This window comes from Loxodonta africana, chromosome 5 (genome assembly GCF_030014295.1).
Source record: "Loxodonta africana isolate mLoxAfr1 chromosome 5, mLoxAfr1.hap2, whole genome shotgun sequence".
Taxonomy (NCBI): Eukaryota; Metazoa; Chordata; class Mammalia; order Proboscidea; family Elephantidae; genus Loxodonta; species Loxodonta africana.
In genome coordinates this window covers 77,223,388-77,511,745 of record NC_087346.1, presented here as the reverse complement: position 1 = coordinate 77,511,745, position 288,358 = coordinate 77,223,388, and the positions used below count along the sequence as shown (strand labels likewise).

Below are 288,358 nucleotides of genomic sequence, written 5' to 3'. Positions count from 1 at the left end.
TAGGCCATTAGCCCCTCCTGTGACTTTCTGAGTGTTGTGGCCATCCCCTCTGTTCCTGAAGCCCGGATGACTCCTGCTGGGGTTGCCCTTGTTTGGAGATAGAGAAATGCCCTCAGCTGGACTCCTGAGCTTTCCCCAAACTGGGGTGCCCATGGCAACCTGAAGGCCATCTTCAGAACCCCCAGGGGACTCTCTGGGCCCACTGCTGCTCTCCTCACTGCCATGGCTCTCCTGATCCACAAAGTCATCCAGGTCTTGGAGGGACAACTGACAACGGATGCTACGAAAGACTGTCGGTGGAGGGTTCCAGGACCAGGATTCAGAGGACTCGTTAGGAACAACAGCAAAGTGAGAGTGAGAAGAAAGGGCGGGGCCTGGTGGCGCTGAGTTCCTCTCCGGGACCCAGAAGCCCGGTTCCAAGGACAGCTGGAGGAAGTTATCTGGCAGCACCGACCAGGCCCGGATGGGGCCCTGGTCCCGGGCCTCAGGCGTCTGGGGGTGTCTGGCCACCCACTCTACAGTGCGCTGCTGCTGCTGCTGCTGCAGGGTCGAAAAGTAGTGTGGGGCGCCTGGGGCCAACAGCTCGCGCCGGTCACCCGCGGGAGAAGGGTGGGGCCGGAGAGCTGGCGGGGAAACCCTGCTTCCGACAGCCTCGATGGTCGCGGGAGGCAAGTGGGCCACTGCAGGCTCCTGCGCGGGCTCAGCTGGCAAGCCTTTCAGCCGCTGCCGGGGAGCCCCGCGGTCATCCTGGGCAGGCTGAGCCCGCGCCGCCTTCTGCCCGGCGGTGGCAGGGTCCGGGAGCGCGCTCAGGTGCCGCTCGCCCGGGAGCTCCCCCAAGCTGTTCTGTAGGCATTCCCAGCAGCAATGGCCCTGCGACCCCGCCGCCGCGCACCGCACTCGGGCCTGGGCAGCCGCTGGCCCCGGCGACCTCTGCCCGGAGCTGACCCTCTGCCCGTCGCCTCCCGGGGCCGCCTCCCGGGCGCCACTGACCGGGAGTCCATTGCAACTTGGGTCCGTGACTCCCGCTGCAGCACCTGCTGGCTCCTCCTCTTGCTCCTTGTCGCGCTGCCGCCTGGGCTGCGGCTTGGGCTCCCCCGGACGCTCGCCTCTCGGGGAGCAGGGCGCAGCTCCCCCCGCACGGGCGGCGGCCGTGGGCGGGTCACGGGGTCGTTGCAGCCCTTCCTCCCCCAAAAGGTCCCTGTACCTCCTCTTAAGCACCACGTACTTGGTGCCGTCGGGGTCCTGGCGCACTGCGGCGACCGAGTTGACGAAGCCCTTAAAGAGCTCGCGGCGGCGCTGGTGCTGGCTGGGGGGCGCGTCGGGGTCTCGAAGGAAGCTCTTGAAGTGGCTTAGCAAAGCGGCATTGGTCACTCGGCCCCCTGCCTGGCACAGAAAGTCCAGCAGTGCCTCCTGGCTCAGCTCCCGGGCCATCGCTGCCTTGTCCCTGGTCCCCGGGGTGCCTGCGTCTCGCCCTCCAGGCGCTCTCCTCCACCAGCCGAAACCCTGGCCCGGCGTGAGTCACCTGAGCTCCGGGCGGCGCCACCCGTCTCCATCAGCCGCGGAGGCCGGCGCTGCCTGCAGCCCGGAGCGCGCCAGGTGGGCCGCAGGTCCCCCCGAGGGGCGGCTCCCAGCTCAGTCCCCGCGCGCAACCCGGGTGGGAGAGGGCGGCTCCCAGCCTGACCCGGCGCAACGCGGGCCTCTCGAAGCGAGTCCCTGCAGCGAAACTTCCCGGGATAGGTCGGAGTCGTTTTCACCTGCGCCCTGACTACGCCTCCTCTCTGGCTCTGGGCGAAGGGCCCGGCCCGCCTCTTCAGGTCCCTCCGCCCTCCGAGGTCTCTCCCACCCCCTGCCACCCATTCCGGATGAGGCAGGCGGGTCAGAGCCGGAGGGAGCTCCCGTAGGCGAGGCCGCGAGGAAGCGGGAGCCGGCAGCGAACCGCTCTGCAGGAGGCGCAGCAGCTCCCGCCCGGAAAGTGGAAGGCAGGTAGGCGACTGGCCGCTCCTGGGTCTCGGCCGCGTAGGAAACGAAAGTAATCGAAGACCTGTTCCTGCCCTCTCCATGAGCTGCGTAAGTTATGGCTGAAGTCGGCGGCGGGGAGAAGGGGTAAATTAATCCGCACTCTGCGGACTGTCCACAAAGTGCCTTTCTTTGTTAATACTGTGAGGGAGACATTTCAGGTTCCCTGAGGCAACAGTGAGGTCGGGGAAATTCACTTTGCATCCAAACCAAGTCCCTCTTCATGCGGAGATATTGCCTGGGCTGCTCCTCCGGCACCAGTTCCAAGGGATCCGAATACACCCAAGTCTGTACTGACGAGAGAAGTCACCCTGATGATTATTGGCCGGTGTCGGTTTCGGCCTTTTCTTTTTCCTTCATAATTGTCTCTCATTATGACGAAGAGGGAAAAAAAAAAATTGTAAGTTGATTGCTCCAGCAGCTAAAATGAACAAGAGTTATGTCTCAACAGTTAAGATATTTGATGCCTACTGTTACTTTGTTTTGATTTACTCTTAAGATTTCTGTACAGAAGAGATCTGTACACTCTTTTTGTGTTTGCTTATGTGGTGAAGATGACTTTTCTAAGGATTCCTCCACATATTCAAAATGCTGAGGGTATTACAGACTAGCCTAATTTGATGCCAGAATGACGACAGAACGAACCCTTGAGGGGCTGCGGACTTGCCCCTATTTGGAGTGCATATGTAGGTTGGCACTGTCTTCTTCATTCCCTCCTCAAGCCCGGCTTTACTGTTAAGTCTTATTTTCTAACAGCTGCTTTCCCCTCTTTCATTTTAGCTCTCCACACGTTGACCCTTCCTTTTATTTAATAATCCTCTGGTCTTCGAGTTGAGATCCTGGATGTGCCCCTCCCTGTTCTTTATCAGTCCTATTTAAATGCCCAAGGTACTTTAATTGTTTTATCTATTTAACTCCGGTGGTTGGAAGCCGTCCTCCATTCTTTTCTTTAGTTAGCCTTCCCAATTCTTGTAGTTAGGTGATGTCCTTGCTGTCCTTAGCCCCTACCCTGACAGCATGCCTTTTTCTTTTCTTATCGGAATCCTCTCATATCTGTTATTTTTTCTATTATGTAAAGTCTCTGTTTCCTCTCTGTTTTTTCCTTCACTGTCATTCACCACTCTTCTTTCCTGCCCTCCCCTCATCTTTCCACTACTCCTTTTGCTCTACTATTTCTGATTATCTCACATCTCCTTGTCCTTTTTGCCAAGGAAGAATCTTGAAAGTATGTTGCCCCCACAATTGCCAATGTATTTTAGCGTGGACCAAACTAATGACTGCCACATAAGCCACATCAGCTGGGCTGTAAGTCCCCAAGAGTACCCAGTTGCTTTTCCATGATTAAACTGGAATCCATGGCTTTAAATTATCTAGGTCAGAAGGAAGGACAGGGAAACACTTTTGTCTATTTCTGGCATTTTCTAGAATGTGAACCAAAAAACTGAGCTAAGAGGAGGACACTGGTTTTATATAGAGACACAAGACCCTACATAATATCAAGCCTTTAGGTTAATTGATAAATAAAGGTTTGTGTTAAACTTGTATTAAAGGAAGTACAGCTAGAAGCAAGGATGGCAAGACTTTGTCTCACGTAGCATCATGCTTGGTAAAGTAGAGTGTCATGGATTGAATTGTGTCCCCGCAAAAATATGTGTCAACTTGATTAGGCCATGATTCCCAGTATTGTGTAGATGTCCTCCATTTTGTGATTGTAATTTTATGTTAAGAGAATTAGGGTGGGATTTTAATTCACCCTTACTCCCTTACTCAGGTCACCTCCTTGTTGCAGTGTAAAGGGAGTTTCCCTGGGGTGTGGTCTGCATCACCTTTTATCTCTCAAGAGATAAAGGGTAAGGGAAGCAAGCAGAGAGTTAGGGACCTCATACCACCAAGAAAGCAGAACCAAGAACAGAGTGCAGTCCATCCTTTCGACCCAGCGTCCCTGTGCCTAAGAAGCTCCATGACCAGGGGAAGATTGAGGACAAGGACCTTCCTCCAGAGCCGACAGAGAAAGAAGCCTTCCCCCTGGAGCCGACGCCCTGAATTTGGACTTGTAACCTACTAGACTGTGAGGAAATAAATTTCTCTTTGTTAAAGCCATCCACTTGTGGTATTTCTGTTATGGCAGCACTAGATGACTAAGACAGTAGTGGGTCAGCAAAAAAGAGGAAGACCCTCACTGAGATGGATTGACACAGTAGCTGCAACAATGGGCTCGAGCATAACAAAACGGTCATGAGGATGGCGCAGGACCTGGCAGTGTTTCATTCTGTTGTACATAGGGTTGCTGTATCAGAACCAACTCGATGGCACCTAACAACAACAACAACAACTAAACTTCAGCTTCCTTTTGTGTTTATTTCCTAGCATCGAGTCTTGATGAGACTGAGAGGTGCACCCATGTATAAGGCAGGAGGGCATCAGGTGGAAAACTCAGGTGTGCATTTTGAAGCAGTAAGTGGAAAGAATCCCCTTGGTACTTTTGAAACCTCTGGTTATAAAGTAGAGGGCTAGTTACAAGAGGGGGATGATAAGATAAAGATTTAGACTTGAAGCGCTTAGCGGGACTAAGGAAAAAGGAAGGGGAGGCCATCAAGGCTGTGGTTTTTGAAATCAGATTAGCTTTAATTGAGGGTGGAATTAGTAGGTTTGTAGGAGTAGAAAGTAGGAAAAGAGAAGGAAAAAAATTCCAGCCACCTTAGATTTCTGGGTGCCCAGAGTGCTTCAGCATCCAGACCTTTTTTCCTTCTTTTTCTCTCTCTTGTCCCCAGGTTAAGGGGATAGTTAATTAGAATGCTCTTCACCCTATCACAGCAAGCATTTTCCTGCCTCCCTCAATATGCAGTTCATTATTTCCAAAAATATTTATGGATCATCCATGTTGCCCTAGGAGTCCCTGGACAGAGCAAACAGGTGCTCAGTTACTAATCAAAAGATTGGTGGTTCACACCCATGCAGAGGTGCCTAGGAAGAAAGGCCTGGCAATCTGCTTCTGAAAAGTCATAACCATGAAAACCCTGTGGAGCACAGTTCCATTTGGAAGTACATGGGGTCATCATAAGTTGGAATTGACTTGACAGCAGCTGGATTTATGTTGCCCTGGCATTGTTGGAAATGGGTATAAACAAGAAAGAGTGCACAAGGACCTCACTATTTACTGGGAGCAATAAGCAAGAGAAATTGCATGAGCCTATGTATTAAGTGTTTTAACAGACATGCACTCTATGCTGAGAACGTTGAGCGGAGGTGCATAAAGGGCTCAGCTCGGGGGATCAGGGACAATTTCCTGTAAGAGGCAGCTTTGAGTAGAAAAGGCAAGAAGAGCCTCTAAGGCAGAGGAAACATCATCACAAAGACACGGAGATCCGGCTTAGCATAGCGCATTTGGGGAACTAACTGCAAATAGGTTTGTTTGGCTTTAAGGAACAAGATGTGTGGATGTTCCGAAGAGTGCAAAAGTAGGTGAGAGTCAGAAGATGAATGGCCTTGTGGACAGGGCATAGCTAGGGTAACCAGTGCCCAGGGTCAGTCTCTAAGTTGCACCACTTACCCCCAATATCAAGATGAATAGAACATTGAAGCCCTTTCATTAATGTTTTGGGGTATTAAAAATACTTTTTCCTTACTTGTATTTTCTTTATATTTTTCCTAAAAGACATAATAAATGATTATTTACAAAAATATTTAACAAAAACCAAATGCTTCGAAGGCCAGAGTAGCAGGGGCAGAGGTCTGGGGACCATGGTTTTAGGGGACATCTAAGTCCATTGGCATAACAAAATATATTAAGAAAACATTCTACATCCCACTTTGGTGACTGGCGTCTGGGGTTTTAAACTCTAGCAAGCGGCCATCTAAGGTGCATCAATTGGTCTCAACCCACCTGGAGCAAAGGAGAATAAATAACACAAAAATGCAAGGTAAATATAAGCCCAAGAGACAGAAAAGGCCTTATAAACCAGAGACAACATCAGTATGAGACCAGAAGAACTAGATGGTGCCTGGCTACAGCCCATGACTGCTGTGACAGGCAACAAAACAGATGATCCCTAATGGAGCAGAACAGTGGGATGCAGCCCTCAAATTCTGGTAAAAAGACCAGACTTAATGGTCTGACTGAGACTAGAAGGACCCCAGAGGTCATGGTCCCTGGAACTTCTGTTAACCCAAGACTGGAATCATTCCCAAAGCCAACTCTTCAGTCAGGGATTGGACTGGACTATAAGACAGAAAATTATATTGGTGAGGAGTGAGCTTCTTGGCTCAAGTAGACACATGAAGACTGTGTGGGCAGCTCCTGTCTGGAGGTGAGATGAGAAAGCAGAGGGGAACAGGAGCTGGCTAAATGGACACAGGGAATACGGGATGGAGAGGAGGAGTGTGCTGTCTCATTAGGGGGAGAGCAGCTAGAAGTACATAGCAAAGTGTATATAAGCTTTTGTATGAGAGACTGACTTGATTTGTAAACTTTCACTTAAAGCACAATTTAAAAAATTTAACAAAAAATGGTGCCTGACTATTGGCTTGTTGGTCACTTTCAATTTTCTGTTATAGAAAATTTAATGTATTTATTTCAGGGGGTTTCTACATAATACTAGATCACCTTGCGTTGCTCTAAGTATATTTATAAAATAATTTACTGGCTTCATTACTTGAAAACTTGCTAAAGCAGGAAACTAGATGAAGATCTGTATCTGTGTTGACACACTTCTTTCTCACATGTTATGCTCCAAGACTACTGGATGTGGGAACACTCCGACGTGAAGAATATTAAAGCCTTTCTGACCCACACATAAGGGATAGCAGGAAGCGTCAGCAGAAGTGCCTTCCCACCTCTTGTCCGTCTGCCTCAGTCAGGCACATTTTATATTTGTGGTGCCTCGAAATGTCATTCCGTCCCTCATGGGGATGCAAGTGTCTGGTGCACCCTTGGATTTGCAACCTCCCCACTCCATCTCTGCTTTTGGAGAGCCTTTGAAAAATTTGGGAGGAAAGTGACCTGACCAGATTTGTACTTTAGAAAGATCATCCTGGAGGTAAGCAGTGGTTTGGAATCATAACTGATCGTAATGAATAAAAAGCACACTGCAGAATAGTATTTTATTTAACCAAATCTAAGGCACCATTGGAAGAGTCCCTGGGTAGCACAGAAGGTTAAGTGCTCAACTTCTAGCCAAAAGATTGGCAGCCGGAACCTACCTAGAGGAGTTTCTGAAGTCAGGGCTGGCGTTCTGCTTCCAAAAGATCACAGCCTTGAAAACCCTATGGAGCAGTTCTACTCTGCACACATGGCACACAGGCGGTCACCATGAGTCTGAATGAACTTGAGGCAACTAACAACAACAAAGCACCATTAGGTCCCTGGGTGGTGAAAACGGCTTGTGATCAACTACTAACTCAAAGATTGGCAGTTCAAACCCACCCAGTGGCCCTGCGGAAAAATCACTTCCATAAAGATTACAGCTACGAAAGCCCTATGGAGCAGCTCTACCCTGTAACACATGGAATTGCCATGAGTCAGAAACAACTCCACAGAAGCTGTTTTTTTGTTATTTTTTTTTTAAGACACCCCAGTGGCATAGTGGTTAAGAGCTATTGCTGCTGACCAAAAGGTCGGCAGTTCGAATCCACCAGCCACTCCTTGGGAACTATATAGGGCAGTTCTACTCTGTCCTATAGGGTTCTTATGAGTCAGAATCGACTCAGTGGCAGTGGGTTTGGTTTTTTGTTTATTGAGTGTATGACATATTCTGACTTCAGAGATGTTAAAATATGCACGTGGGGGGGGAAGCGCCTCTTAAAATAGATGAAACGCAGCATGTTTAATAATAATAAAAATCTGTTGCCCCCAAATTGATTCCGACTCAGAGTGGTACTGCCCCATAGGGTTTCCAAGGAGCACCTGGTAGATTTGAACTGCCAACCTTTTGGTTAGCAGTCATAGCTCTTAACAACTACACCACCAGGGTTTCCTGCATGTTTAATAAGATCCTATATTTAGGGGGAAAAAAAAAGTTTGTGTGTGTATTTGGGGGGTACGATTTGAGGACTACATGAAGGTGACTTTGACTTTTTTGTTATAGCCTTATAAACTATTTTTACAATGAGAATATACTGCTTTTTAGTTTGAAAAAGAGCATAAAGAAAAAAGAAATAAATTGAATAACAACAACAAAGAAATCAACAACATTAAATCTTCAGAATGGAGAAGGAAAATGAGGCAGGGAGACCAGACCAGAGATCACTGAGATGATCCAGGAAAGGGATGAAAAAGTCTGATTTCAGCACTGTCAGATGGAGGGAGATAAGCAGATGGATTTGAGAAATATTTAGTAGGTGAATTCAACAGGATTTGGAACTGGAGTAGTCTGGGGAGTGAGGAACAAGCTTGGCTTGTTCTCATGCATCTGGCCTGAGTTGCTGGATGGACGTGTTACCATCTACCTGGTTAAAGAAATATAGAAGGAATAGGTTTGGGAAATGAGAAAGATGATAAATTTATTTTTAGATATAATAAGTTTGAAGTGCCTATAAAGCCATGCAAATAGAAATATCTAGAAGATTTAAGGTTCCAAGGATGTGTGGCATTAACACATATAAATGGTCATTTAAAGCACAGTTGAGGTTAAAATTCCTTAGAGATATGTAGGAGATGAGAAGGGAGATGTACAATGGGTATCTTTGTTTCTTCGTGTTGCTGTAACAGAAAAATCACAAGTGGCTGCCTTTAAAGAACAGAAATTAATTTTCTTACAGTTCTGGAGGCTGAACGTCCAAATCAGGGTCAGCTGTGTCAATTCCGTCCTTGTAGCTTGTCCTGGGCCTTCTTGGCTTGTCGATGATCCTCACATGCCATCTGTCTTCCCCTACGTGTGCACATCTTTGTATCAGATCTGCTCCTTCTCTAGCTAGGAAGCAACTATGACTAGCTTTAGAACCCACCTTACATGGGTATGATTTAATTAACATAACAGAGAAAACCCTGTTTCCAAACAGGATCACATCTGTACATATCGAGGTTGGAATTCCAACACATATTTGCTGCGGGTGGGGGGACAATTTAACCCATAACAGGGTGTAAACCCACATTCACCAAATTGAAAGAAGAACAAACTTTCTAGAAGGTGAAAAGGTACACCACTGAGCATGGTATCACAGAAGCAGAAGGAGAGACAGCTTTCTAGAGATGATGCCAAGTTAGATAAGTGAAATATGACCATGGTCTGTTAGGTCGCCAGGGCCTGAAATGGAGCAGTTTCAGAAGAGTGGTGGGGACAGAAGCCAGGTCACAGAGGGGTGGAATGAGTGGGGTGAGAGAGTAGAGGCAAAAAAAAAAAACTTGACCATGAAAGGAAGGAGAACTAGAATGCTAGATAAGAAAATAAAAGACCGTGTAACTGAGATTATTATTATTATTTGTAGTTGTTAGATATGATCATGGCTATGCGCTGAGGGAAAAGAACCAGGAAAGTATAAGTTGAAGACCTAGAGGAGAGAGTAAATAATTGATGGAACAGGGCTTGGGATTGGGGCTCAATTCCCAGATAGAGGGATTCCCTGGGACAGGACAGCAGAGTGCCACTTTTCTCATAGAGTACAGAAAGAAGAAAGAACGGCTATCACATTAGTTATTGGTGTTTGCCGTTGAGCTGACTCCAACTTATAGCAACCTAGGTATAAAAGGATGAAATATTGCCTGGTCTTGTGCCATCTTCATGACCACTGGTATGTCTGAATCCATTATTTCATCTATTTTGCACTAGTTAGGGTCAGAGGCATCTCAGAAGACAGACCTGGTGATCTGCTCCCGAAAGGTCACAGCCTTTTTACTCTGCACACATGGGGTTGCCATGAATTGGAATCAACTCAGCAGCAACTAACAACAATAACAACAACAAATGGTAAGCTAAACTGCTATAACAGATAAACCCAAACTTGTAATGACTCTAATGCAGTAAAAGTTTATTTTTCCCTTATGTGATGCTCTAGGGCAGTGTTTTCAGGTAGGCAGTGTTTTAGTTTTCCAGTGCTGCTATAAGAGAAACACCACAAGTGGGTGGCTTTAACAAGCAGAAATTTATTTTCTCACAGCTAGGAGGCCAGATGTCCAAATTTAGGGTACCAGCTCTAAGGGAAGGCTTTCTTCTCTCTGTTGGCTCTGGGGAAGGGTCCTTGTCACTTCAGCTTCTATTCCTTGGCTCTTTGGTGATCTTTGTGTGGCATGGTGTATATCGTCCCCTATCTCTGCTTCCTTGCTTGCTTGTTTAATCTCTTTTATAGCTCAAAAGAGACTGATTTAATCCAGGGTCTTGGGGGACATCTAGCTTGATCGGCGTAACATAGTCTATAAAGAAAATGTTCTACAGTCTACTATGGTGAGTAGTGTCTGGGGTCTTAAAGGCCTGTGAGTGGCCATCTAAGATACATCTACTGGTCCCATCCTGACTGGAGCAAAGGGGAATGACGAAGATCAAAGACACAAGGGAAATATTATTCTCAAAGGACTAATGGACCATAACTACCACAACCTCCACAAGACTGAGCCCAGAACAACTAGATGGTGCCCAGCTACTGCCCCTGACTGCTCTGACAGGGATCACAATAGAGGGTCCCAAACAGAGTGGGAGAAAAATGTAGAATAAAATTCAAATTTGCACCAAAAAAACAAAACAAAACACAGGCTTTTTGGTTTGACAGAGACTGAAGAAACACCAAGGGTAAGGCCCCCGGACACCCTTTTAACTCAGTACTGAAGTCACTCCTGAGGTTCACCCTCAGCCAAAGATTAGAGAGGTCTATAGGGCTAATAATAGCACACATGAGGAATGTGCCTCATAGTTTAATCAGGTATATGAGACTAATGGGCACACCAGCCCAAAAGCAAAGACGAGAAGGCAGGAAGTTACAGAAAAACTGGACGAATGAAAACAAGGAATCCAGGGTGGAGAAAGGGAGAGTGTTGACACACCTCGGGGTTGGCAACCGAAGCCACAAAACAATTTGTGTATTAACTGTTTAATGAGAAACTAATTTGCTCTGTAAACTTTCACCTAAAAAGAGAGGGGGAGAGAGACTGATTTAAGATACATCCTACACTAGTACTGTCTCATTAACATAATAAAAAGCCCATTCCCAAATGAGATTATAACCACAGGTATAGGGGTTAGGATTTACAGCACATATTTTTGTAGGACACAATTCAAACCATAACAGGAAGGCAGCCATTTTCCTTGCAATTATTCAAGGACCCAGGCTGATGGCAGCTCTGCCATCTTTAATGCATGGTTTCCGTAAAATCATCCAGCTTGGTAGAAGGGGAAAGAGCATGGTGATGTGCATGTGGGACACTTTTATGGAGCATTCATGGAAGTGGTATACAGCATGAATGTTCAGATTCCATTGGTAAAACCTAGTTACATGCCAATGTCTAACTGCAGAGAGGCTGAGAAATGTGGTCTAGCTGTATGTCCCGGGAAAGGAAAGGACAGATTCTGATAGACAGCAACAAGCTTCTGCCACAGCTGTGGATGCAGACTCATTTTTTCAGGGTGGAGCAGGAAGCTGAGAGATTTTTTCGCAAAAAGACCTCCATTTCCTGGTGATATAAAGAGGATACCATCCACTGAGTGTGCAAATACTCAGCGAAGATAACGGAACATGAATAAGATTTGCATATTGTCTATGAGTATTGGGAAGGGCATACAGGATTGCCATTTAGTTAAAGGACCCAACTTACTCTGTTTATTGAGTCACCAGACCAAATCACTATGTGATTTCTTCCATCAGGGTAAAGTACTCTGTAAGTAGAAGCAGGGAAGGCAGGCGTTGGACTAGGGTTGAGGCTTGGGGATGGGGGCCTGGAAATTAAGAAGTATAAAAGCAGGTAGTGGTATGGGTGGAGAGTTAAGGAAGTCAAGACATAAGGGGGCAAAGATATTGGGAGAAAAGGTTTGTGGCTGTCTTGGTTGGGTTGAAGAGCAGATACAACGGGAGTAAGTGAATGTGAGTGCTACAAGGTTAGGATATTGTAAGCAGAACATCAAATATTTTTAAAGTCTTGGTTCATAAAGTTTCACAAGTGGAGTACTTTGAGGGTGATGACAGGGTTCAGTGAATGCATCAGAGTGGAAGTGTGAGGCATCAGAGGTAATAAGGTCAAGGAACTGTGAGCGAGGGTGTTAAGTGAGTCTTACATAGGGATAGTGAAGTCACCTAAGATGGAGAAAACACCAAGAGCCGCCTGTGAAAGCCCTTAGTATGGATACATGAGTAACACAGATGGCATTTTGCCAGGAGTACTTGCTCATAAGGTATATACTCAGCAAACAGTATAGTATTAGACTGACTTACATGTATGTTACCTTCCAGAGCACTCTCCATTATCTTACTGATTCTCAGAACAAGTATAAGAAAAGTGAAGAAAAGATCGTTACCATGCAGAAAGTAGCTCTCCTTGCTAGTAATGTGTATGTATTTCTTGTAGAAGGTATTTCAGTATGCTTTATCTTTGCCTCTGGGCAAACCTCTACTGCAGTTACAAAGTAGTATCTCTACCTAAGATGATGGAACTGCCCAATGGTAATAATCCAGGTAGGGTGATACATCCCCAAGTGAAACCAGAGCTAAGGTGGAATTTAGAAAGTCAGAAGAGGAAATGACTGCTCTCCTTCTCTCTAAGGTTTGGGCACCCTCCAAAGCACTCTGACATACCAGAAGGAAAGCTGGCCTCAGCCTCTTGGATTTAGGTCATTGAGTAGGGAGACATTTCCATGCGGGCTACAAACTTAGGTAAGGGCCTCTAATTTACCAGCCAGATAATCTAATTACAGAGGGCTCCCTCAGTCTATTTCCCTTTGTTTTCCTGAGCCTTCATTCCTTTATTTATTCATCAAATATTTATGGAGGGCCGGCAATGCAGTGGTAAACCAAAAAGACAAGATCTCTGGTTTCAGAAAACTTACATTCTAGTGGAGAGAGATAGACAATAAACACATAAATAAACAAGAAAATATCAGTAGCAATATGTGCTGGGATACAAAAGCAGACTGATATGATAGAGAATGACTAGACAGGTGCTGCGGCAAGGATGGACAGGGAAGGCCTCTCTTAAAAAGTGGTGATAAACAGAGGCCTCAGTGATAAGGAGTCAGCCATGCAAAAATGGGGAAGAAGGGAGCAAGGTAGGGAGAGCCTTCCAGATAGAGGGAGCAGCTACTTTAAGTCAGGAATGAGCTTAGCGTGCTTGAAAGAAAAGCAGGAGCAAGTGAGCAAGGGAAGTGTGGTGTGAGAAGTGGGCAGGGTCTGGATATTTTAAGACCTAATGGGATTGGGTTTTAGTCTAAGTGTGATGGGAAATCATTGAAGGTTTTTAATCAAGAGAGTAAAATGGTAAGATTTTTGTTTTCAAAAGATCATTGGGCTCCTGTGTGAAGAATAAATAGATTGTAGGGGGTGTTAAGTAGAAGCAGAAAATCCAACTAAGAGGTTACAGCAGACAACCAGGCAAGAGATAGCACGGTTTGAACTAGCAAGGTATCAAAGAAAATGTAGAGAAAGATTTAGAACTGGAACATGTTCTGGGGTAGAGCCTACAGAACTTGCTGTTAGACTATATAAACTTACTAAGATAGGGAAGACTGAGGTATTAGATGGTTTGGGGGCAGGAAGTCAAGAGTTCCATTTTGGAAAAGTTACGTTTGAGATGACCATTAAACAATTAAGTAGAAATCTAGAGTAGGCAATTGGATATACAAGTCTGGACCTCAGGGGTGAGGTTAGGGTTGAAGGAAAAAATTTGAGAGTCTTGGATACTGAGATGGTATTTTAAAGCTACGGGACTTGAAATTATCTGTGGGGAAAACCTAGAAGAGGAGAAAAAAGTCTCATGACTAAGCCTGATGTTAACCAGTATTAGAGATACAACTTTTAGTAGAGTTTTGCTTAAATACTATAGCCTGATCTCAGCCATACAATGAGAATGAGAAGAACTGTTAAAATCCGTATTTTGATCCCTAAGGCCAGTATCTGGTGGTGATGGCTGCAGCAGACATTAGTGTGAGCCGTGCCCTAAGGAAAAAAAAAAACCTGTTGCCATTGGATTGATTCTAACTCATAGCGACCCTATAGGACAGAGTAGAACTGCCCTGTAATTTTCGACTATAAGTCTTTATGGTAGTTGACTGCCACATCTTTCTCCTGCAGAGTGGCTGGTGGCTTGGAAGTGCCAACCTTTTAGATATTTTAAATTTTAGGTGCACAAGCCCATTTTGAATTGGGCTCCTGGGTAAGGTTAATTTCAGAGTCTGCAGTAAGGTTCAGCTACCCCTCTCCAAGTGCAAAGTCTCGCTTCATTGCCAGCTTTGGAAGGTTTGTGTTAGTTTAGGTAGGTAATATGTTTGTAGAAATTAGTCCATTTCCTCTAGGTTTTCAAATTCGTTACAGTACAATTTTTCATAGTATTCTGTTATGATTCTTTTAATTTCAGTTGGGTCTGTTGTGGTATCACCCATCTCATTTCTTATACGGGTTATTTGCTTTGTCTCCTGTTTTTCTTTTGTCAGTCTGGCCAATGGTTTATCAATTTTGTTAATTTTTTCAAAGAACCAGCTTTTGGTCTTGTTAACTCTTTGAATTGTTTTACTGTTCTCCATTTCATTTAATTCTGCTCTAATTTTTATTATTTGCTTTCGTCTGGTGCCTGAGAGTTTCTTTTGTTGCTCTCTTTCTGTTTGTTCAAGTTGTAGTTTGGAAGGTTTAAAATGTTTAAAGGAGCCAGCAAGTTTTCCATTTTTGTACTCATTTTACATATGAGAAAACCAAGTCTCAGAGTTTAGTGTCTTGCAAAACTGATATTTGAATCAAGTTGATTTAAAAGCTATTGTTTTGCACTAGCATTGTAATCTTATCTCATCTCTCTGGAGTTTCTGATCCAGTTGACCATTTTCTCCCTTTGAAATCTCTCTGTCTTAGCTTTTACAACCACTACTCTTACCTGGCTCTTCTCCTACCTCCTTTGGCCCAGTTTCAAATTTCCTTTGCTAACTCTTCTTTCCATTTCCTCCCCTACATTCTCTAGTAATTCTCTGGATTCTACCTGAGCAACTAGTTCCATAGATTCAGTACAACATATATTCTTATGATTCCCAAGCCTATATGTGTAATCCATGTAGAAAGAGCATAGACTTCTAAGGAGCATTCTGGCTGTACTTCTTCCAAGACAGATTTGTTCATTTTTTTTGGCAATCCATAGTATATTCTTCTCTAGCATCATAATTCAAATGCATCAGTTCTTCTTTGGTCTTTCTTCTTCATTTTCCGGTTTTTGCATGCATATGAGGCCATTGAAAACACCATGACTTAGGTCAAGTACACATCGTTGTGACATTTTTGCTTTTTAACACTTTTTTTTTTAATAATTTTTATTGAGCTTTAAGTGAACGTTACAAATCAAGTCAGTCTGTCACATATGAGCTTATATACACCTTACTCCGTACTCCCACTTATTCTCCCCCTAATGAGTCAGCCCGCTCTCTCCTTCCAGTCTCTCCTTCCGTGACAATTTTGCCACTTTCTAACCCTCTCTACCCTCCTATCTCCCCTCCAGACAGGAGACGCCAACACAGTCTCAAGTGTCCACCCGATACAAGTAGCTCACTCTTCGTCAGCATCTCTCTCCAACCCATTGTCCAGTCCCTTCCATGTGTGATGAGTTGTCTTCAGGAATGTTTCCTGTTCTGGGCCAACAGAAGGTTTGGGGACCATGACCGCCAGGATTCCTCTAGTCTCAGTCAGACCATTAAGTCTGGTCTTTTTATGAGAATTTGGGGTCTGCGTCCCACTGTTCTCCTGCTCCCTCAGGGGTTCTCTGTTGTGCTCCCTGTCAGGGCAGTCATTGGTTGTGGCTGGGCACCATCTAGTTCTTCTGGTCTCAGGATGATGTAAGTCTGTAGTTCATGTGGCCCTTTCTGTCTCTTGGGCTCATAGTTGTCGTGTGACCTTGGTGTTCTTCATTCTCCTTTGCTCCAGGTGGGTTGAGACCAATTGATGCGTCTTAGATGGCCACTTGTTAGCATTTGAGACCCCAGTTGCCACATTTCAAAGTGGGATGCAGAATGTTTTCATAATAGTATTATTTTGCCAGTTGACTTAGAAGTCCCCTTAAGCCATAGTCCCCAAACCCCTGCCCTTGCTCTGCTGGCCTTTGAAGCATTCATTTTATCCCGGAAACTTCTTTGCTTTTGGTCCAGTCCATTTGAGCTGACCTTCTGTGTATTGAGTATTGAGTATTGTCCTTCCCTTCACCTAAGTAGTTCTTATCTACTAACTAATCAGTAAATAACCCTCTCCCACCCCCCCTCCCTCCCCCCATCAAAACACCACAAAAGTATGTGTTCTTCTCAGTTTATACTATTTCTCAAGATCTTATAATAGTGGTCTTATACAATATTTTCCTTTTGCCTCTGACTAATTTCACTCAGCGTAATGCCTTCCAGGTTCCTCCATGTTATGAAATGTTTCACAGATTCGTCACTGTTCTTTATCGATGCGTAGTATTCCATTGTGTGAATATACCACAATTTATTTAACCATTCATCCGTTAATGGACACCTTGGTTGCTTCCAGCTTTTTGCTATTGTAAACAGAGCTGCAATAAACATGGGTGTGCATATATCTGTTCGTGTGAAGGCTCTTATTTCTCTAGGGTATATTCCAGGGAGTGGGATTTCTGGGTTGTATGGTAGTTCTATTTCTAACTTTTTAAGATAACGCCAGATAGATTCCCAAAGTGGCTGTACCATTTTACATTCCCACCAGCAGTGTATAAGAGTTCCAATCTCTCCTCAGCCTCTCCACCATTTATTATTTTGTGTTTTTTGGATTAATGCCAGCCTTGTTGGAGTGAGATGGAATCTCATCGTAGTTTTAATTTGCATTTCTCTAATGGCTAATGATCGAGAGCATTTTCTCATGTATCTGTTAGCTGCCTGAATATCTTCTTTAGTGAAGTGTGTGTTCATATCCTTTGCCCACTTCTTGATTGGGTTGTTTGTCTTTTTGTGGTTGAGTTTTAACAGAATCATATAGATTTTAGAGATCAGGCGCTGGTCGGAGATGTCATAGCTGAAAATTCTTTCCCAATCTGTAGGTGGTCTTTTTACTCTTTTGGTGAAGTCTTTAGATGAGCATAGGTGTTTGATTTTTAGGAGCTCCCAGGTATCTGGTTTCTCTTCATCATTTTTGGTAATGTTTTGTATTCTGTTTATGCCTTGAATTAGGGCTCGTAACGTTGTCCCTATTTTTTCTTCCATGATCTTTATCGTTTTAGTCTTTATGTTTAGGTCTTTGATCCACTTAGAGTTAGTTTTTGTGCATGGTGTGAGGTATGAGTCCTGTTTCATTTTTTTGCAAATGGATATCCAATTATGCCAGCACCATTTGTTAAAAAGACTATCTTTTCCCTAGTTAACTGACACTGGTCCTTTGTCAAATATCAGCTGCTCATATGTGGATGGATTTATATCTGGGTTCTCAATTCTGTTCCATTGGTCTATGTGCTTGTTGTTGTACCAGTACCAGGCTGTTTTGACTACTGTGGCTGTATAATAGGTTCTAAAATCAGGTAGGGTGGGGCCTCCCACTTTCTTCTTCTTTTTCAGTAATGCTTTACTTATCCGAGGCTTCTTTCCCTTCCATATGAAGTTGGTGATTTGTTTCTCCATCACGTTAAAAAATGTCATTGGAATTTGGATCGGAAGTGCATTGTATGTATAGATGGCTTTTGGTAGAATAGACATTTTTACTATGTCAAGTCTTCCTATCCATGAGCAAGGTTATGTTTTTCCACTTAAGTAGGTCCTTTTTAGTTTCTTGCAGTAGTACTTTGTAGTTTTCTTTGTATAGGTCTTTTACATCTTTGGTAAGATTTATTCCTAAGTATTTTATCTTCTTGGGGGCTACTGTGAATGGTATTGATTTGGTGATTTCCTCTTTGATGTTCTTTTTATTGATGTAGAGGAATCTAAGTGATTTTTGTATGTTTATCTTATAACTTGAGACTCTGCCAAACTCTTCCATTAGTTTCAGTAGTTTTCTGGAGGATTCCTTAGGGTTTTCTGTGTATAAGATCATGTCATCTGCAAATAGAGATCATATTACTTCCTCCGGATTGGCAAAGAGAAAGTAAAATTATCTCTATTTGCTTTTTAACACTTTAAAGAGGTATTTTGCAGCACATTTACCCAATGCAGTGTTGTTTGATTTCTTGACTGTTGCTTCCATGGGCACTGATTGTGGATTTAAGTAAAATGAAATCCTTGATGACAACCTCAATATTTTCTCTGTTTATCATGATGTTGCTTATTGGTCCAATTGTAAGGATTTTTGTATTCTTTACGTTGAGGTGTAATCCATACTGAAGGGCATAGTCAGTAAGTGCTTCAAGTCCTCTTCATTTTCACTGAGCAAAGTTGTGCCATCTGCACATACAGGCTTGGGGAGCATAATATGACGGAATTTTCTCTTTAATTTTGCAGCTTGAGAAATGCCGAGCATATTCTTCCATTTTCGTTTTCTAAAAGAGTAGGGAATCCCTACTCTGATTTCCTTCAAAGGCCCTGATCCTTGTTCTGCCCTCTCATCTTTGCTCCATTTCACTTCTGCCTCCTTTGAGCCCTTACTGTTCCCATTACCCCTCTTCCTCTCTCCATCTTCTCTGGCTCCTTTCCTTCCTAAAGCAAAACAGAACAAAAACAGAACACTAGAAAAGCACCTCCTTTTGACTTTGCCTCTTCTTCAGTCAGTGCCTTAGCTCTTTCTTGTCTTTCAGTACAAAAGTCACCTCCCCTCAGAGACCTATCCTGACCATTAGGTCTAAAGCAGTTTCTTACCTCCAGGTACCTGCAGGCACTTCCATTTTGGGAAAATTAAGTTTGAGATACCTATTAGATGTCTCGGTAGAGATGTCAAGTGGGCAAATAGATATAAAATTCTGGAACTTAACTTTCACTATTAGAGATAACTTAGGTATTTGTTCATTTTGTGTTGCCTCTTCAGTCATAACATGAGCTCTGTGAGGGCCAGGACTTTGTCCTGTTTATGACTGGCAAAGAAATAGCTCTGGAGAGGACTTGGAATAACAAGGTGTATTAGTTTCCTGGAGCTGCCATAACAAGTTACCACAAACTGGATGGCTTAAAGTAACAGATTTATTCTCTTACAGTTCTGGAGGCCAGAAGTCCAAACTCAAAGTGTCAGTGGGCCAAACTCCCTCTGAAGGCTTTAGGGAAGAATCCTTCCTTGCCTCTTCCAGCTTTGGGTGGATGTTGACATTTCCTGAATTCCTTGGCTTATGGTCACATCATTGCAATCTCGCCTCTGTCTTCACATGGTCTTCTCTTCTGTTTATCTTATCCTTTGTCTCTGATAAGGCCACTTGTCATTGGATGATCATTGAGGATGATCTTGTCTCAAGATCCTTAATTAATCACATCTGCGAAGACCCTTTTTCCAAATAAGTTAACATTCACAGAAGCCAGGTATTTGGATATGGACATATCTATTTGGGGATCACTACATAAGGGAACAGAAAGAAATTCAGGAATGTCTTTCTCATCCTCACCCCTTCTCTCTTTATTCTGGCTAATTCTTAAATCTCCTTCAAGATTCAGCTCAGCTGTTATCCAATCAAGGGAGCCATTCTTGACACACACTCCTAGCCCCAGTACATATAATAATATGGCTATTTTTATAATATATAATAATTGTTATCATGTCTAGGGCACTGTTTTCAGGGCTTTACATGAACTCACTTAATTCTTACTATAGCCCTGTGAGATAGGTCTTGTTGCTATCCTTATTTTACTGAATTCCAATAGTCTGTTTGTTGTCTCTCTTCCCCACTAGAACTTCACCAGGGCAGCAACCAAGTCATATTCATCTCTCTGTCCCAGTTGCACACCCCAGTACCTGGCATATCCTGGCTGTCCATAAAGGCTGTTGGGTAGAATCAATGGCTGAACAAGAGAAAGGCTAATGATAGATGGGGGAGGCTTTTTTAAATGATACTTTTATTGAGTTTTTGGTGAAAGTTTACACAGCAAGTTAGGTTCCCATTTGGTGATTTCCACACAAATTGTTTGGTGATATTAGTTACATTTATCACAATATGTCAACATGAACTTTTTTAAACACACTTTTTACATGCACAATTTTGTGACATTGATTATATTTTTTTTAATTGTGCAACCATTCCTTTCCTGAGTTGTTCCTCCTTCATTAATATAAACTCACTGTCCCTAAGGTTCCTATTTAATCTTTCAAGTAGCTGTAGTCAATTTTATCCCATATAGATAGTTCTTAAAAGAGCATAATGCTCAAGGCACACTTTTTTTACTAGTTAAGCTAAACTACTGTTAGGTTTTAAGAAGATGTCATGGGATGCTGGGGGAGGGTTTTGATTATGAAATTAAGAAATTTAGATTTTATCTTTTACATCCGCAGTGTAGAAAAGTGATAGGATGGACCTCTCTTTCAAATGTATCCTGTCCTTGTGAGAAATCTCATCAAATATTATTATAATTATTACCTCCAAATATGTAGTTTCATTCTGACCTTTCTCATGAGATCAGGATCTCACATTTCAATCTCTTTGCTGGTCTCTCTAGGCCCAAATTCAGCATGTCCAGTCCAGTCCTCCTTATCTTTCCCTTCACCCAAAGTCACTCTTACATTATCAAACTCACTCTCATCCAAATTAGACAACTTGAATTCATCTCACACACCTTTCTCACTCCACTGCTAATTAGTCACCAAGTCCTATCAACTCCATCTCCTGAACTCTGTCTTAAATCCATCCCCTTGGCCACTGTCATATTTCACGCTCTTGCATCTTTTATCTGGACTGTATTACACTAGCCTCCCAGTTGGTCTCCCTGCCCTTACTCTTCCCTTTCTAGCTCCCTCTCCATCCTCCACCCTAATATTCCTCTTGTATGTCTAAAAACCATACCTGATCATGTCACTCTCTTATTAAAACCACAAAAAAAACAAAGCCTCCAAAGAACTCTGCAATGGTTCATCATTGCTTACAGGATCAAGATCTGTATGATCTAGCTCCAACCTACCTTTCCATTATTATCTCTCTGTTAATTCACTCGATGGATGCTTATTGAGTAGTGGTGTACAATAAGTTTCATTGAATTTAATCATCTCAAAATATTCAGTGTCCTAACGTTTAAACTGATGTGATACAGATATAGCCAGGAAAATAAAAATACACCCATTGCATTTATATATCCATTGAATTTATAGTATATGCATTTATGTACTAGTGAGAGATTTGCTTTATGTTTATATAGATTGACATGCATGCTTTCATGTGGAGGACCTCATGTCGTAGGCAATAGGGAAAGTATCCTTATCTGCTTTCTTTTAGTATATAATGTAACCATATGGCTATTTGTATGCCTATTGAGTGGATTCATATACAATATTATCTAGTTTTAACTAAATTAATCCTCACCAAACAGGCGAAGGATTTATAATAATTCTTGCAAAGAAACCACGGATTAAAGATAATACTAATACTACAAGCTGTAGAGAACAATGACGATAAAGCAGGGCTAGTACTTATATCTAGTATGAGCCTTCAGCAACAATAGACTTAAAATAATGACCATCTAACCACATCTGACAAGAATTGGCCCCCATATTTAAAATTATGGGAAAGAATATTTAAAATAGAGATTTATGTTTTTCATCTTTAATGATGAGCCCCTCCTTAATTGTATATTGGGACGCGAGGTATTAGCTGATGATAGCATAAAAAGCAATCATGATACTGCAAAACTCAACTGCAAAAAGATGAATAACCCAAATAAAAAATGGGCAAAAGATATGAATAGACGCTTCACTAAAGAAGACATTCAGGTAGCTAACAGATATATGAGGAAATGTTCACAGTCATTAGCCATTAGAGAAATGCAGATCAAAACTACAGTGAGATTCCATCTCACTCCAACAAGGCTGGCATTAATCCAAAAAACACGAAATAATAAATGTTGGAGAGGCCATGGAGAGATTGGAACACTTGTACACTGCTGGTGGGAATGTCAAATGGTACAACCACTTTGGAAATCGATTTGGCACTTCCTTAAAAAGCTAGAAATAGAACTACCATATGATCCAGCAATCCCACTCCTTGGAATATATCCTAGAGAAATAAGAACCTTTACACGAACAGATATATACACACCCATGTTTATTGTAGCACTGCTTACAATAGCAAAAAGATGGAAGCAACCAAGGTGCCCATCAACGGATGAATGGATAAACAAATTATGGCATATTCACACAATGGAATACTACGCATCAGTAAAGAACAGTGAGGAATCTGTGAAACATTTAAAAACATGGAGGAACCTGGAAGGCATTATGCTGAGTGAAATTAGTCAGTTGCAAAAGGACAAATATTGTATAAGACCACTATTATAAGAACTTGAGGAATAGTTTAAACTGAGAAGAAAACGTTCTTTTGTGGTTATGAGAGGGGGGAGGGTGGGAGGCTGGGAGAGGGGCATTCACTAATTAGATAGTACATAAGAACTACTTTAGGTGAAGGGAAAGACAGCACACAATACAGGGGAGGTCAGCACAATTGGACTAAACCAAAAGCAAAGCAGTTTCCTGAATAAATGGAATGCTTCGAAGGCCAGTGTAGCAGGGTCAGGGGTCTGGGGACCATGGTTTCAGGGGACATCTAAGTCAATTGGCAAAGTAAAATCTATTGAGAAAACATTCTGCATCCCACTTTGAAGAGTTGCGTCTGGGGTCTTAAACGCTAGCAAGCAGCCATCTAAGATGCATCAATTGGTCTCAACCCACCTGGATCAAAGGAGAATGAAGAACACCAAGGACATGAGGCGATTACGAGCCCAAGACACAGAAAGGGCCACATGAACCAGCGACTACATCATCCTTAGACCAGAAGAACTAGATGGTGCCCAGCTACAACCAATGACTGCCCTGACAGGGAACACAACAGAGAACCCCTGAGGGAGCAGAGGAGCAGTGGGATGCAGACCACAAATTTTCATATGACCAAACTTAATGGTCTGACTAAGACTAGAAGGACCCTGGTGGTCATGGCCCCCAGACCTTCTGTTGGCCCAGCCAATTCTTCAGACATGGATTGGACTGGACAATGGGTTGGAGAGGGATGCTGGTGAGGAGTGAGCTTTTTGGATCAGGTGGACACTTGAGACTATGTTGGCATCTCCTCCCTGGAGGGGAGTTGAGAGGGTGGAGGGGGTTAGAAGCTGGCAAAATGGACACAAAAAGAGGGAGTGGAGGGAGAGAGTGGGCTGTCTCATTAGGGGGAGAGTAATTGGGAGTGTGTTGGGGGTGTGTAGCAAGGTGTATATGGGTCTTTGTGTGAGAGACTGACTTGATTTGTAAACTTTCACTTAAAGCACAATAAAAATTATTTTAAAAAGCAATCATGATTAGCAAGATCTTTATAATGATTTATTTTATCCTTATTTCTGTCTACAATTTCTGTTTGTTTTTATAACAAACATAGCATTAACATTATAGAACATGCATATAATTTTAAATAAATAGTCTTGGGCTATGTGCCATTCCCTAAGCATGCTTCCTTTTTTTCCTACAACTTTGTGCTTTTGTTACTGTTTTTCCTCTCAGTCTAGTTTCTCTCTTCTCCATTTGGCAGAATCCTAGTGATTCTTTAGGACCAAAAAGCTCATCTTCTTTATGAAGACTTACCGAACACCCAGAGGCACAAATTATCACTCTTTCATCCATCCTCCTTTAGATCATATCTCTATTATGGCACATCTCACCTTAGGTTATACTTGTCTTGTTAGTTTCTCCCATAGTGGATTGTGAGTTTCTGAAGGGCAAGGATCATTCTTTGTCCCTAACACCATGCAGCACTGAGTAGCGGTACAATAAGTGTTAACTGAATTTAATCATCTCAAAACATTGGGAGTCCTAAGCCTCAATATGATATATATGTATACACACACACACACACACACACACACACAATATATACACACATACATATGATATATACATATATATGTACACATATGATATATATACATAAAAAAAGTTTTTTTTTTTTACATATAGCAAAATAAAAAAAGAAACAGAGAAAGATGGATTTAAAACAAAAGCATTAATTTCACATGCAGCATCTTATAGAAATGATTCTCAAAGTATGGTCTGTAAGCCTGACAGATTCTAAACTAATTTTGAAGAATGTACATTCTTCAGTCATTACTTGTGAAAGATGTGTAATTCCACAGGCTTTCATTTTTACATGCACCTAAGGGCTACTTATTAGTAATCTACTAAATGAGTTATTAAAATTTGATATTTTATAAACTACAATTGGCACATATCTAAAGAATGCTAAAGGTTCTAATTTAGCACTGTGTTAAAAAGTCTGGCAGCCACAAAAATGCTTGGCAAATGTACATGTGCAGATAGTTGGATTTCCTCCAAATTCCAGAGGGCTGATTTCTTACCACACATCATCACTCTTATATTGAGGTAGTTGAGGGTCCAATTATAATTTTTCTTGCTTATTAATTATAATTACTGTAAGTTTAGTTTTATCATTATCATTTGGTTGTGAGTTTGGTTAATTTGCTGGTGTCTCAGCAGGATCCCCCACATGTCTGTCAGTTTGTTGTACTGTGGGGGCTTGCGTATTGGTGTGATGCTGGAAGCTATGCCACTGGTATTCAGATACCAGCAGGGTCACCAATGAAGGACAGGTTTCAGCTGAGCTTCCAGACTAAGACGGACTAGGAAGAAGGACCCGGCAGTCTACTTCTGAAAAGCATTAGCCAGTGAAAACCTTATGAATAGCAGTGGAACATTGTCTGATATAGTGCTGGAAGATGAGCCTCCCAGGTTGGAAAGCACTCAGAAGATGACTGGGGAACAGCTGCCTCCTCAAAGCAGAGTCGACCTTAATAACGTGGATGGGGTAAAGCTTTCAAGACCTTCATTTGGTGATATAGCATGACTCAAAATGAGAATAAACAGCTGCAAACATCCATTAATAATTGGAACCTGGAATGTACAAAGTATGAATCTAGGAAAATTGGAAATCGTCAAAAATGAAATGGAACGCATAAACATCAATAGCTTAGGCATTAGTGAGCTGAAATGGACTGGTATTGGCCATGTTGAATCGGACAATCATATAGTCTACTATGCTGGGAATGACAACTTGAAGAGGAATGGTGTTGCATTCATGTCAAAAAGAACATTTCAAGATCTATCCTGAAGTACAATGTTGTCAGTGATAGGATAATATCCATACGCCTACAAGGAAGACCAGTTAATACAACTGTTACTCAAATTTATGCACCAACCACTAGGGCCAAAGATGAAGAAATAGAAGATTTTTATCAGCTGCTGCAGTCTGAAATTGATCGAACATGCAATCAAGATGCATTGATAATTACTGGTGATTGAAATGTGAAAGTTAGATACAAAGAAGAAGGATCAATAGTTGGAAAATATGGCCTTGGTGATAAAAACAATGCCGGAGAGCGAATGTAAGAATTTTGTAAGACAAACGTCTTCTTCATTGCAAATATCTTCTTTCACCAACATAAACAGCGACTATACACATGAACCTCACCAGATAGATCAAATTGACTACATCTGTGGAAAGAGACGATGGAAAAGCTCAATATCATCAGTCAGAAGAAGGCCAGGGGCCAACTGTGGAACAGACTATCAACTGCTCACATGCGAGTTCAAGCTGAAACTGAAGAAAATCAGAGCAAGTCCATGAGAGCCAAAATATGACCTTGAGTATATCCCACCTGAATTTAGAGACCATCTGAAGAATAGATTTGACGCATTGAACACTAGTGACCAAAGACCAGACGAGTTGTGGAATGACATCAAGGATATCATACATGAAGAATGCAAAAGGTCACTGAAAAGAAAGAAAAGGCCGAGATGGATGTCAGAGGAGACTCTGAAACTTGCTCTTGAGCGTCGAGCAGCTAAAGCAAAAGGAAGAATTGATGAAGTAAAAGAACTGAACAGAAGATTTCAAAGGGCGTCTCGAGAAGAAAAGTAAAGTATTATAATGACCTGTACAAAGAGCTGGAGATGGAAAACCAAAAGGGAAGAATACACACGTCATTTCTCAAGCTGAAGGAATTGAAGAAAAAATTCAAGCCTTGAGTTGCAATAGTGAAGGATTCCATGGAGAAAATATTAAATGACGCAGGAAGCATCAAAAGAAGATGGAAGGAATACACAGTCATTATACCAAAAAGAATTGGTCAATGTTCAGCCATTTCAAGAGGTGGCATATGATCAGGAACCAATGGTACTGAAGGAAGAAATCCAAGCTGCCCTGAAGGCATTCGTGAAAAACAAGGCTCCAGGAATTGACGGAATATCACTTGAGATGTTTCAGCAAACAGATGCATTGCTGGAAGTGCTCACTCGTTTATGCCAATAAACATGGAAGACAGCCTCCTGGCCAACTGACTGGAAGAGATCCGTATTTATGCCTATTCCCAAGAAAGGTGATCCAACCAAATGTGGAAATTATAGAACAATATCATTAATATCACACGCAAGCAAAATTTTGCTGAAGATCATTCAAAAACGGCTGCAGCAGTATATCAACAGGGAACAGCCAGAAACTCAGGCTGGTTTCAGAAGAGGACGTGGAACCAGGGTTATCATTGCTGATCATATGGATCCTGGCCGAAAGCAGAGAATACCAGAAGGATGTTTACCTGTGTTTTATTGACTATGCAAAGGCATTCGACTGTGTGGGTCATAACAAACTATGGATAACATTGCAAAGAATGGGAATTACAAAGCACTTAATTGTGCTCATGAGGAGCCTTTACATAGATCAAGAGGCAGTTGTTCGGACAGAACAAGGGGATACTGATTGGTTTAAAGTCAGGACAGGTGTGCATCAGGGTTGTATTCTTTCACCATACCTATTTAATCTGTATGCTGAGCAAATAATACCAGAAGCTGGGCTATATGAAGAAGAACGGGGCATCAGGATTGGGGGAAGACTCATTAACATCTGCTTTATGCAGTTGACACAACCTTTCTTGCTGAAAGTGAGAGGACTTGAAGCACTTACTAATGAAGATCAAAGACCACAGCCTTCAGTATGGATTGCACCTCAACATAAAGAAAACAAAAATCCTCACAACTGGACCAATGAGCAACATTATGATAAACGGAGAAAAGATTGACGTTGTCAAGGATTTCATTTTACTTGAATCCACAATCAACAGCCATGGAAGTAGCAGTCAAGAAATCAAAAGACGCGTTGCATTGGGTAAATCTGCTGCAAAGAACCTCTCCGATGTGTTGAAGAGCAAAGATGTCACCCTGAAGACTAAGGTGTGCCTGACCCGAGCCATGGTATTTTCAATCGCATCATATGCATGTGAAAGCTGGACGATGAATAAGGAAGACCGAAGAAGAGTTGACACCTTTGAATTGTGGTGTTGGTGAAGAATATTGAATATACCATGGACTGCCAAAAGAACAAACACATCTGTCTTAGAAGAGTTACAGCCAGAATGCTCCTTAGAAGCAAGAATGGCAAGACTGCTTCTTACGTACTTTGGATATGTTGTCAGGAGGGGTCATTCCCTGGAGAAGGACATCATGCTTGGCAGAGTACAGGGTCAGTGGAAAAGAGGAAGACCCTCAATGAGGTGGATTGACACAGTGGCTCCAACAATGAGCTCAAGCATAACAACAATTGTAAGGATGGCTCAGGACCTGGCAGTGTTTCGTTCTGTTGTGCATAGGGTCGCTATGAGTTGGAACCGACTGGACGGCACCTAACAACAACAACAACTTAGCAGGATAGTTACACACGTGGGCTCTAGAGTCAGAGTGGCTTCCATGCACAATCTGTGAGAATTTGGCCAAATTATTTAATTTTTCTGAGTCTTGGTTTTCCCATCTTAAAATGGGGGGAGGAGTAAGAATACTTACGGGTTTGATGTGGGGAATCATTGAGTTAATAATGCAAGTAAACTGCTTTCACATGATCGTATTGAGGGCTCAAGTTTTCTTTTCACACACAAACATAGGCAGCCCAGAACTGGTGTGACAGTCTTCCATGAGCATATACCCAGGTTCCTCACGTCTTGTTCCACTGTTTCTCAAAATGAGATTCCTATTCCATAGTCTGGATGGCTGCTGGAGCACCAGCTATCATATCTGCATTCCAGTCAGCAAGAAGGAGGAATGGCAAAGAAGAGAGCACATTTCTTCTTTCCAAGGAGAAGTTGCACACAACATTTCTAGGAAGTTGCACACAACACTTCTGCTTACATTCCATTGGCCAAAACTTGATCACAATGTATAACTGCAAAGGGAGGCTGGGAAATAAAATCTTTATTCTAAATAGACATGTTCCCAGTTTAAAAATTGGGAATTTATCATTGCAGAACCGTGTTTATCAACTGGAGCATTATTGGGCTTGGGGGCAGGACAAATCTTTACTGAATGCCACTATCTTATATATTTCAGGACATCTATACTTCCAGGCCCAGATACTACCTAAATGGCAGTAGCACCCTCCCAGTCATTGTTTTAACCCAAAATGCTCCTGTACATTTAAAATTACCCTTGGGAGTGGTACTAACCTTTGTTGAACTACTGTAGAGAAGGAGGAAAATGGATTATTAGGGAAAAATTAGCATTCTGTCACAGTGTTCACTAATTTTAGGTTTCTGTGGCAGACATCAATTATTTTGTCTGCCTAGTAAAGCAACATATACCCTTCCAGGCAAACTCTTCTTCCTATAACCATGTGGTGGATGGCCATCTTCTTATGTGACCCTTGTTCTCTAGAGACTAGAAAACGGGTTAGCCAGGCCAACTAAAATCTTTTCCCACAGTTTTTTGAATTGGACACAGGAGAAGAATTTTAGTTCCTCCATGGGTGTAGATACAAGATTCAATGCTCCTCAAACACTGCTGGAAAGAATGTAAAATGGTACAGCCACTTTGGAAAGCAGCTTGGCAGTTCCTCAAAAGGTTAAACACAGACTTACCATATGACCCAGCAATTCCACTCCTGGTGTATACCCAAGAGAATTGAAAACATATGTCCATGCAAAAATTTGTACAGGGATATTCATAGCAGTATTATCCATAATAGCCCAAATTGGAAACCACTCAAATGTCTATCAACTGATGAAGGGATAAATTGTAGTATATCCACACAATGCAACATTATTTGACAATAAAAAGCACTAAAGTACTGATATGTGGTACAACATGGATGAAACTTTGAAAACATTATGCTAAGTGAAAGAATCCAGAAATAAAAGGCCACATGTGACATGATTCCATTTATATAAAATGCCCAGAAGAGGCAGATCCATAAAAAAAAAAAAAGTAGATTAACGGTTGCCTGGGACTGTGGAGGTTGTGGGCTGGGGAGGGAATGAGGAGTGACTGCTAATGGGTATGGGGCTTGTTTGGGGAATATTTTAAAATTGATTGTGGTGATGGCTCCACAATTCTGTGAATATACTTAAAACCATTGAATCGAACAATTTAAAGTGGTGAATTGTATGATATGTAAATTGCATTTTACTAAAACCACTGTTACTTTTAAAAAGAAGCCAATGAAAGAAATAAAAGACTTAAATTGTATATATATATATAAAATCCAGTGCTGTTAAGAGCACTTCTCCTCTCCTCAGCAGAAAAAGCCTGTCTGCAGTAAATGAAAAAGAAGCAAATCCAGAGAGAAATTGAGGCAACTGCTTGACAGCCTTTATCTATCGCAAGGCAAACCCTGCTTCTCGCCCCAAAACCTTTAGCTACACCCCTCCCAATCTGCCATTACCCATCTTAACAAATTCCCGTTTTTTGAATTAAAACTTTAACAGAAGAGCTATATGTAAGGTTAAGTGCTTGGCTGCTAACCGAAAGGTCAGTGGTTTGAAGACATCAGCCACTCCACCAGAGAAAAATGTGGCAGTCTGCTTCCTTAAAGATTACAGCCTTGGAAACCCTACAGGTCAGTTCTACTCTGTCCTATAGGGTAGCTATGAGTTGGAATAGACTCCAGGGCAGTGGGTTTTGTTTATTTCATCACGAGAACATAATTTCAATATTTTTAAATGGAAAAATGTTATATATTGCCATTTTGTGCTATGATTTGATAAATTCAGTAGATGCATATGTACCTGCCTCCCCTCATACATCATCAATCTTATACATATATAGTGAATTCTGACTATTGTCACTGAGGTGTTTTTTCTACCCCTGAAGGTAAGTTGGAAAGGCTAGGAAGGTAGCCTTTGCTAAGCGAGCAATTGTCTTCAAAGTTTGAGAGCTAATACAGGCCAGTACTTAGTACGAAAGCACCAAACCTTGCATACAGATGGAAGGTAGCAACTGTACTACTTTGAGGCACTTCTTAAAGTGAGAGATAAAAGTATTGACATTTTTAGAGTTGAGTTGTACTTGACAATACAAATGTTTACTAAAGGTACTTTTCGAAAGACACTTTCTCTTCTTATCAGCCTTTTCAACGATAATGAAGCCTGTTTACCCAAAATTATTTAGGGGTAGGTCTGTCTGAAAGTGAAAGAATGAAATTAGAAACTCTCTTTAAGCCACACAATTTATATGCAGTTACTGTTGGCTCGGCCCCTGAGTCACAGAGACCCACGTATGTCAGAGTAGAACTGTGCTCCATAGAGTTTTCAATGTCTCATTTTGCAGAGGTAGATCACCAGGCTTTTCTTCCAAAGCACCTCTGGGTGGACTCAAACTGCCAACCTTTTGGTTATTATCGAGCACGTTAATGTTTGTACCACTCGGGGACTGACTCTGTGTGTATGTGCATGTGTATATCCATATATATACGCATACACACATATGTATAACCAAAACCAAACCCATGGCTGTCGAGTCAATTCTGACTCATAGCAACCTTATAGGACAGAGTAGAACTGCCCCATAGAGTTTCCAAGGAGCGCCTGGTAGATTCAAACTGCCAACCTTTTGGTTACAGCTGTAGCAGTTAACCACTACACCACCAGGGTTTCCACACATATATACATATACACATGTGTATACGTATATATACGGTAGTGCAGTGGTTAAATGTTCAGCTGCTAACCAAAAGGTCAGCAGTTTGAATCTACCAGCTGCTTCTTGGAAACTCTACAGGGGCAGTTCTGCACTGTCCTGTATGGTCTCTGTGAGTTGGAATCAACTCGACAGTAATGGTTTTTGTTTTTTTTTTTATGTGTGCTGGAGCCCTGGTGGCACAGCGGTTAAGAGCTTGGCTGCTAACCAAAAGATCAGCAGTTCGAATCTACCAGCCGCTCCTTGGAAGCCTTGTGGGGCAGCTCTACTCTGTCCTATATGGTCACTATGAGTTAGAATCAACTCAACAGCAATGGGTTTGGGGTATATACATATACACACACACACAAATATGTACATCCTATACACACACACAGATATATACATTCTACCATGGAGAACATTTCCATGGATCTTAAAATATCTGCTGCCATACAAATGAGAATGAATGATGGTATGAATGCAACACATTTCTTTGAACAGACGTTTTTGTTACATTGATCCTTTTGGAAGAGTTGACTATTTCTATACTTGCTCTATACCCTCCTCTCCTCTTCAGCCTCCTTTGTTTTTACATCTCATCCCCAAATAGGAAGAAAGGCATTGTTAGAAACTCAACTGGCAATGGCAGAAATGCTCAAGACTTTAAAGTGACAACAAGCAATCATGAAAAAAATTACATCAAACCAAGAAGATGGGAATAAAAAATGGTATTTCCTGATCTTTAGGGCAGTATGGAAAAGAAAAAGGACCAATACTTTTAGATTTGAAGAAGAACAGATCTTCAAAGCAATTCATATGGCATAATCTAATCTAAATATTTGTAAAACTAATAAAATGAAAGGATTTCCTTAAAAAAAAAAAAAAAGCAACTGCAAAAATAATAAAGAAAAATACTAGTCAATGTGTGTGTCTTCCCTGTCAGGTACAACATTATATTGTGACTTTGAGCTTATTCAATCAGAATCCCCACATGTGGCATTAATTCACCATCTAAAATGTTAATAAACGACTTGCTTACCTCCTTGGTGCAATCAATGGTGTTAGTATTAGTTCAAATGAGAATATTTAGTGTACTTTATTGAATTAACTCATCAAATCATGCTACAAAATAGTATAATGACATTTTTTCCTCATTTTAAAAGGTTCCAAATCCATTCTTCCAATGAGTCTTTATAGACTGCTTTTTGCACTAGAGAAAACATCTATTACCTTCCTCATGTTTTAAAATCACAGGAGTCTCTGTTCATAGCACCTTGAGGAAATTGTGAACATGAATTAAATTATGCAGACAATTTTTAGTTTGCTAATTGAATAACACTTTAGTTCATTCAAAGTGGTTCCTAGAGACTATAACAAGTAGTTCATTTATTTTCAATTGCTAATTTAATTTCAGCTGTAACACTTTTATTTAGGGAATAACTTCATAGAAAATATTAGGCAGCAATAAGAAATAATCAAATATGCAATAAAATTTAAAATTCCATCAGACACAGAGCTCATGATACTCTTTAGAAGAAAATGAAATGAGGTCATTCTGTAACTTTAACTTTCAAATGTGTCTTTTTATTTTTTGATGGGCTAAATGTATTTATATGAAGTGCTGTGCATTGTAATGGAAGGAGCACTGTATGGGAGCCTGGGGTGTTTGTTCTATGTCTTCTGAAACCATTGAGCTCCGTGATGTCAGACTTGTAAGTTAATGTAGCATCGCTGGATTTCAGTTTCCTTATCTTAGGGAATGGACTCAAGAATCCCTAAGATACTTCCTTGTTCCAAATTTCTGCAATTAATTCCATAATCTTCAGGCCGTGCCTAAAACATTGACGTACGTCAGCTGTAGCAATGAACACAGGATTTGGAGTCACACGAAATGACTTGCAATGTGACCTTGTGATGTTAACTGTCTTAGGATGGGTTCTCTAGAGAAGCAAAACCAGTAAAGCATATAAATATATATAGAGAGAGATTTATATCAAGGAAATTGCTCATGCAGTTGTAGAGGCTGGAACGTCCCAAGTCTGTGGGTCAGGCTGGAGGCTTCTCCTGATTCAAGTAGCCACAGGGGCTGGCGAACCCAAGATTGGCAGGTCAGAGAGCAGAGCTGTTGCTCACAGGCTGCAAAAATCTACGAATCCCAAGATCAGCAAGCAAGACCAAAGGTAACTTGCTAGCTCAAATCCCAAGAACCAGAGGTCAGATGAATAAGAGCCAGCTGCAGAATGCAGAGCAAACAAAACTCGCGAGCCTTACCAAAATGTCCAGTTATATTCGATGCAGGCCACAAGCCCAAGGAAACCCCCTTTTAACTGATTGGCTGCTCACAGCAGATACCATCATGGTGGTGATCACATTATATCAAATCTCAACATGGAAATGATCATATCATCATACGACTGCCAAACCACTGAGAGTCACGGACACACAATCTTAACCATCACAGTAACATTTCTAATTTCAGTTTACTCAACTTCAAAACAGCGATGAGAATACTATAGCAGAGCTGTTGATGTCTTGCTCATGGCTGTAGGCTCACTGCAGTGTCAAGGGACCACTCCCAAGCCCTCTGTCAGCTGCCCACTTTTGGGCCTGCCTCCGTCTCCTCCTCTGCCTCTGGGCCTTTCCTGCTACCACGGGAGCTTTACACAGCCCACAAGTGCCAGGAATTTAACGCCCCAGGTGCAGCCTCCACCAGAGAGAGGCATGCGTCTTTCTGATCCTCAGGAAGACAATTCAGAAGTACAGTTCACACAGTTCCTCAGTGAGTCCCCAGCTGGATAGAGCCCCAGCAGCCCATAGTAGTAACCTACTCACTAATTCACTTTATATTGGCTTTTCTTGCCTCCCTGCTTCAATTTTCCCACTCCTTTTGTGCTTCCTGGGTCACCTCTCAAATAAACTACTCACACACAATTTTACACCTCAAGGTCTGCTTTTGGGAAACCTCAAAAAGAATAAAACTCATTTCATAAGTGCTGTGTTGGTTAATTAAGAACATGTGTATAAAGCACCTAATAGATCCTATAGTAAGACCTCAATAAATAGTGATTATTATTATATCTGATAATTGAAACAATTTCATGGTTCTAGACAGTGTTTAAGGAGCCCTGATGGCACAATGGCTAAGCACTCAGCTACAAACCTAAAGGTCGGCAGTTTGAACCCAACAATGGGTCCACAGGAGAAAGGACCTGGAAACCTGCTCTGTAAAGATTACAGCCTTGGAAACCCTATGGGGCAATTCTGCTCACTGTGAGTTGGCATTGATTCAACGGCATACAAGAATAGCAGTGTTTAGGTTGTGTTTCTACCGTTAAGTGATATTTATATGCTGCTGAAAGCATATTGAAGGTCCCTGAGTGGTGCAAATAGCTCGTTCTTGTCTCTACTAACCTAAGGGTTGGTGGTTCAAATCCACCCAGCAGCACTGCGGAAGAAAGGCTTGGTGATCTGCTTCGGTAAAGATCACAGCCAAAAAACCCCATGGAGCAGTTCTACTTTATGACACATGAGGTAGGTCACCATGAGTTGGAATTGACTCAATGGCAACAAGTTTGGGTTTTTTTAAAGCACATTTACATAGTTTTTTTAAAATATATAAAGTATAAAGAAAATTTATAAGTCTGGGAAACTTTAAGGTATGATTAAAACTATTGGTACAGCAACAATAAGAACAAAAAGGCAGCTGCTGATGCTGCTTACATATAACCAAATACCTCATGGAATTTATTTTCTTGGTTTAGAGGTTTAGAGACATGGTTTCATGGGACATCCCAGTCAATTGGCCTGACGTTGTTTTTAGTGTTTGTGTTCTACCTCCTAGTTCATTGCCTAGTGCTTGCAGTCTTAACAGCTTGTGAGAGTGCATCCAAAGTACAAAAATTAGTCTCTGTTCACCTGGAGCAGCAGAGGAAGTAGGATATCTGAGAATCAGCGGGAGGAGCTGGACTGCAGGTCTAATTGCTTCCGTGAACTACTGCCTTCTTTGCTATGAGACCAGAAGAATTAGATGGTGCCCAGCTACAATTACTGAACATTTTGATCAAAGATTCTACAGAAGAATTCTGAACAAAAGTGGGGGGGGGGATAAGGAACAGAATTTCAAATTCTCATGAAATACAGACTTCTGGAGCCATTGAGGCTGGATGACACCCCACCCCTGAAACTATTGTCCTGAGATAATCTTTAAACCTTAAGTTGAACCTATTTTTAAACCAAACAATAGTTTAGCTACTAGTTAGAAAAGAATGTCTGCCTTGAGCATTATTTGCTTTTAAAGAATTATTTATATGTGACCAAACTGACAACAGCAACTCAAAAGGTTAAATGAGAAGCTTAGGGGGCAGTGAGTTTATGTTAATTGTGGAGAATAATTTGGACAAGGATAGTGAGAATGGTTGCGCAACTTGAAAAATGTAATCAATGTCACTGAACTGTACATGTAGAAATTATTGAATTGATGTATGTTTTGCAGTGTACATTTTCACCAAAAATTCATAGAATAATTTTTAAAAACTTTCGATATAGGAAAATTGACGTTTTAATAATAATACTTAGAAAATAGTTTAATTAATAATACTTAGTAAAGTACTATTTGCTTAGTGATATTTGCTAATAGCAATATTTAATGCATACTTGCTAAGGTGTATTTTGCATTTTTTTACTTTCTCATTTCACCTTTTCATTGTTTCTCTTCTGAAGTCATAATTCTATATGAAGAGTCACAAATTGAGTACTACGTCCTTGAAGCAGTAGAAGAGCATTTATAAGAGACCACCTGTGTACAAAAATAATTTTTTTTAACTACTACTTAATGATTCCACAATTGTTGAATAATAAAAAGGGCATTTATTTGACTTTACCTAACATGATTATCTCACAGAAGAATGTTAGACACTTTGTATTTCCTTCAGTCCTGGGACTGAATTTTTTTTATTTCTTAGTCTATAACTTTTTTGGGTATAGCTTTTTTAGGCAAGTGTATTTAACAAGTATGTTTGTTTGCTTTTAAACAATGTGTACTTATTCAATTTAAAAATCTTAAAGGCATTGTTGTATTTTAAGAAACTCCACGAACAAGCACATGGTTTATTTGGAAGTTCTAAAAAATGATGAAATGCAGCGGAATGAATCTTGTAGCAAGCAGCTGTAGAGCTATCAATACTATCAATTCTTAACAAGTCTTAATTCCACATCCTAACAAAAAAAGACCACTCTTTTCTAGGGTTTCTGTCTTTATAAGCACAGGCTTAAACCCTCTGGATTTGTCCCCAAACCAGAAAGGCATCCCTCAGGCAGCTCCAGGTGCATGCAAAGGAATCATTTTTCTTATGAAGGTGTGGAGACTCCAATGTATTGGTACTAGGATATAAATTGGTTGGTTCTTTCTGGAAAGTAACTTGATTCTATGTGTCAGAGCTTTCAATGCACTAATTTACACCTAGGAACATTTCTTAAGGACATAATTAGAAATCCAGACACTGTATGCAAAGGTATTTATTGTGTATTCTGTAACAGCAAGAGGGAAGAATGACAGGAAAGGGTAAAAGAAGGAAAGGAAGGAGAAAGGGAGAGAGAAAAGAGAAATACTTAATTGTGAATAACAATGTTCAGTAACCAGGAAATGATTAAATAAATACTGATGAGCTAATATGATGGTCTATTTTTCATCCATAAAGATAATTTTCTTTATATATGACAATCTTTGATATCTTTAATGCATAAAAACTTCTATAGATCAAGAAAAATGTTAAACACTCCCAAAGGAAATAATAGCCAAATGATAAAAACAGGAAGTTCACAAAATAGGAAAGAAATGGGCAGTAAATATTATTTTTAAATTCAATCACTAACAATAAATAAATTTAAATTTTAAAAAGTACAACCTATCATTTTTTACTACGAAAATGACTATGATTTTTAAAAATGATACCCGGTGCTGGCAAGAGGGCAGAAGGTTAGCAGTGAGCATGTTAATGTTTGCAATGGCAGAAATACTCAAAAGCTTAAAAATGTGCATACCTTTCTCCCTACTGTATGAGTTTTGAAAAAAAAAATTGAAAGCCCAATTTTGATTCCTTAAAATTTTCTTTATAGCAACTTTTTTCTACCTGAAGTTGGGTACCGAATTGAAGGTAAAAAGGAGTACGGCATATAAGTGAAAGAAGCCAATCTAAAAAGACTACATACTATGTGATTCTATTTGTATGAAATTCTAGGAAAGGCAAAACTATAGAGTCAGGAAACAGATTGGTGGTTGCCAGGGCTTCAGAAAGGGGGTAGTATTGAATAGGTGATATAGATAATTTTTTTTTTATGGCAGTGAAACTATTCTGTATAATACTGTAAGAGAGCAAACGTGTAACAGACACCTGACTCCATGTATTTGTCAAAACCCATAGGACTTTACAGCAAAAAGAGTGAATCTTAATATATGCAAATTATAAAAAATAAGAGTTCGAGGATCCCAGGATGAAATGCAGAGTGTGACAAAAGGATCTAACTGTATTGCAAATTTATGAAATAACCTCACTGAAGGTGATGAGGGGAAAAGGTATTGATATAAATAACTTTGGAAATGAATATAAGTCTGTAAGATTAAATGTGAAAGGAACTGTACATAATGTAGGCACACATAAGCACTGTGCTCTAATTGATAAAGCTGTTTCCCATAGGGTATGGATTAACAATTATGAAACTACTATATATGTATATTGGAACTGAAAATTAAGCTAATGGATGGCAGATTGTGAGAGCCAGGTTTCTCACTGTTGAAGTGGGAGGTTGCACACAAAAGAGGGGAGAAACCTAGAATGATTCATGTGGTAATGGATTTGAGTTGGAGGCTTCAGTATAAGCTCCTGTTTATCTTTATATAGATACAGGTGGATATATATAGAAATATTTATAGGATGTGTGTATATATATATGAGTTAGTATACACACACACACTTCCTTGCTCTGCCAACTAAGAAGGCCTAGAAGCTACCACACCCTAGTAGCAATGAGCACACTTAGCACCCAGATCTTGATTTCTAATACTGTTCTCCAATAAAAGGAATCAAAATTTAGGACTGGGCCAACGGACATACAAGATGAGCTCAGAGCATCTTGTAGTGCCAGGAAGTGCTCATCAAACAAACAAAAAATTACCTCACGGTGTTGGAGTTTGTTAAAGGGACACAAAGCCATCAGAAACAGCTCCCAGTCACCAAAGCTGGAACAATGTGAGCAAAAAATAAAGTAGTAACAGGTTATAACCCAATGTATAAAATAAATGTCCGTGAGCCCACACTGATAAATAATTAAATATATGGAGAAGAATAGACAGATCCCCCATGCAAAAGAATGCCAAGTAATTTTTGTAGCTATTCCACCTTCAAAGAGGTAGAGGATAATTCCCCATTCCTTAAGTGTAGACTGGGCATAGTTATTTCCTTCTAAAGAGTACAGTATGGAAGTGGGAAAAAAGAGTAACTTTACAGTGGAAAAACCTAACAGACATTACCTCAGCCAGGTGATCGAGGTTAACAGCAACAGTGATAAGTGATATCGATAGTGTATACCCTTGATACAATGTGATACAAGTGGCAATTTACCTGTATGGTTCTTCTCCCAAAATCAATAACCACAGTTTAATCATGAGAAAAATATGAGACAAGTCCCAACTGAGAGACATTCTACAAATACCTGACCAATACTTCTCAAAATTGTCAAGGTCATCAACTACAAGGAAATTCTGAGAAATTATAACAGCCAACAGGGACCTAAGGAGCCATTACAGTTAAATGTAATGTGACGTTCTGGATGAGATCCTGGAACAGGAAAATGATATTAGGAAAATACCAAACCCAATGTCTATTTATGATAAAAACTTTCAGCAAACTAGGAACAGAGGAGAACTTCCTCAGCTTGATAAAGACCACTTACAAACACCTATAGCTAACATTATGTTTAGTGGTGAGAAACTAGGTGCAAAATTCTCCCCTAAAATTGGAAAGACAATGATGTCCCCTCTCACCACTCCTATTCAACAACATACTGAAAGTCCTAGCTAATGCAATTAGACAGGAAAGGAAATAAAAGGTACACTGATTAAGAAAGAAGAAATAAAAATATCTTTGTTTGCAGATGATATGATTGTCTATGTAGAAAATCCCAAAGAATTGACAAAAGACACTCCTGGAATTAAAGAGTGATTATTGCAAGGTAGTAGGATACAAGGTTAATATATAAAAGTCAATTGCTTTCCTGAATATTACCAAACCAACCAAGTCCATTGCTGTAGAGTTGATTCCGACTCATAGCGACCCTATAAAACAGTAGAACTGCCCGTTGCGTTTCCAAGGAGTAGCTGGTAGATTCAAACCACCAAGCTTTTGGTTGGCAGCCGAGCTCTTAACCACTGCACCATCAGGGCTCCTCCTGAATATTAGCGATGAACAATTAGAATTTAAAATTAAAAAACAAAACACCACTTACATTAGTGCCAAGAATAAAATCAGTACAAATCTAACAAAATATGTACATGATCTTTATGAGGAAAACTACAAACTGTGATGAAAGAAATCAAGACTATCTAAAAAAATAGAGAGCTATTCCATGTTCATGGATAGGAAGACAATATTGTTAAAATGTCAATTCTTCCCAACTTGATTTATAGATTCAGTGTAATCTCAGCAAATTATTTTGTGGATATTAACAAACTGATTCTAAAGTTCATATGGAAAGGCAAAAGACTCAGAATAGCTAACACAATATTGAAGAACAGTTGGGGGACTGACACTGCCTGACTTCAAGACTTACTATAAAGCTACAGTGATCAAGACAGTGTAGCACTGATAAAGGACAAATAGATCAGTGGAACTAAATAGAGAGCCCAGAAATAGACTCACAAAAATATAGAAAACTTATCTTCAAAGGAAGAAAGGCAATTCAATGGAGAAAGGATAGTCTTGTCAACAAATGGTGCTGGAATGACTGAACATCACTGCAAAAAAAAAAAAAAAAAAGCATCTAGACACAGAGCTTACATCCTTCACAAAAATGAACTCAAAATGTATCACAGAACTTAAATATAAGACACAAAATTATACAATTTCTATAAGTTAACGTGGGAAAAAATCTGGGTGACCTTGAGTTTGGAGATGACTTTTTAAATACATTACAAGCATGATCCACTAAAAAAAAAATTTTTTTTTGATTAGTTGGGTTTTGTTAAAATTAAAAATGCCTGCTTTGTGAGAGTCACCATTAAGAGACTGAAAAGACAAGCCAAAGGCTGGGAGAAAATATTTGCCAAAAACATATCTGATAAAGGATGGGCATCCAAGATGTAAAAAGACCTCTTAAAACTCAACGATAAGGAAAGAAACAACCCAATTATAAAATGGGCAAAAGATCTCAATAGAAACCTCACAGAATAATATATACAGATGGCAAATGATCATATGAAAAAAGGATCAACATGGCATTAGGGAATTGCAAATTAAAATAATGAGATGACACTATTAAATGTACTATTAAAACCAAAAAAACCAAACCTGTTGTAGACGAGTCAATTCTGACTTATAGCAACCCTGTGGATTTACTATTAGAATGGCTAAAATCCAGAACACTGATAACACCAAATACTGGCAAGGATTTGGAGCAACAGACTCTCATTCACTGGTTGTGGGAATGTAAAATGGTATAGCCACTTGGAAGTCAGTTTGGCAGTTTCTTACAAAACTAGTCTTACTATCTGATGTAGCAATAGCACTCCTAGGTTTTACCCAAGTGAGATGGAAATGCGTATTCAGATAAAAACCTGCACATTAATGTTTATAGTAGCTTTATTCCTAAAAACCAAAAATTGGAACCAAGATGTCCTTCAATAGGTGAATGGATTTACAAAAAAAAAAAAAATCTGTTATACACCCATACAGTGATAAAAAGAAATGAGCTATCAAGCCATAAAAAGACACGGAGGAACCTTAAATGCATACTGCTGAGTGAAAGGAGCCAGTCTGCATATATTATGATTCCAAATACATGACTTCTGGAAAACGCAGAACTATAGAGACAGTGGAAAGATCAGTGGTTGCCAGGGGTTCAGGGAAAGGGAGGAGAGGTGAATAGGTGGAGTACAGGGCATTTTTAGGGCAGTGAAACCATTGTGTATGCTAATGTAGTGGTGGATCCATGGCATTAAACGTTTGTCAAAACCCCTAAGAAGTGTACAACAGAAAGAGTGAACCCGAATGTAAACTATAAATTGCAGTTAATAATAATGTGTCAATACTGGTTCTTCAGTAGTAGCACATGTAACACAGGAATGCAACATGTTACTAGGAAAAACAATGTGCAGAGGGAGAGGGTAAATGGGAACTCTCTACTTTCTGCACAATTTTTCTGTAAACCTAAACTGCTGTAAAAAACAAAGTCCTTTAAAAAAACCAATGATGCCTGAATAAAATATGGACTTTAGCTAATAATGATGTACCAATATTGGTTCATTAATTGTGATATACGTACCATGCTAATGTAAGATGTTAATAAGGAAGGTAACTGAGTATGGAGAATATGGGAACTGTCTGTACTATCTTTGCAACTTTTCTGTAAAGCTTAAACCATTTTAAAATTAAAAAATTATTTAAATGATTTGTTGTTAATTGCCATCGAGTCAGTTCCCAGTCATGGTAACCCTATGCATAAATAGAATGAACTGTTAGTCCTACACCATCTTCATGATTTTTGGTATGTTCAAGTCCATCGTTGCAGCTATTGTGTCAATCCATCTCTTTGAGGGTTTCCTTCATTTTCACTGACCCTCTACTTAACCAGCCACAATGTCCACTTCTAGTTGTTAATCTTTCCTGACGACATGTTCAGAGTAAGTGAGCCAGAGTCACCATCCTTGCTTCTAATGAGCATTTTGATTATATTTCTCCTAAGATTGATCTGCTCATTCTTCTGGTAGTCCACAATATATTCAATATTCTTTGCCAACACCACAATTAGAGTGCGTCAATTCTTCTTCTGTCTTCTTTTTTTGTTGTCCAGCTTTCACATGTATAGCAGGCAATTGAAAAGACCATGGCTTGGGTAAGGCGTACCATAGTCATCAAAGTGACATTTGCTTTTTAAAACTTTGAAGAGGTCTTTTGCAGCAGATTTACTCAAATGCAATGCATTGTTTGATTTCTTGACTGCTTCTTCCATGGACCTTGATGGTTGATCCAAGTAGAATGAAATCATCTTGACAGCTTAATTTCTTCTTTATCATGATGTTGTTTATCAGTCCAGTTGTGAGGACAATCCAGTTATTCATAAATAAATGTTCAAGGCCTCCTCAGTGATAACCAAAAAACCAAACCCATTGCCATTAAGCCGATTCCACTCATAGTGACCCTATATGACAAAGTAGAACTGCCCCATGGGGTTTCCAAGGAGTGCCTGGGGGATTCCAACTGCTGACCTTTGGGTTAACAGCCATAGCTCTTAACCATTATACCACCAGGGTTTCCTTTTCAGTGATAGTCACTAAAAATTAGTTTTGAATAAGAAAAAAATTAAAAGGAACTGTGACTTGTGATAGAAGGATATGCAGCACAAATCCACCCTTCGAGGAAGAACTTCCTGTCCAGCTCCTAGGAGTGCAGTGAGCAACCAGCCTCAGCTATCAGCTCCTTCAGGGTCTACTTTAGCTGCAGAGAGCTGCCCCTCATGAGGCCACTTCCTTCCTGGGACAGCCCACATCTGATGACTGAATGAGGTGGGGTATAAACGGTTGGCCATTTCTGCCTGAATAAGACAACTCTGATGGGCAATGTGTATTCCAGATTTCACTCCTGGGTGGGCCAAGACTTTGTTAGACCTGCATCATGTGCAGTTCCACTTCTCCCTCTGCCCAATCCTGCTTCATCCCCCTGCCTTTCACAGGTGTTTATCCCTAACAAACACCTTGCATCCCAAACTCCACTTTATCATCTGTTCCCAGAGAACCCAATCTGTAACATGACTCTTTAAGTAACTTCCTCCTGCTACCCCTTAGATCCTAAAACAGAAAAGATAGGAGGAGTAAACAGAGGAAAATAATACTGGCCCCTGCATGGTGATGAAAGAAACAGTCCCTTGGTGGCAGGACAATCCAGGCAGATGGAGGTCATTGTAGATGAATGGGTCACAGGGATACCCTGTGGAATGCTGAGGTGGGGAGTTCCCTAGAGCTACCATCTCGGACTGGCTTGCTCAAGGTTTTCACCTACTTGGTTGAGGATAGCCTTAATATGGAACCTTGGCAGCCTGAGGCTTGGGTTATCTGTTCTGGTTATTGGCCTTCCATTCAAGTGGGGACCCTGTGCTCCCCTTCTGCTCTATGGGCCCACTATTCAGGGCTGGTTGTTTTAGCAGAAGAATTTTACTTAGCATTAAAGATAATTTCCCTATAAGCCCTACCTGGACTCTCAATTTATGCTTCAACATTTTTAGCTGCCTTCTCTGTTTCATTTAAAGAAACTTACAGGAATGAACTTATATCCTTATTTCACACACGTATTCTAATACAAATAACATCTTAGTAGTGCTAACTATTGTTTTTCTCTGCTCAGAAATTTTTATCCCTTCTTTTGGAAAGAGTATTTCACTTTTCCTTTTGGGAACTAAATGTGTCCATGCCTTGGATCTTGATGGGATCAATCAAGGCACATGCACACACACACACACTCACTGGCCAAGGAATGGGCACATGATCCAAGCAGGCCAACCAGACTTTCTCCTGGGAATTTGAGTCTTGAGCAGAGGGATAGAAAGTTGGAAAATGAAGCTGAGTCCTGCCATTGGTAATGCATGAAGAGATGTTTCCTGTCCTGAGACCTGACTGTTCAACTCTTCCTATGTGAGCTACCCAGGCCCTTATAATGAATACCTGTTTTGTTAAATTTAGCCAGTGTCTATCTCTATTGCTTGAACCAAAACCAAAACCAACAAACAAAAAAACCACAAACAACCTCCTTGATATGTTTCTACCTTATAATTATACATAGCCACCCATACAAATAGAGGGTATTTCTACAGACCCCACAAAGTATAGAGAACATTATTACAAAATGATGGCAGTTAGAAGAAGGTAGATAGAGAATGAGGATTTTCTCAAAATTCCTACACAGTCACCAATTCCACTTTCAGGAATTTATTCTGAGGATATTTGTGCTAGGCTGTTGTTATGGATTGAATTGTGTCCCCCAAAGTATGTGCTGAAGTTTTAACTCCTGTGCCTATAACTATGACCCTGTTTGAAAGTAAGGTTTTTCTTTTTTACGTTAATGAGGCCATACTAGAGTAGGGTGGATCCTAAACCTAATGACTTCTAAGTGGTGTCTTATAAAAAGAGCAGAATAGATACACAGGCACAGAGGGAGATGCCAGGTGAAGGCAAAGGCAGATGAATCTACAAGCTCAGGAACACCAAGCATTGCCAGCAGCTGCTAGAAACTGAAAGACAAAGAAAGACCTCCCCACTGGAGCCAATACCCTGAATTTGTACTTCTAGCTTCCAGAACTGTGAGACAATAAATTTCTATTCTTTAAAGCCACCCACTTGTGGTATTTTTTGTTATGGCAGCACTAGGTAGAGAAGACAGTTATTAACCACAGTGTTGTTTATAAAAATGGAATATCAAAACAGCATAGATATCAATGAGTAAATATATTTTAAAATATAATAGAAGTTTATGTATTAATGTGGAAAAATGTTCTATTTTTATTTTTTAAATTTTTTATTGTACTTTAAATGAAGGTTTATAGAACAAATTAGTTTTTCTTTAAACAATACACATCTTATTTTGTGACATTGGTTGCCTACCCCTTGACATTGCAACACTCTCCTCTTCTTGACCTTGGGTTCCCCATTACCAGCTTTCCTGTCCCCTCCTGCCTTCTCATCCTTGTCCCTGGGCTGGTGTGCCTATTTAGTCTCTTTTTGTTTTATGGGCCAGTCTAATCTTTTTCTAATCTTTGGCTGAAGGGTGAACCACAGGAGTTACTTCAGTACTGAGCTATAAGAATGTCCAGGGGCCATATTCTCAGGGTTCCTCCAGTCTCTGTCAGACCAGTAAGTCTGGTCTTTGTGTGTGTGTGTGTGTGTGTGTGTGTGTGTGTGTGAGTTAGAATTTTGTTCTACATTTTTCTCCATCTCTGTCCAGGATCCTCGATTGTGATCCCTGTCAGAGCAGTCAGTGGAGGTAGCCAGGCACCATCTAGTTGTGCTGAAGTCAGTCTGGTGGAGGCTGTGGTAGTTGTGGTCCATGAGTCCTTTGGACTAATCTTTCCCTTGTGTCTTTGGTTTTCTTCATTCTCCCTTGCTCTGGTATACTTTTAAGTGAAAAAGGTAGCTATAAAACAATATACCACTTTTGTTTTTACAAATATATCTACATATATGTGTATATATATATATAAGCATAGCAAAAATCTAGAAGGGAATATACAAAACATTGACAATAGTTGTCTGAATGGTGGGATTGTGAGTAACCTTTGTTTTCCTCTTTATATTTCCAGAATTTTCTAAATTCTTTGGAAAGAAATCATGTTGTTGCTATTGTTAGATGCTGTCAAGTCAATTCCAACCCATTACAACCCCTTGTGACAGGTTTTCTAGGCTGTAATCTTTAAGGAAGCAGGTCACCAAGCCTTTCTCCTGCAGAGCTGCTGGGTGAGTTCCAACCGCCAACCTTTTGGTTAGCAGCTGAGTGCTTTAAAGAGATCATAGTATATCTAAATCAGAAACCACAGACTGTTAAAAAGTATTGTTTTTGAAGGGTTTTCAACCATATAAAAATAATGTTAAGTAGATAAAAGTAATTTTTTAGTATTCTATTAGTTAGCTAACAATATTCAGTGTTTTAGCAGAAAACATACTGGCACATTAATATATTAATTAAAGATTCCAATTTTCTCTTACTTTTTTTAATGTTCTACAAATTATCTACAAAGTATGTGTGTATATATATGTATAAACATACATACATACATACGTATAATTTACATAAACACAAACAAATTAAAAGTGAAAAAAATGATTTTTAAATCCAGACACCAAAATAAACCCTTTTATTATATGTTATTATTGTTCCCCACCCCACCCAGTGTTAAAAAAAGTTGCTATCAATTCCGACTTTTATTGTATGGGACAAGGAAGGAGTTGATTATAAATTTAAATTAAATTCCTTTCTATTTGGGAGATTTTATCATGGGGGGGGATAAAGATAAGAAGGATCAGACAGAGGGATTCAATTTGGGATTAACCCTAAAAGGAGTTGATGGACTTGGCTCATTTTCTCTCCCCAGCTGCCTCTGCTAGGGCCAATTTGATTCTTGTCCGATCACTTCTGGGTCTCTTAATTGTTATTGTTAGTAATATTTGCTCCCACTGGGACTAGAATACCAACTGAGCATGCATGGTAGCCATGGTGAAACGTTTATAGGGATGTTAACCCTTCTGTTTTTTTTAAGTTGATTTATTGGGTGAATGAACACATCCATATTTACTGAATGTCTTCCATGTGCACAGTAGGAAAATGAAATATTACATTAGCAATTAGCCCATACTCACAAAGCACTTGTAGTCTATTTGGGAAAATAATATACATATACATGAAAATCAAACAATAATTAACAGTGAAATAGAAATTCAAAGTAATAGCATAAAAGAGTCATTCTAGGACTCTATACCACCACATCAGCAGCAAGGTGACATAGTAGCAAGCGCATGGGCTTAGAACTAAACTTCCATCAGCCTCTATCACTTTATTAAATGTGACTTTGACATATCTCATAGACTCTATGAACATCAGTTGTCTCATCTGTAAAATGGAGAAAATAATAGCTATATGTGGTAGCCAACCTCCAAAATGGCTGCAGGTGATTCTTGCCTCCTCGTATCCATACCCCAGTGTAGTTGCTTCCCAGATTGAATAGAACTGACCTGCATAACCAACAGAATATTTAAGAAATGGTATAGTTTGATTTTCTAAGGGTAGGTGATAAAAGACCTGTGGCCTCCACTTTGTGTTTTATTGTCTCTTGGACCACTGTGTGATAATTAAGGTTGTGTGTCAACTTGGCTGGGCCATGAGTCTCAGTGGTTTGCAGTTATGATGTAGTTTGGCAGTCATATGGAGATTTGATATAATGTGATCACCTCCATGATACGATCTGCTATGAGCAGCCAATCAGTTGAAAGGGAGTTTCCTTGGGAGTATGGCCTGGATCAAATGTAAGTGGACTTTCTGGCAAGGCTTGTGGGCTTTTGCTCACTCTGGATCCTGGAGCTGGCTCCTGTTTGCCTTACCTCCGGTTCTTGGGAGTTGAGCTAGCAGCTTACCTGCCATCTTGCCTACCGATCTTGGGATCTGTTGATCTTTGCAGCCTGTGAGCAAGACCCCTGCTGTCTAACCTGTCAGTCTTGGGTTCATCAGCCTCTGTAGCTACATGAATCAAGAGAGGCTCTCATCCTGACCCATGGACTTGAGACATTCCAGCTTCTACAATCTCAGGAGCCTTTTCCTTGGTACAGATTTCTCTCTCTCTGTATATATATTTATATGCTTTACTGGTTTTGCTTCTCTAGAGAACCCAGCGTAAGACAACTTGTTTTGGGGAAAGTCAGCTGTCGTGTTATTAGGACCCTTAAGCAGCCCATGGTGAAGTCTGTGTGGTAAAGACCTGAGTCCTTTCACCAACAACCAGCACCAACTTGCTAGGCATGTATGCATGCTCCCTTGGAAGCAGATCCTTCAGCCTCTGCCAAGCCTTCAGATGACTGCAGCCTCCTAAAGGACCAGAGCCAGAATCACCCAGGTAAGCTACTTCTGATTTCCTGACCCTCAGAAACCAAAATAATTACTGTTTATTATTTTAAGCCACAAACTTGGCAAAAGATAACTAATACCCTATGTCATGAGTATAGGTGCTCAAGAAATAGTGTCTTCTTGTTTTCTTTATCTGTTGTTTCCAACATCAGACAATTGAGGGGGAGGATCCAAGGGAAATCTTTGGAAAGGAGGAGGGATGATGAAGAGTATAGACACGCACTGAGCTGTACAGGAGGAAAATAAGGGTGTTTCTGTAAGTTGAAAGTGTGGAATAGCTGCTAAAGGAAATGACAGACAGTAGAAAAAGAAAAACAAAAAAAGTTTGATGGCACCAGTATATAGTGATCTGATCTGGAGGGCTCTTGTCTTTCTCTGTTATTCTCTGTGACCTAGGGGTGGAAATGATGAAACTAACCAGTAGTTTGAGAAAGGGCAAGTGAAAAATTCTTCAGTTGCCAGGACATTCAGGATGCTGATGCCCTTGGTAGCACATGAACACTATGGTTAGTAATTGATCTTGTGAAATTGCCAATGTTTGACCATTTTGACCAACAAAAAGGTCAATTTAATATAGTTCAACGTATATTAAGTCTGTAAAGGGTAAATCCACATCCTCCCTGCAGAGAAGTTGGGATGGTTGAGATCATTGATGAGGTAAGTCCTGGAGAAGAGGCGAAGCCACATCTTGAGAAAAAAATCTTCAGGATTTAAAGGGATTTCCCTCGGAGAGTCCCCTATCTTCCTAGTGCCTGGTACACAGTACATTCTTAAACTCTTTAAATAGATTTACATGCATATGACTTAAAAATAAAAATACAAACAGTATATTACAAAAGAAAAATATTTCCATCTGCATTAGTTGTTTTCGACTACAAGTAATTGAAACCCGACACCTGACTAAAACATGCTTAAAAGATAAGGAAATGTATTAGTTCACTTTTCAAGGAGCTGGGAGACAGGACAGGGTTTAGAGTGCATTGATTCAACACATTAACACAGTCATCAGGTACCTAGATTCTTCTGTTCTTCCACTGTGCTCTCTACTGCATGGACTTCAGCCTAAGGCTGATTCATAGTTACAAAATAGAGACAATTGGGCTTCATGCCTCTTTCTTTGTCCCCAACAGAAGAGAAAAAAAGGGCTGACTTTCCGTGAATCTCTCCTAAGAACTGGAAGCACAATTCCAGGATTTCAGCAAACCTCCCTCCTTAGTTTGTTGGACAGAATTGGGTCAGGGGAATGGAACCATACTTAACCAATCAGATGCACCTCTGGAGATAGTTTTCCAAATGTATTTGGGTAAAATGGATGTTGTTGAGTCACCCACAGTGTTTATTTTACCTTGATCTACATCTGCTCCGTATACCCCTTCACAGAGGCAAACACTATTACAAGTTTCCTGTGCATTCACCTGAAGATTCTACATATGTTGATTTATAAGGCTTTTCTTTCTCTTGCTAAACAAATCATAGCATGTTGCTGTTGTTGTAAAGTGCCGCCAAGTGGGTTCCAACTCATAGCGACTCCACTTACAACAGAACAAAATACTGCCTGATCCTGTGCCATCTTCACAATCTTTGTTATGCTTGAGCCCATTGTTGCAGCCACTGTGTCTTCTTCTTTTTTGCTGACCCTCTACTTTACCAAGCATGATGCCCTTCTCCAGGGACTGGTCCCTCCTGATAACATGTCCAAAGTATGTGAGACGAAGTCTTGCCATCCTTGCTTCTAAGGAGCGTTCTGGCTGTGCTTCTTCCAAGATTTGTTCGTTCTTTTGGCAGTCCATGGTATATTCAATGTTCTTGGCTATTCTTTGCCAACACCCTTATTCAAAGGCATCATTCTTCTCTGGTCTTCCTTATTCATTGTCCACCTTTCACATGCATATAAGGTGATTGAAAATATCATGCCTTGAGTCAGGCACATCTTAGTCCTTAAAGCGACATCTTTGTTTTTTAATACTTTCACAGCAGATTTGTCCAATACAATACCTCGTTTATTTCTTTTCTTTCTTTTTGTCGTTTTATTTCTTGACCGCTGCTTCTGTGGGTATTGATTGTGGATCCAAGTAAAATGAAATCCTTTATAATTTCAACTTTTTCTCCGTTTATCATGATGTTGCTTATCGGTTCAGTTGTGAGGATTTTTGTTTTCTTTTTTTTTTTTTTATGTTGAGGAGTAATCCATACTGAAGGCTGTAGACTTTGATCTTCACCAGTAAGTGCTTCAAGCCCTCTTCAGTTTCAGCAAGCAAGATTGTGTCATCTGCATAACGCAGATTGTTAATGAGTCTTCCTCCAATCCTGATGCCTTGTTCTTCTTCATATAGTCCAGCTTCTAAGATTTGCTCAGCATATAGATGGAATAAACTTGGTGAAAGGATACAACCCTGACACACACCTTTCCTGATTTTAAACCATACAGTATTCCATTGTTCTGTTTGAAGGACTGCCTTTTGATCTATTACAGGTTCCTCATGAGCACAGGTAAGTGTTCTGGAATTCCCGTTCTTCGCAATGTTATCTATAATTTGTTATGATCCACACAGTCAAATGCCATTGCGTAGTCAATAAAACACAGGTAAACATCTTTCTGGTATTCTCTGCTTTCAGCCAGGATCCATCTGACATCAGCAATGATATCCCTGGTTCCATGCCTTCTGAATCCAGCTTGATTTTCTGGCAGTTCCCTGTCAATGTATTACAGCAACCACTTTTGAATGATCTACAGCGAAATTTTACTTGTGTGTGATATTAATGATATTGTTGGGTAATTTCTGCATTCTGTGGGATCACCTTTCTTTGCAATGGACACAAATATGGATCTCTTCCAGTCGGTTGGCCAGGTAGCTGTATTCCAAATTTTTTGGCATAGATGAATGAGTGCTTCCAGTGCTGCATCCATTTGTTGAAATATCTCAATTGGTCATTCCATCAATGGCAGCATAGTATACATGTTATCTTATACTTTGTTTCTTTTTTTTCCAGAGTACATTATTGGTACATGTTTAATCGATAAGTGGTATGATAAAAATGTATATATATATATTTAAGCCAGATGGTTTTTATCCTAATTTATGTATATTTGCTTTTTATACTCCACTAGTATTAAATAAGGAGCCCTGGTGGTGCAGTAATTAAAGTGCCCAGCTGCTAACTGAAGGGTTTGTGGTTTGAACCCACTAGCCACTCTGCAGAAGACAGGTGTGTCAGTCTGCTTCTGTAAATATTACATCCTTGGAAACCCTATGGGCACTTCTACTGTGTCCTACAGGGTTGCTATGAGTTGGAATTGATCTGACAGCAGTGGGTGGGTAGTATTAAATAAGCTCTTTTTTTTTTGTTTTGTTTAAAGTTTCAGGCAATTTAAGTTGGGCTAAGGGAGAAATGGGGAAGAGTTTTTGTCTGGAGTATAAGTATTAAAGGGAATTATCAGACTCTGGGGGCCAAACTGGTAGTGGCAACGGGAAGGAAAAGAACTGCAAAGGTTAAAATGAAATAATGTAACAACAATAATAATAGTAATGTATATTTAGTGCTTCCTATGTACTAGGCCACCACTCGTCTGTCAGTTTGTCATACTGTGCTGGCTTGCATGTTGCTGTGATGCTGGAAGTTATATCATCGATATTTCAAATGCCAGCAGGGTCACCCACGGTGGACAGGTTTCAGCGGAGCTTCCAGACCAAGAAAGACTAGGAAGAAGGACCTAGAGATCTACTTCTAAAAATATTGGCCAGTGAAAACCATATGGATAGCAGTGGAACCCTGTCTCATATGGTGCTGGAAGATAGGCCCCTAAGGTTGAAAGGCACTCAAAACACAACCAGAAGAGAGCTGCCCCCTCAAAGTAGAGTCGACCGACCTTAATGATGAGGGTGGTGTAAAGATTTTGGAACCTTCATTTGCTGATGTGGCATGACTCAAAATGAGAAGAAACAGTTGCATTTTGTACATGGAATGTACAAAATATAAATCTAGGAAAATCAGATGTTGTCAAAAATTAAATGAAACACTTGAAGATAGATATCATAGGCATTACACCCAAAGCCGTCGAGTTTATCCTGACTTACAGTGACCCTATTGACAGAGTAGAACTGCTCCATAGGGTTTCCAAGGAGTGGCTGGTGGATTCAAACTGCTGACCTTTTGGTTAGCAGCAAGGCTTTTAACCACTGCACCACCAGGGCCCTGATCATAGGCATAAGTGAGTTGAAATGGACTGGTATTGGCCATTTTGAATAAGAAAATTATATGGTCTACTATGCTGAGAAAGTCAAATTGAAAAGGAATGGTGTCACATTCATTGTCAAAAAGAGCATTTCAAGATATATCCTGAAGTACAACACTATCAGTGATAGGATAATATTCATACACCTCCTAGGAAGAGCAGTTAATATGACTGTTATTCAAATTTGCACACCACCCACTAATGCCAAAGATGAAGACTGGAAGATTTTTAACCACCTTCTGCAGTCTGAAATTGATCAAACATGCACTCAAGATGCACTGATAATTACTAGTGATTGAAATGCGGAAGTTGGAAATGAAGAAGAAGAAGGATTGTTGGTGTCGTTAGGTGCCCTCGAGTCAGTTCTGACTCATAGCAACCCTATGCACAATAGAACGAAACACTGCCCAGTCCTGAGCCATCCTTACAATCATTGCTATGCTTGAGCCCATTGTTGCAGCCACTGTGTTAATCCACCTCATTGAGGGTCTTCCTCTTTTCCACTGACCCTGTACTTTGCCAAGCATGATATCCTTCTCCAGGGACTGATCCCTCCTGACAACATGTCCAAAGTGTGTAAGATGCAGTCTTGCCATCCTTACTTCTAAGGAGCATTCTGGTTGTACTTCTTCCAAGATAGATTTGTTCGTTCTTTTGGCAGTCCATGGTATATTCAATATTCTTCACCAACACCACAATTCAAAGGCATCAATTCTTCTTCGGTTTTCCTTATTCATTGTCCAGCTTTCACATGCATATGATGCAATTGAAAATACCACGGCTTGGGTCAGGCGCACCTTAGTCTTCAAGGTGACATCTTTGCTCTTCAACACTTTAAAGAGGTCCTTTGCAACAGATTTACCCAATGCAACGTGTCTTTTGATTTCTTGACTGCATTTTTCATGGCTGTTGATTATGGACCCAAGTAAAATGAAGGATTAGTAGTTGAAAAATAAGGTCTTGGTGATAGAAATAACACTGGAGAGCCCATGATGGAATTTTGCAAGACCAACAACCTATTCATTGGAAATACCATTTTTCAACAACATAAATGCTGACTATACATTCTATCCTCTCTGGATAGAATACACAGGAATCAAATTGGCTATATCAGTGGAATGAGACGATGGAGAAGTTCAGTGTCATCAGCAAGAACAAGGCCAGGAGCTGACTATGGAATAGACCATCAATTGCTCATATGCAAGTTCAAGTTGAAACTGAAGAAAATTAACACAAGTCCATGAGAGCCAAAGTATGACCTTGAGTATATCCCATGTGAATTTAGAGATCATGTCAAGAATAAATTTGACGCATTGAACAGTAATTACTGAAGACCAGACAAGTTGTGGAATGACATCAAGAAAATCATACATGAAGAAGACAAAAGATCATTAAAAAGACAGGAAAGAAAAGACCAAAATGGATGTCAGTAGAGATTCTGAAGCTTGCTTTTAAACCTAGAGTAGCTAAAGTGAATGGAAGAAATGATGAAGTAAAAGAGCTGAAAAGAAGATGTTAAAGGTAGTTTGAAAAGACAAACCAAAATATTATAATAATATGTGCACAGACCTGGAGATAGAAAACCAAAAGGGAAAAACACACTCAGTATTTCTCAAGCTGAAAGAACTGAAGAGAAAATTCAAGCCTCAAGTTGCAATACTGAAGGATCCTATGGACAAAATATTGAATGAGGCAGGAACATCTAAAGAAGATGTAAGAAATACACAGAGTCACTGTACCAAAAAGAATTGTTTGATGTTAAACTATTTCAGGAGATAGCATATGAGCAAGAACTGATGGTACTGAAGGAAGAAGTCCAAGCTGCACTGTACGCATTGACGAAAAACAAGGCTCCAGGAATTGACAAATACCAATTGAGATGTTTCAACAAACAGATGCAGTGCTGGGAGTGCTCACTCCTCTATGCCAAAAGATTTGGAAAGCAGGTACCTGGCCAATCGACAGGAAAAAAGGGATCCGTATTTATGCCCATTCCAAAGAAAGGTTATCTAATAGAATGTGGAAATTATTCAACAATATCATTAATATCACATGCAAGTAAACTTATACTGAAGGTAATTCAAAAACAATTGTAGCAGCACATCAACAGGGAACTGCTTGTAATTCAAGCCAGAATTAGAAGAGGAAGTGGAATGAGGGATATCACTGCTGACGTCACAAGGATCTCAGCTGAAAGCAGAGAACACCAGAAAGATATTTACCTGTGTTGTATTGACTATGCAAAGGCATTCGACTGTGTGGATCATAACAAATTAGGAATACATTGTGCAGACTGGGAATTCCAGAACACTTAACTGTGCTCATGCAGAACCTGTACATAGACCAAGAGGCAGTCATTCAAACAGTGTGAAGGGATACTATGTGGTTTAAATCAGGAAAGGTGTGCCTCAGGGCTGTAACCCTTCACCATATTTATTTAATCTTTATGCCTAGCAAATAATCTGAGAAGCTGGCCTATACAAAGAAGAACACAGCTTCAGGATTAGAAGGAGATTCATTAACAACCTGCAATATGCAAATAACACAACCTTGCTTGCTGAAAGCAAAAAGGACTTGAAGCACTTACTGATGAAGATCAAAGACCACAGCCTTCAGTATGGATTACACCTCAACATAAAGAAAACAAAAATCCTCAAAACTGACCAATTAGCAACATCATGACAAACGGAGAAAATATTGAAGTCATCAAGGATTTCATTTTACTTGGATCCACAATCAATGACCATGAAAGCAGCAGTCAAGTAATAAAATGACAGATTGAATTGGGCAAATCTGTTGCAAAACACTTCTGTAAAGTATTAAAAAGCAAAGATGTCACTCTGAGGACTCAGGTGTGCCTGACCAAAGCCGTGGTATTTTCAATGGCCTCATAGCATGAGACAGCTGGACAAGGAGTAAGGAAGACTGAAGAAGAATTAATGCATTTGAATTATGTTGTTGCCAAAGAATATTGAATATACCATGAACTTCTAGAAGAACGAACAACTCTTTCCTGGAAGAAGTACAGCCACAATGCTCCTTAAAAGTGAGGATGGCATGACTTTGTCCCACATATTTTGGCCATGTTATCAGGAGGGATCAGTCGCTGGAGAAAGATATCACGCTTGGTAAAGTAGAGGGTCAGTGAAAAAGAGGAAGACTCTTAATGAGATAGATTGACACAGTAGCTGCAACAATGTGCTCAAACATAGTAATTGTGAGGATGGTGCAGGATTGGGCAGCAGTTTTTCTGTTGTTAGGGCTTCTATGAGTTGAAACTGATTGGGTAAGACTTAAGAACAACACTGTACTAGGCTGTGCTAAACATATACTTAGTAAGAATAGAGTTAGGTCAGCTTAGTCAGCTGCCTCCATCAAATGCTAACACTTGTGTTTCTCAGTCTTTAATAATGGAGGCGAGTCTCCTAGACTTGATGAGTGGAACTCCAAAGAGCTGCATGAAGAAAGACGTGAGTATTAAGGAAGTAATGTATGACCTTGAGGGGTGTGGGTAATGAAGTCTAACAAACCTGGGGTTGAATCCTTGCTCTGCCACTAATTAGTGTTGGGACCTTGGACAATTTTCTTAAAGTCTCTATGCTTCAGCACCCTCATCTATAAAAGACGGAGTTAACAGAGGGTTCTTGTGATGATTAAATGAGATATGCATGTAAAATATCTTGCATGGTGCCTGACATAGAATTAACCTTCAGTAAATCTAAACAAAAATTTGATGGTATTTCTAGAGGAAAGACCTAATCTTACAGTTTTTGATATAACAACAGCAACACTGGTACAGGCATTTTTAAAATTGTGGTGAAAATACGCATAACAAAACACACACCAGCTCAACAATTTCTACATGTACAATGCAGTGACACTGATTACATTCTTCAAGCTGTGTAACAATTCCTGCTATCCTTTTCTAAATCATTTCACCACCATTAACATAAACTCAGTGCTCCTAAGTAAAAGGTACAGTAATTTTTTTCTCTTTTTATTGTACCTTAGATGAAGGTTTACAGAGCAAATTCATTTCTTATTAAACAATTAATACACACATTGTTTCGTGACATTGGTTGCCAAGCCCATGACATTGCAACACTCTCTCCTTCTCAACCCTGAGTTTCCCATTACCGGCTTTCCTGTTCCCTTCTGCCTTCTCGTCCTTGTCCCTGGGCTGATGTGCCCATTTAGTCTCATTCTGTTTTATAGGCCTGTCTAATCTTTGGCTGAAGGGCGAACCTCAGGAGTGACTTCATTACTGAGTTAAAAGTGAGTCCAGGGGCCATACTCTCCGGGTTTCTCCAGTCTCTGTCAGGCCAGTAAGTCTGGTCTTTTTTTGTGAGTTACAATTTTGTTCTACCTTTCTCTCCAGCTCTGTCTGGGACCCTCTATAGTGATTCCTGTCAGCAGTCAGTGGTGGTAGCTGGGCACCATCTAGCTGTGCTGGATGCAGTCTGACGGAGGCTGTGGTAGTTGTGGTCCATTAGTCCTTTGGATTAATCTTTCCCTTGCATCTTTAGTTTTCTTCATTCCGCCTTGCTCCCAATGGGATAAGACCAGCAGAGTATCTTAAATGACCGCTCACAAGCTTTTAAGACTCCAGATGCTACCCACCAAAGTAGGATGTAGAACATTTTCTTTATCAACAACGTTATGCCAGTTGAGCTAGATGTCCCCTGCTGTCTCCAAATTCTTCTCTCAACTCTACACAACATGGCTTATACCCCAGTCATACTAAAACTATCCGTGGTTCCCCAAATACACTGTTCTCTCAGTCAGCTTTGCAGCAAAGCTCATGCTTTTCCCTTCTTCATGGAACACTCATCATCAGTCTTTTTACTTAGGAAACAAGGCTTCTAGCCCGTTCTGGTTTAAACCCCTGCTGACAACTTGCATTTCCATTCCAGATATACTGAATCAGAGCTTACAGTTTAATGAGATCCCCAGGTGATTCTTATGTAGAATAAATCTTGAGAACCACTGCTCTGCTAGTGGTTCTCAGAACTGGTCCCTAACCAGCAGCATTAGCATTGCCTGTAAACTTGTTAGAAATGCAAATTCTCAGCAAAGAGCTTGTTACAGATGCAAATTCTCAGTAGAGGTTCGAAGGTTCGAAGTCCTAAGGTATGGTAACTTTTTAAACAAATTTTATTGAGGTATAATTTACATACAATGAAAAATACCCGTTTTAGTATACAGATCAATGAGTTTTGACAAATTAATTCACCTGTGTAATTACCACCATAACCACAATATAGAATATTTTGGTTACTCCAAAAATTCCTGTTGTGCTCTTTTCAAGCAGATGCGTCCTACCTGAGACCCCAAAACACCACTGTTTTGCTTTCTATAAAGATTAGCTTTGTATTCTCTAGAATTTCATATAAATAGAATCACAATGTATGTGTTTTTTTTGGGTACATCTGGCTTCTTTAACTCAGCATATCTTTGAAATTCATCCATGTTTTGTATGTATCCATAGTTTATTTATTTATATTGCTGAGTAGTGTACAATTGTATGGATATACCTCAATTAATTAATCTGTTAACCTGTTGATAGACGTTTGGGTTGGTTGCATTTTAAGGCAATTATGAATAAAGTTACTAGGAACACTCTTTTTGTGGACACGTATTTTTATTTCTTTTACGTAAATACCTCTGAATGAAATTGTTGAGTCACATGGTAGATACATGTTTAACTTTGTAAGAAACTGCCAAGATGTTTTCCAAAGTGCTCATACATAATACATTCTCACCAACAAAGCATGAGAGTTTCAGTTACTCCATATCCTCCTAACACTTGGTATTGTCAGTATCCCTAAGTATTTAATTTTCACCATTCTAGTGGGTGGCATGTAAATTGTGGTTTCATTCCCATATCCCTGAAGACTAATGATTTTCAGCATGGTTTCATGTGATTTTGACAAAACACATATTTTCTTTATGGTGTGTATGTTCACATATTTTGCAAGTATTACAGATATTTTTTCCCAGTCTGTTGCTTCCCTTTTCATTATCTTAAAAGGGGTTTTTGAGCAGCAAAAATTTGAACTTTTATAAAGTCCAATTGGTTAGTGCTTTCTGTGTTCTTTCTAAGAAATCTTTGACTAGCCCAAAGTCATGAAGATTTTTTTTCTATGTTTTCCTCTAGAAGTTTTACTGTTTATGTTTAGATTTATGGTCTATTTGGATTCAACCTTTGTGTGAAGGTGAAATAAGGGTCAAGGTTCATTTTTTCCTATATGGATATCCAATTGGTCTAGCATGATTTGTTGAAAAGAGTATCCCTTCCCCATGAAATTACCTTGGTAGCTTTGTGAAATATCAATTGACCACACACGCACCCCAAAACTCAATTGACCATATACATATGTGTCTATATCTGAACTATCTATACTATTCCATTGTACTATATGACTATACTTTGGTAAATTTCACAATGTCTTGATTATTGCAGCTTTTAAGTAAATCATGAAACTGGATAGTGTAAATCCTTCAACTTTGTTCTTTTTTTTTTCAGAATTGTTTTAGCTACCTTAGGTCTTTTGTGTTCCCACATATATTTTAGAATAATGTAAGGTTGTTAATTTCTATTTTAAAAAATCCCAGTCACTGGGTTTTTGGTTGGGATTGCATTGAATCCATAGGCCAACTTGGGAAAAATTAATTCTTAAGTCTTCCAATCCATGAACATGGTATATTTCTCCACTAATTAAATTTTTTTTAACTTAAAAAAATTTTTTTATTGCATTTTAGGTGGAAGTTTACAGCATGAATTAGTTTTTCATTCAAAAATCTATATTTAAATTGTTTTCATGAGATTGGTAGCATAAGGTTTTTAGAAAGAAATTTCTCTCAGCAGTGCTTTGTAGTTTTTAAAATATAGATTGCACATATTTTGATAAATCTACTCCTATTTAATGTTTTTTTATATTTTTAAGTTTACAAAGCACTCTCACATATATTTCATTGTCATAATGATCCCCTCTATGAGGCAAACATGAACTTTATCTTATTAGTAAAGAAAATGGGGTTCAAAGTGATCAAAAGACTTGCTTAATATTACTTGAATGGGTATTCCACTTCTAGAATACAGATGTTTTCACATGTGCAAAATGACTCAAGTATAGGCATTGTTTGTAATGGCAAAAGATTGGAAACGATCCCCAATTTTATCAATTGGACTGTTAAATAAATGATGATACATCCTTTTAAACATTAGACAGCGATATAAAAAATGAGGAACCTAACCGTACTGATAAAAGAGGATCTGCAAAAGATAGTTAGGTTAAAAAAAAAAAAAAAGATACAGAATGACATACACAGTATACCTATTCCTCACTTATTGACTATCTTGTTATCCAATATTTCACATTTATGACAATAGTAAAATATCTACTATCCAACTATTTTGCTCATTAAGGAGGAGCAGAGGCGAAGAGGGGAGGAGGAGGAGGGTGAGGTTTGTGAGAGGGAGGGAAGGCTGTACGAGCTGCTGGCAGTTCATATTACCCTGGTCAGGTGGAGGAGCTCGGTGGGCTAGGGGCGAGTATGAGGAGGAAGTGGGAGCAGGGGCCACAGGAGTCAGGCAGTGGGCTTGGAAGTCTCTTCTTCCGAAGAGGCCTCCTGCCACCTCGGCAGCCTCTGCTGGGCCCAGGTGGCCGGGCCTCACCTGCCCGCAGGCCTGGGAGCCACCTGCCACTGAGGCCATCTCCAGAGCCGGTGGAATGAGAAGGTGGAGAGGCGAGGCAGGGGGGTTGCACTGAGGCCTGGAGCACAGCTAGGTGATGGTGGGCCCCTGGAGGCAGCAGGCAACCTGCAGCTACCACCACCAACACCGTGAGCTCTTGGTGATATGAAGGCATGGTGGAGAAGGGGGGCCTGCCCTCACATCTGGAGATGCTCTGCGTGCACCTAGTGGTGAGCAGTTGGGGGTGGGGGGTCACTGGCGCCAAAGGCAGGTTGGCTCCCCATCTTGCATAATGCCAGTTTTGTTTAAGACCTGGTCTTTGAAACCTAACCATGTCAATAAGTGAGGTGTGGGTGTATATATATATATTTTTATGTAAAGTATGAAATAAGGTAGGGTAGGGACTGCGAATGTATATTTACATTTGCTGAATTTGCTTAAGAAAACTCTGGAAATATACACAAGATGCTTATAATGTATTCACCCCTTGATGACAGGAGTGGGGACTGAACAGATGGAGGATAATTCTATGCCTGTATATTATTTTATTATGTATTACTTCTGAGACAGCTGATTTCTCCTCAGGATCCATTTTTCATTTATTTCTTTACCCACTCCCCTCTCTGGGTTTTAGTAGGGCATGTTGGTGCTGTCTGAGAGATTGCTTGTCCTAGCCTTCCATGCAGGTAAGTATGTCCATGCTACTGAGTTTTGGCTAATGGGAATGTTAGCCCAAGTACGATGCTCATGTAACTTCCTTAAAAGGAAATTGCTTTCTTACTACTTCCTCTTCTTCATCATTCCCAAGCACCCTTCCCAAGGGCTGGAACACAGGTATGGTGCTGGTGAACCAGCTTTGTTCAGGGTAGATGAGGGAGCAATCAGAAGTTGATGGAGCAAAAGATAGGAACATGTGTTCCCGGATGACCTCAAGAAGCACACCTGTCCGGTCATTCTGAACTATTCACCAATCCCTGGACTATTTCATGAGAGAGAAATAAACATCTATCTTTTCTGAGCCACTGAGTTTTGGGATGTCTATTACAGCAATGGAAACCCTGGTGGCATGGTGGTTAAGAGCTACGGCTGCTAACCAAATGCTGGGCAGTTTAAATCCACCAGGCGCTCCTTGGAAACTATGGAGCAGTTCTACTCTGTCTTACAGCGTCGCTATGAGTCAGAATCAACTCGATGGCAACAGGTTTTTGTTTTTTTTTTTTTTGGTTTATTACAGCAACTTAGCCTATACTTAACACCACTACACCAATGCAGGAACATGAACTCAGGTCTCCTGACTTATTATTTTAATAAAGTAGATATATTACTTCTGAGACTGCTGATTTCCCCCCGGTATCCATTTTCATTTATTTCTCTTACCAATGGTACCTTTCTCCACATACCCTGAATTTTAGTAAGGGCGTATTAATCCATGTTTTTACTACTGATGGTTAAGGGGGTAGCCTTGCAATTGCTGATTCATCTTCTTAAAGGGTTTAACAATGAAGCATAAAAGGACCCTGCCAAAATTCATCGTACCAACTAACCAATATCCATTTTGCTGGTCCGGGTGACACTAAACGAAACAAACAAAAGAAACTTGAAATATATTGCTGATAATTTTTTTAACTGTATTTTTGGTGAAAGTTTACCCAGCAAATTAGGCTTCCATTTAACAATTTCTATACCTATTGTTCAGCGATATTGGTTACATTTTTCACAATGTGTCAGCATTCTCATTATTTCCATTTTAGTTGTTCTTTTTTCATTAGTCTATCTTCTCTGCCCCTCTTACCTTCTCATCCTTGCTTTAAGGTAAATATCAACTGTTTGGTCTCATTAAAAAAAAAAAAACCCAAAAACCAAACCCACTGCCGTCCAGTCGACTCCGACTCATAGCAACCCTGTAGGACAGAGTAGAACTGCCCCCATCGTGTTTCTAAGGAGCGCCTGGTGGATTCGAACTGCCGATCTTTTGGTTAGCAGCCGTAGCTCTTAACCACCACTCCACCAGGCTTCCCATCTGGTTTCATGTAGATGATTATTTAAAGGAGCACAGTACTTACAGGTGTTACCGTTTATTTTATGAGCTGAAAGGTGACCTCTGGGAGTGCGTTAAGTTCCAGGTTTAAAGGGTATCACAGGCTGACAATCTTGGGGGATTCTCTAGTCTCTACTGGTCCAGTAAGTCTGGCCTTTTTTTTTTTTTTTTAGGAATTTGAGGTTTATTCTACATTTTTCTCCCATTCTATCCAGGATGATCCATTGTGTCCCTGGTCAGAACGGTTGTGAGTGGTAGCCAGGCGTCATCTAGTTCTGCTGGTCTTAGGATAGCTGAGGCTGAGGGTCATGTGACCAGTTAGTCCTATAGACTAGTTTCTTCTGTGCGTCTCTGGTTTCCTTCTTTCTCTTGTGCTCCAAAAGAGTAAGACTAATAGCTGTATCTTAGATGGCAACTTGCAAGCTTTTAAGACCCCCGACCGTACTCACCAAACTAGGATGACTGCATTGATTACTGTAGCTTTATAATAAGTCTTGAAATGAGGGAAAATAAGCTCTCAAATTTTGTTCTTTTCCTTCTAAATTGTTTTGGTGACTCCAGCTCCTTTGCTTTTCCCTGTAAATTTGCCATTCCATATAAATTTTGTAAGCAGATTATAAAATTCTACCAAAAAATCATACTGGGATTTTAATTCAGATTGTACTAAATCTATATATCAACTGGAAAGAACTGACATCTTAATAATATTGAATTTTCCAATTCATGAACATAGTACACTGCTCCATTTATTTCCATTTTTTTTCTTCTTCAGCGTTCAGTAGATTTCAGCATACCCATCTTCCACATTAAATTTTTTTAATCTTTTTTTAGCAGCTTTATTGAGATGTAATTCACATACCATACAATTCACTTATTTGAAGTGTACGATTCAATAGTTTTTAGTATGTTCACAGAATTGTGCAAATATCACTATATTAAATTTTAGAACACTTTCATCACCTCAAAAAGCAACTCCATATTCTTTAGTTTTCATCCCCATATCCCTCTACTCCTACCAGCTCTAAAAAAAAAAAATCTCCTACCAGCTCTAAGCAACCATCAATCTACTTTGTGTCTATAGATTTGCTCTATATATTCTAGACATTTCATATAAATAGAATATACAAAAAAATATGCAAAGGGGTCTGGTGTACTCTTTTAAAATTAATTAAAATATTTTGTTGTGAAATGTTAGAGGTGTTGTGGAGAGATTGCAACACTTACACACTGCTGGTGGGAATGCAAAATGGTACAACTGCTTTGGAAACGGATTTGGCACTTCCTTAAAAAACTAGAAATAGAATTACCATAGAGAAATAAGATCCTTTACACAAACAGATATATGCACACCCATGTTCATGGCAGCACTGTTTACAAAAGCAAAAAGTTGGAAGTAACCAAGGTGCCCATCAACGGATGAATGGATAAATAAACTATGGTATATTCACACAGTGGAATACTATGTATCGAACAGTGTTGAATCCACGAAACATTTCATAACGTGGAGAAATCTGGAGGACATTATGCTGAGTGAAATCAGTCAATTGCAAAAGGACAAATATTGTATAAGACCACTATTCTAAGAACTGGAGAAACAATTTAAGCAGAGAAGAAAATACTCTTTGATGGCTATGAGAGGGGAGAGGGAGCAAAGGAGAGGGGTATTTACTAATTAGATAGTAGATAAGTTTTATTTTAGATGAAGGGAAAGACAATACACAATAAAGGAGAGGTCAACATAAATGGACTGAACTAATAACAAAGAAGTTTCCTTAAAAAACTGAACACTTCGAAGGCCAGCATAGCAGGGGCGGGGGTTTGAGGACCATGGTTTCAGGGGACATCTAAGTCAACTGGCATAATAAAATCTATTAAGAAAACATTCTCCGTCCCACTTTGGAGAGTGACATCTGCAGTTTTAAACGCTAACAAGCGGCCTTCTAAGATGCATCAGTGGGTCTCAACCTACCTGGAACAAGGAAGAATGAAGAACATCAAAGGCACAAAACAATTATGAGCCTAAATTGACTACATCAGCCTGAGACCAGAAGAGCTAGATGGTACCTAGCCACAACCGATGACTGTCCTGACAGGGAACTCAACAGAGAAACCCTGAGGGAGCAAGAGAGCAGTGGGATGCAGACCCCAAAATCTCATACAAAGACCAGACTTAATGGTCAGACTGGGATTGGAGGAACCCCAGAGGCCATGGACCCCAGACCTTCTGTTACCCCAGGGCAGGAATCATTCCCAAAGCCAACTCCTCAGACAGGGATTGGGGATTGGGCTGGAATAGGGGATGGAAAACGAGTCTGGTGAAGAACAAGCTTCTTGGATCAAGCAGACCCATGAAAGTATCTTGGCATTGCCTGTCTGGAGGGGAGATGAGAGGACAGAGGTGTCCAGAAGCTACCCGAATGTACACGAGGAGAGAGAGGGGAGGGAAGCACTGTGCTATCTCATTACAGGGAGTGCAACTAGGAGTGTATAGCAAGGTGTATGTAAATTTTTGTGTGAGAGACTGACCTGATTTGTAAACTTTCACTTAAAGCACAATAATAAAAAATAAAATATTTTATTGTGTTTTTTGTAAAAGTTTACACAGGAAATTAGGTTCTCATTTAACAATTTCCATACATATCGCTCAGTGACACTGGTTACTTTCTTCACAATATATCAGCATTCTCATTATTTTCATTTTGATTGTTCCATTTCCATTAATCTAGCTTCCCTTTCCCTGCTAGCCTTCTCATCTTTGATCTAGGTTAAATGTTAATCGTTTGGTTTCATTTAGATGACTATTTTGAGAAGCACAGTACTCATGGGTGATATTATTTATGGGTCAGTCAGTCCTTTGGCTGAAAGGTGACCTCTGGGAGTGGTTTGAATTCCAAGTTTAAAGAGTATCTCAGGGCAGTAGTCTCAGGGGTTCATCTAGTATCTACTGGCTCAGACTTTTTTAGGAATTTGAGTTTTGGTCTACATTTTTCTTCCATTCTATTCAGGTCCGTGGTCAGAACAGTTGGTAGTGGTAGCTGGGCACAATCTAGCTCTTCTGGTCTCAAGATAGGTGATGTTGTTGTTCCTGTAGACTATTGGTTCTTCTTTGAGTCTTTGGTTTACTTCTTTCTCTTTGGCTCCGAATGAGTAGAGACCGATAGTTGTATTTTAGAAGGTTGCTCGAAAGCTTTTAAGACTCTATACGCTACTCACGAAACTAGGATGTAGAACATTCTTCATGGGCTATATTATGCCAATTGACTGAGCTGCCCCACAAAATCAGGTGCTAAACCTTCAAACCCAGTAGGTCTGGTCTACTCTTTATTCAGTTCCCCACAATGGTAAAATTGTAACTATTCTACAATATCAAAATCAGGAATTGACATTTTTACATTAAAAAAAAACCCACTGCCGTCGAGTAGATTCAGACTCATACATAGAGCTTATTCAGTTTTCACAAGTTTTACATGCACTGCTGAGTGTGTTTGTGTAGTTCTATGCAATTTTATCACATGTGTAGATTCATGTAACCACCACAATCAAGATGTAGGACTGTTCCCATCATCGCAAGGATCCCTCATGCTATCCTTTAATGACCATACTCAGCCCTCTCCTCCATTCTAACCTCTATAACCATTAATCTCTTTTCCATCTTTATAACTTTTTCCAGAATATTAAAGCAATAATACATTATGTAAACTTTTGAGATTACTTTTTTTTTCACTCAGCATAATTCCCTTGACACTTATCCAAGTTGTTTTGTGTATCAATAGCTCATTCTTTATATTGTTGAAAAGTATTTCAAGGTATGAATGTACCACAATTTGTGTAACTATTCATCAATTTGATGTAGGTTTCATCCCCCCCGCAAGTCCTTGGCTATTAAAATAAAGCTGTTATGAACATTTGCATACTGGTTTTTGCATGAACATAAGTTTTTATTTCTCTGGAATAAATCCCAAGAGTGCAGTTGCTGGATCATGCAGTAAATGCATGTTTTATTTAAAAAAAAAAACTGCCAACTATTTTCTAGAGTGGCTTTACTATACTATTTTACATTCTCACCAGTGTGTATGATATATTCTTTGTGTCTTTGGCAGAATTTGGGGCTATCATTATTTTTTATTTTATTCATTCTGATTGGTATGTAGTAATACCTCATTGTGGTTTAACTTACATTTCTGTAGTGGCTAATGATATATATGAACATCTTTTCATGTAGCTATTGGTCATATGTATATTTTCTTTAGTAGTTTGTACATGTCTTTTTCCCATTTTCTACTTGGATTTTTTTTTTGACCGTTGAGTTTTGAGAGTTCTTTACATATTCTAGATACACTATGTATCTAGATATGGTTATATGGTTAGCAAATATGTCCCCCAGTCTACAACTTGTCTTTCACCTTCTTTAGAGGGTATCATGGATTGAATTGTGTCTCCCAGAAATACCTGTCTACTTGGCTAGGTCATGATTTCTAGGATTGTATAATTGGCTACCATTTTGTCATCTGATATGATTTCTTTGTGTGTTGTAAATCCTATCACTGTGATGTAATGAGATGGATTAGTGGCAGTTACGTTGATGAGATCTACTAGATAGTCTCTTAAGCCAATCCCTTTTGAGATATAAAAGAGAGAAACGAGTAGACAGATAGGGGGACCTCATACCACCAAGAAAGCAACACTGGGAGCAGAGCGCATCCTTTGGACCTGGGGGTTCCTGCTCAGAGAAGCTCCTAGTCCAGGGAAAAATTGATGACAAGTACCTTCCTCCAGAGCTGACAGAGAAAGCCTTCCTCTGGAGCTGACACCATGAATTTGGACTTGTAGCCTACTAGACAGTGAGAGAATAAATTTCGCTTTGTTAAAGCCATCCACTTGTGGTATTTCTGTTATAGCAGCACTAGATAACTAAGACGGGGGTGTTTTGAAGACCAAAAGTTTTTAATTTTTAATGATATAATTTATCAGTTTTTCCTTTTATGGATCATGCATTTGGTGTCAAATCTAAGAAATCTTCAGCTAGTCCTAGTTCCTAAAGATTGTCTCCTATGTGTTCTTCTAAAAGTTTTAGAGTTCTACATTTTACATTTAAGTCCTTGATCTATTTTTTGTTGATTTTTGTATAAGATGTGAGTTTTAGGTGGAGGCTAATTGTTTTTTTTTTTTTTTGCTTATGGACTTCTAGTTGCTCCAGCATCACTTGTTGAAAGGCTATCTTTCCTCCACTGAATTGTTTTTGCATCTTTGTAAAAAGCCAGTTGGGCATATTCGTGTGGGCCAACTTGTGGGTTCTCTGTTCTACTCCACTGATTGATATGTCAATCCCTCCTCCAATACAACATTGTCTTGACTACTGTAGCTATATAAGTCTTCAAATTGGATAGAGTGATTCCTTCCACTTTATCCTTTTTTTTTTCCAAAATTATTTTAGCTATTCTAGGTCTTTTCTTTCCTAAAAATTTTGAAATTTTCTTGTCTACATCTGTAAAACACCTTGCTGGGGTTTTGATTGGAACTCCATTAAATCTACAGGTCAGTTTGGGAAGAACTGGCATCTTTACTTTCTTGAGCCTTTGAGTGCACGAAAACAGAATGGACTTATTATATTTTAAACCTATCCAGTCATGTATTATAATATCTCGTTTCTCATTTTTTCCAATTCTCTTTTACTTTTCATTTTAAAAATGTAAAATATAACACAAAAAAGTGAATTAAACTTATATGTGCAATAATAATTACAAAACAAACATTCATGCAACTACTATACCCATAACCCCACTCCAATCATAATTTCACTTTTAAGAATTTATGTTTGAGGTATAATTTCTATGCACTAAAATAACAAAATTTTAAGTGAACATCTCAATTAATATTTTCCTATTATAATCACCCTCCACTTCAAGATATAGAACATTCCGATCACATCAGAAATTTCCCTTGGTCCTTTGCCAGTCAACACTTCTTACCTAGAAGAAACTATGTTGAATATTATCACCACAAATTTGTTTTGCCAGTTTTTGAACTTGATATAAATTGAATCATACTGGATGCATGCATTCTTTTGTACAACATAATGTTTTTGAGGTAATGTTTTGTGCTGTATAAGTAATTTGTCCTTTTTTTTAGTTGCTAAGTCGTATGTCATTCCACGAATACTGAACAATTGGGCTATCCATTCTGTTGAAAGATCTGTGAATTGGTTCTTGTTTTTGGCTATTATGAATAAATCTGCTATGAATGTTCTTGCACAAGTTTTTTTTTGTGTGTGTGCATATATGCAACTAGTTTCTGTTGGGTATATACCTAAGACGGAATTTTTGGCCCATAGAATAGTCATACATTAACTATAATGAAACTGCCAGGTTTCCATAGTGATTATACCATCTTGTACTCCTACCAGCTGATCCACAATTTCAAGACTTGGTATTTTTTATCTTTTTTATATAGCCATGTTGCTGGATGTGTACTGCATACCATTGTGGTTTAAATTTGCATTTTCCTAGTTGGAAATAATGTTTAGCACGTCTTCATATGTTCACGAGCCATCTGGATATCTTTTTTTTCTGGTAAAGTGCCATTATTTATGTCTTTTGCCTAATTTTTAAATTAGTCTTTTTATTATTTATTAGTAAGACACACACACACACATCTTGGATATGAGTCCTTTGTCAGATATTTGTATTTTAAGTATCTTCTCTCAATTAGTGGCTTGACTTTTCGCATTCTCAATGGTATTTTTTGATGACCAAAAGTGTATCCATTTTTGGTTAAATCCAAGCATTTCTTTTACAGCTAGTGCTTTTTGTGTCCTGTCTAAAAAAATCTTAGCCTTTTCCAAGGTCATGAAAAAAATTCTGTTTTCTTGGATAAGGTTTATAGTTTTAGCTTTCACATTTAGGTCTATGATTCATGTCAAATTAATTTCTGTGTGTCAGTGTGGGATGGGGTTAATGCTCTTTTTTTTTTTTTTTTACATACAGTTATCCAGTTGCTCCAGCATCATCAGTCATAATCTTATTTTTTATTATAATAAACATCCTACATCCTGTGTTTGATAATTAATATCAGAAGTTCAAGAGTCTGTTCATATCATTTGTTTCTTACTCATGGTAACATTGCTTAGTATGCTTGGAAAATTTTGATTGTGAGCTCATATTTGTTGGGATTTTGTAGCAATGTTTGGAGAACAGGAATAAGGATGTGTTAATCTGGTGAGGATTTGGGGGTTTTGCCTGCCGGGCAGCTTAGAACACTGTAGGCCTGGCGCACTTTAATTTACCAACCTCAGCTTGCAGTTTTTAAGAGCATATAAATAGTATAGAATCAGAAAATGTATGTGAAGGTCAGAACTGATCACCAATTTGTTGTCTAATCTTTACTAGCAGGAAAGACCAGTCCTTGCTGACTGCCTCTATGGTGTTGTTCTCACCCCTTCCCAGTTTCTCCTTTCCCTGAAGGTATAGCCTTTCCCAGGTTCCCAACTTTATGCTGTATAATCTTTGAATCTCTCTCTACCCTGTGATGGTCCAAGGCTTTGTCCCCAGGTACCCCGGTTCTCATCCTGCCTAGCACACTTACCTTCCAGGTATCAAAACCAAAAACCAAACCTGTTGCCATCAAGTCAATTCCGACCCATAGCGAACCTAGAGGACAGAGTAGAACTGCCCTATAGGGTTTCCAAGGAGCGGCTGGTGGATTTGAACTGCCGACCTTTTGATTAGTAGCCCGAGCTCTTAACACTGCGCTACCAGGGCTCCTTCTAGGCATTGGGATCCATACATGTCCCTAGGAAACCCAGCAGCAGATTAGTGCTCCTTAACCTCCCTGGTGTTGGGTACTTGCTTTGATCTTGATCACAATACATGCTTTCTTAAAAGTCTCTCTGATCATGAAAGAGTGTTTTAAAATATTTTATTGAACACTTTTTTGATGTTATGTTGCCGAAGGGCTTCAGGATCTTTTGACAGAAAGAAATGAAATGAAAATTGCAATAACTTGTAACTTTATTATCTGTTTCTTACTGTAACCCTCTACAGTCCATCATTTTTGCGGTAGGCAGGGCGATCTTATGTTAGATAGGGTACTTTGATTGCAAGACACAGAAACAAACCCTAGATAACTTAAAGTGAGAGAAAAAAGGAATGCATAAACTGTAACAACTCATACTGCCTTTCTGTCACTGGGCTTAAGATTCAAACTTGATGGTGTTTGATTGGCCAAGCCTAGATCACATGCTCTCTTGTGTGCACTGTGGTAGTGATAGGAAGGATTTTATGGAAAGTACCTTCAGGAAACTCTTTTGTAGAGGCACTTACTTTCCGCCAAGGTAGAACATTCATTGGAAAATCTTCCTAAATAAATTGGGGTTCCATTAAAAGGGGAGTAGATTCTGCAGTACTAACAATGTCAAATATTTCCTAGAAATCTTTTCTAAAATGCAAATTTGATTATGTTATGTCTATGTTTAAAGACCTCTTTGGTTCTTTACTGTCCACAGGGATCAAGCTCTAAACACTCAGCATGACGAAAAACCTTCTCCATAACCTAGCCTCTAGCCTCCTCACAGTTTTTCAGTGAAGCTCAATAACATTTATTGAATGTATCAGATGTTGGGCTAGAAGCAGAAAGACAAATAAACACTCTTACCTTGAGAAATTCAGCCTAGCGAGAGATGTGTGTTACTATGACCATCTATCAATAGCCTAACATGTCTAAAGCAGAGTTAACCTGCAGTAATAGCTAAACCAAACCCAAACCAAACCGTTGCTGTCAAATCAATTCCACTCAGTAGCTACGGCAACCGTAAGTCCTAGTTTTCGTCTGTTGTCCTTGTATAGTTACCAATAGCACCAATCACCCTTTTCAATCTCAAAAGTTCCTACATTTGGACAATAAATTATAGGCTACTTTAATAATATCATACCCATGATTTCTCAGTTAATTCTCAAAATAGTTCTGTGAAGGACTGTATCTGTTAAGGTTCTAGCAAAATTGAGATGGTACATCCCTACTGGATAATTTGAGTACAGTTTAGTAAGATTATTTGCAAAGACGTGGGCAAAGCATAAGGAGCCCTAGTGCCACAGTGGTTAAGCGTTTGGCTGCTAACTGGAAGGTCAGCAGTTCAAACCCACCAGTCGCTCCGTGGAAGAAAGATGTGGCACTAGGCTTCCATAAAGATTACGGCCTTAGAAACTCTATGGTGCAGTTCTATTCTGTCCTATAGGGCCTCTATGAGCCAGAATCGACTTGATGGCAACAGGTTTGGTTTTTTGGTTTTGGGCAAAGTATACAGAAAACACAGGGGTTTATCCTGGGCTACTCTAAGGAGTAACTTGAGGGATGCAGCCAGCCAGCAATGATGCCATAGCAAGGGAGCCTGGGGGAATAAATACCACATTCCTCCCTCTTTCTGTTCTCCTGCTGTAGCTCCTCATTGCCCATCCATACAGTTCAGGCACCTTGGGGCAGAGAACAAAATGAGGGTAGATCTGGCAAACAGGAGATGTCCTCCACCATGACTCGCTGTTACTACCTTATTTTACAACAGAAAAAAAAGAAAAAATGAGATGAAGAAAAGCTAACCTGCTTGATGTCACAAAGCTAATAAGTGATCACCTGGAGTTGAAGTGCCATGTTCTCCCCACTCTACCGTGATCCCTCTAAGACTCCTACAATCCCAGAGTAGCTCTCCTTCCTATAGGATCCTCACCCTGGAAACTGACCAGCTTTTGCTCATTCTATTCCCTTGCCTGGAAGGTCCACCTTGCTTCTCTTTCTGTTCCACCTCCTTGGTGAAGCCTTTTCTGTTTTGACAGGCAGAGTTAATAGCTCCTTCTACTGTGCTTTATAATCCTGTTATTCACATACTTTTTCTGGGATTTGACTTATTTATCAGAGTCTCCAGGCAGACAGTACGCTAGTTAAGAGTAAGTGAGGCATTCTCATTTTTTATAATTGTTAGTCCCTAGTACAGTGATGGGCACACACTTAAAAAGGTAATCTAATTCCTTAGCAATCCTATTACCAAAAACCAGTTGCTGTTGAGTCAATTCTGAGTCATGGTGACTCCATGTGTGTCACCATATGGTTTTCACAGGCTGATTTTTTGGAAGTAGATGGCCAGGCTTTTCTTCTGAGTTGCCTCTGGGTGGACTTGAACCTCCAACTTTCTGGGTAGCAGCTGAATTTTGTAAACCATTTGCACCATCCAGGGACTCCGAACAACACTATTAGGAAGGAACTGTTATTAAACAGATTTTAAAGGTGAAGAAAGTGAAGCACTGAAAGGTTAAGAAACTTGCCTAAGGCTGCACAGCTAAACCAAAACCAAACCAAACCCAGTGCCGTCAAGTCAATTCTGACTCATAGCGGCCCTACAGGACAGAGTAGAACTGCCCCATAGAGTTTCCAAGGAGCGCCTGGCGGATTCGAACTGCCGACCCTTTGGTTAGCAGCCGTAGCACTTAACCACTACACCACCAGGGCTGCGCACAGCTAGGAGGTGGTAAAGCTGGGATTTTGAGCCTAGGTATTCAATCTAGCTGTCCCTGGTGACTAGAGGCACCTCAGAAGAAAGGCCTGTGATCTCCTTTAGAAAAATCACACACGACATCACCATGAGTTGGAAAAAACTCCACGGCAACTGGTAGTGTGGCTGAAGAGTGAGTATTCAAATTACTTCATAATGAGAAGTAATTGACATACATGAATAGTATCCCTTGGCCAAAAGTAATTAAGTTATATTTTTATGAAATATATTTATCCTTACCTGCCAAAAAAGGGAGAGGAGGAATTTAAGGCATCACTCATAGTCAATGAAAAGATTCAAGCAGAGACTAGTTAAATGATCAGTGATTTTATCCTGGAAGGGTTTCCTCAAGAAAATGAGATGTTGGAATAAGTGACTGTAAACTCTTGTAATTAGAATAAACTAATCTACCCACAAAGGTAGGGATGACATATCCTTATAATCAGCTGAGTTTCAATATAAACATTTATAAGCAAGCAACAAATAAATACATATTTACATAAAAAATCCTGCAGTCTGCTCTGGTCAGTGCAACAAAGTGGAGAGTTTGTTGGCAACTGGCCCCGCCATCCAGTTGGCAGAGGGGGAGCCAGTGTTTTCACATGGCATAAATGAGACTTCTTGTTCACGGGCAATACGGCAGCCTAATCCTCCCTGTATAGGAGAAGGACTAAAATGTCCATACCCACAGAGATGCAGATGAAAATATTTCTTTTCCCCTTCGTTTGCATAACACCTATCTACGTGGTAATTTTAATTCAACACACTGGCCTAAAATGGTGGTCCCTGCCCTCAAAAGACTTCAAGAGGGCTGGGGGAAGGGAAGAGGACTGGTCAAAACTTGAGAGGTTAGTGCTTTGCAAGTATGGGTGGCCCACAGACTAAGCAGGCCCCCACCCCAAGTCAGAGACCCTCACTTTTCTTTCACCACCGCACTCTCATCGCCCCCCCCCCCGCCCCCCCGTCGTTCTGCGCTGTCCCGCTGGTGGAATTCAGCTTTGGTGGCTTCGGGACCCTTGCCCACCTCCCTGGGCAACCCAGCGGCTGGACCTGTGCCCAGAGGCTACTCAGCTTTAGCCAAAGGCGCCCGGCTCGTTTGAATCTAGCGGCCCTTTGGAGACGGAGACCGAGGGGAGGGAGCAGAAAACGCAAGGCCCCAAGAGACTTGGGCATTTCAAGTCTCAGGTCAGACTCTGAGGCGCCCTAGTCCAAAGAGGCAATTTGCCTTTTACCTAATTCAGTAGGCCTTGGCTGTCCCTGAGGGCGCAATCCCGTGAGCTGGTCACAGTCTTTCACCGCCTCCCCACTCTGCCTACGCTTCAATCCAGTGGGTACCTTGTCTCTGTCGGTCGCTATCCTTTATCACCTCCTCGTCGTAGTCTCCCCTCTCCCGTCCCACGAGGGGCCGCGGGAATCTGCAACACCTCTGACACACCTCGCCGCCCAGCCTTTGCCCAGGCACAGCGTCATTCCGCACGCACCCGGACCCCGCTTTTCAGCCGGCCACGCAGAAACGCAGTCAACACCCCACCATCTGCTGGAGAAATTCTAACCCACGGCTGAGGAGTTTCCCAGGTCCACAGACTCGGTAGTCACCTCTCTGTCGCTGACGCTGCTTTCCCTACTCCCTGCGACCCCAGTCGCAGCCCGACGTGCGAGCCTCGGGGTGGTCGAGTGTCTCCAGCGATCAAAAAATGTCTCGGAGACCCCAAGTGTGACCGCCGAGCTCTTCAACTTACACCTTGGGAGGCCTCAGTCCCTACGCTCTAGAGCAGTCAACAGCTGCCTTAATTCTCCAGCGGGGGCGTTTTTCTTTTCTTCCTCCCAAGTAGGCAGCGGCTAGGTCATCCGCAGCAGAAACTACTATGGCCTCTTCCTCTCTAATGTGGTCCTCTACCCCGCCGCACACTACAGTGACAGCTTCCACCTGTCCGCCTTTTAGTTTCTCCCTTATGAAGGGAAGTCGCGTGGAGGGGCAACCTTTGCCTTGTGTGGGCCTGCCTACCTCACCTCGGCCACTCTCCCTGGCCACCCTCAGCCCCTTCCAAGCCGGTTCCTCAGAGTGGGACGTGCTCTCCCCTAACTTTCCGTGAGATGCTCTCCCCGAGAACCTGTTTTTCCCCAGCCTCCCTTTCTCCTCTCTGCAGCCTTTCAAGCTGCTCGCTTCGCAAAACGCGTGGCCAGAACCGGGGCTGGGACCTCGGCGCCCAAGCTTTTACTCGGACTCCAGCACGTTGTGGACCCGGGGGTAGCGGCTAGCGCACCCTGCTGTGGGCGTCTCAGTGGCCCGGGAAAGGGTCGCTTCGGGGCGGGCGGGTACATTCGGCGAGGACAAGCCCTGCGGCCAGGGCCGGCTAGTCCCGGCTTGAAGCCCGCCCACCGCCCTCCCTCCCAGGCCGGCCGCGCAGACTCACACCCCTTTCTGGGGAAGCAAATGGTCCCTTCCAGGCGGGTGGCCATGTTGCTCTAATAAAGCGGGAGGGGCGGCGGCGTGGGGGGAGCAGATGCCGCTGGCTGGGAGCGGGAGCCGGGCGCAAGCAGAGCGCAGCCGCAAGCGAGGCGCGGGGGAGGCGAGTCGGTGCCGGAGCCGGAGCCCGAGCAGCAGCAGCTAGTGTCGCCGGAGAGCACCCAGGCGCAGCCGGAGCCGAAGCCGCGATGGCCGTGGCCGTGGGAAGACCGTCTGTGAGTGCTAGGGCCTCCCTTTCCTTGCCTCCTGCACCTCCGGCGCCGGGTGGTCCATCTTCGGGGCGGGTGCCGGCGGGAGATATGGGGGACCCGGGCGGGGGTCGAGATCGCGGCTGCTGTGGCTTTGGGTGTGTGCATGAATTTGGGCGCGTGTCTGGGCTGAGGGGAAGGTGAACCCAGAGGCTCAGCTACTACGTAATGCAACAGTGTATTGCCTCGTCGCACCCCTTTTCCCGGGATTTGGAAGAAAAAGGACCCCTTCTCCTATTTCCCCCTTAAAAGGATTATTTTAGCCACGGTGTTTCCCAGCTGCCCTTCTTTCCCCGCGCACACCTTTTCCCTCGTGACAGTCGAGAAAGGCACCGGGTGCGGGGATTTCCTCCCGGGTTCCCCGCGCCGAGGGGGCGGTCAGGGTATGGGAATTGTTAACCGAAACGTGGTGTATTATACTGTCGTAGAAGCAGGTCAAAGATAAAAGGGTGGATTTTCCGTGGTGGCTTCCCCAGTGCATTGTGAGATCCCAGACACCCTCAGCCCCCGCCCGGGTGACGGGCCCTGCCCAGGATGTGGACAAAAGCCCTAGACACACACACAAAGTTTTCAAAAGGCTCCCTTGTCCGGGTGGGTGGAAGTATTGAAATACTCTGCGGCTGGAAGGCCGGGGGCGGTGGGCCGAGGAGGCGGGGACGCGAGGAAGAGGAAGGGCGGGCGGGTGCGTGGAGAATCGGGTGCCCCACGCCCGGGAGGGATGGAACGAGGGAGGGGGAAGCTCAGACCCCGAGTTTGGGGACTGGGGGGCCGGGCAGGGGTGCGCCTCCTGGGCGTGCGTCCTGGATTCCGTCTCCGACTCGCAACGCGGCCAAGAGGGAAGCCGGACTTTGAGGGTGCGGTTCAGTCAGTGCTGCGCATCCCTGGGTGAAAGGCGGGGTTGAGGGGGCGGCGACGGCCTTTCCGTTTATTGAAAGGGGCTGCGCTGGGTGGGAAAGGCGGAGTCCTCTTTCTCTGTTTTCTTTGTTGATGTTCAAAGTCCACTTTCGCGGGACGGGCTTTGGGGGCGCCTCCGGCAATGATGGTCTCCGTTTATCTCCTTCCTCCTCTGTCTTTTCTCGACTTCCCCTTCCCGCACTGTGCCGCTGCAGGTGGTGGCTGGAGAGGTTTTGTAGTCGTAGACGAAAATCTTTCGGAGATACGAGCAGCTCAGAAACATCAGGCACTCGAGGCTGTGCTTCTGAGACTCCCCGGCTCTTCCCTCGGTCTTCTAAGTCCTCCCCAGATACACCCGTCTTTTCCCGTCTCAAAGTAGAAAATCCACGGGGTCGCTCTGCGTGTTTTAACGCGGCTTGGTGGTTTGGCTTGCCGCCGTGTTTTCAAAGATGCCCTCCACGGTCAGAAAATGTGCAGGGATCGTACTGAAGTGTAACTGTGGGTCTTTTAGACATTTTAAACTCTAATTATTTCGTAACAAACTCTTGAGAATTCACATGTCCTCTGTCACACAAATTGTGCTGTTGATAATTAGTGATTATGGATTATTGTTACTGAGAGAATTGGCATAGTCTCTGGGATAATCCCTTTATTTTGTGGAAAGGTCCAGAGAGATGAAGTTTATCTGGTTAAATCCCCCCCCATATTTATTTCCAGGGTACAGATTCAGATAACTACCAATATCTGCTTCAGATAAATTGGAAAGCATCTAGGAATGGAAAGTGGTTTTCTTTTGGAGGGGGGTGGGGTGGAGTGTCTTTTTCAATAACACGTACTGCTAGTGGTGCATTCTTGAGCTTGGGGGAGGTGGAAGAAATAATTTGCCCCACATTTTCTATAAATTAGTTAGGTTCATATGTCAGTTAAATAGGAACAGCATGTGGATTTAAGATTTAGTTGTGGGGCCATAATCATTTTCAACACCAGGTCTGCTAACCAGATGTGAGCTTAATCCCACAGAATTCTTGTGTTAAGACCTCTCTTTCTCATTCAAATAATAAAAAAAACCAAAACCAAACCCGCTGCCATTCCGACTCATAGCGACCCTATAGGACAGAGTAGAGCTGCCCCATAGAGTTTCCAAGGAGTGCCTGGTGGATTCTAACTGCTGACCTTTTGGTTAGCAGCCATCAGCTGTAGTACTTAACCACTACTCCACCAGGGTTTCCATCACTCAAATAATAGGAATCTTTTTAAAAAGAAAAAAAAAATTTTTTTTAAGTGTGTATGAAGGAAGCGGCTGATTACACATTTTCTGTTGTCAGTGAATATTAAATTACCTAGAGTTACTTACGCTTTCCTCAAAAGAAAGACTGGGTGAACTTCTTTTATAAAGATTACAGCCAGGAAAACCCTATGGAGCAATTCTACTCTGTATCACATGGGGTCACCATGAGTTGGGGGCGGACGCCACCTGGCAGCTAAAAACAATTTATAATTTAAAAACAGAAACCTTTTTGACCAAGCTGTGGTATGGGTGATCAAGAATTGACTACAAAGTTGAAGAGTCTTTTAATATAGCACAGAAGATTTGTGATAACCTTTCTCTGGCATTGTTTAACTGTTCCCTTTGTTCACTGGGTAACTGTTTTAACTGTGGATACTGCATTTATCTTAGCCCATATGTCTTTAAAACAGTCCCAGTGAATGCAGAAGATTCCCTAAACCCAGCTCAAACCCAGCTCTAAGGGATCTGTACTGCATCCTTAGTGTTATTTCTGCCTCTCCTGTCCCCTTGTCTATTCTATGATTTGAACAAAAGAAAGGAAGGGTGTGCTAAGGGAAAAGAATTACTCCAAAGTTGACTTATGTATGAATGAACTTTCTGGGTCTACTCATTTAATTAGGTTTTTAAAAAGTTATTTAGAAAAACATGAGGATACCTTCTTTTCCTACAAACTATCTCCCCATCCAGTTTTAGACATTCGTGAATTAAACGTCTTAGTGTAATATCCCAGATAAATGTGGCATTGTACAGTGCAAAAATCTTTTTATATCAAATGCAGTATTATCTGTCTTATAAAGTGGTTATATTCGGTTATAATCATTTAAACATTGAAACTAAATTCAGTTCATGTTTCATTTGTTGGCTGGAAAATAAAAGCTTCAGTTAATGTTTATTTCAGTTTTCGTCATCCCCTAGCTTCTCTATTTTGCCAACTGGTGGCTTTAGGACTTGGCCCTGAGTAGACCCTGAAGTAAGCCCATCTGCTATTTCCAGAGTGCAACTGATAACCAGTAAGAGCATTTCCCCCCAGGGATGTGTCCGTGTTTTGGATGAATCAGTATTTTTGCATCCAGGTCCCAGGACAGCTATTATCTTTATTTTAAACAGAGCTTAGGCGTAATTTATTCTTACCAGCCTTTATGTGGTTGGTTATTTTACTTAGTGTGTCATTTTTAGGTGAGGTGTTTATCAAAGCATGGAGTCTAGGAATTGAAAGGACTTCAGAAGTCATTTGGTTCAGCGTATTCCCCCATGCAGAAATATTTTTTTTTGCTAACAGAACGTTTGTGTTTGAACTTTTTCGATGGCAGAGAGTTCCCTATGATATCCTTTAAGAACCATGTTTAATTGTTCTTTTATGTGTTGAGCCAAAAGAAAAAGAAAAGCCAAATTCACTCATCCACTCCTTAAACAGTATTTATTGAGCACTTATGTGCCAAGGGAAACCCTGGTGGTGTAGTGGTTAAGTGCTATGGCTGCTAACCAAAGGGTTGGCAGTTCGAATCTGCTAGGCGCTCCTTGGAAACCCTGTGGTGCAGTTGTACTCTGTCCTATAGGGTCGCTATAAGTCGGAATCGACTTAACAGCACTGGGTTTGTGGCACTGTTCGAGGTGCTGGGGATATAGCAGTGCGTAAGGGAGAAGTTCCCTGCTTGTCTGGAGTAAGATTAAAAAGAAATGAGTGAGAATTCTTTTCTGAGACATTTGGTATGCATGTACCTTCAAGTGACAACTTCAGTGGAGTATGTAAAGCATTTAGGGAAAAAGGGAATTATGTGCCCATTGCCGGGTCAACAATGGTAATTCAAGTGAAGGATCTTCAACTGTCAGGAGATCCTTCTAGAGAGTTCCTGAAGATTTGGCCTGGTCTTCAATGAGGGAGATACTGACAATGAAACATTCTTTCCCATTGTTACAAAATTGCCATTTCTGTGACTTGAGGATGTCGTCCTTAATGGAGGGCCCTGGCTGTTGTGCTTGGAGAAAGATTGGTGAAGCTGAAAAAAGATCCAGGGGAGGGTCGTCTAAATGATAAAGGGGCTGTCATCTAGGGGGAGGTTTTTAAAAATTAGAACTCTAGTCAATAACAGCAAATTATACACATTGAGGTGCTATAAGCAATTACTAAGGAATGTAAGAAGTGTTTAAGGTACAGGATTCCCTCCTGTTTGAGTCTTTTGAAAACTGTAGATTAACTTTTTAAAATATCTTATTTAAAAATTATGTGTGTACATTATAATGAAAGGATAGACCCAAAGAATTAAAGAACAAAACTACCCATATCCCACCATGCTGGGATGACAGCTCTTAGATTGTTAGTGTATTTTTATCAGCTTCTTGAGATTTATAGCAAGCGTAACCCATCTCTTATAAATTGCCACTTACAGACCCAACTGTGCCTGGATGGGCTGTACCTGACCATTTGGACACTTATAATGGAGGAAATGGTTGCTCAGTGTTTGGCAGGGGCCACGCCTTGTCTATGTCCAGACGAAGGAACGAATAACTGTAAGACTGCTATTTTGGATGGCCTACTTTGATTGATTGCCAAAAGACCCAGTGTTTATAGCCACTGATGATGCCACAGCTGATAATGATCTTTGCGTTTAGACTCTGTGTGGAGCAGGCTACAATCAGAGTCTTCTGTGCCTGTGTTTCTTTTTATGGGACCTTAAGCTTATTATTATTATTTTTTTAAGCTTGGTCAGAAGTAAGGAGGAAGGGGGTGTTCTTGGATTTTATCATTTTATTGGGAACAGACTTTCATAGCCTTAGCTAGATCTGTCCCAACTGGGGTCAGTGAAGCTGAACCATTATCTAAACACAGACCCAGCAGATCTAAAGCTTCTATGTTTTTTCCCAAGACGACCTACTTTAGAACATGATTGATTCCCTCCCACCCACCCCCCCTTTTTTTTAATCCAGATAGAAAACTCCCTTCCAACTAAACAATACCTCTCCTGACCCATTCAGGCTCTGCTGGCAGCCCATCAGTGCAGCGGCTGTTGAATGTAAAATCAATACTTGGGCTAAGGTGTTACAGACAAGCTTCTAAAAAGAATTTGTTGGGTGATCCGAAGTAAAATTTGTGTCTTCTCAGGCCTGGCTTGAGGTAGAAATCAGTAGTCCATCCCTTGCTGTGACTAAAACTCAGGTACTCAAACCAAACCAAACCAAACCCAGTGCCACAGAGTCGATTCTGACTCATGGTGACCCATGTGTTAGAGAGTAAAACTGTGCCCCATAGGGTTTTCTTAGCTGTAATTTTTATGGAATCAGATCGCCAGGCCTTTCTTTTATGGTGCCACCTTTTTTGAGTCAGAATCGACTCAACGGCACTGGGTTGGGTTTTTTTTAGGACCAGTGCCAGTGAGTGTGGTCATGCCTGGAGTGCACTGCCCAAGTCAGAGGGCACAGGGCATTGAGTTGTAGGGACGCATTTTGTCTACCTGCTGAGCTGTGATGGTCGGGATGGTGTGTGATGCATTGATAGAGGCAGGAGCAGATGACCCAATAAGCAAGGCAAGCCCAGGTTTACTTGTGCTTACTTACTGATCTGTAGTGAGAAATTTCACATTTTTTCACCTCATCAAAGATTCTGCTTGTAAGTATGGCTAGCATCTGTCTCTTTCCCAACCCCACAGCACCTTCCTACAGATTCAAAGTCTTTTTTTCAAATATACAACCCCTGAGGGACAGATTACCCGGTAAGCAAGGTAAGCACGGCCTTACTTGTACTATTTACTAATCTGCAGTGAACAACTTCACGTGGTTTTCACGATGTGGTGAAAACCACGTGAAGTTGTTCACTACAGATTAGTAAGTATGTGCTTACTGTTCTTATTGGGTAATCTGCCCCTGGATAGAGGGGCCAGGTGGAGGTAGAGCCTAGGAGAGGCTTCATGCTCCAAAAAGAACATCCTGGGTATCTCGCAAGTGGGAGCTTTGTTCCTGCCTTTTTTTCCCTAATTGTGGTAAATATATGTGACAAATCATTTTCCATTTCAGCATTCTTGATGTGCACAATTAGTGACATTAGTTATGCTTATCACGTTTCAGCCATCACCAGTTGCTGTTTCCAGGTTTTCCTATCACCCTTAACAGAAGCTCAGTGTCCTCTAAGCAGTGAGCCCATTTCCCCTACCCCCACTCTCCCTGGCAACTTCTAATAACCTTGGGTCTCTATACACTTGCCTATCCTAGTGATTTCATGCAAGTTGTTCCTGCTTGTTTTCAATAATTGATTCTTCTAATAATTATAAATCTAATTCATACATTCTCATTTTTTTCTTAAAGAAGTAAATCACAATATTATGGAAAGGTTAGAAATTGGAACTCAAAATACCCTCAACACCCTAACCCATCAGTAATCATTTTTGGCTTTCTAATCCATCTGTTTTTATCAGATATCTCTTGTGTTTTTTCTGTGTGCAGATGCTGAGGTTATAATCGGAAGTACTTGAGATGTAGTCCATGCTGCTTTCGTGAAGTTTCTCTGAAGGATGAGTAAGAAATAGGACTTAGCAAGGAAAGTGAGGTGAGGAAGTAGCTGTGGACCAAGAGAACAGCATGTGCAAAACTCTGGAAGGAAGGGAGAGCAGATTAAAGAAATCCAGTGTAGCTGGGACGTTATCATTTAGGGTGGGGTAGAGAGAGTGGACAGGTGTGAGGCTGGGCAGGTAGGAAGTGACCAGATCATGCAGTACATTCTTCAAGACACATGCATATTTACTACACAGCTCTTTATATATCTTATGCTCTATCTACCCCTGCACCCTAGAGCCATTGGTGGTTCAGTGGTATAATTTTCACCTTCCACATGGGAGATCCAGGCTCACTTCCTGGCCAATGTACCTCACGCGCAGCCACCGCCCATCTGACAGTGGAGGTGTGTATTTCTGAGCTGGTTTTAGTGGGGCTTCCAGACTAAGACTAGGAAGAAAGGCCTGGTGATCTACTTCTGAAAATCAGCCAGTGAAATTCCTGTGGATCACAACTGTCCTGTCTGTAATCAATTATGGGGATAGCACAGGACCAGGCAGTATTTCCTTCTATTGTGCATGGGGTTGCCATGAGTCAGGGGCTGCTGAAAACAACACAACAGCCCCTGAACTCCAGTTTAAGATGCCACAGATTCTTTCTTATTTATGTGTTTACCTGGAAATTGATTGATGGAAGACAATGAAAATGTACAGGGTAGAATTGTTCAGGATTCAGTAGAGTAGAAGGGGGGTGAGAAAAGGATCGGGGGAGTTGATTTTGTTCAAGCTCAAATTAAGTCCCCAAAGAGCAGAGGCAGTGAAGACCGAAGAAAGATGAGTGACCAAATGATAACATCACCAGCTTAGGTCTTCCTCTGTGCAGCCTTATGCACTGAGTCCTTCCTCAAGACAAAAAAAAAAAAAAAAATCAACCCCCTTGCCTTTGAGTCAATTCCAAGTCACAGCGACCCTACAGGACAGAGGAGAACTGCCCCATAGGGTTTCCAAGGAGTGACTGGTGGATTTAAACTGCCAACCTTTTGGTTAGCAGCCGAGCTCTTAACCACCAAGCCACCAGGGCACCTTAAGACACAGAACTAGAAATTGTTATTTTTTTGGACACTGAAGCAACTGAGTCCTGAAAAGGGGTGCAGATGGTAGGACCCCCTCTAACTTTGGACTTAGGTGGCCATCAGAACTGTCCGAAAAGAAAATTAGAAACACATTGGTTCTTATAAAAATAGTAGAAAAATCTATTAAAAGCCAGGATAGACTCCCCCTCCTCACCACAAGACATAATGCTTTTATCATTCGTTTTATCTGTTTGTAAATGAACCAATTTCATGCCAATATAAATTTTGTGAATCTTATTAAGAGTGCCCGTGAAATTTACTCATACCTGCTGTTGGAAGAAAAAAGAGTGGACCAAAAGCCTCTGTACTCAGGAAGCCTATTCAGAATCTTGAATTTTTACTTTTTCTGTTTGAATTACTGTCAAGACGATTAATTTACTGCATTGCACAAGATTCCTGAGAAGTAAAGCAGACAAGGAAACTGAGGCACAAAGAAGTTGTCACCTAATCTGGCACAGCTAGCTGGTGGGAGGGCTAGGCTTTAGAACCAAAGGCTATTAGAACAACACGTATACAGACCTACCATCTGTGTCAGTCAGGCTAAATTATGGTGAGGCAACAAATCGACCCCATGTTTTGGTGACTTACACAACAAAAGTTTATTTCTTTCTCAGGGTACTTGTTTCTTGCATCCCCTGATTAACTAAGACCCAGGATGAGGGAGTGTGCTCTGCCTGGGCATTACCAGTCCAGTGGTGGCAGAGGAAAAAGAGACACGGTAAAGCCTGAGCTGACTTTTCAAGCTCTTAAGTGGATCACTTCCACGTGAACTTCATTGACCAAACTAGATGGTCACCCTTATATTCAATAGGATGGGAATGGGTAATCCTGCCAAGAGTAGCACCTCAAGCCACTTGGCCAACCTTGAAGGCCACGTGATGGGGAAGTAAGATCCTCTGCTAGGGAAGGGTGAGTGTCTTGAATAATAACACAGTTCATGCCCTCCTAGTCAGGGACTCTACTCTAAAGCCAAGGCTTTTTTTTTTTTTTTAAACTCTTTCCCTCTCTTTAATGATTTTTCTCACTCTGTTCATCCTACTCTCATACTCAGAGTGATTTTTAAAAGAGAGAGAGAAATAGCCAGAATGAATGGAAGGCAGAGAGTGTGATTATTCCTGCTGTCCACTCATGACGAGCTTGCAGCGGCATCCTGATCAAGTGATGCGTGGTGACCTTCTGAGAGACCTAATGTGCTGCTCTCTGGTGGCCCCAGCTGTGTGACTGTCCTCTCTGGGAAATGTTTTGGAGGCCATTAGGACTTCCAGCTGCTCAACAGAATCATTTCCCTTGGGATGTTTCCAGCTCAGACCTTTCCCAGCCTGTCTGTTCCTAAGTGCAGATGCATCAAAGGGCATCATTCTTTTTTCCTTGCTTTGTTTGTTCTCTACTGAGAGGCGGTAGTAGATGGCATTTTGATCAAGAATGTGGGCTCTGGAGCCAGACTGCTTGGGCTCTAGGGTATCAGCTGTGCCATTTAATAAGCTTTGTGACCTTAGGCAAGTTATTTCCCTTGTGTACCTCCTGTTTCTCAACGGTACAGTACCTTCCTCAAGGAATTGCAGTATTAAATGAGTTAGTCTACGCAAAATGCTTCCACTGATGCCTGGAACATACATCCCCAATAAAGTTACTCATTTTGGGCAAAGTAAATACAGTGATAATAATGGCTTTTTCCGAAGACTGGGCTCAAACCAGATCCATCTGCCTGGCACGTGCAAAACTCCTGGAAGGGAGGAAGCATCTTAAAGAAACATTAGCAATCAGGATGCGGTGGAGAGAGTGAATAGACGTGAGGGTGGAAAGGTGGGGAGTGATCGGGTCATACAGTGCCCTTCTTCAAGACGTGCATATTTACCGCATAGCTGTTCATATGCTTTATGTCCTGTAAACTGAGCATTCGCCCCTTCTCTCGCACACCTGAAGTATGCAGTCTTCCCTTTTTCTAGTCACATACACTGAGAGCCTTTGAGGAAGGGATCAGATACACTCTCTCCATGAAGCCTCCTCTCACAGTCCAGGTTTCGTGACTTCTCTTTCTCTGAGTCACTGTATGTAGCAGTGACTGCCTGTAAGCCTCATGCGTCACCCACATAGTGCAGTTACTTTTTAATAAAGAAGAATTATCAAGTACAGTTGTAAACATTAAAAAAAAAAAACTCATTACCTCATAGCAATATGTTCTGTTAGTCCTGGGCCATGTGCATGCCTTCTAGTCTGTATTGCCAGACTTAAGGGAAGGGACTGCATGTTGTATCGTCCCAGTTGCCGTTGAGTTGATTTTAATTCATGGTGACCCCTTGTGTGTCAGAGTAGAACTGCTGCATAGGGTTTTCAGTGGCTGATATTTTGGAAGTAGATTGCCAGGCCTTTTTTCCCTGGCTCCTCTGGTTGGACTTGAACCACCAACTTATTGGTTAGTAGCCAAGCATGTTACCGTTCGCACCACCCAGGGATTCTATGTACTGTGTGCCTCACCACTAATAAACATTTGACTGAATGAGGGGAAATTGATCCTTTGGATCAATTCGATAAGACTTGTGCTGGATAAGACTCATATCAGGACTACACCCTTTCACTCTGTCCTTTTATTCTAGCTGTTGCTGGGTGAACTCCAGGCAGGAATAAGCCTCATGTTTGTAGCCCCAGGTTTCTCGCCTGTAGCCACAAATCTGGATGTCCTAAGGAGTTACCATCCCCTGGGGCAATCCTTGACTGATAGGGGATGGGAGCTGGTGGATAAATACTTCTCTCTTGTCACCAAGTCAGAAAATTCTGAGATTCAATCTGCATGGCTCCTCAGAGGGTCGGGCGTGGGGCCCAGCCCCAGCCTACAGGTGTGATTAGCTTCAATACCTTTTGAATTGCTTTCCTTCTTTCTTTCTTTCATTCTTCCCAGTCCCCCATTTCTGCTCCCCTGGATAACGTCCCAACAGCATGCATGCAAGCCCTTGCCTCAGGTCCTTGCATTTTTGGGGGACCTAGGTGGAGACACTGGGTTTCCTAATTTGGGTCTCTTCTTTTGTATTACGCAAATCTGAGTGTATGACTGTTACTTTTATAACATACCAAGCTATACCAAAATACCGGACATTGAAAAAATATACCAAGAACAAACTGATCTTTTACTCAAGTTTTGATAATTATTTATTGAAGGGAGCTTTCAAACTTGCAAAACCTAGATTTAGAAAAGAAAAGAAAAAAAAAAACCCAATACTGTATGCATTACTTAAACTTTTTCTTTCATTTCTAGTTCCTTGGAACTACCATCCTCTCTTCAGATTGCATCTCAGGATGGAAGTGCTTGTTTTTAGTGTGTAGTTTCTAGGTTGCTCTGTATTTTGTCTAACTCATCCATTTCAAGTCAAGTACGTATTTTATATTCTAGGAGCTAGATACAAAATGTATGAGAGAAAATAGATTTGTACATGCAAAGTATATTTTTGATACCTAAGGTGTGAACTTGAAGCTTTAAACTTTCTTAGAAAAAAAAATTAGAAATTCTTAGGCTTACACTATCTGCTAAGACTGGAAAAATGAGGCAGTGATCCTTGAAACAACTTTTAATCAGCTAGTATTGAGCTTTTTTTTTTTTAATTGTACTTTAGATGAAGGTTTACAGAGCAAACTAGTTTTCTCATTAAACAGCTAATACACCTATTGTTTTGTGACATCGGTTGCCAAGCCCGTGACATCTCAACACTCTCCCCTTCTCAACCTTGGTTTCCCCATTACCAACTTTCCTGTCCCCTCCTCCCTTCTCATCCTTGCCCCTGGGCTGGAATGCCCATTTAGTCTCTTTTTGTTTTACGGGCCTGTCTAATCTTTGGCTGAAGGGTGAACTTGAGGAGTGACTTCGTTACTGAGCTGCAAGGGTGTCCAGGGGCTATACTCTCTGGGTTTCTGCAGTCTCTGTCAGACTAGTGTGTTTTTTTTGTGTGTGTGTGAGTTAGAATTTTGTTCTATATTTTTCTCTAGGCCTGTCCGGGACCCCCAGTTGTGATCCCTGTCAGAGCAGTTGGTGGTGGTAGCTAGACACCATCTAGTTGTGCTCTGGTAGTTGTGGTCCATTAGTCCTTTGGACTAACCTTTCCCTGTGTTTTTGGTTTTCTTCATTCTCCCTTGCTCTAGATGGGGTGAGACCAGTAGAGTATCTTAGATGGCTGCTCACAAGCTTTTAAGATCCCATAATATTGAGCCTTTTTAAGGAACTGAGTTAACTTAAGTGTCTTCCTAAGAACTCTGAGGATAATTGTTGAAGTTATCACTTCACTTTGTATGAGACTAGCCTAGTGACCCCCCGCCCAGCCGCTCCACAGGAGAAAAATGTGGCAGTCTGCTTCCATAAAGATTACAGCCTTGGAAACCCTATGGAACAGTTCTGCTCTGTCCTATAGGGTTGATATGAGTCAGAATCAACTCGATGGCACACAACAACAGCCCAGTGACAAGGAGCCCTGGTGGCACAAACTGTTATTCACTTGACTGCTGACTGGAAGGTTGGCGGTTTGAACCTACCCAGCTGGTCTGTGGGAGAAAGACTTAGCAATCAGCTTCCATGAATATTACAGCCAAGAAAACCTTATGGGGCAGTTCTACTCTGTCACATGGGGTCACAATGAGTCGAAAATAGACTCACCCAGACTCAATGACAACAACAGCCCAGAAACAGTTTCTGAGAATGTTGTAGGGATCCTTGGACGCTACACAAATCAAGGTGATTTCATTTTCCAGTTCTCCCCAGTTTTGTCACCTGTGCTCTCATTCTTCGAGGGTTGGTTTGATTTCTTGTGTGGGCAGTGTAAGACTAGTACTTTGACCTGAATGATTTCATTGCTTATCTGTTACTTATTTGTTTTTAAAGCCTTTCCTGTCCTTAGTTAACCTCCTAATCAATTCACCTGGAGAATCTGGATGGTCTGCAGTTGAAGCACAGTTTTATCCTTATGCCCTCTAAAAAAAAAGTCTTTCAGTTGTTGGTAATCAAATTTTCACCATGTAGAAAATAAAATTCCAAGGGATTTTATGATTTTAGATAGAAAATTAAGATAAAGTTTTAGCCATTGGAATTACTAATAATTAATATGCTATCCATTAACTGCTGTTCCAAAACTGGGTTTTAAGTTGTGGGGGGAAAAGATCTGAGTCTAAACTGAGTTTAAGAACCAAATCAAAGCTTGGGCTGATGAGGATTCTTGGTAACTTTATGTAATGGAGACTTATATATGCGTATGGGGCTAAGAAAAAAAAAAAAAAAACAGATGGTAAATATCGTTAAACCTTCTCTGTCTTGAAGAGCTTGTATTTTTATTCCTCAGTGGATTTTCCTAATTCAGTAAATATTTATTGAGCCCTAGCCAGCACCGTGCAGGGTGAAGATGTCAAAACCATTTTCTTTTCCACTTTCCCTCCAAACCAAACCAGAAATAAAATTTATCTTTGCCGAATGGATCTCTCATTCACCAAGGTTCAAAATCTTGGAACAAGGGTTGAATTCAGGGGTGAGTTACTATCTGTCTTAGTCATCTAGGGCTACTATAACAGAAATACCACAAGTGGATGACTTCAACAAAGAGAAATTTGTTCTCTCACAGCCTAGTAGGCTACAAGTCCAAATTCAAGGTGTCAGCTCCAGGGAAAAGCTTTCTCTTTTGTCTCTCAGCTCTGGATAAAGGTCATCAATCTTCCCCTGGACTAGGAGTTTCTCTGTGTGGGAACCCCAGGTCCAAAGGATGTGCTCTGCTCCCAGCGGTGCTTTCTTGGTGGAATGAGGTCCCCCGTCTCTCTGATCACTTCTGTATTTTATATCTCAAGAGATTGGCTTAAGACACTATCTAGTAGATCTCATCAATATAACTGCCACTAATCCATCTCATTACATCATAGTAATAGGATTTATAACACATGAGGAAATTGCATCAGATGACAAAATGGTAGAAAATCATATAATACTGGGAATTATGACCTAGCCCAGTTGACAGATATTTGTGGGGAACACAATTCAATCCACAACACTGTCTTAGTCTCCTAGGTCTGCCATATTAAAATGCCACTGTGAAGTTAACATTGTGTGTCAGCTTGGGTGGGCCATGATTCTCAGTGTTTTGGCAGTTGTATCGTGTGATCATCCCCATAATGGGATCTGGTGTGAGTAGCCAGTCAGTTGAAAGGGAGTGTCCTTGGGCGTGTGATCTGCATCAAATATAAGTAAACATTCTGGCAAGACTTGGGGGCTTTTTGCTCACACTGGATCCTGCAGTCTTGCCTGCCGATCTTGGGATTCATTGATCTTCGCAGCCTGTGAACAAGAGCCTTGTTCTCTGACCTGCCAATCTTGAGTTCACCAGCCTTTGCGGCTGTGTGAATCAAGAGAAGCCTCTATCCTGACCCACGGACTTGGGACTTTCCAGCCTCTACAACCATGTGAGCCATTTCCTTGTTATAAATCTCTCTCTGTATATGTATTTATACGCTTTACTGGTTTTGCTTCTCCAGAGGACCTGGCCTAAGACAGAATTTGGTGCCGGGAGTGAGGTGTTAGTCTAACAGATACCTAAAATGTGGAAGCAGTTTTGAAACTGTGAAATTGATAAAGGCTGAAAGAGTTTTAAAGTGCCTAATAGTAAAAGCCTAGATTACCTTGAAGGTACTGTTGGTGGAATTATGGACATCAAAGACAATTCTGGTGAGGACTCAGAAGGAAGTGAGGAGAGCTGTTACATTGGAGATGGCACAGACAGTGAGAAGCAGCAGCAGAACTAGGTGACCAGGGCGAGACAGTGCCGGAGCCGACACACAGAGGAAGAGAGCTGAGTGCCTTCTGGCTAAAGGTGGAGTGGGGGCCTCTAGGCACTTATAGCACTTATCAGTGGAGCTAAAGAGCTTTGGAACACTTGCCCCAGCAGGGCAGATGTGGGCAGTGACACCCAAGGTACCAAGAGGCCAAGGAACCAGGAAGCAGAAGCTGAAGAGACAAGGAACACAGAAAGCAGAGCTGTCTCAGTCTCAAAGGGTATAGCCATGACTTGGGTATAGCCATGACTTGTGAGTTCTCAAAGGGTGGAGTCACCACTCAGATGGACTAGGAGAATGGAGCCTCTCAAAGCTGAGGAAACAGTTGCTGTTCCATTGGGCCTGAAAGGCAGAGCTGAAGCCCAGGGCCGAGGGGTCTCCACTCAGAATCTGGAAAGTGTAGCTAATACCTAGAGTCTGGAGGGCAGGGTAATCATATAAATGGTATCAGAGAACAGAGGATTGTTTTCTAGTTTTGAGGACTAATGTAATGTGTTCTGCTGACTTGCTTGGTACCTGTTATCTCTTCTTTCCCTCCAGTTTGTCTCATTTGTAATGGAAATATCTAGCATTGGCTGTTCACCACTGTACTTTGAAAGCAGATAACTTGTATTCTAGATTTCACAGATGAGGAGGAATTTTTGGGTTTTGGACTTGGAGTTGATTTAAGACTTTGCTGATAAAATTGTGTGAATGTGTTTTACATGTGGCAAGGACAGGAATTTTTGAGGGCCAAAGGGTGGAATGTTATGGATTGAATTGTGTCCCCCCAAAATGTGTGTCAACTTGGCTAGGCCACGATTTCCAGTATCGTATGATTGTCCACCATTTTGTCATCTGATGTGGTCTCCTATGTGTTGTAAATCCTGCCTCTGTGATGTCAGTGAGATAGAGTTAGCAGCAGTTATATGTTGAGACAGAACTCAATCTACAAGATTAGATTGTGTCTTAAGCCAATATCTTTTGAGGTATAAAAGAAAGAAGTGAGCATAGACACATGGAGGCCCCATACCACCAAGAATAGTGCATCCTTTGGACCTGGGATTCCTGCCCTGAGAAGCTCCTCAACCAGGGAAGATTGGTGTTAAGGACCTTCCCGCAGAGCCAACAGAGAGAGAAAGTCTTCCTTTGGAGCTGGCACCCTGAATTTGGACTTCTAGCCTCCTAGACTGTTTGAGAATAAATTTCTCTTTGTTAAAGCCATCCCTTTTGGTATTTCTGTTATAGCAGCACTAGATAACCAAGACAGCCACAAAACAGGTGGCTTTAAAGAACAAAAATGTGTTTTCTCACAGTTCTGGAGGCTAGAAAACGGTCTCAACAATGTTGATTCCTTTTAGGAACTTTGGAGAACTTGTCCATGGCTCTTTCCTAGTTTCAGGTGGCTTTTGGCAACCCTTGGCTTTCTTTTGCTGCTTATAGATTCATCTGCCTCTGTTATCACATGGTGTCTGTCGTCCCCTGTGTATACCTGTTTTTATAGCACACCATTCAGAAAGAATTAGAATCAGGACCCATCCTACTTTGTTATGACCTCTTTTAATTTAGATGATAACAAAAGAAAACTGCTATTTCTAAACAAGGTCATATTTACAGATACATAGGTTAGGACTTCAACATATCTTTTTTTTTTTTAATTTATTTATTTGCTGGTATTGAGAATGTATACAGCAAAGACATAAACCAGTTCAAGTTTCTACATGTACAATTTGGTGACATTGTTTACATTCTTTGAGTTGTGCAACCATTCTCACCCTCCTTTGCTAAGTTGTTCCTCCCCCATGAACATCAACATGTTGTTGGAAGTATGAGATCTAGATCTTGCTCTCAAGAAGCCTATAATTTAGCTGAGGAGAAAAAGCTTAAGACTTAGAGATAATGCTCAGCTTCCATGCTTGGGAGTTACCTTGTTCAGGCACTTCTGAATGCTATTCAGCTCTCCCCTTTCTCTTAGATAGCAAATATCTGCTACCATTAGAAATTTATTCTTTTGGTTTAAGGCAGTATGAAAGGGATGTAGCAAAGGTAATTGGAAAGACAAAGGACAAAAAGTTGTATCAGAATCCGGAGGGGATGTTTTCAAACACTGCCAGGTTAAATTATGCTCTCTGTTCCCTCTACAAAACATGGACAGAATCCTACAACATTCCAAAGGCTTTTGACTGGTAGACTAGTATTCTATTCTAGTGTGCAGGTGCATATTGGTACCTACCAGCAGAGTAGTATGTTTACTGGCTCAGTTGCTTGTTTCCAGACTAGCTTATACCAGATGAATTATTGTAATTGTGTGATTTAATTTAATATTTTATAAGTCTATGAAATATAAATGTGAAAATGGAGTTGCTTCTCAATTAAATTCTTTGGAAAGATTTAGAAAAGTTGAGTTTTGCCAAATTAAAACTTCTATGAATTTAATGAGAGTAAGCCAATTGAAAAAAGCTGGAGAAAAAATTTTAAGAATCTGCAAAGAGCCTGCTCTCAGATTGCTTTACAAATGCTTTTAAATTATAGCTCACTTCAAAGAAACAATCTGGAAGTCACAGATGTTGCCTTATGGTTTATGATAGAAAGACGCTGTTATGATGAAAAAGCCTTGACCCTTTGTCAAAAAATTGGTGAGTGAATGTCTGTTTATATGTTTTAAGTTGAAATAAAATGTTTAAGCTGTAACTATTGTTTTTAAAACCTCATTTTATAAATGCCCTTTTATCCAATCCCTGGTCCTAATAGCCTTGGATAAAGGAACTTCAACTGTACAAGACAACCATCCCTCCCAACCCAATGTCATATTCTAACACGTGTGCCCTCTGGTTGAGGATCATGTGTGTATGAAATTATCCCCACATGTGTATCTGGAGGAACAAAAAGATTGAGAATTACTGGTTTGTCCTGGGTTAAGATGCAAATCTCTCTGGGCAAATTAACTCACTTGGCGTTATTTGACTCCTTTTATACCCTGACGTAAATAGTTGTCAGTTTTCTTTTTCTGATCCCAGGTTTCAAAGAGATAAAAGGACACCCAAAGCATTACCTGTTTCTTTAGTTTCTCTTAGGTTGGTCCAGAATAAATGGAAACATGATTCTGGAAGCAAAATAATCTTACTTGGAAAAGTAAGGTCATTTTAGTGATCTATTAAATTCTCTTTTTGAGGCACACACATATATGCGTGGTTATTCAAAGATGTACTCAATCTGTTTGAGAAGCAGAAACAATCTTTATATGTAGATGAAAGCTTAGACCTCAGCCCTGGTAATCAGCCATCCGGTTTGCATTCATGCAAGTGCCTTGACATTTTGGCCCAAGTGGTGCATTCCAGCTATCCTTGGATAATCTTTCATCAGCAATTTGATTTAATTTTTAATCCTAACCATGAGAAAATTAAGTGTTAAAAAAGCAAGTAGAAAGTTGTTTTTATATTCCAAAATAAGGGGAGTGGGAGAAGAAAACAAATTAGAAGCAGAAATGTGTGATTTCTCCATTTCTCAAAGTAAAACTGCAGTTATTTTCAAATTGTTTTTATCTAAAACAATTTCAGATTGTCTTTAAATAAACTTTTTGGAATGTTGTTGCTAACTTGGCACATTGGCTTTGCCACTAAACTCATTCCATACGCCACAGTGATGTCCTCATAGGTATTGTGCAATTCCACATATTTTTCCTGTGATTAGATTCAGTGGGTAAAAGTTGATCTTCATAACAACTTTGTGAGGTAGGTTCATTAGATTCTTGATCCAACCCCTTCACCCTATTTGATGGATCAGGACTCAGGCCCAGAGAGTTACGTGACAAGCCCAAGGTAAACAATGATGATCATAAGGCCAGGTCTTCTGACTCTGGGATACAACCGCTTTTTAAACCAAGATAAACAAAACCCAATGTCGTCGAGTCAATTCTCACTCATGACGACCCCGTGTGTTACAGAGTAGACCTGCTCCATAGGCTTTTCAGTGGTTGTAATCTTTACAGAAGCAGGTTGCCAAGACTTTGTTTTGCTGTGAGTTGCTATGAGTTGAAAAATTAACTTGACAGCAACAACCAACAACAGCCACATGTAGCTGTTGAGCACTTGGAATGTGGTTAGTATAACCAAGAAACTGAGTTTTAAATTTTATTTAATTTTAACTAATTTGTATTTAAATTTAAATGCCCACATGTGCCTATAGCTAGTGGCTACCATATTGAATAGCATAACTTTAGAAGTATAAAAATATAATCTGATTCTCTCTCTCTCTCTTTTTTTTTAATTAAGGAAAATTTCAAACATATAAAAGTAGAGAGAACGGTATGATGACCCTCCATCCCATCACTCAGGCCAATTTTCAATTCATGTCTAATCTTATGTCATCTATTTCCTCTTTTCTGTATACCCTCTCTCCCCTAGATTACTTTGAGGTAAATCCCAGGCATGATCTGAGCTCATTTTGTTTTAAGTGCTAAGCTAGTGACCACTGGAGAGAGGGAGGGCAATGGCGTTAGGAAGAGGTACTCAGGGATCTTCATGTGTATCTAATGGCTTTAAAAAAAAAAATAATTGAATGTAGGGATGGTTACAGTTATGGCTTGATGAGGATAGGTAATGAGAATGTAGATGTGTGATATTCTGTGTGTTTGAAATACTTCATCACCATCATCGTAATTATAAAAAGCCAAGTTTGAACCCAGAGATGGGGGAGTCACGGTGCGAGGCCTTGGTTAAAAAAAAAAAATTTTTTTTTTTGTTAGCTGTACTTATATTGAACTCAAGGAGCCCTGGAGGCACATGGTTGTGCGCTTGGCTGCTAACCTGAAGGTTGGGAGAAAGATCTGGCAGTCTGCTTCTGTAAAGATTACACCAACAAAAAAACCAAACCTGTTGTTGTTGAGTCGATTCCGACTCATACCGACCCTATAGGACAAAATAGAACTGCCCCATAGAGTTTCCAAGGAGCGCCTGGCGGATTTGAACTGCCGACCCCGTAAAGATTATAGCCAAGAAAATCCTCTGAGGCAGTTCTGCTCTGTCGTGTGAGGTCACTGTAAGTCAGAATCAATTTGATGGCACCCAACAACAACAACATAGTGCACTTTGGGTTTGTGAATAATTTAAAACACTTAAACATTGTTTGTATACAGTATTTATCATTTAGCTTTGTTGGGCAGTACTGCTAAAAAGTGGAAAGAAAGCTGAAGATCATTTTTAGTCCAAACTCCTCAGAAAACTTAGTTGCAGGGAGAAGTAGCTTGATTTGAGCACATATGGTCTGGTCCAGTGCTTTCTGTTGTACTACACTCGTGAGATCAACTGGATCTTTGAGTTAAAACCTGCAGCCACTCTTACCTAATTTTGAGGTCCCTGGATGGCGCAAATGCTTTATGCTGCTAACCAGAAGGTTGGTGGTTGGAATCCATCCAGTGGTGGCATTGTGGAAGAAAGGACTGGTAGTCTACTTCCATAAGATTACCCATTGCCAAAGTATGGCTTTCAACTCACGGCGACCGCATGTGTTACAGAGTAGAACTGCTCCATATGGTTTTCTTGGCTATAATCCTTATGGAAGCTGATCACCAGGCCTTTCTTCAGTGGTACTGCTGGGTTAGTTCAAATCACCAACCTTTAGGTTGGTTTTGTTGTTGTTAGGTGCTATTGAGTCAATTTTGACTCATAGTGACTCTTCGTGACAGAATAGAACTGCCCTACAGGGTTTTCAGGAAACCCTGGTGGCATAGTAGTTAAGACCTACGGCTGCTAGCCAAAAGGTCAGCAGTTCAAATCCACCAGGTGCTCCTTGGAAGCTATACGCGACACTTCTACTCTGTCCTATAGGCTTGCTATGAGTCAGAATCGACTCGACTGCAATGGTTTTTTTTAAAAAGGGTTTTCTAGGCTGTACAGGAGCAGATTGCCAGGTCTTTCTCCTATGGAGCTGCTAGGTGGGTTTGAACCACCAACTTTTTGATTAGCAGCTGAGTACCTAACCATTGGTCACCAGGACTCCTTCTTTAGCTTAGCAGCCTAGCGCAAACTGTTTTGCACCACCGAGGAACCTTTTACCATTGAAAACCCTAGGAAACACAGTTCTATTCTGAAACACATCGTCGTGGTGAGTTAGAGTGAATTTGACGGCAGTGGATTTGGTTTTTGGTTACCTAGGTTTTAAAATGGCAGATTCTTACCGCTTGGAGTAGAAATGTGGTTAAGTCTAAGACTACTTGTGGTATTATAGATGCTGTCGTTGGAGAGAAATGTTTTTGTAATTAACAGAATAAAGGAGTTGTTTGTTTTGCCTTTTGAACTGAGAATTTAAGCCCATTACTGGTGTAGGTTATTATAGGAAATGCCTGTTTGTTCCCTGTATTTCTGTTCATAAAGGAAACCTTTGTAGCAAGCACATTTTGGTCATGGGGGGATATTGAAGGAAATATTGCTTGCATCAATGATATTTAAAAGTTCATTTTTCCTTTACAGTGTAAAGCAAGAATGGCTGCTATGCTTTTGTAGCTGAATTTAGGAGCTAATAATGATTTTCTTCCTTATGAGAGAATGCAGAATATGTTTATTCTAAATTGGGAACCCTATACTTAGGACCTCAGGATTTAAGAGGGATGAATTTATGATGGTAAAAGGATCTCATGTCATCGGAAACGCTCCCAAGCTTTGGCTCAGCTGTTCTATTGATGAAAAAAGACAATATGCTTTAGAAGAAGAGCTATGTTAAAAATTCCAGCAACATTCTGAACAACTGCAAGCCTACAGGTGCAACAGGATGCCATCTCTTTTACATGTTTAAGTCTCCAGGAGAGTCTGTCTGTCTTTGTGTTCCCTGAGTATTTTTTTTTTTTTTTATTGTGCTTTAAGTGAAAGTTTACAAGTGAAGTCAGTCTTTCATACAAAAACCCATACATACCCTGCTATGTACTCCCAGCTGCTCACCCTCTAATGAGACAGCACACTCCTTCCCTCCACTCTCTCTTTTCATGTCCATTCAGCCAGATTCTGACCCTCTCTGCACTCTCGTCTCCCCTCCAGACGGGAGCTGCCCACATAGTCTCATGTGTCTACTTGATCCAAGAGCTCAGTCTTCACCAGTATCGTTTTCTGTCCCATAGTCCAGTCCAATCCCTGTCTGAAGAGTTGGCTTTGGGAATGGTTCCTGTCTTGGGCTAACAGAAGGTCTGGGGACCATGACCTCCGTGGTCCTTCCAGTCTCAGTCAGACCATCCAGTCTGGTCTTTTTGCGAGGATTTGAGGCCTGCATCCCACTGCTGTCCTGCTCCTTCAGGGATTCTCTGTTGTGTTCCCTGTCAGGGTAGCCATGGGTTGTAGCTGGGCACCATGTAGTTCTTCTGGTCTCGGGCTGTTGTAGTCTCTTGTTTATGTGGCCCTTTCTGTCTCTTGGGCTCATAATTACCTTGTGTCTTTGGTATTCTTCATTCTCCTTTGCTCCAGGTGGGTTGAGACCAATTGATGCATCTTAGATGGCCACTTGCTCGCGTTTAAGACCCCAGACACCACTCTCCAAAGTGGGATGCAGAATGTTTTCTTAATAGATTTTATTATGCTGATTGACTAAGATGTCCCTTCCCTTAGTCTTTTGTTAACCACGTATCTGGGAGAGAGGGAAGGCTTATGTCTGATCTCATCATCTGTGTTGCAGTTTAGTTCAATTTCTTTTTATTCTGTGGTTAGTAGAGATAATGAGTAGTTGCTTAACACTCTACATATTAACATTACCATGACTCAAGATTAATGCCATTTTTAGAAATAATATTCCCATAAAATGAGCCTTCTTGTCTTCATTTGAGATATATTTGCACTCATGGTAGGGCTAAACACAAAACTTGTTAGCTACTGTTGAGTCGGCACCAACTCATGGTGACCTCATGTATTACTGAATGAAACACTGCCAGGTCCTGCACCAGGATCTGTTTGTGGATCAGCCCGTGTGTTTCATAGAGTTTTCATTGGCTAATTTTCAGACATAGATCTCTAGGCCTTTCTACTTAGTCAATCTGAGCCTGGAAGCCCTGCTGAAACCTGATGCTCAGCATCATAGCAACATGCAAGCTACCACTGATAGATGGTTGGTGGCCACACACGAGGTGCACTGGCCAGGAATTGAACCTGGGTCAGCTGCATGGAAGGTGAGAATTCTACCACTGAACCACCAATGCCTCACAAAACTTAGGAAGATATTTTGTCAAATCAGTTACACTGTCATTTTCATGTAGGATAGAGTCAAGAAACTATTAAGGCTTTTAGAATGACTGTGACCTGATTAGGAAAATATAACAACTATTTTCAGCAAGGAGGACACAACAAGGTTAGTATGAATAGCAGATTCTTTTCAATGTATTAAGCTTATAGATTTTGAAAAGCTTTTATGATAGGTCAAATTTAAATTTACCAGTGGTACATCTTGAAAAAGAAAATAAACTCATGTAATCTAGAACTGAATTAATACTTAAAATTTATTATAGTTAGAAAAATACTTAACTTGATGCAGCCAAACCATTAATAAGAAATAGAAGTTTACCTTATATAGTCTCTTTAAAATAGTTAATGATCAATGATTTATCACACAGCTTTGGTAGATCTCAATTTAAAAAAAAGAATAACATTTTATTGTGTTTCTGGTAAAAGTTTACGTAGCAAATCAGATTCCCCTTTATCTTAGGCTGGGTTTTCTAAAGAAGCAAAACCAGTGAAGTATATATCTATATCTATCTACCTATATATACTGAAAACCCATTGCTGACAAGTCAGTTCTGACTCACAGTAACCCCACAGGGTTTTCAAGGAGTGGCCGGTGGATTTGAACTGCTGACCTTTTGGTTAGCAGCTGAATGCTTAACCAGTGTTCCACTAGGGCTCCATGTATATGTGTATATATATATATACACAGAGAGAGAGAGAGAGATTTATCTCAAGGAAACGGTTCACATGGTTGTAGAGGCTGGTAAGTCCCATCTGTGGGTCAGGCCTCAGGCTGGAGGCATCTCCTGATTCTTGTAGCTCAGGGGTTGATGAATCCCAAGATTGGCAGGTAGGATGGCAGGACACTGGTTCACAGGCTGTGGAAGCTGACAGATCCCAAGATCGGCAGGTAATACGGTGGCTGCTGGCTCAAGTCCCAAAAACCAGAGGTCAGTTGATGATGAGCCCAATGCGGGATCCAGAGCAAAAGCCAGTGAGCATTGTCAGAATGTCCATGTATATTGGATGCAGGCCACACCTCTGAAGAAACTCCCTTTACAACTCATTGGCTCATCATATCAGATCACATCGTGGAGATGATTACATCAGATCACAAAATGAAGGATGACTACAGTATTAAATAACTGGCAAATTAGATCATTACATGGCTGCCCCTGGCAGTATCTTAGACAACAGACTCTTCAGACACAGCAAGGTTAATCTCCTCAGATGGAGGTGGAAGGGTTTTACTGGGGAGGGTGGCTTAGGAGACCAAGATGGAGTGATCTCTTTAAAGATGGGAGAAAGAGGGATGGTTCTGTTGGCAAGAGTGATTCAATGGAATTTAGGGGCTCAGTGTCCCCCACTTCCTGATTATTTGCCCATATGTCCCCATGCCAAGTTTCAGGATCCCATTTCTTCCCAATCAATGCCCTCACTTTAACTTCAGGCACCATTTGAGATTGGGAATTCAATTGGTGTTGTAATTAAACCACTCTTTTTTTATGATAAGACTCTGGATTTGGTTTTTGGCAGTATCAGCTCTGTTACTACAAGAAATAAGGCTATCTTGCAGGGCACAAGTGGCAACATTGAAGTCTTTTATGTCATGCTTGAGCCGTGACTCTGAAGCCTTGAGCTTTTGTATTTCTTTTACCCTTTGTCTAGCAACAGTAGTACCAACCAACCAGCTTCCCTATACTTCTCATTCTGACAAAATTGTAGAAATGTTTCAAACATGTGATCACCTAGAGCCATGTTTCTCACCAATACTTGATCTATTGGTGGTGATATATTGCATATTAATATTGCCACCTCGTGCCATGGATTAGCAGTGCCCACTTTACTACTGGAAGTAGAGTTATCAGCACCTTTAAGACTAGTCAAACTTGAGAACCAATTTAGAAAACTCATCCTTACAATTTTGTTTTTCTAGAACTACTCTTGGTACCAAATATCTTAGGCTGGAGGCTCACAGGCTGCAGAGGCTGATGAATCCCAAGATCGGCAGGCAGTAAGGCAGGCCACGGGCTTAAGTTCCAAGAACTGAAGGTCAGATGATGATGAGCTGGATTCAGGATCCAGAGCAAAAGCCAGTGAGCTTTGCCAGAATATCCATGTGTATTAGATGCAGGCCATAGCCCTGAGGAAATATCCCTTACAACTGATTGGCTTATCACATCAGATCACTACATGGAGGATGACTACATTATTACACAGCTGGCAAATTACATCATTACATAACTGCCAAACTACATCATAACTGCAAAGTTGACACACAACCTTAACCATGACACCCTTGGACAATTTCCACACAAATTAATCCATGAAATTAGTTACATTTTTCACTTGGTGTCAATACTCATTAAATGTGTTCTGGTTGTTCCATTTGGTAGGTCTTAGTTTGATTCTAGATTTAATTATTTATGGCATGTTAAGATAGTAAGGTCAACAAATACATAAACCATCTTTGACCAGGGTGGCTCCATGCTTAAGTACTAACTTTTAAAGTTAAGCTCAAATGTGTCTTATATTTATTTTTGTAATCTCCAAGGAGCCCTGGTGGTACAGTGGTTAAGCACTTGGCTGCTAACTGAAGGGTTGGCAGTTCAAAGCCAGCAGTCACTCTGCGGGAGAAAGATGTGGCAGCCTACTTCTGTAAAGATTATAGCCTTGGGAACCCTATGGGGTAGTTCTACTTTGTCCCATAACGTCGCTATGAGTCAGAATTGACTCGATGGCAATGGATTTGGCTTTGACCAGGGTGAGCTTTATTATTTGGGTCATTTATTTTGGGGGGGGGGGAAGCTACTAAAAGGGGTAGCTCTCAGATTCTTCAGTTAAGCTGCTGAAAATTGACAAACATATGCTGCCTCTTACCTCTGGCTGGGGAAATAAGGGCCTAGTGAGGCCGTATTTTTCAGTTTTCCAAGAAAAAATGGACATTTTGGGTTTGAAGTGATATTTCCCTATTTGAAAATGCTGACAACCAAAGTATTTCTAAAACACTGTGTGGGGCCACATAAACATGTTCACAGGCTGAGTCTGCCAATTTGTAATCTGATTTCCATTTGAAAAAAATCCATTTATTTTTCTTGTATTAGAATAAAGAAGCCGTTAAAGTTTTTCTTGGTATGTCTTTTAGAGTGCTTTAACATTTGAAGGATTAAATCATATTTGTGGAAAATGTGCTTTTTTAGAAAGAATTAAAGCAGTTGCTTGAACTCTGATGTGCAAGTGTATTGGTTGTTTGAGGGCAGCATCAAAGCTTTTAAATTTTGTTTCCTTAACAGGACACCTCTAGACACATTTGAGCCTTAGGAGCTCACATTGCAAGTACAACCAAAGCTGGTGTTGTGTGAAATGAGGAGGGCGCACAGGGAGTGGCAGGGATTTTTAAGTGTGTGATATCCAGTGCAAATATGCCACTGCAGAAATGTGATATAAATAGTGAGTGGGGTTGTTTTTTCTTTTTGGTTGAGATCCAATGACAGTTAATGGCTGTTCCTACAGGCTATGAAATTATTTATGAATTTTGTGGTAAGATGAAGTAAAATGCAAGGGGATATGGGTAGAATAAATAAGGTCTGTTACCAAATTTCAATAAATCATTAGTGTGATTTTTTTTTTTTTTCTCTTAAAGCCCTCCTTTAAGGTAAGAAAACTGGGACTGGGGAATTGTGCAGCTGAAATTTCTCATTAACCCTTTGGGGCCCTGGTGGTGCAGTGGTTGAGCATTCGGCTGCTAATCAAAAAGTCGGGAGTTCGAATCCACCAGATGCTCCTTAAAACCTTAGGAGGCAGTTCTGCTCTGTCTTACAGGGTCGCTATGAGTCAGAATCGACTCAACAGCAATGGAATTTTTGGGCTTTGGTATCTAGCAGGAAGAGGCATTGGTTGTTCAGTGGTGGAATTCCTGTCTTCCACATGGGTGACCTGGGTTTGATTCTTGGCCAGTGTAACTCAGGTGCAGCTACCATCTGTTAGTGAAGGCTTGCATGTTGCCATGGAGCTGAACAGGTTTCAGCGGAGCTTTAGACTAAGATGACTAGGAAGAAAGCCCTGGTTATCTATTTCCAAAAAGCGGTCAGTGAATCCCCGGTAGATCACAACAGCCTGATCAGCAGCCAGTCGTGGGGACAGGGTAGGACCAAGCAATGTTTTGTTCTGTTGTACATGGGTGGCCCTGAGTCCACCAGCTGGAGGGCAGCTAACAACAGGAACAAAATCATCCAGCAGGAGCCCAGTGTTCTCCCTTCTCTTCCTCCTTTCCTCTTTCTGCCTATAGAAAATGTATCTTCCAGGAGCTACTAGTTACAATGTTAGTCTCGGAAAAACAAAAGCAGATGCTTCATAAATAGAATATTTACAAAACATTTTCCTAGGACATCCACTTAGTGTGTTTTCCTAATTGTTAGAATATTTTCGTAGATAACATTTTTGTCGTTCTTGTATGAGTTTTGATACTTTTCTTTCCAAAAGCCTATTCTTCCATACTTTTTTTAAGGAAGCAAATACTAATTAAGTCATCAACAGTAGACAGATGTGGCACAGTTACTCTTAATTCTGCAGAATTTTCTAGCGTTGAGCTGAACTGCATGAAATAGTTGATCTTCAGCTATTTCTGAACTACAATAATGGTAGTTTCATGGGATTCAAGATAGTAGCATGAGCAACAGATTGACAAGAAATACCAAGATTTCTTTTCTTCTAAAGACATCCTTGGTGTTTTGCATGGCCATTGACCGCTTAGCCCCTTTTACCTTATCCTGATAGACCAATGTTATGCTGGAGTATTTTCGCTGCAAAATGTGGAATTGAATGTTAAGAGGCTCCATGTACCGGTAGAGACTAGATGAGCTCCTGAGACTATTGCCCTGAGATAACTCTTTAAACTTGGAACTCAAACCACTCCCAGAGGCTACCTTTCAGCCAAATGACAGATTGGCCCATAAAATAAATAACATTACCTGTGAGTACTGACTGGGCTTCTTGAGATAATCATCTAGATGAAACCAAATGACAAGCGTTTACCCTAGTCCAAAGATGAGAAGGCAAGGGGCAGGGGGGGAGGCGGCAGGGAAGCTAGATTAATGGAAACAGAACAACCAAAATGGAAATAATGAGGATGCTGATATATTGTGATGAATGTAACCAATGTCACTGAACAATATGTATAAAAAAAAAAAAATTTTTTTTTTTAATGTATAGAAGTTGTTAAATGAGAACCTAATTTCCTGTGTAACCTTTCACCAAAAACACAATAAAATATATATTTTTTAAAAAAGGGTGAGTATTGAGTTTATACAAGTGACAAATGTTGAATTGGCATATGTTGCATTATCTGTATTTTTTTACAATAAAAATTTTAAACAAAGATAAAAAAAAGTTTCCATATGCACACGTGTTTAACAGTCTCTTTTCCACATGTTATGTTTGGCTTAAAAAGCACTCATTGTCCTTGTGTGTAGATTCTCCAGCTAAATCCAGATGCTGTATTTCTTTCTAATTTGTCAGGCCAACATAAGCAAGTTGGAAATGGAAGTTCTTTTCATGCTTAGTCTTGGTCAAGAGCACAATAGTTTCATATGTCACTATTAATATTACAACTTGTACTGAGGATCTGGGGCTCTTGGAAACATTGCCCTGTTATTGTAATGGTATCCTCTTCTGATAGCGTGGTGATTGTGGTGGGCCTGAATGGGCTATTCAGCCCATAGAAAGCAGTGTCAGAAGCTTTAGACCTTTTCTTCTACTGGTCTTCTAAAACCAATCCACCTAACATTGGCGTGGTCAAACCAACTTTTGTAAAAGAAGTAGATTTATTCAGAAGCATTTTAGCATTTTGGAGATTATAAAACCCAACGAAAAAACCAAAACCACTGCCGTCGAGTTGATTCCTACTCACGGTGACCCTATAGAACAGGGTAGAACTGTCCCATTGGGTTTCCAAAGCTGAAATTTTTACAGAAGCGGACTGCCACATCTATCTCTCACAGAGTGGCCGGTGGGTACCAACTGCCAACCTTCCGGTTAGGCTCCTTGGAGATTACAAAAATAAATATAAAATAAGAGACATTTGAGCTTAACTTTGAAAGTTAGGGAAAAAGTTATTTGAGATATTGTGACGTCTGAATCAGGTTTCAGGCTCCTAACGAAATAAAATAAGTCTTTTGACTTTAGGCATCAAGGGAATTAATAATAAATGTATACATGCTCATTTTTCTTAAGCAATGAGAATAAGAAATCTACCCCAAATCCAATCAACAGGCGAAAGCTGAGCTCTACCAACTTCATGGCTCATAGACATCAGAATGCACCACAGCTGAATAAACATAACTAAAGTGCCATCACAAATAGCAACTCAGAAATGGGATTTTTCTCAACTACCTTGAACCAGAGTGTTAGTTAGAAATTCACTTCTGACATTTCCAGGCCCCCCCGACTATCAGTTAAAAATTTGGATGCTTTACTCCAGTTCTTAAAAAACATAATACTTTCATGCAAGGTGTAGAACTAAAGCACCCTTTCGATGGGATAAAACATTTCACAAAGGAAAAAAAAACCTATTGGAGAGGCTGCATCTGTTTTTTCTTTTTTAACCTCTATTTATTTCTGCAAAAAATCCTTTCCATGTTCCTCTGTTCTCTTCAGGAAAAAGACTAAACTCCCCAGCCCAATGCAAGGGTTTGCATGCCCTTGCTGTGACTTGGCGCTTTACTTTCCAAAATCCCCAGTAGGCTACTTACAGGGCCCTGTGCGTGTCCTGTTCTTTCACACCTCTCTGAATTTGCACAGCACATAATGCCTTTCCGATGGCCTTGTCTTCTCACCCCCTACACCTACCCATCCTTCGGAACTGTCCAGGCCCCTTGTCTTCCCCCTTGCCCAGGCAGAGCTAGGAGGGCTATTTTTTCTGAATTCCCATTTATCTTTGTTGTTGTTAGGTGCCGTTGAGTTGGTTTTGACTCATAGCAACTCTATGTATAACAAAACAAAACACTGCCCGGTCCTGCACCAGCAATCCCACAATCGTTAGTTTAAGTTTGAGCATATTGTCACAGTCACTGCACCAATCCATCTCATTGAGGGTCTTCCTCATTTTTACTGATCCTCTGCTTTAGCAAGCATGATGTTCTTCTCCAGGGACTGGTCCCTCCTGATAATATGTCCAAAACGTGTGAGATGATGTCTCATCGTGCTTGCTTCTAAGGAGCATTCTGACTCTACTTCTGCCAAGACATACTTGTTTGTTCTTCTGGCAGTCCATGTATTCTTCACTAACACTATAATTCAAAGACAGCAATTCTTCTTTGGTCTTCCTTATTCATGCATTTGAGGTGATTGAAAATACCATGGCTTGGGCCAGGTGCACCTTAGTCCTCAAGGTGACAGCTTTGCTTTTTAACACTTTCAAGAGGTCTTTTGCAGAAGATTTGCCCAATGCGATACATTGTCTGACTTCTTGACTGCTGCTTCCATGGATGTTGATTCTGAATCCAAGTAAAAGGAAATCCTTGACAACTTCAGTCTTTTCTCCGTTTACCATGATGTTGCTCATTGGTCCAGTTGTGAGGATTTTTGTTTTCTTTATGTTGAGGTGCAGTCCCTACTGAAGGCTGTGGTCTTTGATCTTCTTAAGTAACTGCTTCAAGTCCTCTTCACCTTCAGCAAGCAAGGTTGTGTCATCCTCATATTGCAGGTTGTTAATGAGTCTTCCTCCAATCCAGATGCTGAATTCTCCTTCATATAGTCCAGCTTCTTGGATTATTTGCTCAGCATACAGTTGAATAAATATGGTGAAAGGATACAACCCTGACTGACACTTTTCCTGATTTTAAAACAAGCAGTATCCCCTTGTTTTGTTCAAATGACTGCCTCTGGCCTGAGTACAGGTTCTTCCTGAGCACAATGTTATCCATAATTGATTATGATCCATAAAGTTGAATGCCTTTGCATAGTCAACAAAACACAGGTAAACACCTTACGGGTATTTTCTGCTTTCACCAAAGATCCATCTGACTCAGCAATGATACCCCTTGTTCCACGTCCTCTTCTGAATCCAGCTTGAATTTCTGGCAGTTCCTTGTTCATGTACTGCTGCAGCTGCTTTTGAATGATCTTCAGCAAAATATTTATCTTAGGCTCCTGTAATAATAAGCAGACATCTTGTACCATGGTAGTTTTCATGCCTTATTCGTTTTGTTGTATCCTAAACACAGCATAGAGTCGTGCCAGGCACAAAGGAACTACCTAATAAATGCCTCAAAAATAACTGCAGTAACAGCTCCAGGTTTGTAAGTATGTAGAAGGACTTAATCAGTAAAAATTACCATGACATAGCATCCTAGAAGGAGATAACAGAATAAAGAATTCAACAATCTGCTAAGTTTTCTCCAGGGATTCTCACAGTTGTCAGTATTTAATGGTTGAGCATCTGACAGCAGGAGCTTTGGAGGTCTGAGGAGTGAACACATTGCAGTGGCTTAGGAGTTTAATTTTTATTTCACCTGTTTCTTGTCTCAGCCCGATTCTCTCAGACGATACTAACTGGAGCTGACAGAGAGTCGTATCATTTACTCCTGTCAACCAGAAGACAGTGCAGCATTGAGAGGGGAAGGCAGGCTCAGTAAATGGTGTCGGTAGCTCTCTTTGATGCTGTGTTCAGGCCTTTCCCGTAGGCTGATTTCTCCTAATAATTGAAATTATGTGTGTAGCAATGACCCCTGAAGTTGTTTTGGATGGAAATTAGTGGGCTGCTTTCAGTATTTTCGTTTTCATTACTTATTACCTTCTGAAGAACTATAAGCATATGCTTGAGGAGAGTTTCAGAAATAGGAGTGTGAGAGATGGTGATTCATAGGTGTCTGTCTTGTAGAAGTGGGATACAAGATTCATGGATAAGTATTTGTGTTTTAAAAAGTTTATATATGTTATCTATGTGTATATCTTACATAAACATAATTAAATCACTAATGAATTGACATTGAATTGATAGAGAAGAATATTTTAAATATTGTCTGTTGTGTTGAGGGTGGAGCAGGACTGGGCAGTGTTTAGTCCCTTTGTACGCAGGGTCACTATGAGTTGGAACCAACTCGATGGCACCTTAAAACAACAACATTATGGAATTGCTTAGTGTGGGCAAGACTACCTGTTGCCATCAAGTTGATTCTGACACATAGTGACCCTATAGGACAGAGCAGAACTGCCCCATAGGGTTTCTGAGTTGCAGCTGGTGGATTCAAACTGCTAACCTTTTGGTAGCAGCCAGAGCTCTTAACCACTGCACCACCAGGGCTCTGGGTGAGACTATACTAGGTGCTTTATATTACTTGCAGTTGAAACTATAACAAACATCTGATGTGGATTCTATCCCCATTTTGCAATTAGAGAAAAAAGAGGCTTAGAAGTAACTTGTCCCAAAGTCATTCAGCTAAGAAGTGGCAAAGCTGAAATTTTTAATCCTGACTAACTCGCAGTCAATGCTTATAAGACTTTTCCCTACTGCTTAATTTTCTTATATTAATTTTAAAGTGGTTTTTGAAGTCTGTCACTTAGGGTTTCCTTTTTTGTTTTTTTTCTATCATTTAGTAAGGTTTAAATATGAAATTTAGGAATGGCACACGTACTTGTGTGTACATGCTTTAGATGTGTGTTGGTGAAAGGAAACAGTAATTAACATTTTAGATAATTTTATGCTTTGCCCTGGAACAGACTATTGAGGTGACTGTTTCAGCTACATACTTCATAACTATGATTATTGAGTCTGTCTTGAGTATAGCACAATTGAGTCTGCCAAGACTTTTATGAGCTTCTTAGAAGGGTAGTAGTTATTTGCGAAAGTGGGAAAAAGAAAACCGCCTTAAAATGGATACAACTTTGCGTCTATGCAGTGACACCATTCATCGTAAAAGATAATCTGAATGAGCCAGCGAAGCTCTGGGTATGAAATGCCAAGGGATTGTCACGGAGCTCTGCTTTGCATGGTCTTTTAAAAAATAGGCCTTTTAAAACGTGGGAACATAATGCATGTTTTCTATGGTAATTCTGGAAGATGGCAAATACTCCACAGTATGCTTATGATACCCAACTATCTGCACAGTTGCTTGTTTTACTTTGTCTTTCATGACTATAGTGAGGTTGACATCTTAATATATAATAGGATTATTGCCATTTACATTTATTTCTCTGTAAATAACCTATTCCTATCCTTGCCTTCCCCCCCGCCCCACACCTTGGGCTATTTGTCTTTCTCTTATTGACTTTCATCCTTTATTACATGTGCAAATATCTTCTCCCAGTCTGCCATGCATCTTTTGGTTTTGGTGTCTTGTTATATATGAACTTGAAATCAAAGTCATTTCTTTTTACTTTGTATTTTTGATGTCCTCTTTTAGAAAGCTAGTTCATTCTTCCCTGAAGTTCATTTAATTAAGTTTAACAACTGTTTTGCCTTTTGCTCAGAGGCTTAGAGAGGACAGGAATGTAGCAACTGCTAAGAAACAGTGCATTCATGGAGTGGGAGATGTCCCATAGTAATAAATTAGAAACAATTCAAAGAGGAGTCAGAAAAGGAAGAGCTTGGAACCCAGGACAGGGAAATGTCCCATAGTAATAAATTAGAAACAATTCGAAGAGGAGTCAGAAAAGGAAGAGCTTGGAACCCAGGACATGAAAAAGAAGAGAGCTCAAGAATCCAGCCCTTTTAGAGGGAGCAGGCATTTAATAGTCTATGATTTAAAGGAACTTTTATGAGATAATTAACACTTAACTTGTAATTAGCATTTGAGTACAAACTGAGCTAGATAGAAGACAGGCAAGGGAGCCCTTAAGTTGGTAATGAGGTCTTTAACTGAGTTGAAAGTTTCTTGTTTTGGGGAGGGGGAGATCTCCTTTAACAGCCCTTTCAATTATTTGGATTCTTTCCTCGCTTGGAGATCAAAGTAAAGTTTTCTTATCCTCAGTGATAATAATAAGAAACAATATAAAGTTCTTATATGGCAGCACTGTGCCCAAGTACTTTATATGCATCATCTCATTTAATCAAGAGTCTTAAACAAGTAGGTGCCATCATTATGCCCTTTTACAGATTCATAAAGGTTAAATAACTTAACCAAAGTCACACAGTTGGTAAGTAAATAGTACAATCAGAAATTGAACCCAATTCTTTCTGATCTCAGAGCCGCTCAGACTCTTGCTTATTACACATTAAAAAAATAAATAAATAAGCGTTTGAGAAGATACTGAATAACGAATCCTTGAAATCAGTTACTATGCCTGCTCTGGTTGAAAATCAGGCTTTGTTGGTCACCTGAGGTGTGCCTGGTACAGGTTCATTGCTCTTAGTGGAAGTGAGAAGTTTTTGCAGAACTTTACCACTTGAACCCCTTTTTAAGAAAACATCAAAGCCACAGCCCTCCTGGGGCCCCTGCTTTCTACAGTGGCTTAGCTACCATGTGTTAAGATAACAAATGGGTCAATTTTCCCACCAAAGCTCTGGCCTTGCTCCCTAGCAGTGTTCCGTACCCTTGCCCTCTGCAGTCCTTCACTTGTTTAGTTCACAGGTGGACCTGTGTTACTGTGGTGCAAGGGGATCGGATGTATCTCGTCAGGGCATGTGAACACGATACACACATATACACACTCTAGCCACCCTCAAGGAGTCTCTGGGTGGTGCAATTAAGCACTTGTCTGCTACCTGAAAGGTTGGCAGTTTGAATCCACACTGAGGTGCCTTAGAAGACAGGCCTGGTGAAAAGGTCACAGCCTTGAAACCCCATGGAGCAGTTCTACTCTGCACAAATGGAGTTACCATGAGTTGGAATCTACTCGACTACAACCAGCAACAACAGCCACCCTTATCTGCAACAGCTGTACAGAGTATGCATGAGTGAAGTTGCTTGATTGCTGCTGCTCAGAGATTGACCATTTTCTCCAGGGCTCCTCCATCAACAGTTCAGTTCTTCAAACATCTTAACATGTATCTTGTCAAGATCACCCGAAACACAGTGAAAATTTATCTACCTTATTTTGTGTGACTCATAACCAAGCAAACAGCACAGAAACCAAAATTCGTTTATGTAGAAGGAATTTTGAGGTGAATCACTGGTATAATTTCATGATGTCAGAGTAAGGTCCAGGTTTTGTGACTTACTTGCTCTGAGACCTTGGGCATGTTTCTTTGCATTTCTGTGCCTTAGCTTCCGTATCTGTAAATTGAGGGTAATAATATCAACCTCATAGAGTTGTGAGGATATAAACTTTGATGCACAGGAAGCACAACAGTGCCTGGCATATAAGTAGTACCTTGTGAGATTTAAAGCAATAAGCCACTATTTCTAGAGCAGTGGTTCTGGTACTATTTCAGTCCTTATCTCTGACAGTTTTGGTAGATTGGTATCATGCTTACCTCCACTCGTAGAGAAAGGCATTTCTACCCTTGAGAGAAGAAGAGTTCATTCCTGTCTGAGCACCAGGTAGACTGCTTCTCACTTTGGATTTCTCCTTTTTCGCTATGTTCATCTTTTCTTGATAACTCAGATTTTGTTCCTTTGTTTAAGACTAAAGAATTGGGTTTTCCCCCTTCTAGCACTGGCAGTATTACAAATTCTACTCTAGTGCCTGAAATCTAGATTAAAACATCCTGGATTTCCCATGTTGATTCTCTTGACTTCCTCCTCTTCCTATTGCCCCTTTCCCTCTTAAAATTACCCCTTTAGCTGTGGTACTTAAAAAACAAAACAAAACAAACAGTTTCCATCTAGTGGACTCTGACTCATGGCAACCCTGTGTGTGCCAGAGAATTGTACTCCATAGGGTTTTTAGTGGCTGAAATTTTGGAAGCCGATCACCAGGCCTTTCTTCTGAGATACTTCTGGGTGGACTTGAACTTCCAACCTTAGTAGGTGAGTACGTTAACTGTTTGTACCATGCAGGGACTCTGGTACTTTAATGACTGTTTAAAGCTCAGTAGACTCGTGTTGAGCGTTGGTTCTCTTCCAGGCCTTGTACTAGATGCTACGGAGGCAGAGTGAATACCAGTTCAGTTTTTTGTTGCTTAGGGTTTCATGGTGTGTTAGATCAACCCCAAAACCGAGCCCACTGCCATCGAGTTGATTCTGGCTTATAGCGGCCCCATAGGGTTCCTGAGGCTATCCATCTCTATGGAAGCAGACTGCCGCATCTTTCTCCTGCAGAGCAACTGGTGGTTCGAACCGCCGACCTTTTGTTTAGCAGTCGATTGCTTTAACCACTGCTCCACCAGGGCTCCTTGTGTTAGATTAGGAAGGACTTTAAATAAATCATTTCATCCAGCTCCTTTATTTTGTAGAGAAGGAAGCCAAGACCCAGGAGAGTAAGTGACCTGCTTAAGGCCCAGCTCCCCTGACTTTTGCTTGTACTATGCATCCAAGGACGGTAGAACTGAGGTGTTCTAGATAGATAGTTTGTAGGCAAATTCTTCAGTGGTTCCCCACTGCCCAGGGGAGAACACCCAAACTCCCCTTCCCGTTTGCCAGTTACTGATCTCATTTTTAGGATCCTGGTCACTGGATAATTTACGGTGAAAAAAAAAAAACAACTCACAGTTTTGGAAGTAGGCTGCAGATGGAATGAATTGAGTTTAATGTGGGTGCTCAGTGCAGTGTTTATGGTGAGCCACTCTTTATGAGAACTGCAAGCGCTTGTAAAAGGCTTATGTAACACAGCTTGGGTTACTGTTGGTGCAGCTTGTATCTGTACCTCCAGCCTGTAGACTAAAGAATAACTACAATAATGCTTTACAGACAGCACAGAGCATCGTTTGAACACTCTCACTACCAACCCAAAGTGCTTACTGTGACAGTGTCCATTTGGGACATTTTGTTCAGTTGGTATCCTTTATACCAAACCAAAATACTTCCCTTGCCATTCCCATGGGTTTTTGTTGTAACTTCAGTCCACCTCTGCTATTTCAAAGTTAGGACCTTAAGTGCCTGTATGCTGATAGTGGTGTGTAAGGTTACACAATAAAGAAACAAGAATAATTTAATGAAAATTCAGGACAGTGTTTACCTTTGGTTTTCCACCATGCAGGGTACTCTGGGGCTTCAGAGCTTTTGGTAACATTCTGTTTCTTGGACCAAGTGTTGAGTATGTGGGTGTTTGTTCTAGTTTCTTTTAATGGTAAGGCTATGTTACAGGTATTCATATATTTAAAGAGAGAGCTCTGGTTTCTAGTACTAGGGGAAAACCATGAATTTTTTTTTTTTTTTCATTCTATCTTTTATGCTTTTTGGGCTTGGATTTGTTGACTCTAGGCCTGATTTAAGACACTCCCGTTTCGATATGTGGGTTATGACTATACCTGTCACTGTTATTTTTTGCTCCCTGTGCCTGTGTTCTTGTGATTCACTCATTGCTATATGAACAAACAAAATTTGAGACTCTCAAGCTCAATATGGGGCTAGAGGCGTAGGATATCTTGGTGTGGGAATGGTCAGGTAACAAATGGCTTCCCACTACTCTACACCATCTGTGTCACATTAATCCTGGCCCTTAAAAGCTGGTCAGTTGTTTTGCTTTCTACTAGACAATTGGCTGGTCTTGTGTTCTCAAAACGATACTAAGGTTTGCTTCTCAGACAGGATAAGCCACTATTTGACTGGCATTTGGATCTGTCCCCCTCTGTATGTTCTGTCTTCTTGTTTGTCTTTAGTGTTTTATACTTTTGTTTTGAAGATTGAATGTTTATTTTCTAGTAAGGTGTTATTTGAAGCCTGGTATCCACTCTAATGTAGGCCCTGACAATCTGTTTTCCCCTGCCCCTTGTGAATAATAATCCTAAAAAAAAGCAAATAATGAGAAGGTAGAAAGGGATAGGAGCTGGTTGAATGGACACGGGAAATCTGGGGTGGAAAGGGGGAGTGTGCTGTCATATTATAGGGATAGCAACTAGGGTCACATAACAATGTGTGTATACATTTTTGCATGAGAAACTAACTTGGGCTGTAAACTTTCGCCTAAAGCACAATAAAAAAAATTATTTTAATTCTGTGAAAAAGAAAATGAAAACCAGTTGCCATCAAGTTGATGTCGACTCATGGTGATCCCATGTGTGTCAGAGTAGAACTGTGCTCCATAGGGTTTTCAGTGGTTGATTTTTTTTTTTTTTAATTAGGTTGCCAAGTGCTTCAGAAGCACCTCTGGGTGGACTCAAACCACCAACTTTTTTTTTTTTTTAGGAAAAAAAAAACTTTTTAAAATTGTGCTTTAGGTGAAAGTTTATAGCTGAAGTTAATCTCTCATACAAAAATTTATACACAAATTGTTATGTGACCCTAGTTGCAATCCCCATAATGTGACAGCACACTCCCCCTTTCCCCCCCAGGTTTCTGTATCCATTCAGCCAGCTCCTATCCCTTTCTGCCCTCCCATCCTGCCTCTGGACAGGAGCTGCCCATTTAATCTCGTATATCTATTTGAACTAAGAAGCACACTCCTCACGAGTATTATTTTGTGTCTTATAGTCTGGTCCAATCTTTGTGTGAAGAGTTGGCTTCGGGACTGGTCTCAGTTCTGAGTTAAGAGAGAGCCCGGGGCCATGTCTTCTGGGATTCCTCTAGTCTCAGACCTCTAAGTCTGGTCTTTTTACGTGAATTTGGGTTGTGCTCCACGTTTTTCTCCTGCTCTGTTGGGGACTGACTCTGTTGTGTTCCCTGTCAGGGTGGCCATTGGTGGTAGCTGGGCACCATCTAGTTGTTCTGTTTCAGGCTGATGGAGTCTCTGGTTTATGTGGCCCTCTTGTCTCTTAGGCTAATATTTTCCTTGTGTCTTTGGTGTTCTTCATTCTCCTTTGCTCAAAGTAGGTTGGGACCAATTGATGGATCTTAGATGGCTTCTCGCTAGCTTTTAAGACCCCAGACACCACTCACCAAAGTGGGATGCAGAACATTTTACTGATAAACTTTGCTATGCCAGTTGACCTGGATGTCCCCTGAAACCATGGTCCCCAGACCCCCCCCCCCTTCCTACTCTGTCTCTTAAAGTATTTGTGTTCACGAAACTTCTTAGCTTTGGTTTAGTCCAGTTGTGCTGACTTCCCGTGTTGTGTGTTGTCCTTCCCTTCACCTAAGATAATTCTCGTCTACCATCTAGTTAGTGAATTCTCCTCCCTCCCCACCCTTATAACCATCAAAGAATGTTTTCTTCTATGTTTCAGCCTTTTCTTAAGGTCTTATTATAGTCTCATACAATATCTGTCCGTTTGCGACTAATTTACTCAGCATAATGCCTTCCAGATTCATCCAAGTTGTGAGATGTTTCACGGATTCATCATCGTTCTTTATCATTGCATCGTATTCCGTTGTGTGAATATACCGAAATTTGCTCATCTGTTCCTCTGTCGATGGGCACCTAGCACCTAGGTTGTTTCCATCTTTTCGCTGTTGTGCACAGTGCTGCAGAGAAGATGGGTGTGCATATATTGTTTCGTGTGACAGCTCGTATTTCTCTAGGATATACTCCAAGGAGTGGGATTGCTGGGCCGTATGGTACATCTATTTCTAGCTTTTTAAGGAAGCGCCAAATCGATTTCCAAAGTGGCTGTTCGATTTTACATTCCCACCAGCAGTGTGTAAGTGTCCAAACACCAACCTTTTGATTAGTGTTTGCACCACCCAGGAATTCCTTGTGAATAATAGAATTCCATAATTTAAGAACTAGAGATTGTTTATGTACGCTTCTTCAACAGCGCACCCCCACTACGCACACCTCTGTTTTACAGATGGTGAAAGCAAAACCCAGAGAAGTGGTGGTTCATGTCAATTAAAGCAGACGCAGGCTGGAATAGGACTGGAAGCTATGAAATGTAATGGTTAAAATACTCTTCAGACAGCGATTGGGCTGGACAGTGGGATGGAGAGGGATGCTGGCGAGGAGTGAGCTTCTTGAATCAGGAGGACACGTGAGACTATGTTGGCATCTCCTGTCTGGAGGGGAGTTGAGAGGGTGGAGGGGATTAGAAGCCGGAAGAACGGACACGAAAAGAGAGAGTGGGCTGTCTCATTAGGGGGAGAGCAATTGGGAGTATGTAGCAAGGTGTTTATAAGTTTTTGTGTGAGAGACTGACTTGATTTGTAAACTTTCACTTAAAACACAGTAAAAAAATTTTTTAAAATGTAGTGGTTAAAATAGCTTCGTATATATGTGTGTTTATTTAAAGCAGGTAAGTCTGACCACACAATATAATATGGAGTGAAGTGGAGAGAGAAGAATATAGTATTCTAAAGAAAGCATATTAGGAGGGAGAGAAATTTAGACCAGAAGAGAAGACTCAGAGGAAGCGATCACCAGTTTTTATTGGAGAAGGAAAAGGTATTAAATGATGTGTAGCTTTAGACTGATTAAAGCTTGATTTTAGGATACTTTGTCATTTCCTGCATTTACAGAAATATTATTGCCTAAATAGACGACAGCTGAATATGGTTTCCATGGACCTGACTTGTAATTTTCTCATGGATTGTTAGGAAATCACCAAAACAGGTATTTTGTGTTGATGCCCCAGTGGTTGGTGGTTTGAACATTTGTTCCAAATTTCAAACTACAGAAAAAAAAGTGCATGCAAAGGAATGTGAGTGCAATTAAAACGCCTTCAGAGATGGGAGTCTAGGTAAATATTAGTTTTATTAAGTGAAACAACATAAGTGAAATTGCCAGCTGATTCCTAGCTCAGGGTAAGTTCTAGAAACATGAATGTTATTTTCTCTGAGGGTAAAAACATTACTAGTTTTAAGAGATTTATTTTTTAATATAAGCTCAGAAGTGGGTAATGGTGTTCCATCAGTAAACCAATCGGTATTTATTTTCTCCTTAGTCATCTTAAACACCTTGAGTCATGAGCGTTTTTAGCCTTTTCCTCTAGACATCAGGAGGAAATGAATCTGGAAATGCTCTCTCATCCCAAAAGGTGCATCTTTTTTTTAAAGATAATTCAGTTGATAGAATGGCTTGCTAGTTCCTTGAACATAGTAGGTGGGGATACAGAAAGTATTTCTTGTTCTCCAGTCCTTAATACTGAAAGTTATTTTGGGAGTACAACCATATGCATGTCTGCTTCTTAGTGATCTGTGAGAGGCTGAGGAGGAAGTTACAGGAATGTCTGATGTGTTAGCCATGTGGTTTTTATCAGTGAGGATTGCTAACTGCATCCTGTCTGTGTATCTCTGATGCATTTTCATTGCCTCTTCTGTATAAACGTTTGGTTGATTTTTCTCTGCACTGGTTTTTATAGCTTTGCTAGAGGAAGGTAAGGAAGGAGGCTTGATAATCCTGCTCTCTAGATGAGTGAGAGAGAGTAAGAGAGATTGCTGTAGGCTGCTCAACTTTAATGCATGATCTTTAAGTTAGACTTTTCCTTTTATGTGAGAAATATAAGAAATCCATGCCAGCAGTTTGTACTGGAAGTTCATCTCTTCTCAGATTCATTTTCTTCTTGCTTCTTCCTGTCCCCACTCCTCTTAACTTCCAATTTACTTTCTTTATATGTGTGCCATGATGAGGCTTATTGTTGGGTGCTGGTGAGTTCATTCTGACTCTTAGCAACCCCCTCTGACAGAGCAGAACTGCCTCATAGGGTTTTCTAGGCTGTGATCTCTGTGGAATCGCATCGCCAGGTCTTTCTGCCACAGAACTGCTGGATGAGTTTGAACTGCCAGCCTTTTGCTTAGCTATTGAGTGCTTAAGTGTTGCACAACCAGAGCTCCTTATGATAGGGCTGTTCTGTTGTTGGGTGCTGTTGAGTTGGTTCTGCCTCATGGTGACCTCATGTGACAAAGTAGAACTGCCCCATAGGGTTTTCTTGGCTGTAATCTTTATGGAGGAGCCCTGGTGGCATAGTGGTTAAGAGCTTGGCTGCTAACCAAAAGATCAGCAGTTCAAATCCACCAGTTGCTCCTTGGAAACCCTGTGGGGCAGTTCTACTCTGTCCTATAGGGCCACTATAAGTCAGAATCTACATGATAGCAATGGGTTTGGTTTTGGTTTTTTAATGTTTATGAAAGTAGATTGCCATGTCTTTGTCCCAGAGAACCACTGGGTAGGTCCAAACCGCAAACCTTTTGGTTAGCAGCCAAATGCTTAACCATTATGCCAGCAGGGCTCCTTATGATAGGGCTACCTCTCCTATTATATCTGACCTTGGAAGATGGTGACTTCTGTAGTGACATGCACTTGTGTGGGGCTCTGTCCCTTGATGGCTAACACATATGTCACTCTGATTTATAAAAGATTGACCCAAAGTAGCTTTTCTAGTCTCCCAGGCTTACAGATGTGTAGTGGCAAGGGCCCTGGAGGCAGCCTACCTGGCTTTGTGATCCTGGCCCCACCACTTGCCCACTGCATGACTCTGAGCAACTTAGTCTCTTTTAGCTTTGATTTCGTCCTCTGTACAATGAGGATAATAAATAGTACGTACCTTAGAGCATGATTGTGAGAGATAAATGAGATCCATATAAAGTACCAAGGATGATGCCTTGCATATATACAGTAAGAGCTTTATAACAATTAACTTTAGAGACATTGGTTGTTCGGTGGTAGAATTCCCGCCTTCCATGTGGGAGACCTGCGTTGGAGTCTGGGCCAGTGCACCTCATGCATATTGCTATGATGTTGAACAGGTTTCAGCGGAGCTTCCAGACTAAGATGAGGAGGAAAGGCCTGTGATCTCCTTCTGAAAATCAGCCGGTAAAAACCCTATGAATCACAGTGTTCCATTCTGCAGCCGATTGTGGAGATGGTGCAGGACTGGGCAGTGTTTTGTTCAGTTGAGTAGGGAGCTGACTTGACAGCAACTAACAGCAACAACAAATATTAACTTTTTATCAGAATATTTCCTAAAAGCAAGCTCCCCTATAATGTTTGACTTCTAACTATGGTGTCTCCCCCTCCCCAACAGCTGGTTGTCCCTTGGTGTTGAGAAGGAACCATCCTGAAGCAAGTGGCTAGAATATTAATTTTTCATTTTTTAAGGACCCTCTCAAACCTCACCTCCTTCCTCAAACACACCCTGGGCGTTCCAGCCCATAATGAATTCTCCTGCCTGTGAACGTGCTTGCATTGTGCTGCTCAGTGGCAGCTTTTAGTTGAGGAAGGCAGGTCACAGATTGTTAACTTAAACATTCAGCCCCTAGCTACATGTGACACTGTGCTAGGTAAAGTTCAAAGTGAGATGGGTAAGCAGGTCCTGTCCTCAAGAAACTTACGTTCTTCTGGGGGCCTGAATGTGACAAGTGGTCCAAGTATGGTAGAGGTTTGGAAAATAGCAAAAAAGAAAAAAGAAAAAAAAACCCAAACCAGTTGCCTTTGAGTTGTTTCTGACTCATGGCAACCCCATGTACTACAGAGTAGAACTGCACCCCATAGAGTTTTCGAGGCTGTGACCTTTTGGAAACAGACCACCAGGCCTTTTTTTTGAGGTGCCTTTGGGTGGATTCGAACTGCCATCCTTTCAGTTAGTAATAGAGCATTTAACTATTTGCACCACCAGACATTCCAAAATAGAGAGCACTGGTATCTAATTTAAGGAACTAGGGAAGGCTTAATGAAGAAGAGGGCATTTTGCCTGAAATTTTAAGGTTGAGTGGGATTTGGCAGGTAGAATTGAGAGTAGAGGCTTTCTCATTACAGGGGTGGGTGTGCTTTGAAGAATCAGTTGTCCAGTTTAAGGCTTGGGTGGTGATAGAAAGAGTATGGACTTGGAATCTGGCAAAACTGGTTTGAATGCTAGCTTTGCCATTTAATTAAGCTTTGGTTTCCTCATCTGTAAAATGTGGCTAGTAATATCTACTTCACAGGGTTGTTATTTGCAGTTGAGTCAGTTCTGACTCATGGCAACCCCATGTGTGCAGAGTAGAACTGCTCCATAGGGTTTTCAAGGTTGTGACATTTCAGAAGCCAATCTCCAGGCCTTTCCTTCACGGTGCCTCTGGTAAGTTTGAACATCCAACGTTTGGGCTACTAATTGTATGCTTAAGCGTTTCCGTCACCCAGCCACCCACTTCACAGGCTTATGAGGATTAAATGGGAAGATTTTATAAAGGGCCAGGTACGGTGCTTGGCACAAAAGTGCCCAGTAAATTATTATTGTTTTGTGATGGTTGTGGTGGAAGGAAGAAAGCATTGACACACTTAAAGGGTAGACCAAGGTCTAAGCATAGTGGCTGTCTTAGTCATCTAGCGCTGCTATAACAGAAATACCTCAAGTGTTTCTTTAACAAACAGAAATTTATTCTCTCACAGTCTAGTAAGCCAGAAGTCTAAATTCAAGGTGTCAGCTCCAGGGGAAGGGTTTCTCTGTCAGCTCTGGAAGAACGTCCTTGTCATCAATCTTCCACTGGACTAGGACCTTCTCCCCTTAGGGAACTCTGGGTCCAAATGATGTGCTCTGCTCCCAGCACTGCCTTCTTGGTGGCATGAGGTCCCCATGTCTCTCTGCTCGCTTCTCTCTTTTATATCTCAAGAGAGATTGGCTTAGGACACTGTCTAATTTTATAGCTCTCATCAATAAAACTGCCGCTAATCCATCTTATTAACATCGTAGTGATAGGGTTTACAACACATAGGAAAATCTTATCAAATGACAAAATTTTAGACAATCACACAATACTGGGAATCATGACCTAATCAAGTTGATACTTACTTTGGGGGGACACAGTTCAGTCTATGACAGTGGGTTTGGAAAATCTTGTTCATTTCTGTTAAATAGAATTCAGTATTGTGGTCTTTGCATATATATTCAGTAATTGCTTTTTGGTTGATTAATCAAGGGAAAATTACCAATAACAGTTGCCATCAAGTTGACTCTGACTCATGGTGACCCCATGTTTGTCAGAGCAGAACTGTGCTCCGTAGGGTTTTTAATGGCTGGTTTTTCAGTAGTAGATCACCAGGCCTTTCATTCAGGGTGCCTCTGGGTGAATCCAACTCTCCAACCTTTTGGTTAGCAGCCAAGTGATTAACCATTTGCATCACCCAGGGACTCCTAAGGCAAAATTAGACCTCTTCTTTAAGTTTCCTGGGTAAAAAAATGTTATAGAGTCTGTTTCCTCTTTTCCTTGCCTTAGTTAACGTACTTTAACCTTCATTATACAAGCAGTCTAGGCAAAGCTGAACTGATACTTTTAAAAGATGCCAGTCTCAGAATGTGAGGTGGAATATGAGGCACATTTACTATTATATGCACTCCATCTGCTTTACTCCCTCCCCATAGGGACTGAAGCCTCACTAGTTTCTTTGCTTGTTCAAGTATATCTGGTTTTACAGTCATCATTTCCTGTATGTTTGTACATGTGAGCAGCCAGATAACTTGTGGCTGTCACACTGTCCTCTGCATTATTAATATTTGGGTTGAAGAGTGGGTAGAAGGTTGGACTGAAAAGGAATCCTGGAGGATAACTGCCAATTTCCTTACATTGGTGGTTGCCCCTATGACATTGCTCTAACCCCATTCCTAGTAATAACCAGCCTAGTGTGTCTACATGGTGCAATTGTGGCAAAATGGGTTTAACTCTGTAGCCATGATTTACAGGAGTTTATATGGTCTTACCCTCTCTGTGGAGGGATCTGAGGCTTGGAATTTTCTCAAATCCAAATGGCCAAAGTAGCTCTTCTTGTTTTTGCCAGTATAATTATCACTTATTTTCTCTTGCCCGCCTTTCATTTTTACCATGTGAACAATAATTATTCAAATGAACTTTTAGGCTTTGGAAGAGTTTAATGGAAGCTACTTGTATCAGTGCTTATTGCTTGCTAATTCTGGTCTTGCTTTCACCCTTGGTCTCATTTAACTTTCTTAGTTCCTCCTTCCTACAGAATGTATGAATTACAGAAAGCATCTCCCACCAAGCTATAATCTTTCAAGTTTTGATTTCAGTTTAATGTTTCCCTGTAATCATGCTATCAAAGACTGTCAGAAACACGTTCCCATTCTCATGCCCCATAGCTCTGACTCTGGGAGTAGTGAGGTGGAACCAGAGCTCATCTACTGAGAAGTCTGGGCTCCTGACCCAGCCCCTTTGGGTTGTGTGGTAACAACATGTGTGAAAATGCAAACTCTGCTATTGCACATATTTTATCATCGATTTTTGAGAGCTGATGGGATTTTATAAGAGGCTGTTGTATGGAGCTTTCCTGTGTTCTATGTGGGCCCTCCTTGATTATTTAGACATGTCAGCGTGGTAATAATGATAATGAAAATGTGTCTTTAAGAGACATTTTTAGCAGACAGTGGAGGGGGTGGAGGGTACTATGGGAACATTCTTTTGTGCCGGCAGCTTGTGAAAAGAAGGTTTGTTTTGCATTAGATGATAGAGTCAAGAAAGGCAGCCATCTAAAATCATCCATCAACAGAAAAATTTGAGGGAAGAGGAAAATTGTAATATAGCCTCTTGGGTCTGCTTTCCTAAGTGCACCGATATGTCTGAGAAAACCTCTAAGCCAACATTCTTGTACAGCAAGATGGATGCTTCTATGGCACGTAGTTAGCCTTCTGTAAGGCAAAAAGTTGTCTGTTTTGCTAGTGGGAGGAGTCATTTTTTTAAGAGGTTAATTGGTTCTGTTTTTCCGAGAAGAACAGAGTAAAGAAGAAAGAAGAAAGCTCTAGCTTAATTAGAATGGCAGAAATTGCAGCCATAACTAATGGAGTCAATCTATTAAGTTATCTGCAAGATATGCTTTTTTTTTTTTGAATGCTCTGAAGGAAGTTTGCATCAAATAGCTTACCATTTGGATGGTTGCCCGGGCTAGTAATCTGGGTTGAAATCTTGGCTAGAAGGCAATTCTATACTCAAGATCCCTTGGTCTGCTGGTCTGGTGGGAAGATATGTTCACAAGTGCACAGAAAATCCTTTTAAGATGTGGCTGCTAAGTGAATGTTCTTAGACCTCTCCCTTACTCAACCTTGAACACCCAGGGTCAGATCCTGGGCATGGAAGTGTTAAATTATATATTGCTTATACTGGAGGTGGGAAAGCCAGTGCCTTTATAATGCTTCATTTTAAGGAATGTTTACAGTAAACAAATTTGAACCACTTTTAAAGCCTTAAAAATCCTCTACTCTTAATTATTCTTCAGTTTTTCCAGTTCACTGATTTCCATACCCTTTGGGCCTCTTTCTTTTTCTGCTGTCTCCTTGACAGATCATACTTCTTTTGCTTCTCCCATCTCTGTTTCTTCTTTGCAACTATCCAAATCTTATTTTACCTTATCATGACCTAGATCAGACTGACCTCCACTAAGGAGGCTGTACTTTTTTGCTCTGGTCCATATTAATCTCCATTGTCTAACCTCTGATTAGCCTTTGTATTATATCTCATCATCAAACATTGGGCAATCATTTTCTGTTTCATTAGAATGACTTATCTCCCTGATAAGACTTAAGTTCCTTAAGAAGCTTTGGCAGTTTCTAGAATTCTTGTTACATAGTTGTTGTGTGCCATTGAGTCCATTCCTACTCAAAGTGACCCTACAGGACAGAGTGGAACTGCCCCACAGGGTTTCCTAAGCTGTAATCTATGGGAGCAGATTGCCAGGTGTTTTCTCCTGCTGGGAGCGGCTGCTGGGTTTGAACCGCCAACCTTTGGGTTAGCAACCGAGCACTTAACCATTGTGCACCAGGGCTCCTTTGTTACACAGTAAAATGTGTTGCCGTCGAGTCGATCCTCACTCCCTGGTATATACACAGTGTATGATCCCCAGGACTTGTGAATATGATAGTTATTGCCATGATTAAACCCCACCAAAATACCCATTGCTATCAAGTCAATTCCAACTTATAGCAACCCTATAGGACAGAGTAGGAAACCTTGGTGGCGTAGTAGTTAAGAGTTTGGCTGCTAACCAAAAGGTCGGCCATTCGAATCTACCAGGTGCTCCTTGGAAACCCTACGGGGCAATTCTACTCTGTCCTGTAGGGTTGCTATGAGTTGGAACCTATTTGATGGCAATGGGTTTGGTTTATAGGACAGAGTAGAACCGTCCATAGAGTTTCCAAGAAGCAGCTGGTGGATTTAAACTGCTGACCTTTTGGTTAGCAGCTGAGCTCTTAACAACTACACCACCAGAGCTCCATTCCCACGGTTAGATTATGTTCTATGGCACAGTTAACTTTAAGAAAGGGAGATCATCCTGGTAGAACCTGACCTAATCAAGTGGTCCCTAAAAAGGAACTGGACTCTTCCTGAAAAGTGAGAGGAATTTGACATGAGGGAGGTACTCTGTTGCTGGCTTTGAAGATGCGTGTGGCCCTGTGACTAGATGAGCTGAGAGCAGCCTCTAACTGACCACCAGCAAGGAGAGGAGGACCTCAGTCTGACCATCTGACAACTGCAAGAAACTGAATTCTGCCAACTACCTGGATGTGTTTGGAAGCGGGTTTTATTCCCTGGAGCCTTCAGATGAGAACTCAGCCTGGCCAGCACCTTAGTTTCAGCCTTCTGACACCCTGAGCAGAGAATCTGGCCACATTATGCTTAGGCTTCTGACCTACAGAATTGAGAGCTAATAAATAAGTGGGCATTGCTTTAAGCCATTATGTTTGTGATAATTTGTTATGTGGCCACAGGAAGCTAACGCGTACCCCAACTTACCGTAAGCATCCTGATAGTCTCCAGGGCTGAGATTCAGATACGGTGGAAATCTCAGGGAGATTTGAAAATTTGGGCCAGGACTGTTAGTAATATTTGCAGAGCGATGTCTGTTAATTTCTATATTTATTTTCTAAGAGCGTATTTATCACGGCTTTGATCATTTTTATGACGGTTCCTCAATTTTCAAGTGCTTGAAATGTGTTGTTGCACTCAGAGATGTTCTAGGTCAGCTGAGGAACTTGGGTATGCCTTGGGAGGGGAGAGCAGCCAGGCTGGGACTGAGAAGACATCCTGGTGGTTTCTTTTTATGACTTCCTTAGAGCTGGTTTGGATTTGTCTTTTTTTTTTTTTTTTGATTTCTCAGAGACTACCACTGCATGGTCATTACCATAACTGGAAATCCCTTGCCTTTTCAGAAAGAGACAGAAACAAATGGTGTCTTTCAAAAGGAAGTGGCTAATTTACATCCGGTGATAGAACTGGTGGCATAGGGAAGGAAGTGTCCCATCCATATTTCATTACTTGCTGATTAATGCATTTACTAGATACACGTATATGAACTGTGCCACAGTATTTCTCAAATAGGAAGCACTGAGGAATTGATGTGCGAATATGAGGACTAGAACCCTACATAAAAAAGTTGAAGGGAAAAAAAAAAAAACTTCCAACTGATTTGAGCCTCTTAATTCTCTTTGACCTCCTAGTCATTCCTATTTTGAAAAAGCTTGTCTGAAAGATATGCCACACGTTCAAGGCAGGGCCCCGAGTCCATTCCAACTCATGGCAACCCTATGTGTGTAGAACTCCACAGGGTTTTCTTGGCTGTAATCTTTACAGAAGGAGATCTCCAGGCCTTTCTTATGTGGTGCTGTTGGGTGGGTTCAGATTGCCAACCTTTAGGTTAGTAGCCAAGTGCAAACCGTTTGCATCACCCAGGGACCTTAGAGGCAGGGTGGAAGGGACAAAAATGACCCAAATGAGCAACTGTGAGACAATTGGGTGGCTTTCTCCTTTGCGAGAGAGATGATATGTTTTATGTGAAATCAGGATATTTGGAATCCCACTGGAAAGCCAGAGGGGTTTGAAATGATTAGCAACACCTCCCCCCACCCCATATTTTTCTCATTAGCCTTCCTAGGTGGCTTGCAGTGTGAAGGGCTTCTCATCACCTCTGTGACGTGGAGTGGTACGAGAGGACAGCTGGATCATCTGTTTCTGATCAGACCGTGCCGTCATAAATACTTCTTGCCTATTTGTCACATTGCTTACCTCCCACCCCCGTTTTCCTCTGAGTACTGCAAAATTTGTGTGCGTCGCTGGAATGCACATGTGGGCCTTGTCATTCCCAAACATTTGACTTTCTGCTAATCAGCAGTTTGTGGCATGAGGTTGTTATAGGCATTAGTCACTTTGACTCAAATAGAAAACTCTGGTCTTTGGAAACTTAAGAACATGTCTTTTTTGTTAATTCTTGGCATCTTAGATTGAATCTCTCAGAGTTTACACTGACCTTCAGAAAAACATTCTGTCTGTGAGGAAAAGTATTGCCACTTTTTATAGTTTTTGGATTGTCACACTTGTTTTTGTTTTGTTTTTTGCTTTTCTGAAAGTTGGCTTTACTAAGTTTGTAATGCAACAGCTGGTGCTTTCTTCACCTCAGGTATCTATTTTTGGATACTGCTTTTAAATAGTGTTTTTCCTGATTTTTATACAAGGAATCTAATTTCTGATGTGACAAGGTTGAGACCCCAGTCATAGATAAACCGACCAGATCTGAGGCCTGTTAATAAGTGTGGGCAGTTATTGTTTTACCTGAAGGTAGGTTTTAGAGAGGACAGAAAGGACTAGGAGGCAGGAGTGGAAAACTAGAACCCGCACCACTGTATTTTCAGGGGTTTTGTATCATGCTTCATTCAGCAGCCAATGTGAATTCTTATCTGTGAAGAGGGTCCAAGTGTAATGGAGAGATGGGTGGACCAGGCATCAAAACTTCTGGTTCTCGGTGTGTTTCTGTCTATTTCTACCTGGACCTGTGCATAGGGAAAACCAATCACTTGGACACTATGTTGTTCTTAGCTGCGGTCGAGTCAGGTCTGACTCACGGTGACCCCGCATACAACAGAGTGACGTTACCTTGACCCGTGACATCCTCATGATTGCTGACATGCTTGAGTCCATTGTTGCCTTCCAGCCTAGGAGGCTCATCTTCCAGCACTATTTTGGACAACATTCTGTTGTGATCCACAGTGTCTTCATTGGCTAATATTTGGAAGTAGATCACCAGGCCTTTCTTCCTAGTGTGTCTTAGTCTGGGAGCACTGCTGAAACCTGCCTACCGTGGGTGACCTTGCTGGTACTTGAAATACCAGTGGCATGGCTTCCAGCATCATAGTAACACACAAGCCATCACAGTATGACAAACTATATACTATTATACCTGCTTCCTTACCTGAAAATAAGGAGGTTGGAGAATATGACTTCTGTGAAGTACCAAACTGGATACACATTTTGGCGAAGTCCAATGGGGGTATTGTTAGAAAAAGAGTACCAAAGGATCCAAGTCATGAATATCAAGGCTCAAAAATAGAAATCAGCTGGTAGACTGGCTACCATTATGCCAGCGAAGAAGGCTGGGTGGGAAAAGTTCAGCCAAAAAGGTATGGTGGGCACTCAACAAATGTTTGAGTTATTACATCTGGGTGCAGAGGAGAAAAGCTAACCTGGTAGTGTTGGCTTCAAGAAGACTTCACTGTCCAAATTAGAGTGTGAAGAAGTCGGGGGAAGATATAGAATGATTGAACAGCGGACTTTTTCTTCTGCAAGCAAGTGTAGATTTCATCAGGGTTAGCGATGTGTAGTTGAGCACTATGGCTGCTAACCAAAAGGTCGGTGGTTTGAATCCACCAGCCGCTCCTAGGAAATGCTATGGGTCAATTCTGCTCTGTTCGCTAGGGTTGCTATGAGTCAGAATCAACTTGACAGCAATATGCTAACAGATATTATTCTAGGGCCTCTCTGACGCCTTGAAGTAGATGCTGTTGCCATTTGGCATAAAAAAATGAGAGGAAGTACAGATTTGAATTGAGAGTGGGGAATGGAGGATAAGTTCTGTTTTGGAGATGTTGGCTTAAAGGTGCCTGGGCCATGGATGTACAGGTGGAGAGCATAAGATAGGCCTGGGCTGTGGGTGATGACTAGGAGTTATTATCCTATTGTTGGGCAAGGATGAGCTCTTCCAAGACAGGTGTGTAAAATGAGCTGAAGATGGAGAATTACGTGATGGATTCTTGCAACAGCCTTGTGAGGTAGTTTATTTTAAAGCTGAGAAAACCGAGATTGAGAAGTTAAATGACTTACCCCAGGTCACAGAGCTAAGCAACGGCAGTGTTTATACTTGTCCTCAAGTTCTAACTTCACCTGCTGAGCTCCTTCCACTGTACCAACCTATCCTTCTGCTCAGTCTAATCACTTTGGATGTTACTTAGTTCTGCAATTAAAAAGATAACCACTCATATATTTTATCCCATCACCTATATAGTAACTGTAATAAAAATTGCAGGCTTACCTCCTTGCAAAAGAGGCTTTTCACCCCTGTAATACTGAATTATTATTACTAACTTTCTCTGTTTTTAAAAACCTTTTGTTTATTTTCTACTATAAAAGTACAAGGTTTTTTTTTTTTGGTAATAATTCAAATGTTACAGCTTAAATAATTAAAAGTAATCCTACCACTTCCCAAAGAAAACTCCTACAGTGTTATTTTTGCAAAATTTATTCCTCTGCTGGGAATCTTTTGGAAAAAGCTACTTAAAGATAGCACTTGGAATTGGGGCAATTACTCAGTGTCAATCAAGTGTTTTTTGTTGATTTGGTAGTGTTTTCCAAGGTAGCCCTGGTGGTGCAGTAGTTAAGCACTCTGCTGCTAACCAAAAGATCAGCGGTTCAAACCGACTAGCCACGCTACAGGAGAAAGATGTAGCAGTCTGATTCCATAGACTTACAACCTTGAAGCCCTGTGGAGTGGCTCTACTCTGTCCTATAGGGTTACTATAAGTTGGAATTGATTTGACGGCAATGGGTTTGGTTTTTTGGTTTTCCCTCGGCTTGGCGGGGAGAGCTGATCTAGCTTTGAGATTTAGGCCCTGGCCCTTGGATGCCCCTTCTTCCTTTTCAATCACAGCTTCCAGCTAGGCTGCGCTCAGGTTCTTCCTTTCTCATCATATAGTTTTCCTCCTGACTGTTCCCCTCCTTGCTTTGGCTCTGTCCATTCCGCTGCTTGTGTGAGACACATCCTTGGGGGTTTTCTTGGCTCTGACCTTGGGATTTCGAGTAGCAAATGTTGTCCAAGTCATCCTTCAAAAATGTGATCCTTGTTGATAATGAGATGCTTCAGACATTTTATATTATGAAAATTACCCTAGAAATGCCTCTCCTTGAAAAACATCCTGATGCAGGCTTCATAGTTGTGGTTGGGGTTGATACTTTGCATTCCAGTGTTTTCCCTTTTGCATGGGAACAAAGGATGTTTCCTGTCTTCCCACCAAGCTTCCTTGAACCAATTCAACAGTCTCTAGAATGTAATGGTTAAGCATGTGTGTGTGTGTGTGTGTGTGTGTATATATATATATATATATATTCAAAACTGATTTGTCAGGGCACTTGGCTAAAACTTACTTCTCAGACATTTGTGAGGCCAGAATTTTTTCAGATACTGGGAAGCAGTCAAGGATTTCATGTGAGAAATAGCAAGTTCTTTTTTTTTTTTGAATCTCTCCTTGACTTGGTGGCATCTGCACTATGGAAACAGGACTTGAAAAAAGCCATTACCTAAGATGAGGGAGGGATGTATGCCCCTTCTGTTTTCCAAGTGGCTGCCTTCTTTATGGGGCAAAGACAGAGAGCAAAGGGATTATTCCATGCACTTCCCCTTTGCCCCATCTCAGCTCCATTTAAAATGGGACATCCAAGAAGACTTGAGTCTTCATCATTTCTACCTCCTTCCGTCAGGCAGTGCTGCTCAGAAAGACTCCTTGTTTTCATCTGAATACATAAAACCTGCGCGTCAGCTCTTCATAGGAGTTATCTACTAGGTTAATGCACAACAGTATGTGTCTTTACGTACTACAGGCTTCCCTGAAAGAATGAGTAATCACATTAGTTATAAGGTTGCATGGCTTCCGGTACTTTGGATAGCTTATGATTACACATTTGAGACTGATTAACATCTATGTGTACCACTAGACTAGAAGCTCTGTGAATTAGGGATGCTTTGTTTTCTCACATCCTGTCCTTAGCATTCGGCATAGTGACTGGCACACATTGGTACTCAATAAATATTTGTTGAATGAATGAATGCATGATAAACATTTACTTTTCTTCTTGAAGACAGGTGACTAACTTATGCAGAGGACTTACAGTCATCCCTCTGTATCCAGGAGTTCTGCATCTCTGGAGCTGATTGAAAATATTTGAGAAACAAATGTTCTGTTGTTGCTGTCGTGTACTATGTAGTTAGGCCTGTGATGGTTGCGTCTGTACTGAACACATACAGGCTTTTTCCGTCATTATTGCCTAAACAATACGATATAACAACTATTGACATAGCATGTGCATTGTATTAGGTATTATAAGTAACTAGAGATGATTTGAAGTACACAGGAGGATGCACGTAGGTTATATGCAAATACTGTGCCATTTTATATAAGGAACTTGAACGTCCTCGGATTTTGGTATCCTTGGGGGTCCTGAAATCAATCCCTTTTGGATACCGAGGGATGACTGTATTTCCTAGGTTTTGCTTTGGGGTTATAATACCTCCTTTTCAAAAATCTCGTGGAACATTGCAGATATAGCAGAAGAAATTTCTTTCCTTCTTTCTTTAACCAAGGCATTTGTAGAGGTGGGCATGTAACTTTTTTTTTTTTAAAGCTAAGTCATACTTTATCATTATCATAATTAAAAATGAAAATTTCAGGTGGAAAACACAGAAGGTATGCATTACAGATTTTCACTGGGTTGGAGTTTTCGAGGGTGACTGGTGGAAACTTCTTTCATGTGTGTTTTAAAAGTTTAGCCAATTTAGATCTGGTAAGAGAAAATATACTACCAGGAAAGTTTTACCCTGTGTTGACTTTCCTCAAGCAACGGACAGAATTGGATTTATGCCTCTCTGATTTCCAGATTCAAGAAACCTTGGAATTAGCATTAAAACCAGAGACTTTACTTAGAGGTTGTTTGGTTAAATCTCTTCATTTTACAGATGAAGAAACGTAAGCCCAAGGATTAAGTGGCTTAGATCAATATAATTTATTATCCATACACCGAAGCCTTTGAGAATAATGGAATCACCATTTCCTACAAGTAGAAATCTCCAGCTCTCTAAAAAAGAATGCATAGAAGTAGTTATCTCTTAAATTAAAAAATAATTCAAATTTTAAAGGGGGAATTATTCTAAACTTAAACTGTAATATCTGTTTGCAAAAATGAAAATTAAGTTCTACTTGTTTTCAAATCAAAACACTTATCACCTTGGTAGCATGCTCTCTTGCTTTCCGCCTGCTGATAAGGATCAGAGGCCATAGGCTGCCTCAAACCACATCTGCTGAGGGACTTCGGTTTTAAAAGAAAAGAAGAGAGATACGGCTTCACTTTGAGTATGGTGAATAGAATCCATTTAGGAACATTCAGTTTATTAATTTCAGAGACTCTGGGCTGGATTAAAATAAAACAATTTAATTTAATTTGAAATTAAAAACAACGATGAAAATGAGGAATCCAGAATGTTTTCCAGCCATGCAGGATGTTGATGCTGTTGGCCTCGCTTATTCCTGTAACCTGTTGCCGTCAAGTTGATTCCAACTCATAGCGACCCTATAGGACGCTATGGAACTGCCCCATAGGGTTTTCAAGGAGCACCTGGTGAATTCGAACTGCTGACCTTTTGGTTAGCCGCCATAGCTCTTAACCACTACACCACCAGTGTTTCCATTCCTGTAAATAGTAATGTGATTCTGTGGCTTTTCCCCCAGCTTCGTAAATTTAGGGTGGAGTTTCTTCTTGTTAGACTCCTCATTCACCCTTCCCCTTTTTTCTTTTTTCTTCCCTTAGTGATTACTTTCCTGGATCCTAAATCCAAGGGCTTTGCTGAACAGCAGCTCCTCCTAGAACCATAAAATTAGAAGCATAGCAGCGATAAAAGTAGCTTCTAATTCATTTCAAATTTAAAAAGTTTGTCTCTGCCTACCTAATTTAGGGAAGGGAAACCAGCATTTATTGAGGACCTATTAAATGTTGTTGTTATTGTTAGGTGCCCTCAAGTTGATTTTTGATTCCATGTGAAAGAGTAGAGCTGCCCTGTAGGGTTTCCTAGGCTCTAGTCTTTATAGGAGTGGATCACCAGGTCTTTCTCCCACAGAGCTGCTGGGTGGGTTCAGACCACCAACCTTTTGGTTAATAGCCAAGCACTTAGCTCTTCTGCCACCAGGGCTCCTTTTTTAAGTGCAGGGTACTGTCATGTACGTCATTTCTGTATCTCCTCCCAACAGCACTGCAAAGTACCTCATTTTTACTGATGGAGGAAAAGAGACTAAAAAGTAGGAGGCAAAGTTGGGGTTCATACCCAGCTATCTCTGAGTCCAAGGCTTTTGTTTTACTGCCTTGCTTCTGGTGAAGCAAAATTTGAAATTGTGGAGCATAAGTTACTCTGCATATTTTAAAGCAGCACTCAGAATGTAGGTGTTGGCACACATGCTTATGTAATTTGTTTTATAATTATCTCAATAATGAAGTCTGCTGGACATCTGAAAGACTTGTTGATTTTTAACTTCAGAGTATGCAGTCATAACCAAGTGACCTTTGGGCATAGGTAGCATTTATCTAGAAGACTTTCTCAAGCCAAACTTCTCTTTGTTTTGTTTTTCCTGAAAGATTTGGAGAGCTCTATCTAGCCTGTCCTAAAAGATGTCTCCTGAATGTCCTTGGCCTAAAAGATGTCTCCTGAATGTCCTCTTCGCTCTAGTAACCAAAAGCCATTTCTGCCATCTAAAACTTCCCATCGTTAATGCCATGGCATCTGTCACTTTTATCCTTAGTAGTATTGCACTGATATAGGGCCTGTCTCTACTTATATACTGTAAGCTTCTTAAGGGCGGGAATTGTGTTCAGCTATGATATTTTTACATTTAACAAAAAAATATTGTATCCACATGATAGAGATGTTTTAAAGAGAGAAAGGTGAGGCAATAAAATTATTAAAGACTGGTTATTTTATTTTATATCATGTGTTTAGTTATAACGTATTTCAAGATGGAATGGGCTGTAGAAATTGTCTAAGTACAGACCTTACTAAATAGATTAGCAAACTGAGGACTAAATCAATTAAGGTCTTAATAGTTACTTACTTAGTAGCTCCATGTTGGCACTTTTGTTTCAAAAATGGTCAAAACTCAGCCTTATATTATGAGCTTCATGTGCTGTAGCTTGCAAAAAGTCCATGCCTGGCCTTGGTGTTGCCAAGACCAGTGAAAATATACTTGAAGCTATTTTGCCAATTCTAATCCTCAGTTTCCAGCTCTCTGATTGTCAAAGAATTATGGTTTTAGAGAATTTTTTTTCTTTCTATTTTAACATATTGGATTTTTTTTTCCCTTTAAGTAGACTTTAATTTTTAGAGCCATTTTAGGCTTACGGAACAATTGAGCAGAAAGTACAGAGAGTTCCCATATACCTCCTTTCCCTCTGCCCACAGTTTCCCTTATTATTAACATGTTGCATTGGTATTGTACATTTGTTACCATTGATGAGCCAGTATTGATAGATTGTTATTAATTGAAGTCCATAGTTTACATCTTTATGTTGGACAGTCTTAGGGGTTTTGACAAACGCATATGTGTCCATCATTACAGTTTCATACAGTATAGTTTCATTGCACTAAAAATGCCTTGTGCTCCACCTGTTCATCCCTTCTTCCCCTCCCCAAACCTCCAGCAACCAGTGAGCTTTTCACCACCTCTGTAGTTTTGCCAAGAAGCCCTGGTGCACAGTGGTTAACCACTTAGCTGCTAACTGAAAGGTTTAACACTTCGAACTCATCAGCTGCTGTGTGGGAGAAAAGACCTAGCAACCTACAACCGTGAAGATTACAGCCTAGGAAACCCTATGAGGCAGTTCTACTTTGTTCTATCACCATGAGTAGGAATTGACTCAATGGCATACAACAGCAAAACTCTGTGTTTCCATTTTCTCATGTGTAAACTGAGGTTGGTAATAATAGTAACTACCTCATAGAAATGTTAACAGAAATACCTTAGTTCATTTGTGTTTAGGGCTTTTCTGGAAGATTGGAAATGGTAAATAAATGTTAGGTGTTTCGATGATGATCATGGAATACCGAATAGCTTGAGCCATCTTTATCCAATCAGTATTTTTCTTATATTGGTATGGGAAATGTTTATTGAAATTCCTCCCTGAGACATCATAATGAAGACCATGGTGGAGGTAAAATCTGAGTGAGATCTGGAAGGCTTGGCTGTGTAAACATTAGATGTAAGGCCCTTCTTAGAGGAAATAGTGTGAATGAACCATGTGGTGGGGGTGGAGAGGTGGGGCTTAGATTTGTCCCAGGAACATTAAATAATTCAGCTTAACTGCAGGTAAGGCACTCCATGGGGATTCACGGTAGATTCAGTGGGAATGAAGATTTGGGTTCAGCCCATGGAGGGCCTGAGATGCCAGGCCAAGACGTTTGGATTGAGGGCCTCTGAGCATTGAGAATCCTTTGGCTGCAAGGTAGAGAGAAAGGATTAGAGAGGAGTGGGACCAAGGCAGGGAGACCAGTTGGGAGGCTGTTGAATTAGTAGGAATGGCAAGGAAGAGGATGTAGCATTTGTAAGATTTAGGCATTGATGGGAGAAGGGTGGCCCCTAGCATAATTAAGTGCCCTTAACAGAAATTTTAAGCAGTGGGTGGTTTTTTTTTAACAGAAATAGGGAACTCCAGAGAAGGAGTGGGTTTGGGATAGAGGGATATGATTTCAGCTTTGTGTACATGAGTTTGAGGTATAGACAGGACAACCCAAGACAGCTTGCCCATGTGATAGAAATTTAGAGCTGGAACACAAGTGGAAACCCTGGTGGCATAGTGGTTAAGTACTGTGGCTGCAAACCAAGAGGTCAAAAGTTCAGATCTGCCAGGCACTCCTTGGAAACCCTATGGGGCAGTTCTCCTGTGTCCTGTAGGGTCGCTATGAGTTGGAATAGACTCGATGGCAGTGGGGTTTTTTTTTTGGTCGGGGGGAACCCAAGCAGAACAGTTGAGGCTTGAAGATAAAATTCAGAGAGTCATTTCCGGATACGTGATAGTGTTAATGACATAGGAATATAGTTCATTCCTTGAGATTGGGCCTATAGACTTAAAAAAAAGCCTAGATTTCTTGAATAGTGATGACGAAGACAAGATGCAATATACATGTACAATAGAATGCTGGAGTGCAGGATTTCAATTCAGCTGCTCTGTGTGAGTCACCAAGTTAGTTGCTCAGAGCTGCTGTTTGCATTTACTACAGTTCGTTTTCAAAGTCTGTTCATGATCCAAAGAGAGAGCTTCCTGTTTCCTTCTTCCCTGTCACATATGATAGGCAATGACTCTCAGGATGCCCTTTACACGGGTTAGAGAATTACACTTAAAAAAAAAAAAAAAGCATTATAAAATTTACATGTTTTATATCACAAAGTTAGAAGATAAAGACTCCAAAGGCATAACTGTAAATTTCAAAAATTTCAAGACCAAATTCTTTATAACCCTTCATTTTGTATGTGGTTTTCAATGGGTATAAAAATACTCAGTGGGTGTGTGGGTGGTTTCTCGTGTTTTGGAAATGGTGAGAATATGAGATGCTGAGCACTGGGTTCTGGGATGAGAGCTATAATTACTAACTCTGATTCTTCCCAGGATTGGCTCATGGGAGGATATCTGGTATCTAAAAACCTAACAATCCAGAATCTAGGGCAATAAACCACTCTTGCCTCTCCCCTGGAAATGAAAAGAAGCCTTATGGCAGGAAGGGGAGGAACTGTGGGATGACAGTTCTTCCTTGCCTCATCTCTTTTCACTCGGTTCACTGACCATTCCAGTCAGTGATACATCAGAAGTAGAGGCAGGTGTGATGGTTTCTCCTTGCTTGATACACAACAGCCACCATGCAGCTCTGATGGAAAGAGTTCTAAATATAGCCCAGGACTCATTTCAAATCCTCCTCCCCCAAGTCCTGGAGGATGTGGTGAACACCCTAAAAATACCTGCTGTCTGAATCTTTGAGGTATCTGAAGAGGAAGGGGTAGGCACTAGCATTGAGGCCCTAAGAAATGGAGGCTGGTTGGGAGGCTTGGTCAGCTACCAGAATTGTGTCCACTGAAACCTGCTCTGGAAGCCATTTAGTGAACTGTCTACCTTGCCATCCAGCTTAAGGATAAGTGCTTACTTTGAAGGCTCATATTCACTGTTGGCAGATTTCAAGGAAACTATTCATAGACGAGGCATCTGTTCTCTACCCCATTGACCCGAAACCTGCAGCAGCCACAGTGGTGTTCAACAGTGTGGTGGTTTTTAGTCTTATTTCACAGAATCAGAATTTTAGAGCTGGCAAGGAATTACGTTGTTCATAAAACATTCCATTGAATTCACTACATTTATGGAGTCACATTTGTCTGCAGATAGAGTGATCACAGAGATTTGGAAATGGGGGTCTCAATCCTTGACTACTAAAAAAATCATAACATTGATTAAGTGATCCTATGCAAAGATTTTTCTTTTTTTTAAAAAAGAAATTTTGCAGCTCATTTTGTCACCCAAACTGAGTATTATGAATATGAAGTTCATTGGCAATATAAGCAGAACACCAGGAACCTTGACTTCTAGAAGGCTTTCAATATCTAGTTTCTCCAAATGCAAATTATACCATAGTATTGTAAGCTGAAGGATCATAGTTGACCTGGGACTGAAAGCTTCATAGATTATCACCAACACCCATGGGATGCATTCAGCGTTGAGAAGGCATTTAGCACCAGCTTATAAAAAAAAATATATAGAATGGCATAAATCACCTGACTCTTTTAATGTATGATAGCTACCTTACTCCAGTCTCCATCAGTAAACTCTGAGAAGGCCCAGACAATTCAGAAACTGTGCTAGGAGCTGTGTAGAGGGGAGCCTGTATAGCTAATGGAAGAGACGGGACCAATGCTTATGCTGAGTAGTTTTAAACTTGTTTCGTTATGGTAATGACAGCATTTCCATAATTGTAATAAGTATATGTCCTTTACTGTGATCTTCTCAAAGCTTCTTTATGTATCTGGAAGAGTACAATTATTTATTTATTTTTTAGTATGTGTTGAAAGTTTTGCTTAAGCGATTGAAGCTATCAGAATGGGTGGTTTTTCATGTCAATTAAGTGCCCCATCTCTGTGCATCTCTCTGTGTGTAGCAACTTCCAAACCGGTAAACTGAACCAGTTGCCATTGAGTCCTTTCCGACTCATAGCGACCGTATAGGACAGAGTAGAATTGTCCCACAGGGTTTTCAAGGAGCGGCTGTTGCATTTAAGCTGCCGACCTTTTGGTTAGCTGCCAAGCTCTTAACCACTGTGCCACCAGGGTTCCAAGCCACTTCAGGAAGCTAAAATTTCCCTGAAGCATTACACTTGTAACCAGGAATGAGTTACCCTGGGATATAGTCTGTTTTGGGAAACTGTGATTTTGTGAAAGAGCATGGCTTTGGAGCTGTTGGTGCCTTCTGTAGGGTGTAGAACTCAAGGAGGGTGTGGGTGCAGAGGGAATCTCTTTTTTTCCATGGATGAAAAAAGGAGAGGAAGGGAGAAGGTAATGTCTATAATATGTGGTACCTACATGGCATAATTCCTGGATTCTCAAATATTCCCCTCTGAAATTCCAGAATGAAGAGCTTCGAAACTTGTCCCTTTCTGGCCATGTTGGATTTGACAGCCTCCCTGACCAGCTGGTCAACAAATCTACTTCTCAAGGATTCTGTTTCAACATCCTGTGTGTTGGTAAGTGATCCATCACCTGCTGCTGAGCAAGGAGGCCGGCCTGGTGATTGTCAGAGGGGCATGTTTCAGGAAAATAATGGGAATGATGGTTTTACTCTCTTTTTTCCCATCAGTAATTTTTTTTTTTAAAGCAGGGCAACAATCCCTGAATCCCTGTGTTACATATGTTACAGTTAGAAAGATAGTTAAAAAAAAAAAAAAGCATTAAGCTTTATGGTATTGCTCAAATTATTATTTTAATTCTTGTTACGTACTCCAGCAGCTGGTCAATTTAATATCGTTATTAAAACACTTTTTTTTTTTTGTAGGCGTTGGAGGGGGGAAGAAATCTCCTTGGCCTAGCTGAATGATAGGAAGTTGAAAAAAGGGACTGAGAGGTACATAGTGAGATAGTTCAAGAAGTGAATAGAGAATTTGCTTCTAGGGTTTCTGACTGTAGTACAGTAATATTTTTAAAGATATGCCAGCTAAAGTAAATAAAATCCAGAACTACTTAAACTACTTTAATAAACCTATAATGTTTAAAACTTACTTTTAGGAAAAAAGACAGTTTAAAATTCTATTTTATATTTAAAACAAATTCTCTGCCTAAATTATCGAATTAACCTTCTGTCCTTAAATTGGGATCTAAAATTGGTAGACAAGTGGAAAAAACCACAGAGGCCTGACTTACTTACGTCTTTAGTATGTTTTATTCATATCCTTGAAACATTATACTTTAGTCCAGACCTCTGGACTTGGTGATTTTCTTTTTCTTCTCTCTAGCCATATCCTTTTTAAACTAAAAGGAGGAAGGTAGAAAAGAAGGGATGGGGGGAAAAAAGGAGAAAATAAAAATATAATTCTCCTGTTTGAAGCAAAAATGCCCTTAGAATAAAAAAGGGCCTTTTCCTTCACCATCTCTATTCACTCTTGGCAAACAGCTAAATAGCAGTTAAGTAGTTTGCCAGCATTGTTTTGTTGCCCTTGTCCTCTGGCCATATATTTCTGAGAATATCAATTTGAGACAAACTAAATGGAATTCTGTCTATAGCTAAGTAGACCATCCTTCCCCTAAGCTTGGGAGAATGTACCAGACTTCTCATGTCCAAGTCAAATGAACTCAATTTAGAAAAGGCGCGCGTTTAATGTAAGAACCACCATTTGCTTATTTATTAGTCGTAGAGGAAGGGGATGTTTGGAAGAGGCAGGTATTTTCCTTTTTTTAAAAGTTCTTGAAGAATATATTTAAAGTAGCCTTTGTACTAGACATTCATTTGGCTTGCATACTAGATCAGCTTTCTCCCTGGTATGTCTTAAACACGGGGGAAGGGAATGACTGCAGAGAAACAGGGCCAAGGCAGCCAGCTCTCATGCTTTCTCCTTTTCGCTACATGAAGCCTTTTAAAATTCAGCAGAGTGGCAGCTAGCTCTACAGAGTGGCATAAATGAGTTGTCTTTTTTAATTACGTCAAATGCTGAGTGCAGAGCAGGGCAGTTCTTCATTAGCATAGCAATTTGTTGGCAATTTGTTGGTTTTCTATTGAAAAGTTTGCTAAATTGTAATCCGAGGCCAATTACTATTCTGGCTTCCCTTCCCTGCCTCCCCCACCCCTGTCTCCAAAATCGGCTTGGAGAATACATCTGATACTTAGGGCCTGGCCCCTGCATAGTAGGGAAAATCCTTCCAATGGAATTAGACTTACTGGCAGGGCCTGGTTTGACAGAATGTGTGGTGTGGCAATGGGATGTGTTGGCTCAGTGGCTGACCCCTTGTGTTAAATAGCATCATTGTGACACTAGTTGGAATTCCTCACAAGTCACATCGATGCTGCCCTGCTTTTTTGTGAAGCGGTTGCTATTCAGATTCTCTTCGCTAGATGATAATACTTGTGACTCTGAGATTTTTATTCTAGTTTCATTCTTAAACATGTTTAAAATTAGTTTTTCAAACTAATAAAAATAATACATGCTTATTTTTAAAAATATGTAAAACCCCCACTTGTCCCCACCCACCCCATTCCTACTCCATGGAGATAATGCTGTGGAATTCTTCTAAAAAATAGAAACTTTCTACATCTTTCTATATTGAGAAATTATTTTTGCTGGTTTAAATCAACATAAGTTTATTATCTTACAGTTCTGTAAGTTAGAAGCCCACCTGTCTCACTGGGTTTGAATCAAGGTGTTAGAAGAGCTGCATTTCTTTCTGGAGGTTCTGTGGGAGAATCCATTGCCTTTTCCAACTTCTCTAGTCTGCCCTTATTCTTTGGCTCTTGGGCCCTTTTCTTCATTTTCAAAGTCAGCGATGTTGCATCTCTTTTTAACTACGTATTTGGAAAATTCTCACTCAAAATTGCAGAAATCCAATTTAAACTCAACTAAGCACCCTTCTTCCCTACCCCAAACACATGTCAGAAAGGTAATTTATTGGATCGTGTAACTGAGAACAGTTGGCTCTAGTGGTTCAAACAGTGTTTTTAGAGCTCAGAGGTGTGTCTCTGGCTCTTGGTCCTGGTTGCTTCTGCTTGGCTTTCTATTCGGGCTTTTTTCATCGTGGCAGCAGTATGGCCTTCAGCAGTGTTGCCAGCTTAGCAACTCCAGGGGCAAGAATAAGCCATTCCTGACAACGATGGCTGGATAATCACAGGGAGTCCTATGATTGTCCAGAACTGGATCACATGCCCACCCTGAGTAGGAGATGGGGGTCAGCTCACCCAAACACACGAGAGGTTCCCTATAGGAAAAAAGAACTTTTATCAGAAAAAGGATTAGCTGTAGGAGAGACAGACCCCTAGTGGCACAGTGGTTAAGAGCTTGGCTGCTAACCAAAAGGTAAGGAGTTTGAATCCACCCGCTGCTTCTTGGAAACCCTATGGGGCAGTACTACGAGTCAGAATTGACTTGATAGCAAGAAGTTTTTTTGGTGGGAGAGACACACACTAGAGAGATAAAATAGCTCTCTCACAATTACATGTGTACCTTTCTGTTTTGATTTATACAAATGAGATCTTGCTGTTTATGTTATTCTGCATTTTCTCTTTTTACATCACAATAAGTCCTGAATATCTTCCCATGCCAGTACATCTAGCCATCCTGACTCTTTTCCATAAACCTTTGGAACCCTTTGGTTAGAGTCATCATTAGCTCTTTGGGAGATGGGGATGTCGGTATTAAATATTACTTGTCCTCAGAGGATAAACCAAAAAATCAAATCCACTGCCATTGAGTCAGTTCTCCTGCCCCATAGGGTTCCAAGGCTGTGGTCTTCATGGAAACAGACTGCCACGGCTTTCTCCCTTGGAGTGTCTGATGGGTTCGAACTATAGACCTTTCTGTTAGCAGCTGAGCACTTAACCACTGCACCACCAGGACTCCTCCTCAGAGGATAGAACACATCTGTCTTAGGCTGAGTCCCCTAGAGAAGTGAAGCCAGTGAAGGGTATATATATAAATATATAAAAAGAGATTTATCTCAAGGAAATGGCTTGCCTAGTTGTGGAAACTGGCAAGTCCCAAATCCGTGGACCAGACATCAGGCTAGAGGCTTCTGGTGACTCACATGGTTGTAGGGGCAGGCAGATCCCAAGATCTGCAGCTCAGGTGGCAGGCTGCTGGCTCATTTCCCAAGAACTGGAGGTCAGAGGATGATGAGTCAGATGCAGGGTACAGAGAGAGCTTTGTCAGAACATCCGTGTATGTTGGATACAGGCCACACCCCCAAGGGAACTGATTGGCTTTCAGCTGATTGGCCTTTCAACTGATTGGCTGCTCATGTCAGATCTCAAAATGGAGGATGATTACGTAATACCTGCCAAACCACTGAGAATCATGGCCTAGCCATGTTGACAAATAACCTTGACCATCACAACATCAAATCTTCTCCATAAATATTTTACAGCAAATATTTTCTTCTCCATAAATATTTTACAGCAAAATATCTGTATAAGAAGAAACTCCTTCTGTCAATCAGTGGTCCATCTATTTTCAAATTAAGAGTCTACAAAAAAGGATTCTAGTCGATCAAAATATTTGGACAGACACATAGAAGAGTTGGTGTCATATTTAAGTTAAGCGTATCCATGGTAATTTCCCTGTCACCCTGCTGCCCATTTGTTTTTGTTTTTTTTTTTATTTTTATACAGTATGCACATGTGTGAAGTTTATACTATCATTACTTTATTTTCATGTGATAAGCTTGGAAGGGAATTGAGGGTAAAAAGAGAGTTATGATACCAGTAAGGAAACTGATGATTTTATCTAAAAGGTCTTAAGAGTCATAATTTGGTTTTGTGGTAAGACTTGTAGGTTGGAAGCAAAGGAAATAAACCGAGTGGAGAAGTTGATCCTGGCATGAGCTTAATCTAGTTCCAGAGGCACTGAATTAAATGTCTGCCATTAGAACACACCTCTGTTGAGCCCTGGGAAAAAATGAAAAGAGAGGAGAGTAGTTTTTACTTATCCGGGAAGAGAATTCTCTCTGATGCTAAATCGGGTAGCAGAACACCCAGCAGTTCATAATTCCCCTACTATCCATCCTGCTTACAACACACTAAGTCACTCCCAAAGCTATACTTTATTTAAAACAAACAAAAAAAGTTTTCCTGTGTTACTCAAGATGTATTTCTCCAGAGAATCTAAATTATTCAGTCTTTCTTCACAATTTTATGTTTATCTTTCTTATCCATTTTACAGGATGACATTAACTCTTATGTTAAGCATCATCAACATTGATCCAACTTCTACTGTTTGTTGGTTCTTTGCGAAGATACAAAGATGAGTAAAATACTATAATGTCTTTGCTTTTGTAGAGGGCTCAGTTCAATAGTAGAGTGAAAGATTAATAATGCATTTTGGAAATAGAAATATTTTTTATAATTCAACTGTAATTGTCTTGAAATGAGAGAAGATGAATAAAAAACACAAATTTAAGGTAATTTTAGCCAAGGCTATAGAATCAACATAAATTGTGGAATTTACAATGAAGTCTTGAACATGTTATCGCATCTTGTTCTTCCAGGAAAGTGGCTTACAGGGCAAAATGAATAAGCAAATAGAAATAAGATAATTAATTACATGAGGCAATACATTTGTCTCTAAGCTTACTGGTCGGAGCACGGAGGGATTTCATTCATTTATTCATTCAATAGATATTTATTGAGCATGTATTATTTGCCAAACACAAGTTAAAAGTTTAACATAAGACAGATTTTCAGCATCTATAAAGTGGAAACAGAAGAGTTGCTCAAGATGAAACATAGTTTTATCTGGAAACATTTCTCCCATGGATTTTCAGAAATGAGATAAGGTGGGATCCCCTAAATCAGTTCAGTCAATCGATGCAATGCCAAGTATCACATGACTGTTCCTTTGAAGTCCCTGGTGCAGGCTGGTGACATTGTGCCAAAGCATGGTTCCTCAGAGGTGATTCTGTGGGAAATTATAACAGCATCCAAGAATAAAATCTAGAGTATTCAGAGGAGGAAGGCAGACCGACATGCCTAATTACTTAGGTATTTATCCAAGTAGCTAGTCTTGCAATTGAAATAAAAGATGCTGTCTGTTTAGCTGAATCATAGATCAACTATTTGATCAGTCTCTCTAATTACCTCTTAATATAATCCTTCTCGTTTTTTTCATGTCCCATCTTAGAGCTTGTGGATTAAATGGGCCTGAAAATAAAAAGGAATAGGTAGGGCAGCTTTCCACTGTGATGTGGGTGGCATGTTCACCAGCATTGGCAGGAGCAGCAAAAACAAGACACAGATAGCGCTTCAAGAGTAAATTTTTAATTATGCTAACAAATGAGTGTTTAGGCAGATGAATTTAGCATAGAATAAACAAGAAATTCTAAAAAATCTACCAAAGGGGCATTGATCAGTATAAACTATCACCATGATAATTTTTCTTTTCAATTAACTTTTAATAAATGTCTGCTCTGTGCCAGGTACTCTGCTAGGGAGTTTTGAAATGCTTCAGAATTAGTGTTAGTCATTAATTTTCTCGAAATACTGTTAAGGTTTTTGGTTTGAATTGGAACCGACATCTAGTAGCCTTAAGTTAGTCAATTAGAAAGAGGCATGTGTATGCTTAAAACTTACGGGTCCTCAAAAGTATAGAGAAAAGGCCCTGTTGTCTGAGGTTAGAGAAATGCTTCAAAAGCTAATACATTAAAAAAACTCTCCCAATTGTGTAATTCCTTTTATTCCCAAAGCTGTCATTTCTTAATGAACTGCTATTGGTGAATCATGCTGTTGCTAGAGGAGCTGTGACTAAGTATGACTTTTAAATGCACAGACTACAGAAATTGAAAGCAAAGCACTCAAAAGTTTAGACCAACAGTGGTTTTTCCAATCCATAGATTACCCTGTGCTATAAGGAGGGTCTGGATTGCTAATTGTTCATAATTTCTACCTTAAAGTAAATGATAATTAAAATCACCTTGACTTTAAAAAGACTGTAGTATTTCCCGATTCACATATGCTTAAGTAATTCTCAGAAACCCTGGTGGCGTAGTGGTTAAGCGCTACAGCTGTTAACCAAAAGGTCGCCAGTTCCAATCCACCAGGCTCTCCTTGGAAACCCTATGGGGCAGCTCTACTCTGTTCTATAGGGTTGCTATGAGTCGAAATCAACTCGACGGCCGTGGGTTTGGTTTTTTTTTTTTTTTTGGTAAGTAATTCTCAGCCTGGTAAAATGGAGATGAAAATTTCAGCCCTGTCCAGGTAGTCTAGAATCTTTGCCATGCAGATTAAAGCCTTCATTGTGTTTTTTAGGGAAAGAAATGAAAGTTCAGTGAGTCGTTTTCTACTGACAGGACCTGTGATAGAATAGAGAGAACTTTATAAGGTAGCTGTGCTCCTGCCTCTCTGTCCATTTCCTGAAAATAGGTAAATCCTGAAAAGAAGTTTGTGGTACTTGAGAAAGTTACACATGCAGCATGTACTTAAAATGACTGGAGTACCTTCATTATTGAATTGCCTACCAGATTCTAAGTGTCTTAAGAGTGGAAACCCTGTTTTATTTCTGTATCCATTACATAGTACCTTTGTTTTGCTCAAAATTAATTTGCTAAGCCACGAATCATGGGTATGAGCTATGGATATTACGTTGGTTAAGATTAGCTTAACCAGATTAGGTTGCCCTGGGTGGTAAAAATGGTTAAAGTGCTCAGCTGCTAACCCAAAGGTTGAAGGTTTGAGTACATACAGAGGTACCTCAGAAGAAAGGCCTGGCAATCTACTTCTGCAGAATCAGCCATTGAAAACTCTGTGGTAGAGATCGGAACACTTATTCACTGCTGGTGGGAATGTAAAATGGTACAGCCACTTTGGAAATCAATTTGGAGATTCCTTAAAAAGCTAAAAATAGAACTACCATATGACCCAGCAATTCCACTCCTTGGAATATACCCTAAAGGAATAAGAGCCTTCACATGAACAGATACATGCACACCCATGTTTATTGCAGCACTGTTTATAATAGCAAAAAGATGGAAGCAACCAAGGTGTCCATCAACAGGTGAATGGTTAAATAAATTATGGTGTATTCACACAATGGAATACTACGCAAGAGTTAAGAACAACAATGAATCTGTGAAACACTTCATAACATGGAGGAATCTGGAAGGCGTTATGCCACGTGAAATTAGTCAATTGCAATAGGACAAATATTGTATGAGACCACTATTATAAGATCTCTAGATAAAGTTTAAACACAGAAGAAAATATTCTTTGATGGTTACGAGGGTGGGGAGGGAGGGAGAGGGATATTCACTAACTAGGTAGTAGACAAAAATTTTTTTAGGCAAAGGGAAGGGCAACATGTAACACAGGGATAGTCAGCACAACTGGACTAAATCAAAAGCAAAGAGGTTTCCTGAATACAACCAAACCTTTCAAAGGCCAGAGTAGCAAGAACGGAGCCTGGGGACCATTGTTTCAGGGGACATCTAGGTCGATTGGCATAATAATATATTAAGAAAATGTTCTGCATTCCACTTTGGTGAGAGGCATCTTAGGTCTTAAAAGCTAGCGAGCAGCTCTATAAGATGCATAAATTGGTCTCAACCTACCTGGAGCAAAGGAGAATGAAGAACACCAAAGACACAAGGTAAATATGAGCCCAAGAGACAGAAAGGGCCACATAAACCAGAGACTCCCTCAACCTGAGACCCAAAGAACTAGATGGTACCCAGCTACCACCGATCACTGCCCTGACAGGAAACAAAACAGAGAATCCCTGATGGAGGAGGAGAACAGTGGGATGGAACAGGAGAACAGTGGGATGCAGATCTTAAATTCTTGTAAAAAGACCAGGCTTAATGGTCTGACAGAGACCGGAGGAACCCTGACAGTCATGGTCCCCAGACCCTTTGATAGCCCAAGGTTGGAACCATTCCCGAAACCAACTCTACAGACAGGATTGGCCTGGACTGTAAGAAAGACAATGATGCTGGTGAGGAGTGAACTTCGTGGCTCAAGTAGACACATGAGACTATGCGGGTGTCTCCTGCCGGTGGCGAGATGAGAAGGAAGAGGGATACAGGAGCTGGTTGAATGGACACTGGGAATACGAGATGGAGAGGAGGAATGTGCTGTCTCATTAAGGGGAGAGCATCTGGGAGTGTACAGCAGGGTGTGTATGGCCTTTTGTATGAGAGACTGACTTGATTTGCAAACTTTCATCTAAGGCACAATAAATAAAAAATATATATATGTATGTATGTGTGTGTATGTATATATATATAAAAGAAAGCCCTGTGGAGCACAGTTCTACTTTGACACACATGGGATCACGATGAGTGAGACTCAGCAACAGGTTTGGTATCAGTTTCTGCTACTTTTATTGATGGGCCTTTGGAATGGTATTGTGGACACAACAGCAGTTTAGTTTGTGAGCTGTCTGTTTTTATTCGCCATTTTATCCCTAGCACCTCTGCTTGTCACTAGTACCAAAAAAAAAAAAAACCCCTTTGCCATTAAGTTGATTCCGACTCATAGCGAGCCTGTAGGGCAGAGTAGACCTGCCCCATAGAGTTTCCAAGGAGCACCTGGTAGATTTGAACTGCCGACCTTTTGATTAGCATCTGTAGCACTTTGCTACTATGCCACTAGGGTTTCCTGTCACATGGTAAGTACTTAAATATTAATCAAATGAATTAATTTCTGACACTAACTAAGCCTCACTGTCTCTATTTGCTCTCTTTCTCCTACATTCCCAGCTAACAGTTCTATGAACTTCATAAGTATTTGCCATGGCTTCTCCTGACTTACAGCCTTTGCTGCCTTATGGTTTCGGCATATTCAATTCTCTCTGTATATGTTTTCTTTTTAATGCCATTGCATTGTATGCAGATTGTATATCTCTCATTCAAACTGATTAGATAGGCTGGTCACCCTCCAGTATATCTCACCGTTTCATAGTATTAATAGTCAGGCTTCTGTGGCTACCTTTGGGTCAGAGTGTAGCCCTGGTCATTATTTGTGGTGAACTCGCAAGGTCGCTATAGGGTTGCTATGAGTCAGAATTGACTCGACAGCAATGGGCTTTTTTTTTTTTTTTTTAGCAAGGTCACTGGGTGTAAAGAATGGTCTTGGACTTACTTCCAAGGGGAATGTGGTTATGGCAGACACTTAGAATATCTGTCATATAATAATAAATTAGAATCTGCTTGGAATTCAGTCATGTTCCAGGCCAGATTCTAAGCTATGGGAGAATACCATACCCTGCTAGTTCAATATATCCACGGTACTTGGTGCAGTGTTTGGTACATAGTGGGTGCTGGAAAAGTACTGGCTGAATGAAGGGGGATATGAGGGAGGGAATTGTTTGTTCTTAGATATATTAGGGGACACAATGGGAAAAATTAAAGAGTAAGACAAATGCACGTAAACGACTGTCCTGTAAATGAATCATTGCAGTTGGTGGCAAACCACATGAGACTTCTAATTAGGGAAAGTTCCAATCCAGAAAGACTTCATCCTACTTCAGTTTTGTGTTCTGTTGGAAAGCAATGGGTAATACAGAACTTAATTAGCAAGGGGATTTTGCCATTACAGTGGCAGAGTTGTCCTAAGGCTACAAATCCAAGAGCTTTTCTTTTTTCCATGGAATTTGTCACCACCCTAGAAATCCTTATAGCAATCCTTTGAAGAGGGATTGTTCCTAGGAACGTCACTGGGGTTGGTTGAAAGGGCTGTGTTGTATTGGCATGTTTGAATTAAGCTGAAAATCTTATTTGAAGATTTCCCAGATTTTAAATTAAAAAAAGGCACATCTAGGGCCAATGTCTCTTTATTTCTGCTTCCCTCTCTTCACCGTCCCCCCATACGTACACTCAGCCACCACCACCAAAGATAAGGGTGATTTTTTTTTTTTTGGTCACTGCCAACTGTCTTTGACTCAAGAATAAGAATCAAGAGAGAATTTTGCTTTGTCGTATTTTGAAGGTCAAGCTAAACTTCTTCGTGGCTTCACATTTGGGTCTCAAATTAGGTGGTCCATTGGATTGGTGTAGTGGTGCCAGGTATCTACCACGCTGCTTTGCACAATAAATACTTATCTACTTTTGCCTCAGTAAATACTTACTGACCTAAATTATCAGTGTAAATTAGTAAGGCCTTTACAGCAGGTCATTTGACATCATTCAGTTTTATTGTCACAGACTTCACCCTGAAATTGAGAACACTCTAGCTGAATAGGGAAAGAAAAAAACAAAAACCTCTTGCCATCGAGTTGATTCCAACTCATGATAACTCCATTTGTGTCAGAACAGAACTGCTCCCTAGAATTTTCAATGTCTGCAATCTTTGTGGAAGCAGATCACCAGGCTTTTCTCCCATAGTGCCACTGGGTGGGTCTGAGCTGCCAACCTCTAGAGACCTCAAGGAAAGATGATTTGAAGATAATAGAGAGATTCACACACATTTCTAACCATAACTGGAAAAATATTTGGCAGCCACTTTTCTCAATAATAGTAAAGTCAGGATGCCACACCAGGTAAATGTTAGGGGTTGAATCATACAAACTTGAGTTAGACCTCTGGTCCTGCCAGTAACAGTGTGACGTTGGGCAAGTTACTTAAACCCTATTTAAAGCTTAGTGCCCCAACTATAAAGTGGAGGAAACAATAGTACTTATTTCATGGGGATAGTGTAGGGTTTAAATGAGATAATGCACTAGAAGCTCTTACCACAGGACCTAGCACAAAGTAAGCATTTACTTATGTGTAAGATATTATCGTTGCTGTCATCAAGAGAGTTGTTTTGAAAAATGTACTTTTGGACAACAGTGGATGCATCAGATATTTATTATGGTATAAATGGAATCAATCTTTTTTTAGGTAGCAGAAACTCAGTAATACAGTTTTACACACTAACATTTAGGAAGCAAAAAATACAGTTCATGTTATTGTAATTTGCAAACTGACCACAAGCAAACTTCAAAGTATAGTTTCTCCATCCAGAGGTAAAGAAAAGCATCTTGATCTGTAAATTTAAAATATTTTCTGGAACTCATTAGGCATTTCTAGGTATTATGTAGACAGTATATAGAAAGAACTGAGTATTTCTTGGTGGTAGGATTTCTGGTAATACTGAATTTTTTTTAAAACTTTACTTTGCAAAGATGATTATGAAAAAAGTACTGATGAATCGAACTGATGTCTGAGAGACATTGACACATTCTCTTATTTTTCCTTCATGTTCATATAGGTGAGACAGGCATTGGCAAGTCCACGTTAATGGACACTTTATTCAACACCAAATTTGAAAGTGACCCAGCTACTCACAATGAACCAGGTGTCCGGTTAAAAGCCAGAAGTTATGAGCTTCAGGAAAGCAATGTACGGCTGAAATTAACCATCGTTGACACTGTGGGATTTGGAGACCAGATAAATAAAGATGACAGGTACGTCTTAGAGTTCTGTGGGGCTATAAATATAGAGAATCCATCCTGGGTAAATTCAAATGCTAAATATTTTTTATATTCAGTGGTTATGGGACTTGTTCCTCTATAGCCTAAAGAATATGACCTTCTTGTTCTGAGAAATTTTCTTAGAATGTTCTTCCTTGACATCAGAATCAGACAGCACAATCTATTTCAGCTAGTTTAAGCAGAAAAGGGATTGTTGGAAGGAATGTTAGCTTATGGCATTTTCAAGAGGATCATGGAACCAGGTTTGGAGGCTTTCCCCACCAGAAAAGAAATTCAGAGAAATACCAGATCACCCCACAAGATGTTCCAGCAGAAACCCCTGGCACCCCAGTCACCTCATACCTGCTTGGTGACACTCTAGAGAAGCCTCTCTAGAACTGCCACCAAATCTGTTTCAGAGAACCACATGCCTTCACCACTGCTTGCAAGAACCCTCTCTGCCTGTGAGTGGCCTCTGCCTTGTGTGGCTCACTCCCTGCTTCCAGGTCTTGTGTGGCTGCATCTGCTTCCAGGTCTTGTGTGGCTGCATCTGCTCGGCAGAAACTAGACTACATCCAGAAACCCAGCTGCAAGAGGGTCTGGGAAATGTGGTTTTTAGTTTTCTCACTTTACAAAATAAGCATAAAAAGAAAAAGTTTGGAATGCGAATATGCCCCACTCACCTAGTCCCTGAGGCAGATTGGGATATTTGACTTAATTCCCATCTTCTTACTGATTTGAATGAAAACTGAAAGCGTGATTTTGTATAAGAAGCCACAGCCCAGGAATTAGAAGACCTGGTTTGTAGTCTGGGTTCTGCCAGTGACAAGCTGTGGGACTGTGGCAATTTATTTAACTTCAAGGGAAACACACTAGATGTTCTGTAAGTTCCCTTACAATGTGATACTTTGAACAGTCCTATTCATATGCGGAGACCTAGGGAAAGACGTTGTGTGAAAGTTTAGGTCTGGAAGAGCTGTGTGGTTGTAATACAAAATTATCCTGTATTTGGATGGCTTTTGTCAAAAGTGCTATTAGCTCCTGAAGTCCCAAAGTGAAGAGAGCATTTTTATGAAAGATCTATTGGAAAGATCGGTTACTTTCTGGGTAGCCCAGGGTCTGAATACTGATGTTAGTGCTATGGCACGAGGCACTGTGAGTCCTTTGTGAAGTATCTGGGGTCTTCCTGTAGGCAGCTCAAAGTCGGGCAGCGCGCTGGGTGCAGAATCGCAACTCAAGGCTGAATAATGAGTGTGATTTCAGTCAAGCCTAATCAGGAATTCAGGTCGATTTGGATGAAAGTTTCTCTCTCTATGAAGAGAAAGTTTGGTAAGATAAATTAGGTAATACGTACAATAAAATTCCTTGTGCCTGTGAAAGAAAGGGTACATTTCTATAGTTTTTGAGTAGATATTAATTTGCTGGCTACAAATTAATCTTATGTATTCATTCATTAAAAGTAAAGATGTAATTATAAAAAAAATATAAAAACCCACTGCCATTGAGTTGATTCTGATTCATAGTGACCCAGAAGACTGAGTAGAACCTCCCCATAGGGTTTCCAAGGCTGTAAATCTTTATGGAAGCAGACTGCCACATCTTTCTCCCGTGGAGAAGCTGGTGGGTTCGAACCGCTGACCTTTTGGTTAGCAGCAGAGTGCCTTAATCACTGCACCACAAGGGCTCCTATAAAACAATATAGTGAGGGTTTTTTTTTTGTTTTTATTAAATACACATATACCCAATTTATAAAGCCAGTTCAACTCTTCACTGTGAGTTACTCTATGCCCTTATTTGAGGGAAGCTGCTATTCCTTAAAACTTGCTGGTTTACAACCCATATGTTAACCTCAGTCCTAAGATCTCCTCAAGATCACCCATCCCGTTCATCAATCTCAGCTTCACATGTCGTGTGGCTATTTTAAATATTAAGCTCATGCTCAAAAGAAGTGTGAGAAAGTTAAAATAATACTGTCCCAGGCCCAAAGACAATTCCAGAAGGGAACATCCAGAGATATTTTTGAAGAGTGACAAATTGTAGGACTAAGTGCCTAGCCCCTTAGAGTGGCCGTTTTGTAGTAGTAAACACCAAATCAGTAAGTTTTGGTATGTTTCCTTAGGGCTTGGAAATTTCATTAGCACCAGAGGTTTTTGTTTTTTATTATTTTATTTTTTGTGGGTGGAAAAAGAAAAAAATATGTATATATATATCTTACCCATTGCCGTTGAGTTGATTCTGACTCATAGCAACCCTATAGGGCACAGTAGAGCTGTCCCTTAGGGTTTCCAAGGAGTGCCTGGTGGGTTCGAACTGCTGACCTTTTGGCTAGCAGATGTAGCTCTAAACCACTGTGCCACCAGGGTATGTATGTGTGTATATATATAAAACAAAACATTTGCCAATCCAACAATTCTTAAATGTACAATTCAGTGACATTGATTATGTTCATTACATTGTATAACCGTCACCACCTCATTAACATAAACTCGGTGCCTACTAAGCAATGACTTTTCCTTTCCCCCTCCCTCCCACTCCTGGTATTTTTTGTTTCCCCCCTCAAAACTGTGTATATTATATGTTTGTGTTTTGTAAAGAGGAACTTGAATTATTTTTATCTAGAAGTGTGTATTGCCTAGATATATTTTACTTTACTGTAGCTACTATGCCTGGTATAGATATGAGCAACGTAGCAATGACAGAGAAATATTTAATTAATTGTCTAGCTGAGCGTCAAGCTCTTTATCTCAAAGCACTAGAAATGCCCTTCAAAACACATTGTCCTGTGATAACTGGAGCAATTGTTAGATATAGTGAGAAAGATTTTATTTTGCATCTGGCCAAAATGGACCATCTGTATGTTATGTTGGGGTGGAGGGCAGCTAAGCTCTGACCCTGCAGCTGAGCAGCAGTTGTTCTTAATTTATGACCTCAATGCAAAGGAATTATGGAGAGGTTCCTGCCTGAAGGCTGCTTAAAATGCCAAGTGAAATAAATGAAGAGAAAGCCATGGAGAAAAGCAAGAGGGCACAGGTGCATTGTGGGAGCGAGGAAGAGAGCCGAGGGCTCCTGGACATTGCATGTCGCGTAACACACTCACATCAAGGCCTATTCTTCATCTTTCAGGCTGTAAAGATTTCTCCCGGGAGGTTAGATAATATCATGCTTGTGCAGTTCTTGATTGGAAGTCAGCAACTGGGATCTTTCAGGACCCCTTCCGGCAGGAATGAGAACTGCCTTCCAGCGTCTTGCTGCTAAGATTGCATGTGCTGTCCCAGCTCAAAGTTGTTGCCTCAGTGTTAACATTAAATTTTTGCCCTGCCCCTAAACCGGACCTTTCCCTCAGTCTGGTGGGTTTTCTTGCATCAGCGCTGAGCAGCAAATGGCTAGTACAATGTGGATCTTCAAACTTGCAGCCTGGAGGCCTCTTTAAGAAATTATGTGACTCATTTGGGTCAAATAATAGTTTCCAAGGAGATTTAGAAGAGAGGAAGTATGATATTAACCTAACCTAGATACCAAATATTTTTTTTCCTCTGAAGTTTCTTGACAGCTGTTGCATAACCTCTTTAAATGGCATTTTAAAATTCTGTTATATGCTTCAGAAGGCACTGCTTAAAAATACTCATTCAGACAGTCTCTGCTTCCATTAAAAAATTGGAAGTGGGATACGCATTTTTGTATTGGTATGTAATCATGTGGGAAGGGATGAGCTGTTTCCCTAAACCCATGATTATTTTTACCTACTTTGGGGATTAGGCAAGCTTTTCTGCCATGGATGCAAGACTTAAAGAATGTCCCAGTTTGTTTATGCAGGCTTGGGACATGTCAGCATTCCTGCATCCTTATCTGCCTCTGACCAGGCTAGCTAGAAGGAGGCAGGAAGAGAGATCTGGTAAGGTTTCCTGTTATGTTTGATAGCATATTTAACTCTTTGTTGTTTAAGGGCTTCCTTGTTTGGGCTGTCTGTACTCTTTGGTAAAGAAGGAAAGGGATTTGGAAAAGAATGGAAACCAAGCTTTGCTGTCCAACTGAACGTAGAAATAGAATCATCTTTAGTTTGCCTCATAGTTGGAGTTGGACTCTCAATGGCATATGTAATGACCACTAGCTCTGAAAAGCATGGTAACTGAAACCCACTGAGAGAGAATCTTCAAACTCATCAAATATTTATCAAGTCATAAAGTAGCAGTGAAGTGGACTGTTTGGCTTTTAAACTCTTAATTTTTATCACACCTTCTGGTGGAGGTGGTCAGGGGTTAAGAAAATTGACTTCCACTGACAGCAAGATAAGAGACAAACATAGATGTTGTTGTCACTAGCTGCCTTGAAGTCGGACCCCAATTCATGGTGACCTTATTTATGTTATAGAGTAGAGTTGTTTTTTTTTTTTAATTTTTATTGTGCTTTTAGCAAAAGTTTACAAATCAAGTCAGTCTCTAAAAAAAAATTTATATTCACTTTGCTATATACTCCTAATTGCTGTACCCCTAATGAGACAGCACACTTCTTCCTTCCACTCTCTCTTTTCGTGTCTATTCTACCAGCTTCTGACCATCTCTGCCCTCTCATCTTCCCTCCAGATAGGAGATGCCAACATAGGTTTATGTGTCTACTTGATCGAAGAAGCTTATTCTTCAGCAGCATCATTTTCCATCCCATTGTCCAGTCCAATCCCTGTCTGAACGGTTGTCTTTGGGAATGGTTCCTGTCTTGCGCTAACAGGAGGTCTGGGGACCATGACCACCAGGGTCCTTCTAGTCTCAGTCAGACCTTTAAGCCTGGTCTTTTCACGAGAATTTGGGGTCTGCATCCCACTGCTGTCCTGCTCCCTCAGGGGTTCTCTGTTGTGTTCCCTGTCAGGGCAGTCATCGGTTGTAGCCGGGCACCATCTAGTTCCTCTGGTCTCAGGCTGTTGTAGTCTCCAGTTTATGTGGCCCTTTCTGTCTCTTGGGCTCATAATTACCTTGTGTCTTTGGTATTCTTCATTCTCCTTTGCTCCAGGTGGGTTGAGACTAATTGATGCATCTTAGATGGCCGCTTGCTAGCGTTTAAGACCCAAGACACCGTTCTTCAAAGTGGGATGCAGAATGTTTTCTTAATAGATTTTATTATGGCAATTGACTTAGATGTCCCCCGAAACCATGGTCCCCAAACTCCTGCCCCTGCTACACTGGCCTTCGAAGCATTCAGTTTATTCAGAAAACTTCTTTGCTTTTGGTTTAGTCCAGTTGTACTGACCTCTTCTGGTATTGTGTGTTGTCTTTACCCTCACCTAAAGTAGTTCTTATCTACTATCTAGTGAATACCCCTCTCCCTCCCTACGTCCCTCCCTCCCCACTCTCGTAACTGTCAAAGAATATATTCTTCTCTGTTTAAACTATTTTTCGAGTTCTTATAATAGTGGTCTTATACAATATTTGTGCTTTTACAACTAATTTCACTCAGCATAATGCCTTCCAGATTCCTCCATGTTATGAAATGTTTCACAGATTTGTCACTGTTCTTTATTGATGTGTAGTATTCCATTGTGTGGCTATACCATAATTTATTTATCCATTTATCCATTGATGGGCACCTTGGTTGCATCTGTCTTTTTGCTATTGTAAACACTGCTGCAGTATACATGGGTGCGTATATATCTGTTCGTGTAAAGGCTCTTATTTCTCTAGGATATACTCCAAGGAGTAGGATTGCTGGATTGTATGGTAGTTCTATTTCTAGCTTTTTAAGGAAGCACCAAATCGATTTCCAAAGTGTTGTACCATTTTACATTCCCACCAGCAGTGTTTCAGTGTTCCAGTCTCTCCACAACCTCTCCAACATTTATTATTTTGTGTTTTTTGGATTAATGCCAGCCTCGTTGGAGTGAGATGGAATCTCATTGTAGTTTTGATTTGCATGTCTCTAATGGCTAATGATCATGAGCATTTCCTCATGTATCTGTTAACTACTTGAATGTCTTCTTTAGTGAAGTGCCTGCTCATATCTCTTGCCCATTTTTTAATTGGGTTATTTGTCTTTTTTTAGTTGAGTTTTTGTGGTATCATGTAGATTTTAGGTATCAGGCACTGATCGGAAATGTCATAGCTAAAAACATTTTCCCAGTCTGTAGGTAATCTTTTTACTCTTTTGGTGAAGTCTTTGGATGACCTTAGGTGTTTGATTTTTAGGAGCTCCCAGTTATCTAGTTTTTCTTCTACACTCTTTATACTGTTTTGTATACTGTTTATGCCATGTATTAGGGCTCTTAACATTGTCCCTATTTTTTCTTCCATGATCTTTATCGTTTTAGATTTTATATTTAGGTCTTTGATCCATTTTGAGTTAGTTTTTGTGCATGGAGTGAGGTATGGGTCTTGTTTCATTTTTTTTTTTTTTTGCAGATGGATATCCAGTTATGCCCGCACCATTTGTTAAAAAGACTGTCTTTTCCCCATTTTTCTGTTTTGGGGCCTTTGTCAAATATCAACTGCTCATATGTGGATGGATTTATGTCTGGATTCTCAATTCTGTCCCATTGGTCTATGTATCTGTTGTTGTAACAGTACCAGGCTGTTTTGACTACTGTGGTGGTATAATGTGTTCTAAAATCAGGTAGTGTGAGGCCTCCCACTTTTTTCTTCTTTTTCAGTAATGCTTTACTTGTCCAGGACCTCATTCCCTTCCATCTGAAGTTGGTGATTTGTTTCTCCATCTCATTAAAAGATGTCATTGGAATTTGGATCAGAATTGCATTGTGTCTATAGATGGCTTTTGGTAGAATAGACATTTTTACAATGTTATGTCTTCCTATCTGCGAGCAAAGTATGTTCTTCCACTTATGTAAGTCTCTTTTGGTTTCTTGCAGAAGTGTACTGTAGTTTTCTTTGTATAAGTCTTTTACATCTCTGGTAAGATTTATTCCTAAGTATTTTACCTTCTTGGGGGCTACTGTAAATGGCATTGATTTGGTGATTTCCTCTTCAATGTTCTTTTTGTTGGTGTAGAGGAATCCAACTGATTTTTGTGTGTTTATCCTGTATCCCAATACTCTGCTGAACTCTTCTAGTAGTTTCATTAGTTTTCTGGAGGATTCCTTAGGGTTTCCTGTGTATAAGATCATGTCATCTGCAAATAGAGATACTTTTACTTCTTTATTGCCAGTCTGGATGCCCTTTATTTCTTTATCTAGCCTAATTGCTCTGGCTAGGACTTCCAGCAGAATGTTGAATAAGAGTGGTGACAAAGGGCATCCTTGTCTGGTTCCCGATCTCAGTGGGAATGTTTTCAGGCTCTCTCCATTTAGGGTGATGTTGGCTGTTGGCTTTGTATAAATGCCCTTTATTATGTTGAGGAATTTTCCTTCTATCTATGTTGCTGAGAGTTTTTATCATGAATGAGTGTTGAACTTTGTCAAATGCCTTTTCTGCATCAGTTGATGAAATCGTGTGATTCTTGTCTTTTGTTTTATTTATGTGGTGGATTACATTAATTGTTTTTCTTTCTTTTTTTTTTTTTTAATGTTGAACCATCCCTGCATACCTGGTATGAATCCCACTTGGTCATGGTGAATTATTTTTTTGATATGTTGTTGAATTCTATTGGCTAGAATTTTGTTGAAGATTTTTGCATCCACATTCATGAGAAATATAGGTCTATAATTTTCTTTTCTTGTGGTGTCTTTACCTGGTTTTGGTATCAGGGATATGGTGGCTTCATAGAATGAGTTTGATAGTATTCCATCCTTTTCTATGCTCTGAAATACCTTTAGTAGTAGTGGTGTTAACTCTTCTCTGAAAGTTTGCTAGAACTCTGCAGTGAAGCCTTCCAGACCAGGGTTTTTTTTTTTTGTTGGGAGTTTTTTCATTACCTTTTCAATCTCTTCTTTTGTTATGGGTCTATTTAGTTGTTCTACCTGTGTTTGTATTCGTTTAGGTAGGTAGTGTGTTTCTAGGAATTCATCCATTTCTTCTAGGTTTTCAAATTTGTTTGAGTACAGTTTTTCATAGTACTCTGATACGATTCTTTTAATGTCAGTTAGGTCTGTTTTAATATCACCACTTTCGTTTGTTATTCTGGTTATTTGCTTCCTCTCCTGTTTTTCTTTTGTCATTTTGGCCAGTAAAAAAAAAAAATTTTTTTTTTGGCCAGTAGTTTATCAATTTTGGTGATTTTTTTTCAAAAAAACCAGCTTTTGGTCTTGTTAATACTTTCAATTGTTTTTCTGTTTTCTGTTTCATTTAGTTCAGCTCCAATTTTTATTATTCGTTTTCTTCTGGTGCCTGTGGGTTTCTTTTGTTGCTCTCTTTCTATTGTTCAAGTTGTAGGGATAATTCTTTGATTTTGGCCCTTTCTTCTTTTTGGATGTGTGCATTTATTGATATAAATTGCCCTGTGATATGTCCCAAAGGTTCTGATAGGAAGTGTTTTCATTCCCATTGGATTGTATGAATATCTTTATTCCATTCTTAATGTTTTCTATAATCCAGTCTTTTTTGAGCAGGGTATTGTTCAGTTTCCAAGTGTTTGATTTCTTTTCCCTTCCTGTTATTGATTTCCACTTTTATGACCTTATGGTCAGAGAAGATGGTTTGTAATATTTCAGTGTTTTGGATTCTGCTAAGGCTTGCTTTATGACCTAATATGTGGTCTGTTCTAGAGAATGTTCCATGTGCACTAGAAAAGAAAGTATAGTTGGTTGTTGTTGGGTAGAGTGTTCTGTATAAGTCTATGAGGTCAAGTTGGTTGATTGTGGCATTTTCATCTTCTGTTCCTTTATTGAGCTTCTTTCTGGATGTCCTGTCCTTCACCGAAAGTGGCATGTGGAGGTCTCCTGCTATTATTGTGGAGCTGTCTATCTCACTTTTCAGTGCTGATAGAGTTTGTTTTATGTATCTTGCAGCCCTGTCATTGGGTGCATAAATATTTAATATGGTTGTATCTTCTTGGTGTATTGTCCCTTTAATCATTATATAGTGTCCTTCTTTATCTTCTGTGATGGATTTAACTTTAAAGTCTATTTTGTCAGAAATTAATATTGCCACTCCTGCTCTTTTTTGATTGTCATTTGCTTGATACATTTTTTTCCATCCTTTGAGTTTTCGGTTGTTTTTGTGTCTAAGGCGTGTCTCTTGTAGGCAGCGTATAGATGGATCTTGTTTTCTAATCCATTCTGCCAGTCTCTGTCTCTTTAATGGTGCATTTCATCCATTTACATTCAGGGTAATTATGGAAAGGTATGAATTTAGTGCTATCATTTTGATGTCTTTTTGTTGTGTGTTGACAGTTTGTTTTTCCCACTTGATTTTATGTGCCAAGTAGATTTTCTTTATATATTCTCCTTTCCTCATATTTGTTGTTGTTGATTTTGTTTCTGCTGGGTCTATATTTTTCCCTTGTATTTTATTTTGATGAGTAGGATAGTTTGTCTCCTTTGTGGTTACCTTATTATTTACCCCTATTTTTCTAAATTTAAAACTGACTTTTGCTTATTTGTATCACCGTTATCCTCCTCTCCATATGAAAGGTGTATGATTACATTTCTTAGTCCCTCTTTATTATTTTAATGTTGTCTTCTCTTATATAATAACATCACTGTTACCCTGTTTTGCGCTTTTTTTTTTTTTAATAATCTTGCTTTGTTTTTTTTCGATTTCCCTGTCTTGGATGACTTCTGGTTGCTCTGCCCAGTGTTCTAGTCTTGGGTTGATACCTGATATTATTGATTTTCTAACCAAAACTCCCTTTAGTATTCTTGTAGTTTTGGTTTGGTTTTTACGAATTCCCTAAACTTGTGTTTGTCTGGAAATGTCTTAATTTCACCTTCATATTTAAGAGTTTGCTGGATATATGATTCTTGGCAAGCAGTTTTTTTCCCTCAATTTTTTAAATATGTCATCCCATTGCCTTCTTGCCTGCATGGTTTCTGCCGAGCGGTCCGAGCTTATTCTTATTGGCTCTCCTTTGTAGGTGACTTTTCGTTTATCCCTCACTGCTCTTATAATTCTCTCTTTATCTTTGGTTTTGGCAAGTTTGATCATAATATGTCTTGGTGACTTTCTTTTAACATCTACGTTATGTGGAGTTCGATGAGCATCTTGGATAGATATCTTCTCATCTTTCACAATATCAGGGAAGTTTTCTGCCAACAAATCTTCAACAATTTTCTTTGTATGTTCTGGTACTCCAGTCACTCGTAGGTTATTTCTCTTGATAGAGTCCCACATGATTCTTAAGATTTCTTCATTTTTTTTTAATTCCTTTATCTGATTTTTCTTCAAATATATTAGTGCCAAATGATTTATCCTCGAGTTCAGAAATTCTAGCTTCTCCTTGCTCAATTCTGCTCCTCTGACTTTCTATTGAGTTGTCTACTTCTGTAATTTTATTGTTAATCTTCTGAATTTCTGATTGCTGTCTATGGATTTTTCCAGCTTATTAAACTTTTCATTATGTTCCTGAATAATCTTTCTGATTTCTTCAGTTGCTTTATCTGTGTGTTCCTTGGCTTGTTCTGCATATTGCCTCATTTCCTTCCTGATGTCTTGAAGGGTTCTGTATATTAAACTTTTGTATTCTGCATCTGGTAATTCCAGGAATGCACTTTCATCTAGAAGATCTCTGGATTCTTTGTTTTGAGAGCCTGTTGAGGTAATCATGGTCTGCTTCTTTATGTGACTTGATATTGACTGTTGTCTCTGAGCCATCTATAAGCTGTTAGTTTTTGCTTGCTTACTGTGTCGTAGCTGCTTGGTTTTGGTATACCCCTGTGGGTTGCTCAAGTGAGCTAACTTGATTATTTTTGCCTTTGGCGCTCTGGTGTCCTGTCCCCAGCTGGCTAGAGCTGTTATCAGGTATATCAGTGTAGGAGTCCATTCAATTTTCTTGTATGAATTCAACTCAGGTTTCCAGGTAGCTGTTCATCAAGTGTGTGGTACAGGCTCTGTCCTACAGTCTTAGAGGGGCAGGGGTGATTGGCGTATATACTGGTATCTGATTGCAGCAGGGGATCACGCTGTGAACAAGGCAGGGGCCTGAGAACCAGCCCTTAAGTGTCTCTGAGGAAAACACATCTCTGTTCCCTAGAGCGTGCTGGTGGGTGGGTTCTGGAGAGGGACCCTGGGCACCCAAAATTTTGGGTTGTAAGGACTGGGAGGCACCAGTTATCTTTGGATCCCTGTCGCGGGTGGCTGGATGACCTGAGTGTAGCTACCAGTCCTTAGGTCCCTGATGCAGGTAGGTGAGGACTGTGTTTAATAGGCAAAGCAATGTCAAACATCAAACACCCACCTCTCCACCACACAGCTGAAATGGTTGGAGTTTGCCAACAAGGGCCTATTCTCCCGAAATAGGCCCATGTAGGTCCATGCAGAAGGGAAAGGTGGTCAAGGTCCACGGATGTTTTATGCCTGGACAGGAGCCGCTTCTGTCCTGAGCTCCCCGGGTTAATGGAGGTAGCAAATTATCTTTTCCCCCCTGTTGCAAAGTTTTTCCTTGCCCAAGGCCGGAAGGATGGCTCTAGGTGCTCACCAGGGTCTATCTCAGGCCCAGGGATTCAGCCGCTGAAGTCGGCTTGTGGGTGGGGGGTAATAGGCGTGGTAAAATATATGCAAGTACTTGGCTTTTGCCGAGAGAGCTGTTCTCCTGAGGTTCCAGAGGTGTGAGTAGACTGTGTTGCTGGCTGCTTCTCCCTGAGGAAACTGTGGCCGAACGCTAGTACCAGCCCACCACTGCCGTCACTCCGGGAATGGTGCCTGAGGGCTCTCCGCGATTCAGGTCCGGTAACTCCTCTCCACTTCTGAACAGCTCCTTCCTCCCCCTGCCCCTCAGTTCATTGTCTAAGCTTGCCTTTGATGCTCAGCACTCCCAGCTTGTCAGAAATATACTCGTTTCACTTGTTTTTTCAGGTCTTTGTTGTAAAGAGGGCTTGCCAGAAGCGTTTGTCTATTCCGCCATCTTGGTTCCACGTCTGCTTGATATATTTTTTTCCATCCTTTTAGTTTTAGTTTGCTTGTGTCTCTAAGTCTAAGGTGTGTCTCTTGTAGGCAGCATTTAGATGAACTGTGGTTTTTAATCTATTCTGCCACTCTCATATAGTTTTCCTGGATGTAATCTTGATAGAAGCAGATTGCCAGGCCTTTTCTTCCACAGTGCTGCTGGGTGGTGTTGCCGGATGGATACCCCAGGTTCTGCTCAGCACAACTGGTCTCAGCCAATAAACAACAGGCCAAGGTAAGAGTAGAAAGGTGTCTTTACTTCACTGTGCAAGGAAAGAAACTGGGCTTCTGCCACCAAGACTGCTCAGCAGGGACAAAGGGGCAGGTTAATTTTAAGGCATTTATAATTAGGAAGTTCATTCAAGTTACATCAGCAACATTCTTAATCATACTGTGCAGGTGCAATAGGGCTTGCATATAACTTCATGCATTGCATGTTCAGAAAATGACAGTTAAACTCCACCCAGAAGTGGGGAAGTTACTACGTATGAGGTACTTAACTAACTAAAAGGTTATCCTCAATGTCAACATGGCACCTAAACCAGTTTCCACCTATTTCCTCTAGTTTTGGGCAGCAGTTAAGGAGAGGAAAACCAGGATTTTAATGTAAAGCTACGGGGTGTGCCAAGCAAGCTGCTTGAAGCAGTGGAATTTTCTGCAGCCTGGGGACCTCTGTCTTTGTGGAGTTGAACCACCAAATTTTTGATTTGCAGCCAATTGCAAACCTAGAGAACTGATCATATATAAAATGGCGAGTCAGTCCCCAAATATTGGCATTGGCTATTTTTCAAGAATGATTAGTGGGTAGGTTGGGTGGATAGATAATATTGTATGAAATATTTTCTCTCCTAATTTTAACTTTTCCCTTGAGTATTTCCCATCAGTTTTAGGGTCAACCTCTTGTCATTTTGTTGCTGTTTTTTTTCACTCATATGAAAAAAAAAAAAAAAGATGAGTGGCTGGGTAAAAGGAGCATCCTCATGCCTTAAAAGGGAAATATGTGAAAGTTTAAGGGCTGGCTTTGATTTGTTCCCTCCCCCCTTTCTCTGCATGATATCAGTACAATTCAGAGAATTTTAAATTGGACAAACTGAATACCTTTCTACAGGAATGGAAGCTAGCAAAGGCAAAGTTAGGATTAAGCTTTCTTATCTTTACGACTGTGAATGTAGATAAAAAAGAAGTGGAAAGGAGTTAGAGAAAGGGGCAGAGAATTTGTTTAAAAAGACTATTGAAGAGGAATACAAAACCTGTTGGCTGGCTTGTTACTCATCAGCATAGTTCAATCTTTGATACAGGGTAGAGTGATTTTTATAAATGGTTCTCCAGGAACACATCTATTTGTTTATAATGGTATAGAAGATAAAATAGTTGGGATTTTGTGCTTGGTTGTGTGTGGGAGGTAAGAGAGAAGGAGGCCTCCAGGTTGAATCCCAGATTTCTGACTTCGCCAGTATGGTAGATGAAGGTGCCATTCATCATGCAAAGGAATACAGGGGAAGTATGGGTTTGGAAGGAAACCCTGGTGGCGTAGTGGTTAAGTGCTACAGCTGCTAACCAGAAGGCCAGAAGTTCGAATCCTCCAGGCGCTCCTTGGAAACTCTATGGGGTGGTTCTACTCTGTCCTATAGGGTCGCTATGAGTTGGAATCGACTCGACGGCACTGGGTTTGGTTTTTATTTTTGGATGGGTTTGGGAGCAAGATGAGTTCAATTTTGGACTCTTAAGTTTAGTTACAGAAGCAAGTAGAAATACCAAGCAAGTAGAAATACCTAGCAAGTAGTTGGATGATGGGTCTGAAGCTCAGATGAAAGATCTCGGCTGGAGGTAGAGATGTATGAATTGTCATCAGATAGATGGTAATTGAAACATGGGAATAAGTGCAATTTTGCAGGGAGCCCACATAGAGTAAAATGGAGGGAGATTGAAAACTTGGCCAAGAACACCCTACAAGGGTCAGACAGGAGAAAACCTGAGATACAGGAGAACCAAAGAGTTCTTTGGATGTATTGAATTCAGGGCAGAATTCCTTGCTGGAAAAGGAGATGTGTTATATCTGCCCTGACGTGGAGAGGATCAGTCAAAACCAGAGACAAGGAGGGAAAGTAATAGAAATTAGTAGTTTTAAAAAGAAACTGTTTCATCAACATAATTAAATCTTTGATATAGAGAATAGTGATTTTTGTAAATCGTTCTATGGGAATACATATAAATTCCAGGAAACAGACTTAGAGCCAGTGCCTGTGAACTCTTTTTTTTTTTTTTTTCATGTGGGGCCAAGAGGGTGTTTGGGGTTCTTTTTCCTACAAAGGCACGTCCACCTTTATCTTGCAAACACCTGTCACGGTGTCAGGGGACTGAAGGATCAGCTCGCGTACTGGAAGGGCATGGGTGGACCTCATGGGAGTGACCTGGTCCACTGCCCTACAGGGCATGAGCTCAGTAACAGAAGAGCACGGAACTGGTGGGTGTAAAGCTCCTTTTTTTTGTAAGTCTTTTCCAAAGTCAGGCTTGCTTTTCTTCTGTTTATAATATTTGTTGTTTGTTATGCTATTATTATGTGCCAGTCCTTTATATGTATTAACTCATGTATTTAACACAGTAGCTTTCTGATTAGGTACTATTTTTGTCCCTGTTTTACCTGTAAGGAAATTGAGAAAGAGAGAGGTTTAGTAACTTGCCCAAGGTCATTCAGCTAGTAAGTTATGGAGCTGGGTTTTGGTCCTAGGAAGTCTGTCTTGAATTCATGCTTCTAACCATCATCCTATAGAACTGTACCATAATTATTATAATTATATAACACATGACTATATTTTCAAATTGGAAAATTTAAAATCTTACCACTCACCCTTTGTATTGGGATTTTGCTTGTTATGATATAGAACTTTATTACTGCAAAGGAATTTTATTTTTCTTTTGAACCTCCAGGGGTTTTATATGCTTAAATTCAACTAATGGATTGTAATAAATTACAAAAGAAAAATATCATGAAGAAGCTTTTTTTCTGACTGCTTTCAGTTTGGGTCTTTTTTTTTTTTTTCCTTCTCTGTCTTAGATGTCTGCTGTTATAAAGGATTTATAACTCCCTTTCAAGGATTTTGATTTAATTTATGGGTCTTAGATTTGGATGTTGAATGGTTTTTATTTTTCTTCCAAAGCTTAAATCATTCCTCAGCAAGGTAGTAAATTTGGGGAGAAAAATTAACCCCTATATTCCCAATAGACCAAGCTGTTGCTGCTGAAACTAACTTCTCCTGAGTATCCTCTTGGAATCCTGAAAGCGTTAATGGGCTTTGACAAGTTTTTTTTTTTTTTTTAATTGTACTTTAAGTGAAAGTTTACAAATCAAGTCAGTCTCTCACACAAAAACCCATATACGCGTTGCTACACACTCCCAATTACTCTCCCCCTAATGAGACAGCCTGCTCTCTCCCTCCACTCTCTCTTTTCGTGTCCATTTCACCAGCTTCTAACCCCCTCCACCCTCTCATCTCCCCTCCAGGGAGGAGATGCCAACATAGTCTCAAGTGTCCACCTGATCCAAGAAGCTCACTCCTCACCAGCATCCCTCTCCAACCCACTGTCCAGTCCAATCCATGTCTGAAGAGTTGGCTTCGGGGATGGTTCCTGTCCTGTACCAACAGATGGTCTGGGGGCCATGACGACCAGGGCCCTTCTAGTCTCAGTCAGAACATTGTCTGGTCTTATGATAATTGGGGGTCTGCATCCCACTGCTCTCCTGCTCCCTCAGGGGTTCTCTGTTGTGTTCCTTGTCAGGGCAGTCATCGGTTGTAGCTGGGCACCATCTAGTTCTTCTGGTCTCAGGATGATGTAGTCTCTGGTTCGTGTGGCCCTTTCTGTCTCTTGGGCTCGTAATTACCTTGCGTCCTTGGTGTTCTTCATTCTCCTTTGGTCCAGGTGGGTTGAGACCAATTGATGCATCTTAGGTGGCTGCTTGCTAGCATTTAAGACTCCAGACACCACTCTTCAAAGTGTGATGCAGAATATTTTCTTAATAGATTTTATTATGCCAATTGACTTCGATGTCCCCTGAAACCATGGTCTTCAGACTCCTGCCCCTGCTATGCTGGCCTTCAAAGCATTCAGTTTATTCAGGAAATTTCTTTGCTTTTGGTTTAGTCCAGTTGTGCTGACCTCCCCTGTATTGTGTGCTGTCTTTCCCTTCACCTAAAGTAGTTCTTATCTACCATCTAATTAGTGAATGTCCCTCTCCCACCCTCCCTCCCTCCCTCCCCTAGTTGTAACAGTGTTTTGACAATGACCTAATTTATTACTTACTCCCTGGATAACATATGGCTTGTTGAGTATATATTCCCAATATGCTATTAATGATTGTGTTTATGGTCAGTTAATAGAATCATCCATCATTACTCAAAACAGATTTGAATTAAGGTTTGATGAGAAGACAGGGTTATAACATTTATCTTTAAATCATAAAATTTTAGAGTTGAAGGAATCCTCAAGATCATAACAACCCAGACACCTCATTTTATAGATGAGTTATGGAATGTGTACAGAGTTTTATGGGAGCATAGAAAACCCCTCATCTCTCTAATTGGGGATGGGGACAAGGACTGCAGGGACAAGCTCCTGGTTGGAGGTGATGCCTTATTCCTGAAATAGTAGGCCAGTTTCATTTTGTGTACCAATGGCAGTCAGTTGGTAGAGGCTGTCAAAATCACTTTATTGAGAAGGACTTTGAGGCTGTTTTACCCAGGAGGAAAGAATGCCTGATTGGATGCCCATGGGGGAAGTGGCAGCATGTAATATATATAATTTCTGTTTTAAAGGATGAATGTTAGCCAGGAGAATAATAGGAAGAAAGATGATGTTCCAGGTAGAGGGGCCAGCATGAGCCAAGGTGTAGAGGTAAATATGAGCTTGGTGTGTGGGGGCTGCTTTAGTGGTGTGCATTGCTGAGCAACGGAGGTATTCAGGACCCAGATAATGGAAGGCCTTGGATGCCAAGGTAAGGAACTTGGACTTCATCTTTTATGGAAAAGGGAGCCATAGAAGACGTTTATTAGTGGAGGCCCATACTACACTGAACATTGAAAGAGGTTTGAGACTACAAACATGCTGATTCAAAAATACATTTTCAAAAATATTCTTGTGCATTCTAGCTATAAGCCAATAGTGGAATATATTGATGCCCAATTTGAAGCCTACCTGCAAGAGGAATTGAAGATCAAACGTTCTCTCTTCAATTATCACGACACAAGGATCCACGCATGCCTCTACTTCATTGCCCCAACTGGACATTCGCTGAAGTCCCTGGACCTGGTCACCATGAAAAAGCTGGACAGCAAGGTACTTGGTGCTGGCCTGATTATCATCCACCCACTTTTTAGATTACTTTCTTCTAAAGGCTAAAATTTATTCTCTGTTTCCTGTGTAGTTTTTTCTGGTTTTCAGAAATCATAGGGTTTAGCAATGTGAAAAAAAATGCTTGAAAACTTCTGAATGTTAGGCAGAAATAAAGCAAACAAAACTATGTGACTTGTTACAGACAGTATTTTTAGTTCTTAAACCAGCACCAATTTTATCTTCCTCTGATAAAGTTTGTGGAATTATATACAGGAGACGCCTAAATGGTTGCAGAAAGGGTTAAGTTTAGAGAGATTGAAATATAAATTCAAGGTTTTTCTTCTTTGTAGTTGTTTGCTTGTTCTTAACTTTCTCAAAACCTCTCTTTTAAAGATTTTTAAAGCTTTGGCTTTAATTCAAAGTTTAGAATGAAAAAAAGTGTTATTATTTTTCCTACATGGTAAGGACAGTCCAGCTTCTTGAATTTTAAAACTGAACAGCACACATTTGTTCAAAAGAAGTAAATGTTAGTTTCAGTTTGACCCCTGAGCTTTTCACGTTTATAACCTCTCTGTTTCACAACATTTGAAGGAAGGTACTGATAAATTTGATAAAATTTGGTTCCCTACTTTACAATTCATTTGATTTTCCTTTTTGAAATAAATGGAAGATAATACGTTCTAAAATTAAAAAAAAAAAAAGAAGCAAATGGTAACAGGAACAGCCACAAAACTAAGCTAGAGTATTTTCACTTAGATTCCTGTTGCAGTTTAATGAAAAGGAACTTACTGTCTTTAAAAGGCTTTGTTTGGTGTTAAATTTTGTCCAGAGGAACAGAATAGTGAGAGGATGCTCCGAAGGTCAGCCTGTCCCAGAGACGTCTGTCTGAACCGGCCACAAAGGGGCCTAGAGTGGCTGAGGCAGAGCCAGGCTCCTTGAGCTTCCACCAAGCACAGAAGCACTGGTTTACAGAAGCATATTCTAATGGCCTGAGAGGATCAATGCAGCTAGAGTACTCTTGGGAGAATAAGTGAAAACCCTTTTTCTCCGCTTTTGACTCAGCTGCAGTTCAGACCCGGCAGCTGCGCTGTTAGCCATCAGTAGGGGGGCAGTAGCCAGCAGTGAGTCTGTTCCTTGTGCTATCATGTCCTTGAAAGCAGGGCTTTTTTGCCCCCATCTCCCTATCTTCTGGAGTACCCAGTTTTCTACAAGTATTCTTTCTTTCTTTTTACTGTGTCCAAAGATCACAATTTACTGATTTCTTGAGATTATGTGATTGTTTAGAATCTTTGGTAGAAGAAACCCTCTAAAATACAAGCTTTATATGGGCAAATAAGATTTGCGTAGAAAACTAGAACACATGCATACATACTGGCTGCCATCAAGTCGATTCTGACTCATGGGTCAAGCAAGGGTAGTATTACAAGATAACTTTAGCTTTGTACTTTACGTACTTTTTGTATTGCCTGAATTTTTTACAAGATGCGTGAATTACTTTACAGTAGAAAAATGAATTTTTGTTAGATGAAGTGTTTGGTTTTTTTTTTTTTTTAATTTTAAAAGCATATTTGCAAGCAAGTAACTTGAACGTGTCAAACACCCACAAGTATTCTAAAGGAAGTGAAGTGGGTGACTTCCTAACTGGCCACTGAGTATGTTGACCAATCCAACAATGTGATTATGTTTAGAAGGGTTGATTTTAAAAGAAAAAGCAAATACAATTGAGAGAAAAAAAAAAAAGACCGCAAAGCAGGTTAAACTTTGAAAGCACTTATACTGGTGTAGGGTCAGAGATCAAAGCAGCATCTGAACTATTGTCAAGTTTTTTTTATACAGGCAAAATGAAGAGTTATGGCAGATATTTATTAATTTCAGAAAAAGACTTTCAGACTCTGCCACTGAAGAAAAATAGATTTTAGATCTAAAGTGCTTGGTTTATCTATCTACTTTGATCAAATTGGCCAGGAAAATACTAACCTCCCCATTTAGTATATGTTGACATTAATTGAATACTAAAGGTGTATAAAAGATAGCCAGTACAAATAACAGAAGTTTTTAGTTCCTCAGGTCCTGATTCAAACATTTTCCCAAGCCCTGATGTTTTTCTTAGTCTACAACTGGCTGGAGGAAGCCCAAGCATGATGAATTTTTTGAGGAAGAGGTTGAAGAATAGACTTTTCTGTGAGCATGCCATCTCATCCTGGTTTATCAGGGATTTATGATTTGGCCCATGGGCTAAAAACAGATGCATTGGAATGCAGATATAACCTGAAAAACCCCTCTAAAGAATTCAATCCCCTTCTGTGTTCCGGGGCTCCAACTGCTTTTCCACCCTGAGTTCCATTCCTTTTTCAGCTCAAGTGGGTAGAGAGCATGGTCCCAGATGTTAGTACCCTCTTATTGGAAACTTTTCCCTTACCAGGCAGTGGGAGAGAGTTAATCTTAAAAAGTGAGCTTTAAAGAATGTGTCCAGAGACAGGACTTGGGGCATTGGGAAAAGAATGCCCTACTTTTGGCATGTGTACTTGATGGTATCTCTGGCTTTCATTTTCATTCACATTATTGTCAAATTCTGGGTTCTCCCTGTTCTTTGTAACCTCTACTCTGAAACTGAGCCCTGCCTTTGGCACTAGGTCTCACAACGGCCCAGAGGAATAATTTGATAGAGGCTGATTTTCAAAAGAATTAGTTGGTGGACTTTTGAAAAAATTTAAAGTAAGTGAAACAATTTTTTTGTTTTGTTAATGCTTAGGTTCTTCCCTCCCAGTTTCCACCTCAGCAGAAGAAAGGGTTTTACCCTGCATAGAGTACTGAATATTCCACTGCTGTAACTAACTAACAAAAGCTTTGTCGTTACACTGTTAAGAACATGCAAAAACCAAGCACCGAAAGTAGCTAGGAGAGGTCTAAAAGGAGTGGCTGGTTATTCAAAGAATAGTTTTTTTTGTTGTCACTGTTTCTCAGAGACTAATAACACTTCCTTTTTTATTTACTCTGTAAAGAAGAATAAGGTAGTGCAAGAGAGGAAATTACACGTATGCTTTCAGCGTAGGCTGGGAGGAAGTACAAGTGTTGGGAGATGGAACTAAAAGATTATCCTGTGTCTTAATTTTGCATCTTGCTAGAAAGTCTGATTTTCAATATCTCTTTTTTACAGTGAGGTTTTACAATTAATTTTTATTTCTTTGTTTACTGTATTTTAGTCATTTGTCTAATTTTAATGTTGGAGTTGTGGACAATGGACTTGTTTCTTTTACAGGTGAACATCATTCCAATAATTGCAAAAGCTGACACCATTGCCAAGAACGAATTGCACAAATTCAAGAGTAAGATCATGAGTGAACTAGTCAGCAATGGTGTCCAGATATATCAGTTTCCCACAGATGAAGAAACAGTGGCAGAGATTAATGCAACAATGAGTGTAAGTCCTCAAGTCAGAAGGGACCAACAGGGATTTTCCTGAAAGCTTTTCTTAGTGGTAACATGGTAGAGTGGATAGAACACTGACTGGACTAGAAATTGGATGTCTTTGGTTATAGTCCAGCTCTGCCACTAATTCAAGTCATTTTAACCACCCTGCTTCTCACTTTCCTCATCTATCAAATGGGATAGAGAAATTTCTTTTCAGCTCTAACAGTTATGATTTCAAGACAAATCTCGTGGGGAGAGAATGCCAGCCCAGCACCATTCTCCTTGCTTTTGTCAAGAAATATGCACACCTGCTTCACTTTGGCTTCCCTGACTGGTTTCTGCCTTTCCTTCCTTTCTATTTTTCCTATCCTTTCCTAAACGTTAGGTAAACTGGTAGTTGAGAGCACAATTTCCACATCACAGAGAACTGGACAGGAAATAAATGATTAAAACTACAACGGTTCTTGAAGCTATGCATATGACTGTAATCTCTCCTGGTGAGCCTCTGTCCTGCCAGTCGAGACCCGAGTCTTTCCCCACTGCTCGTTTTTGTATCCTGTATGCGCTCTCATCCTTGGGCTACAATTACTATATGTACCTTTTTTTTTCTTTTTTGATTTGGGAATGTGTAGCTTATATAAAAGCAGCATTCCCTGCACTTAGTAGATCCCCAATGATGGTTATTGGAGTTTTTAGAACTATAGGTTAGCTTCAGTGAAATGTCATTAAAAACCCATAAAACCCATTGCTTTCAAGTCGATTCTGACTCAGAGTGACCCTATAGGAAAGAGTAGAACTGCCCTATAGAGCTTCCAAGGAGTGGTTGGTGGATTCAAACTGCTGACCTTTTGGTCAGCAGCCAAGCTCTTAACCACTGTGCTACCAGGGCTCCAAAATGTCATTAGAAAATATTAAATAGCTTGGCGTCCCCTAAACCAAACCTGTTGCCATCGAGTAATTCCAGCTCACAGCCACCCCATAGGACAGATTAAAACTGCCCCATAGGGTTTCCAGGGAGTGTCTGGTGGATTTGAACTGCCAACCTTTTGGTTAGCAGCCAAGCTCTTTACCACCACACCACCAGGGCTCCTAGCGTTACATGCTAAATTATGATTGAGAAGTGTGCTGCTGGCAAAGGAATCACTATAGATTTTTTAATTTGTGGTAGGTTGAGGTATGCTCTACTTTCCTTAGAAGATGTGATAATGAAAAGTTGTGTCTAATCAAATCATTTTTACATGTACTAAAGGCATTTAGTTTTTCTTTTTTTAATAGCATCTTTGTTGAGATGTAATTGACATATAATTCAACTATTTAAAGTATATAATGCAGTGGTTTTAGCATATTCACTAAGTTGCATAGCTATTGTGACAATTTTAGAAATTTTCGTCACCCAAAAAAGAGACCCTGTACCTTTTAGGAGTCAACTCCGATTCACCCCTCATCTCCCCCCACCCAAGCCCTTGGCAACCACTAATCTGCTTTCTGTCTCTGTAGATTTGCCTATTCCAGACATTTCATATGAATGGAATTATATCAAGGCTTATCGAGAGAATTAAATAACTTGCCCAAAGCCATGTGCATAGTAGCAGCCATGAGATTTCAGCCCAGCCCTCCTGATACCCAGACCTGTGTTGTTTCCTATTGTAATTTGGGGGATCAGAGTTATTCCACAACACTGCTGCTTGTTTTTTCAATTTAGCATATGGACTTTTTCTATAAGGCCGTATCCCTTCAGGAGGAATTTCTTCCTTAAATTGTTCCCAGTATGACTATGAGTTTGAAAACAAGCATAACTTTTTCCTCTTTTCTGGAATTGTTACTATATGAATTTAAAATTTAGGGTCTCATCAATGCAGAGATAGTTCAGCCCACTCTGCCCTAGTCTGGGGACACTTTGAGTTGTGTGATCCACTCTGGCCGTCACACTCCTGTGGCCAAGATAGTAAAGTATCTGGAATCCTTGGTACACAAAGGGTATCTGGAAGAAACCAGAGAGCCGGCTGCTTCTGGGAAATAGAAGGCATGAGGGGCTGTGAAAAGAAGATATATTCAAAAGACCCAACCAAGACTAATGGACAAAAGAGCAGGAGGGATTTTGGTCCAGTATTAGGGGAATGTTTTAACTGTTGGAGCCATTATAATGGAAGAAATACGTTGTTGAAACAGTGAGCTCACATTACAAGGGGTTGGTGAACAACAGATTGTTTCAGCCCACTTAGATACTGTAGAAGGAGTTGTACTGTATGAGACCTCTTCACCTCTTAAAATTCTCTGGCTATAGGTATTGCTGAAGTTCAAAATAATAGTAGTACTTAACATTTACGGAGCATTTACTATGCACCAGACACTTTTCAAGGGCTTTACACTTAACCCTCACAACAATCCCATGAGCAGGTACTGTTATTCCTACCTCCCATGTGAGGAATTCAGCATAGTGCCTAAGAATGCTCAGCTGCAAGTAGTGGAGGTAGGATCTGAGCCTCAGCTTGGCTCTAAGAGACCACACTTTTCAATCTTTACACTAAGGGCCACCCAGGCAGAGCAGTGTAGTTTTATAGTGGGGTCAAAAGCTTAGGCTGAGACACCTCTTGTCCTTCCTACCTTAGGACTGCCACTGGGGGGTGTCATTGTAGAGTCCAGGGAATACAGTGAATAGATACCATCTAATAATTTTCTCTTTCTGTCCTCCCCATCCTTTTTAATCATTTTTCATGAGTAGGGACGTGAAACCACATTTGTGTTAAACCTCTTGGAAAGAAAATACTTGTAAGTCTTTGCTCTCTTTCCTTATCAGTTTAGCAGAACTGAAAATCTGACATTCCCAAGTGAATCTTGTTCTTTGTCAAGATATTTTCTTTTAGGCTCTTTGTTGTAGACAATTCCTGCTGATGAAATCCCGTATGATAAGTGGAAATATGAGGAAAACAGATTTCATTTGGGTTGTTTTGTCACTGTGTTTGAGTGGAGAATGAAGTTCCCTTGGTCAGTACACAGATATGTTTGGAGGAGGGTCCTGCTGCCCCTCAGCTTCAGGGAAGACATTTCAGTTTTAAACTTGGAATTTAAGAAAGATAATTCACTTTCTTTTCTTCTACACTCTGTGAGATGAACTAGAAATTTTAAATAACCTTGAGCATCAGACAAAATGCCATTTGGGCAACCTGGGCTGAGGATTATGCCAAGCTCCCTGTGGGCGAGAATTGCCTTTACAGCGTTCCTTCTTCCTAAACTTAAATGTAGTGGAGGAACACCAGACTAAGGAACCCCAAATAATAATTCTCAGAGCAGCTGTTTCAAATCTTCTTATTGTTATAGTAGACAAAAAAGATGGAATAGTATGTTTTCCCCCTAGAATGTAGCCATAGCGGCCAAATAAATCAACATGGAAGAGTCAGTTCTCTTGTACACCCATATCTGCTTGAGATCAATCTGGGTGCAAGGCTTGAGCCAGTAATTTGAGCTGAAGTATTTCTGACCAGATTTTGTGCAGTGACGAGCTGTCCAAAGCAGCACTATTCGATAGAAATATAAGGCAAGCTACATAAGTAATTTAAAATTTTTCTAGTTAGCCACATTAAAATAGGGAAAAGAAACAGATGAAATTAATAATGTATTTTATTTCATTCAGTATATCCAAAATACCAACATTTCAACAGGTAATCAATATAAAAAACTTATTACTGAGCTATTTTACATCCTTTTTTCATACTGTTGTTGTTGTTAGGTGCCATTGAGTTGGTTTGAACTCATAGCAACCTGTGTACAACAGAATGGAACACTGCCCGATCCTTCGCCATCTTCACAGTCATTGTTATTCTTAAGCCCATTGTTGCAGCTACTGTGTCAGTCCCTCTCATTGAAGGTCTTCCTTTTTTTCGCTGACCCTCTGCTTTACCAAGATTGTTCATACTAACTCTTTTGAAATCCAGTGTCTGTTTTACCCGTAACACACATCTCAACTAGGCTGCTAAATTGCCATTGGAAATATTTCATCTGTACGTGCTTTTACATGTAATAAGGCTTAAAAAAAAAAAACAAAAAAGACAAACCCACTGCCGTCGAGTCGATTCCGACTCATAGCGACCCTATAGGACAGAGTAGAACTGCCCCATAGAGTTTTCAAGGAGCGCCTGGTGGATTTCAACTGCCAACCTCTCGGTTAGCAGCTGTAGCACTTAACCACTATGCCACCAGGGTTTCCGTAATAAGGCTTACAGTTGAAAAAGTAGATTCTCATGTACCCGAGTTGCTCTAAATATACTTAAAACTTTTCCAGTAGGAATTGAAATAATCATTTTCCTTTATTTTTTACATTCACATTGACAAAACTGATTCTTTTTAGATTTTGTTTGACTTGGAAGCAAAGTGAAATACTGTCTTGCCAAAACCATAAAGTTATATTTGAGAGAAAAAATATCTTCCAGGGTTTCTTTTTTAAAATTTAAATGTAATCTAGTTAAAATTAAGTAAAATTAAAAATTCAGTTCATCAGTCCCACTAGTTCCATTTCAAGTGCTCAATAACCATGTATGGTTAGTAGCTGACATACTGAGAAGCTCAGGTCTAAACTCACCCTATATTTGCAAAGCCTTGTATGGCTTCCTCTTGAATCTAGTTCATACCAAATATTCAGTATTTGGTTGTGGGACAGTAGGATGCATATAGTACACCCCCACTAAATTGCAGAGCCTTCTACTTCTTCTACCCGTTTTTTCTTGCCACTAAATAGAGGCCTCCAGAAGGAGGGAAAGTAGAGTCTGGTGGAGAACATGTCTTTGATGGAGCTGTGGAAGATAACTACTCTCCATTCTTCTGTTGGTTGGCAGGTCCATCTCCCATTTGCAGTGGTTGGCAGCACTGAAGAGGTGAAGATCGGCAACAAGATGGCAAAGGCCAGGCAGTACCCTTGGGGTGTAGTGCAGGGTATGTGTACATCACGGGGAAGGAATGCTTCATATTAACCTTTGTGGTGAATGTCCATGTTTCTTTCCTCCTCATCTTGTTTAGGGGAGGTCCTCATCAGGGGACAGGCAGAGGGAGTAGTGAGGTTTCACACCTGGCAATGTTGTTCTGTGGAGGTGAGGAAGGGGGAGAAATGGTGACCAGGCAGTAGACAATGGAAAGAAGTGGCTGCAAAGCCCTGGTGCCAATGAGGCAGCCATTCAGGAATGTTGTGTGGGAAATTCTGTGTGCAATCCAGATGAAAAGAGTTCTTCCCTACAATTTCCAACCCATTCCATCAGCAAACTATGAGAAAGCTGCAAAGTTTCTTGACAAACAAGAAGGTACTTGTTTCTCCATCATCTCTGGAAAGATCTTCCAATTAAATGTTACCTCACTAAATATCTGAGCATTATGAGAGTTTCTGACCTATACTTAGCATGGTGTGGCATAACCACAGCCTCTAACCTAAAGAAGCCTCTAATATGTCACTTGGAAGAGCATGACCTACCTTTGTGTGTTTTGAAGGAGGATGCGTATGCTGCAGGCTATGTAGGATAACTATAGAAAGTGTCCTTTTGGTTTAAAATGTATCAGTCTGCCTTTTCCTTTGTTCTGAATGAACCTGTGAGAAGACATAGCACCTTTAAAATCCCTAGGAAAATTTGCGTAAGTTTTCTGAATCTTACCAATTTCTCTACAGTAAGGAAACTCTTTTCCTCACAGTGTTGTTGATAAAATTAAATGAGGTAGTATATACAAAACCACCTTGTACAATTCCAGACAGCATGGAATATGGAAATAGGCTGAGCTTTGCAGGAGACGTAGCTGTATTTGAATCTAGACTCAGCTACCTCTAACTGGGGGGTCAGCTTGCCATGCTTCTGCATCTACGAAGCAAGAGTCACAATGTCTGCCTTGCAGGATTATTATAAAGAGTAAAGACAGTATTTGTAAAGTTCCTCCCTTGGATCCCTGCACTGAGTAGGCCCTCGCAGTCACTATGGTCACCATCAGTGGTATGGTCAACGTTGTCTTCAGTAGAAATGTAGGGTGATTCCCGTAAAGGATCTTCAAGTGGCTTTGAGACCTCAGAGATTTCAGGAGCGATGATAACAACATCTTGGAAGTATCGCTTCAGATTTTTGTGACATCATTGCTGAGAGCTCCCTCACCCCTTCTCTTTCCATCTCTTGCAGTTGAAAATGAAAACCATTGTGATTTTGTGAAACTTCGGGAGATGCTGATCCGTGTGAACATGGAAGACTTGCGAGAACAGACTCACACCCGCCACTATGAATTGTATCGTCGCTGTAAGCTCGAGGAGATGGGGTTCAAGGACACTGATCCTGACAGCAAGCCCTTCAGGTATGAGGGGACCTAGCAGTCAGGTGTCTCCCAGTCAGTGGTGGGAGTGACACCTTGGTACATCACAGAAATGCCTTGCTGGCTTATTGATGATGAAGGGACCTGGTAGGGGAAGATCAAGTCATTGCCAGGCATTGTGATAACCACTTTATTTTCATTTTCTTAACTGGTGTTGTAAATGCCATTATTATCATCCTCGTATTACAGATGAGGACACTAAGGGACTGAGAGTGTAAATGACCTGCCGAAGGTCCTACAAATAATGAGTGATGGGAGTAGAATTTGAACCCTAGCAGTCTGGCCCCTGATCTCATGCTGTTAACTATTACACTTTCAGAGGTGCAGCTGCTGATCACAGTTCCATGCATTCATTCATTTTTACCAAGCAGGTTTAGCTTCTCAAGGTTCTTACTTTCTGAAGTCCTCTTAATAGCTTTTATTAGTTTAGTTTGATTCTAATACCAAAGGATGGATAGGAAAGAGGATGATTTTTTTAAAAAATCTAGTATGTGTTTTCCCACATAATTGGCAGATGGAGATGAAGAGGCAAAGTGTGAATGGGGAGAATGTGGTAATTAATGTAGAATTGGTGCCTGCCAATAATAAGCCGGTCCCTGGCAGAACCTAGTGGTCAGGGTGGTTGCCCACACAGCCAGGGTTGGGGAATGGAGGGACTGCCCTGGTTCAGGATGGAAGTTGGGGCTGTCAGGCCAGGTTCACAGCCTCCCAGTACAAGGGAGGATCACTCTGTCGTAATTGAACTCAAGCAGTTTCTTACTGGGGATTTGAATTGAGAGGTGTTTCTGGGCTCAGTGCCTCCACCGATTGGGAGCCACAGTTCTTTGGAGAAGACGGTTTTCTTCCTTTTTGTAATCGTACTGTGATGTACAGAAGCCAACTGGCTGTACAACAGAGCAGCTGTGCTGAGTGTGGGCTGATTCATCCCACTGGGTCTGAGCTGACCTGGGGCTGGGGGAAGAAGGGATTTACTTCCTTGGAATTACATTAGAGATGATTTAATAATGTCTGGGCTGGTGCCTTGCTGTGGTGGTCCTGTGGACTGCTATGGGCATCTGTGTGTTTGCTGAGAACAAATAGAGTCTCCAGACAAAAGACTTGAACTTGTAACCAAGCCTGCCGCTTTAAATCCTGCCTGGGGGGCCTGAAAACAGACATCTTCAACCATATGAAATGTTACTTTCTGGGATAAGATATAGGATTCCTTTTTGTGTACACAAGTTTAACTAATTGAACCTTTTAATGAATTCGCCGGAAAATCCCACCCACCTACTGCTGCTGAGTTGATTCCGACTCGTAGCGACCACGTAGGACAGAGCAGAACTACCCCATAAGGTTTCCAAGGTGTAAATTTTTATAGAAACAGACTGCCACATCTTTCTCTCAGCTAAGTGCCTGGTGAGTTCAAACCACTGACCTTTTGGTTAGCAGCCAAGTGCTTTAACCACTGTACCACCCAAGCTCGTTCACCAGAAAATTGTCCCTATGAAATCAAGCCAACTCTGTGGTTTTTAAGTTTGACGGAAATGATTTTTGTCAGGGAAAGGCTTCTGTACTTTTTCATCAATTATTTGTTTTGTTGCATAGAGGTGGGAAAAAACAAACGGCCATAAAATTGAACTTATTTGCCTGTCTGCCTCTTCAAACTCAGACAGCATTGAAGAGCACTGGGCTAGAAGTCAGGAGTCTGGGTTCAAGCTTCGGCCCTGCTACTACTCAAATCAGGATCCCCGTTACGTCTGCAGAGCTGAGATCACGCTAAGGGAATAGTGGGGAGAGGTGGTCCTGCCCAAAGATGAAGGATTGAGGAAAATCAAAAGCCACACTTGGTTTATGAGGGAGTTCACAGAATTTCACATTCGAAGGCACCAGTCCTGGATGTTCTTATAAGATTTTTTTTCCATATGAATTTACAGTCAGCTCGGAGGAGCATAAAAGAAGGGCTTAAGGTTTTTCATATTCCCAAAGCAGTGGATCCCTGCATGGGTGTACAGTGCAGTTTATCCTTCCTTTGGAGCACCTTGTGTCCACAATTTGTCCTCCAGCCCCCACTTGTGTTTATACCATGTGTTTATAGAGCAGAAACTGGCTCAGTCAGGTAAATGGCAGCAGTCACCTTTATTGTTGCAAAGTGAAGCAAAATGAGGTGCTCGGCAAGCAGGTTAACAGGCTGCTTAACACCAGGCTGTAGTTAAGTCTTAATAAATAAAACTGGAATGCTCCCACCTCAGATCCCTGGTACCTGACCAGGCTCCTTCCAGTGCTGCCGCTAACCCCACACCACCCAGATGTGGCCCTCCCCAAGGGTGCCTCCGAAAGCCTTGACCCTCTGCCATCCAGACCAGCCATTCCCTAGCCTCCGAAATACCGCCTCCCTAAGGTCCCAGCCCACTGAATGATGGACAGCAGGGAGTGAGGAGACCCTCCCCCGACCAAGAACTGAGGCCCCTGCTGGCCTTGCTCAGCCCCCAGGTCCTCAGGGCTGAGCTGAAGCTGGTGCCCAGACACAGCTGTTGAGGCTTAGCCAGGGCCTCTTATCCTTTGACATTGTTTGCCTGTCCCTCTCTCTGTCTGGGCCACCCTTGTCTGTCTATTGGTCTATTTCTGGGAATCTCATCACTGCAGGCCCTGTGCCTGCCCAGTCTGTCTGTCCCATATTATTGTGCATAAACTGATCTTTACTTAAAAAAACAACAAAAAAAAAATCTTTGTTTTGCTTACTTTGGACAAGTCATCAGGAAAGACCAGTTCCTAGAAAGGGACATCATGTTTGGTAAAGTGGAGGGACGAGGAAAACCTTCAATGAGATGGAATAACACAATAGCCACAACAGTGGGCTCAAACATATCAAAGATCATGAAGATAGCACAGGACCGGGCAAAGTTTCGTTCTGTCATACATAAAGTCACCGTGAATCAGGGCCAGCTCAATGGCAATTAACAACAACAATAACATATTTAAACCTTAGACCCGAAAACCCATCGCCATCAAGTCGATTCTGACTCAAAGTGACCCTATAGGACAGAGTAGAACTGCCCCATGGAGTTTCCAGGGAGCACCTGGTGGATTCGAATTGCCAGCTTTTTGGTTAGCAGCCATAGCATTTAACTGCTACGCCACCAGGGTTTCCTTAAACCTTAGAAGTATACCATAGAGCTGATTGAGCCTGTCGCGGCATTGACCTTAAGCCTGCCGAAATTCAGAGTTGTCTTTCAGGCATCAACCTGTACCCGTCTTTCCCATGCATGTCCTGCTTGTACTCATCTGCCGCCCTGCAGCCTTGACTCCCGTGTGTCAGCACAGCCAGAGCACCCATGCCTCCCTGGTCCCAGGTCCCTTCCTCACCCAGATCCCTGCTTCTCTCTTGCTGGTGTTTTGGGGTAGAAGAAGAGCGCGGACAGGTCATAAGGGGGACTGATCGTGTGCCTCCATTGAACCACTCCTGGCATCTGTTCTCGTGAGACACCATTGCCCTTTTTGGGATAGTCCCTTTTTGAACCTCTCTTTCCTAGCCTCAAAATACATATTCTTGATTCACCACTGGTCAGGTCACAAAAAAAAAAAAAAAAACTCAGTTCCCACCATTGTCTCAAGAGATTAAAAAGTTTTCAGGCCCTTAAGACCCATTTGTTTCTAGGAGTGTATAGGCCAGGGTTACCTACCCAGCGACTCCACGGGAGAAAGACCTGGCTATCTGCTTCTGTAAAGACTACAGCCAAGAAAACCCTATTGTGCAGTTCTACTCTGCCACTTGGGGTCTCTATGAGTCGGAATTGATTCAGTGGCACCAACAACAACAGGCCAGGGTTCACCAGCTGTGCAGTGCTGAGCCTCACAGGCAGTACCTCCACTCTGAGCCAGGCAGTTTGGTTCAAGTCCTGGCTCTCGCCCTTCTTCATAATGTGACCTGGACAACTTACTAAGCATTCCTGTTTTCAAGTGTCTCCACTGATAAAATGAAGATGATAATAATACCTGCCTTATCCGGTTGTGGTAAGGATTAAATAAATTAACATGTGCAAATTGCTTCTTAACTACTGGCAGCAATAATCATACTCTGGCACGCCCTCTACTGGGTGTTTCAGGGGATTCTGAGAGAGAATTGGGCTGTGTGAGTTACCAGAATGAATGGTGAACTGAAGTGTCTGCATTCATTCTCCCTCCTCTTGACTTCCATGAGTAAAGCCTGCCTCTTCCAAGGGCTGTTAAGAGGAAATTAAAAGATAAATATCCCAGTTTCTAACTACTCTAAAACTTTGTGAAAAAAAATTACAGATTTCTCACTTAGAAAATGGTGTTAATAATTGCAATTAAAAATTCAGCTTGAAGAGCTAAAGATTGCAAAAGAAATTATACTCAATAGGTACCTGTGAGTAAACCAAAAAACCCACTGCCATCGAGTCAATTCCGACTCATAACAGCCCTATAGGACCGAGTAGAACTGCCCCGTAGAGTTTCCAAGGAGCGCCTGGTGGATTCGAACGCCCAACCTCTTGATTACCAGCCGTAGTACTTAACCACTACGCCACCAGGGTTTCCTGTGAGTAGATAGTATAAAACCAGTTCCTTCTGAACCAGTTCTCAATGACTGGAAACATTAGTGAAGGGGTCTGGTGTCTCTAATTTACAACTCAATTGGCAGAGGTGCTTGAGGGAAGTGACTCTGGTGCTGCCATTGTTCTATGTTACTTGTAAGTAACTTACTGTGGTTATGACTCCTTGGGGTAAAGCTTTAAGATTTCTTCTTCTGTTGCTGATGGTCATTTCCAATGTTAGAGTTAATAAACTGGTTTATATCCTAGGATACAGTGATGGAATAAGAAGTAGCATTTGCTGAGCCCATTTTCTTGTTCTGGCCCATGCTGTAAAAACTGTAACCAGACTCATGACTAAGGGCAATGGCAGAGTTGCTTCTTAGAATTTCTCTAGGGCAGGAATTTTCCAACTTTAGAGGGCAACTTTCAGTATGAAATAACGTTGTACATCATGACCCAACATTTGCAAAATAATACCTACTCGAATTGTTCGCACTGTACTCTGGTATTTTCTATCCCGGTCTCTTCAACTTTTCTTTTTCTTTTAACATCATGGTTAAGACCCATGATTGGGTCATGATGCTTAGTTTGAAAATTTATCTCCAGAAACTGGAGCATAAGGTAGGCTGTGATTGGGACTCGATAAGGCAGCATTGTCTTGAGAGTTGTCTATCTTTTGGGTAGCATTACACAACGTATATCCCATGTGCGGGTTACTTAAAAAAAAGCCTCCATAGTCACACAAATTTGGGGAACTCTAAGTTAATTTTTTTTTTTAAGCCCTGATAGCAAAGTGATTAAGAGCTCAGGCAATTCAAAGCCACCAGCCACTCCTTGGAAACCCTGTGGGGCAGTTCTACTCTGTACTATAGGGTTGATATAAGTTGGAATCAACTCGATGGCACACAACACATACATACACAAGTTAATTAAAGTTATACAGGTTCTTTTACTGAAGGCCTTTTCAGAGAATTTAGGATAAATAGTGGTTAGCAAAGTATTTACACCAAATCAACTTGGTAGCATTGAAAAAGTACAGATTATTTTGCCATAGCCTGACACCCTAAATCACATTTCTAGTATTTAGAAAAGTACAGTGATAGTTGCCCAGGTGATCCTGAGGTACCGCCAAGTTTGAGATCCACTGTGCACCGTGACCCTCCCTTGACTTTGGAACCCCTCTTTTGAAGGCTACCCTTGAAACTAATGATTCCTAGAACACATTTTGGGGAACATTTGTAGATAGTGTTTCTATAAAGGACATTCCACTGCTTGTTAGAAATCAGAGGAGACACATCCCTAATCTAAAGTCAATAAAAGCTGAGTTTCTCCCTGAATTTCATAGCAGGGGCAAATCATCCTCTACCTTTGGCAGTTCTGACACAAGTATAGTAACAGTTTATTTTAAGCTAACAAGCAAAATCAAGTTCATAAATTATGTTATAGCTCTGTTATCAACACATTTCTCTATCTCTGTGGCTATACATCTTAAGCTTCCAGTCCAAATATCACTACTATTAGCCAATGTGAATATTGGCCAAACTTGTTTTTGTCTCATGAGATGATGTGAAAGCTAAATATACCTCTGGAAACTCATGGTTGTTTATAAACAGATAGTAGTAACACTCTCAAGGGCAGGCAAGCTTACTTTAAATAAGCTACTAAGAGTGTTGGTTAGAGAAGCATAGACAGTCCTAATTAACACATTTTCTAATTGTTTAGTTTTTTATACTCAAACTCACTGCCATCGAGTCGATTCCGACTCATAGCGACCCTATAGGACAGAGTAGAACTGCCCCATAGAGTGTCCGAGGAACGCCTGGCGGATTCAAACTGTCGAGACTTTGGCTAGCAGCTGTAGCACTTAACTACTACACCACCAGGGTTTCCTGTCTACATGCAAGCAAGTGATCCGAATTCCCTTTATCCTTGAATGGACAGATGTGGATGCTATGGGGCCACTGTACGTGGTGCAGGAGTTACCCACAGTTGTTATCCAGTCTGTAGTTTATACTGTGAATGAATTTGGCTCACGTAAAACAGTGGATAATCCTGCTTATGCGTGTTACTTTAACAACTAGGAAAATTACAAGAGAGAAATAGAAATAGCACCTTATAAAATACCAGCAGATGCTTATGTATGTTAAGTTGTATTTAAGAAAAAAAAAACCAGTTTTTTTTTTTTTTTTTACAGAAGGTGATTCCTCTGTAAAAATATTTCTGACTTAAGATAAATCTGAGTTATGGCATTCATTTTAAAATATTTAGCTGTAAATTCTATAGTCAGGAGGAGGAAGGGATTTTATATAAAAATGAAATCCTTCTCTTAGTTATCTAGTGCTGCTATAACAGAAATACCACAAGTGGATGGCTTCAACAAACAGATTTGTTCTCTCACAGTCTAGGAGGCTAGAAGTCCAAATTCAGGGCACCACCTCCAGAGGAAGGTTCTCTATCTCTGTCGACTCTGGGGGAAGGTCCTTGTCATTAATCTTCCCCTGGTCTAGGAGCTTCGCAGTACAGGAACACTGGGCCCAAAGGATGTGCTTTCTCCTGGCTATTGTTCCTTGGTGGTAGGAGGCCCCGTCTCCTGCTCACTTCTCTCTTTTATATCTCAAAAGAAATTGACTCAAAATACAGCCTAATCTTGTAGTTTGAGTCCTGCCTCATTAACATAACTGCCTCTAATCCTGCCTCATTAACATCATAGAGGTAGGATTTACAGCACATAGGATAATCACATCAGATGACAAAATGGTGAACAGTCACACAATACTGGGAGTCATGGCCTAGCCAAGTTGACACACATCTTGGGGGGACACATTTTAATCCATAACAACTCTATCTACAATGGGTAGTATAACTCGTCTCTGTAGTTTATTCACTGAGTCTGTTTTCCAAATTAGAGACTGGAGGGAGATAAAGGGAGAGAGTAAAATTTATCAAGCACTGACTATTTGTCAAATGCTTTACTTACTTTTCTTCCATTTAATTCTGATAACAGTATCCTTAGAAGGTACATGTTATTGTATCTATGTATTATACATGAGGAAAATTGAGGCTTAGAGGGGTTGTGCCTTTCCCAAGATCAGTCAATAAGTTGGTGTGGCCACAATTCAAACCCTGATCTATCTGACTCCAGTGCCTAGTTATTTTTTCCGTACAGCATGCCACCTCCATTTCTAAATTCTAGATCTGCCTTCACCATCTATCTTGTATACTGATCTGGAGGATGCTAGCTTGTCCAGCCCAGGTTCTCTATATATGAAGACACATAAACTAAAACTCGGCTAGTAAGAAACGTGCATTTGTTTATTGACTCAACTTTGGTTTTGATACACTTGTCTTTGTTATTGCTGCATAACCAAAAAGAAAACTATGCAATTTTTTTGATTGTTTTTGTGATTTAATATGGTAAGCAGTAGTCATATCTCTTTTTGGGAATTAGATGTGGTAGAAATAGTTCTTCTTATGCAATTTCATGACGTGGTCCTTGGTTTTTGGGATTTTGAATAGTCTTCAGGAGACATACGAAGCAAAAAGGAATGAATTCCTTGGAGAACTTCAGAAGAAAGAAGAAGAAATGAGACAAATGTTTGTCATGAGAGTGAAGGAGAAAGAAGCTGAACTTAAAGAGGCAGAGAAAGAGGTAAGCTTTCTTTCCTTTTTCAAGAGAAAGAAACAGGGAGGTGCTTTACCAACACTTCACATTTTACAGTACTGCATGCTTTCAGCACTGCAGCATCTATATACATTATATCACTTGAGTGGCATACCAGCCCAGCAAGAAAAATGCGCCAGATATTTTTATCCTCATTTTACAGATAATAAAAATGAGAGTCATAAATGTCGAGTAGTTTATGTAGTGACATGCCTGGTATGCAAAGTCGTGAATAAAACTAAATCTTAGTTCTGCAGATATAATCAGAGGTCCAAGTTGGAAGGAATAAATAATCGTCTTTGTAACTCTATATTTTCTCAGTTTACAAGCCTCAAAATGTGAGGTTTGGGATTCTGGGACTATTATCAGTCTACCAGCCAACTAAGTGAGCTAAACAGTGGAGGGGTCCGTAAGCATTTTCTGATGGATGGTGAATGGTGGATGCATAGCACTCATCTAATTGTATTGTGTTTGTGTGTGTGTATGTATGTATGTGAGAGATGTTTGCTTCTCCTGGTTTTAGATAATAAGTATCCCAGGTGCTTGATGCATAGCTCTATATATTGCCAAATGAAATCAAATCGTCATTCCATTTTAATTTATCTGTATAAAGACTACTGAAACTTAGAGAATATTTAAATAGCTAAGCACTCAAGGTGGTTTTGCTGCAAGGAAAGGAAAGTTAAGCCTTTTGTTGTTGTTGTTGTTTTAAGAACCAAGCGGATGCTGGCTAGATATTATAATTATCTCTTAAGACTTTTCTTCCCTCCTGCCTCCTTTACTTGCTCCCTCCCTCTTTTCCTTGTATTCTTTTGTATTTCTGTATCGTGATTTTCTTAAATTCAATTTGTCTAGGACCAGAAATTTTCTTAACACATCTTATTATTAAATAGCTTATTATTCACCACTCATCTGTCGGTTTGTCCTACTATGGTGCCTTGTGTGTTGCTATGATGCTGGAAGCTCTACCACCAATATTTCAAATAGCAGCAGGGTCACCCATGGTGGACAGGTTTCAGCAGAGCTAACAGACTGGGAAGAAAGGCCTAGTGATTTACTTTTGAAAATTAGCCAGTGAAAACCCTGGGGATCACCGAAGGTAAACGATATCACTAAAATGTACACGAGAAAAAAGTACCTGTTGGTAATTACTATGGCATATATAATTTTGAAATAATGAAAACAAAAATATATGTACAAGTATATATGTATGTGTGTAGGCATATGTGTGTATAGGTATGTACGTGTGTGTATATATGTGTGTGTATGTAGGTGTATGCATATGTATATGCAGCTATGTGACGTACACACGTGTATTTATATATATAATAAAGCCCACAGGGGCACAGTTACAGACACTTCTTAGACATAACTAAACACCTCACAGGAATGGTTTTCTCAGTTTGAAGGATTAGCATCATCCTCTTGTGGAACATCTTGGTCAATTGGCAGTTGTCTTATGGAACATCTTGGTCAATTGGCATGATAGAGTTTATAGAGTTATATTCTACATTCTAGTTTGGTGAGTAGTGTCTGGGGCTTTAAAAGCTTGCGAGCAGCCATCTAAGACAGAACTATTGATCTCTATTCATCTGGAGCAAAAGAGAAAGAAGGAAACCAAAAACTCAAAGAGGAAACTCCTCTACCACTCATCTACAGGACAAATAGTCTACACGAACCACACCTTCATCTACCCTGAGACCAGAAGAACTACATGGTACCCAGCTACCACTACCGACCATTCTAATCAGGGCCACGATAGATGAACCCTGATAGAATGGGAGAAAAACGTGGAACAGAACCTCAAATTCAAAACAAAACAAAAACAGGCTTACTGGACTGGTTGAGACTGGAGGACTTCCCAATACTATTCCCTTGAGATACTCTTCAGACCTTGAACCGAAACTAACTCTTGAGGTCACCTCGTAGCTAAATAATAGATTAATTATTGTTGTTGTTAGATGCCGTCGAGTCGATTCCGACTCATAGCGACCCTCTGCACGACAGAACGAAACACTGCCCAGTCCTGCGCCATCCTTACAATCGTTGTTATGCTTGAGCTCATTGTTGCAGCCACTGTGTCAATCCACCTTGTTGAGGGTCTTCCTCTTTTCTGCTGACCCTGTACTCTGCCAAGCATGGTGTCCTTCTCCAGAGACTGATCCCTCCTGACAACATGTCCAAAGTACGCAAGACGCAGTCTTGCCATCCTTGCCTCTAAGGAGCATTCTGACCGCAATTCTTCCAAGACAGATTTGTCCGTTCTTTTGGCAGTCCTTGGTATATTCAATATTCTTCACCAACACCACAATTCAAAGGTGTCAACTCTTCTTCAGTCTTCGTTATTCGTTGTCCAGCTTTCACATGCATATGATGTGACTGAAAATACCATGGCTTGGGTCAGGCGCACCTTAGTCTTCAGGGTGACATCCTTGCCCTTCAGCACTTTGAAGAGGTCATTTGCAGCAGATTTGCCCAATGCAATGCATCTTTTGATTTCTTGACTGCTGCTTCCATGGCTGTTGATTCTGGATCCGAGTAAAATGAAATCCTTGATAACTTCAATCTTTTCTCCATTTATCATGATGTTGCTCACTGGTCCAGTTGTGAGGATTTTTGTTTTCGTTATGTTGAGGTGTAATCCATACTGAAGGCTGTGGTCTTTGGTCTTCATTAGTAAGTGCTTCAAGTCCTCTTCACTTTCGGCAAGCAAGGTTGTTGTCATCTGCATAACGCAGGTTGTTAATGAGTCTTCCTCCAATCCTGATGTCCCGTTCTTCTTCATGTAGTCCAGCTTCTTGTATTATTTGTTCAGCATACAGATTAAATAGGTATGGTGAAAGAATACAACCCTGACACACATCTCTCCTGACTTTAAACCAATCAGTATCCCCTTGGTCTGTCCGAACAACTGCCTCTTGATCTATGCAAAGGTTCCTCATGAGCACAATTAAGTGTTCTGGAATTCCCATTCTTCGCAATGTTATCCATAGTTTGTTATGATCCACACAGTCGAATGCCTTTGCATAGTCAATAAAACACAGGTAAACATCCTTCTGGTATTCTTTGCTTCCAGCCAGGATCCATATGACATCAGCAATGATAACCCTGGTTCCATGTCCTTTTCTGAAACCAGCCTAAATTTCTGGCAGTTCCCTGTTGATATACTGCTGCAGCTGTTTTTTAATGATCTTCAGCAAAATTTTACTTGAGTGTGATATTAATGATATTGTTCTATAATTTCCACATTCGGTTGGATCACCTTTCTTGGGAATAGGTATAAATATGGATCTCTTCCAGTCAGTTGGCCAGGAAGCTGTCTTCCACATTTCTTGGCATAGACGAGTGAGTACCTCCAGCGATGCATCTGTTTGTTGAAACATCTCAAGTGATATTCCATCAATTCCTGGAGCCTTGTTTTTTGCCAATGCCTTCAGGGCAGCTTGGACTTCTTCCTTTAGTACCATCGGTTCCTGATCATATGCCACCTCTTGAAATGGTTGAATATCGACTAATTCTTTTTGGTATAATAACTCTGTGTATTCCTTCCACCTTCTTTTGATGCTTCCTGCGTCGTTTAATATTTTCCCCATGGAATCCTTCACTATTGCAACTCGAGGCTTGAATTTTTTCTTCAGTTCTTTCAGCTTGAGAAACGCCGAGCGTGTTCCTTCCCTTTTGGTTTTCGATCTCCAGCTCTTTGCACATGTCATTATAATACTTTGTCTTCTCGAGAGGCCCTTTGAAATCTTCTGTTCAGTTCTTTTACTTCATTAATTCTTCCTTTTGCTTTAGCTGCTCAACGCTCAAGAGCAAGTTTCAGAGTCTCCTCTGACATCCATCTTGGTCCTTTCTTTCCTGTCTTTTCAGTGACCTCTTGCTTTCTTCATGGATGATGTCCTTGATGTCATTCCACAACTCATCTGGTCTTTGGTCACTAGTGTTCAGTGCGTCAAATCTATTCTTCAGATGGTCTCTAAATTCAGGTGGGATATACTCAAGGTCATATTTTGGCTTTCGTGGACTTGCTCTGATTTTCTTCACTTTCAGCTTGAACTTGCATATGAGCAATTGATGGTCTTTTCCGCAGCCGGACCCTGGCCTCGTTCTGACTGATAATATTGAGCTTTTCCATTGTCTCTTTCCACAGATGTAGTCAATTTGATTTCTGTGTGTTCCATCTGGCGAGGTCCATGTGTATCGTCGCTGTTTATGTTGGTGAAAGAAGGTATTTGCAGTGAAGAAGTCGTTGGTCTTGCAAAATTCTATCATTCGATCTCCGGCATTGTTTCTATCACCAAGGCCATATTTTCCAACTACTGATCCTTCTTCTTTGTTTCCAACTTTCGCATTCCAATCACCAGTAATTATCAATGCATCTTGATTGCATGTTCGATCAATTTCAGACTGCAGCAGCTGATACAAATCTTCTATTTCTTCATCTTTGGCCCTCGTAGTTGGTGTGTAAATTTGAATAACAGTCGTATTAACTGGTCTTCCTTGTAGGCGTATGGATATTATCCTATCACTGACAACATTGTACTTCAGGATAGATCTTGAAATGTTCTTTTTGACGATGAATGCAACACCATTCCTCTTCAAGTTGTCATTCCCAGCATAGTAGACAATATGATTGTCCAATTCAAAATGGCCAATACCAGTCCATTTCAGCTCACTAATGCCTAAGCTATCGATGTTTATGTGTTCCATTTCATTTTTGACGATTTCCAATTTTCCTAGATTCATACATTCCAGGCTCCGATTATTAATGGATGTCTGCAGCTGTTGCTTCTCATTTTGAGTTGTGCCACATCAGCAAATGAAGGTCCTGAAAGCTTTACTCCATCCACATCATTAAGGTCGACTCTACTTTGAGGAGGCAGCTCTTCCCCAGTCATCTTTTGAGTGCCTTCCAACCTGGGAGGCTCATCTTCCAGCACTGTATCAGACAATGTTCCGCTGCTATTCATAAGATTTTCACTGGCTAATGCTTTTCAGAAGTAGACTGCTGGGTCCTTCTTCCTAGTCTGTCTTAGTCTGGAATCTCAGCTAAAACCTGTCCTCCATGCGTGACCTTTCTGGTATCTGAATACCAGTGGCATAGCTTCCAGCATCACAGCAACACACAAGCACCCACAGTACAACAAAATGACAGACATGTGGGGGAATAGATTAATTAGCTTACAAAATAATGAATATCACCTGTAAGTACTGTGCTACTTTAAAAAATCACCCATATGAGACAGTTAACAATTACTTTAAAACAAAGATGAGAATGTGAAGAGGCAGGGAAACTAGATTGATGGAAAAAGAGCAACCAGAATGGAAATATTGAGAATGTTCACACATTGTGAAGAATGTAACCAATGTTACTGAACCGCCTGTTGAATGGGATCCTAAACTGCTGTGTGAACCTTCACTGAAAACACAATAAAATATTATTTGAAAAAAAACAAAAACCCCTATGTATCACGACAGAAATTGTTCAATGTAGCGCTGGAAGATGAGCTCCCTAGGTTGGAAGGCACTCAGAATACACAGTGGCTGCAACAATGGACTCGGTCATGAAGATAGTACAGGACTGGGCAGCATTTAATTTTGTTGCACATGAAGTCACCATGAATTGGAGCTGACTCAGTGGTAACTAACAGCAACAATATGTATATATGAGTGTAGTTATTGTATATGTTTCTAAGTAAATGTATATTATGCATTTCAAAACAAGACCCAAAGTAAAGAGCTACTCTTACCACTAAGGTGAATTCCTTGGTAGGATTAAGAATAATTTTTATTTTCTTATTTATGCTTTTAACAATGAATATGTATTTTATTATCAGAAAATGTATGCAAGGAATGTCTCAGACCCAAAGAACCCAAATCTCAAAGGAGTCCAGGGCCCCAAGGGATGTTCTTAAGCATCTTAGCCTAGCTCCTCCAGTAAGCCACCCAAACAGCATTTCACACCTGTAATCAAGGCCAGTACAGCAGTGTGGTGCATTTTTTTTTTTTTAACAGATCCAAATAATATTACAAAATGTTCATTTCCTTTACCAAGCTCATCCTCCTCTTTTTCTCTCCAGCTTCACGAGAAGTTTGACCTCCTAAAGCGGACACACCAAGAAGAGAAGAAGAAAGTGGAAGACAAGAAGAAGGAGCTCGAGGAGGAGGTGAATAATTTCCAGAAGAAGAAAGCAGCAGCTCAGTTACTACAGTCCCAGGCACAGCAATCTGGGGCCCAGCAAACCAAGAAAGACAAGGATAAGAAAAAGTAAGCAGGTGTCACCCCCATGTACTGGGGACCCTAACAATTTATTCCTCCTGCATGTCTCTACTTTTCCCATTTACGGACTGGAAACTGGTTTATTACCAGAAAGATAAAAGCAAGTATTTTCTCTACAGTGCAGGGAAGATGATAAATATTTTAAAAATATTTTTAAAGGGTACACAAACATTAATTTATGAAACTTGACCACACTGATGAAGCAATCAGGACTGGTGTAACTTTTCTCTGCAGTAGCACCTCCTACACCAACATTAGGATTCTCTGAAAACAAAACAAAACAAAAACAGGTTTATTTCTCTTTAGTTCCCTCTGAAGACAATGCTCATGACTTTCTTGATAAAGAACATCCTAAAACTGTGACTGTTAAAATTATTTTCCTATTCTGTGTTGTAATGCTTGATAAGTTAGTCATTCAAAGTCTTGTTCCCAAAGGGAAATATTTGGAAGAGCAGCTAGTGGCCACTATTTTTCTTCTAAATTCAGCAAGATGATGGATTTGTTTTATTGTCAAAATGAGATCAAAATGCCTATGCAGTTAAGACACCCCCACCAAAACTCCAGCCACACACCTGCGCACAAACCGTTTTTCATTATGGCCTTGATTTAATGTGCCTGAGGGCGAGATTCTGCCCCTGAGTATGATACTCCAATAGCAGCTGCCCAAATCTAGTGGGAGATTTGGGCCTTCCATGAAATTCTCCCGTGATCTGTGGCTCTGCATCAAATCACCTTAAAGACTAAAGAGTGCAGTTTTATGACACTTAGCTGTTGGTGTGAAAGTAAACACAACGATCAGTAGAGTACAGTTGAGAAGAGTCTTTGTAGTGGCCTGAGGGCAAATCCGCATATGCTGCCCTGCTTTGTCTGCTTACACTGGGTGCTCTCAGGGCAGTGATAATCTTTCCAGGATCCTTGTTCTTCATCCTTAGATGCTAAAGCTCTAGAGGAACAGCTGGCAACTAAGTAAACAGCAAAAATGCGGGTACTCAAGCAGGCAAAAAATTATATTCTTAAAAATAAAATACATAGGATTGAGTCTCGAGACAATAATTGAGACCTTTCATAAGGACAAGTGCTGCTCACTTAGTCTTGGAGTAAGTAGGCTCACCCCTAAGGAATCTCATTGTCTGTGGTAAATATCAAAATGCACTGCTCGAATGACACACTAAGAGAGCTTTAACTCCTGCTTTACACACTTTGACTTTCCAAGCTCTGAGACAGCAGAAAGGGTGTCAAGAGAGCGAGGGAGCAGGCAGATTTTCTAAGCAATAATGGAAGTAGTTGGTGTAGGTGAGGTGTGATTGTAATGGGGATACAGACACAAGTGACCAGAGGAGTCCAAGGTCCAAAATTTAATTCTGCTGGATTAATTCTAAGAGTAACAATTGGCTAGACTGTAATCCAGTTCAGGAATGCACTTGGTAGCTATGAGTGTTTAGAGGGTGTTGGACACTAAAGGTGAGATTCTGCCTGCAGAGGTTCAGAGATAACAGTGAGGACAAAATGAAAGTCCATTTCTAAAAACTGCCGTTTGGCATTGTACTGTTGTTGATCTAAACTAACCCAAGATAAAAATATGTGTGTGTGTGTGTGTGTGTGTGTGTGTGTGTGTGTGTGTGTGTGTGTGTGTGTGTGAGAGAGAGAGAGCATGTGCAAGCATCTATGGGCACATATGAGTGAAATAGAGAAAAAGCTGCTGACTCACAGCTTAGGAAATCCAAAGTCAAGTTTTTCTTACCCTGAAGCACTAAAACGTGTAAACGTACACGTTTTAAGATTTACAATGTTTATAAAAGACCAACAATGTTAAAAGAATAGTTCATGTATACTGGATGTGCCTTTAAGCAATAAAAATTCCAAGAGCTGATAAGTATTGTGCCTCCATTAGGAAAAGAAAAAAAAAGTACCTAGTAACAAACTTTCCAGTGTAGGGAAATTTCTCCTTGCCCTTTTGAACATTTTAGATTATTTTCTTCCCATCCTTGGGCCTTACCTTACTTTTAAAGTTTACATGACATATGTGTGAATTCTATTTTAGCCTTATTTATGTATTCTCATTTATAATTAATGTAATTCAACTTAATTTGGTTCAAAACAGGCAGCAGGCTTTGTACCTGACAATGGCATGTCTTTCTTTTTAAATGTAATTTCTTTTGTGTTGTTAACCTTTTCCCGCACTTTTCCATTTGTACAGTAAAAGCAATTGTCAGTTGGAGGCCTGAGGTGTAAAAGTAAAGTAAAATCACACCTCTTCCTGCCAGGGCCAGTTGGAGAGTTTTGGTTAGAGAGGATCACAGAAAGACAGTAACCAGGGTAACTTAACAGGAAGACTATCCTTGTAGCTAAGCTAGAGGAAATGCTGGAGTCACCACCTGTGCCACTCAGGAGGTGGTTTTGTTCTAGGTAGAAAGGGAAAAAAAAAAAAAGAGAGAGCAAGAGATTCGTATTTATTTACCTGCTGTGCCTCTACCTCAGAGCTTAACTTAGTTATGCTGATAGTCTTAAACTCTTGTTTTTTCTGTTCTAATGAAATGCTCCCTTTTTAACGTAGGTAAGGCTTTATCCTTCTCCTTGACCTGTAGTGGCATGAGACCATATAACATTTCCTAAGATTACAAAGTAGAACTAATCCTGGCACTGCCATTAGCTGGACCCCCACCTCCTGCCATCTCTGGCCACCAACTCACTTTCCTTGTTTGCGGCTAAACCACAGTGGTGGGACTGCCCGAGGGTAAGTTGTTCAGCAGATAGTCTTCATCTTTTCTGAAAACTTTCCACACAATTGCCAGCAGGTGTTTGCTGGTTAAGATGCATCTATGCCAAAAGAAAGTTTTAAAATACATCATTTTAAAACTGTACCTGACGTCCAATAAGTGCAGTTTACACCATCATCCACTCATCTTTTTTAAAAAATTAATTTTGATTCTTGCTAAGGAATGAAGTTGCATGTTTTTGTACTTGCCTAAAATTGGAACCAACCACACTGTGGACCTTGGGTTTGGCATTGCTTCGTACCTAAACGAGGGGGAAAGCTCCTGGCTTTGCTGTACTTATAACCATATAATGATTGTCTTTTTTTGTTTTTCCTTCCCAAGTAGATTAGTAGCATGTTTTCCATCTACTATATTCCAGTCTCCAGGCTACTTAGACCTTTTCTCCAAGTTAATTGTACAAAGACATTTATTGTACAGTGAAACCTGTGAGGGCCAGAACTTGGCGCGACTGCGTTGTTTTTTAGGGTCTTCCAAGTTTTCTGCCTTTGACAAGGTGCAGTCCACCACTTTTCTGTCATTCTCTGTTAAGTGGAAAATATTTGAGTTTCCCTTCTCTGACAGGTCGCCGCCTTACACAGATTCCAGCTTTCACAGGTTTTACTGTATATTTGTTCTCTGATTCCTTCAGCAGCTCAGAAGTGGAAGATGAAGGTCCTGTTAAGTATTAATGTGATATTCAAACCTAATAAACAATGGTTTTGTGTTATTTGAGAAAATCAAAATCAAACAGTAAAGCCTTCCATTAGGACATGCAGTGGTTTCAAGAAGTCACTATGTGCAAATGAAAACTAACCATGTGTCCTTTAATTCAGTGTTAAAATTTTGCTTTTGCTTGTCATGTAGAATAGCCTAGTCGAAATTTTTACAGTTTTAATTTCTGTCAGTTCCATAATCATTGCATGAGCATTCACCATCACCGAATGCTGGTGCCGGCACTCCTAATTTTCCTTTCTTTTTTATTTATTATTATTTCTAACTTTTGTTTTGTTTTTTAACTTGCAGTGCAAGCTTCACATAAAGCCTGGCAAGCCAAGGATGTTCCCGCATTCACCTGCTTTTGCAGTAATATTGTGTCTCTGCCATCTGTGTCCTTTTATTTTACTATATATATTATTATTATTTTTGGTTTTCCCTTCCCCAAATGCCAATAACGATTAACTCATCGTGCTGAATGTTGCTGGGTGGCGGAAAATGATAGAACGAGGGAATGACAGCAAAGGCTATGTGCAGCTGGACTTTGTTACTGGAAAGTAAATGATTTGCCTTTTACGCTTGTTCAGAATGGCAGCAGTAAGCATGCCTGTCACTTGTATGTTGCTTTGGACTGAGGAAAGGAGGGTAAAATGCTACATGTACGTCTGACATGAAAACTCACCGCCTCAGCAACTGAACTAAAAACCTGAATACCCATGACAACAACTTGCATTTTCGCAATTATTCATCTCCATGGTTGCAAAATCCCTGAACTTACGCTGTCACTTCTCCACACCTGCCCCAAATCAAGGTAGATTTGTGTGTGGGCAGAACAGTGGGTGAGCATTATGTGACCTTTACACTTGGCGTTAATTGCTTTCACTTTAATCAATAACATTATTTGGCCTGGGCTTGTAGGTCTTTTCGGACTGACCATCTCCTCTTATAATTTTAACTGCATCTGAACCCCCATTTCAAATCCTGGCCAAGTAGGAGAGAACTGCCCTAAAAGGACTATGATTATGTTCACTTTAACTAGTGCAACCTTGATCCTTTCACAGATAGAGATCTCACACAACGTTGCTTGGTATAAGAACCTCCTAGCAAGGATAATAGTTTTCCACAACCTACCCACTACAAGGAATCTTTCATCAACAGACCTGAATTTGCTCTCGGTAGGTTGAGGGAAGAGGACCTTTGTGACTGATTTTGGGATATCAGTACAACTTCTAATAAAATTTCCCGTAAGCACAAGATAAAAATTTCCAGAAATTTTTCACATGGGAAGCTCAAGCACACCTTTGAGGGGATTCTGTCATTTAAGGTAAAACAGGAAGGAACACAGGACAAACCCATGAGTCAAAAAAGTAGAAATTCAGCTTCGCATCCAGCTTCCTTCCTTAGTTCCCTTTCAATATTTGGCAGTAAAGAGAAGAAGAAATGGAACAGCTAAGCTTTCAAACCCAGTTGTCCTGAGGGAATTTTCTTCACCTTTTCCTTCACCGGAAACCCTGGTGGCGTAGTTATTAAGACCTACGGCTGCTAACCAAAAGGTTGGCAGTTCGAATCCACCAGGTACTCCTTGGGGCAGTTATACTCTGTCCTATAGGGTGGCTATGAGTCTGAATCAGCTCAACGGCAATGGGTTTTTTGGGGCCCCTTCACCACAATTAGCTTCACCTGTTCTTTGTGTCCAAGGCCAATTGAGATGAAGCATCAGAGCTTCATCAACAAAGAATAGGACCGACCTACACATCATGATGTATATTACATGCCTAATTTGTATGGAAAAGGGCATATCTCTTTAATCCTTTTTCTGTACCCTTCCTTTCTGATGTTTGTCCTTTTATCTTCTTGGTTTTCTGTCTCTGCTAACAAGATCCTCCTAGCTTTCTCTCTTAACTCTGCCTTCACCTGTTCCCCATGCCCTCCCACCCACCATGCTCACACTTTTTTTTTAATGAATAAGTTTCTAGTAAATTCCAACAAAGTTTTTTTTTTTTTTTAATTTCTCTTCATCCTCACCCATACTCTTATAAATAGATTTAGGTTTAATTAGGCAAAGTAAGGAAATCCGTTTCATTGAAGCCTAAACTGGGATAGAAGCTGCAAATGAGAAACAGCAGCAGTAGTGGTATAAAGACAGATTTGAGAGCTACTGGGCCAAAATTATTTTTTTGTTTGTTTTATGATTTTAGTATGAAGCTGGGTATGGAGTGGCCAAATATTAAATGGCATGCTGATTCTAACCATGGGCTGAATTTGCTCATCTGCTGTGCACTAGGCAAAAGCTTGAATATTTGTGTTGTGTGCTTGTTCCAACTACTGCTTGTGTGAGCATTTTTGTGCCTTGCAATAGAAAATACAGTTTTAAATTGTTTCTTGCATCACTAAAGCCTTTTTAAAATGAGCCTAGCAGTGAAAGGCATCCAACTGACTTTTTGATTCCAAGGTTATTGATTGATTGGATTGGGTTTTTTTTTTTCTTCTTCTTTTTTGCATTACATTTTTATGACAAAATCAATCTTATAGAGAGTCAGGGAATAAAAAGCCAAAAGAAAGATATAGAAGCTTTTTCCTTTTTTAGTGTATTGCTTCTCAACTTTTTCTACCACTCCTCCCCAGCCCTATTTAGTTTGTTATTGCTGCTCTTTTTCTTTCTGTATCTATGCCTTTTTTCACAGTAGTCCTTGGCTCTGCACGGAATAAATGATACCCTCAAATCTAATTGGATGTGCTTTCGCCTCTGCATGTAAGTACGGTAGTAAGAAACCTTTGAGATCTTTCTGGCTTTTTAAAATGAGAACAAGTACGGGAGGGATGGATTTTTCCATTTTTCTTTTGCAGGGGTTTAGGGAGGCAATGGTTTGGATCGCCTTTGTTTAAAAAAAGAAAGAACAGCTAAATATATTTAAAATGTCCACATTTATATAATTTTCACAATAACTACATAAATTCATCTTTACCTTGATATCAGTGTGAGAGTCAGAAATTGCTAATGCTAGCCTGTGTTCTACACAGTATCATGGGCATCATTGGATCTTACAATAGGCCAACCTTGGTAATGTCCATGGTTTTGACAATGTAAATAAAGCTAGAGTGAGAAACTACTACTTTCCACTGGAGAAAAACAAGGGGAAAATTTTTTTTTATGCAAGGCTGCTATTTTGACTGTTTAATATTTTGGTGATCCTGGTTTAACTGTCTCTCACCCGTGCTAACTGCTGACAGTGATCACCTCTTTATTTTTTTGCCAGACAACTCTCGTTGGCCTCTTCCCACATCTTTTGTTCAACCGTAATGACCATTTTTTGCTTCTTCTGGACTTTAGCTACCTGTAACAGCTGTATGCACTACAGGGTGTGATAGAAAAGCACTGATGAGAATTTACTGGCAGTTCAGAGAGTATGTTTTCCCAGCCTACGATCTTTATTAGTTGGCCAAGGTTTTGTCCAGAAAGGGCATCGTAACCAGGGGACTCATTTAATGTAATGCTGGGCACAGGTTACTTATTACCTTCCTTCTCCACTTTGTAATCTCACCAGCAATAACGTTTATTTTCCATTTCTCATGCAACTCAAACAAGTAAACTTGGTTTCCTCACTTTCTTGCCATATCCATAAGTGTTTCAAATACAAATTGTTGAATCAGGTTTTTCAGCTGTTACCAGCCCACATCGTTCTGTCTCTGTGTGGTCCAACCAAAACTGTCCATCCAGAGCCCTTTGCTTTGCCATTTGCGAGTGTCTGAAATCATCAAGTCTCAGCTTCCATAAGTCCTGGTTCCATTGACAGGGCAAATATGTGATGACTCTTTAGTGAAAATTGTGACCTACAAAGTCTAGATTGTATGTAGCTATGAAGGGAATTTTTAAAATAAATTGAACATTAAGCTGTGAACAGCATTATAACTTTGTCCATTTCTTAACTTTAAAATATGCTGATATGCCTTAAACTGTAGTTGTAGATCATTGTTGTTTTTGCTGTTTGGAAATAACCAATGTGTTTTCTAAAACTGTTGTGTAATCTCCTTTCAGTGTTAATGCAGAATTGTCATGTATGTAAGCTGCATGTTAGGCACTTGTCTTTTTTTAAAAAACTAAAATAATTGTATTGCTGTGGAGCATATCATTTTTTCAAGTATGAAAATAATCACTTAGCAAACGAGCTCAGTAATTTGATGTCTGTTAAGGTAGGAGAGAGTGATGGACAGGTAATCTATGCATCTATCAATAGTGCCAAGACATAAAGTGGGGGAAAATATATTTTTTACCCAAACATTGTTTTGTGTGCCCTTTTGTGAGTTCTTTTTAGTCATTGCTTGGTATGCATATGTATACATGCTCATTACGTTGGATAAAAGCAACAGGGAAGAAAGAGCCTCATGCATCCACATCTCATGTAGAGGACTTCTAATGCTACCATCTAGGCAGCACCAACTTCTTCAAAATATTTGCTATTGTGGTGGTCTGTACTTTACATACCTTTCTGCTACCCTTTCTCCCCCATTCCCATCCCCTTCTGCCCCTCTGATTAGCACCCCCGGTGCCCCATTGCCCCGGCTCAGCTGAGATTTCCTCTTCTTTCTTGGCCTCTGGGGCCAACTGCTGCTGCTAACCCCCCAGTCCTGCTTGGTGAAGTCATCCCTGTAACTGACACACTCCTGTCTTTCACAGCTTATTGTAGAGAAACTTTTTTTTATTTTTTTTTAAGCCTTTAAGAATCCAGTTTGAATCTGAACCTTTCTTTTTTCTCTTCTGTAGCTTCTTCTTTATGTAACCATCCTGTTGACAAGCCCTACTCTCTCCTAATGGACATAAAGCATTAGAAGAGCAGGAGCTATCTGTTCACACGTGTTGGGGAAGAGTTACCTCATTTCCACCATCGCCTCCTATTCCTTTAAAGTCTGGGTCAAATATTGCACTGCTGTTTGTATTTGTCAGTGTCTATTTACAGACCACTGCCCACAGTGGATACTGAAGTGACTTATCACTATCAAAACTAGTAATATTTAATAATAATAATTAAAAGGAAAAAGGAAATTGAGTGAAGCAAAGAACTTGGGCCAAGACCCAAGGTAGCCATGCATTGAGATCTTTTGAGTAGCTGTCATGTTCTTGAAGCTGCTGATGCAAGAACTCATGGACTGAAGACAGCATGCACCCTAACCTGAGGTGGTCACCCCCTCCAGGGCCTATAAACTTGATCTGATGCTTACTCCAGACCTCTCTGCCCCATGAGCAGCTTTCTGAACAGCCTGGTCAGGATCCTCAACCATCAGGTCATAAAATCTGGGCAACGTTTTCCTTTTGTTAGTTTTTTTTTTTTTAACATTTGATATTGCATGAAAAGAGATGACTGCAATTTTTTTTTTAATTTGGAGTGTTCTATTGATACAATGTTTTTATTTTTCAGCTGACCATCTGCCTCTTGAGAGAGAGAGAAGTGGGCATCCTTCCTTTAAATTCAGGAACCATTGTTGTTTTGACTCTTTTTGTGTTACCTGCATCCTTATATAAGTTGTTTTGGGTTTGGGATTCTGTTTTGGAAAAAAAAAAAAAAATCCAGTTAGACAGTTCTGTTTTATGTATTGGTTATTCAAACTTAGTTTTGGTGTTACAATTCTGCCAGTTTTAAGCTCACATCATGGGGAGATTTAAGTGCCCACTGAGTGAGGGAATTCTGTTTAAGGCACTCTCATACAAAAAATCCCTTTGTTGTCACTGGAGTTTTGACCTACAAGTCTTAATCATATTTAAACTGTGCCAAGTGTCGGTAAATGACTTTTGCCTCTGGGGCTCAATTTATATTTAAAGATACCTTAAAATAACTTTCTGGCCCATGTCCTGCCTTTGTGTTTATTGTGAAGCTCTCCTTTAGTTTGTGTCATTTTTTACCCAGGACCTATGTGCCCTGGACCATAGGAAATGAACCCTGAACAAGTACATATTCTCTTCAAGACAACAGCATTATTAATTGTTTCTGACCGACACTGTCTTCTCAGAGTTAGCCAGGCTGCTTTCTTGAAGATTTCTGGAAAAAAAAAAAAAAAAAAAACCTGCTGGAAATCAAAGTATACGACAGACCCCTTAAAACACACACATAACACACACATCCACTTCTGCCAGCGAAGTGAGTCTGTGATTTCTAATGCACACCCATTTGTGATAGGTCAGATTTAGAGCTAGACTATTAGCAGTCACCTTTTAGGGGCAGCTTTCACGGTCAAGGGCCAATTTTCAAATTCCTGTTTTAGAGCAGGCATGTACATATTAAGTTACCTTTTTAATTTCACTACTTGTCTATAATCTTTGCTGCTTTCCATCTTCATTTTTCAGCTCTATAGTAGGTAGATCATGAAAATACCATTGGTGGTGTGAGTTGCATTTGGTCAAGATCCTTAGGAACGTTTCCCTCTATGTGAGAGTGGTAACATGCTTCCATTGGAATGTGAAATAATGAAGCAACAGTCCCTGCCTCTTGATTGATTTGATTCCTGGAAAGAGGCTGGGCAGAGGAATTGGATGAGCCTGCTGGCAAGAAGCTTTCTTTACTCAGAACCTAATATTAAATGTAAGTAAGGTCAGATTCATCTGAGCCATTAAATGATCAAAAAAAATGTAAGGGCTAAGAGCCATCCCTTTCATACCACAGTGTAACCTGTAAGAATAGAAATTGGTTTGTGATGTGACCCATGGGGCAGAGGGGATACCAACTCCTCAACTGAATGCAAAGCATGACGTGTGTCAGCTCTGTAAGCTCAACATATAGATTCTGTTGCGTGTGAAACCACTGTAATAAGTATGACAATTGGCTTTATTAAACTCCTTATTTTTCATATTTTAATGTCAGCTTTACCCTATCATACATTTTAAAAGCAAAAAATTCCATATCAGGTTGTAAAGGTATTTTCTGAGCAGTATTTAAAAATCAAATTAGGCAATGTTCTTTTTTAAAGTAGAGAAATGTGTAATGTAGTTGCTACGACATTTGTTTCAAGTCCTCAGGTTGGAGGAAGTTTAGTAGCAGCCATCTTGATGGGAGGGGTTTGGGGCAAAAGCTTTACTAAGCAGGCTGGCCTCTGTTCAGTTACCTAGGGAAAGCTGGTCATGGACACCACTGGCTAAGTGCATTGCCATCTCTCCTAAGATAGTCATTGATTTGGCATTTTACCTCAGGTGGTTCCTTTCTTAGTGTTGATAAAGCTGGGAGGTTTTCAAGTTCTGGCTGACCAACCATCCCAGGGATAATTATCATCAATAATTAAAATTATTTGATTATCCTATAGATTGTGGAAAAGAAAAGCAAGGAGAATTGAGCCATCTGAACAGATTCCATTGATAACAGGTTTTTTTATTTTTCAGTCCTTTAAAAAAAAGGATTTCAGCACTGATGCTGCCTTCTTGCTACAAGTGTAGTCTAGTTGGTCTACTAGAGATTGGCACAGCACAATATAAAGGAGAGATGTGACCTGAATCAGTATGCACTGAACTGGGGCAGATGAAAACAGGCCGTCTTCCCTGTATGTTTGACCAAAATTTTTGCCATCAAGTGTACCTATCAAATGAAACTTCCTTCTCTCTTATCTTAAATGTATGGTTTCTATCCTTGGCCCAGGTTATGCGTAAGCAGTTCTTAGATACCTGAAAAAGTACACAGTTTCACTATATTTAAATGATGCTTTACACAAAACCTTTTGCTTCACAGATGACTATCATCTTTCCATCCTGGAGGCTGACAGTGATGGCAGTATGGCTCATTTCCAGGTCCTTGTGCTTGAATTCCTAAGGCCATAGTATCTGGTCCTTATGATTGACAGTCTGGCTTTCAGCTCAATTTCTAGCAAGCAAATGGCATACCCAAAGCTGCTGAGGGGATGGAATGTGCTTAATTGTGAGTCTAGTATCCACTCACCTCCCTTTCCAGCCTCCATACTTCTGACTAGTAGCTGTATATAAATTTGAATCTTTTTTGACTGTCAGTCTACTATGGAACCTTTCAAAATTATGGTACTTAGATCAGGGGAGGCAGAGGCTAATTTAATGAGATTAGTCTCTGTCCCACGAAAAGAACAAATGAAATTGGGAGGGGGGCAGAGAGGGGACATTCTACAAAGCTGGACTTACCCAGGCATTCTCTACACATGCTTTTAGAATTCTGAATAGCTGCAGTTCTAGCTCTCCTTGCCCTTTATTCACATCCACCCATCCACCTTCATCCCCTTCCCTCTCTCCTTCCAAGTACTTTCTCTATTCTGCACCAGGCCTTATATTAGGTGCTTGGGATGTAGCCTTGTACTGGGAACCACACTTGTCCTTCTGTACACCTCATAAGCAAATTTTTGGAGTAATGGTAAAGGTAAGCCCTTTCTATTGCTAAATTGCCTGCTAAAGATAGAGCATATTTGGAAAACCAAAAGGGTCCTCTCCTCTCACAAGTTGCCTTTAAACAATTGGCTGCCTAAGGTTACCCCTCTTTCTGGAGTGTCCCCTTGCCTAACAAAGCAAGCTGTTTCTCAGAAAAGAACAGAGCCAGTTCACTGGACCCAGGGTTATTCAAAATGCTTTCTACCTGTCTTAACAATTGGGAATTCAACGTACTATGAAGCTTATATTTGAGAGAAAGAGAGAGACATTCCCCTCATTTCATCCTTAACTCTGAAGTTCCTGGGAACTAAACAGCCTGAGTTGTGAGCTTCTAAAATTTTATACCTGATAAGACAAAGTAAAGGGTTGGGGTAAGACAAAGTAAAAGATACTTGGTTACCTCTTATTACACCTTTACAAGAGTAATCAAGATACGGCTCAAGGGGGAATTATATCTCTGTCCTACACATGGGTTTTATATATTACGTCATAAAAACCATTAAATTGATAAATGTGAGGGTAAGCTTTTAATTTCTTAATATGTGCTACCAAGTTTGCACTTCATCTTTCCTGCTCTAGTGATTGGTCAAATTCAACTCAAACGGAAAGCAGGAAGGTTTTGAGACTTGGCTCCTAGGTAACTTTTCAGGACTGGTACAACTTACATTATATACAAAAATTGGGGTTTTTAATTTGTAAAACTGGTTTTTTGTATCTGTCCCTTGCCATGACTGATTTTACTAAAGATCAGCCTCGCATGCAGAGGCCTCCTTGTGCCTTAAGTGATAAAAACTTTTAACTGTAAATGACATTCATTTTGGCTTAGCAATAAGACATGAGTGTTCAATTGCTTGCTCCCATACAATAAGCCCCAAAACTCACTTTCTCCCAGAATGAAAAAGCTTGCTTTATTTTTTTCCTAGAAGCACCATCTAGTGGCCAAAGCTCAAAGCATTATTTATTATCTCCAGCATAGGAGACATCGTCCAATTATCACCCCAAACCCAAACCCATTGCCGTTGAGTCAATACTGACTCACAGTGACCCTACAGAACAGAGTAGAACTGCCCCACAGGGTTTCCAAGGAGCGCTTGGTAGATTGAAACTGCCAACCTTTTGGTTAGCAGCCATAGCACTTCACTACACCACCAGGGTTTCCCCATTATGACAGTATAGTCTAATTCCAAGAAATTTTTGGAGGCTTTAAAGTAACATTTAGAAAAAACCTCATTAGCGTTTATAAGGGGTATCAAGTAGGAAGAGGAAAAACTTGAAATGAGAAGTTGAACTCTTAAAAATTCTTAACTATTTAACATTAGACAACTCTCAAACCTTCAATTTGCTAATGTAAACTGGGGGTTTATTTAAACTGGGGGTGCTTATCTCCCAGGATGGTTGCGAGAACATTTGGCAGATAATCTTCTTTTTCCAGGTGAAAATACAGGAACCGCTTTAAGCTGATGACAGACTCCCCCATCCTCACCCCCTGCCCATGCCCACTTAGTTGATCATCGGTGGTTTAACCACACCTGAAGTCAAAAGGCCACTGTACTGCTTTGGGCAGTAATGCTCAAGCACAGCTTACCTTCTTGCTTAAGGAACTCCAGAATGAATAAATTAGCTTAAAAACCCAGGTATATAAGGAAAACACAGAGGACACATAGAAGTAGTTGGTTCTAACAATATAGAAGATATCACTTTTGGGGGGCAGACACCATTGTCTAATTCCCTTCCACAGTGGGAACGTAGGCTCAGCTTCTCAGCATTTTGGCTGAGTGAAGAGCCATCCTCTAGCTTCAGAGCCAGCTATATCTGACCTTTTCATTGGCATTTGTTAGTACTAATCCCTGCCCCATACACACCATGTCTAGAGAAAAACACGTAGTTTTCCAGATAACCAACCTTACACCAATCTAGCAGAGTAAAAAAAAGGAGGGAGGGGGCTGGTGGTGCAGTGGTTAAGCGTTTGGCTGCTAACTAAAGCTTCAGCAGATCTAATCCACCAGCCGTTCCTTGGAAACCCTATGGGACAGTTCTACTCTGTCCTATAGAGTTCCTGTGAGTCAACTGACTCGACAGCAGCAGGTTTGGTTTGTGTGTATGTGTGTGTGTGTGTGTGTGTGGGGTCTGCCTGATCTTCAAGGACTAGAACGTGCTCGTCACTTTTTCTGTTAAGTGGAGGATTAGATGATAAAAAATTTATACCTATCAAGTTTATTCCCTTGCCTTTCCAGAAGCTTCAAGGGATGATAGCTTTTTTAACCACCAGGAGGCACCAGACAATTAAAACCTACTAGGCCCAAGTTTCTAAATCCTGAAAGAATGGTTTGATGTGATGCCAAGATTTAACAGAAGTAACTTGGAATAAATGAGGATAGTTTCAATATCTAATATAACAGCAGGAACACTCGTAATGAAAAGTTCCACACTGTTCAAAGAATATTGTGCATCTTCTGTCTCCGTAAGTTCAAGCCGCCTGGAACCCAAGTTCCCCAAATAGTCCCATGGTAGGTCGTGAAGGAGGTCCTCAGACCTTTGCAGGTCCTGAAACTACTCAGGAAAGTCAGATCTGCAAAATACTGTCCGTCGTTGGAAACCCTGGTGGTATAGTGGTTAAGAGCTACGGCTGCTAACCAGAGATTGGCAGTTTAAATCTACCAGGCGCTCCTTGGAAACCCTATAGGGCAGTTTTACTCTATCCTATATAGGGTCACTGTGAATCGGAATCTACTCAATGACAATGGGCTTTTTTTTTTTTAATGGGTTAAATTAGCTTTTGAGGCATGAAAGCCAATAACCCAACCATCTCACTAAATTTAGTTTCCCTTTGAAAACAATATTCCGAACTGATTTACCAAGAATTTTTGGTAAGATCAGAAAAACTCAAGGTCAAGCAATGAAAATCCTATTCTTTAACTTTTGTTCAATCTGTAGCTACTGGACTACAAAGAAAATATTCTGATCCTAGACTCTATTACTAGCTTTCTACATTAAAAAACCCTATGTTCTCATCTGGTTGTGGGGTGGGGGGGTAAGCTGTCATTGAGCTTACAGATATTAACATAGTTGTGAACTTCTTGGTCCTCCCACAATTGAGACTTAGGAAGCAGAATCAGGTGATGATGAGTGGGATTTTTTTAAACGTGTTATCTTTGTTGTTAAAGAGTATACACAGCAAAACATATACCAATTCAACAGTTTCTACATGTACCATTTAGTGACACTGATAATTCCGTGCTGTACAGTCTTTCTTACCCTCTTCTGAGTTCGTCCTCGTAACAAATTCATTGCCCTCTAAGATTCATATCCAATCTTTTGAATTACTGTTGTCGGTTTTAATCAAAGATCACATATAGATAGCTTAAAAGAGCACAGTGCACAAGAGAGATTCTTCACTGGTTAAGCTAAACAATTTTTTAAGACTTCAGGGGATATCTTTGGTTTAAAGTTAATCTCAGGGCAATAGTTTTGGGGGTTCATTCTGCTTCTGTGGCTCCAGAAAGTCTGGAGTCCATGAAAATTTCATACTCTCTTCTACATTTCCCCCTTTTGATCAAGATTCTGCTACAGAATCTTCGATCAAAATGTTCAGGGATGATGCTAGCTGAGCATCATACAGTTCTGGTCTCATGGCAAGGGAAGCAGTTGTTTATGGAGGCAGTTAACCACACATTCCATATCCTCCCCCTGGTTCCTGACTCTTCATCTTCCTCTGCTGCTCCAGGTGAATAGAGACCAATTGTGCCTTGGATGGTCATGTGTGTATGTGTGTGTGTGTATATATATTAGTTTTTTTTTTCTTTTGAAGCCAACCCCTTGCTATCTTCACACAAAAACAGTTCCTTACTTTCTCTCCCACTTCACTGTACTTACACGTGGGTAAATGCTTCTCCTTAAGATAGAATGGTGAGGCCATAAGGCAGCTAATCTTACCACCAAAATTCCAAAGTCAAATGTTCACCTGAGAATACTCTTGCTCTGCTAAGCTTGAATAAAATTAGGCTAACAATGACCTTACCTAGATATGGGTCTGTGCCTGCCCTTACAAACAGTTCCATAAAGATGAGAATTTACTGTTTGGAAGGCTCACAGTCCACCATGAAGAAAAATCAAAAATGGAAAAATTCTTATATCTAAAACCTGTATATCCCTCAAAAAAAAAAAAAACCTGGCCCAGTGCCATCGAGTCAATTCCGACTCATAGCGACCCTATAGGACAGAGAAGAACTGCCCCCACAGAGTTTCCAAGAAGTGCCTGGCAGATTTGAACTGCCGACCCTTTGGTTAGTAGCCGTAGCATTTAACCACTACGCCACCAGGGTTTCCGTATATCCCTCAGTCATATTCAAATCCTTTTTTCTTCCTGTTTTATTTTCAATAAGCATATCTGTAGGATTTTTATAGTTTTTCCTTCATTGAAATAGCAGTGCCTAACACAGTGGTTAAGAGCTACGGCTGGTAACCAAAAGGTCAGCAGTTCAAATCCACCAGGTGCTCCTTGGAAACCCTATGGGGCAGTCCTACTCTGTCTTACAGGGTTGCTATGAGTCAGAATCTACTTGACAGCAACGGGTTTGGTTTTTTAGTTTTTAAGCAGCAATCAAGATCTTGCACCTTTTCATAAGCAAAAAAAGTTACAGATACAAAGGGTAAGGACAACTTTTTATTGCTACCAGAGGCTTTTATCATCAATCAGTACATGGTTGTGACTGTAATACCTTCTTCAGACTGCACAGAGAGCTTGGGATCCAGAAGTCATTAAGAGAAATATAGGTAGATTGAAGAGGCAGGGGGTGTAACTTTTATCAAGAAAACCCTAGGGACATAAAACTTGGGTACTGAATTCAGTTATTACATGTTACAGACTCAAATCACAGAACTGCCCCAACATCTAGACAGTCTTTCCTATTTATTATAAATGAGTGAAAATTCTGATCAGTTACGAAATCTAATTTTAGTTGTTTACCTAAGTGTTTCTTTGGTGAGCATCTGGATATATTAACTTTATCACAAATTATTTTATATAAATGTCAAAAATGCTTTCAGCAAATCTGTGTCCCAATTACATGCCACTTATAAGTTTCACTTTATGATAAACAAAACTAAAAGCAGTAATTTTGTTTTTAGACTCCAGAAGTTGAAATGAGACAAACACTAAAAATCAACATGGTAAAGTCTTTTCTGTTACCCTCTGATTCACACGGGGCAATTGTGAAGTAACTTTTCAGACTAATCTGAATTTGAATCGTGGATTAAACATGAGTCATTTGTTTCACTAAACTGCTAAAAAATAATAATAATTTGGGGTGTTTCCTATTTAGTAGAGGCCAGGGTAGAGATGAACATGTATAAAATTCATTACGTATTCAATGAAGAAGCAAGCAAAAAAAGAAAATTAAGATGCCAGGGACAGGGCTTGCTAATTATGAATTTTGGAACTTTTAAAAACATTCAAGTGTGACTTTTTTGACAAAGGGCAAGTTACACTACATTTCAGCAGAGAAAACAGAAGAACTGACAAACACTATAAAGAAATTTTTTGCTCCCTCCCCCCTTAATTTTGGATCTTTTGATATAGTAAACATGTTTTTTTGTTTTTTTTTTCTGGCTCACTTCAATTCAGCCTGATAAGGTATGTATCCCTTATATATCCTCTCCTGGTTTTGCATGTTCTCATTCCCAGAGTAGTCTACCTTAGTTTTGCACCTGAAGGTAACACTTGTTCAAACTACATGACAGAAACAGGCTGCAAAGGTGGACAAGGGGAAGCATGTCCCTCTTGCCTTGACAAATCAGTGCCACACACAGAACCCACATTTTCTGAAGCATTGTCTTCATTATAGAGCCGTTTGATTCCATCGTAGAAGTCATCCACTTCCATTTCCTCTACTTTTCGTTTAGCAGAGGTATGCTTGCACCCACTGGCAGCTGGGAGATGATGGCAGAAGGCTGCTGTACCTCTTACTGGCACTTCTGGTTTGCTGTTGTCCTTGGAGAAATCTGGGCCTGGGACAGAGGAGGAATGTAATCTGAACACTCCTTTGTCACAGGTCACCAGGGTGTGCTTGAGGGGACGGTAGACATAAACGGAATTTAGAGGCAGGGAAGACTGCAGAGTAGAAAGGTGATGTGCCACAAGCTCCCGACAGTGGATCAACTGGGAGCTATCCATCTGGCCATGGGAGGAAAAAAGCACAATGTTGATACATTAATGCAGGCTTCTCTGTCATCTTTGCTGCCCACTTTTTCTCTGTGTGCCCTCTATATCTCTGTTCCCTCATCTTTCTTTCTTTTTCTCTCCCCATGTCTTCTACCTCAAACTCATCTATTCTTCCAGCCTACTTACTAACTTCTTAGAAACTATCCCCAAATCTGTATATCTAATATAAAGCTCTTCAGAACCTGAACTCTGTATTTGGGAATGTATGCTGGACATCCCCATGAAAAGCAGGAACGACAGTATTCTCTTCGGTTTACTGCTTTATACTGAATGTCTGCTTTTGTTCAATCTGTTTCCTGTCTAGAAGGCCCTTCGTCACTCCCTCTCTGACTCTTCTAATCTCTTCAGTGGAGATTAGGGTGCAGATTAACAGTAACAATTTAAGGAAGAACCCAGAGGCAAGAAAAAATTTAAATCAGGGATGGGGAAGGCTATCTGGCTAAGAATTTAGAACAATTTTTTTGTTTTTATAATAAATGAGAATGTTTGACAAGCTGTGTTTCTGTAGAAAACAGACTTGACAATACCAGGAACACCATTTTTGCTCCATGTTTTAATTTTGGAGTTTCACTAATTCCTTCATATCCTTCAGGATTCAGTTATCAATGCTTTCTGGGGTCATCCTTGACCACACCCTCTTTCCCCCCTCACACACCAAATTCAAATCATCTGTTTCCATGTCAACTTGCCATTATACGTACCACATTATATTAGAATTATCTATTTAACCACTGAACCTTTCCATTATAGAATGGGGTATGGATTAAATCATATTCATCTTTTTATCTGTAAAAGTTTGTAGAACAATGACTATACATGGCAAGTCTTCAAAATCTGATTTGTAGTGAACAGCCTAACTAGTCTCTCTGCTCAACTTTCCCTATAATTACAGCACTAGTCAAATAATCTTCCTGTAGGAGTATCTCTTTCCCTCCTACTCGGATTTTTTCAGTGGCACTCCAATCCCTACCAAAAATAAGCTAAACTCCTTAGCTTCGTATTACGGCTTCCCACAATCTAACCCCAACCTACTTTTCCAGCCATATTTCCTATCATACCCCAATTTCTACTTTATGTTCCTGCCAAACAGGCTTGTTCTCTATTCTGCACAAATCTTGCCTTGCTCATCCTCCTTCTACCTAGTGAAATTGTATTTCCCATTCCTTCTGGGCCAGGCTAACTGTCGCTACCTCCAGGAAGACTATCTTGACCATTTAACTGTCAGGGATCACTTCTTTCCAGTCTTGGGATACTGCTCTATTTTACAGATTTCTTTGGACACTTCTTAACCAAGCCTTATGCATCCTTACATAATCTGCAGCACCCAGCAGGATTGTTTGCAATACCACAGAGAAAATAAAACACACTCTACAAGAATACATTTGGTCACAAAATTATTTTTATCTCTAAATATTTTGTTACCCAGGATAAGTATCAGTGGAAAGAAAGATGAAAGCCTAGTGTTAGCCATCATGTAAGTATAAATCTAAAAATACCTGAAACTGTTAAACACATGAAAATGGTGGATTTTAGTATCTACTGTCTTGTTCACTGATATTTTTCCCCCAGTTTGAAAGGCACTAGGTAAGACCCAGGGGCCCTGGTGGCACAGTGGTTAAGAGCTACAGCTGCCAACCAAAAGACTGACAGTTGGAATCCACTGGCCACTTCTTGGAAGCCCTATGGGGCAGTTCTACTTTGTCCTATAGGGTTGCTATGAGTCAGAATTGACTCAACAGGAAGGGGTTCAGGTTAGCCAAGACCCTATGGATAAGATACTATTAACTAGTATTAGAATCTTTTTTTCCTCTTTTAAAACAGAAATTACACAATAAGATAACCCCTGACTATCAAGCTTACTACTGTAGGCTAGGTCTTATCTACACTTCAAGGATGTCGAATGAGCTGAGCCATACTAAAAATAGGGGAAAAAAAGCAGAGTGAAGAGGGAATGTGGGGCCTGGAAGTTCTTTAAGGTGACTTAGCCAATACTGAAAGAAACTGGCAAGTGGAAAGAAGGTTATAGTGTTGAAACTATTTCTAAAAGTACCTATTTTAATGAACTGTTCTCTAGCAACTGAATAATACTTAGTGACCTAGAAAAGTAAAACTACTAAACCTACATGATAAAGATTTCATGCAGAACCCTGAAAAAATGACATGTATTTAAGTGAAAGAAAAACAGTTTGTTACTATACTTTTCTGCTTGAAAGAAGTAGGAAGTTTTATTTTACAGGTGAGGACTGGCAGAAAATGTTAGAGTTAGAAAGGACGCTGGTGATCACTGAAACCAGTATCATCCATATGAACTCCACTTCCACCCAGTCCTAAGCTATTAATAACACGGATGTGTTCAAAATAACACAGTGAAACAAATCCCTTCTAGTCTAGCACAATATGAATTTGTTCTAACAAAACAAAATAGTTTGACCCTTGTTGAGATCCAGTGGAAGGAAAAGAACAAGCATAAATACTGGTATTGCCACAACTGCAGATACCAGAGAAGTTCTATACTGGATCTGTTAAAATGACTTAAAATGAACTCATTCTAGTTACAGGGAGTTAAGAGAACATTTATTGTTATTTTCATCACTCTCTCTTCCAATCTGGATAGAGGAACTATTTCTATGTGTCCCTTGCTAGAAAAACCAAGAAAACTTCACTCCCTAACACTCTAGGTAGCCAAAGTAAATTTTCTGTGCCACACTATTAATCTGTATGGTGGTTTATGATAAAGTCCCTAAAAATTTTCACTAAATGCATCTATCTCCAAGAAATTATTCATCTGCATTACGGTATCTCAATGGAAAGAAACACTTTTCTAAATTACTTCAATCTAAGACATGCCATTATAAGAACATGATCTCCCCCATAAAGAAGAGATAGCCTGTGTACAGCACTAGCTAATACACCGTTCTGATCATCGTTCTTATAATGGAAAGACTCTCAGCCCTTCTCTGCTCTCAAACTAGGACTCGAAATTCTCAGAAGCTAAGAGGTAGCAGCGAGGTACTACTTAAATGCCTACTAACTTTCACAGTTCACACCTGTAAGACTACCAGTTATAATTATCTTACAACAAAGTACTATTCTTTTGTCTTTCTTTTATACATTTTATTAATTCAATTAACTACAGTTCCTTTTATGTTGCAAAATATTTTGAAATTGAGAATTTAACAGTCTTTTCTCTATAATCCAATAAAACATATCAGAATAACTAATAGCTAAATGAGAATTAACAGAGCAATATAAAGGGAAAGTAAGTTCATGAGTCCTTTGGGGACTCAGCTGGCAGAGGACCAGGACGTACAGCAGACCTAGATGAATCATTTCTATTTGCTGACATGAACAGAACCAATAAGGATCCTCTCAAAGTAGCTGCTAACAGAGCATTACTACCAACTTCCCATTTGAGTCACGAAACGTCTTTCAGAAAGATAAGCTTCCACCTGCCAAAGTCTAGTACAGATACTTCATTTTTTAGCCAACAATAAATTATCTGCTTTTCTAACAGGCAATTTCTTGTAATTTTTAAGTGTTTCACGTAACTTTTATAAAATGAATGAAGTATAGAAGTACTATAAAGAAACAAATGTAGCTAGAAAGTTTCTTTATAACTAAAGGAGAATGTATTATTGAGAATCTTATTTTTCAAAACTCAAGAATCAAGAAAATACTATCTAAGCCTTAAAATAAAACATTTAAGCCATAAACTTGAAGTGTGTAACACTTTAATCGTCTCCCCTTAAGAATGATTTGCCATTACAAGACTGGAATTATTCTTAAGTTTTATAACCATCTGGCAATCCTATGTACTGCAACAAAAGAAACTTATAATGAACATTATTTAATTAGACTGAGACCTACCTGTGCTTTCTGAAGCAGTTCAATTGTAAGAGGAAGCCAATCAGGAATGAGTTTCTCCATTTCCAAACTAACCATGGCCAGAGCAAGCATGGAGCCTTTGAAGTGCAGAAGTTGGCTACAGGCCATACAATGGAGGAGCTGCTTGGTAAGGACCGCCAAATGCTGGGACGGGCTGAGTGTGGGCAAACTGAAGAGTAATTGAGGCCTAGCTGACACTGCAATGGCATGGAACTGAAAAATCAAAGAAATATCATTTTAGTTTTTCTTAAATGTCTAGGTAAATTATATACAGAAATTGATATAACGTTCTAGGTATTACTCAATTTCTAAGCCTGCAATTCAGTGATTTGATAAAAGCCACTGCCGTAGAGTCGATTCCGACTCATAGCGACCCTATAGGACAGAGTAGAATTGATTTGATACATACCCTAAATTCTAATCTTTTCTTGGTTATGAGTCAAAATTGACTCAATGACACCTACAACAATTTCAGTAATTTTCTTTTTCCTAAATATCAAAACAAATGAATAGTATAATTCTCAAGTTACTGAAACATGACTACACATTCAAATAAAAACTTAGAGACTTCAGTAATATTTACAATGTGGAGAAAATCCAATGGCGTGGCTGTGTGAAGATCCCAATTCAATTTATCCAGAATAATTCTCTCCATTCTCAGAATTTCAGATGAAGAACATCCACAGAAACTGTCTCTTGCCAACACCTTCAATACTGGAATTCTCTACTCAAAGGGAGGTCAGGAGGGAGAGGACAGGAAAGAATAAACCGATTTTCAATTTTTGTTCAAACAGAAAGCCAAGTTAATAAACAAATTTTCAAGAGAGTAACATAGTCTTTTAAAGAAAAATATTACCTCATCCTCCTCAACAGTCTTGGCAGCTAAGAAAAAACAGCTGATTGCAATACAACTCAAATATTTTGGGTGGGCCTAAAATTTTGAAAAGGAAAAAAGCAACTTTAGTGAGGCTTCAAAATGCTGAGTATATTAAAAAAATATATATGCAGATGAGACAAGTACGCACACAATTCTACGGAACTTGATTAATCTGATTCCCATCACTGCTTTCTAGGTGAGAACTAACTTTTAACATCACAGCCCGAGCCATGAGATAGTCTATGGAAATAAGCTCATTACACATTGCTGGAGGTTCAACCAAAGCCAGCTAGCCCAAGTCTAACCCTTCCATGACCAACAGTACAGACAGTGACTATGAACTTTTTCAGCCTCGGGGGTTTACTGGGAAGCTGCTGTGGCACTGACAGTGTGTGCTGCCACAAGGCAGAGATTTTTATGACTGAAACCAAAGAAATGGGCATGTGCCGCAAACTACTGTTTTTACAGGGTATTGTATGAGGTGTCTGAATTTTTGGTAGAAAAATACAGTTTTTGAACATTTTTTACTTGTTATACATATGGACCAATAGACCCTGGTAGAACTTTGGGGTATAATTAGTGGTACTTCATATGTACCATTAAACACTTAGGGTAGGCTTGTGGGAGAAGGCAAGAAAAAAAAAATTCATAGTACCTACCAGAAATTCAGACACACTCAGTGATTCAGAATGCTACTATTAATAAAAACACTTGGTATAGACGAAAAATTCAAAGAAAATAATCAGGTTACCAAAGGGTTAATTTCTATCAGGCAGAGAAAAGCTTGATTTTTAGAAGACTTTTTTTTATTTAATAAATATTCCCTATATTCCAAAACATATTTATATATATACATATATGTGTGTACCTGTGTATTCTTTTAAGCTAGTTTTATTCTCTTTACCTGTTAATAAAATATCAGTAAGATAACATGCTACGTATTAGGGGAATTAAAAAGAAAAGAATTTATTAAAAGAAGGCTATTAGTATATTTCAAATGTTTAAACAAAATTAGAGGATGCTAGTAAATAGCAATTATCTAATGATTAAGTGTCCACAAAAAATTCTATATCCAAGTTCTCTGGTAGGAATGAAAGGCTCCTAAATCTGTATAGAACCAATTAGTAAAAAAAAAAAAAAAAAAAATCTTTCTTGGCTTTGATACAAATAGCAGGGTTAGAATTTGCCTGTTCTTATTTATAATAAGGCAGGCTCACTTTCAGTGTGTTTGCCAATTCAACATTAGAATCCAGTTTTAAAGAAGTTAGAACAATATAGTCTATACTGAGTGACAGAGAGATAAGTTAGCTAACACACAGAAAATAGTAAAAGCTGTTCTGACATTTATTTTATACTTAAATATTATATTTGCATGAGATTGTGAATGCTTTCCAATGACCACAGTATGGACTTGATTAGCTTAACATTTAAATAAACATGTCAGGTAACCGCTGCCTAGGGACAAGTGGCACAAAGTCTAGGAATCTTCCAACCATCTCTGCCTACGTGAGAAGTAAAAGCTGGTGCAATAACTATGAATATTTTTTGGAGCATTATGGTTTAGAAAGTACTTTCATAAAAATTATCGTGTTTATTACATAAGACAACAGTCTTAGAGAGGTTAAGTGACACCACACAAGTGATCTAAGAAGTGAAGTCAGGTCTTGCTATGGGTTTTCCAGGCTTGGTTATTTCCCCTCTTATGCAGTTAATCTGAAACCCTCATCCCGGAAGTCATCTAAGTTTATTACAAAGCAAGAGCCTAATAGACAACAACTTCAGGTAGGCAACAAAATCCCCAACCTCCACCCCTAAGTCAAGAGTACCAATAATAAATTTAGTAATAAAAAGAATCACACAATGTCATTTTTTTTAAACAGTTCTCAATCCTAGTTGCGCATCATAAGCATCTCTGTAGTTTGTTTCTGCTTCCTTAAATACAGACATCCAAATCTTACCTCCTAGAGACTCAGATTCAGAAGGTCTGGGATAGGGCCCAGGTTCTGTAATTTTAAAGCGCTATATACAGATTTCTTTTGCACAGCTAGGTTTGAGACTCCATTCACTGTTGCAGACCTTTAAGAGCCTTTATTTAAGCTAAGAATACATTTTAGGTTAATTATTTTGATCTAAACGGACCATCCCTATGTATTTTCCATCTCTAAGTAACGGTAGGAAACCCTGGTGGTATAGTGGGGTTAAAAGCTATGTCTGCTAACCAAAAGGTCAGCGGTTCTAATTCACCACGCATTCCTTGGAAACTCTATGGGGTAGTTATACTCTGTCCTACAGGGTCGCTATGAGTCAGATTCTACTTGACGGCAACAGGTTTGGTTTTAAGTAAGGGTAGGAAACCCTGCTGTCGTAGTGGTGAAGTGCTACAGCTGCTAACCAAAAGGTCGGCAGTTTGAATCCACCAGGCGCTCCTTGGAAAAAACTCCATGGGGCAGTTCTACTCTGTCCTGTAGGTTCATTATGAGTCAGAACTGACACGATAGCAACAGGTTTGGTTTTTTTTGTTTGTTTGTTTACGTAAGGGTAACAACCCGTTGCCATAGAGTCTGATGCTAATAAACATGCCACAACCTGATAAATATGAAAAAATGAAATTTGGCAAAATTCTCTGTTTCATAAACTTCCCCAAATTTGTTTAAAACAATAAACTGGGTAAGAGTCTTTTTTATAATAGAAGCTACAACAGTAAGTTAATAATTTTTTGAATATACAACCTATGAAAAGACACTAACCTTAAACTGATCTTTCTCTGAAATTACCTATGCAAAGTAGGTTAGCTATGGTAGGGGAACAGGGAGGAGGAAAGGGGGACCTGGTGCTGAAATAAAAGTAGGCATCTCAGATAATCCGGATTTCAAGCTATTACCATCCTTCTATGAAGGGTATTGTAAGTCTCTTGGAAGCGTGGTGGCGCAGTGGTTAAACATTCTGCTGCTAACCAAGAGGTCAGCAATTCAAGCCCACCAGTTGCTCTGTGGGAAAAAGATGTGGTAGTCTGCTTCTGTAAAGATTTACAGCCTTAAAAATTCTATGGGGTGGTTCTACCCTGTCCTACAGGGTTGCTATGAGTTAGAACTGACTTGAGAGGAATGGGTTTGGTAAGTCTCTTAAGAGTAGAAGTTTGAAACATAAAAAGGTAACTGAGTAGCAACCCAAATTCTTCCACTCCACAATTCTTTAGCTTCTATTTTTTTAATACCTAATAACAAACAGTATAGTATCCACAGCACTATATTTATAGTTCTCCCAGTTTATGTATTTCTAGGCATACAAATGACTATAACTGAATTTGCTTTTCTACTTTCATACCTTGCCATTAAATAAATGCTAACTTTCTGCTTTAAATCTGTTGAAGGCCTACTATAACCAATTTCGCAAAACATAACCAATGATACATTATACCAACAAGGACAATAAAAAGTGATGAGTGTATTTGCATACTACCATTCAACAAAAATATACCAAAGTTGTTCAGTTCATCTTGTTCTATTCCAAATATACGCTCCTAAAAAATATTTCTGTATTGCTCAGAAAACCACACATTATGGATTCAATAAATAAGCAATGATAGAGAAAAATATGCGATAGGCTTATACTTTTCTATTTTAATTTTTTGTCTACATTTACCATACTGATCTGTTAGAAAATAACTAAATGACTATACATTCTGCCAATGCTACATGGTTTCTATTAAAATAAAAAGATTAAAAGTCATATAGGTTAAATATATTATCAATACTTAGTATAAATTATGAATATTTATAGCAAAAGCAAATTACAAAATACAACTAGAAATACTCTTGAAAATTTACAACAGTGGCAAAAGACACCAGGTCTTATTATGGTACATCCACCGTCTCCAGGAAGACTTCCCACTTCTTTCCACTTTATAGAATGTTTACTAATACCCCCTGGTTTAGCATATAAACCTTCAGACAAGACACTGTGTAAGTGTATCTTAAAATATTTACCTTTACAGTAGCTAAAAACCTGTCCAAAAGACTGCTAGCCAAAGCAAATGTTTCTGGGTAAAGGTTGAATTGGTACTTGAGTTTGACCAGCCACTGAATCACTTCATCTCTCTGGGATGGAGAAACATTCTATAAGAAAACAATTAAACAGAACAAGCTATGTTTCAAGTTATCAAGAGTGTGCTTATTAGAATTCTCTCATAAAAGGTTACCAATGCTATGGAATATGTGTTTATATGTTAAAAAAATGTTTTTAAGGTTGTTAAAAAAATGTTTTTAAGGTTATTAAAAAATCCAACAACTTGAGATAAATGAAGATAAAACTTTATGCACTGGATATCGCATTTAATATCTATACCCAAATTCTTTTATTAATAAAATCTTCACTATGTCATCTTACCAAACATCTACACACTTTAAACAGAAATGTTCTAGGAATATAAATTTAAAAAATAGGTAACACCATTATTCAATAGTAATTTTGGAATTAAGTTTTCCCATCTGTGGAGAATAAGATAATACAGTGAATTTCTAAGGAGCAGAGAGCCATTCATTTATCTTAGGACATGTAAATGTAATATGAGAACAGAATGATGGCCTATTAAATCCAAAACTAAAATCAACAGGAATAAATAAAAGATATCAGGGACAACAGATGAATTACACAGATAAATATAATGAAAGAATATTAAAGAGGAAATTAACCTGAATTAAATTACTATTTGGAAAGATTATTCCACAACACAAAAAGTAATGTTGCTTTAATCTTCCTACATATTAACTGTTGGGTATAGGCTTAATTTTTAGAAGGTACACACTTTAAAGCAATAATGATGTTTACCTGGCAGAAACAGTACTCATAACGATTTTAGCCTTAATAGATTAAGTATTACTCGTTGTCGTTTTTAATATAATTTATTTTTTGTTGTTGAGACTACACTCAGCAGAACATATACAAAGTCAACAATTTCTACCTGTACAATTCAGTGACACTGATTACATTCTTCGAGTTGAGCAACCATTCTCACGCCTTTTTCTGAGTTGTTTCTCCTCCATTAACATAAACTCACTGCCCCTTGGTTTCCTATCTTTTGAGCTGCTGTTGTCAGTTTGATCCCGTATAGACAGATCTTAAAAGAGCACAGTGCTCAAGGCAGACATTCTTAACTGGTTAAGCTAAACTACTGTTTGGTTTTAAGAAGATTTCAGGTAATATTTTTGGTTTAAGGTTTAAAGATTCTCTCAGGGCAACAGTTTCAGGGGTTCACCCAACCTCCAAGGCTTCAGAAATGCTGGATTCCATAAGAATTTGATATTCTGTTGTACATTTCCCTCCTTTTGATCAGGGTTCTTCTATAGAATCTTCAATTAAAATGTTCAATAATGGTAGCTGGACACTATCCAGTTCTGATCTCATGGCAAAGGGGACAACTGTTCACAGAGGCGATCAACCACACATTCCATTTCCTCCCCCTATTCCTGACTCTCTTTCTTTCTCTGTTACTTCAGGTGAATAGAGACCAATTGTTGTACCTTGGATGACTGCTTGCAAGCATTTAAGATTCCAGGCACTATGCAATGAGCTAGGAGGTAGAACAGAAGCAATGTGTTGTTTTTTATGGTGGCTACAAAACTCGAGGGTAAAACAACAGAACAAACCCTTTCCATCAAGTTGATTCCGACTCACAGCGACCCTACAGGACAAAGTAGGACCGTTCCATAGTTTCCAAGGCTGTACATTTTTACGGAAGCAGACTGTCACATCTTTCTCCCAAGGGGCAACTGGTGGGTTTGAATCGCTTACTTTTTGGTTAGCAGCCCAGCACTTTATACCACCACACCAGCACTGCTTTGAAGTTTGTCACTTTATCATTTGTGAGACAAGGGAAAGAGCCACCTTTTTAAACTTGACTCTGTAAGACAGGGGTAGTATCAACCTCAAGGTACTAAAATATATTAAACTCAAATTTAGAAATAAAATCAAGGTATGTGGAAGAGACTGCTAAAAACTGATACAATGAGAAAGAAAAGTCAATTAAGGGGAAGAAAAGAAGTAACACCTACCAATTTGGTACAAGGCAAAGAGGTGAACAGCTCACTTTTTAATATAGATGCTATCACAATTTGTTTTTTAAGTCATTAAAAAAAAAAAAAAAAACACTGCCATCAAGTTAATTGCAATTATAGGACAGACTAGAACTGCCCCATAGGGTTTCCAAGGCTGTAAATCTTTATGGGAACAGACTGCCACATCTTTCTCCTGCTGAGCAACTGATAGGTTCCAACCACCAACCTTTCAGTTAGCAGCCCAGTGCTTTAACAATACTTAATTGAACTTTCACTATATTCTGTTTAATAAGGAGCTATAAACCATTTCAGAAATTTCTACAAATAACTATATCAATTACTTTTAAATAAAGCACCTCTACAGTGACTGCCTATATAAATGCAATTGTAAAAGTTTATGCTTTAAGGCAGCCCCAACTAACCTTAGCCTCAAACATAAAGCAATGGAATACATGAAAAATTAAAAAGTCACAACTGTGCTCAAAAACAAGGCAAACAATTTCATGAATCAAAAAGGGAACAGAAACACAAGGCTGTTCATGGTACTGAAGCTGCAGACTGGATGGGCTCTGAATGCAAGGGATTTATGTCCTGCAGAGACTTTTGTCCAACATGACACAAGAAACGGGAGTCAAACTAGGAGCTGGATTCTCTTCCCACAAAGAGTCTGAAAAAGGCAGCAAAATACCATGGCCTAGGGCTATGGCTTCTGTAGGAAGGTGAGAGGAAGCAGACCTGGGTCAAGCAGCTGTTAGCACAGTCACTGATTCTACAGTATCCATACTTTTATGGTGCCCTGAGGTGCTACTTCAAGACCAAGTTCTAGACTCCCCGATCCCGTTGGGGCCCCTAAAGACTCCTGGGGTCAAGTGAAGACAGCCACAAAACTTCTAGATGAGAGAGGTATGCATTCAAGAGAAATTAAATCCTACCAGGATGAATCTTTAACTAAAATGCCAAAGCAAGTAAGGAAAGTCAAGCTAAGTAAGCCAGCCAAACAAATCAACGAAGAAAAAAATTCACACAAGGAGAAGGTGATGGTGTAATGATGAAAAGAGGGAGACTTTTAGTGAGGTAAAAGGAACAATGATCTAGAGTAGCAATGAGGAGTAAGAACACCACTAACTCCATCTCCAGGTCACAGATGCATGGGGTTATGGGAGAAAAAACAGTCCCCAAATGACAGATTAAATAACGGCGTTATTTGGTGTTTGGCATTAAACACCTGAAACATATAATTGTAAGAAGAGCCACAAAATAAGGGCATAATGTGCTCTATGTGTATAACAGAAGGTACACAGTTATGTGGAAATTACGACAGTGTATGATAACTAAATGATACAATTTATGTAAAGCACACACATGGCATGCAAATTCAATGTTAGTTTTAAATATTAGTTTGTTCCTTTCCAACCTCTCAAAATTAGAATGATCTAATCATGCCATAAAAATTAAATTGTAAAACTTTATTATATAAGAATAATTGTTTTAAATATTACGTAATTAGTAATTAAATAGATCATGACAGTATCTTTGAACTTTAATATACCTTAAGTTAAAATTTGAGAATAGGGTCAAAGGAGCATTCCTACATGGTCGCCATTATCATCACCAGCCAAAACTAACAATAAAAAACCCAAAAGATATTATTTCGATAAGGCATATTCTTAGTGAAATGATACTGATTCTAAAATTACTTTTTAAAATCAATTCAAACATGAAATCCCATCCCCATTAATCTGAAATCAATCAAAAAGGAATGTCCACAACAATATTTCCTAACTTCATCATAACATTTGTTTTCTCTCACAGGGATTACTCAAACAGGGTTAAGAGGATTCAGTAAGTTGGTTGAACTAATCCCAAAAAGAATTTATTAATGTACTGATTCAACATGACGAAACACAAAGCTTTATATTCCACGTGCTGCTACTCTGGTCATTAAAATACAACTCCTCTCCAGCTTTAAAACTCTAAAAGGTTCACCATTACCTAAAATATGAAGTGCGATTCTTTAGGCATGGTATACTAAATCCTTTGTGACCCACTTCTCTAGCCTCACTCACCTTCTATTCCTTTTTGCCTTAATCTTCATACTGTAAACAGCAGTTTTTAAATATTTAGTTCTTCCCTGCCCCTGGCATGTATTTTACATCACTCATGTGGTTCCTTCTGATTGGAACACACTCCTCTCTTTCACCTCATTATTTATCCTTCAAGAGTTTTTTCTACGGACATCACCACCACCACCCCTCCCTCAAAACACTTTTCCCACAAAATACAGTACAAGTTGGGCTAAAGTATTACCTTCTCCTCACTTACTGTCTCGTTATTTGACATTTCACATTTACGATGGTAAAAAATCTACTATCCAACTATTCTGCACCGTAATGACATACGTCTGGCAGTAACAAACGCCAGGGTGTGAGGTGAATAACAGTAATGCTGACTCTGATGGTTAAAGTTATAGGTCAACTTAGCTGGGCCATGATGCTCAGTGGTTTGGTAGCTACGTAATAATGTAATTTGGAAGCTATGTTATAATGCAGTCATGTTCCATTTTGTGACCTGATATAGTCGTCCTCCATTTTTGCATAACACTGATTTTGTATAACAACCCTGTCTTTGGAAGCTAACCACGTCGATAAGTGAGGAGAAGGTGTACTTTCCTGAGTTCTCATAGCATCTCCTTTGTTAGAACTGTTTTGTTAAACTTTAATGGAGGGGGATAGCAACAAATCTACACTGTAGCTGAGAAAAAATGTAATAAAAACCTGTTTTAAAGGGATCAGAGCTGCAGGGACAACCAGGCCTTGAGGAGTCAAGATTCTGGTAAGGAGATAAGAAGAGATGAGACAACATTCTGCAGTAGCTTATTTATCTCTCAGGGCATCTGCCCATCCTGAGAGCATGGCAAAAGGCTGAAAGTCTGGACAAAATGCCAAGAAAGGGCTGCTGCTGAGGGGGCACAGAAACCAACAGAGCTTTTGGCAGTATTACAGACAAAATTTGGAGATTTGAAGAGCCAAAAACCTAGTCGGGGGAAGGTCACACAGACCATGACACTCAGCTTATTTTCCTCTCAAGACATTTAAAGAAGTTTTTAGAAATTCTGAAGCTGGGTAAGGCAGGACTCTAAGAAACTAAGCACAAAGCAAGAATGCAAATGACTCTTTCATTGTGCAAGAGACAGTTAAGCACCCCCCCCCCCCCCCCCCCGCCACGATAAGGGGCTCTGGTAAACACTCCAAGCTCTCAGTTAGAACCCTTGTCTTCACTCCAGGAATCGGGGCAAAACAAAGACAGGTGAAGCCTTACCCAACTGCAACCCAGCCTCCAGTCAGCTCAGTCCCTCAACGGATTAAAGTGACCGGATCCCCAACTCTGTCTGCCCACCAGAGGGAAGACTGAACCCTCTCTGGAGGAAGAAAGGTATCATCATCTAGAGCCTCTACAAGTATTCTCATATGATGTTCAGCATCCAATCAAAAATTACCAGGTATGACAGGACAAAGAACCAAATGACCAAAAACAAGAGAAAACAAACACAAACAGGCAACAGAAACAGAACCAGACCTTTCAGTTACCAGCAAAGGACTTAATATACCAAAAAAAAATACGTGTGGGGGGGGGAGGGGATGGAAAGATAAAGACTTTTACTAGGGAAATGAAATCTATTTTTAAAAAAGGGGAGGTGGAGAATTCTAGAACTGAAAGATTTAACTGAAATTAAAAACCTAATGTGTGGGTCTAACAACTTTAGACATTTCAGGACAGCTATGCTTTAAGGAAAAGTTACAGCTCTAAGTGCATACATTAAAAAAAGAAAAGCTGAAAAATCAATTATTTAAGCATCTATTTAAAGAAAAAACTGTTAATTTCACAAAGAAAGTAAAAAAAAAAGCCAAGTAGTTTTTTTAAATAAAAATAAGATTAAAAAATAGTGAAAAGAAAAACAAATGTACAAGGAAAATCAACAGAACCAAAAGTTGTTCATTAGAAGACTAACAAAACTAACAAATCTCTAGCGAGACTGATCAATAAAGAAAAAGCACAAATCATCAACTCAGAAATTAAAGAACATCAGTATGGACCCTGGACCCTTTAGATGTTAAAAAGACAAGAGGATATTAGGAACAACTTTACACAAATTTGACAATTTGGATGAAATGGATACATATCCTTAAAAAATACAATTTACCAAAACAAGAATTAAAGGAAGATCCAAGCAGTTTTATATTTACCAAATAAACGTGATTAATTATTAAACACTTAGCCGCAAAAAGAACTCTAGGCCCCAATGGGTTCCCCAGTGAATCCCTCCAAACATTTAAGAAACAATTATCTAAACGAACTCTTTGAGAGCATTAAAAAAAGCAGAAACACATTCTCACTCATTTTACAAAGTCAGCATAACTACTATAAAAACCTGACAACGTCATTACAGAGCAATCTCACTGATGAACATAAATGCAAAAATACTACACGAAGTATTAAGAGAATTCAAAGATGTATTTAAAAAATTCAATTTCCATTTAGAATCTCTTAGGAAGCTAAGGCACAGAGAGTTACTTCTTAATCTGACAGACTATCAAAAAACACACACATACATACACATATACATACATACATATATATATACATACATGTATATAGCACAAATACTATACTTACTGGTGAAATAGTGTAAGCTTGCCCACTCAAATTAAGACTGACACAAAGATGCCTGCTACCATAAATTTTATTTAGCACTGTTCTGGAGGTCCTAGCTAATTTTAAAAAACAAGAAAAATAAGTAAAAAAACGTAAAGACTGGAAAGGAAGAAATAAGACTATGATTATTTGCAGGTAACATGACTATATAAAATATATAAAAAATGTAAAAGACTATGCAAACTATTAGTAAGTTAATCTAGTATTAAAAAATATTTAGTACAGACATGAAAATTAATTTTATTTCTATACACCAACACATAGAAACAAACGTACAGAAAACAAACATTTAAAAATACCACTTGATTCAATAAGAATCAAATACACAGGAATAAACCTAAACTACCAATTACTAAAAGAAACTGAAGACCACCTTTAAAAAAAAAAAGAAATATACTATGTTCATGGATTGACAGATTCATATTGCAAAAATGTCATTTCTCCCCAAATTGACTTATAAACTTTACAAAACCAAAAATCCCCCACAATTTTCATTTATTTGAAAATTGACAAGTATACTCTAAAATATATACAGAACAGCAGAAGGCCAAGAATAAGGCAATCTTGAATAAAAAGAACAAAGTTTATGCCACCAGATATAAAGACCTATGCTGTAATGAGACAACGTAATATTAAAGAGAGGCAAAAAGACCAACGAATAAAAAGAGAGTCCAGAAACAGGGCCATATATATATATATAAACATACATCCACTTGCTATATGACAAAAGTACACTGCAGGGCAGTGGGGGAAAATGTATTTTTAATAAATGGTGTTGGTTATCAATATTGAAAAAATTAATCTTACTTCACTCCATCCCCCCAAATCGATTCCAGTTGGAATGCAGATCTAAATGTGAAAGATAAAACCATAAAGTTTCCAGAAGAAAAAAAAGGAGAATACCTTCATTACCTTGGATTAGGCAAACATTTCTTTAAAAGGAAAAAAAATTGGTTATTTTGGTCATCAAAAATTAAGAACTTCTATTTGTCAAGTCAACAGAAGAATGAAAAGCCAAAATATATTTGCAATACAGACACAACCAACACAGGAAAAGAACCCCTACAAAACAGTAAGAAAAAAAGCAATCCAATTAAAAAAGACCTAAGTAAAAGCTTTGAACACATACTTCACAAAAAAAGGATCCCTAATGGCCAATAAGCATATGAAAAGTTGCTCAACTTCATTAGTTATCATGGGAATACAAATTAAAACTCAACGTGATACTAAAACACACAAGAAAATCATCGAAATGAAAAAGACAACACAGAGCAACTGGAACTTTCACTCACTGCTGGGGAGAGTAAATATTGGTATGAAAACTTTGGAAAACCATGTGGTAGTACCTTGACTAAATCTGAATATATGCCTATTCTATTTCCTAGCAATTGCATTCCTGGGAATATATGCAACAGAAATATACACATATGTTCACCAAGAGATGTGCACAAGAAAGTTCTCAAGAACAGAGCAATATTCATACTAGTCCCAATCTGGAAATAACTAATGTCCATCAATAGTAGAATGGATAAATAAATCCGTATGATGGAATACTACACACCAACGTGAATAAATTAATTATGGCTACATGAAGTAACACTGATGAATCTCACAATAAAAAAAAAATGCTGAGCAAAGGAGCCAGTATGTACTATATGATTCCATATATACACATGAAGTTCAAAGCCAGGAAGAACTATCTGTGATGTTAGGACAGTGGTTTCTTAGGGGGAGGGTATGGTAGGGACTACAAGAGGGCACCAGAGGGGCTTTTGGCATGCTCCCTGATGTGGTGGTTACACAAGTGTTACTTGTACTTTTCTGTACATTATACTTCAAGAAACTAAGGAAAAAAGAAAAAGAGAAACCAACCATAAGGGTGAAATATTTAGCAAATCTGCATATGATCCAAAAATGACAGAAAATCAATATATTATATAACAATCATATTCTAAAGATGGAAAAACAGGCCAGAACTAAAAATCCTACATTTAGATAGTAAGTATAAAAATGAAACATGATCTAAATAAGGGTAAGGATAAATAGAAAACACTACATATAAGTTAACTAAAATGGTACACATCGCGTAAGGGAAACTTGGCTTAAAAGTACAGTGACAAAAACAGGGTTTTAAAGAGCCAGTTCAATATAAATTAACAACATGATGGTGCTGCTAAAACAAAAGTTTAGGGCTAGATTAACAAAATTATTACGCAACGATAAAGTGAGGTTAACGGTCACTTTACTGATCATTAATAATCACATCTGAAATGTCACAATTTAAAGAAACATTAAAAAGAGTATACCTAGGGAAAGAAAAACTGGGATGGTGAAATAGAAATTTTGTCAAACGAAAAAATGATTAAAGAACAAGGAATGTTCAGACAGGAAGAGAGATGACTTAATGGGCATAACACCTGCCTTTAAGTATCTGAAGGGCTACTATTTAAAATAAGAAACAGATTTACTCTGTATTACTCACATGAACAAAGCCAGGGCCCAAAACTGGCCACTACAAAGAGGCCGCTTTGAGGCTCAATTGAGAAAAAACTTTCCAGTAATTACAGAGTTCTTCCACGGAGGAATGGACAGGTTTGTGAAGCAGCAAACCCATTAAAAGTATCCAAAGCAGAGGACTGTTAACACTTATCAAAGATGTTAAGAGGGAGAATTTGTGTGTGTGTGTGTGTGTGCGCGCACGCACTGAGTTCTAATGAAAACCATCTCTGTAGCCTAAGACAGGGTTTCATCTTTGTAAATGAAAGGCATTTTAGCAAAATAAATGGAAAATACCACAGAAAGTGTCACTGTAACCTTTAAAAAAAATCTTCTCCCAGGTTTGTATCATTACTCACAAATCCTGTATTTGTGAATTCACCTACTCACAAAATTTATTTGTAACACCAAAATTAGTGGGGAAACCTAAGAGAGCCAGAACTCCACTGCCTGCCTTGTTTTTCTGGGTCTCGCAAGTTTTCCACCTTTGACAGGATACAGTCTTACCACTTCTCTATCACTTTCTATTAAGAATCCTACCTCACAAACACCCAGAGCATGTCTTTTAGATTTTAGGACTGGAAAAGAAACTAAACCATTTTTTATGATTTGTATGTTTACTCAAATGATGTACAGACATGTGCATATACTATTAAAAAAACATATGCATAAAATTCATACCGTAACAACGTAAAAGAAAGTATAAAACTGAGCTTTCATCTCTGACCCTTGTACTTCCTGGAACTATTTCCAGCTTTCACATCTGCACTTCCTCGTATTTGGGTTCCAATACCAACGACTTTCTGATTCCGTCAGTGTCTGACAGGTTCCCGCTTTCAGGGAATGTTTATTAGGCTGAAGGAATCGTTTTAGTGGAAAATGTTTAACTTTTCCTTCTCTGAAGACTTCCACCTTACAAAGGTTCTGGCTTTCTCAGGTTTTACTGTATTAGTAGTTTTGAAATCCTTTGCAGACAGGCACAGAGTGGTGAAAAAATTTGAATCACTAGACGTGCACGTTCCCATCTAAGGTTCAACGAGGCAGTGCTCTGCTTTCTTGTTTCAACTTTCATGATGTAAACAAGTTTCCTTTTTACAGTCTATTTAATGCCAGCTTTTTTTTGCTTTTTGTTGATGATTTCATTTCTTAAAATGACCCCCAAGTATAGTGCGAAAGTACTGTCTAGTGTTCACAGGTACAAGAAGGCTGTGATGTGCCTTACGGAGAAAGTATATACGTCCGATAAGCTTTGTTAAGGCATGAGTTTTAGTGCTGCTGGCCATGAGCTCAAAGTTAATGAATCAATAATATACATTAACTAAGGTGTCTTTAAGCAGAAACACACATTTAAAAAAAGGTTACGTATTGATCAGTTGACAAAAATGATGACAAGAGACTCACAGGAGCCTAACTCTGTATTCCTAATTAGAAGCAGTGGTTTAGTATTTGCTAATGTTTGCAGTGAACTTCATACAACCACCACAAATACATGTGAATTGACTGTTATACATCTGAATACTATTATTATACAAAAGAACATCTCTAAATTACAAGTGCCAAGGAACCTGGATGAATTACAGAGATGCTAATCAACGTTCATTTTTACAAATGTTTACTAAGTCTACTTTATGCCAATAAAAATTATACAACTGTACCCCAAGAGAACTCAGTCAAATCACCAAGAAATTATAATACTGTGTGGTAAGTGCTATTTTAAGGCAAGTACAGAACACTGTAGGAGCACTACAAGGGGAGTGATTAAAAACCCACTGCCATCGAGTTGATCTTGACTCATAACGACCCTATAGGACAGGGGAGAACTGCCTCAAAGGGTTTCCAAGGCTGTAAATCTTTATGGAAGCAGACTGCTAAATCTTTATCCCATGGAACAGCTGGTGAGTTTGAACTGCCAACCTTTTGGTTCAAAGCCGAGCGCTTAACCACTACACCATCAGAGCTCCTCTTCGTAAAGACTACAGCCTTGGAAACCCTATGGGGCAGTTCTATGCTATCCTTTAGGGTCACTATGAGTCAGAATCAACCTGATGTAACAGGTCTCCTTTTTTTTTTTTGGTTTTACTCATTACAAAAGCAAACTGTCACATTTTTCTCCCACGGAGCAGCTGGTGGGTTTGAACTGCCAACCTCTGGGTTAGCAGCTGAGCACTTAACCACTGTGCCACCAAGGCTCCTCAAAAAAAAGCCAAACCCATTGCCGCTGAGTCGATTCCAACTCACAGTGATCCTATAAGGCAGAGCAGAACTGCACCACAGGGTTTCCAAGGAGCACCTGGTAGATTCGAACTGCCAACCTCTTCATTAGCAGCTGTAGCTCTTAACCACTATGCCACCAAGGCTTCCAAACTGGGGGTTAGAAGGTGCAAATTAAAGGAGAATTCTGAGAGAACGGCCTTACGGTATAGGAAAGGAAAGGAAGAAAGAGGCGGAAACACTAGAGGGAAGACCCATAATTAGCTTAAATATATTTTACTTTTCCATTTTCACTAGCAGTCAAAAAAAAATTAAGAAAGTTGGGAAAAAGATACATGTATAGTTTAGGGACAAGATTGTGTTTTCTACCAGGAGTCAGAAAAGAGGAAGATGATGGTTAGAAAGGGAAGTAGAAAAGCCAATCTCTGAGAGTGACAAATCATGAAGGAATAAGAATTTGAACACAGAAGCATACTGTGGGATTACTCTGGCAAGCAGTTCAAGTACCTATAGCTCTTTACCGCCATTCCCAAATTAGCTATTATCCTCACCTGACCAAACCATCGCATGTCTTACAAGTACTAAGTCTCGCTTTTACTTGGCTTTACTAAAGGCAAATCCTTAAGAAGTTGTTCCCTCTTAGTTCTGATACTGTTCTGTGATCGTCTATAGAAATAGACTGGATTAAATGTTAATATATCAATATACTGCAATCTTATTAGAATATCACTTTCAAAGACCAGGTTGTAAAAGTATATTATTGTTGGTTAGATGCTGACTCAAGAAAGAAATCAAGAGTGCAATTAAAAAAATACTTTAAGTTGAAAAATGAAGAAATTAAACAAAAATGAAAACAACATACCAAAACCTATGAGATATGGCTAAGGCAATCATCAGAGGGAAATTCATAGCAATAAACACCTACTTCAAAAAAGAAGAAATCCTAAATCAATAGTCTAACTCTACAATTTCAGGAACTAGAAAAAGACCAAAAGAAAGGAAATAACAACAAAGATCAATGCAAAAATAAATGTAACAGAAAACAGAAATAGAGAAAATTAGCAAAACTAAAAAAGTTGGTTCTTTGAAAAGATCAATAAAGCTGACAAGCCACTAGCTAGACTGACAAAGAAAAACAGTGAGGATAAAAATAACCAAAGAAATGAAATTGGAGCTATTACAACAGATCCAACAAAAATAAAGTATAACAGAATACTATGAAAAGCTGTACTCTAATGAATTAAAAAACAAACAAAAAATTCCTAGAAATACATAACCTACCTATGTTAGCACAAAATGAGATAGAAAATCTCAACAGACCCAAGATAAAAGAAGAAACTGAATCAGTAATAAAAACACCTCCCTCTCCCTAATCCCCACCTCCCACCCACCCAAGAAAAGCCCTGGACAGATTCACTGGAGAATTTTATCTTACATTCAGAGAATTGACACCAATCTTGCTCAAACTCTTCCAAAATATGTAAGAGGAAGGAATACATATTTTTATGCAAATAACACACACCTTCTACATTTGTTTGCCAACCACTACACCTTCCCCCCAAGGTATTTTCAAAAGCGCTGCTTATGCCAATTTTTTTTTTGTTTGCCAACCACTACACCTTCCCCCCAAGGTATTTTCAAAAGAGCTGCTTATGCCAATTTTTTTTTTTTTTACACGTTGCTGTAAAAGAAAATTAGCATACTACACTTACAAAAATACCTTGACAGTGGGTCACTAGTGGTGATAGTGAGTGGTGCCACTACCATTTAGGTGCCCTGATTACTGGACCTATGAATTCTGGCTATGTGAGAAAAAGCACCATATACTCGACACTGGTTTAGAGCATATACAGACCCTGAGAACCGGGCAAAGTACTGGCACCTAGCTGGCACCACAACTGTGTCTTTAGGAGACCATTCCATCATTCTATCAAGCCAGCTGCTTCAGGATGATGAGGAACATGGTAAGTTCAGTGAATTCCACAACCACGGGTCCACTGCCATGCTTCATTTGCTGTGAAGTGAGTCCCTTGACCAGAGGAAATGCCGTGTGGAATAGTGCCATGAATTGTGTCCCCCAAAACGATGCGTCAACTTGGCTACATTCTAATTCCCAGTATCGTGACTGCCCACCATTTTATGTGATTTTCCTATATGTTGTAAATCCTACCGCTATGATGTAATGAGATAGATCAGTGGCAGTTGTACTGATGAGATGTACAAGATTAGTGTCTCGTGCTGGTCTCTTTTGAGATATAAAAGAGAGAAGTGAGTCGAGAGACACAGGGACCTCATACTACCAAGAAAGCAGTGCCGGGAGCGGAGTGCATCCTTTGGACCTGAGGTTCCTGCACTGAAATGCTCCAAGACCAAGGGAAGATTGATGACAATGCCCTTCCCCTAGAGCTAACAGAGAAAGAAAGCCTCCCCCCTGAGTTGGTGCCCTGAATTTGGACTTCTAGCCTACTTTTTTTTCAGATTGTGAAAAAATAAATTTCACTTTGTTAAACCATCCATTTGTGGTATTTCTGTTATAGCAGCACTGGATAACCAAAACAGATTTTGGTACCAGGAGTGGGGTGCTGCTCTAACAGATACACAAAATGTGGACGCAGTTTCGAAACTGTGAATGGATAGAGGACTGGCAGCAACGGAGAACCAGCACCAGCAGACCCCATTCACCAGTGCCAGACAGCACTGGAGCCAACCCACGGAGCAAGAGCAGTGCCTGTGCACAGGATTGGCAGAGTGGGGTGCCTATGGGTACTTATCGGTGGAGCTAGACTTGCTGACCCACGGAGCAAGAGGGCTGAGTGCCTTCTGGCCCAAGTTTACTAGCGGAGTGGGGTGTCTCCAGGCACTTACCGGTGGAGCTACAGAGCTTTGGAATACTTGCCCCAGCTGGGCAGATGTCAGTGTGAGGCCCGAGGAGCTGAGAGGTCAAGAACCCAGGAAGCAGAAGTTGAAGAGACAAGAACACAGGAAGCCGACCTGCCTCACTCTCAAAAGTCATGGCCAGGACCTCTGGGGTTTCAAAGGGTGGAGCCATGGCCTCGGTGTTCCTAACAGTGTAGTTGCCACTCAGATGGAACAGGAGAATGGTGCACCTAAAGCCAAGGGAGCAGAGTTGCCATCCCAGTGGGCCTGGAAGGTGGAGCTGAAGCCCAGGGCCAAGAGGCCTCCACTCAGAATCTGGAGAGTGTGGCCAATACCTGGAGTCTCAAGAGCAGGGCCATTATGTAAACAGTTTCAGAGAACAAAAGATTATTTTCAGACCTTTGAGGGCTAATGTAATGTGCTCTTCTGACTTGCCTGGCACCTGTTATCCCTTCTTTCCCTCGAGGTTCTCTCATTTGTAACGGGAATGTCTAGCTTGTGCCTGTTCTGCCACTGTACTTTGGAAGCAGATAACTTACACATTCTGGATTTCACAGATGAGGAACTTTAAGATTTTGGACTTGGAATTAAGACTTTTGCTATGATATGATGGGGCAAATATGTTTTACACGTGGCAAGGACATGAATTTTGAGGGGCCAAAGGGTGGAATGTCATGGACTGAATCATATTCCCAATTATCTGTCAACTTGGCTAAGTCCTGATTCCCAGTATTGTATCACTGTCCACCATTTTATGTAGTTTTCCTACATATTGTAAATCCTATCACTACGATGTAACAAGATGGCTTATATCCGTTGCCATCGAGTCGATTCTGACTCATAGCGACCCTACAGGACAGAGTAGAACTGCCCCACCAGGTTTCCAAGGAGCGCCTGGTGGATTCGAACTGCCAGCCTTTTGGTTAGCAACCATAGCTCTTAATCACTATGCCACCTGGGATTCCTGAGATGGCTTAGTGGTAGTTATACTGATGAGATCTACAAAATTAGATAGTATCTTGGACCAGTCTCTTTTGAGATATAAATGAGGGAAGTGAGCCAAGACACATGGGGACCTCATACCACCAAGTAAGCAGGGCTGGGAGCAAAGTGCGTCCTTTGGACCTGAGGTTCCTGCACTGAGATGCTCCCAGACCAAGGGAAGACTGATGACAATAACCTTCCCCTAGAGCCGAAAGAGAGGGAAACCTGATGCCCTGAATTTGGACTTCTAGCATACTAGGCTGTGAAAAAATAAATTTCTGTTTGTCAAAGTTGTCCATTTGTGGTATTTCTGTTATAGCAGCACTAGATGACCAAGACGGATACCACAACAGTGGATGAGACATTCTGTAAGTCCACAGATGGTAGTTTTGGCAGAGCATTACGTGCAGGGAATGCAAATCTATATCCAGAGTGTCTATTCCAGTAAGGACAAAAAGGTGCCCACTTCCATGATGGAAGTGGTTCAATGTAATCAACTTGCCACCAGGTTGCTAAGTGATCACCTTGAGGGATGGTGCCATACAGGGACTCAGTGTTGGCCTCTGCTGCTGGTAGATTGGCCACTTAGCAGTAGCTGTAGTCAAGTCAGTCACGGTGAGTAGAAGTCCATGTTGCTGGGCCCATGCATAGCCTCTAACCCTGACACCTGGCCACTTTGTTCATGAGCCCACTGAGCAATGATGGGAGTAGCTAGGGAAAGAGGATGACCGGTTTCCACAGAACGCGTCATTCTATTCACGACTGTTAAAAACCATCCTCTGCTGAGGTCATCCTTCAGTGAGCGTTCACGTGAGACACAAACATCTTTGCTTTTTTGGCCTATTTAAAGAGGTTTATCCATATACCTCTTCCCCATAAATCCTTGTATCCAATTTTCCAAATCATGCCCCTGACCATCCAGCCAAACCACTGGCCACAACCCATGAATCAGTACACAATTGCACATCTGGCCTTGTCTCCTTCCAAGCAAAGGGAACAACCACGTGCACTGCTCAAAGTTCTGCCCATTGGGAAGATCTCCCTTCACCACTGTCCTTCAGGGAGGTCCCAGAAAGGGGCTGTACTGCTTGCCACTGTCCACTTGCTACTGCTGCCTATCTCACAGAACCATCTGTAAACTACACACAAGTTTTTTCTTCTTCAGTCAACTGATCATAAGGAACTCCCCATGAGGCCATAGATGCAGACTGGGAGATGGAAGGTAATATGAAAGGAGTGGAGACCACAGTCATCTGAGCCACTTTCTCATGCAGCTTACTTGGGCCTTCAGGTTCTGTTCAGGCCCGATCTCGAATCAGGCCACATGGTGACTTGGTGCCCTATGGTTAAGCATTCAGCCTCTACTAAGGCCCAGTATCAAGCCAAAAGCTATTTCTCAAAAAGAGAGTAGTTATCCGCAGAGGATGGCAGGGCTTTGCTCCAAAATTCTAAGGGTCTATGCCGTGATTCACCAAAAGAAGCATGCCAAAGACCCCAAACAGCACCTCTGTCACGAACACTTCGAGCACTACTGAATCAGCTGGATCATATGGCCCAAATGGGAGAGCAGCTCACACAACAGCCTGAACCTGTTGCAGAGCCTTCTCTTGTTCTGGGCACCACTCAAAACTAGCAGCTTTTCTGGTGAGGAGTGAGCTTCTTGGATCAGGTGGACACTTGAGACTATGCTGGCATCTCCTGCCTGGAGGGGAGATGAGAGGGTGGAGGGGGTTAGAAGCTGGCGAAATGGACACGAAAAGAGAGAGTGGAGGGAGAGAGCGGGCTGTCTCTAGGGGAGAGTAATTGGGAGTGTGTAGCAAGGTGTATATGAGTTTTTGTGTGAGAGACTGACTTGATTTGTAAACTTTCACTTAAAGCACAATAAAATTAAAAAAAAAAAAAAAAAAAAACTAGCAGCTTTTCAAGTCACATGATAAATGGGACAGACTAGCACGTCCAGATGAGGAATATGTGGCTTCCAAAAGCCAAAGAGGCCCACTAGGTGCTCTGCCTCCTTTTCAGTTGCGGAAGCAGCCAGACGTAATAACTTATCCTTCACTGAGACCCCTAAAAATTTCACTGAGGTAGAAGGTACCTGAATTTTTGTGGGATTATCTCCCAGCCTCTAGCACACAATGTTTTACCAGTAAGTCCTGAGTCACACTTCTTCCTTACTAGATCCAATCAGCAAAATGTCATGTGTCACACTTCTTCCTTACTAGATCCAATCAGCAAAATGTCATCAATGTAATGGACCAGTGTGACATCTTGTGGAAGGGAAGGGCGATGAAGGTCCCTGCGGACTAAATTATGACACAGGGCTAAAGAGTTGATGTAGCCCTGAGGTAGGCAACTGAAGGTGTATTGCTGGCCTTGCCAGTTGAAGGTAAACTGTTTCACATAGTCCTTTCAAACAGGTATAGGAAAATGGCACTAGCCAGGTCAACAGCTGTGTTACCAGGTACCAGGAGATGTATTAATTTGCTCAAGCAATAAAACTACATCTGGAACAGCAGCTGCAGTTGGAGTCACCACCCGGTTAAGCTCTTGATAATCTACTGTCATTCTCCGAGCTCCATCTGTTTTTTGCACAGGCCAAATTGGTGAGTTAAATGGGCATGTGATGGGAATCACCATCCCTGCATCTTAAACTTTAAGTCCTTGATGGTGACAGTAATCCCTGCAATCCCTCTGGGAATGCGGTAAAGCAATTTGTTTACTATTTTCCTAGGTAGAGGCAGTTCTAATGACTTCCATTTGGCTTTTCCTACCGTAATAGCCCTTACTCCATTTGTCAGAGATCCAACATGGGGGTTTCTGCCAGTTGCTAAGTATGTCTATTCCAATTATGCATTCTGGAACTGGGGAAATGATTACAGGATGGTTTTGGGACCCCACTGGACCTACCGTGAGATGGACATGAGCCAAGACTCCACTAATAACCTGACCTCCATATGCCCCCACTCTGACTGGTGGACCACAGTGATGTTTTAGGTCTCCTGGAATTAGTGTCAGTTCAGAGCCAGTATCCAGTAATCCCCCAAAAATCTGATTATTTTCTTTTCCCCAATGAACAGTCACTCTCATAAAAGGCCATTGGTCCCTTTGGGGAAGCCTGGAAGATAGATTAACAGTATAAATTTTGGGCAGTGTACTAGAGTCCTTCCTCAAGGGGACTCGGCCTCCCCTTCATTCAAGGGGTTGTGGGTTTTTAAACTCGTTCAAGTCTGGAAATTGATTGAGGGACCATGACTCTCTCTTCTGGCGATTCAAGTTACACTGCCGTTCACCTGACTTAGAATCCATCTGTTTGTACATATCAAGTAAACATTCAGATTTCCTATCTACTTTACCCCTAGGGGAAACCCTGGTGGCATAGTGGTTAAGTGCTACGGCTGCTAACCAAAGGGTCAGCAGTTCAAATCCACCAGGCACTCCTTGGAAACTCTATGGGGCAGTTCTACTCTGTCCTATAGGGTCGCTATGAGTCTGAATCGACTCGACGGCACTGGGTTTGGTTTTGGTTTTGGTTACCCCCAGGGTGACTAAGTAGCCAGCGCTGTAAGTTCACAGGAGTCAGACTATTCTGATTACAGCTTTGACTCTGCTGCCCATTACTGTAACTACGTCCACCTTGTCTTTATCAATTGAGTGCTGCCATTTGGCCCCTACTACCACAAGGTCTGCTCAGCCCCATTGTAGTTAGGTGTCTTAATTCAGTTAGGGCAGTTCCCACCTTCAAATCTGAAATAGCAATCACAGCAGTCTTCAAGGATGCTGGAGCTCCCTTCACAAGTTTGTTTCTCACAGTTGTGGTAAAAGGTGTGTCCTCTGACACTCCATGTGTGGGTCTGTGGGTCTAACCTGATAAATCCACTCTTCCATACCAATTCCCTAAGCCTCTGTATACCTTCTACAGTATACCACAGCAGGTCTGGTACTTGATTTAGTGTAGGCCACTGCATACTCCACACTCAGCAACCCAACCAAATAAACTATCAGATCCTTTCCTAACTTCTCGAGCTGAAACACTGAATGAAGGATCTGTGCTCAGTGGACCCGTATCCATAAATTCAAACTGATCCATCTTTATGTTCTCTGCACTATCATCCCATACCCTTAATAGCCATTCCCACACATATTCCCCAAGACTCTGTACATATTAGAAAAGTCAAGCAGTTCTTCTGGAGCGCAGCATACCTCCTCCTGGGTCACACTTTGTACTTCACCTTTTGGGGCTCACTGGGGCTTAAGTCTAGTTATAAGTCTGGAAGCCAGAACTGGTAGTGTGGAATTGTACTGAGAACATTCACAACATTGTCTTGTAAAGCACCTTCCTCAGGCGATGCCCCAGGCAATGACTCAGGCAAGGGCTCTTCAGAGGCAGCTGGGCTAGGGCTAATCTCCTTAGATGGGAACGGTGGGGCTAATGGTTTTTCTGGGCAGGGTGGTGTAGCAAACATGAAGTAATCTCTTCAGATGGGAGTGGTGCTATTGGCAGGAGTGATTCAATGAAATTTAGGGGCTCAGTGTCTACAGCTTCCTGATTATCTGCCCGTATGTCCCTATCCCAAGTTTCAGGATCCCATCTCTTCCCAATCAATGCCCTCACTATAACTTCAGACACCTCGAGGTTGGCAATTGAGCTGGCACTGTAATACAGCCACTCTTTCAGTAAGACCATGGGTTTGGTTTTCGGCAATACCAGCTCTGTTACTACAAATAACGCCTTCTTTCAAAGCACAAATGGAACCTCTGAGGTAGTTTATGCAGCATTTGAGCTCTGACTCTGAAGCCCTGAGTGCATCTGTTTCTTTCACCAGTTTGCCTAGGGAAAGTAGCATTGACCAACCAGTTTCCTTATACGTCTCATTATGACAAAATTCTAGATAGCACACGTCTTTACCCAGAGCCTTGCCTTTCACCAATACCTGATCTATTGGTGGTGATATTTTGCACATTTTATCACCACCTCATGCCATGAATTAGCAGTGCCCTCTTCACTGCTAGAAGCAGAGTCATCAACATCTTTAAGACTAACCAGACTTGAGAACCAATTTAGAAAACTCATCCTTATGATTTTGTTTCTCTAAAACCGCTCTTGGTACCACACATCTTAGGCTGGGTTCTCTAGAGAAGTAAAACCAGTAAAGTGCATAAATACATGCATAGAAAGATTTCTATGAAGGAAACAGCTCATGCGATTGTAGAGGCTGGAACATCCCAAGTCCATGGATCACAATAGAGGCTTCTCCTGACTCATGCAGCTGCACGGGCTTGCAAATCCAAGATTAGCAGGTCAGAAAGCAGGGCTCTTGTTTACAGGCTATGAAGATCGACGAATCCTAAGATTGGCAGGTAAGTTGCTAGTTCAAGTCCCAAAAACTGGAGGTCAGATAAACAGGAGGTGGCTACAGGATCCAGTGCATGCAAAAAGCAGAATACCCACTTACATTTGGATGCAGGCCACGCACCCAAGGAAACTCCCTTTCAACTTACTGACTACTCACAGCAGATTCCATCATGGGGCTGAATGCATATAAACATTGAGAATCATGGCCCAACCAAGCTGGCACACAATCCTAACCATCACAAGGCATTTGACAAAATCCAACACTCTTTCCTGATAAAAAGTCTCGACAAGATAGGAATAGAAGGGAAGTTCCACAACATGATTAAGGGACATCTATGAAAAACCAACAACCAATGTTACACTCAAGGGAGAAAGACTAAGGGCCTACCCGTTCAAAATGGAAATGAGACAAGAATGTCTGCTATCACCACTTCTATGCACTAGTCTTAAGCAAACTGGAACTACTGCCTGTTGACATTCAACTACTGCTTAATATCTCATTCATGAAATGAGATAGCACATATAATTGCTCCTAGCATAGAAGGTACTCATTCAGGTCAACTAGTCTTCAATTTACTACATGACGAATTAGTAACAGTAAATACAAAACATACTTCTTCAGCTTGTGGAGAAGAATGATGGAAGTAGAGCAGAACATATAAATTTCAATTCAATAACCTATGAGCAAAGAACAACCTAAACCAACACAGTAGGGGTTAAATATTTGTCATTCACTCATACTTTAATAAAAAAAATTTATTGGCCACTACTGTGTATGTGAACAATGGTGTTAGGAACTAGGGATAAAAAGATATTCAAGATGTACAAGAAGTTTTAGAGAGGAAAAACTTCACCGTTAGTTGTAAAAAATAACTATTTAACAGAAGTATAGCAATCTTTAAAAGACATATTAAAAAAAAAACAGAAAACCCAGTGCCATGGAGTCATACAGCCAGTAGTAATTCAGAGGTGAGCTGTCTCCCAAAAAGTTTTCCACATTGGTATTACCTTAGTAGTTTGCTTGAAACCCTTATAAATATTGATGCATGGTAGAGTGACTTTCCGTCCACTAAAGACAATGGTATGAAGATATTCAGCCTCCATGGCTAACTACACATCTGGAAACAAAGAAAGCTTACTACTGTCAATATTAGGCCAGGAGGAAGAAGAAAGGAGATAACTACTCCTAAAGCTGCAACTTAGAAAACAACGAAACAGTCAAAAGCAGATAACTCCTTTTGTTTCAGATAGAAATTAAATGAATAGAGAATATCATTTAACTGTACATATTTCTCCAGTGCAGCTGTCAAGATATTATTTATTGTATTCGACAACAGTACATGTATTTCTAATAGAACTCAACTATCTAGACTGAAGAGAGAAATCATTACCTGATTTGTAGGCATTTTGCACACATTCACCTTCCACATCTGGGCTTCCCTAGATATTGCCTTTTGCAACAGGAAAGACAATCTCTGGTTTTCCAAAGGTCCTGGAAACTTCATGATATCCTTTGGATCTGCCTGTCACCCAGTATGATGTAGCTACCTATAAAATCAAATATAAACAATGCTCTTTATTTAATTATAGAATAAGTACAGCGTGTGTGTGTATGTTGCTACTTATTAAGCAATTCATAAAACAAAGTAACGAGGCAGTCCAGAATTTTACAGCTCTTTAAAACATACATTAAAATGTTACAATAACCGGTTATCTAAAACATTTCTCACTTTAAATTTGAAACTCAGTTATTCTGAAGGTAGGACAAAAAGTGAAATAAATGGAAAAACAGGGGAGAAAAGCTAAGAAAATTATAGTTCTAATACAGCTGGACCAAACTGAGTTCCAAAAAGAAAGGATAGAAGATCTACAGAAGGGAAATATCTAGGAAATAATTTACCACCCTCATTCCCTCCAAATCTAGAATGGAAGGCCAAGTGTGTCCAGATGAAAATATCTAACATGATGAGTGACAAAAAACCCATATTAAGGCACAGCATTGTGACAGGCCACAGATGAAGATCTTAAACAGGTCACAGCGATAGACAGAATCTACAAACATAAAACAGGTCATATAAAAAGGATAAGACATCAGATTTCTCAACCGTAACAGTGGAAGCTAAGTGACAAATGGACAAATCCTTCAAAATTTAGAATTTCTGAAATAAATTCAATACCCAGCCAAGCTCTCAGTGAAAATACAGGAATAAAGAGCTTCCCAGACACGTAAGGTCTCGATTTTTATTTTCTGTGTGCCCTTTTCCAAAAAGCTACTCAAGAATGTATATTTTCAAAATAAGGGAGTAAATCAAGAAAAAGGCACAGAATCCAGGAAACAGATCTAACAGAGTAGACAAGCAAAGACAATTCACAGAATTATGGTGAAAGGGTCTCCAAGTACAGCTGAACAGCAAGTCTAAAAAGCAACAGTGCCAATCAGTGCACAGCAACTGAGAGTCCAAGATAGACAGATATCTCCAGGTTTAAAAAAAAGAAACTACAGCTTTGAGAGGTTTGACTGTGTGTAGAAAATTGAATTGACAGGCTGTTAAAGAATGTGAAAAGACAGCTAGATTTGATGAATGCTCAGCAAACGATAATTAAAAAAAATTATACAATGAAATATAATCATTAATATACCATAATATTTACATGGTAACAATAAAAATACTGAAAATGGATTTCAACCAACATCGTGATAAAACTGTTGAAAGGATTAAGGGACATGTGTATGTGTGTTGGGAGAGGGTAGAATGAGACAGCCAAATCTTTACCTTTCATACTATGGAATTTGTTAATCTCTAAAACTGAAATATCAAAGAACAACAGTAGGGCAATGCCATGGACTGAATTATGTGCACCGCCCCCCCCAAATGTGTGTAGCAATTGGGCTGGGCCATGATTCCTGGTATTGTGTGATTTTCCCATGTTTTAAATTCTGCCTCTATGATGTTAATGAGGGAGGATGGGTGGCAGTTGTGTTAGTGACCCAGGACTCAATCTACAAGACTGGATTGTGTCTTGAGGCAATCTCTTTTGAGATACAAAAGAGAGAAGGGGGCAGAGAGACAGGGGGACCTCAAACCACCAACAAGGCAGTGGTGGGAGCAGAGCATGTTCTTTGGACCCAGGGTCCCTGCCCGGAGAAGCTCCTAGTCTGGGGGAAAATTGATGAGAAAGCTGACAGAGAGAGAAAGCCTTCCCCTAGAGGTGACACCCTGAATTTGGACTTTTAGCCTACTTTACTGTGAAGAAATAAATTTCTTTCTTAAAGCCATCCACTTGTGGGATTTCTGTTATAGCAGCACTAGGTGACTAAGTCAGGCAAATTATTTGAAAATATAATCTCAAGTAACAAGAAAAACAGGTTAAGAGTTGAGCGTGATTAACCTCTGGGGAGTGAGAAAAGGGTGAAGGCCTGCCACAGAGTAATGCTGTTTTTCATCACAAATCTAACTATTTGACTTCTTCAACTACATTCATGTGTTACGTGCTTCAGATTGGTGGCATTTAAGTATTTTTTTTTTTAATGCCTGGAATTAACATACTGAATGTCCCAGAATTTTGATAAAATTGAAAAACAAAAATAAACCTTGCCTTCAGTTTCCACATACCCTTCAAGTCCAACTACTATCCTCATGCCTCTTTATCACTTCATCACATACTTCACCTGGCTCAATTTACTGCAGAATATTCAATTTACTGCTGATGGCCTTGCTTAACTAGATTATGATCTTTTCCTTCTTACTCAAGCTTCTGAGTTTTTGCAATTTTCTACAATGAAGTTCTTCCCACACTAAGAAAAAAAGTAAAATGAGAGGTAAAAGAAATACCTATCCTTAAAGGCCCATTTCAAAGGTAATTTCTTCTAAAAACTCTTCATTCTCTAAAGAAATATGATTTCTCTCTCCTCTGAGAACAGCTCCCCTATATCTAATCTACTAAATTATCAACTCCTTTGAGGTCACAACTACCAGTACCATGTTTTTATCACTATGCCCTCAACACAGTACTCTGATGAAACAGAGATTCAACCAATCGTTCTGCTTTCAATACTCGGGACCACAAAAAAAAAAAAAAAAAAAGAAGAAAATCAAAATACCAAAGTCTAATCTCCCTTTCACAAGCCAATCTTTCAAATATTTGAAGGCTGATGTTACACTCACCAATTTTTTTTTTTTAATAGTTCATTCAATGGTTCCTCACATGGCATGATTTCTGCTCTTCTAAATTAGTACCAGTTCAACTATTAATGCAGTCTAAATCATTAGCCATTTTTTTTAAAGGCCATACCACACTACCAAGTCAATTTATGGTCAACTAAAAATATTAAGACTTTCCCAGGTACACTGTTAGGTCAACTCCTCTCCACCCACCCCATTCCACTGTACGTGACTTTTTGTTTGTTTTGCACATCCTTGTTCAGAACCTCATATGTATTCTCTCTTTAAAAAAATAATCTTGTTAGATTCAATCCACCGTTGTATTCTGCTGAGGTGTTCAGCGATTCCAACTTTGTCACCTTAGTACTTTTCTTCAGGTTCTCCACAATTAGATGAGCAAGCTCATAATTTCATCTAAAACTGAGATAAATATTAATCTTAGAAATGAAGTATAAACTGGATAGCCGTGTGTCAAGAGACATTTAGAAGAAACACCTATATTGGATGGAGGTTTGACTTCATGGTTTCTAAAGCTTCTTCCAAATCTGATTTTTAGTCTGCAATTTCTGAACTATTGTCAAACACCTCTAAGTTATTTAATTCTTTCATTCCATTAGCTATACCTAACACGGTGGGTTAACAGGACCCACTGGCCTTCTCAGAGGCTGGCTGCCCCTTGTGACTACTTCTCCCTTACAAGCCAACTTCCTTTGAAGACATTTTTAGGGGAAGATAAATGGAAGCAGAGGGGGACATGTAATTCATATGAGGAGGAATAAACCCAGGTTCAAGGGATTCCTGCTCTACAATCCCCAATAATTAAGACTCTCAGTAAGACTTGCAAATATTTAGGGGTCATAGTAGCTTTTTTAAAACAAAGGCATATGGACGGGTCAAAGAAGAAATCACAAAGGGAACTGGAAAATACTTTGAGATGAATGAAAATGAAGAACCATACCAAAACTTATGAGATACAGCTAAAGCAATCCTTAGAGAGAAATTTATAGCTGTAAATGCCTATATTAAATAAGATCTCAAATCAATAATCTTTCACTTTAAGATACTGGAAAAAGAGCAAACTAAACCTAATGCAAGCAGAAGGAAGAGGGTAGATTAAAGTAAATCAATGTTAATTTACTCAAATTGCCAACTGTATTGTGATTCTGTAAAACAATATCCCTACTCTTAGGAAATACACCCGGAAAAATTTAGGGACACTATGCATGTAATTTGTAGATATACAATGAGAGAACAAATAATAAAACGAATACAGTAAAACGTTAACAACAGGTGAGCCCAGGTAAAGGATTTCCTCTATGTATGAAATTACTTACAAATAAATTTAAGAATTTATTAAAAACAGTAAAAAATAAAAAAATGATTTACAGAATCACCTATACTATCAGGGTATTTTTTACACACCTTTTATAAGACTATCATCTAAAAAAAGGTGCCACACACTGCTGAGTAAACAAGAGAAACTCAACAACTTCATTAATACAGAATTTTTACACTTAATTAAGTCATAATGCCAACTCCAGTAATAACGCCGTGTTGGTGCTGACTTCTGGAACTTAGTTCTTCCTTTTCTGAAAACAGGCATTAATGTGACCATGCTAGAACCTACTATCCCCTCCCTGACTATGCTCCAGCAATAGTAAACTACTGGTGCTTCTAATTCCAATACCACATGCTCTTTTTCAATGTCCATGCCTTTCTCCACCCTGTTCTTTAAGCTTGAAATCTCCTGTGGCCAACACTACCCTTCCTATAGCGTTGTCGTTCAGATCAGTATGCAACTAATACTCTGAGGCTCTGCAGTTGGGCCCTGCCTTTCTATATGTTATTGTTCTTAGGTGCCATGCAGTTGGTTCCAACTCACGGTAACCCCAAGTACAACAGAATGAAATACTACCTGGTCCTGTACCATCCTCACAATCTTTGCTAAGCTTGAGCCCACTGTTGCAGCCACTATGTCAAGCCATCTCATTGATGACCCTCTACTTTACCAAGTATGATGTCCTTCTCCAGGGACTGGTCCCTCCGGATAACATGTCCAAAATACTTGAGACGAAGTCTCACCATCCTCATTTCTGAGGAGCATTCTGATGGTACTTCTTCCAAGGCAGATCTGCTTCTTCTGGCAGTGCATGGCATATTCAATATTCTGAGGCAACATCGTCATTCAAAGGCGTCAATTCTTCTTCAGTCTTCCTTATTCATTGCCCACCTTTCACATGCATATGTGGTTGTTCTTAAGTCCGTCAAGCCGGTTCTGACTCACAGTGACACTATGTACAACAGAACAAAACACTAGCCAGCACTGAGCCATGCTCATGACCGCTGTTATGCTTGAGCCCACTGTTGCAGCCACCGTGCCAATCCATCTCCTCAAGGGTCTTCCTCCACTCTACCAAGCATGAAGTCTTTTCTCCAGTGACTGGTACCTCCTGATAACATGTCCAAAGTATGTGAGATGAAGTCTTGTCATCCCTGCTTCTAAGAAGCATTCTGGCTGTACTTCTTCCAAGATAGACTGGCTCATTCTTTTGGCCAAAACCAAACAAAACCCACTGCCATCGAGTCGATTCCGACTCACAGTGACCATATAGGACAGAGCAGAACTGCCCTGTAGTTTCCAAGGAGCGCATGGCAGAGAACTGCCAACCTTTTGGTTAGCAACTGTAGCACTTAACCACTACACCACCAGGGCTTCTTTTGCCAGTTCACGTATATTCAATATTCTTCGCCAGCACCATAACTGAAAAGCATCAGTTCTTTTTGGTCTTCCTTATAAACTGTCCAGCTTTCACATGCATACGAGGCAACTCAAAACACCATGGTGTGGGTCAGTTGCACCTTAGTCCTTAAGGGGACATCTTTGCTTTTTAACAGTTTAAAGAGATCTTTTGCAATAGATATGGCCAATACAATAAATCTCCTTTGACTTCCTGACTGCTACTTCCAAGGGCACTGACTGTGGACCCAAGTAAAATGAAATCCTTAACAACTTCAGGATTTTTTCCATACATCATGATGTCGTTTACTGGCCCAGTTGTGAGGATTTCTGTTTTTTTCTGTTAAGGTATAATCCATACTGAAGGCTGTAGTCTTTGATCTTCATCAGTAAGTGCTTCGAATCATCTTCACTTTCATCAACCAAGGCTGTGTCATCTGCGTATCGAAGGTTGCTAATGAGTCTTCCTCCAATCCTCATGCCACATTCTTCTTCATATAGTGCAGTTTATCAGATTATTTGGTCGGCACACAGGCTGAATAAGTACAACGGAAGGATACAACCTGATGCACACCCTTCCTGACTTTAAACCACGCAGTATCCCCTTGTTCTGTTAGAACCGCCTCTTTGTCTATGTACAGGTTCCTCATAAGCACAACTAAGTCTTCTAGAATTCTCATTCTTCGCAATGTTATCCGTAATTTGTCATGATTCACTGCTGAATGCCTCTGCAAAGTCGATAAAACACAGGTAAACATCTTCTGGTATTCTCTGCTTTCAGCCAGGTTCCATCTGACATCAGCAACGATTTCCCTTCGTTTCACGTCCTCTTTCGAATCTGGCTTGAATTTCTGGCAGTTCCCTGCTGATGTACTGCTTCAACCATTTTTGAATGATTTTTAGCAAAATTTTACTTGCATGTGGTATTAACGGTATTGTTTGATAATTTCCACATTGTGTTGGATCGTCTTTCTTTGAAATGCACATGAATAGGGATCTCTTCCCGTTGGTTGGCCAGGTAGTGTCTTCCAAATTTCTTGGCACAAATGAGTGAATGCTTCCAGCATTACATCCATTTGTTGAAACATCTCAATTGGTATTCTGTCAACTCCTGGAACCTTGTCTCTTGTCAATGCCTTCAGTGGAGCTTGGACTTCTTCTTCCTTCAGTATCATCAGTTCTTAATCATATGCTACCTCCTGGAACAGCTGAATGTTGACCAATTCTTTTTGGTATAGTGATTCTGTGTATTCCTCGCATTTTCTTTTCATGCTTTGCACTGTTCAACATTTTGCCCATAAAAAACCCATTTTGCCCATTGAACTCTTCAATACTGTAACTCAAAGCTTGAATTTTTTTAACTTGAGTTCTTTCAACTTGAGAAATGCTGAATGTGTTCTTCTCTTTTGGTCTTCTAATTCCTCACCTTTGCACATTTCATAATACTCTTACTTTGTCTTCTTGAGCTACCCTTTGAAATCTTCTGTTCAGTTCTTTTCATTATTTCTTCCACTAACTTTAGCTACCTTACATTCAAGCTTCAGAGTCTCTTCTGACATTCATTTCAGTCCTTTCTTTCCTGTCTTTTTAATGCCCTTTTGCTTTCTTCATGCATGATGTCCTTGATGTCATTCCTCAACTCATGTGGTCTTTGCTCATTAGTGTTCTGAGGTGGGATATACTCAAAGTTGTACTTTGGCTCTCATGGATCTGTTTATTGTCTTCAGCTTCAGCTTGAACTCACATATTAGCAATTGATAGTCTGTTCCAGTCAGCCCTTGCACTTGTTCTGACTAATGACACTAAACTTCTCCATCATCTCTTTCCACAGATATAGCTGATCTGATTCCTGTATATTCCATTCCACCAGGTCCATGTGTATAGCTGCAATTTATGTTGCTGAAAGAAGGTATTTCCAACGAATAAGTTGTCGGTCTTACAAAATTCTATCATATGATCTCCAGCATCATTTCTATCACCACGGCCTTAATTTCCAACTACTAATCCTCCTTGTTTCCAACCTTCCCTTTTGAATCACCAATTATCACTTCATCTTGACTGTATGTTTGAGCAATTTCAGGATGCCCTTCAATTTCTTCATCTTTGGCATTAGTGGTTGGTGCATAAATTTGAATAATAGTCTTAGTAATGAGTCTTCCGTATAGGCATATGGATATTATCCTCTCATTGAGAGTGTTTTACTCCAAGATAGAGCATGAAATGTTTTTTCACAACGAATGTGATGCTGTTCCTCTTCAATTTGTCATTCCCAGCACGGCAGACCATATGACTGTCCAGTTTGAAATGGTCAATACCAATCCATTTCAGCTCACTAATGTCTAGGATACCAATCTTCAAGCATTCCATTTCATTTCTGACAGCTTCCAGTTTTCCTTGATTCATACTTTGTACAGTTCACGTTCCGATTACTAATGGATGCTTATAGCTCTGTTTTGTCATTTTGAGCCATGTGCCATCAGCATATGAATGCTCTGAAAGCTATGTCACATCTAAGTGACATCTATGTCACTTTGGTTGACTCTACTTTGAGGAGGCAGCTCTTCCCCAGTTATATTTTGAGTGCCTTCCAACCTGAGGGACTCATCTTCCAGCACTGTATCAGACAATGTTCTGCTGCTATCTGTAAGGTTTTCACTGGCCAGTTTTTTCAGAAGTAGAGCACTAGGTTCTTCTTCCTAGTCTGTCTTAGTCTAGAAGCTCTGCTGAAACCTGTCCACCATGGGTGACCCTGCTGGTATTTCAAATACCAGTAGCTTAAATTTCAGCATCACAGCAACATGCAAGCCATCAAAGTATGACAGACAAATAGTAATTCTAAATCTGTAGTTGGATATAATTCTATTTTTGCACTTAATTGCTCCATGATAACTGAATATTTGTAGACCTGCCCTCCTCTCTAACCTTGAGTTCCTTGATTGCAAACAATGTCCAGAGTTTAGCGTTATGCCTAAAAAATAATAAAAAATTACACTTTTTAAATACTTAAAAAGCAAAAGCAGTGCTTATTACTCGGTTAGGTATTATTCAAAGTGCTAAGCTATATTAATTTATTTCATCCTCACAGAACCCTATGAAGTTGGTATTATTAAACCCATTTTGTTGTTATGATCAGTTGCCATCGAGTGCATTCCAACTCACGCTGATGCCACATGTGCAGAGTAGAACTGCTCCATAGGGTTTTCAAGGCTGTGACCTTTCAGAAGCAGACCTCCAGGCCTTAATTCCAAAGTGCCTCTGGTTCGGTCTAGAGAGCCAACCTTTCATTTAGTAGTCCAATGCTTAACCATTTGCACCACCCAGGGACCACACCCATTTTACAAGTGAAGAAACATACAGAGAAAGGTTAACACTTACTCTTCATTTTGAGAGCATTAAACGACAAGAATAAAACATGTACGCACACTCTCAGCTTCCATTCTTGACCAAGACACATTCTAGAGTTCCATTCCAACCTCCTAGGAATTCACATCGTCACATGAAACTTTTCTAACTGCAAATCACCTCTACCGCTCTTTCCCAACACAGGCAGATTCTCTCTACTGGTGTCTTTCATCAGTATTTGTTAAGAAACCACTCTTAGTACATAGGCTCAGAATTGCACCCCTCTGACTCCCATAGTTAAAACCTAAGTCCTGTCCAATGTTTCTTAATCTATGTATCTGTCCTTTTCTATTTCCCCTAACAAAACTGACAAAAGAAAAGCTATAAGTAGATAACACCACTGTTATTTTCAACAAATTCATTTTGGGACACAAATCACAGAGCAAAGAGACTGCCCAGGTAGAAATTCTGGCTACAGGGTTCTAGCTGTGTTTTTAAAGAGAAAGTTAAACTTTGTGGAGCCTCAGCCTTCCTCATCTGTAAAGTAAATATGCTACCTGCTTCAAGGAGTCATTTGAGAAATAAAGGAGTGTAAACCACTTAGAACAGTACCTGGCAGATAATATGCCCCAACAAGTGTTATTATTATCATTTAACGCCATGTTCTCCTGCTCTAACACTGAGTGGTACTCAACTGACAGCATAAAATCTAAATACTTTAGTATAACAGTCAAAGACTTCCACAGTCTGATCCCACCCTATCTCCAGAAAGACCTTTCACTCTCTACGCTCCTACGGAAGCGATGTGCAACTTAACCCCTGGCTCAACAAAGGCTACTTTGCCTTCCTTTCAATATTCTGGTATCTTCATCTGCTCTTCCGGGTGCAATTCTGCTCCTACCTTCCACAGTACCCCCCCACAACACACACACACACACACACACACAGCACCGGCGGTTCACCCCACTCATTTGGCACTCACTCTACCTTCCAATATAAATGATCTCCCGTAGCTCCTGAGAGATGGTTAAAGTTGGGGGGGGGTGTCCCCTTGTGTATTTATACAGGCTCGCGGTGCCTACAACAGGCACTACAAATCAGGTAACATGCTGTTGCTACAAAAAAAGTTACTCGCTGACACAAAAACTGGCCTGAAAGGGAACACAACAGAACGTTTTTAGGCAGGGCGGGTGCCGGGCTGTTTCTGCAGGAGGGCGAGCGGAGGCGTCCCAAAGGTTTCCTTTGAAGCTGGACAGGGGTCGGCGGGACGGCGATCTGCCGGGGTGCGCGCTAGCCGGGCCGCTTGCACTGAGGCGGCGGGGGGTGGGGAAAGGGCGCAGACCGGGGGGCGCAGAGGCGGAGCGCGCCGGCGCCGGGCACCGAGACGTGTCGAGTCGCCCGCCCCGCCTCCTCACCTTCTCCTCCTCTTCTTCCTCCTCTTCTTCCTCCTCCTCCTCCTCCCCGGCAGAGCTGTAGGCCTCACAGTGGTGACGCGGGGTCATCCGCGGGCCCGTTACCACCTCATTTTCCTATGCGCGCGGCTGCAGGGCGCACGGGACGAGAACAGGTCCGACTGAGGAGGGAGAAGAGGGGGACCGGGCCTGGGGGCGCAGGCGCGGGGGCTCGAGCGGGACGGGTCGCACGGCTGCGGCTTGTGGGTCGGGCCGGTCAGCGAATTAGTTCCATGATGACCCCAAACCTGTGGCCGCCGCAGCCACCGCCTGTCCCGCTCCTCCAACCGCCGCCGCCGCTTGTGTCCGGGTGGGGAGGGGGCTCCCTCTCGCCATAGGGCGGCGGGGGCCGGGGAGAGGCGGAGGGGGAGACCGGCTCTGCCCCTGCCCGGGGGATGCGCCTCCAAGGGGAAATGGTGAAAGGGGGGAGGGGGGAAAAAGAAAAAAAAAAGAAAAGGAAAAGGGGGGAAAATAAGAAAAAGCGAGACAGAGGCGCTGCCGCGTCCGCTCGCGGGAAAGGCAGGGGAGGGAAGGAGGGAAGGGAAAAAAGAGGTGCCGGCTACCTCGGCTCCGCCTTCGCGGACCGATTCCTAGTTGCTCTCGCCCCTTGTAAACAACACATCCGGTGTCTCATCCTCTGTTCCAGTTCCTGTCTGCTGCCTTCTCGGTCCAATGAATGTATAGAGAAGTCCAGAAAAAATCTTGGCTGTTGGAGACGGAATGGGGAAGTTGTTGGCACTGGGGCAGGGGAAAGTGGACGTTTAGTGTGGGCAAAGAAAAGCCAAAAGAGCAAGAACTCGTTTTCCTTGGTGAAGCGGAAGGGTACTTCATAGGCCGCACGGTGACGTAAGCGCCCCGTCTGCTCCGTGGAAGAGGCGTGTGGTGGCTGGAGAGTGCGCTACGCTTGCGCACAGGGAAGAAAGAAGCGGTTGAGCTCTCAGCTTGGGGGTTGGACGATCTGCGGCTGTTGCTTTGGCAAGCCTAGAGCTGTCTGCGTTTACCCAACCTGATTGGTTGCCTGTTCTGTTAAGAGCCTGCGTTTGTAGTTGAGCTCGCAGAACGTTTTATTCTTACAATTGACGTGTAAGTGAAATTGCGGTTTTTTCGCTACCACACCGGTAGGTGGAGCGACGCTCTAAAGCGCTTAAAGAATGGAAAATGAGGGAGGAGGGGGATCATATCTTTAAGAACATTCTTGAGTATTTAAGCCTTCATTTGCAAAAGTGAATTTTACGGCTGCGCTGAGGGCCAGGAACCTGCTTGGTAACGCGCCAAGGGAATTCTATCGGCTTGAATTAGTCTGAGTATTTCAGAGTGGATTTTATTACCAGTTCCTTAACCACTGTATGATAACATATAAATGTGTTTTATTTGGAGTTCTTTGCTCACCTATGGTAATTTTTTGTTCCTTTAGTCTTAATTATAAAAGGAATTCACTGCATTACAGAAAGTTTTGAAAGAGAAAAGGGAAAAAAGATTCCAAACTCAACTATTTACGGAAGTAGTCTCGTTTGTGTTCTCCATTTCTTATCTTTTGTATGCTTTTTTTAACAGTGAAAAAAATTTTTTATTGACCTTATTCAGCGAGCCAGACTCAGTGTTCCAGCAAATGGAAGTAACCGAGACAGAAATAACTCTTGACCTCATGGAGTTTACAATGCAACGAAAGAGGATTACCCGGTATGTTGATTTGTTTACTTTTATATCTCCTCCCTGGAATATAATCTTTTGGATGGCAGGGATCTTGTGTATTTTCTTACACCCTGTATCCTTACCTGTAAAAGACTCTTGATATTTGATTACTGAATGAATAAGTAATTACTAGTATCAAAAGTATTAAGATGGAAAATTGCAGGCTGCTATGGAAACATTTAACTCTATCCTAGTTAGGGATATCAGAGAAGGCTTTTCTGAGGAAGTGACATTTAAGATGAGACTTGAAACCACTGGGCAAAGAAACAGAAAGAGTTATACAAGCAGAAGAACAGCATACACAAGGGCTCTGAAGCTGAGACGTTCTAAAAATCTCTGAAAGCTGGTTTGTCTGGACCTCAGAGAATTGAGGGGAGAGAGAAACCAGATTAAAGGCAGGGGGAGATTTCATAGAATGAATGAGTAGGGAATGGGAGGCCCCAGAAGCATTTAAGTGGATTGTATCCTGCCTTTTTTCACTTCATGTAGCATTTTCCGTTTTACTGCATAGTCTTCATTCTACACAGCCAACGTTTTTTTTTTTTTCTCCATAGTATTTCCAAAAGTGTGGCATAATTCCATTGTCGCACCATGGAATTGCTTCAAATTTTCATTACCATGAGAATAATACAAATTCTAAGGTATATACCTAAGAGAAATGAAAACTTGTCCATGCAAAAATTTATTCACAAATGGTTCATAGCAGCATTATTCACAGTAGCCAGGAGGTGAGAAAAACCCATATGTCTATCAACTGATGAATGCATAAACAAAATGTGGCATATTCACACAGTGGAATATTATGTGGCCATGTAAAGGAAGTTCTGATACATGCTACAACATAGACGAACCTTGAAAACATTGTGCTAAGTGAGAGAAGCCAGTCACTAAAGATCATATGTAATTCCCTTTACATGAAATGTCCAAAATAGGCAAGTGTAGACAGAAAGAGATCAGTGTTTGCATAGGGTTGGGGTAGGGTGAGGATGAGGATATGTGATTGGGGGGTAATACCTAAATGGTACAGGTTTCTTTTTGAGATGAAGAAAAATGTTATGTGATGACAGTTGCACAACTCTACAGATACACTAAAAACATCAAACTGTGCACTCTGTGTGGATGATTTGTATGATACATAAATTATATATCAACAAGCTGTCACAGAAACAAAATAAAAAGAATAATACAATTAACTCTCTATGCATAACCTTTGCTAAGTTATTTCTGAGTCCAGTGGTATTTGCGTTTTTGTGGTTTTGGATTGGTACCGGTTTTATGGATTGAATTTTGTCCCCCAAAATTGTGTGTCAACTTGGCTAGGCTGTGATTCCCAGTATTGTGTGGTTGCCCACGGTTTTGTGATCTGATTTGATTATCCTATATGTTATAAATCCTAATCTATGACGTTAACGAGGCAGGATTAGAGGTGGTTATGTTAATAAGGCAGGACTCAATCTCCAGGATTAGGTTATATTTTCAGTCAGTCTCTTACCAGATATAAAAGAGAGAATTCAGCAGACAGGAGAGGGACCTCATTACCACCAAGCAAGAAGAACGAGGAGCAAAGTGTGTCCTTGGACTCAGGGTCCCTGTGCTGAGAAGTTCCTAGACGAGGGGGAGATTGATGACAAGGACTTTTCCTCAGAGCCCACAGAGAGAGAAAGGCTTCCCCTGGAGCTGGCACCCTAAATTCGGACTTACTGCCTCCCAGACTGTGACAGAATAAATTTCTCTTTGTTAAAGCCATCCGCTTGTGGTATTTCTGTTATAGCAACCCTAGGTAACTAAAAAACTTACTCTTTTTGAAATTTTAGTTTATAAAAACTGTCTTATTATCTGAGAGATTTCCAGGAACAATTTAATCTACAACACTATGGATGTAATTAATAGGTAAATTTTTTTTTTAAGGATCTAGTTCCAGTTGTCATAATATAAAATAAGGACATTCTTTTACTTCACTATTTGTGTGTGTAACCTTACCTTTACTCAACATCTTTTTTCTTAATACCTAGTACTGTTTTTACAAAGAACTGTGGTTGTTAAAAAATAGAAATGCTTGAAATCACCTGAAAAATCAGATATATAAAAAAAATATATTAATATTCATATGTTGACAAGGAATTCATATTTTTTTTAATATTTTTTATATCTTTAAGGAAAGGTTCTGTTCTAAGTAGTAAAAATAGAATGGCACTTAAGAATAGTAATAAAAATGAGTTGCTGTAGCTGGGCTCACAAGGACACATCAACTGGGCCCTGAGGTATAAAAACAATAGATAGGATAATCTTGGAAAATGTCTTTTAGGGAAACTTGCACATAAGCCAGAACACAAAAGACTTTCCACTCTTATCTTTTTCTATTAATATACAGTGAATAGAAATTTGTTGGACCAATGAAGACCCTCCTGATTGTCGTTACTGAAACCTGTACCAATGATTGTTAAGAAAGGCAATTCAAAATGTAAGATCCCAGTTTCTAGCCAGTCTATGAAAAGGTGAAGCTTTCAGTGGTTTTGCCCATTTGTGGGCAACCCTGGTGGCGAAGTGGTTAAGTGCTACGGCTGCTAACCTGAAGGTTGGCAGTTCAAATCCACCAGGTGCCCCTTGGAAACTCTATAGGGTAGTTCTACTCTGTCCTATAGGGTTGCTGTGAGTCGGAATTGGCTTGACAGCAACGGGTTTGGTTTTTTTGGGTATAATGTTAATACATACTGATGCCTCTAACCCTCCTCAGACTTGGGCAGACATGGCTGTGGCAGCATGTTTGTCTGTTTTGCCATTCTTGTTTATTCTGTAATGTTCCTTGGATTCGGGCAGACATGGCTGTGGCAGCATACTTGTCCATTCTTCCATTCTTGCCTGTTCTATAATATTTCCTTGTACTTGGGCAGACATGCCTCTAACAACATGCTTGTCTGCTTCCCACTTTCGTCTTTCTGAATATATGCTGAATAAAACTTTCTTTTTGCTTTAAAAAAAAAAAAAAACAGTTGTTGTCAAATTGACGCTGACTCATGGCAACCACGTGTGTGTCAGAGCAGAACTGTGTTCCATAGGATTTTCAGTGGCTGATTGTTTTGGATTTATATAACCAGGCCTTTCTTTCAAGGCACCTCTGGGTTGATTTGAGCCACCAACTTTTTTTTTTTTTTGTGCTTTAGGTGAAAGTTTACAGCTCAGGTTGGTTTCTCATACGGAAATTTATACACATCTTACTATGTGACCCTGGTTGCGATCCCTGTAATGTGACAGCACACTCCCTGTTTCTTCCCCAGATTTCTCATGTCCATTCAACCAGCTCCTATCCTTTTTTACCTTCTTATCTTGACTCTGAACAGGAGCTGCCCGTTTAGTCTCATGTGTCTGAACTAAGAAGCACACTCTTCACGAATATCATTTTATGTCTTATAGTCCAGTCTATGTCTGAAGAGTTGGCTTCAGGAATGGTTTTAGTTCTGGGTTAACAGAGAATCAGGGGGCCATGTCTTCTGAGGTTCTTCCAGTCTCAGTTAGACCATTAAGTCTGGTCTCTTTACTAGAATTTGAATTCTGCACCCCACTTTTCACCTGCTTTGTCAGGGGCTGTCTGGTGTATTCCCCGTCAAGTCGGTCATTGGTGGTAGCCAGGCACCATCTAGTTCTTCTGGTCTCAGGCTGGTGGAGTCTGGTTTACGTGGCCCTTTTTGTCTCTTGGGCTAATATTTTCCTTGTGTCTTTGGTGTTCTTCATTCTCCTTTGCTCCAGGTGGGTTGGGACCAATTGATACATCTTAGAGGGCCACTGGCTAGCTATTAATACTCCAGATAGCACTCACTAAAGTGGGATGCAGAAAATTTTAATAAACTTTGTTATGCCATTTGACCCAGATGTCACCGGAAACAGTGGTCCCCAGACCTCCACCCCTGCTCCTCTGTCACTCGAAGTGTTTGGCTGTGTTCAGGAACCTTCTTAGCTTTTGGTTTAGTCCGGTTGTACTGACTTCCCCTGTATTGTGTGTTGTCCTTCTCTTCACCTAAGGTAATTTGTTTTAGTCATCTAGTGCTGCCATAACAGAAATACTACAAGTGGATGGCTTTAACAAAGAGAAGCTTATTTTCTCACAGTCCAGTAGTTTACAAGTCCAAATTCAGGGCATCAGCTCCAGGGGAAGGCTTTCTCTCTCTGTCAGCTATGGAGGAAGGTCCTTGTCCTCAGTCTTCACCTGGTCGAGGAGTTTCTCAGGCACAGGGACCCCATGTCCAAAGGACGCGCTCTCCTCCTGGTGCTGCTTTCTTGGTAGTATGAGGTCCCCTACTCTCTGCTTGCTTCCCTTTCCTTTTCTCTTTTTGGAGATAAAAGGTGGTACAGGCCACACCCCAGGGAGACTCCTTTACCTTGGTTCAGGGAGGTGACCTGAGTAAGAGTGGTGTTATAATCCCACCCTAATCCTCTCAACATAAAATTACAATCACAAAATGGAGGACAACCACATAATACTGGGAATCATGGCCTGACCAAGCTGATACACACATTTTTGGGGGGGACATAATTCAATCCATGACATAATTGCTGTCTGCTATCTAGTTAGTGTTGGAAACCCTGGTGGCATAGTGGTTAAGTGCTACGGCTGCTAACCAAAGGGTCAGCAGTTCGAATCCACCAGGCGCTCCTTGGAAACTCTATGGGGCAGTTCTACTCTGTCCTGTAGAGATGCTATGAGTCGGAATCGACTTAACGGCCCTGGGTTTTACTGGATTTATCTAGTTAGTGAATATTTCTCTCCCTCCCTCCCCACCCTCGTAACCATCAAAGAATGTCTCCTTCTGTGTCTATACCTTTTCTTGAGTTCTTACAACAATGGCCTCATACGATATTTGCCTTTTGAGACTGACTGATTTCATTCAGCATAATACTTTGCAGATTCATCCATGTTTTGAGATGTTTCGAGGATTTGTCATTGTTCTTATTATTGTATAGTATTCCATTGTGTGAATATACTGTAATTTGATTATCCGTTCATCCATCGATGGGCACCTAGGTTGTTTCCATCTCTTTGCTATTGTGAACAGTGCTGTAATGAACATGGGTGTGTATAAGTCTTTCATGTGATGGCTGTTATTTGTCTAGGATGTAATCTAAGGAGTGGGCTTGCTGGATTGTTTGGTACTTCTATTTCTAGCTTTTTAAGGAAGTGCCAAATCGATTTCCAAAGTGATTGTTCCATTTTACATTCCCACCGGCAGTGTATAAGTGTTCCAGTTTCTCCACAACCTTTCCAACATTTATTATTTTGTGTTTTTTGGATTAATGCTAGCCTTGTTGGTGTGAGATGGTATCTCATTGTAGTTTTGATTTGCATTGCTCTAATGGCTAATGATCATGAGCATTTCCTCACGTATCTGTTAGCTGCCTGAACGTCTTCTTTGTTGAAGTGCCTGTTCATACCTTTTGCCCATTTTTTAATTGGGTTATTTGTCTTTTGTTGAAGTTTTGCATAGTTCTACTCTGACACACATGGAATTGCCGTAAGTTAGCATCAACTCCATGACAACTGGCTTCTACTTACTATTGAGTGGGAAGAAAGAGTTCAAAGAGAACAAGTCAAAAATTCTAAAATAGGAAGCCTCAAGCTGCTTTTCAGACTTGGCCAACTATGAATGTAAACTGATTTTAGGTTTCTCATATGTAGGTACTGATTTAGAGACCTCAGCAGGAGGGATCATGCTTTATGGGTTCCATGCTTATTTAGAATAGCCACAGAAGTCAGGTACAACCACTTATTTGAAATTTGTCTTTCAAGAGGACTTCAGTAGAAGCTTTTTAATTCTTTTTTTGCTGAAGAAGAAAAAAAGACATTTTACATCTTTGTAGAAATGTTTTGAATCCTGAACCACGAAATTTAGTAAAATAAGTTTTTTAAATATATTTTATGTAATCGGACCATCAGTACACTTATTTCTTGTCAAGCATTTAAGGGGCAGATTTCAAGAAAAAGATAAATTTCTTCTAAAGTTTATTTTTAGTCTCATCACAACATATCTTTACTGTAATCTTTATTTCTTCTCAGTAAAGGAAAAGAATTATGTTTTGGAAATCAAATTGTCCACAGTCAGGCTTTTCAAGACTTCCTTTTCACATTTTAAGCTGCTTTTATTACTAGAGGGTGATTTAGTAAATATTTGAGTCTGAACTGCATACCTGGCTAGGTACAGTGTTTTAGTAATCTTGTGCTGCGGTAACAAATACCACAAGTAGATGGCTTTAACAAAGAGAAATTTATTTCCTCACAGTAAAAAGTAGGCTAAAAGTCCAAATTCAGGGTATAGGCTCCAGGGGAAGGCTTTCTCTCCCTTTGGGCTCTGGCAGAAGATTCCTCATCTTCAAACTTCCCCTGGTCAAGGTGCTTCTCAGGCCTAGGGACATCAGATCCCAAGGATGCACTCTGCTCCCTGTACTGCTTTCTTCGTGGTATGAGGCGTCCCTGTCTCTCTGCTTGCTTCTCTTCTCTCCCAAGAGATTGCCTCAAAACACAATCCAGTCCTGCTTCACTAACACAACTGGCACCCATCCCTCCCCCATTAACATCATAAAGGCAGGATTTACAACATATAGGAAAATCACACAATACTTCAAATCATGGCCCAGCCCAATTGATACACACATTTTTGGGGGGGACGTAATTCAATCCATGACACACAGTAAGAAATTCTAAGATGAGACAGACATGATCTTAAGAAATTCATTCGTTCTTTAATTCAGCAACTTTTACTAGCCATGTGTCCTTGTGCAAGTTACTCAACGTCTCCATAATTTGACCTCAGTTTCCTCATCTATAAAATAAGGGTAATAATAGTATGTGTTTCAAAGGGTTTTTATGAGGATTCAATGGGATAATATTTGTAAAGGGCTTAGAACAGGATAAGGCACATAAAAAAACTAAAACCAAACCCATTCCAGTTGAGTCAATTGTAACTCACAGCAACCCCATAGAACAGAGTAGAACTGCCCCCAGAGGGTTTCCAAGGCTGTAATCTTTACAAAAGCAGACTGCCACATCTTTCTACCACGGAGCGGCTCATGGGTTCAAACCATCGACCTTTTGCTTAGCAGCCAAGTGCTTAGCCACTGCACCACCACAGCTCCTTGTATGGCACTAAGCCAAAAAAAAACAAACCCACTGCTGTCGAGTTGATTCCTACTCATAGTGGCCCTATCAGACAGAGTAGAACTGCCCCATAGGGTTTCCAAGGAGTACCGGGTGGATTCAAATTGCCGAAGTTTTAGTTAGTAGTTATAGCTCTTAACTGCTACGCCACCACGTAGGAAACACTAATAATTAGCTTAATTATTGTAAAAGGCCTCTATGTGTCAGGCTTGAGTTTAATTTTTTTCATTTAATACAATTAAAGGTCGCTTACCTTCGAGGAGCTCACAGCCTTGCTATGGAGGCATAAACATGTAATCAAACATCTTTAATATAGTAAATGTTATGATAGTTACTATGGGAAAACAAAGGAGAAATCCTGTCTGACTTGGTCAGAGAACTTGAGTATTGTATTATTTGCTGTGTAACAAATTACTCCAAAGCTTAGCAATAAAAGCCAAGAAATATTATCTTAACACAATTTCCAAGGGTCAGGAACCTGTGAGTATCTTAGTTGGGTAGTTTTGGCTCTGGGTCCCTCAAGAGGTTACAGGATGTTATTGGTCAGGGCTGCAATCATCAAAAGGGGCTGGAGAATTTGCTTCCAAGTTCAGTTCCCCACCACTGGTCCCCTTCATAGGGCTGCTCATGACCAGACATTTGGCTTTCCCCAGAGCAGGTAATGAGGGAGAGGAAGAGAGAGACCAAGATGGAAGCCGCAGTCATTTTACATTGTAATCACAGAAGTGATGTACTGTCAGTTCTGCCCTATTCTATTTGTTAGAAGCAACTCACTAAGTCCAGTCTGCACTGAAGGGGAGGAGAATTAAGCTTGAAGAGAAGAGTATTGAAGAGTTTGTGGACGTAGTTTTTAAAACCACCACAGGTGTGTAAGGGAAAGTAAGGTTGTCTAAGCTGAGAGGTAGAAACATTTATCACAAGCAAAGGGCGTAGCAGAAACGAAGGAACAGAGATACTATTGTTAGCTGCTGCCAACTTGGCCTCTGACTCATATCGCCCCCATGCACAACAGAAGGAAGCACTGCCTGGTCCTGTATCATCCCCATCATTGGTTGTAGATTGGACCATTGTGATCCATAGAGCTTTCATTGGCTGATTTTTGAAAATAGATTGCCAGGCCTTTTTTCTTAGTCCATTTTAATCTGTAAATGCTCTGCTGAAACCTGTTCATCATCTCAGCAACACGCAAGCCTCCACTGACAGATGGGTAGTAGAAGCTCATGAGGTACATTGGCCAGGAATCGAACCCAGGTCTTCCCCATGGAAAGTAAGAAATCTACCACTGAACCACATGGTATGTAATCTAGCATGGCTAGAGAATTGAGGGGGCTACTGTTTTTCCAATTTTAAAGATGGGGAAATGTAGAGAGGTAAAGTAGCTTTCTCAACATATATAGTTAGTAAATGACAGTCCCAGGTTCTGAACCCAGATTCCTGATTAGCATAACCACTATACTGTAAAAAAAAATACAGATTGCATAAAGCCTTGAATGCCATACTAAGGCATTTGTTGGACTTACAAAAATTGGCCAATGGTTGTATCTGAGAGGTGACCTTGAATTTCTAAGTTATCTACTGCTGCTCTAACAGAAATACCACAAGTGCGTAGCTTTAACTAACAGAAATTTATTTTCTCACAGTTTAGAAAGAAGTCTGAATTCAGGGACCGGCTTTAGGTGAAGGCTTTCTCTCATGGTCGGCTTTGGGGAGAAGATCTTGTCTCTTCCAGCTCCTATTCCTTGGTGATCTTCAAGTGATAGCATGGCTTTTATCTTCTCCCATTGCTATCCATTGGTGCTGCTTCCTTGCTTCTGTGCCTAATCTGCCCTTTTTGCATCTTAAAAGTGATTGGGTTTAAGACACTTCCTACACTGATACAGCCTCATTAACATATCAAAGAAAACTGTTTCCGCAGGGGATTCTGTTGTTAGGTCCCCACTCATAGCAACTCTGTGTACAACAGAATGAAGCACTGTCTGGTCCTGTGCCATCCTCACAATCTTTGCTGTGTTTGAGCCCATTTTTGCAGCCACTGTGTCAGTCATCTTGAAGGTCTTCCTCTTTTTCATGGACCCTCTACTTTACCAAGCATGATGTCCTTCTCCAGGGATTAATCCCTCCTGATAACATGTCCAAAGTATGTGAGATGAAGTCTCACCATCCTTGCTTCCGGGAAGCATTCTGGCTGTACTTCTTCCAAGACAGATATGTTCATTCTTCTGGCAGTCCATGGTATATTCAGTATTCTTCGTCAGCACCATAATGTAAATGCCGTGCTATAGGCTGTGGAATTTCACAGAATTTATCTTCCATAGCAGAGATCACTACAGTTGGCCAATTCTGAATTAGAGACAGGTCAAGACTTTGGAAGATGATGAAAAGCATGTCTCCTCACCTGTGACCTATGGCCTATATCATTCCTTTGCTTGTTAGATAAAACTGGCAGATGCTTGAACTCCACCCGCATGTATTGAATCTGTATCTCTGGGCAGGAATCTCATTTAATCCAAAGGTTCTGGTCGTAATTATGCTCATTAAAGTTTAAGGACTTCTGTACATTCCCAGCCATTGTAAAATTCCCAGCCTTTGGAAAATTTTAGATAAGATTGCCAGTATTCCATTGAGTCTTACAGTTACTGTGTTGAGTTAATTTGGGCTAAGCTTTTATGAATTGGCTGTTGCCTCCAGCATCTCATAAAGCGTTTTGAATCTGTATCCTTGTACTCTCAAAGTGAAATTCCTGAACAAAAACTTCATCAGACACTTCCATTTTAGTCATACGGGCTTTAAAAAGGTTTTCATGTTATTTGTATCAGTGTTTATTATACTATTTTTAATTTAAAGGTAATAAAATCACGTTTAAAATACTAAAAATGGAGAAAAGGGGAAAAATAATGCATTGTCCTACCAGGCGAACCATACCGTTTTGATATATATCATAAGATTGATTGTCTCTTCCTTTTTAAATGGTTGTAGTCACAGTATACACCCTACCAGAAGAGAGTAAGACAGGACTAGGCTGGAGCAGGGCCGGTTGCCCCCCACCACCCCCCCAGCACATAGGCCATCCCTGGACAGAGCAGGACAGAGAGTAGAGTAAACAACCTCGTACAACCATAACCCACCTTCTAGAGAGTAGAACAGAACACATAGGCCCTGTGGGGCAAACTGTTCCGGCTGAGGGGTGGTACAAACTGAAGTGTTCCAAGATGTTGCAAATAAACTGTTAATATAGTTCTTGCATTACTCCACAGGGGCAGAATGTGCACAAAAGAAGTAAAAGTGACCACGGTTTGTCTTTCCTGTGCCGCCCAAGGGGCAGTGTGACAAAGGGAACCAGTGCGCCTGCGTCATATCCCATAATGAGTTATGTCAAGGGAACCAAAGAACTTCCATCTTGAAGAAATCCTGTGTGTGCCTGTATTTGCATAACCCAACCCCTTCTCAGAAATCTCCACTGTTCTCCCAGGACCTCATAAATAAACATCAAAACTGCTCCTCTCTGCCTTGTTGAAACGCTTAAATACTTGGCTCCTAGGCAAATCAGCAAGACTGTCTCTCTGAAGGTTCTAGCCCTTACTGTCTCCTTTTGCTAGCTGCTGGTAAAATAACTTTGCTTGTGTGACTCCAGGCTGCCTCAGTAGTCTTATTAGGCAGCCCGAATCCGATTGGGTTCACCCAAGGAAGGGGCCCTCGGAAACAAGAGCAAGAAGCAAAATCCAGAAGACTACTAGTGCAAAAGGTGCAACCAGCTAGAAGGGAAGGCAGAACTGGACTGAGTTTCAGAATAAGTGGAGGCCGAGACAAGCACAAAGTCCCGGGGTGATACAAGTGGTTTGTGCTCGACTACTCACCTAAAGGTTGGCACTACCCAGTGCTGCTGGGGAAGAAGGCCTGGCCATCTGTTTCCATAAAGATTATAGCCAAGAAAACCCTGTGGAGCAATTCTACTCTAACATGTGGAGTTGCATTGAGTCAGAATTGACTCGAGGGCAACAGGTTTGCAGGTTTGGTGTTTTTTTTTTTTGTTTTTGGAGACAAGCACAAAGCAAGATAAGATGGTGGTTTGGGAGCTAGTTCTACATGCAACCCGTTCTCAACTTTCGCTCTTAAGAACAGCATGACTGTGGATCTCAAAGCACCCCGGGGTGGGATAGCATGCTAGGTAGTTTGGTTAGTTCGATTAAATGAGCAGATTTTGTGGTGAGTGAGGAAGATACCAAGATCATTAAGGGAGATAACCAGTTTCCAGAAAAAGGAAAATTAAATGCATCAGTGCTACTCTGTGTTCTTTTGTCCCCTGTTTCTATGCTGATAATCCTACAGTCCCAAGCAAGTGTGATTTTCCTGAAGGAAAGCATTTTGTAAATAGCATGAGAGGACAAATAAAAGTTTTACCAAAACCCATTTATTTTCTAACATATAAACACAAACATTGTATCATTGATATGAAGGAGCTTTCGATAGCTTATTTAATTTACTTTTCTGTCTTTAATAAAATCTAACCTAAACCATCTTGGATAAATTTTTCCTATACTACTATGAAAGATTGCCAGAGGGGGTATCTTACAAATACTTTAATCCATTTGTTATGGATTGAATTGTGTCCTCCTAAAATGTGTGTCAGTTTGGCTAGGCAGTGATTCCCAGTATTGTGTGATTGTCCATCATTTTGTCATCTGATGTGATTTTCTTACGTGTTGTAAATCCTACCTCTGTGATGTTAATGAGGCAAAATTAGAGGCAGTTATGTTAGTGAGGCAGGACTCAATCTACAAGATTAGGTTGTATCTTGAGTCAGTCTCTTTTGAGATATAAAAAGGAGATGTGAGCAGAGAAACAGGGACCCCACGCCCCTAAGAATGAAAAACCAGAAGGGGAGCACATCTTTGGACCTGGGGACCCTGTGCTGAGAAGCTCCTAGACTAGGGAAAGATTGATGACAAGAACCTTCCTACAGAGCCAACAGAGAGAGAAAATCTTCCTTTGGAGCTGACACCCTGAATTTGGACTTAAGAGCTTCCTAGCCTGTGAGAGACTAAATTTCTCTTTGTTAAAGCCATCCACTTGTGGTATGAGTGTTACAGCAGCACTAGATAACTAGTGCTAAGGATATCACGCTTGGTAAAGTAGAAGATCAGTGAAAAAGAGGAAGACCCTCAGTGAGATTGACACAGTGACTATGACATTGGGCCCAAGCATAACTGCCATCATGATGATGGCACAGGACTGGGCAGTGTTTCGTTCTGTTGTATGTACGGTCACTATGAATTGGAACTGACTGAATGACACCTAACAACAACAGATAACTAAGACACCATTCCATAGGAATGTTGTCATCCCCTTAATTGTGTTCTTTTGCATATTTTAGGAAGATATTTTTTTCATGTTGCTTATTTCAACTGTGTTACAGCAGAAACTAAATCCAAACATCTAAGCATACAAAAAACTATTTGCATCAACTCACGTAGAAAACGATCAGGTAATTTGGACTTACATCTTGGCTATACTAATAACCACTTGAATTTTAAAGAAAAAAATTATACATATTCCACATCCATAACTCTAAAGTAAAAGATAATTTCCGTTTTTGAATCCAAAATGTCTTCTGAAACTTGAGGATAAGATTGAATAAGGAAGGAAAAAATGCTGCAGAAATACGGTGAGAGAAATCAAGCTTTATACTAAAGAAACTGCAGTGTTCTATGGAATCTTCCTCTGCTTCCCAATGTCAGATAGCCTGCAGCATGCCTCTCAGAGTGGGCCACTGGTCAGTTTTCCTAGGCCCATTGAAACCTGGCCTCCTGACCACTCTCAGGAATTTATAACTTATAAGTAGGTGATGAATAGTAAATGCCAAGTCAGGAGTTTTTTTTTTTTGTTTTTACCCTCAGAATTGTTGAATAGAACATAGGATAGACTTCCTTTGATAGTTATTCCCACATGCATTATAATATAGGCACCAGATTTCTTACTGTAAGAAGTTACATTTAAGGTCATAGAAACTGGATCTATAAAAAGCACCAAGGCATGTAAGTAATAGTACTGCTTTGTAATTATACATAGTATACAGCTATTTGCCTTTACCTTTCAAATGTGTTATTGCTTTAGTTCCTAAAAGTACTTAAAAGCCAGATAGTTATTCACTAAGTTCTCGTTAGTCACTGAATTAAAATTGAATTATAAAAATGATAATGTCAAATAGTATATAACGACTTTTAGAAGTCTGATATACATTAAACAAAGGAACCAAGATAAAATGTGGTTTTCTAAGCTAGAATGGAGCCCTGGTGGCATAAAACCAAAAACCAAACCCAGCGCTGTCAAGTTGATTCCAACTCATAGCGACCCTCTGGGACAGAGTAGAACTGCCCCATAGAGTTTCCAGGGAGCGCCTGGAGGATTCGAACTGCTGACCCTTTGGTTAACAGACATAGACCTTAAGCACTATGCCACCAGGGTTGTTAAGAATTTGGCTGCTAACCAAAAGGTCAGCAGTTCGAATCCACCAGGCGCTCCTTGGAAACCCTGTGAGGTGGTTCTACTCTGTCCTGTAGGGTTGCTATGAGTCGAAATGTTTTGGTTTTCTTAGTTTTAAGATAGACACTACAACAAAGCCGACGCAAAGACAACAGAACCATAATCCTTTATCATAATACTAAAACTATCCCTAATGGTTGGAGTTAACTTAGAATGAAGGCCAACTTTAGGAAAGATTCTCGAAATATTTTTGTGAGTAAAGAGCCTCATTTTGTAATAAGCATCAACCATTTTACATTTTAAAAAATCAGTAAAGTTTGCTGTAACCAAAATATCCTCACCTTCACAGCAGCTCGAAGGGGCACAGCTTGTAGGCTAAGTGCCATGTCCACAGGAATTTCTGGCTCTGAGTCCCCACTGGTCTAAATGCTGGAACCCAGCACTCATAGCCCCTCCTTTCCCATGGCAGGTCCCAGGGAACTTTATGTGATCTCTTTGACAGTCATTAAGAGAATTCAGTCTCTTTGGCCCCTGCCTGGTTGCTTGGCACAGGTGCCCTGCTGGTGTTTTTCAGATGTGTGCTGACCTTGGCATGACGCTTGGGGGTCATTGTCTTGTAGTTTGTACTGACCAATCATGTAGCCCTCGGTCACTGTTGATGGATTAAGTACCCTGAGGTCAACATCTGTGTTGTTCCAGATAAAAGGGGAGTAGGAACCCTGGCAGCACAGTGGTGAAGAGCTCGGCTGCTAACCAAAAGGCCAGTTGTTCAAATCCACCAGCCACTCTTTGGAAACCCTGTGGAGCAGTTCTATTATAAGTAAGAATCGATTCAGCAAAGGGCTTTTAAGGTGAACAGGGGGCCCTCTCTCTGCCAGTGTTACAGTTTTTTCAATGAATTCCTAAACAGAATGGCCTTGCTTTCTGTTTTTTCAGAGCTTATAGTGTTAAATTTTATGTTGATTCAAATCCTTATGGTTCTTAACTCATCTTTTGGTCAACTTCTCTGGTACTGGATCAGATAACATTTAATGTGATACTACTCATTCCACCCCTGTAATGTCTGGACACTAATTCTTAACTATTTAGAGCGAAGGAGTCCCTGGGTGGTACAAAGAGTTAACGCACTTAGCTGATAACTGAAAGGCTGGCAGTTATGTCCCCCAGAGGTGTATCAGAAGAAAGTCCTGGAGATCTACTTCCAAAAATTAAGCCATTGAAAACCCTATGGAGTGCAGTTCTATTCTGACACACATGGGGTGGCCATGAGTCAGAATCGACTCTACAACAACTGGTTTATTTGGAATGAGTTCCCTGCCCGGTCCAGGTCACCCCAAGGAAATTAGAGGACCACCTCTGTTCCTTCTCTGCCTTGTCCTCTAAAGACTACTGTGGGTTCCAAAGTATAATCTCTCTCTCTCTTTTTTTCTCTTTCTTCCTTCACTTATCTTTCTCTCTTTTCCAGAAGGCCCTTTAGAGCCTCTGGTGACCTGCTCCAATTTGCTCTACTTTCTAGAATGCATAGGTAGTCCAAGCCCCCATGTTAAGTGTAACTTTTACCTTTTAAGGGAGAAATTTACCTTCTCTCAATGAGGAAGTAGAAACATAAAATTGTATTCAATAAAATTTTTTTTAATTTAATATTATGGTTAGTTAAGACTTAAGGTAAAAAAATTGTACTGAATGCTGTATTTGAAATGAGATATTTTTCACTTTTTTTTATATTATTCACTTTTGAAAGTTCTCTTTTTCTTATCACAAGCATTTTTATATTCAGTTAGATCAACCAACCCAACTCAGCTCTTTAGAATTAACTGTGTTTCATAAACTACTATTCACAACTTTAAACTGCTTTTTTATCAAGTCTCTGTTCTGAGGAAAACCTACCGAGAAGCTACAGAGAGGAATTATTGCCCAGGATGAAGTATCCTGGCCAGAGCGACATCATTCCATGTTGTATTTGCCAATAAGTTGACGAAATTATGCCTTTTCAATGAAGGCATCCTATTTCTTCTTCTAAAATTAGGTATTTTAAAAGGTGAATTTTAAGTACCTTTCAGTTACTTTAAGACCCAGTTGCAATACATTCTTCCTCAGGGCGCATTTAGACACAACATGGTGCAGTGTGTGATACAGACTGATGGTGATATCAGTTGATTACAAGTCATTTGCTAGAAGCAGCTGGACTTATGTGACCAGGTTCAATAGAAGCTTCAATAAATATCTAGGTATTTATTGAGCATTAACTGTATATAAGGCCTTGGACTGAATTAAAATGTCAAGCTGACCATGAACCCAGGAAATAATGTTACTAACACCAGTATACCTATTAGAAAATATGCCGTGGTCATAATTTTAAGGGAAAATTGGGAATAACTGTAAAAATAATTTGTTTAACAAGATTAGAAATGGCTGTATTCATCTTGAATAAAGTACCTATGAGGTCATCTTGTCGTTAGGTGCCTTTGAATCGATTTTCAATTCAAAGTGACCCCATGTGACAGTAGAACTGCCTCATAGGGTTTTCTTGGCTGTAATCTTTATGGAAGCAGATCTCCAGGTCTTTCTCCCACAGAGCCACTGAGTGAGTTCAAACTACCAGCTTTTATGTTAGCATCTGAGCACTTAATCATTGCTTCACCAAGTCGTAGAGTACTTAATTCAGAGAATGTTGTGGGTCTATTCCAGTGTTAGATTGGGCTTGTGCTTAATATTCTTCAGGATTGGACTAGACCAGATGGAAAGGAAGCAAATTCCCAAAAGCTTATAGTCTGGTCCACCATTTTCCAATGTTATGGTATAATATTTTGTGACATGAGTAAAATCAAATGCTTCGTACTACTTTTCTAATAGCCATGATCTTAGCCTTTAGATTTTACTGGGTTTTAAGTTTTCAGAGACCCCAAAATGATTTCTTCCCTAAGGGATGGGGAGGATCAAACCACTATAATCACGAAGCTACTGTCTCATGTCAACATTCTGTGCATTTATCTTCTTATTTCTCCGTTGAGCCTACTTACAATTATACCTCTCCTCACACCGAGTTTCCACGTTTGTTGGTATCCTTGGTTCAAATGATCCTTTCCCTAATAGAATCTTAGTGGATCTACCTCATCTCCCAAGTCTCTATTTATTATTCCTATCTATGTTCCCAGGACTCTATTTATTGTCTCTATTTGTGTTCACTATGCAGTGGTATACCTGTTTTCTCTAGAAATGTCCTTTGCTCTTCTTGTAGATTTATGACAGGTTTCAATACATGGAGAAATATATCTGCAAGGTCTGTATCCTTCTCTGCAGGCATAAGGTATTAATTAGTACTGGCTAGGTTGTTGGAACAAGAGATTCAAAAATACAGAGATCCCAAAATGGCAGCTGTATGATATAGAGAGTCCATCTTGTTCCTTTTCCATCCTTAGGGTACTGGTTTCCTTTTTGTACCTGAAAACAACTCACCCAGTCCACTTAAAAAGAGACTGAGGGAAGCACCTGACCCAGAAGTTGCATAACTTACTTCTGCTCACGTTCTCTTTACTGCGCACTCCTTAGCTATATTTGGATCTAACTTAAACTGTTATTAGAATAGAAGATAAAGTACAGTGAGGAGACAGCTGGCAAACTCTCTACCCTCTAGTATGGCCCAGATTTCTTTTTTAAAAAATCAAAGTACTTTCGGATTGAGTAGATGTAGGTGTCTCAGACTGGGTTCTCTAGAGGAGCAAAACCAGTGAATCATATATACATCGAGATTTATCTCAGGAAAATGGCTCATGAGTTTGTAGAGGCTGGCAAGTCCCAAGTCTGTGGGTCAGGTGTCAGGCTGCAGAATTCTCTCGACTCACATAGCTGCAGGGGCTGACAAACGCCAGATCAACAGGTCAGACAGTAGGCCGCTGGCTCCTGGGCTGCAGAGGCTGACTAATCCAAGATCAGTGGGTAAGATGGCAGGCTTCTGGTTCACGGGATGTGGAGGCCAATGAATCCCAAGATCAGCAGGCTATACAACAGGCACCTGGTTCAAGTCCCAAAAACTGGAAGTCAGATGATGACAAGCTGGATGCAGAATCCAAAATAAGCAAGTAAACCTTGCCAGAATGTCCATATATATATTGGATGCAGGTTACACCCATGAGGAAACTCCCCTTACAATTGATTGGCTCATCATATCAGATCACATCATGAGGGATGATTACTTCATTACATAACTGTCAAACTACATCATTACATAAACTGCCAGACCACTAAGAATCATAGCCCAGCCAAGTTAACACACAACCTTAACTATCACAGTCTACCCTTTCTCAGCTTGGGAGCCGCACAGTTTCCTTAAACCATACACAATCACTAAATAAAGACAATTTACAAAGTTATGCTTGAACCTAACGTTGCACCTAATATGGATAACATTGCAAAGAATGGGAATTCCAGAACACTTAGTTGTGCTCATGAAGAACCTGTACTTAGATCAAGAAGCAGTCATTGAAACGGAACAAGGGGGATACTGTGTGGTTTAAAATTAAAGGTGTGCGTCGGAGTTGTATCCTTTCACCATATGTTCAATCTGTATGCTGAGCAAACAATCTGAGAAGCTGGACAATATGAAGAAGAACGTAGCATCACAATTGGAGGAAGACTCACTAACAACCTGTGATATGCAGATGACACAACCTTGCTTGTTGAAAGCGAAGAGGACTTGAAGCACTTACTGATGATGATTAAGGACTACAGCCTTCAGTGTGGATTACACCTCAACATAAAGAAAACAAAAATCCTCACAACTGGACCAATAGGCTGCATCAGGATAAAGAGAAAAAATATTGAAGTTGTCAAGGATTTCATTTTACTTCGATCCATAATCAACGCCCATGGAAGCAGCAGTAAAGAAATCAAACAACACACTGCATTAGGCAAATTTGCTGCAAAAGACCTCTTTAAAGTGTTGAAAAGCAATGAAGTCACCTTGAGGACTAAGGTGTGCCTGACCCAAGGCATGATGTTTTCAATTGCCTCATATGCATGTGAAAGCTGGCCAATGAATAAGGAAGATCAAAGAAGAGTTGGTACCTTCAAATTATGGTGTTGACGAAGAATATTGAACATACCGTGGACTACCAGAAGAACGAACAAATCTGTCTTGGAAGAGGTACAACCAGAATGCTCATTAGAATCAAAGATGGCAGCACTTCAACTCACATACTTTGGACGTGTTATGAGGAGATACGAGTGTCTGGAGAAGGACATCATGCTTAAGAAAGTAGAGGGTCAGCAAAAAAGAGGAAGACCCTCAGCGAGATGGGTTGACACAGCAGCTGCACCAATGGGCTCAAGCATAACAACGATTGTGAGGATGGTGCAGGACCAGGCAGTATTTTGTTCTGTTGTACATAGGGTTGCTATGAATTAGAACCGACTCGACAGCACCGAACAACTACATGCATACAACCAAGATGTTTACATCTTATATTTTTAAATGAAGAAAACAAAAATAGTTGATGCACACATACAAAGCAGAAATACTCATAACAATTACAGTCCTCATTTCTGCAGCTGATCACATGATGGTAACTGGTATTTAGAACTACCTTCTTCCACCACCCATTCCGTATTCCCATCACCTTCAGCAAGCACCTCAGCTGTTTGTGGTTCTTTGCATGGTGAGTTGATCCAAATCTTCATTCCTAAAGTGTTTGAGCCATTAGTAGTAATGTCGGAATTGGGTCACTGTAGTTTTCCATTGACTTTAATCACAGGGCATGGTAGTACTAAGAGATGCCCTAAGGGGTCACCTGTATTCCAGACATACACTTTTTTACCTCCCTTTTGTAATATCAGTCTGATTTGGTAGTCAGGGTCAGTCACTCCAGTCAGTATGGTCATTCCCTTTTTTGCCTGTTGATCCACAGGCATGAGGCACCCAAAGTGGCTGGGTGGTATCCTTAACATCCAGTTCAATGGAATCCATGTCATGTCTCCAGGTGGGAACATTCCTCCAGTTGGAACTAAGACCTCTGGACCTGCAGAGCAATGAGTTGCAGGGACAGGAAGCAAAAATTTTGTGAGTGTGTCACTAGGGGTAATAGTGAGTGATGCCAGTCCAATCTCCACCCCTTGATTCCTGGAACCATGAATCCTGGCTATGGGGGAAACAGCATTATACAGGCATACCTCGTTTTATTGTGTTTCACCTTGTTGTGCTTCACAGATATTGTGTTCTCTACAAATTGAAGAACCTGCATCAAGCAAGTCTATCGATGCCATTTTTCAAACAGCATGCGCTCAGTTCATGTCTCTATCACATTTTGGTAATTTTCACAATATTTCAAAGTTCTTCATTATTGTATCTGCTATGGTGATCTGTGATCAGTGATCTTTGATGTTACTGTTGTAATTGTTTTGGGGCCACAAGCTGCACCCATATAAGATGGCGAACTTAACTCATACATGTTGTGTGTGTTCTGACTGTTCCACCGACTGGCCATCCCCCCATCTCTCTCTCTCTCTTCTTAGACCTCCCTATTCCCTGAGACTCAACAGAGTTGAAATTAGGCCAATTAATACCCCTACAATGGCCTCTAAGTGTTCGAGCGAAAGGAAGAGTCAGACACCTCTCACTTAAATCAAAAGCTAGAAATGATTAAGCTTAATGAAGAAGGCATGTCAAAAACTAAGACAGGCTGAAAGGCCTCTCGTGCCAGTTAACCAAGTTGTGAATGCAAAGGAAAAGTTCTTGAAGGAAATTAAAAGTGCTATTCCGGTGAACACATAAATGAGAAGTAACTGAAAGATGCGTATTGCTGATACAGAGAAAGTTTTAGTGATCTGAATAGAAAATCAAATCAGCCACAGCATTCCCTTAAGCCAAAGCCTAATCCAGAGCAAGACCCTAACTCTCCTCAATTATATGAAGGCTGGGAGAGGTGAGGAAGCTGCAGAGGATTTGGTTCATGAGGTTTAAGGAAAGCAGCCATCTCCATAACATAAAAGTGCAAGGTGAGGCAGCAAGTGCTGATGCAGAAGCTGCAGCAAGTTATCCAGAAGATCTAGGTGAGGTAATTGACGAAGATTGTTACACTAAACAGCAGATTTCCAATGTGGATGAAGCAGCCTTATACTGGAAGAAGATGCCTTCTAGGACTTTCATAGCTAGAGAGGAGAAGTCAATGCCTGGCTTCAAAGCTTCAAAGGACAGGCTGACTCTCTTGTCGGATCTAATGCAGCTGGTGACTTCAGGTCGAAGCCAATGCTCATTTACCAATCCAAAAATCCTAGGACCCTTAAAAATTATGCTAAATCTACTCCGCCTGTGCTCTATAAATGGAACAAGAAAGCCTGGATGACAGCACATCTTTTTACAACATGGTTTACTGATATTTTAAGCCCACTGTTGAGACCTACTGCTCAGAAAAAGATTCTTTTCAAAATATTACTGCTTATTGACAATGCACCTGGTCACCCAAGAGCTCTGATGGACATGTATTAGGAGGTTAATGTTGTTTTCATGTGTGCTAACACAACATCCATTCCGCAGGCCATGGATCAAGGAGTAGTTTGACTTTCGAGTCTTATTACTTAAGAAATACATTTTGTAAGGCTATAGCTGCCGTAGATAGTGATTCCTTTGATCATCTGGGCAAAGTAAATTGAAAATCTTTTGGAAAGGATTCACCATTCTAGATGCCATTAAGAACATTTGTGATTCATGGAGGAGGTCAATATATCAGCATTAACAGGAGTGTGAAAGAAGTTGATTTCAACCCTCCTGGATGACTTTGAGGGGTTCAAGACATCAGTGGAGGAAGTAACTGCAGATGTGATGGAAATAGCAAGAAAACTAGAGTTAGAAGTGGAGCCTGAAGGTGTAACTGAGTTACTGCAACCTCATGATAAAATTTTAATGGATGAGGAGTTGCTTCTTGTGGACAAAGAAAGTGGTTGCTTCAGATGGAATCTGTTTCTGGTGAAAATGCTGTGAACATTGTTGATATGACAAAGGATTTAGAATATTACATAAACTTAGTTGATAAAGAAGAGTCAGAGTTTAAGAGGATTGACTCTAATTTTGAAAGAAGTTCTATTTGTGGGTAAAATGCTATCAAATAGCATTACATGCTACAGAGAAATCTTTCAATTGATTTCAAACTTACCTTAATATTTACCCACTTTTCTAAGTTTAAACCTAACTTTATTTATATCGCCTTTACTTCCTCTCCATATCAAAGATTTCAGACTACATTTCTTAGTCCTTCTTTATTGTTTTAATGTTGTCTTCTTTTACATAATTACTTTGCTGTTTCCCTGTTTTAACTTCTGTTTATCTGGAAATACCCTAATTTCACCTTCATATTTGAGAGACAGTTTTGCTCTATATTTGATTGTTAGCTGGCAGTTTTTTTTCTTCAGTGCTTTATATAAGTCATCTCATTGCCTTCTTGCCTGCTTGGTTTCTGCTGAGTAGTCCGAGCTTATTCTTATTGACTCTTCTTTGTAGGTGACTTTTCGTTTATCCCTAGCCGCTCTTAAAATTCACTCTGTATCTTCAGTTTTGGCAAGTTTGATTATAATAACATCTTGGTGACTTTATTTTGAGATCTACCTTGTGTGGAGTGTGATGAGCATCTTGGATAGATATTTTCTCATCTTTCACAATATCAGGGAAGTGTCTGCCAACAAATCCTAAACAATTCTTTCTGTATTTTCTGTTAACCCTTCCTGTTCTGGTACTCCAATCACTCGTAGGTTATTTCTCTTGATAGAGTCCTACATGATTCTTAAGTTTTCTTCATTTTTTTTTTAATTCTTTTATCTGGTTTTTCTTAGAATATGTTGTTGCCAAGTATTTTATCTTCAGTCTCACTCATTCTGCCTTCCACTTGCTCAATTCTGCTCCTCTGACTTTATATCAAGTTGTCTAATTCTGTAATTTTATTGTTAATCTTCGGAATTTCTGATTGTTGTCTCTCTACGGATTCTTGCAGCTTATTTTTCATTATGTTCTTGAATAACCTTTTTAATTTCTTCAACTGCTTTATCTATGTGTTCCTTGGCTTGTTCTGCATTTTGCCTGATCTCCTTCCTTATCTTGTTCCTGGTGTTCTGTATGTTAATCTTGTGTATTCTGCATCTGGTAATTACAGGAATGCACCTTCATCCAGAAGATCCCTTGATTCTTTGTTTTGAGAGCTTGTTGAAGTGATCATGGTCTGCTTCTTTATGTGATTTAATATTGATTGTTGTCTCTGAGCCATCTATAAGGTATTGTATTAGTTTATTTTATGTTTGCTTACTGTATCCTAGCTTCTTGATTTGTTTTATTTTGATATGCCCCAATAGGCTGCTTGAGTGAGCTAGCTTGATTATTTTCACCTTGGAAGCTCTAACATCCTGTCACTGGGTGGCTAGAGCTGTTACCAAGTACATTAGTCTAGGAGTCCATTCACTCTTCTTGTATGGATTCAGGTCAGACGTCCAGGTAGCTGGTCATCAAGTGTGGTACAGGCTCTGCCCTGCAGTCTTAGAGGGGCAGGGGTAATTCGTGTAGGTGCAGGTATCTGGTTGCAGTAGGGGGTCATGCTCAGAACAAGGCAGGGGGCTGACAACAGTTCCCTGAGTGACTGTGAGGAAAGTGCGTCCCTGTTCCCCAGAGTGCACAGGTGGCTAGGTTCTGCAGATGGACCATGGGCACACAATGCTTTTGGTTGTAAGGACTGGGTGGTACCACTTAGCCTTGGACCCCTGTCGTGGATGGCTAGGTGATGTGGCTGGAGCCACCCGTCCTTAGGCCCTTAATGTGGGTAGATGAGGACCCTGTTTAATAGGCAAAGCAGTATCAAACATCAAACACCCACCTCTCCACTACACAGCTGAAACAGTTGCAGTCTGCTAACAAGGGCCCGTTCTCCTGAAATAGGCCCACACAGGTCCATGTAGAGGGGAAAGATACTCAAAGTCCATGGACCATTTATGCCTGGACAAGAGCTGTTTCTGTCCTGACCGCCCCAGCTCAGTGGACCTGACAGATTATCTTTTCCCCCAATTGTGAATTTATTCCTTTTCCAAGGCCAGGAGAATGGCTCAGGGAGCGCAGCAGGGCATATCTCAGGCCCAGGAAAATTGACAGCCACTGAAGTCGGCTTGCAGGCTGCGGGCGTGGTAAAATAAACGCAAATACTTAGCTTTTACCAAGAGCGCTGTTTGTCTCTCATTCTGGAGGTGTGAGTAGGCTGTGCAGCCCCCTATCTCTCCCTGAGGAAACCACCTCCGGAACACTACCACCAGCACCACCGCAGTTACTCCAGAGAATGGTGCCTGAGGGTACCCAGCAACTCATGTCCGGCAACTCCTCTTTGTTTCTGAACTGTCTGTCCCTCCCCCTCCTGTTCAGTCCATTTTCTAACTTTGCCTTTGATGTTCAGGGCTCCTAGCTTGTCATAAATATAATCATTTTACTTGTTTTTTTCAGGTCTTTGTTGTAAAAGGGATCACCGGAAGCATCTGACTACTCAGCCATCTTGGCCCCGCCTCTGATGTGTCAAACTTTGTTGTCTTATTTTAAGAAATTGCCACAGCCACCCCAGCCTTCAGCAACCACCACCCTGATCAGTCAGCAGCCACCAAGATCGAGGAAGATCCTCCACCAGCAAAAAGACTGACTCACTGAAGGCTGAGATGATAGTTAGCATTTCTTAGCAATAAAATATTTTTTAATTAAAGTATGTACATTGTTTTTTTAGACATAATGCTATTATTGCACACTTAATAGACTGGAGTATAGTGTAAACATAACTTTTATATGGTCTGAGAAACCAAAAACTTTGTGTGACTTGCTTTATTGCCATATTCACTTTATTGGGGCGGTCTGGAACCAAACCAGCCCTATCTCTGAGGTATACATGTATATTGGGTGCTGGTTTAGAGTATACACAGCCTCCTGGAGAACATTGCCCCAAACCTGCAAAGCATAGCCACCTAGCTGGCACTGTTATTGTGTCTTTAGAAGGCCATTTCATCTTTCTGTCAAGCGAGCTACTTCAGGATGATGGGTGTCTTAGGCTGGGTTCTCTAGAGAAGCAAAGCCAGTGAAGCATATAAATATATGTGGACATAGGTTTATATCAAGGAAATGGCTCACACAGTTGTAGAGGCTGGAAAGTCCCAAATCCATGGGTCAGGCTGGAGGCTTCTCCTGACTCAAATAACTGCAGGGACTGGTGAATCCAAGATTGGCAGGTCAGACAGCAGGCCTCTGGATCACAGGCTACAGAGGCTGACAGAGTCTCAGATCAGCAGGTTAAATGCTAGTTCAAGTTCCAAGAACCCAAAATCAGATGAACAGGAGCCAGCTGCAGGATCCAGAGAGAGCAAAAGCCAATGAACTTTGCCAGAAATACCACCTATATTGGGTGCAGGCCACACACCCAACGAGGACTGCCTTTCCACTGGTTGGCCGCTTATAACAGACCTCAACATGAAGATGATTACGTTATATCGCATCTCATTATGAACATGATTACATGATTATGTAGCTACCAAACTACATTATAACTGCCAAACCACTGAGAGTCATGGTCCAGGCAAGTTAACCATCAAAATGGGGGACATGGTAAGACCAGTGAATTCCTTGAGCATTGGCCCATTGCCATGTTCATTTGCTGTGAAGTGAGTCCCTGGATCTGAGGCTGTGTGGGATACCGTGCTATGTGGGAAACAATGTTGGTGAATAAGGCATTCTGTGAGACCGTGGATGATAGTTTTGGCAGAAGTGTTGCATTTAGGGGAAGCACATCCGTATCCTGCATAAGTGTCTGTTCCAGTCAGAATGAAACACTACCCTTTCCATGATGGAAGCAGTCCAGGGTAATCAACCTGTCATCAATTGCTGGCTGATTGTCTCGAGGAATAGTGCCATATTGGGGACTCAGTGTTGACCTCTGCTGCTAGCAGATTGGGCATTCAGCAGTGGCTGTAGCCAAGTTGATGTTGGTGAGTGGAAGTCCATGTTCCTGAGCCCATACATAACCTCCATACCTGCCACCATGGCCACTTTGTTCATGAAACCGTTAAGCAATGACAGGAGTGGCTGGGGGAAGAGGATGACTGGTTTCCACAGAACGTATCATACTATCCATTTCATTGTTAAAATCGTCCTCTGCAGAGGTTACCCTTGGTAAGCATCTACGTGAGGCATAAATATCTTCATTTCTTCAGCCCATTCAGAGAGGTTTATCTACATACACCTACCCCATATCTCCTCGTCACCACTTTTCCATCACATTCCTTCCAAATCCTTGACTGTCCAGCCAAACCATTTGCGACAGCCCATGAATCATCATACAATTGCACATCTGGACATTTCACCTTCCAAGCAAAGCGAACAGCCAAGTACACTGCTTGAAATTCTGCCCATTGGGAGGATTTTACTTCACCACTGACCTTCAGGGAGGTCCCAGAAAAAGGCTGCAGTGCCACCACTGTCCGCTTTCAAGTGATACCTGCATATCATGCAAAACCATGTGTAAACCAGGGACAAGTTTTCTCTTTCGCAATCAACTGATAATAAGGGACTCCCCATGACACCTGTGATCGTTAAGGTTGTGTGTGAACTTGGCTGGGCCATGATTCTCAGTGGTTTGGCAGTTATGATGTAGTTTGGCAGTCGTGTGGTGACGTGATCACTTCTATGATGAGATTTGATATAGTGATCACCTCCATGATGAGATCTGCTGTGAGTCGGCCTGCATCAAATATAAGTGGACTTTCTGGCAAGGTTCGTGGGCTTTTGCTTCCTCTCAGTCCTGCAGCTGGCTCATGTTTGTCTGACCTCTGGTTCTTGGAACTTGAGCTAGCATCTTACCTAGGGTCTTGCCTGCCGATCTTGGGATTCATCGATCTTCTCAGCCTGTGAGCAAGAGCCCTGCTGTCTGACCTGCTAATCTTGGGTTCGCCAGCCCCTGCAGCTATGTGAATCAGAAAACCTTTATCCTGACCCATGGACTTGGTACCTTCCAACCTAAGACAAGGTCGTATTGGTGCAGACTGGGAGAGGGCAAGTAATGTGACCAAAGTGGAAACTATGGGCATTTGGGCCACTTCCTCATGCAACTTATGTGTACCATCACGTCCTGCTCAAGCCTGATCTCGTGTATACCACTTCCATTTAATGACGGACTGCTGTTGTACACCTTCCACTTATGATTCTGTGCATCAGACAACACCCAGTTTATGATGGGCAGTTCAGACTGCCTAGTGACTTGGTGGCCCATAGTTAAGCATTCAGTCTCTACTAAGGCCCAGTAACATGCCAAAAGCTATTTCTCAAAAGGAGAGTAGTTATTTGCAGAGGATGGCAGAGCGTTACTCCCTAATCCTAAGGGTCTGCACTGTGATGCAGTAATAGAGACCTGCCAACGACTCCAAAAAGCAACTCTATCTCCACTGATACTTCAAACACCATTTGATCAGCTGGATTATATGGTCCAAGTGACAGAGCAATTTGCACAGCAGCTTGAACCTGTTGTAGAACTTTCACTTGTTGTGGGCCTCACTCAAAACTAGCTGCTTTTTGAGTCACTTGATAAATACACCAGAGTAGCACACCCAAATGAGGGATATGTTTCCTCCAGTATCCAATGAGGCACACCAGGTGTTGTGCCTCCTTCTTAGTTGTGGAAGGGGCCAGATTAATAACTTATCCTTCACTTTAGAAGGAATATCTTGATATGCCCCACACTACTGGATCTCTAAAAATTCCACTGAGGTGGAAGACAGCTGAATTTTGGGGGGATAAATTTCCCACCCTCTAGCACACAAATATTCCACCAGTAAGTCCAGAGTCATTGACACTTCCTCCTTACTAGGTCCATTCAGCATAATGTCATGCATGTAATAGAGCATTGTGACACCTTGGGAAAGGGAAAGGCAATCAAGATCCCTGCAGATTAATTGTGACATAGGCCTGAGAGTTGGTATACCTCTGAGGTAGGACAGTGAAGGTGTATTGCAACCTTGTCAGCTGAAGGCAAACTGCTGCTGGTGGTGCTTTGAAACAGGTATGGAGAAAAAGGCATTACTCATCCAGCGCTGCTATAACAGAAATACCACAAGTGGATGGCTTCAACAAAGACAAGTTTATTTTCTCATAGTCCGGTAGGCTAGAAGTCCAAATTCAGGGCACCGGGTCCAGGGGAAGTCTTTCTGTCTGTGTTGGCTCTGGAGGAAGGTCCTTGTCATCAGTCTTCCCTTGGTCTGGGAGCATCTCAGTGCAGGAACCTCAAATCCAAAGGATGTGCTCTGCTCCCAGCACTGCTTTCTTGGTGGTATGAGGTCCCCAACTTTCTGCTTGAGATAAAAGGTGGTGAAACTCCCTTTATATTGGATCAGGGATGTGACCTGGGTAAGGTTATTACAATCCCACCCTAATGCTCTTTACCCACATGCAGACATTATGATTTATAACACATACAAAAATCACAAAATGGAGGGCAACCACACAATACTGGGAATATGGCCTAACCAAGTTGACACATATTTTGGGGGGACACAATACAATCCATGACACCAGATCAATAGCTGCATACCAGGTACCAGAAGATGTATTCATTTGGTCAAGCAATGAAACCACATCTGGAACAGCAGCTGCAATTAGAGTTACCATTTAGTTAACTTCACCAGAGTCCACTGTTACTCTTAAGGATCCATCTGTTTTTTGCACAGGCCAAATAGACAAATTGAATGTGGGTGTCATGGTAATCATCACCCCTGTGCCCATCCAATCCCTGATGGTGGCAGTAATGTATGCATTCCCTCTAACACTGCAGTGTTGCTTTAGGTTTACTATTTTCCTAGGTAGGGGCAGCTCTAATGGCTTCTACTTGGCTTTCCCTGTTGTAATGGCCCTTACTCCATTTGTCAGGGATTCAATGTGGGGGTTCTCTCAGTTGCTGAGTATATCTATTCCAATTATGCATCTGGAACTGGTGAAATCACTACAGGATGGATCCAGGAACCAACTGGACCCACTGTGAGATGAACCTGGGCTAAGACTCCATTAATAGCCTGACTTCATATGCCCCCACTCTGACTGGTGGGCCAAAGTGATGTCTTGGGTCACCTGAAATTAGTGTCATTCAGAGCCAATATCCAGTTGTCATGGATTGAATTGTATCCCCCCAAAATATCCGTCAACTTGGCTAGGTCATGATTCCCAGTATTGTATGATTGTCTACCATTTTGTCATCTGATGTGACTTCCCTATGTGTTGTAAATCCTATCACTATGATGTAATGAGATAGAATGCTGGAGGTTATATCGATGAGATCTACAAGATTAGATAATGTTTTAAGCCAATCTCTTTCGAAATATAAAGGAGAGAAGTGAGCAGAGAGACATGGGGACCTCATACCACCAAGAAAGCAGTGCTGGGAACAGAGCACGTCCTTTGGACCTGAGGTTCCTGTGCTGAGATGCTCCCAGACCAAGGGAAGACTGATGACAAGGACCTTCCTCCTGAGCCAACAGAGAGAGAAAGCCTTCCCCTGGAGCTGGTGTCCTGAATTTAGACTTCTAGCCTACTGGACTGTGAGAGAATAAATTTCTCTTTGTTGAAGCCATCCACTTGTGGTATTTCTGGTATAGCAGCACTAGATGACTAAAACACCAGTAGTCCCCCAAAAGTCTGATTATTTCCTTTTCCCCAGTGAGTAGTCACTCGGAAAAGGCTATAGATCTCTTTGGGAAAGGCTGGGAGAAAGATTAACAGTATTAATTTTTGCAGTGTAATGGAACCAGACCTCCCTTTATTTAAGGGGTTTTGGGTCTGTAAACTGGCTGAAGTCTGGGAATTGAATTAGGGGCTGTGACTCTCTATGCTGGTGATTCAAGTTAGACCGCTGTTCACTTGACCTAGAATTCTTCTGTTGTACAGATCAAGTAAATATTTAGTAAATTTCTCATCTGTTTCACTCCTAGGGATACCGTGTCTAAGTAGCCAACACCATAAGTCCATAAGAGTCAGACTATTCTGTTTACTGTTTTGACTCCATTGCCCATCGCAGTAACCATGCCCACGTTGTCTTTGTCACTTGAGTGCTGCCATTTGGATTCTACTGCCGTGGGATCCAGTCAGCTCCATTATAGTTAGGTGTCTTAATTCAGTTCGAGCAGTTCCCACTGTCAAATCTGACTTACCTAAACTAGCAATCACAGCAGTCTTCAAAGATGCTGGGGCTCTCATCACAAATTTGTTCCTCACAGTTGTAGTAAAAGGTGTGTGTCCTCTGGGCACTACATGTGTGGGTCTGTGGGCCTAAACGGATAACTCCCCTCTAGCATGCCAATTTCCCTAAGCCTTTGGATACCTTCTTCTACAGTATGCCACAGCAGGTCTGGTACTTCAACTTGACTACTTATAGGCCACCGCTTTATCCATGTTTCAGTGAACCAACCAAATAAACTATTAGATGCTTTCCTAACTTTTCAAGCTGAAACATTGAATGAAGAATCTGCTTAGTGAGCACATATTAATAAACTCAGAATGATCCAGCCTTATGTTCCTTGCACCATTATCTCATACCCTTAATAACCATTCCCACTCTTATTCCCCAGGTTTCTGTTTGTACATATCAGAAAAGTCAAACAGTTTTTTTGGAATGTAGCATACCTCCTTCTGAATCACACTTTGTGCTTCATCTTTTGGGGCTTGATGGAACTTAGGTCTAGTTATAAAAAAATGGGTCTAGAATAAAAAATGGGTAGTAAGGGCGGGTCCTGGGTATATTCATCAATGTCTTGTAAGATATCTGCTCCAGGTGACGCCCCAGACAATGAGTAAGACACTACCCCAGGGAATATCTTGGACAAAGGCTCTTCACACACAGCTGAATTAATCTCATCGTATGGGGGTGGAGGGATAGTGGTTTTACTGGGAAGGGTGACTTAGTGTACAAAGATGGAGTAATCGCTTCAGATGAGAGTAAGAGGGCTGGTTCTGTTGTCAGGAGTGATTCAATGGAATTTAGGGACTCAGTGTCTCCAGCTTCCTGATATCAGCCCATATATCCCCATCCCAAGTTTTGGGATTCCACTTCTTTCCAGTCAATGCCTTTAATTTTAGACTCCATTCTAGTTTAGGAATTCAGTTGGCATCGTAATTCAGCCACTGTTAATGATAAGAATCTCGATTTGGTGTTCCAAAATAACAGCTCTGTTATTAGAAAAGATAAGGCTTTCAGGGCACAAGTGGCAACTTTGCGGTCTTTTATGCAGTGCTTGAGCTGTGACTCCGAAGTCCTGAGCTTGTCTCTTTTTTTTACCACTTTGTCTAGTGAACTTTGAACCAACTAACTAGCTTCCTTATACTTATTATGAAAAAATTGTAGAAAATACCAAACATGCAATCACCCAGAACCTAGCTTCTCACAAATAATCAATCTATATGTGGTGACATTTAGTGTTAATATTGCCATCTCATGCCATGAATTAGCAGAGAGGTTGGGAGAGAGATTTATCCCAAGAACATGGCTCACAAGATTGTAGAGGGTGGCAAATCCCAAGTATGTGGTTCAGGTGTCTGGCTGTGGGTTTCTTCTGATTCATGTAGCCGCAGGGGCTGACGAACTCAAGATTGGCAGGTCAGGTGGTAGGCCACTAGCTTATGGGCTGCAGACACTGATGACTCCAAGATCAGCCAGGTAGGCTCCTGGCTCACAGACTGTGGAGGCCGACGAATGCCAAGATCAGCAGGCAGTACAGCAGGCAGTTGGCTCAAGTCCCAAGAAGCAAAGATCAGATGATGATGAGCTGAATGCAGAATCCGGAGCAAGCAAGTGAGCTTAGCCAGAACGTCCATCTATATCTTGGATGCAGGCCACACCCCTGAGGAAACTCCCCTTACAACTGATTAGCTGAGAACATGAGATCACATCATGAAGGATGACTATATCATTACATAACTGCCAAACCACTGAGAATCATGGCCCAGGCCAAGGTGACACACAGTCTTAACCATCAATGTAGGACAGATTTCTCTTACTGTTTCAGGGAATAAATAGCAATAACCAGCAGTTAGTGAGTTGGCTGGTTCAGTGCTTCCATCCTAACTCCCTTGAAATTCCTATTAGTATTCAGGGTGGCATGGGGTTGTAAGAAAAAGAAAGAAAAGTAGGAACAACTTCTGATTGAGGTCCACTTTGCAGTGGTATACCAATCCTGACTGTCACTGCAGAAGTATAACCTGCTCCCCCCCCAGAAGTCACAAAGGACCAGATTTATGACATTTATCACCATATTTTGGGCATATACTAACATATAATATATTAAAAATATTATTAATATTATTTAGACTATCAAGCTGAATGTAACCCTTTCCTGTATAGCTAAAATCTCAATAATTTTAAATGTCTTTCATTTTTCTCTTTGTAGGTAGAGAGACTTCCTCTTTTGGGGCCTAAGCTCTCTAGTGCATGCCCTGTTGGCCCTTTTCGTCCTACTTCCTTAATGTCCGTAAGTCTGAGCTTCAGTGTTCATCTTGCATCCCACAGGAAGCCTGCAGTCTTTGGCACATTCCACAGGATATGTGCTTCCTTCCTTAACTCTCTGAAACCTGTGGCTGATATGTACACCATGGTCTTAATTATGGATCTTTGTTTACAGGAACAGAAATCCCCTCAACCCAGCTCTATGTGTGTAGGTGGAAAGGGTCTTTATTGAAGGGGTTCAGAGGAATTTCAGAAAATAAGAGTCCTTTATTTCACAGGAAGTAGAAGGTTATCCAACAGCTGCTCTCTGTAGACTCAGATGATCTCTCATCTCTGTTTCTCTTGGGATGCATATTTGTCCCTTCCTTTCTATTCCTTCCATGTCTGACCTTTCCAGGCTTTTGAGGTTTGTTGTTGTTAGTTACCATCAAGTCTGCTCTGACTCATGGTGACCTTGTACATAACAGAATGAAACACTGCCTAGTCCTGTGCCATCTTCATGATCTTTGTACGTTTGAGGCCATTGTTGTGGCTATTGTGTCAATGTATCTCATTGGGAGTTTCCCTTATTTTCACTGACCCTCTACCAAACATGATGTCCTTTTCTAGGGTTTGAGGTTTACCCCCAATGATAATAATGACATAATTTTTTAAAAAATTACTCCAAATATCACAATTATGGTATTTTATATTTGTTTCATAAACTACTTATGATACATGTGTAATGCATATATATGTCTACAAAAAGATTTTAAAATAATTAAGCCTTGTTTATTCTTACGAGCTAAGAATACTTTTTTGTGTGAATTGCTGGTCTTATCACATTAACTGATTGCCAATACACATTAAGCTCAACACATACATAGCTGAAGAGACAACTTATATATTAATTTATGATAGAAAACAGAAGCAGTTAAGACTTTACTGAATTAAATTACTGAACAAATTTGACAGGCTAAAACAAACTTTTTCAAGATAGTATAGAGCTTCATCTAAGATACTCCACTGGTCTCATCCCTTTGGGAGCAAGGGAGAATGAAGAAAACTAAAGATACAAGGGAAAGATTAGTCCAAGGATTAATGGGCTACAACTACCACAGTCTCCACCAGACTGACTCCAGTACAACTAGATGATGCCCAGCTACCACCACTGAATGCCCTGACAGGAATCACAATAGAGGGTCCCAGACAGAGCTGGAGAAAAATGTAGAACAAAATTCTAACTCACAAAAAAAGACCAGACTTACTGGCCTGACAGACTGCAGAAACCCCAAGAATATGACCCCTGGGCACTGTTTTAGCTCAGTAATGAAGTCACCCCTGATGCTCACCCTTGGGCCAAAGTTTAGACAGGCCCATAAAACAAAAGGTGACTAAAAGGGCACACCAGCCCAGGGGCAAGGACTAGAAGGCAGGAGGGGACAGGAAAGCATAGGGAACCCAAGGTCAAGAAGGGAGAGTGTTGACATGCCGTGGGTTGTTAACCAATGTCATAAAACAATATGTCCTGGGGTTGTTAACCAATGTCATAAAACAATATGTCTTGGGGTTGTTAACCAGTATCATAAAATGTGTACTGTTTAATGAGAAGCTAGTTCTGTAAACCTTCATCTAAAGTACAATTAAAAAAAAAAGTCTAGTACTCAAGCAAAATCTCTGTGAAAAGTCATATTTATATAATAAAACAACTGAATTAAGGAAAAATATAGTCTGACTTTATAGCTTGAGGGAAATACTGTTAAGTAAATTTAGGGGACTTCCAGAGGTGTTGAAACAAAATGGGGAAAACCATATAATTATCACACTTTTCTTATAATTGGAGCTTAAACTCATAGGATATAAACTGCAAAATTTCTACCCGAAACACTGATTCCTCTTAAGGGATCTCCTGAAGATCCAGGCCCTCCTGGACTTTGAAATAAAGAGCTAAGTTTTCACCTCAGAGTTGTGAATCAGAAATCAGATTCTAAGGGGTAGGAAAGGTGTAAGTCAGCCAAAGATACAGAGTTCTCTACGACTGGGCTTTTTTGGAACTTGGATCATGTTTATTTTAAATACAAAAGTTTCTAGCTATATATATATATGTATATATATATACCACATTATGAAGTACACTCTGCTAGAATGTTGGGAAAGAACTAATACACTCTGCTAGAATGTTGGGAAAGAACTAAGTCGAATCTCTGGCTCATTTGCAAAGTTCCCCTTGTTCCTCTGCTATCAATGCCTGTCTGGCCTTATGCCAAGACCAAGTTCTTAATTCTGCCATTGTTTAAGGACAAAAGCATGTCTGGGTTGTAGGCTGAATTTTTTAGAGAAGGGGTAGAGACAGACATCCATGGAGCTGTGGGCCAGGTAGTCCTTTAGGCTGATCTTGCTGACCCACTTGGTCTGCATGGCCTCGATCTGGGGGGCAATCAGTGATCTGATGGCCCAGATCCCCGCAGAAGGTACTGCAATGCTCTCCTCCGATGTCAGGCATGGACTTGTCCCAACAATGCAGCACTGGCAGCACAGGTGGCACCTTTTGCTTGGCCTTTGAGATCCATCAGTGGGGACTCATCGAGGGCCTTGTTGATGAAGGTGGTGGCAATGCCCGTGTTTCCTGAGTGCCCAGTGTGGCTGCTACAGTGTATGTAGGTGTATGTAGTTCTCGATTTCCTCAGGCATGTTGTGACTGATGACGTGCTGGATGGCAGGGAAGTCCAGGCCCTTGGAGGCTACGTCTTTGGCCACCAGGACATCCATCTTACCCTCCCAGAATGCCTCGACAGTCTTGGTTCCTTCTCCGTGGTCTTTGCCCCATGGATGGCCACGGCCTCCACCCTCTTATAAGCAGCAGGTACTCATAGATGGTGTCCACGTCTGCCTTTTTCTCCACAAAGATGAGCACAGGTGGGGGTGTCTTCTTCAGACCCTTGAGCAGATACAACATCTCGGCCTCTTTCTTCACTTATTCTACATCCTGGATGATGTCCAGGCTGGCGGTCCCAGCACTGCCCACATCAACTGTGACAGGCTTCACCAGGGCACTTCTGGTGAAGTTCTGAATCTTCTTGGGCATGGTGACAAGGAAGAGCAGAGTGCTGCTGGCCCTTGAAGGAGGAGAAGATAGTGCCAATGTCGCCTTTGAAGCCCATGTTGATCATGTGATTGGCCTCACCCAGAGCCAGGTAGCAGATCTGTGAAGCACCCAGGGGGTGGACACCATCATGTGCGCCCTGTGTCAGATGGTCTCCATCTGCTCTTTCATAAACATGCCCCAACGCAGAGTGCACAGTGCAGCAGGGACGAGCAGTCTTCCTGAAGCAGAGGGCAATAGTACTCCAGGATGCCATGAGTCTGTCAGACCAGCTCCCACAAAGGGCAGATGATGAGTCCACAGGAGCCCTCATACTTGGAGAAAGGTTACCTCTTCTCTTGTTCCAGGCAGAGCATGATGATGGGCACCAATGTCATGCCAGAACCGGTGAAGGCAATACCAATCATGTCCCGGCTGGATAGAATGGTGGGGATGCCCTGGGTCTGAATGGGTGTCGGGTGCTGAATACCTTTCTTCAGGCATCTCAGGATGGCTGCAGGGAATTTCATTTCCTTGAAGCTCTTCGTAGGTGGTGGGATACCATCTCCCTCCACCAGGATTTGGTACTTCTTCTGTATGCGCTCGTGCTGTGCTTCAGATGTACTTAGGGCGTAACCTGGGGGCATCCAACTGGTTTTGATTGGGTTGTATGTGATTCCCTTGGCCATCTCCTTCACTGACATCAAGGCTCAGCCCTCGGCCGCACTCTCCAGAATCTTCTCTTCTTCCTTTAGCTGCTTCTCCATGGCGGACTCTTTGTGGGCTTTGGCCTTCTTTTTGAGGGGCTGGTGTAGCTCCAGGAGGCAGACTTTGGACTGAGGGCCCAGCGAGATGTCGCCCTCATCTCTCTGGAGCTCGCTGCTGCTGTCCTGCTGCTCCTCCTCCTCAGCCCCCTTGTGCCTTTGCTGTAACAGCTTCCGGATCAGCAGTTGCCAACGCTGCCGCAGTAGCCCATAGGGCACATAGTCCTCACCCGCCTCTTCCTCCCCGGAGCGGCTTCCTCAGGCAGTCGCCCAGTTGATGCGTGCCCGCTTGTGCTCTGATTCCGACTCCTCCATCGTTTCCTCACATAGCTTTGGATGCTTGTCTTTCAGAACCTTCTCATTTAACTGTGGCTGTTGCACTGGATTAAACTACATTTTATGAAATAAACTGGCTTCTCAGAGATCTCTGTTTTAGTGCCCACAGCACACAAAAAGAGAGTCCAAACAAATAAGAAACGAAGACTCCCCTGAATAGGAGCTTCAAACAGAGATACCTGGCATATTCAGGGTGGCTGGCCTAGCAGTAGGGCCAGTCCCACTTCTTGTTACAAGCTCCTGCTTCTGTATTACCCAGAAGGTTACTTGCAGGAGCCCTAAAATCAGAGCACTTGACCAAAGTAAAATGGCTAGTCTGAGCCTGAGTTCAGACTCCATCCTGACTCTTGCTAACTTCTTTAACAATCAGTGACCCTCCTACAGAGTTAAAAGCCTGTGACTGAGAAACTTTTTTCTCTTTAACCTAAGGGAAGTTCCAGACACTAGCGGACTTAAGTGCATAACAAAGGATTTCCCCTGCAACCATCGAACCCTTAAAACCAAACCAAACCCACCGCCACGGACTCAATTCCAACTCATAGTGACCTTATAGAACTGAGCAGAACTTAACCACTATGCCGCCAGGGTTTCCATCAAACCCTTAAAAAAAACAAAACCTAACCTGTTGTGAAAACCCTTGTTGTTGTTGTTAGGTGCCATTGAGTCGGTTCCGACTCATAGCAAACCTGTGCACAACAGAACGAAACACTGCGTGGTCTTGAGCCATCCTTATAATCGTTGTTAGGCTTGAGCCCATTGTTGCAGCCACTGTGTCAATCCACCTTATTGAGGGTCTTCCTCTTTTCCACTGACCCTGTACTCTGCCAAACATGATGTCCTTCTCCAGGGACTGATCACTCCTGACAACATGTCCAAAGTATGTAATACGCAGTCTCACCATCCTTGCTTCTAAGGAGCATTCTGGTTGTACTTCCTCCAAGACAGATTTGTTCATTCTTTTGGCAGTCCATGGTATATTCAATATTCTTCACCAATACCACAATTCAAAGGCATCAATTCTTCTTCGGTCTTCCTTATTCATAGTCCAGCTTTCACATGCATATGATGTGACTGAAAATACCATGGCTTGGGTCAGGTGCACCTTGGTCTTC

At 40.6% G+C, this 288,358-nt stretch overlaps 3 protein-coding genes, 2 long non-coding RNA genes and 1 pseudogene across 14 annotated transcripts in view; 2 read left to right on the top strand and 4 right to left on the bottom strand.

Annotated features, from left to right (window-relative positions):
• SOWAHB (sosondowah ankyrin repeat domain family member B) overlaps positions 1-1,441 on the bottom strand; it is a 4,099-nt gene extending 2,658 nt beyond the window's left edge. The window contains exon 1 of the mRNA XM_003414139.3: positions 1-1,441. This exon is cut by the window's left edge and continues 2,658 nt beyond it. Coding sequence (XP_003414187.2) covers positions 1-1,431 — 1,431 coding nt within the window. The 5' untranslated portion in view covers positions 1,432-1,441.
• A 73,552-nt stretch (positions 1,442-74,993) lies between these two features.
• Positions 74,994-200,411, top strand: SEPTIN11 (septin 11). Of its 3 annotated transcripts, none has more exons than XM_023553338.2 (11): positions 74,994-75,213; positions 136,573-136,687; positions 148,381-148,576; positions 160,712-160,792; positions 165,702-165,888; positions 169,145-169,306; positions 174,126-174,222; positions 175,440-175,608; positions 183,678-183,810; positions 189,903-190,090; positions 198,987-200,411. In XM_023553338.2, exons 1-11 carry the CDS (start codon positions 75,187-75,189, stop codon positions 198,988-198,990), a joined length of 1,359 nt encoding a protein of 452 aa, XP_023409106.1. In that variant the 5' UTR covers positions 74,994-75,186; the 3' UTR covers positions 198,991-200,411. The 3 variants fall into 3 exon arrangements, with proteins under 3 accessions (XP_023409106.1, XP_023409107.1, XP_010592423.1); XM_023553339.2 differs by lacking the exon at positions 198,987-200,411 and adding an exon at positions 193,882-196,300; XM_010594121.3 differs by lacking the exons at positions 160,712-160,792; positions 198,987-200,411 and adding an exon at positions 193,882-196,300 and having other exon boundaries at positions 75,082-75,213.
• A 7,079-nt stretch (positions 200,412-207,490) lies between these two features.
• On the bottom strand, positions 207,491-249,378 carry CCNI (cyclin I). Of its 6 annotated transcripts, none has more exons than XM_003414138.4 (7): positions 249,264-249,378; positions 238,998-239,154; positions 216,906-217,034; positions 212,899-212,973; positions 212,626-212,766; positions 212,025-212,255; positions 207,491-208,109 (listed from the first exon to the last, which is right to left on the bottom strand). In XM_003414138.4, exons 2-7 carry the CDS (start codon positions 239,109-239,111, stop codon positions 207,666-207,668), a joined length of 1,134 nt encoding a protein of 377 aa, XP_003414186.1. In that variant the 5' UTR covers positions 239,112-239,154; positions 249,264-249,378; the 3' UTR covers positions 207,491-207,665. The 6 variants fall into 6 exon arrangements, with proteins under 6 accessions (XP_003414186.1, XP_064141751.1, XP_010592425.1 ...); XM_064285681.1 differs by having other exon boundaries at positions 216,906-217,016; XM_010594123.3 differs by lacking the exon at positions 249,264-249,378 and adding an exon at positions 238,615-238,724 and having other exon boundaries at positions 238,998-239,112.
• Positions 246,207-249,118, bottom strand: LOC135231439 (uncharacterized). The gene is made up of 2 exons (XR_010322068.1): positions 248,836-249,118; positions 246,207-247,474 (listed from the first exon to the last, which is right to left on the bottom strand). It is a non-coding gene; the product is annotated as an uncharacterized LOC135231439 (long non-coding RNA).
• Positions 249,311-275,324, top strand: LOC111751726 (uncharacterized). 3 transcript variants are annotated; one of them, XR_010322066.1, is made up of 5 exons: positions 249,311-249,415; positions 249,946-250,382; positions 250,854-250,979; positions 261,390-273,867; positions 275,075-275,324. It is a non-coding gene; the product is annotated as an uncharacterized LOC111751726 (long non-coding RNA). The 3 variants fall into 3 exon arrangements; XR_010322067.1 differs by having other exon boundaries at positions 249,946-250,417; XR_002786816.2 differs by lacking the exons at positions 249,311-249,415; positions 249,946-250,382 and having other exon boundaries at positions 250,569-250,979.
• A 10,017-nt stretch (positions 275,325-285,341) lies between these two features.
• Positions 285,342-287,225, bottom strand: LOC100658125 (probable ATP-dependent RNA helicase DDX41; annotated as a pseudogene).
• Positions 287,226-288,358: the final 1,133 nt, after the last annotated feature.

Excerpts from the sequence above, each read along its gene's own strand:
- CCNI (XM_003414138.4), bottom strand. The coding sequence starts at position 239,111 with ATGAAGTTTCCAGGACCTTTGGAAAACCAGAGATTGTCTTTCCTGTTG. Across the intron at positions 212,767-212,898 it reads AGACTGTTGAGGAGGATGAG|AGAATTCCAGTATTGAAGGT; the intron begins GTAATATTTTTC and ends CCCTTTGAGTAG. Across the intron at positions 208,110-212,024 it reads AACTGCTTCAGAAAGCACAG|ATGGATAGCTCCCAGTTGAT; the intron begins GTAGGTCTCAGT and ends TCCCATGGCCAG.
- SEPTIN11 (XM_023553339.2), top strand. The coding sequence starts at position 75,187 with ATGGCCGTGGCCGTGGGAAGACCGTCT. Across the intron at positions 136,688-148,380 it reads TTTCAACATCCTGTGTGTTG|GTGAGACAGGCATTGGCAAG; the intron begins GTAAGTGATCCA and ends ATGTTCATATAG. Across the intron at positions 174,223-175,439 it reads CCCTTGGGGTGTAGTGCAGG|TTGAAAATGAAAACCATTGT; the intron begins GTATGTGTACAT and ends CATCTCTTGCAG.